The sequence below is a fragment of the Nycticebus coucang genome, chromosome 14 (genome assembly GCF_027406575.1).
Source record: "Nycticebus coucang isolate mNycCou1 chromosome 14, mNycCou1.pri, whole genome shotgun sequence".
Taxonomy (NCBI): domain Eukaryota; kingdom Metazoa; phylum Chordata; class Mammalia; order Primates; family Lorisidae; genus Nycticebus; species Nycticebus coucang.
The window spans coordinates 21,738,446-21,988,961 of NC_069793.1; the positions used below are offsets into that span (position 1 = coordinate 21,738,446).

The 250,516-nt window shown below is 39.0% G+C and overlaps 2 protein-coding genes across 4 annotated transcripts; both read right to left on the reverse strand.

Annotated features, from left to right (window-relative positions):
• Positions 1–3,247: 3,247 nt before the first annotated feature.
• ALKBH3 (alkB homolog 3, alpha-ketoglutarate dependent dioxygenase) lies at positions 3,248–37,578 on the reverse strand. Of its 3 annotated transcripts, none has more exons than XM_053561932.1 (10): positions 37,433–37,578; positions 34,883–35,031; positions 33,933–34,033; positions 32,957–32,991; positions 31,873–31,920; positions 30,224–30,327; positions 28,312–28,400; positions 22,438–22,647; positions 4,411–4,509; positions 3,248–3,607 (listed from the first exon to the last, which is right to left on the reverse strand). In XM_053561932.1, exons 2-10 carry the CDS (start codon positions 34,959–34,961, stop codon positions 3,515–3,517), a joined length of 858 nt encoding a protein of 285 aa, XP_053417907.1. In that variant the 5' UTR covers positions 34,962–35,031; positions 37,433–37,578; the 3' UTR covers positions 3,248–3,514. The 3 variants fall into 3 exon arrangements, with proteins under 3 accessions (XP_053417907.1, XP_053417908.1, XP_053417909.1); XM_053561933.1 differs by lacking the exon at positions 37,433–37,578 and adding an exon at positions 37,183–37,424; XM_053561934.1 differs by lacking the exon at positions 37,433–37,578 and adding an exon at positions 36,000–36,020.
• A 25,487-nt stretch (positions 37,579–63,065) lies between these two features.
• On the reverse strand, positions 63,066–218,314 carry HSD17B12 (hydroxysteroid 17-beta dehydrogenase 12). The gene is made up of 11 exons (XM_053561268.1): positions 217,948–218,314; positions 157,846–157,892; positions 156,297–156,372; positions 126,228–126,335; positions 108,652–108,716; positions 107,783–107,827; positions 86,547–86,581; positions 78,787–78,868; positions 76,986–77,051; positions 64,926–65,075; positions 63,066–64,645 (listed from the first exon to the last, which is right to left on the reverse strand). The coding sequence occupies exons 1-11, from the start codon at positions 218,105–218,107 to the stop codon at positions 64,541–64,543; spliced, it is 939 nt and encodes a 312-aa protein (XP_053417243.1). The 5' UTR covers positions 218,108–218,314; the 3' UTR covers positions 63,066–64,540.
• Positions 218,315–250,516: the final 32,202 nt, after the last annotated feature.

Sequence of the window (250,516 nt, forward strand, 5' to 3'; positions counted from 1 at the left end):
GATTTCAGTAATCAGAATACATCACTATGGAAACATTGACTTTATCAAAAGCACCCCTAAAAAAAATAATCAAGACTTCAGATTCAACACCACGAAGTGCTCATGACCAGAAAAGGCAAAGTGGGTCTTAGATATTCTGCAGCCAAGTGAAAGTTGCCAGAACTCAAGGAAGAAATATTCCTTTCTTGGTGCAGGGCAGGAAACCATCATTTGTCGGGACTTTCCCTGAAACCCTCCAACTGGAGCAATCTGCTGGCTGCAGCAGCTACTTAACTATTTAGGGCTTTTAATGATACAATTCAGTTACTAACTGGGTCCAGACACACCCACCATGCACTAGGGCAGGATCATACCAGCCACAGAGGCAGCCAAGAGTAGATGTCACAGGGAAATGGCAGGTTTATTAGCTGTAACCCAAACTTATTAGGAAGCATCAATGCCACTTGAGCTGGTGGTTTAGTTAATGACAGACCAGTGAGAATCCTAATTTCAATACTAGGGGCACAATTTGATGCTAAGTGTCACAGTGTTCCAAGTGTTTGGAGGCAAGCTGCCTGTCGTAAAGAAGACATTTTAGTGTGGAATCTGATCTGTTTTTTGGCCTGTCTGCTGACTGGAGTAGTGGGATTGGTAAATGCTGTGAAGAATCCTCATACTGAGCTTGGGTGTCAGTCAGAGTATGTACTCACAGGGAAGGATGTGGAGAAAAGAGAGCACAGGGGATAATTCATCTACCTCTGAAAGTTTCAAGGTGTATCTACTCAGATATGGTCAGGATATTGCCAGGAAGTCACTTGCTAGGAAGGTTGGCTGAGAACTTGTCTTAACTCACCAGAAATTGGATTTTGTCCCCCCAAATGAGCTTCCCCAGTTCAATGGCCAATTGCCAGTCCAGTTGGCTGCAGATTCTGCCCAGGAGATGCTAATGTTGATTAAGGGGAGATGAGATGTGGATGCCTGCCCTGGCACACAGGAAAGCCAGAAAACAAACAGGTGGCCTATGGTCAGCTGTGACCAGCTCTGCGGGAGCAAGCCCTGAGTGAGGCTCAGGCTCCCAGGGACACCGGCAGACTATTACACCAAAATTCAGCATGGCAGAGGAAAAAGCACAGAGTTTCAGGGATTAGTCTATGGTTTGAATTCTAGCTTTGCCACTGCAAATCTAATTAAATTACTTAACCCCTGGAAGACTCCATTTCCTACTCTCTCTGATGGGAAAAGTATCTCTTTTATGCAGAGCTGGGGTGGGGGGGAATTAGAGATCATGTATTTAAGCTCCAAGGACAGTGCCTAACAGGCTTCTGAAGCTCAAAAAACTATGCCTGTTTTTCTTCGTGCTATTACATTATATTTGCTTCCTCTGCTTTACATGTAATATAAGCAAAAGTACTTTCCCCCCAATTCCTAGTCCAGATCTATCACCAGTAAAAGACAGCAACAGGTTGGTGCAGTCACTGAATATGGCTGTCTTTTGCCATGGTCTGGAATTCCCACCGATTAGTAACCCCTGTAGTTTGACTTTACAGCAAGTACCTACTCTGTTTCAGAAGGGACATTATCTTAGTAGTGGAAAAAAAATGACAGTTCTGCCCTATGGTACTTACAGTGACAGCAAGAAACAAAACCTAAGATTTGCTGCTCTCAGACCAGGAAACCCAGGTGGTAGCCCACCCTATCTGCTGTATAGTAGGAATTTGTTTCCCTGACAGATCTGAGTGTGATGAGCAACTAGATCAAATGCACAGCTGACACAGGGGAGATCACGACATCATGATCCTACATCAGGAGGGAGGGATGCGGGAAGACTTGGAACCATCCGCCAGTTCTTTCATTTGTAAGGAATGGGAATTTCACAGTGTCACACATTAAACTTAGAATCAAGCCCGGCTATATCACCTGTTGTTTCCTCTAGTAGAAGTACAGCTGGAATTTAAAAGAGGCTTTAGGCGGTGCATATGGCTCAGTGAGTAGGGCACCAGCCCCATACACCAAGGGTGACAGGTTCAAACCTGGCTACAGCCAAACTGCAACAACAACAACAAAAAATAAATAAATAAATAAGAGGCTTTATTTTCCTTTTGCAGAGATTTGTACCTCTCTCACTGGAGAGCTTAGTATGATGCCCCACTTTATAAAGCTTTTAGTATTTCTTAGAAAAAGGAGCATGTTTAAAAAAAATAAGGACTACAATGCTAGGACCCTCCCAGACAGCTTGTCAGAGAACAAGGCGTGGCCAGGGGTGGCATTACACCTGAGCTGAGTAAGCCTGCCTGGCCTTTGGCACTTTACTATGATATGGGGGTGCTTAGTCTTACAGCACAGGATGGAAAGAGGACAGAAAGCAAGAAGGTGCTGTAAATTTCCCCCACAGTCAGATGGGGAAACTGTAGCTCTCCTGGCCTATTTTCATCCATTTAAATTCATTTTCTTTCTCTCAGGGTTTTTGTATCTTGGTTTGGAATGAATCTGGCATACTGTTTCTGAGTTGAAAGGTCACGAAGACATGTGCTTTTATGATGCAATAAGGGGCAGCCACTCTGTTTTGTTTTGGGAACCTTGGTGACATCACAGCTAACCCTTGCACCGCAGGAACTTGTATGTAAGAGAACACTGAGTCAGAAGAGAGCCTTAGTCATAAGTCTGCTGAGACTGAAGGGGAAGAGAACTGTTAGGCAATTGAGTGCATTCCCCACAGGACTGCCCCCACTTCTGTGGCTGGGGTTTGAATGACTCAAGTAATTCCCTCAGGGGAACTAATCTATGTGGAACAGCTGTCATTAGCAGGACATGAGCTGCCCTTCTGCCTTATTTCAGCCTGCTACTTATCATGACATCACCCACTTATTCCTCCCTCGAAGGGTACAGTTGGCACTCTTATTACAAGTAGTCCAGGTGATTGCCTGCAGGTGGCTGGACTATAACGTCCTGCCTTCACTCTTTATTCAGAGGCCTGTAACCTGTCTCACAAGAGGACTGACAGGCCAGGAGACTCGATTAAATACAGTGTTCCCTGAAAAATGCAGCTTTCTAGCATAACAGCACATGAGCCAGGATGAAAGTACCTTTGTTTGGGTTTCAGCAGCTGTCTGCCTAGGGAAGGCTCTAGAGTCACTGATGCATACTTATATCTCCACTAAAGTCACATGGAACAAACACGTGTATATTTTCCCCAGAGGCACAAGTCCATTCATATTCTTCAAGTGAAGTGAGGGAGGGCAAGAGAAAACATGCTTATGGACAAAATCACCCATGAGCACAGCCACATGGATTTTAATTTGCCTAAAGATAATATGCAATTTTGGGATGTGATTAGTGATAAGTGTTCCCACAACAGACATACCACCAACATGAACTGCTGGCTCTCATTTAATAGGACTCTCTCATTTGATAGGAGCTGGGAAACAAACCCCACCATCTTCCAAGCAGTCACACCTCGAGATCAGCGGACTGGCCTCTTGAAGTTTCTTCTCAGTGGAAGGTTTGCTCAGTCTCAGTCTCTCTCAAAGATCTCACATCACGGGGGTGCCCCTCTAGGGTCTGGATAAACTGTCCGAAAGGTCAGATTTACTCTTGATTCTCTGGAGTGGTATTCTTTGGGCACTCGATGCTAAATGGAAATACACATAACTCTCTGACTTAAGTACACAGGCACACATTTTAGTTCAAAACAACTTAAGACTTATTTATGGGAATACAGAAGTATTTCCATTTTATTCCCCCTTTAAATGAGCAGTGCTAAGTTCTTTATAGTCTTGTGGTCAAAGGTCTCCTGCTCTGAAACAAATTCCGATCCCCAACCTCACTGTGGTAGGCCAGCATTCCTGCAATGAGATATTTTCATCTTTTCTAATTGTTGCTCTTCCTCTCACACTCCTGCCTTTTTTCCCAAATATCATTAAAAAAATTATAAATGGATGAGACCAAAGAGAGACATGTGATTCTACTCTCATGCTAAGTGTTTTTACATTAACGTGTACACGACAGAAACGATCTGGCCTAAAAATGGCTGGGCCTAGCTATGGAGCTTTCAGTCCAGTGATTAAGCCATTAGTTACCTGAAGCCATTTAAATTTAAATTAGTTACAATTAAATTAGAAATTCAGTTCTGTATAGCACACTAGCCACATTTTAAGAGGTCAACAGTCACTCATGGCTAGTGGCTACCACACAGGGCAGCACAGAGGTGGAATACTTCCGTCATCATAGAAAGTTCCCTTGGACAGCGCAACTGCAGAGGCACCTTCTGATTGTCAATAGTTTCCAAATTCCTTGGAAATAATGTCACCCTATTGCCACTTGCTCATTATAACAGGACCCTCCAGTACTTTTCAGATGTTTACAAATTACTAATCCTCAGCCAGTCAGGAGACCTCTATCACAGGCAAATCCCTATTACTTGCACATGCTCACCTGCCAGTCCGCTTGTGTAGCTCCTTCCATGATTAACAAGGCCCCGTGATCCAAGGGTATCTTCACTCTTTCCACATATGTATAGTCGCCATTCTCTTCCTAGAAAACAGCATTCATTGCACTGCATTTTTTGCTTGTGTGATCAAGATGCAACAAAACCTTTTGACAGTGGTCCAAAGAAATGGGAATTCATCTACTGGCGCTGTCATTTGCCAGCTGTTTGGCCTTGGACAAGTTATCTCACCTCTCGGTACCTTGATTTACTTATCTGTAAAATGGGGATGATGACAGTATCTGCCGCCCAGGGCTACTGAGGGGCTCAACTGATAGGCTATGTAGTGTGTGTAAATCACCCGGCATATATCATAAGGGCTAGCTCTTACCATCATCATCTAAAATCCAGAAAAGCCCTTTTGGACTATAAAGGAATTAAAAGTCACATATGCAAGAAGTCTTTACATCTGCCTTATGCTGTGCTCTGCATTTCAACATAGTCAGGGTGGGAAATATGGCCTTTTAACCAAGACTTGATGTGATGAGTTCTGCTCTTCCTTTTCCCACTTTATGCTAATTTAATATATAATTGGTCCCCATGCTAAAATGAGGCACAACTGTCTATGGCTACTCTGGTGTTTTTGGAGATGTCCCCCTGCCTCTTTCTAGAACAGGCAACAGCAAGATTTTCTCTAAGAAGGAGGCTCTAATTTAACCAGAACAGAACTTGACCAAACTGAAACTGGCTGTTTAAGTCTTTAAGAGATGCATCACAATTCCTGAACAAATGCCTTGTATTTACATTGCCACTTTCTTCCCAAACGCTCAAAATCCATTTAGGTCCAATATTATCATGAGGCCTCACAGGATAGCCTGAGAGTATATGAATTCCTACAGTCTGGCTAAAGGAAGTGTTCCTCCTTCACAGCTGACAAAAGTGTGCATTAAACAGTTTTTTTGCTCACAGCAACAAAAAGCATGTCGCAGTTGAGAGTAGGACAGACCCGAGCTTCCTCATTTCTTCACCTTCATTCAGGCTGGAACTGATGGGCCCCTCTATTCATCTGCTTCACTTCCAATGCAAGGATTACATTTGGGTTACTTACTGCAGGATTGTTTTTGGTGTAGTACAATGTTTATGCTTATTACTATAGAGGTGCTTCTGAGAACTTAACTGTTTACAATAATTTCCCCCCAGGAAAATAAAAATCAAAACAATAATGAACTTGCATAAACAGTCTAAGTTCCAGGCCCCAAACCTAAGTAGTGACTTTGTCAAGCACATTCATAATTTTTACCGGCAGAAGACAGAAGCAACGTTTGGACTAACATTCAGTTTCAGTGATTGATTTCAATTGTGTCTGCCAACTTTTCTCTTCCAGTAATTAAGTAGGTACCAAGACATTTCCCTATGACCTCTCAGACAACCAGAGGGCACTGGGAGCAAGAGCGAGACCCTGTCTCTTCCCAGGGTCACCTGGGAAAGTGACCCTGCCCTTAGGGTGGCCCAGCTCCATGCAGAAAAGCAAAAGGCTACTTTCTGGCAGGGGTGGGGGGATACTAGCCAGAGGAGATATATGTCCTACTGGAGCAAAGATATCAGAAAGGAGTGCATTGTCCATGAGACTTCAGTTCAAAGCTCCTTAATTAAGGATGTAAAGTCAGTTACCAGATCAAGGTTTCACATAGCTGGAAGCAGAATTTCTGCTACTCTCTAATTAGGGGTGTTAAACCTTTTTTCATTTTTATTTATTGTTTTGAAACAGAGTCTCACTTTGTCACCCTTGGTAGAATACTGTACTATCATAGCTCACAGCAATCTCAAACTCGTGGGCTCAAGTGATCCTCCTGCCTCAGTTTTTCATTTTTAGTAGAGACAGGGTCTCACTCTTGCTCAGGCTGGTCCCGAATTTTTGAGCACAAGCAATCCACCTGCCTCAGCCTCCCAGATTGCTAGGATTACAGGCATGAGCCACTGTGCCCAGCCCAAACTTTTTTGTTTTTATGCCACACACTGGAAGAATAAGAGTTGTCTTGAGCCACATCTTAAATTCCCCAACACTAACGAAAGCCGATTAGCCAAAAAAAGAAAGGTCCATGCATACTTTCTGTGATATCCAGTACCACAAATAAGTAAAAAAAGTACTCGCAAAATCAGCATGTGTCCACAGGCCACATGTTGAACACCCCTGCCATCTTGGACACCCCTGTGTCTACATAATTGGGGAGTACAATAAGGCCTCAGTCTATAAATCAAGTACAGACACAAAGACAAGAGAGTGAAATGAAGCAGAGAAGAAAGAGTTAACCAAAACATGAGGACAGTTCTGAGATGATGTCTCTTAGAACATTAAAAACATGCTGGGAACTGTGGGGGTGGTGGTGGTGCTAAGACCAAAGTATTTCAACCTGAAAACATGAAGCAGGAATGTGCCTTGCAAGTAAAAGACAATTCCTAGTGCAAGACAAAAGTATCAGCATTGATAGAAAATGCATCCATATTTCTCTTAATGTTCCTAAGATCTGAATTTTTCAAATCAGAGAAGGCTTCAGGCTGGTTCTGAATGCAGAACCACACATAACAATTAGTCATACCAAAAAGTAGAAGAGAGTAGGGCTTCATTTAGGAGGGAGCCACCTGAATCAATCCACCAAGGAGACAATGATACACAGTCCACCCACCGTGAGAGGCGATGTCATTACTTTGCTGCTTGTTTATTCCTTCCAACATCCATGGCTTAGAAAGTGCATTCCTAATTTGTAGAAGGAGATGGACAGGAAGGAGGGGAAGGAATTCTACCAACAAAATAGACCTCACAAATGCATTGTTCTCTTCAGCCCCGGGTGGCTACAGACCACAGTGCCACCCTTTAACTTAACCAAGATGCAGGGAGACTTCTACTTAGGAAGCAGATAAAAGGTCAGAGGAGTTCATGTGGCTATGCACAAAGGCTCAAGTTCCTAAATGGATAAGCACCAGTGGAAGCATTGGTCAGACTGTTTAGAGGAATGCCTTCACAGTCATTAAGCATGGGTAAGTTACCAAAACATGTCTCCGTGGCCCTTTTGATTTATTCAGGACTTTCTTCAAAACAAAACAAAACATACCTCCAAAAAAATATGGCTTAGGATAAAAATTTCCATTCCTGATCCTGGTTAAAGGAAGCTTTTAGGGTCAAAATCATTCTTCAAGGTAAGTTTTGTTGTTGGTTTTCTAAATGTGAAACCTTACAAGTACATGGAAAAAGAAAAAAGTGTATATATTTTTACATTAATGCTGATCAATCTTCTCTTTTCCAGCCACAGCTAGTTTTAAGTCTTCTCAACACTCTTACCCCCACCTCACCAAGATATTATTGTACTCAGTTTCCTTTAGAAAAATGCTATTTAGGAAACAAATCTGGTGTATTATTATGTCATTACTAACCATCCAACAGACAGGAAACTCAAATATTTTTCTTTTCATAGGAAGAGTAATACAAATTGTATGAGATTTGGATTTTTCTTATAATCACCCCTTTCTTGTCCTAAAGGGTTATCTTGGAAATTACAATCACCAATGCTTTAAAATCATCGGCGCTATAGTTTTTCTTTCTAGAATATAAAAATAATGCAAGTTCACTAAAGTAAATGATGCATTTGGAGTTACTTGTTCAACATCTGCCTTCCTACTGAGGTAGAATAGGAAACCCTGCGAAACCCCTTATCCTTGCTTGAAAGAAGGAAATAAAGTAGCTAAAATAAAAATTAAGGAACAAGAGTAGCCGCCAGTGTGGTACTGCAATTATTGCCCGACCCATTGTTCAGAGTAAAATTGTTTTCTTACCCAGATTGTGATCTCTCTACCCAGACTCGTGATCTGTAACTGATGTAACTGCAAGTGCTATCACGTTTTTTACGTCCGTAACAAACCAATGAGGACAGTCGGTTGCTTGCTTGCTGGCTGGACTGCACGTAGCCCCTGATAATATAGATAATTTACCCTATATAAACCCTTCCCTTCTCATGGCCTGGGCTATTCCCTCTATACCCACCTAGAGGGGCAGTCTGTTGGTCAACCTAATAAAGACTCCTAAAATTGGCTTTAATTCATTGATGTCTCTGGTGGTCCTTTAAAATTTCGCACTCTGTAAAACTACTGTCTCATAAACTCCATAAGGGAAGGCCTCTGTGGCCTTGCTCTTAGGAAACCTACTCAGTGCCTATCACACAAGTCAAGAAGTATGTGCTGAATGACGGAGGAAAACTACCAAGAAAATGTAAAAAAAAATCACTTTTAATCCAGAATTCACAAAAGATACATACATAGAATATTCCATATTTTATGTTGTATTTAGAGTACAATTGTGTACTCTCATTGTTAACCTCATGAGCATTTTTATACATATTTAAATATACAATCTTTCAAAAATATGGTCATATAACCTTCCTTCATATAAACATATTCTTCCTTCTTTAAACTCATAAATACTTTTTGACCACCTATATATGTCAGGCATTGTGCTAGTGCTAAGGATATACCAGTAAGGAATATGTTGTTGGAGACTAAAATTTTAATATACTAGTATTAGGGGTTTTTTTGTTTTTGTTTTTTGAGACAGAGTCTCACTTTGTCACCCTTGGTAGAGTGCCATGGTGTCACAGCTCACAGCAATCTCAAACTCTTGGGCTCAAGTGATCCTCCTGCCTCAGCCTCTTGAGTACCCGGGATTATAGGCACCCACCACAAGGCCCTGCTATTTGTAGAGACCAATTCTTGCTCTTCTCAGGCTGGTCTCAAACCCATGAGCTCAGGCAATCCACTTTCCTCAGCCTCGCAGAGTGCTAGAATTACAGGCGTGAGCCACCATGCCTGGGCACTAGTATTAGTTTTTAAAAAACAAAAGAAAATAAAGAAAAAACTATTGCAAGTAAATTCTGGAGCAAAACATTTCTGAAAATATATTTCTAAAAATATTTCTAAAAGATATAAATACTGGTGTGTGTATATATATACATGTTATGATATATATACACATATTGTATGTATACATATAAAGTATGCATTTGTATATACACATATATAATATGTATATATACACATATATGATTTTTTTTTAGGCAGGGTCTCACTCTATGACCCTGGCTACAGTGCAATGGCCTCATCATAGCTCACTGCAACCTCAAACTCCTGGGCTCAAGAATCCTCCTGCTTTCCCAGTTGTGGGACTACAGGCATGTGCCACACCACACCCAGATAATTTTTCTATTTTTTATAAAGACAGGATCTCATTCTTGCTCAGGCTGGTCTTGAACTCCAGGCGTCAAGCAATCTTCCCACCTCAGCCTCCTAAGGTGGTAAGTATGAGCCACTGTGCCCAGCCTCTAGAATACATTCTTAAAAAATGAAATGATTGGAGCCAAGTGTAAAAACTCTAAGGCACTTCATTTACACTGCCAAATTGTCTTCTTGGGAAGCTTGCAGCAATTTATAATTTCATCAGGAAATAACGACAGTACTTACCTTCTGGCTGACAAAGATGTAAAGAATTAGGGGAGAAATGGCAACTCATTCATACTCAGAATTCTTGGATGACTAGCCCTGTTCAACTTTTTTGCTAGACATCTATTTGCTGTTTGTGTTTCTTCTACTGTGAACTCTGTGCACATGTCCTTTGTTGATTGTTTCACAGGAAAGTTAATGTTTTTTTCTTATTGATTTATAACCATAGGTAGTGAGATATTTACCCTGTCTGTCATACTTTTTGAAAATACTTTTTTCATTTGCTATTTGTCTTTTCACTGTGTTTGTATTTAACATAGGTTAGCACAAAAATTTTAGAGTCATCTCAGCTGACCTTTCTTTGGCTCTCCTTCATGGTTTTTATGCTTAGAAAGCCTTTTCTCATCCTGAAGACAGTTAAATATACAACTGCAATTCCTTTTAGTTTAAAAAATTGCATTCTGTACATTTAACTCCTTTATCTACCTGGAGTTTGTCATTGTTGTTTTTCCGTGCTTCTTTTTATAAAGATTTCCAAGTATTTAAACCAAGGTGTCCTGCTGGACTTTTTGGACAGGATCAATTGTGATATTTGCTCAGGTGCCAAGCATGTTAGGTAATTATATATACATTATTGCTAATCCTCACTACAACCCTGTAAAAGAAGTAAGGGTGGGGGGCAATATTATCTATTTTATCACAAGCAAAAGGAGGTGGAGGGAAAATACCTGCCTGAGGCCGAAGGCTAGCTGGCAGTCGGGCTAACATCAAACAGATCTGCCTGGCTCTAAAGCCTATTTTTTCCATTATACTGTGCTTTCCATAGTAAGCTCTATTCCTTCTGAAATCCTATTATATTTCTTGCCCTAATTATATGGCACCCCAACTACACCATAGGGTACAAACACCAGTAAGTAGCATAAATGAGAGGTGTGGGCCAGGTGCAATACACACGGAGTGGGAGGCAGGGAACCAGGGGCCTGCATATAGTGGACAGCTGCTCTAGCGAGAGGAGAGTTGCCATGACAGCTACTCTAGCTCACTGCTCCCCAGTACTGTCCCATCTTCTGGGTTTTCCAAGGAAATTGATCAGTGGCGTTTTCACGTGAAATCTCCTAAGTTACAAATTTTGCCAACTAATCTGGTTCTTCAAAAACACTGGGGCCAGCCAGTAACCCTAGAACTTTGGGAGGCCAAGGCAGGAGGATTGATTGAGTTCAGTAGTTTGAGGTTGCAGTGAGCTATGATGACACCACTGTACTCTAGCCAGGGTGACACAATGAGACTCTGTCTCAAAAAGCAAAACAAAACAAAACACTAGGCAGCCTAAACAAGTCTGAGGGTCAGATTCAGCTCCAGGGCTATCTAACCCTGCTGCTGATGGGTCTATGACACAACTGCCTTCTTTTACTCCCTTGGCCAGCGGTCACCTACTGGGCTTCTTTGATCCTCCTTTGTCATTTTATACAGTAATGCCTGACAGAAAGTTCAGGAAACACATGCTACCACATCTTCAAGTATCATATGCTTGGTCTTACCCACAGATCAGAAAAGGCCATTCAAAGCAAAATGTTTCCAAATTACTAAGCTCAAGTCACAGTGAGGCATTTAGTCTTCCAAGTCATCTCTGATCCCTTATATAAGCTAAACAGAAAACTTCCATATTTTTCCTGAGATATGAGTAAAAACAAAATGCAGATGAGCACAAAGGACAAACAAAACAAAGCAGAAGCCTGCTGCCTATTCCTCATCTCCTGAGCTCACAGGAAGCACCTGACATACAGCGACTGTTATTAATTTCTGCACTGGATGCAGCCGGGAAGGCTCCACAGCCACGGTGGGCCCCTGAGCTCTAGAAAGGCCTTAAGCTAAGAAAGTGGAAAGCATGCCTGAAGGACAGCACAAAGGTAGTGACCATACGGGGGCAGAGAGAGACCAAAGCTGGTTGGGCATAGGTTACATCAAGAGTTCACCATCTGGCTAAAGAGTTTCCCTTTTATCCTTTGTTCCAGTAGAAACAAATTAAGATTTTTGAGGTGGAAAATGAAATGATGAAAGCAGTGAACTCAATTTTTGCTCTACGCTCCTGTTACTCTATTCTCTTACCTTAAATGAGTATGTACAATTCATAGTTTTAATTATTAAATTCAATTCAACAAATAGTTGTCTGAGCCATCTTGGGCAGATGATTTAACACTGTATCTCAGCCACTCCATCTGTACAACTTGAATAATAATAGCATTGATTTCACAAAGTTATTGCAGGATTCAATATAAAGAACTTAGAGCCAGGCACAGAGTCAGCACTATACACTTATTATTATTAGCATTTCACTGTTGTTATTCTAACAATTCCCAGAAGATGACTAGCCTGGGCCTGTAGTCTGAACTCCACACTTATGTAGCAATGGCCCGCCGTACATTTGGAAGTCTCAGGCATCTCAAACTAAGCATGTGAAGAAGGAACTCCTTAAACAAGAACATAATCACCTGCAGAAATCTCTGCTTCTTCGCCACCTGAGTAAACAGCACCTCTACTCACCACTGCTCAACTCAGAAACTTGGATTCTTGATTATTACTCTCACATCTAAAATACTATTGGCAAGTTCTGCTGGTTCAGCCTCAAAAACATACCTCAAATCCATTCACTCCTCTTCATCCCACTGCCATCTTAGTCCAAACCAGCATCTCCCACAGAGACTAGTGCAACAAACAACCTTTTATTTAGTCTCCTCCGTTTGTCTCTCCCGCAAGATCACAAAGCAACCAGAGTGATCTTTTTAAAATGTAAACTAGATAATGTCATTGTCCCCTTTATACCCATCACACTTGGAATGAAATCCAAATTCTGAGCTTTAAAAAGCTGTGATTATTTCTCTTCCTCTCTTTGATTATCTGTGACCTCCATGATGGCAGGGACCATATTTCTCATCTTCACTGCTATATCCCCAGAGCTGAGCATAGTGCCTGACACAAAGTAGGTGCTGAATTAATATTTGGGGTAGGGGAGGGAGAGAAGACAGAGAGAGAGGCAGAAAAGAACTATTTCTGAAAATATCTGGCATCCAGGTATTGGATAAAATAGAGGGAACAAAGACTGAAATTAAGTACAAGTAGGGGAATTATGGAAGAAAAAAGTCATTTTCATATTTTAGGCACATGGTAAAAGAGCCTAGGATGAAGATGGTTGCTGTAAGAGAGATGGGCTTTTTAGACACTTCAAGAAAGAATTAAGATGACTTGGGAAGTGATTATATTTGAAAAACAAAGAAACAAGAAAGAATCGAAAATAACTTATGTTATTAACCTGAGCAAGAGAATGGTGATAAATGGACTTATCAGGAGGTATGGATTTTATCTGAGAGAATAATAATAAATTTGATTTTACGATGTCAGTTGGGAAGTTACATGTCTACTGAACATGAAGGATGTGATGACTGGAAATTTGAGATAAATGTTAAAGCTGGAGATAGGAGATTCAGAAGTCACCCCACCAAAGAAGGAATGGTTAAAGCCACAAGAACTAACAAGAGCCTATTTATTTGCTCATTCAATCAACACTCGTGCGTACACACACAATGCAAAACACCAGCAACATAATGATAAAAGAAAGGGGCCTTCCCCATATGGCACTGACAACACACTGCCAGTTTATAATCTCCTAAGAAATAATGTACAGAAATATAAAAGAATCAAAGATAATCTTAAACCTCTATATTTAAGGGTTTGAATTTAAAGGAAAAAAACCTTAAAGGAAGCAGAGAAATAGCAATGTTAAAAGTATGAGAATACCAAATAATACAGAATTTCAGAAGCCAACAGTAAGAAGAGGCATTAACAGAGGCCAGGTTTCACGCACAGTGGTGACAGATCCTGGTAACTGATATTACAAGGATGAGAGAGAGGCCCACGTCCTTGATTTGAGTCAATCATAATCAGTAGAATTTTAGCAGGGTGGTGGGATAGAGCTAAACAGCGGTATGTCAAGACTGAGGTAAGCTGTGAGGACGCTAAAGATACAGACAACTCATTCCCAAATCTGTACTTCAAAAGCAAGAAGAAAACTCCAGCATGTCTGCAGGGTTAAGCAAAGGATTGTTCCAAGAGAGTAACAGAAATTCCTCCAGCCTTTTGTCCAAGGATCAGACAGATGGTGGAGGTGCCTGGCAAAGAGAGCCAAGCTTTTTGCAGACTGAAATGGTATTTGTACACTAACCACTGGCTGGTGCGATGGCTACTTACCTGGTGAGGTGAAGTCCCTTTACTTGCTCTATCACCCAACTTATACCTATTCTAATAATGTCCTTTTTAAAACTTATTTCTTTTCATCCTGTTTTCCCAAATAGTGGTGCTACCTTGCCCGTAAGAACTCAGCTGGGTTCTAGACTGCTTCATGGATCGTCTAAGCTTGCAGCTGTATCTGGGCTGCAAAGTTTTTCCTCCAGTGCTGATGGAGAACACAGCTGAACTTTTTGTTCACAGTGGTAAATTATTTGTAAAATCTGACATAAACTCAACATACTAATCATGGAAATTATGGAGAGAGAACAAAGCTGGAACTTCACAAAGTCATCTTTGCAGTGTTACTCTGCTGACTCAAATCATACTTTAAATGATGGCATCCTGAGCATCGATCTAGATACTTTACTTTTATTATAAAAACAGAAGCAGCTGTTTCTGAAATAAGATCTGCTAAAGCAGGAGGCTAGCTGGAAAAGCATAGATTTGAAATCACTGAGGTTATTGGTTCAAAATGGGTTTAAACTCATTTGCCACATACAAACCTTGGGTTTTTATCAAACTCTTGCCTCATTTTTGGCATTCATTTGGCTTGGAAGGTTCTGATGAAGCAAATGAAGAAACTAAGCAGAAAGGACTGGTATGTGCAATCAATCATTCAGGCACAAAGTGTGATCTTAAACGCTCAATAACACAGGACTCACCAAAGCTTCACTGTTTACACAAGCGGGCTGGGGAGGCCTCAGCAATCTCCAGCTGCAGCAGAGCCTGTCCCTGCAGACATCAAAACACAGCACTGCAGCCCAAACCAGTAGGCAGACGCCTGCCTTTCCTTTTGGACTACACACATTGAAAGGTGAATGAAGTTTAGAATGAAATACCTGCTGTCAGAGCATACTGTTCAGACTTATTGTCGATATAGTCTGGGGGGTAGAATGGGAGTGAGAAGTTAATGAATTTAAGTAAAAACAAAGTAGGCTTTCCACCCACAGTTGTAGCTATTCCAGCTTCACTGAATGTGCTTTTGAAATCAGAAGAGTTAATGTGATGAAGATTCCATTCTTGGTAATATAATATTTCCAAGAAATGCTGCTTAAAAGAAGAAAGAGCTTCTACTCCAGACCGTAGTACCAGAAATAAACCCCCTCCATCCTCTAAAAGCATAGGAGAACAAATCCTGCCACGCCTCACATCCAGCTGAGCCCAGTCCTTGCGAGTGCAAGCCTCTCCAGCCATCTGTTAATACCAGCATTCTCATTCTCAAACTGACCAGACGCAATCCCTCACCATTCTGCCACTTGTACCCTTCCCCTGGGCCCTCTGGAACTCCCATTCAGACATAAGCAAACTTGCCTGTATCCTCAGCCTCCATAAGCTCCGAAGGCCCCCTCTGCTTCATCATCCTAGATGAAATCTGCCTGTCTCCGGAAGATTGCAAATTCCCTGAAACCCTCTCATGTGCAAGGTGGCCATTTCTCTTAATCCAGGGGATCACAGAATCAGGTGACAGAGTATTCTCTCTCCTCATTCACACATTCAGATTTTTATTTCTGTGCCACCCTTAAAAATCTGCTCCTCTGAGCTCATGCTCCCAGTTGCTCCTTCTCATACCTTTGTCCCAAATATACACAGGTCTAACAGCCTCCTAGGTAATCTCCTTTTACTGCTCTTGCCCCTTTCCAGTCCAGGCTCCATGCAGTAGTAACAGTGATCTTTTAAAACTGCCAATCAGACCATGCCACTCTTCTGCTTAACACACCTCAATGGCCTCTTCCCAAGGCACCTGAGTCTCTGCATGACCAGGCCCTGCTCACCTTCGTGATCTCATCCTACGCTCCTCACACTGGCTGGCTCTGGTCTAGGGCAGAGCCTCCTTTCCTTTCCTCTAACACATTAGCTCTTTTTGCCTCAGCTAGACATGCCATCCTCCATAAAAACGTACTTGTGAAAGATAAGAAAAATCACTAGAAGGTTTAGGCATTCTTAAAGAATATGAGAAAGGGGAGAAAAAGCTCTATCACTAAGACAAGGTTTAAAAGTCAGGTTTGGAGCTGGGCACAGTGGCTCAGACCTGTAGTCCCAGCACTCTGGGAGTGCTAAAAGTGCTCTCACTACCAATACACAACTGGGAGGTTTGTTGAAAAAATTTAACTATTCCCAGCTGGGCACGGTGGCTCACTCCTGTAATCCTAGCACTCTGGGATGAGGTAGATGGATTGCCTGAGCTCAGGAGTTCGAGACCAGCCTTGGCAAGAGCGAGAACCCATCTCTAAAAATAGCCGGGAACTGTGGTGGGTGCCTATAGTCCCAGCTACTCGGGAGGCTGAGGCAAGAGGATCTCTTGAGCCCAAGAATTTGAGGTTGCTGTGAGCTATGATGCCACAACACTCTACCAAGGGCAACAAAGTGAGATTCTGTCTCAAAAAAAAAATATTCCCAGTAGGAGTTAAGGTATGAATTTTAGCTTGAGTCAAAGCCCCAGGGAAGAAAATGATTCCAACTCCCGAAGGATCTCAAGTCTGAAAATAATTCAAGTCCTACCAGCACTATTTATCTTCATCTGCCTAAACACACATACATACTTTCATTTACCAGATCACTCTCACACTCTCCAAAAACTCAATCACTATTTTGCAGACCACAGGTACCTTGGAGTTTCGTTTCATTGCTATTCATTTCCTTTTTCAATTTCCACACCTGAAAAATCACCATAGCATCTACCATTTATGAAAGCTTCAACATTCACTGAGTACTGCAACAACTTTCATGGGAAGACTTTTCAATGACTCCCATGAAGTATCTACCAAGTATCATTCCCCTTCACAGAAAAGCAGTAAACATAAATTAGGCAGTTACCTGTTTTTACCAACATCAGGGACAGAAACAGGAACAAAATCTGATTTTTAAAATTTCATTAGAGTATGTTTTTAAACGATCATGGTTACCGATGATTTCTTTCAAGTATTTCTTGTATTCTCTTAAAGGAAATGCTATGATCTGCAGATGATAAGAATGGGGGCTGACTGGAATAGCAGCAGGAGGAGCTGCTGGCTGAGGTGGAGGTTCAGTCCCCGCTCTACGGAACACTGCACACTTCTAGCTCATCCAGTGTCCAAATTTAAGTTATTCTGTATCATATTGTTTTGGATTCCAATATCCTCATTGTTTCTAACACACTAGAAAAAAATAACAGTATTGGGCGGCACCTGTGACTCAAAGGAGTGGAGTGCCAGCCCCATATGCCAGAGGTGACAGGTTCAGGCCCAGGCCCGGCCAAAAACTGCAAAGAAAAATAAATAAATAAATAACAGTATTTATGATCAGACTGACTTTTTTATACTTCACTCTTCCCACGAGTATATAAAGAAAACCAACCAATTAGAAAGGGAGGTACTAGCACCTCCACTGTACTCCCACCAGATGTTCTTTCATAGCCATCCCTTCCAGTGATGTGAACCTTCCTTTGGAAGGTCTAAGAGGAGTGGTTAGAGAAAGGCCCAACTTGACTCAGCTCAATCACTTTGAGTCCCTCATCTCTGCAGGAGTCAGCTGATGAAGGACACCGTTTATCCAGGGGTAATTTGCTAGAAAAACAAGGCTTTTGGCATCTAAACCTCCAGTGCATCACAAACTTCCTGCTATTATCTAATAATACCCCCCCAGCCATCACTGTTTCCATGGTAACCGACAGAGAAATAGCAGCCTGCCAAATGGCTTTTGTAGTTCCTTTTCCAGTTTGTTTTTCAGTAAAGAATTAAAGCTAGCTGGGAAAAGAACCAGACTAATCTTTGCAAACGGGGACACCATGTAGTTTAAAAAGCACAACTGGGTTTGGTTCAAGAAATATGGAAAAGCTCTGATGAACCCCGCCTGATAGAATAACAAAGGTCTCTTGAAATATAAGCTTTACCTTGATCTTAAGACTGTATAGAGTGGCCAGAACACAGATATAGAAGATCACTCAGTCTTTGATCTGAACCAGACAAATTAAAGGATTGGCGTGAATGGAAGGGCAAACTCCAACAAGCCTACTATGTCCCCATGTGCCTTACTGTCATTAAAGGAAACAGCAATTGATTGTAAAATCAAAATGAATACATAGGAGTTGGCAGACTTGAACTAAAGGACAGTGGGAAAAGGACAAGTACCTTGGAGGAGTAAAATATTTAATTCCGGGGATGATGTATGCATGAATCCGACTGAGCCAAGCGTATGAACCAGAGGGGCACTGGTGTTTAGGAAACAAAGATCTCCTTACCATCCTAGAGCAGGAAGAAATTGTTAGGATTACAGTGTGTGGAACTGGGGCAGCTTTCAGAAGATCAGCAGCTCCAGAGATCTGCTCCAGGTGCCAGATTGCAAAACAAATAACTGCTGGAGGGGTGGAGGAGTTTGAAATTTAAAAAATCAAGGCTAATTTGCTTTGAAAATGGCCCCAAAGATAATGTTGTTTTGCCTCAAAACTGCATACTTAAATGATGTGCAGGAAATCTCATGACTCTTCCATGGGCTTCAGATGAGAATTGACTCAAGTAAACCAGGTATTATCTTTTTCTCTGATGGGTCAAAGCTAATAGGAGTTTGACAGATTCCCTCCTGCAACCTCCAAATGTTTTGTTGACAAACATGAAAATTACAATGTATAGTGCCATACTGAGACAGGCTCTGACAGTCACAGGAAGTCAGACTCATACAAGTCCCACAGGGAAGACTAACTCAATTCATACTTTTTAATTTATGCTTTTACTTTGGATTGTATGAATCATGAATCATGTCTCAGAGTTATCACCTGATTTTAGAAAGAAAAGTAAACAACTCTTACAATAACTATTTCCTTTCAATCCTTCAGAAAAAGATCATTTCTAAGATAAAGACAATGTACTCTGTGATACATTTCTAAGGCTGTCAACTCAGACAAAGGCTCCTGCACTTCTAGTTTAGCTACATTTATGGATTTGGATTTTTAGAATCCATTAATGAAACTTGAGGGAGTCTTTTCAAAAGTTTAAACTTGTGCCCAGTTTGAGTGGAACTTACAGGTTCTGAAAAAAGTCATTTTTAAACTGTGTTTACTAAAGCGTGATTATAATTTCAAATATGTTAACATTCTACTTCCCCATCTTAAACAAAAGCCAGAATTGAGAGGATATACAAAAAATGCATCAAATTCAGTCACGGTTAAGTCTAGGCAGAGGCCAAAACTTACTAGAGTCAATAACCTGAGGTACTGACATGTTAATTTTCTTCCCAAATCTGTTTCCCCAGCCAACTTTGTTTCAAAATCTCAGAAAAATTGCCTTATTAGATCTGTGTTTTCAACAAGTCAGCAACCATAGTTATCATGCATATTGCTTTGCTACCACTAAATAATTATGAGGACTTGACTAATTATGAGGACTTGACTACTTTTTAAGTGTTTCAGAGTCTGTGCTTTCATCAAAACAGATTCCAAGAAGGCTGAAGAGAAGAGAAAGTTTTAGTGTGGGATATGGTCCACTCTCATTCTTAAACACAGATTTTGTTCCAAACAAGTTACCCACAGAAACAATGCTATACGTAGTAGTTACGTTCTTTGTCCACACATTAACCCGTAATATAACTGAATTGCCAAAAAATAGCTCTTGATCACCAGGCCTTATATATTTATATGAGAAAATGAAGAGCATTAGCTGCCTGGATCTGAGAAGAAATGAGGTATTTCTGAGCATCAAAAGATAGTTAATGGGTTCAGTGTGGTGGCCCATGTCTGCAATCCCAGCATTCTGGGCAGCCAAGGTGGGCAGATTGCTTAAGCTCATGAGTTTGAGACTAGCCTGAGTAAGATGGCAACCCTGCCTGTACTAAAAATGAAAAAAATCTGAAGCAAGAGGATCGCTTGAGCCCAAGAGTTCGAGGTTGCTGTGAGCTATGAGACTCTCTACCTAGGGCAACAGAGTTAAACTCTGTCTTAAAAAAGAAAAAACAAATAAACAAAAAAGACAGTTAATGCTGAATAGTTGGAAACAGCTTCTATTGTAAAACTAATTAACCAGAACACATCCTTTGGGGATTCTTAAGCTCCTAATCTATAAATAGGCCAAAAAAAAATTTTTTTTTTTTTTGCAGTTTTTGGCTGGGGCTGAGTTTGAACCCGCCACCTCTGGCATATGGGGCCGGCACCCTACTCCGTTGAGCCAGAGGTGCTGCCCACTTTTTTTTTTTTTTTTTGAGACAGAGTCTCATTATGTTGCCCTTGGTAAAGTGCCGTGGCATCACCCAGCTCATAGCAACCTCAAAATCTTGGGCTTAGGTGGCGCCTGTGGCTCAAAGAGTAGGGAGCTGGTCCCATATGCCGGAGGTGGTGGGTTCAAACCCAGCCCCGGCCAAAAAAAAAAAAAAAAAAAAAAATCTTGGGCTTAAGTGATTCTCTTGCCTCAGCCTCCAAAGTAGCTGGGACTAGAAGCACCCGCCACAAAACCCGGCTATTTTTTGTTGCAGTTGTTATTGCTGTTTTATTTATTTATTTATTTATTTATTTATTTATGTCATTGCTGTTTTAGCTGGTCTGGGCTGGGTTCGAACCCACCAACTTCGGTGTGGGTGGCTGGTGCTGTGACCACTATGCTACGGGTGCTGAGCCAGGCCAAACATCTTTTTAAAAGGGAGCCATAATGGTGAATGTATGTGTGTAAAGAAATAATAACTGAATACTTAAATACTTAGCCACAAAGAAAACCTGCAAAAAACCAAAGACCAGGATCATACCAAAGATTATATACACTATAAATTGTTTGCCAATCAGGATGACTCAGGCAAACTCCAGGAGGAAGGCATAGCACTAAGCATGTGCTAGATGAGCTCCACAAGGAGAAAGACAATTCCATCTTACTCATAACTGTGAGAGCCGCAGGTCCTAGGACCACACCTGGCAAAAAGTTGATGTTCCATATGTTTAGCTTGAGAAGAAGGTCCAAACTTAAATATGAGACACAGTGTTTCTCTGCTTTATATAACTAAGGGCAAGATGAATTCTTCACACGTGTGAACTTGGTATTTAACTTCTATGGTTTATAGAAGTTTAACCATATCTAAAGAAAATATAGCAAAGGTTGGGTTGCCTGATTCTCAAGTCGTATTCCTTGGTACATGAGAAGGCTGCTTGTCAGTGTAACGGTGAAGGCTATTCACAGTGCTCAAGGAGCAAGTTCACTCAATAAGACACTGGCAACAGAAGATGTCCTACTAGTGACCAAAGTTTCTGTGTAAACAAAAGCAAAGAAACTAAGCAATGGAAATGACACCAACAAAAGGAGGTTAATGGCATATATACAAAATAACACAATATGCTTTCAAATACCATGCACGGAAACTCCAGTATACATGAGGGGAAAGTACCCGGTCTATTAATTGCATTCGTAGAGAAGTATATTTGATACAGAGCAAACATGAGCACTGACTAATGATGATGTGGTCTGGATTAGGTCATATTTAAAAAACAGCCTATTACCTTGCCTTCCACATTGACTGGGTCTGGTTTAATGTTATAAGCCGAATGATCAAGAATTTTGGTTAGGAAAAGACAGAAACACTGGAAATAAGAAATTTGGTAGAGGTTTGCTCTTTCCTTGGAGTTCTTCCTACCTTTGTCCTAAGGTACTATACTTTTGCCACCTTCAATTCAAAAATAATTAAAAACCCTTGTATCCCCAAAATGTCATACAACCTGGGTAAGAGCTGAGGTGGAACACTGAAGTTATCATATGGTAAGCTTAGTCACTGCTTTTCTACCTGAATGTGGACAGATTTCCTCTCTCTGAAAGAGTTACAGATCCACCTTCATTTCAGGAGAAGGCAGAGAAGAGCTGAAGATGCCCGTGGTGCTCCCTGCAGAGAAGCGGCCACATCACCATGAAGAACACTCACAGTGAAGTCTTCTTCAGGGACATCTCCCTTGTGCCTCCTTCCTTTTCCTCCTTGCCCCCACTAGCTTGAGTCATCCTTTCATAATCTCTTCTTCTTAGCATTTACCACAATTTTAATGATTTAAGTAATCAGCAATATCTGTCCACCCCCACTAGACTGTATTTCTATGAGGACAGGAACTGTGTCTGTTCTTTCCATCAATGGAAATGAGCCCCCAGCAGAGGCACAGGACCAGCAATTTCTGTTGGATAAGTAAATGAAAGAATGGGGTAAGCCATCAGCTGAAAATGTTTCATCAACAGAATATGTGTTCCTTTGCTCTAAATCTGAAAGTAGGAGCTTTTAGGAGCTCTACTTTTTTCACAGAATAATGGGAGGCAGGAAGAGCATAAGAAAGAAAGAATACTCACTGGCGGTGGCTTCTTCCTCATCTCAAAAGTGCGTGTGGCACCGAAACTGAGTGAAGCAATGATGGGGCACCTCCCCAGTGAGGGTTCATCGTCGCTGTGCCAGTCCACACTGTCCTTCTCGTTTCGGTAAAGATTGCAAAGTAAGGAGTTGAAGGTGTGGCCAGTATTCTCTTCAATGCGGTTCTTTAGCATGCTCAGCACAGGATGCCACTGCAATCAACAGGCCAGGCAAAGGGCAGAGACAGTCACATTAGACATAAGGTGGCAGCAGCCTGGAAAAACAGGGCAATACCAGTCCACTCATATACGGGGCCTGGAATAAGCAAACCGTTCGGAATGCAATCAACTGAAACCAAGAAGAGTAGCAAGATTCCCTCCTATCATTTCCACTGTGAAGCAAGTTGACTTCTGCAATTTTATTAAGGTACTAAGTTTATAATACCTAATTTTGCAAGGCACTAAATATAGCAATGTCATGAGGACCAGGGTCTGTCTATGCACCTCATCCTTTTCCATGACCCTTTCAAAGAAGCAAATGTCAGTATATTCAGGGAAGTGACCTTGGTAAGTCATTAAGGCGGTAAGTGGAACAGTAAAGCAAATATGCTGCCAGCTAGTTAGCAGACCCAGACTGACGTCTGAAGAATAAAACAAATTTCCCACCAGCTGGCTCTCTGGTCAGTCTATCCCTATTTTATCTGGAATGGCTGAATTGCCTTTTTAAAAAGATATTTAATACTTCCAGAGTGGCTAACTTCCTAAAAGAGAAAAACATCCTTTTCTACAGAATAGGAATCCTGACAGACTGTAACGAATGCATGGACTGCGAACTACAGAAAACCTACCCAGATCCCACAGCCCCCCTCCTGGGCAGTGAGTTCGCTACGTAGTTTGTATTTGGAACTGTCTCCCCAGGTATACTACAGGAAGCTGTGACCCATGACCTGGGATTGTACGTGGGAGCTACAAAGAGAATAGCTTGTTCTGGTTCTTACTAGAATTCTGTCTTTCTTCCCCGAAATCCCAAGTGCTTCATAGAGCTTCCTTTAGAACAGCAGTTCTAAAACTTTACACTATTAAAAATGATTGGGAACTCCTCAGAACTGTTGTTTACAAAGGTTATAGCAATTGATAGTTATCATATTTAAAATGAAAATGGAAAAAAATTTAAATACTGTTTGGAAATGCAATAACAGACCCATTACATGATAGCATAAATATATATTTTTAAACAGCTATAATTTCCAATAAAAAAACGGTGAGAAGAATGACACTGTTATGCAAATGTCCTTAATGTCTGACTTAAGAGAAGATAGCTGATTCTATCTCCTACTGCATTCAATCTGTTCAAACAGGTTATTTTATTGACGCATATGAAGAAAAATGAATGATGTTAGGTATTATTGAATAATTTTAGACATTATTCTTTGTTATTATACCAAAATTCAACAAGTGCTGATTTCTTAAACTACAATGTAGAATCTAAAACCAAAGCAAACTTTTCTTTTTTTTTTTATATTTAAATCCACTGGTCCAGATTGCCTTGGAAGAGATCTTTAAACTTGTATGATTTTGTAACATCGACCATTGGGCATCTGGAAAAGTCTGAGTTCACCGAATTATACATATCTTCTAAATGCTGACACGTTTCATTATACAATAACAAAAAATCCTGTCTGTTTTTACCACTGATCTCATCAGAAAAGTTAAAGTAATAGGAAGAGATCAGGCTTAAAGTGACAGATATCAGTTTTCTAAAAGTCTAATTTTTGCTTGAACACACAACTTTTATCAATAGTTAAATACAACTGGCAGAACACAAATTCTGCCAGTTGTGTTCCTTGAAGTGACAATCACTTCATTCACTTATGAGAAAATATCTGCCAAATGCTCAAGTTTTAATAATGGTAGTCTATTTTCCAGTCATCTTCCAGGTAAAAATGGACCATAAAAAAAGGAGCTAGTTCAGCTTACAGCTCAAATGATCACACTTTAATTTGGAGCAAGAATGCTTTAGGCATACCTTCATTTTCATCAAGAAAATCATTAAGAAGACATTTACTCAAAGACTTAGAGTAAAACTAATAATGTTTACTGCTTCATCAAGGGGCATTCTTAACTGAAACAATCATTTAAAAAATGATAAATTGGAAGTGCCTGGTGATGAAGAACACAATGACTCTAGTACAGTTTGATGACAATGGCCTGATTCATGCTAAGATGCCAGCTGTTTTATCCACTATTACTTTCATACCATTAGTGCAAATTCAACACGGTGAAAAATGTCACTTTTTAAAAATATTTATTACAAAAATAGTTTTACTTGTGGATTCCCAAAAAGGGTTTCCCCTCCAGGGATCCAAAGACTATACTTTAAGAACTGTTACGTTAGAGAACACCTCCAATGTCCATGTTAGGTATTAGGTAGTGAAGGAATGGAAGTTTGGCAAAGGATAGGTGATGTTAAGTATGTCCCATGGCTGTTGTCAGGTATAAGTGCCAGGGAAGCATGTGTGAGAACCACTCAGTTTTACTAAGACATGAAACCGTGATTAAAGCTGGAATTCCCTGTTGTGAATATTAGTATTACATTCTAAGCAGAGGATTTTAAAAAATAAACAGCACCCACAACAAAATAGTTGGTCAATGACACACCTAGAGAGACTAAGAAAGCCTTTGGAAGTTGGAAGTTTCTGCATCTCTCTTTGTTGTGGTAGAAAAATACGTAACATGAGATTTACTCTCATAAAACAAAAAAGTTATTAAACTAACCTCTGTTGAAGAGAACAAATTCCAAGTGAAATTCCAATAATAATATCAGAAAGCTGTATTTCTTAATTATTTCACAGCTTTAAATATACCTTCATGGAGATAAAGATCAGATGCTAGAATTATACACTTAAAGAGAAAAACAAGAATGAAAAAGAGGAAGACAGCTTTTCTACAATGTGACTGAATCTAATTAGCACTTCCCTGACTTGCTTAGGGACTAAGCACTATAATAACATCAAGTTTGCATTATGTTTCTAAGTAGGCTTTTTTTCCCCTTGGTTATTTTTGGTAGTGAAGTACAGAGAAAAGGGAAAAAAGGGGGGGGGATAATGAACTAGAGGATTAATTTAGACTCTCCAACCAATACTCTATATACAGATCCCTCAGAAGTGAATGTCTAAATTAAAATTCAGCAGCGTCTCACTGTTCAGTGAAGACATTCTATCCTTAAAAGACATTTGAGGAAAAGAGTACAAGAAAATATGAATCACGGAAGTAAAGGATCTATTCAGTTTATTTCAAACACGGATTTATGGGGCACTGGTTACCACAGTGGTACCTCTGGGTCTACTGCCTGCGGAGAAGGAGAGGTCAAGTTGGTGGAACTCCCAGCCAGCCATGGCTTTGATCTGTTTTATACATTGCGTTTATGTAGATTTAGTTTGAACAAAGACTAAAAGAAATTTAAAAACCTATGATTAAACAAACCTACTCTGTTCCTGTGGGATAAGCTTGAGAGAGTAACAATTTTTAAATTAAACAACTACCCCCAACATACATACACAAAACAAACATACACACCAGTGCACCCTCCTTTCCGAAAATCTGAGAAGGGCAGCTCTTATGATTTTATTCAAGACAGCATGTAAATGAACTAAATCTATTAATAATAAACACAAAGTTATGAATCGGTCAAATCCAAATTAAAGAATTTTCATTTTTAGCCGGGCGTTATGGTGGGCAGCTGTAGTCCTAGGTACTCGGGATGCTGAGGTAGAAGGACTGCTTGAGTCCAAGAGTCTGAGGTTGTAGGGAGCTAGGCCGATGCCATGGCACTTTACCCTGGGGCAACAGAGTGAGACTATCTCAAAAAAAAATTCTAATTTGATCACTTTAACATCCAACCATAGATGGTTGTTTGAATAAGTTATGGTAAACACAGATTATGGAATACTACGCAACATCATTGAAGATGATGTTGTAGAAGAATATTTAATGACACTGTAACATGTTAATGATACATAGTTAAATGAAACATAATTTATTTGACTTTTCTAGAAAAAAGATTCTCTAAATATATTTTCCTAAAATAAAAAAGACTGAAACTAAAATATTAAGTGCAAGGATTATCAAAAATTTTAATATTCTTCTTCATGCTTCTCTGCAGTTTCTAAATTTTCAATAAGCATATATATATTTTATATATATATATTTTTAAAGACAGGTTCTCACTCTGTTACCTGGGCTAGAGTGCAGTGGCATCACCATAGCTCGTGGCAACCTCAAACTCTCAGGCTCCAGTGATCCTCTTGCCTCAGCCTCTCGAGTAGCTGGAACTACTGGCACATAACACCATGCTTGGTTAACTTTTTTGTTTTCCATTTTTTGTAGAGATGTAGTTTTGCTATATTTCTCAGGCTGGTCTCAAACTTGAGAGATCCTCCAGCCTTCCAAACTGCTACGATTACAGATGTGACTCACCACGCCTGGTCATTACTTTCATTTTTAGAAAAGGATTGTCATAAAAAATTTCTTTTGAACAGTTGTCATAATGTTCCCAAAGTGTCAGAAAATAAGAGGTTACTTTACTCAGCTGATCCTGTGTAACTTAAGTCTATTTTGAAAGACCAGTTCTTAACCAGTGGTAATTTGTCCCCCACTGGACATTTGAAAATGACTGGAGCCAGTTTTGGTTGCCATGACTGGGTGAGAGGTGCCAGCAGCAACTAGTGGACAGCATCAGAGGTGCTCCTACACATCCTACCACACACAGGAGAGCCCCACAGAAGGAATGATCTAGCCTAGAAGGTTAACAGTACTGAGGCGGAAAAACCCTGCTGTAAAAGCTTAACTAGCATCAATGAGAAAGGATTTCTTCCCCACAAGCCTGTTTAGTCCTCAACTTCTCAGCTATGACTGTTGAGAAGGTAATAAAGGAATTATGACAGAAACAAGGGAAACAGCCTATGTTGGCCTAAATCAATTTTCTCCAAATCAACCCCAGATATAAGGGGTCTCAGCACTTCCTAGTATCAAATTCTAAATGCAGCCCCAGACACCAAAGCACACAACTATCTCCTTACATGAAAAAGCCATGTACCTTCAGTTAATATTTTACCTCTGAACACCTTAGTGAGGCGGTAGTCTGTGATTACACATTACTAGAGGCTCTGAAATGTGTCACATTTCTAGGTATCTCAATGCCATAAGAAAAACTCCCTTGTCTTCAACGTCTATTTCACCAAAGCATAACATCATTTGCCAAAGCAATATTTCAGGGACTAAACAGGAAGCTATTTCTTGGACCTTAACTCCATATCTGGACAAGCTTAATTTATATACTAGAATATCTTTGTCTACGTCATGGAAATTTTTAATAACAAAGGAAGCAGTAGTGAGCTGGAAGTTTGAGAACTGCAGCCATAGAATGAATACAAAGTCAACAAGAAAAACACCAGATTTTTTCACAAGTAGCAAAAGAGCTTGAGAAATGGAAAGACATTCTGACCTCACTGGCCAGTCATAAGGACACAGCCCCACAGCAAATGTGTGACATTAGGTATACAGAAGTATTACAGCCAGAAAAGCATGGGGGAGGGGGATATTAGGAGAAGAAAAAGTTCATTTTTCTGAGATCCTGGAATTTGGTTCTTATTTACTCTAGTTCCAATTTTTTCTCACCCTCTGATTTCATCTGTGGATCAAAAGCACATAAAAGATGATGAGTACAAAGTCTCCTGTGTGAACCCAAGGTGTTTTTTGAACTAGGAACCAGCATGCATCTTTACAAGGTAATTTATTGTTATTAGTTATACTTTATAGTACTCCACCCTTATAGTATATAGTCTATTAAACCATATTAACAACAATATTTCAACATACGTGAGGATTTGGTTCCATAGTGATTCTTGAATAAGTATAAGGAAGTTCTCCATACCAGGCTGTAAGTCTTGGTTGCAGATAAGTTATATCTGAGAAAGAAAATACAGGGCCTTTGAAATAGTTCAGTGCTATTTAAAGTGTACTGAGGGTCAACTCTCTGCCTTACAATGTGCATGAAGTTATGAGAAATATAAAGGAAACGTAAGGATGGGCTCTGACCCACGTCAAAGTTCCATCTCATAGAAGATATGGAAGAAAAGATAAGAGAAGGTATGTTGCCAGACAGAGCCTGGGCAAAGGCTCCAAGATGAGAATTTGTGTGATAACATAAACAAGAGAGGAAAGAGTTATATTGGGGAACAGTAGGACTTGGATTAGAGATGATCTCAAAAACCAGGATATGGAGCCTGAACCTGTGTCCATAGGAATATGTGGCACCAAAATCCATACAAGAAATAAGAGAAACTGGTCACTCACATATGTCCAACATCATACAAGCCCTTTTGATTCCAAATAAAGGAAAAAGTGCTATGACAAACTGTAGCATGTTGCAGACTTTAGTCAGAAGTTTTTGATGTTTAAATTTATGTAGAGAGGGAGTTATCCACAGATCTGTTTTCCCCAAGCGGATATTAGCCAGGACAACAATAAGAACAACAATAATAAAAGCAGCTAATGTTCACTGACAGCTTACTATGTACCAGACATTCTGTTAAGAACTTATCCTGTATTATCTCATTTAATTGCCACAAAAAACTTATAAGGTAGAAAGTATTATTAGCTCAGTTTTATAGATAAGAAAATCAGGGATCAGAGAGTTACTTAACTACAATTTGCTTAAAATTAACAATTACTTTGAATGACAGAGCCAACAATCAAAGCCAAAATCCCTCTGAAGAAACTGGGAGGTGAGAGGAGGTTGCCCTGAAAAAGCTAACTCCTATTCCGACATGAAACAAAAATGAAATCAGAACAATTGGCCCTTCACATCTGTGGGTTCCACATCTGCAGATTCAACCAACTAAAAATATTCAGAAAATACAAATATAAACCACAGTATAACAACGATTTACGTAGCACTTACATTGTATTAAGTATTGTAAGTAACCTAGAGATTTACAGTATACTGGAGGATGTACATGAGTTATATGCACATTCTATGCTATTTTATATAAGGGACAGATATTGGGGGTCCTGTAGCCAATCCCCCACAGATATCAAGGGACAAATGTATATACTTTGCCTCTTTCTTTACAGAAAATTTAAATTCATTTACTATTCCAGAAAACAAATTCTATGCTAGAGCACAGTCGCCCCCCAGTGACCACCTGTGGTATGACAGGTACCGGTGACATGGATGCCCACAGAAGAGCAGCAGGTTCAAGTCAAGTAGTAACTGCTGTGTCACCTTTACAAGCTCAAGACTGTACAGACACTGAAGCTAAAGGAGACTGGATTCTTCTGGTAAAAGTAAAATGAGAATAAAAATTCAGTAAGAAGGATCACAAAAGAATGTATGCAAGACAGGGTCAGAAAAAACACAGGTCTGTAAGTGTCTATGAAGAAAGAGGAAAGTTGGCACCATTTTAACTAATAGAGGCAGTGAATAAACACAACAGGAGATAAGTATATCAAGCCACAGTTCAACCAAACCAAACCAAACTTACTTTGCTTCCTTGAACTCTCACCTCTTCCCTCCTGCCTCTCTGATCTCTGGGCCTTTCACCTTTCGTTTCTTCCGCCTGGAATACTCTTTCCTGTCCCCTCTGACTGGCTAATTCTATTCATCCTTAAGGTCTCAGGTGGCAACTCTGTTTAAGACTAGCTGTGGTGAGCAGAGGCAATGGAATTAGAAAGCATTCTGGAGAGGAAGACCAGGCAGCAGCAACTGCAGCCTCAGAAATCCACTCACCCTCTCTGATGCCAGTCCTCTGTTTCCAGGGAACATCTTGACAAAGCTGTTCCAATATCCAGTCAGCTTCTTTTGAGTCAACAAAGCCAGGATACAAACACACCCTTGATGTAGAAAGAACAGTTAATAATCAAAGAACATGGAAAAGATGGGTTAGACTCTATTGTTAGTGTAATAGTTAATCTGGATGTGTCTTCCAGTGGGTAGATGGAATCAGCTCCTTAAGCAGAGCCTAATACCACACAGGTCATGATGTTCCTGATGTTAAACAAACTCCCTTCATCTTGAGACAAATAACAGCAGCAGGGAAGGATAAAGGGTCAAGGGATGAAGGCTTTTATAGATCATAGTTCAAATACTACTCCAGCACTGCTTAGCTGTGAAAACTTGAGCAGGTTACCTAATCTCTCTGAACCTTAGTTTCATGACCTGTAATCTGAAGATGGTATCTGCCTCACAGGGTCACAGAGAAGAGTAAATAGAATAATTGACAAAATGCATGACCCTGTGTTATTTAAATAATTGGTAGTCTTCTGAGACTATGCTGATTCTAGGGAAGGTTATAGATCATTACGACCACATCAAGATAAACGTATCTAATGAAGGTTCTTTCTCCCACTGAATATAAGCTTATTTTAACAATTCTAATTTAGTTTACAATCATTTTGGGTATCTTTCTTAAGAAACACTCTGAAAGACCACAGAACTTTCTCTTGAATAGTCTTGGTGGTAGCAAATCTTTACTTTTTGAAGGTGCATTTGATTTTCTGAAAGAGCCAAAGCTCACCTGAAGCTGTACCTGGGTAACAGTGACACAGGTGCAAAATAATACAAATGGTTTTCTTGTGTGACTTGCTTCAAAGAGGGGTTCCAACAAAGGTTATAACAATGGCAGTGCCAATGGACTTCATAGACTTTCCAAGTCCAGCAGGAGCTTTCTAAAAGCAATTCTTTCAGATGTGTAAGTTCTAAGATATTTGTTTTAAATGTCTCATTATTTTACAGTGACAATTAGTATATTCATGAATAAGATGATGCTTTTTAAATGTTTTTAAAACAATGACTAATGCCTAATATACCCTAAATAGTATATGCTTTACCTTCATTGAAATCTACCTAGTGTAGCAATATAATACACTATGCAACATACAATTAATAACATATGTAATAATGCATGCAATATAAAACAAATATAATGTAGTATTTACAGCACAGAAGTCCAGGCTAGACCCAACTCTCCTATTAAGTTACTATGGGGCACTAGGTAAAAAGTACTCAATCCCCCTAAGCCTCATTTCTTCTTCTGAAAAACTGGGAAGTAACAGTTACTTCCCAGGAGGGCTGATGAAATGTTTTGAAGCTGGAGATACTACCCTGTTTCCCCGAAAATAAGACAGTGTCTTATTTTAAGGTGTGCTCCCAAAGATGCACTAGGTCTTATTTTCAGGTTATCTTTCCTGTAAGTAGGTCTTATTTTCGGAGGATGTCTTATTTTCGGGCAAACAGGGTATATAAAAAGAAGACAGTACTAAATTTTTACTCCCCAAGAATTTAAGGGGCAGAAGCTTTACCTTTTTCAAATAAGAGAGTTTTTAAGAGAATATAACTTGGTGATAATTATATTCACTGCCTAGTGAGGGCCTACTTACCTAGATACACCTGTAGGTGACAAGCTGATTTCATACACACCCTCTCTGCTAAAGAAACAAAGGAAACAGACTTGTTACTTTGAGGTAAAACAATACAGTCCAGCTTTGGTCCAGTGGAAAATTCTAATTAACCTTCAAAAATCTCACTTCCTCCAAACCAGTGGTTCTCAACCTTCCTAATGCTATGGCCCTTTAATACAGTTCCTGTAGGTCATGACCCACAGGTTGAGAACCACTGCTCTAAACCTTTCCTAACCTTTAGTCCAGGCAAATAACATTAACCACCTCAACCTCTATGCTACTACTAGACTGTAAATATAGGTTTGTTGTGTGGCAGCGCCTGTGGCTCAAGGAGTAGGGCGCTGGTCCCATATGCCGTAGGTGGTGGGTTCAAACCCAGCCCCGGCCAAAAACCACACACACACACACACAAAAAAAAAATATATATATATATAGATTTGTTGTTTCATAATGTATAAGATTACAATTTATCTGTTTACATGTCTATTTCATTTACTAGACAGTGAGCACCTTAGGGGCAAGGAATGGGTGAAAGCATCTCTCACCAAATTTGGGTGAGAACATTTTAAATACAAACCAATATAAGAGGAATATTTACTATCATTTATATTACTCCTGAACAATTATGTGGTTTTAAGAAATGGGTTGTAAGGCCATCTAGATTGCTAGCAGCTTTCATAAACATTACTAGTAAAATAGCATTTAAAGGCTTCTCAAAAAGCCATGCTTCAAAGGCTCAGGAAAAAATCCCCCTCTGTTTTTACAAAAGAGATGTTTTAGCTTATTGTCCACAGATTATCTGTGAAATAGGGCCAAGAAATCTACACCAAGATCAAAGTTTAACATACAGAGATCTTGTTGCATTTTCCATACTATAAACAAATTCAGAAAGTCTTTCCAAAAGATCAAATTTACAGACATTTCAGATAGGAATATCTCAGCCTTAAATTAAGACAGTTATTGGGTCATTCTCTTCCAGATGGAAAAAACAGGATGAGGGAAAAAACCCAGGCTTGCCATTTCACTATGGGCAACGGTCACAGGAAGGCAGCAAATTACTTACTCAATCACTCGTGGCTCTGGGACTCTCCGTACTACCTGCAAAGAAATAGGCACATCTTACTTATACAATAATTCCTAACCCTTAGAGAGACTGATATAATATGTCCTCCTATTTCTGTTTAAAATAAATCAGATTTAAATCCTAGCACTCTGGGAGGCAGAGACAGGTGGATTGCCTGAGCTCGGGAGTTTGAGACCAGCCTGAACAAAAGCCAGTCCCCATCTCTAAAAATAGCCGGGCGCTGTGGCAGGCACCTGTAGTCACAGCTACTTGGGAGGCTGAGGCAGGAGGATTACTTAAACCCAATAGTTTGAGGTTGCTGTAAGCTATGATGCCATGGCATTCTTGAGAGTGACAAAGTGAGACTCTGTCTCAAAAATAAAATATCAGGTTTAAAACTATCTCTTTTTTATTCCAACTTCTCGCTACCCCATCAGAGACCCTTGTTTCTGCTCTTCTTAGTATTATTTCACATTTGCTGGCAGACGCTAAAAAATGATACAATTAATCAATTTTTCTAGCAGTCTGCAGCTTTAGAAAACCTTCTTTACACAAAAGAAATTAGAAAAAAAACCTAGAAGGCAAATAAGGCATTTTTCTAGAATAACTAAAATTTTCATCCAAGTCCAAAGATGTTTGCTCAGTAGCACTGAAGACAGCATGGTTTAGGACTGTTAGAACGTACATAAAACATACAAGCTCTAATTATGGTACACTGTAGTATTGCCTCTATCCTCAAATCATGGTATAGCCTCTCTTCCAAAAAAACAAAAAGGAATAATGCATGACCATAAACTGGGGACAGACTCAGAAGCCCCCTCAGACATATGAAGAAACTGAAATACTTCACTTTTCATTATTATTATAGTCCTTTAGCTGTGCTATTAGTAAATTTATTCAGTCACTCTATGAGCATCTACTACATGAATACAGTTTATATGTTTCTGTTACTGTTGAAGGAGAAATAAGAATTTACCTGCTGGGGTTCTTTGAACACAAATTCTCTGTCAGACAGATGGTCCTTGTTCCTCCACGTCTGACCAGGCATCTGATGGAAATGGCTCTTAGCAGTGGTAGCTGAAGCAAGGAAGAGAATAGCCTCAATCCAGGGGAAAGTCTGTTCTCATGACTTCTACTATGCAAGGACCAATAAAATCCACCTGGAGATGACTGGTACCTCCACACACACTGAAAGACTTGAGGGTATGAACTAACTATGAGAATCACTAAAGACCCACCCTTTTTTTTTTTGTAGAGACAGAGTCTCACTTTATGGCCCTCGGTAGAGTGCCGTGGCATCACACAGCTCACAGCAACCTCCAACTCCTGGGCTTAAGCGATTCTCTTGCCTCAGCCTCCCGAGTAGCTGGGACTACAGGCGCCTGCCACAACGCCCAGCTATTTTTTGGTTGCAGTTCAGCCGGGGCTGGGTTTGAACCTGCCACCCTCGGTATATGGGGCCGGCGCCTTACGGACTGAGCCACAGGCGCTGCCCAAGACCCACCCTTAGTTCATCATCAACAAAATCAGACAAAATATGTCACATTTTATTATTTTTTTCTTTTTGAGACAGAGCCTCAAGCTGTCACCCTGGGTAGAGTGCCGTGACATCACAGCAACCTCCAACTCCTGGGCTCAAGCAATTCTCCTGCCTCTGCCTCCCAAGTAGCTGGGACTACAGGCGCCCGCCACAACGCCCGGCTATTTTTTGGTTGCAGCCGTCATTGTTGTTTGGCGGGCCTGGGCTGGATTTGAACCCGCCAGCTCAGATGTATGTGGCTGGCGCCAAGCCATATGTCACATTTTAAACAATTATTTAACATTTATTATTAATGGGAGTCCTTTATAAACCAAAAGGACATAAATAAAAGAGAAGGATGGTTGTACCCACACACATGCACACACACACACCCTACAGGTTCTTGCCTGGCTGAGCAAATGCCTGTTTCTTAGCAGGGGCAGCCCAGGCTCCCTGCACTCGGGCTCCTCGTCTTTTTTCTTCCATATTGACCAAAAAGGCTTCTGCTCTGAGCTTTCAGAAGATTTCGTTCCTGATTCAAATTCCACAATGTTATCTGGTTTTAAAAAAAAAAGTGTTCTTAGTTAGGGTTCTGAAATTTAATACTTTCAAACAGAAGAGATGACTCTATGGTAATCAGAGCTTCTCTGTAAAATCAACTTCTGTCATTACAATATCTCCATCAAGGAATCTAAGTCTGCAGTCTCCAACTCCTGAGCTGTGGACTGGAAGGGGTCTGCAGCCTGTTAAGAACTAGGTTGCCCAGCAGGAGGTGAGCAGCTGGCAAGCAAATGAATCTTCATCTGCTTTTATAGCCACTCCCCATCACTCCTGCCCCTGCCTGAGCTCTGCCTCCTATCAGATCAGTAGTAGTATTAGATTCTCATAGAAGCACAAACCCTACTGTTAATTGTGAGTGCAAAGGATCTAGGTTGCATGCTCCTTATGAGAAACTAATGCCTGATGATCTGAGGTGGAGCTGAGGACATAAGCCAACACACTTTTAGTGTCATTGTCTCTCATCACCCCCAGGTGGAACCATCTAGTTGCAGGAAAACAAGCTCAGGGCTCCCACTGATTCTGCATTATGGTAAGTTGTATAATTATTTCATTATATAATGTAATAATAGAAATAAAGTGTACAGTCAATGTACAGCGCTTAAATCATCCCCAAACCACCCACCTCACCCCCAGTCTGTGGGGAAATTGTCTTCCATGAAACTAGTCCCTGGTGCCAAAAAGGTCAGGGACTGCTTATCTAAGTCATTTGGGGATGCTGGCTTTAGTAGTCATCTTTTTACAAGACCAGTGCTCTAACCCCTGAGCTATAGGGCCAGGTAGTAGTCATCTCTTTAAATATTGTCATAATACTTCCACTTCTTTCACAAAAAACTGCATGTTAGGAAATTCCCAAACCAGGACTTATCACAAAAGACCTTATTCTTCTTAGCCCTCAAGGGAAGAACATAAAAAAACTGTAAAACTCCTATTTTCACCTATATTGAGAAATAAGCTAAGACTCACTTTGCAAGTGAAGTTGCATATTCCATGATCGCTGGCTGCATTAAATTTCTTTCTCTTTTTTTTTTTTTTTGCAGTTTTTGGCCCGGGGCCGGGTTTGAACCGGCCACTTCCAGTATCTGGGGCTGGCGCCCTACTCCTTGGAGCCACAGGCACCACCTGGCTGCATTAAGTTTCCCTGGAAGCTTGTTAAAAACACCCATTGTTCACCTCTAGAAAATCTGGTAGAAATGGATATAGGTATCTGTCTTTATAACAAGCAGTGTGATTTGACAATATGCAGGCATGTATGGGGACCACAAGGTTTAGTGGCTCACCCAAAATCACTCAAGAAATCAACAGTAGGTAGGTTAACATTCAATTTTTATTAAATTTTTATCTTCAGCTAACCGAAAATTACCTGATAATGTCCAGAAATACTAATTTGACCTTTTACCAATAAAAATTTGCCCATAGCTAATATAGAAGTATGCAAGGCTACCAAAAAAAAACCACAAAAAAACAAAAACAAAACTGAGGAGGTTCAGACCACATGTGCCAAATCTATAATCCATTTCTTTATGGGTCTTCCTAAGAAAGCTATATATTCCAAGCTCCCCAAAGTAACAAGCTCATTTGATAGCTTGTTTAGCCTACAGACTCTCAGGCCCTTCCTCCCTCTTCCGTTTCAGTAGAGCTGAGCCAGGATCAGGAATCTATATATTTAACAAGTTCCCTCGGGCGATAAGCAAGTAATTTGGCCCGTTTAATTGGTGTGTGTGTGTGTGACAGAAGCTGCCATGTGCCCAAAAGAATTATTGGCCCAGAATCAAATATCAACTCTCCAATCCCAGGAGTCACTGTTTGACTTTTTCTTTCAATTAAAGAAAAGCTTATCAAGACAATTAGCTGTGGTCCCCAATTAGCTATTGGTTACCTGCTCAACACTTTGTTCTGTTCACTGCAGAGCCATAAGTTATTTATCAGGGCAAAACTGTTGGAAAATATAGATTCCAGAGCCCCATCCCAGGCCTACTCAATTTGTGGAGTCCCAGAATTTGTTAACTAATGCCATCTTCCACCCAGGAATTCTGTATGCAGATAAAGTTTGAAAGCTCTGCTGCAATGTAAAACACAGGGACCCTGGCGCCATTTGAATCTAGAGCTGTCACTTCTCAGCTGCATGATCTGTGGCAAATGACTTCACCTTTCTAAGCCCCGGTTTTTTCCTCAGGAAACAGGATAATCGGTACCTCCCTCATAGCTGAGGTGCAGATTAAGGGAGCCTCGCAGGTGAAACAGCCTGGTCCTAGGTAATTCGTTAGCTTCTTGCCCTAATTTACATTCTTCTCTTTCAGGCCTAGGATGAGGCCCGGAATTTCGCCCTGGAAGGGACCCCGGGGCAGTCCTCACACCCTCAGCCGCGGTTACACAGCGGTTAAGTTGAGAGAGCGCACCTGCTGGCGGAGTCGGGAGCACAGGTCCAAACCGGCTCGGCCTCGGGGCGGACTCCGCTGTTCCTGACCAGCCCTGCCGCCGGTGGTCCGGGGAACCTTAAGAATGAAGCACCGACCGGGGAATCTTAAGACTGCAGCACCGACTCGAGCAACTCCCAACCACAGGCTGCCGCATTAGACACTTCCTCCCGACACGCACCGCCGCTGCCGCAACTTCCGGTGCGCCGCCTGGAGTCCGGATAGGCCACGTTCCCCGCACCTGTAGATCCTGGTCGTTAGGGCGCCGTTGAGCTTGCTGAGATTGGGACGGAGGACCGGGGTTGAGGGGGTGTGGTGGAGCAGTAATGAGGGGTCGGGGTATGGCAAAGTTGGACGTGAAGCCTTGTCTGCTAGGCCGAGGTTCCCGGGACATCAGTTCCCTGAAACTAGAGACATCCAAGTCCTGGCATCCGGTCCCAGCGGGGCTGGCGGAAGAGCGAGGGAGTTGGGGGTGTCCAGGTAGTGATGAGCTAAACAAAAGGATTTGCATTTTATCCTGGAAGCCATGGAGAGCCTAAAATGCGCCTCCTTTTTTGTTCCCCCTGCAGCCTGTGCATAGCTCCAATTACTGCACTCACAACAGGGCATAGAACCTTAATTCATCTTAGGTCTCCAGTGCTTAGCGGATTTTGTGTTAAGTGAACAGACCTACTTTTTGGTCCAGATCCACCATTTTCTAGGTGTGTGATGTAGGGCAAGTACTCCGCTTCTTTTTAAAATGGACATAGCTCCTGTTGGGAGGATTAAATGAGATTATGTGTTTAAAGAATTTAGCACACGTTCGGAACAGAATAGAAACTCAGTAAATGTACAGAGTGTTAATAGTATCTTCTCTTCACCCCATTTGAGCTCTTGAGAAACATCTTTAAAGTGGTCATGTTAAACTATGTACCTCACAATGTGAAATAGCAAACTTAGTACTGAATTAACTGTTTTGTGCAAGTCATTTTCTAAGATCTACCAAAGCATAATCACTGTGGGAATCTTTAAACCTAGTATTAGTGCTTACTTGTAGGAAGCTCAGTGTACCCCATCATTGTACCTATATTGTTGTTACTATCAAATCCTTTTTCACATTAGACATTAATACATTATTATTTATTCCACTTTGTGACATTGAAGGAAAAATGATTTATGCTAAAACTGAAAAGAGAGAAAGTGGTAAGGCCAGACTACAGTTTTTGTCCATTTTGTCTTTTTTTTTTTTTTCCTATCAGCTAGTAGTTTCAGTGTCAGCTTCTGGTGCAGGAACCTTGGCTGTATCTTCCAAGATATCATTTCTTTCTTTTCAATGATTATAGTTTTGGAACAGGAACAAAGAAGTCTAGATCGAAGAGTTCCTAAAAGTAGTGATTAACACCTCTTCTACCTCCAAGTAGAGCATTTCTCAAAAATCACCCCATGACTCCTTTTCATCTGAAATCACTGCATTTTTAAAAAACAAAATCACTTGCATTTGTTACAAGTTCCCAAGTGATTTGAGGCACAGAAAGTTTGAAAACTGGGACATATGTGGGGTGACAAATTACTCTGGTTTGTCTGAGACTGAGAGGTTTCTCAGAACACAGAACTTCAAGTGCTAAAGCCAGGACAGTCCTAGACAAACCAAGATGGCTGGTTATCCTAGATACATGTATATATAGTATTAGAAAGATGTTCTTGATGGTCTTGGAATACTCTTTCGGGTCTTGGTTTCCTTATTTCTAATTTGCAGTATTTGGGTTTTCATCACAAGGTGGTGGTAGAGACGATGGGAGAGGGAAAGTGAAGTGCATTGCCAGTTGTCAACCCATTGAGTCCTTGTTCCAAACCCACCCTTCACTGCCTTGATTGCAATATTGGAACATTTCTCCCTAGCAATTTTGCCCACTGGACAGTAAGCTTTGTCAGTGGAGGGTGCTGGAGCAATGCTAGAATAGGAAGGGACTATTTCTGGTTCTAGTGTGCTCCTCTTAGCTGGCTCTTCAGCACACAGTGGCCAGCAGTATTTAACTATTCCCTATGGGGTGATTTAGAAGGTTTAGTTGAATTTACATCCTTGCTAAGTTTTTCCTGTGAGAGTTAAAGCATTGACTAGGAAGGGCTGGAATCCCACAACTTGAAATAAGAACTCTGCTTGTACTGACAGTCTTGAGCAGCCAAGTCACCCTGTGCCTTCTTTGGCAGTGGAAGTAGCTTGCCCTCCTATGTCTGAGGATACTAGTATCTTTTGCTTGAAAACACTGCTAGACCCTCACCTGGAGCATATAACTTGAAAAGAGAGGCTCATTCTCCACAAGACCCACCACAACTTAACTATTCCTCTTTCTGCCCCATTGCTACCTAACCCATAACTAGATTCAAATCTCTTAATGCTCCAGGTGGACAGGTACACACTATGCTATAAGACAAAACAGCTTGGACACAAAAGAATTACAAGACTTTGCTAATTTATATCAGCAGGAAGATGCATGGAAATGGATTCTCAGTGTTTTAAACAATGGAAGGCAATATATAATACTAGAACAGGCCAAATTTATGTAGGTGCAATTACCAGAGATGCACTTAAACGGATTTATTGTATTGATGCATGCAACTAGACATGACTGACAGTTTACTTGGTGGATTTACTGAAGCTTTAATTCAACAGTGGTTTATAGTTAATGCAATTGAGATATCAAAGCATGATGTGGAAGAGGGAGACCAAAGATTTGGGGTGGGGAGAAATGTTAGACTGAATTTATCGTGTATGACCTTGACCTGCACACAACAGACAAAAACTTAAAAATTGTGTCTCACAAGAAGGCTCAGAAGACACTCCTTTCTAGTCTAAGACATTGAGAAATACTTTAGAGAAGGGAGACGTTTGTGGTATAAGCTTCTTTACCACTTGGACCTTATGATCCAGGAGATCAAATGATGCTCAGACGAGTCTGTGGCAAATAGGGATGCTGTATGAAGCCTCCACCTAGCACTAATAGGAGAATCACAACTCCTAGATTGAAGCAAATCTATGATCTTTTCTCCAGATAACTTTTCCTTTTGAAAAAAAAAAAATAGCTCTGGTTCACTACTTGGCTTTGGTAGAGACTGAATGTCTAACAAGGAGACATCAGGTGACCCTGCGTGCTGGGCTTCTCTTCATGAACTGGCTGTTGAAGTTCATCACCTAGTGATGAAGTTGGCCATATGTAGCAGCAGGCTATTATCAGTTGGAAATTGTACATAAGAGACTGAGCTCAGGCAGATCCAGAAGGTTTGGGTAATCTGCATGAGCAGGTGGCTCAGACTCTTAACACTGACTCCTGTCTCTCCCTCAATCCATGCCTATAGCCTCTTGGAGTGTTCCTTATCTTCATTACAGCCAATTGACTGAGAAATATTTTCAGATGGCCTGTTTTACAGATAGCTCTGCATGATATGCTGGAACCACCCTAATGTGGACAGATGCATCATTATAACACAACTCAGGTGTGACCCTGAATGATAGCAGTGAAGAAAAACCTTCCAAGTGGTCAGAACCTCAAGCAATAGATATGGCTGTCCACTGTTTCTATAGTATGAGGAGGCCAGAAGTACAGACCTATCCTGATTCATGAGGAAAGACTACTGGGTTGGCTGGATATTCAGACACTTGAAAGGCTTATGGCAAGGAAGACTAGGAAAGAGTGAAGTGAGTGGCACAGACTGTGAAGATATTTATGTCCTGTGTGAATGTCCACCAATGGAAATTCATTGCAGAGCCAACTTCCAATAATAAGCTGGACAAACGAGACACTCTGCCAATGCCAGTCAGCCTCTTTTTTTTTTTTTTTTTTGGCCGGGGCTGGGTTTGAACCCGCCACCTCCGGCATGTGGGACCGGCGCCCTACCCGCTGAGCCACAGGCGCCGCCCGCCAGTCAGCCTCTTTTGGGGACTTGTTCGATAGGCCCATGAACAAAGTACCCAGTTCCATCTGGGTCATCACAAGAGACACTAGATTGCCCTTTTTAATGGCTGAGTAGTATGCATATGCCACATTTTATTAATCCATTCATGTATTGGTGGGCACTTGGGTTGTTTCCACATCTTCGCAATTGTGAATTGTATTGCTATAAACATTTGAGTGCAGGTGTCCTTTTCATAAAATGACCTTTTTTCTTTGGGTATATACCCAGCAGTGGGATTGCTGGATCAAATGGTAGGTTTACTTAAAGTTCTTTGTGGTGTCTCCATGCCGTTTTCCATAGAGACTACTAGTTTGCAGTCCCACCAGCAGGACATAAGAGTTCCTTTCTCTGTGCATCCACACCAGCGTTTCTTGTTTTGGAACTTTTTAATATAAGCCATTCTCATTGGAGTTAGGTGACATCTGTTTTTTTGGGTTTTTTTTTTTTTTTTGCAGTTTTTGGCCAGGGCTGAGTTTGAACCCACCACCTCCAGCATATGGGGCCGGCGCCCTACTCCTTTGAGCCACAGGTGCCACCCATCACTGTGGTTTTGATTTGCACTTCCTTTTTTTTTTTTTTTGTAGAGACAGAGTCTCACTTTATGGCCCTTGGTAGAGTGCCGTGGCCTCACACAGCTCACAGCAACCTCCAGCTCCTGGGCTTAAGCGATTCTCTTGCCTCAGCCTCCCGAGTAGCTGGGACGACAGGCGCCCGCCACAACGCCCAGCTATTTTTTTGTTGCAGTTTGGCTGGGGCTGGGTTTGAACCCACCACCCTCGGCATATGGGGCCAGCGCCCTACTCACTGAGCCACAGGCGCCGCCCTGATTTGCACTTCTCTAATGATTAGAGACATTGAGCATTTTTTCATGAGTTTGTTGGCCGTTAGTATATTTTCATTTGAAAAATTTCTTTTCTTTTTTTTTCTTTTGCAGTTTTTGGCTGGGACCAGGTTTGAACTCACCACCTCTGGTACATGGGGCCAGAGCCCTACTCCTTGATCCACAGGCGCCACCCTGAAAAAATTTTGTTTGTGTCTTTTGCTCACATTTTAATGGAGTTGTTTGGTTGTTTCTTGCTGATTTGCTGGAGTTCTTTGTAGACTCTGCTTATCAGTCCTTTATCAGACATGTAATATGCAAATACTTTCTCTCATTCTATTTGTGTGCAAACAGAATTGCTATTCTATTTGCTCTTTTGATTGTGTCCTTGGATGTGCAGATGTTTTTTAATTTGATCCAATCCCATTTATTTACATTTGCTACTATTTAGCTGTGATTGCTTTTACTGTGATTGCTTTCTTTGGGTCTTCTTCATGAATTCTTTACCTAAGCCAATATCTGTAAGAGTTTTTCCAACATTTTCTTTTAGAATTCTTATGGTTTCCTGCCTTAGGTTTAAATCTTTTATCCATCATGAGTTAATCTTTGTGGGTGGTGAGAAATACAGATCCTGTTTCATTCCTTTACATGTGACTATCCAGTTTTCTCAGCACCATTTGTTGAACAGGAGGAATTCGCCCCAGTGTATGTTTTATGTTTTGTCAAAAATCAAATGAGAAGGGTGGCGCCTGTGGCTCAACAGAGTAGGGCGCTGGCCCCATATGCCAGAGGTGGCAGGTTCAAACCCAGCCCCGGCCAAAAAAAAAATCCATTGAGAATGTGAGGATGATTTTATCTCTGGGTTCTCTGTTCTCACCTGTAGGTCTATGTCTCTGTTTTTGTGCCAGTATATGATAAATAATTCTTTAATGATTCTTTTCTTCTCCAAATTACTATGTAGTTTCTAGCTTCTGTTTGTCCTGTTTCAGTGTGCTTGAGATATCAGGGCTTGGCAGCAAGCCAACTGGCTGGCCTTCACACTTCATTGAGTTCCCTATGATTAGTGCCCTTACTATCCCTGGTCCTTCACTCTTGTGTTGCTTCCTCTTGTTCTCCCCCCTGCCCGCTGAGACTGGCCCTCCTAGAGTGGATGTTGCTGGTCACCTCAGCTCTACTTTGAAACCAGCTTTTCTGAGCCTGTGGTTGGAAGATCATTTGTATCAGAATCACTAGGGGATGCTGTAAAAAGACATGTTCTAGGTATCCATCAAGATTCTGGCTTATAATACACACACACAAAAAAAGTTTGAGATTATGAATATGCTGATTACTATACATTGTATGTATCAAAACATCATTATGTACCCCACAAATATATGCAATTATAACATGTCATTATATGTAAATTAAAAAGGTAAATAAGAATAATTTTTTTTTGGAGACAGAGTCTCACTATCACCCTGGGTAGAGTGCCATGGCGTCATAGCTCACAGCAACCTCAAACTCTTGGGCTCAAGTGATGCTCTTGCTTCAGCCTCCTGAGTAGCTGGGACTATAGGCGCCTGCCACAATGCCTAACTACTTTTTTTTTCTTTTTTAGAGAGACGGGGTCTTGCTCTTGCTCTGGCTGGTCTTGAACTCCTGAGCTCAAGCAATCCACCTGCCTCAGCTTCCCAGAGTGCTAGAATTACAGGTATGAGCCACCACGCCTGGCCCCCAAAATAATTATTTTAAAAAAGAATTCTGGGTTAGTAAGTCTGGTCTAAGGCCCAGCTATTTGTATTGTTTTGTTTTGTTTTTTTCCTTTTTTTTTTTTGCAGTTTTTGGCAGGGGCTGGGTTTTGGCCACAGGCGCCACCCAGCTATTTGTATTTTTAAGAATGATTTGTTTTATTGTGTAAGTACCTGAAGACTTCTCTGTACCTTTTCCAGCTGCCCATTTTCTGCAGGTGATCACTTTCCACTCAACAATTATCTCGTCCCCCTGGATGGCAAAACTGATAGATGTTTTAAGTGCTGGTAGCTCTTAAAAATGGCTCTGAGTGAGCTACACACTGCAGCCTATTTTCAGTTGCCGATTTTCACACAAGACTCTTGCCAAACATTCCCTGTTTCACTCATGTGCAGCTTATGGAGCGCCTCCTGCTATATTCCTAAGAAAATCCAACCCAAGGAAAATAATGGCGCACCATGCTAATAGCTCTCAGTAAAGGTGTTGCACAGAGAAATTCCCAGCCCGTGTCCCACTGCCAAAGGTTTAGCAGTTCCCAGCTTGAGGGAGGAGGGTGGGAAGGGAGCCTGCCAACTGTATAGCATGTTTGCTAAGAGGCTCTCTGGTCTCTGCCAACTTCAAACAACATTGAGGGGTGGAGGATACTTCCGGAGACCAGACAGCACCGCCTTCTGTTCAATGCCCAACATCATTCATTACAGGTGCTGCAGGAGGTAAAATCTCCTTCCAATGAACCACAGAGCAAACTATGTGAGATAAAATTTAACAGCACAATTGTTAAATTGTGGAGAGCAGACAAAAATCCAGAGAAAAGGAGGGATCACTAGAGGTTAGAGTCGTGAGTAAAGGCTTTATGGAGAATAAAGAATTATGTCAAGGTTTTAACACATTAACTGTCATGTGAGTTGTAGTTAATTCACGCTAGTTTTGAGCCTGGGGCATGTATCACATATCTCTTTACCTCGGGAGCCACGTGGTGTGTAGACAACTCATACCACTGTGCTGTAGCATACATGTTACATGAAGAGTGGCCGCTGGGCGGCGCCTGTGGCTCAAAGGAGTAGGGCACCAGCCCCATATGCTGGAGATGGAGGGTTCAAACCCAGCCCCGGCCAAAAACTGCAAAAAAAAAAAGAGTGGCCCCTGTGGGAAAAACCCTGCAGGTGTAATAAGATACCATAGCCCCAATGGAAAAAGAATTTTTTTCCAGTCAATGTGTTAAAGTATGTAGCATTTTGACAGCTCAAAGATATTTTGATAATTATGTCACCCCTAAAGGAATAGGCAACACTTGCACATTCTTGTTTCTAAATAGCAGTAAATAATAGTAGTTGACATTTCTTGAGTATTCTGTGTGTCAAGTATTGTTCCAATCACTTACATCCTGATCTAATCTTCAGAACAACCTGATTGTATAAGCATTATTACTATTAGTCCTCTAAACCAAAAAGCCGTACAATGCTACCATGCCACTTCTCTGCAAATACATGATAGAATGAAAGCCAAATTCAGAAAGATGGGACTATTCTTAAAGTAATGGATGGGGCCATTTTATGAGACCGTATAGCTGGTATCTTTTGGTGACTTCAAAAATGAAGGGGTGGTAGCAGTGTAATTCAGCAGACCCTGGTTTATAAGTCATTCTTTTATTTTATTTTTTCAGATTTATTTATTCATTTATTATTTGAGGGAGACTCTCACTCTATTGCCCAGCCTAGAGTGCCATGCCATTAGACTAGCTCACAGCAATCTCAAACTCCTAGGTTCAAGCAATCCTCCTGCCTTAGCCTCCCAAGTAGGTGGGACTGCAGGCACCTGCCACAATGCCTGGCTAATTTTTCTATTTTTAGTAGAGATGGAGTCTCACTCTTGCTCAGGCTGGTCTCAAACTCCTGAGCTCAAACAATCTACCCACCTCATTATCTCAGAATGCTAGGATTACAGGCATGAGCCACCATGCCTGGCGCATAAGTCATTCCTGATGGCTTTATCTAGATGGCTTCACAGACCCTTCTGACAGCTACTGAATCCTCAGAACCATGAAAATTGCATCCTTTAAAGTGTGTAAACTGTGATGTCAGACAAGTCTTGGTTCAAATCTCAGTCCCATGACTCTATTGATGGGTAACTTCAAACAAATTACTTAAACCCTATGAGCCTTAGTTTTCCTTATCTGTCAGACTATGTAAAGATACACTCATATAGTCACTAATTTATTCATTTAAATTTATTCAGTTAACAAATACTGAGCAATAGCACTGTGCTAGGATGCTTGGACAAACTAGTGATCAAGATAGACTTGGTTCCTGCTCTTATGGAGGTTACAGTCTAATAGGGGATATAGAAATTTAACAAAATAAATATTATAGTTGTCATATTATGGTTAGAATGCTTGCCAAAAAGTTACAGAAGTTTATTGTTAAACAAATGATGAAGTCTCTGAGATTATTAAGTTAATGACTAGTGGACTGTTTCCTTAGTAGTAAATTATCTATTCTCTCAAAGTAAATCTAATATATGGAGTAGGATGAAAACTAAATTGATGTGCCTAGGTTGTCTTTTGAACTGAAAGAACTAAAGACAGCATGGCAGCTAAACTGAGTTTTCATCTGAGGTTCCTTTTATTCCTTTTCCACAGGCTGTGTGATGCCTGGCAGTCACAACCATTGGTTTGGCCAACTGTTGAATGCAGCCAACATCTGCACTATGGTGGGTGTATGAATGCAAAACATAATGAGCCCAAGTTATTCCTGTGCATGGGATAACACTCTAAATAAATTGGAGGCTTTAAAAAGTGGCCTTATGGCTTGGCACCCGTAGCACAGTGGTTATGACACCGGCCACATACACCGAGGCTGGTGGGTTTGAACCTGGCTGGTGGGTTTGAACCCGGCCACATACACCGAGGCTGGTGGGTTTGAACAAACAGCAAGGCCAGCTAAACAACAATGACAACTGCAACATAAAATAACTGGGCATTGTGGTGGGTGCCTGTAGTCCCAGCTACGTGGGAGGCTGAGGCAAGAGACTCGCTTAAGCCCAAGAGTCTGAAGCTGTTGTGAGCTGTGACGCCATAGCACTCTACCAAGGGCAACATAGTGAGACTCTGTCTCAAGAAAAAAAAAAAAAGTGGCCTTTATCTTTCAAAAGGTTTCTACCACTACTTGCTAGGAAAAGACTATATTTATAAGATGTGTGTATGAAAGGATTCTTCCAGGTCTTGAACCATCATCCTCTCAGGGACAGAACACTGGCTTTGCAGTGATGAATTAGTCAGTGATACATTAGACAGGAGTATCTGACCTGATGTACTGAAGCTCATAGAGTTTCCACTTTTAGAAATGAGACAGGGTAGAGATTGTAAAATTTGTCTGATATAAAACACCTACAGAAGAAAGAGAAAATACCATTTTAAATAAATGAATTAGCGTATGCAAAAGATACTCCGAGACCAGGACCAGTGTGAGAACATGAGTCCAGAGAGATGAGTAAGCTGAGACATAACACTGCTCTTTGGTGGCCTAATTGCTTGGATATTCCTGGAGTAGGGGGTAGATGGGTTGGAGCAAAATAGGAGACAAAGCCCACATTAGGGAGTTACAGCAGAGACTTTCTGCATAAAGCTTGAACCCAGGAAGGGGTATGTGCACGAGAAAAGGATGGGTCAGGGGGTAAAGAAAGAGGGGAGGGAGGGAGAGACAGAGAGAAGGGAGGCAGGGACGGGAGAGGAAGAAGGTAGGGAAGGAAGGGAGGGGTGGAGGAGAAGAAAAGGAAAGGAAAGGAAAAGAAACAAAAAAGAAAGAAAAACCCTCAGAGACAAAGAGCAAGAAAACTTTTCTCTCCTGGCATTAACTCAAGGTGGAGGGAAAAATTCTCCCCTGAGAATTCATGGTCACCAGCCTAACTTTACATAGGTTTAGGGGCTGAACTAATACCATTTATGCATCTCTTCCTTCAACCCTAAAAAAAAAAAAAAAAAAGAAAGAAAGAAAGAAAAAAGACACCACCACCAAAAAAACTTAATAACTGCATAAGCTGAGAATTTTAAAGCAGATCAAAATTGGTAGTGTCCTATGTCTGATGCAAACAAACACAATCCTATCACGAAGAATTTAACACTAAATAAGGCAGTGAATAATTCACACATAGTTCTAATGAAGATAAACTCACAAATCATGAGAAATATAGGGAAATAAAGTATTATTAGTAAGAGTCAGTAGAAACAGTAGAAACAGACCTACAAAATTCACTGTATTGGAACTATTAGATCCAGAAGATAATATCAGGATGTTTGATATATATATAAATAAAAGAATCAATTAAAAACATGAGTATAGCTCAAAACCGTTAAAATGACAGTATATTTTAAAAAGAATTAAATGTAATAATTAAAATTGAAAATTTAACAGGGCTTTTGATTTTGGGACATAGTAGTAGCAAGCTAATATTCTATTATAACTTAGGAATTAAATAATTACAATTTTTTTCTTTGAAAACATTGTGGATCTTTGAAAGCAATGGGGACTAGCTGAATTAAAATTCTCTAGATGGAAGAACCTTTCCTAGATGAGCTAGCCATATTCTTCTTTGGGGACATTTTCCAAGCATGAGAACTAAGAACTGGGCTTGCCAAAGGCAGGGGCATCTTTACTAGAAGAAGGAATCCAACAGAACTTTTGATGGCCACTGGGATGGCATGATGGATGGGAATCTAGAGGAATCCCCAAATGCACAGCCAGATTGCCCTGTGGAGCATTTGCAGAGTATTTGGGCATCCTAGAAGGGTGGAAGGCAGGGATGCAAAAGACAAGCTGAAACCTTTCGTAGTGCTGATGTACTTAAATACAAAGTTCTGAGAAAGACAAACCCACAATAAACACATTAAAGTTCTCATTCTGTACACAACTGAAACTACAAGGGTATTGAATCTAACTAAAGTGTTATCCTAGCCCAAGCCCAGCTCAGTTTCTAACTAGATTTATCAGTCCTTATCCCATTAACAGAGAAAGGGCAAACCATCTCTGGGAGAAAATAAGATTGACTTTAGTTTTTATGCTTTATTAAAATAGAATGTCTGCCTTACAATTTTTAAAAATTATGGAACATTCAAGAATGCAGAGAAATGTGACTAATCAAGAGAAAAACAGACACAGAAGCAGATCCACAGATTATCCAAATGTAAAAGTAAACAGGTACTTTTAAACCACTGTGAATATTTATAAAAATAGAAGGAAATTAAAAACAAAATGTGTGCAAATGGGAGAGTTCTGATAATTTGAATTATATAAAGAATCAAACAAACATTCTGGAAATGCCAAGTACAATACCTAAAGTTAAGAGCTTGTCGGATGCATTTTATAGCAGACTGAACCCTTAATATGATGGGATTGGTGAACTTAAGACAGTCAATGGAAAATAAGCTAAACTAAGGCAAGCTGAACAATCTTACCATTTGACCCAATAATTGCACTCTTTGGTATTTCTGCAAATGAGTTGAAAAGTTTTGCTCACAAAAAACCTTGCATGCAAATGTTTATAGAAGCTTTGTTCATAAATGCCAAAAACTAGAAGCAACCAAAATGCCTTTCAATGGGTGAATGGATAAACAAACTGTGGTACATCTGTACAAAGGAATATCATTCAGTGATAAAATGAAATGAGCTATCACACCTTAAAAAGACATGAATGAGCCTTAAATGCATACTGCTAACATATACTTTCATCTGGAAAGGCTACATACTGCGTGATTCCCACTACATAACATTCTGGAAAAGGCAGAATGATAGAGACAATAAAAAGATCAGTGGTTTTTAGGGGACTGGGGGTGGAAGGGGAAGAAGTATAAATAGGTGGAACACAGGAGATCTTTAGGCCAGTGAACCTATTCTGTATGACACCTCAATAGCAGATGAGTGACATTCATTTGTTAAAATGCAATATATATAAACTATGTCCTTTAGTTATTAATGATATAACAATATTAGTTCATCAGTCATAGCAAATGTACCACACTAATGCAAAATGTCAATAGAGAGAAAGCAGTGTGGGTGTGTGTGAGTGTATGAGATGACATGGGAACTCTGTACTTTCTGCTTCACTTTTCTGTAAACTTAAAACATCTCTAAAATAGAGTACAGTTTATTAATTTCTTTAAAAGACCATCAATAGAAACTACCCAAACCGAAGCACACAGGGAGGAAAAAGGAGAACTCAATGGAGTCTTCTAGCAGTACAGGTGAATAATACGACATTCTGGCTAAATTAGAACAGACATGGAGCAGTCACAAAGTCCCTGTGAATGATAGTTAGAAGTTGCACTCTATACTCTCTGTAGAAATTTTAATTTTCTCTATGTTGTTTTATCATACACCCGATATATGGAATCCCTACCTAGAAAAATGTAAAACAAATAATCAGCTCAAGACACAAATTCCTGCATCATTAATTTGTTACCACTCTATACATCTTAATGCAAGGCTCGAGTCACTAGAAATAAGTGAAATCTCCAAGGACAAGAAAACAAACCTAACCAAAAGAGAAAAGGAGTGTAAAAAATTGAAATCAGAGCTAGAGGCAATGAGCAGTAAGAGAACAGGAAATCGGTGGTTGCCAGTCCAGGACAACGCCAGAAGCCATCAAAGTCACAAGGCGAAGAGAACTAAGCAGAGACTTCTGCACTGGGGTTAAAGTGGCTGATAGAGGCTCCATGCTGGTGAAAGAAGCAAAAGAAATTACGTTTATATCTGAAGAAGAGCCTCCCAGTTTAGCCCTTAGGATACTTCCAAATATTTAAATGAACCAAACAGGACTTCAAAATAAAAAATACCAAAGAAGAAAATAAACCACTTTGAGAGCCACCAGAAGTACAAACAATAGATTTAGACTCCTATGAAATTAAGACATTGGAATCAGGGGCAGCACCTGTGGCTCAAAGGAGTAGGGTGCTGGCCCCATATGCCGGAGGTGGCGGGTTCAAACCCAGCATCGGCCAAAAAAAAAAAAAAAAGAAATTGGAATCATCAGATATGAACTATAAATACCAATGCATTAAAGTTTCACAAACCATTAACACTGAATTTTAAAAATGAGCAAGCAGTAAGAAACTATTAGGATTGAGCAAGCAGGTGAAAAAGAGAAGCAAACAGAACTTTAAAGAAATGAAAAATAGAACTGACAGCAGATAAGGCATATGTGAAGAGTTCAATAACTGGAATGTGTGAAGGAATTATGTGGTACGCAGTTCAGGAGACTAAGATGGGAAGTACGGAAGAGAGATTCAGAGGCAGAATGAAGCCGTGGCACTTGTAACCTGACTCTCAAATGGAGACAAGATAATGTCTAATACGTTTCTAGAAATGACAGAAGACATGCATTCAAAGATAGGGGAAGCATACTGAAAACGAAGTAGGGTAAAGAATTCCACACTTAAATAGGTGTGAAATTGAGGAATACCAAGTCAAAGGAATCATAAGAGGCCAGAGACATATCGCTCGCAAAAGAATGCCACACTGATACTGAATCCCCAACACCGATGGAAGCCGAAAGTCAGTAATGTGGTCCAATATTTCAAATCACATCATTATTTTATATAGCACAAGAAGCAAAAAAGAGGTGACAAACTATTATATACACTGAAGATCTGAACTCAAAGGTGTGTAAAGAAATTGATAAGTTGGTGGCAATTTATTTTATACAAAGATGTGCATAAAATATTCAAAAAGTCTGTTAGAGGGTTTTAAAAAGCAGAATATCTGTCTACAATAGCATGTAAGTCAGGAAAGAGTTGATCAGAATTACCGCATTTTGCCACATATAATGAACACTTTTTGCTCATCCAAATTTTTCATGAAAAATTAAGGATGTGTTTGAAAGCAAGAGATAGTGACTTAAAAAAACAAATTAAGGATGTGCATTACACCTGTGTAGTATGGCTCTAAAGCAAGGGAGCCCAGCAGGTCTTCTGGGGCCCTCAAGCTGTCCTGCCTGGGGCCACCAGGTACATGAGGGTCCAGTCCAGGAGGATCCAGGATCCAGGGGGAGTGGACTGGAGCTCCTATGCAGAGTCCTGCAATCAGAGGAAGGGCCGGTGATGGCCCTGACTCCTGCCCTACCGGCCATGCATGTGGACATCTAGGCCACAGCCCTCGACGTGGGCGGAGAGATGGAAGGAGTCACCTTCACAGGGTGGGTGGCTGCAGGAGGTGGGTGAGAGCTGCATGTTTACTAGGGAAGCACTGGTACCCCCCAGATATGTCTCTCCTGGCAGAGAACCAGCCACTTTTTCAAATGGCATGTTCTTGAAAGTTTGGGCCAAAAATAACTCGTCCTAGAAAAAGTGCTACATACCTCATTGCTGAGTATCACTGCAGTCACCTTCAAAGAACTTCTTTTGGAAAGCTTATGCACCAGCGCCATCGGCTAGTCCACCCTTCAAAGCAATTTTGGAACTCTTTTTCTGGAATGACCACCAGAGCTGTTGTAGTACAAAGGTCTGACAACTGAATTTGTGATCTTGCCACCAGGCACATACGTTGTTGGCAGCACTGTACAAACAGCTCAGTTAAGATTTCAAAACCATATTTTATCAGTGTCTCACAGCTGTGTTCATGTCACTATGTGGCAGTGTCTTGCTGAGTGGCATTTATTATTGTTTTTGTGTGTGGCATATGACAGCTTTGATGATCATTCCAGAAAGTGTTCCAAACTTGCTTTGAAGGGTAGACTAGGCTCTGACAGCAGTGCACAGCTTGAGGCATATAGCACTACCTCTATGAGTTCGTGAACTTAATTGTCAGACTTCATAGCTCACTACAACCTCGAATTCTAGGGCTCAAATAACCTTCTTGCCTCAGTCTCCTACATAACTGGACTACAAGTGTGTGCCTCTATCCCCTGGCTTTTCTTTCTTTCCTTTTCTTGTTTTTAGAGTCTCAAGCTGTCACCCTGGGTAGACTGCCATGGTGTCACAGCTCACAGCAACCTCAAACTCTTGGGCTTAAGTGATTCTCTTGCCTCAGCCTCCTAAGTAGCTGGGACTATGGGCACCTGCCATGACACTGGCTATTTTTTGGTTGCACTTGTCATTGTTGCTTACAAGGCCCGGGCCGGTTTGAACCCGCCACCCTAATCTGCCTCTTATTAAACAGACTTGTGATTTAGGACCCATAGGGACAATCCATGAAAATTTCCCCATCTCAAGACCCTTAACTTAATCACATCTGCCAAGACGCCTTTTCCAGGTAAGGTAACATTTAAGGGTTAGAGATTAAGACCTGATGTCTGTGGGGAGCATTATCTAGCCTACTACAACATTTATCTATATATGTATATATACATAAATACATATACACATATTTATAGTTTGTGGCAAAATGGGTTCTAAGTAATTTAAATGTGTTAACTTATGTTCACATCAGTCTATGAGATAGACGCTAGTATTATTTTCATTTTTCAGATGGCAAAGGTGAGACAGAGAAAAGTTATAATTTACCCAAGATATATCATCCATGATCTTTGACTACCATACAATTAGTTAGAACCAATAACAAAAGATATTTTTTACCTTTTTATTTTAAATTTCGGATTTAACATTAAATGTGCAAAATAGTACAAAGAATTCACACATACCTTCTACCTACATTCTCCAGATGTTAATGTTTCATCACACATGTGTCTTCCATTTCCTATCTAATTTTTTTCTGACAGCTTTGATTTTCCATTTCCTATCTAATTTTTTTCCATTTCCTATCTAATTTTTTTCTGACAGCTTTTGATATTCAATTGTTGGTATAGTTTGTCCCTCAAACCTCATGTTGGAATTTGATCCCCAAGGTTGGAGGTAAGGCCTAATGGGAGGAGTTTGGGTCATGGGAACAGATCACTCATGAATGGCTTGGTGCCCTCCCTGAGGTAATAAATTAGTTCCTGCTCTATTAGTTTCTGCTAGAGCTGGTTATTAAAAACAACCCGGCAGCGCTGCTCCCTCCCTCCACTTTCTCTTTTACCATGTGATCTCTGCACATGCTGGCTCCCCTTTGCCCTCTGCCATGAGTGGAATCAGCCTGAGGACTTCACTGAAAGCTGAGATGCTGGCACCATGCTTCTTGTACAGCTAGCAGAACTGTCAGCCAAGTGAATCTCTTTTCTTTATAATTTGCCCAGCCTTAGGTATTCCTTTATAGCAACATGAATGGAGTAAGATACTTGCACATACAATGTTCCATTATCCCTAAGTATTCCAGTATGTATTTCCTAAAAAATGGGGATTTTTTTCCTTAAATAATCACAATACAACTATCAAAATCAAGAAATCACATTGATACAATGCTATTTAAAGATCTTCCTCAGATTTTACCAATTATCTAAAAAATGTCCTATACAGCAAAAGTTAAATTTTTTTTTTTTTTTTTTTTTTTTTCTGGAATAGGCACAGTGGCTCATGCCTATAATCCCAAAACTTTGGGAGGCTAAGGTGAGAGGACTGCTTGGGGTCAGGAGTTCAGGAAGAACCTGAGCAACACAGTAAGATTCTGTCTATTAAAAATGGACATATCAGCTGGGCAGGGTAGCATGTGCTTGTTTTCCCAGCTACTCAGGAGGCTGAGACAGGAGGATTACTTGAGCCTAGGAGCTCAGGGCTGTAGTGAGCTACGATCATGCTACCATCCCGGACAAAAGAATGAAACCCCGTGCTAACCCCTCCTTACCACTCTGCCCCCAATCTTTTGTTGACCTGATCCAATCAAGAATCATATGTTGCATTTAGTTTTCCTTTCTCTTTAGCCTCTTCTAACTCAAGACTTTTGATTGGCTGGTACTTTTGTAGAATATTCTTCAATTTAGGTTTTTGTGATATTTCTTCTTGACTATGTCCAGGTTATGCAGAAATGTCATATAAGTGATGCTGGGTCTTCAGCGCATATCAGGATACACAAAATATAAAATTGTCTTTATTTTTTCTAAGATAAAGCCTTGCTCTGTTGCAACCTCAAATTCCTGGGACCCAGTGATACTTCCACCTCAGCCTCCCAAGATAAATTTTTCTCCTTCTTGTAGAGAGACAGGGTCTCATTCTTTCTCAGAATGGTCTCGAATTCCTAGCATCAAGAGATCCTCCTACCTCGGGCTCACAGAGTGCTATAATTATAGGCGTGAGCCACTGCTCCCTGCCTGGGTTCAAATCTTATATAGTATACATCGTCAGAACATAAAATCAAGTCAACATAAAGTCTAAACATCATGTTTCACTATTTGCAAGGTTTAGCATAATTTTTCATGTTCCTAGAAAAAAGACATTTTCATGTCATCATCATGATCGCTGCATGTCAAATACAAGAGGGTATTTGCCAAGTTGAAGCACTCAAAGCCATAGCTCCAGAGTTTTAAAATGGTAAGGGATTTTCTAGGCAGAATTACAAGTATTTTGTTGTTGGTTTTTTGTTTGTTTGTTTGTTTTTAACAGAGACAGAGTCTTACTTTATTGCCCTCCGTAGAGTGACGAAGTGTCACAGCTCACAGCAACCTCCAGCTCCTGGGCTTAGGTGATTCTCTTGTCTAAGCTTCCTGAGTAGCTGGGACAACAGGCGTCTGCCACAATGCCTGGCTATTTTTTTCTTGCAGTTTGGCTGGGTTTAAACCCACCACCCTCAGTATATGGAGCCGGCGCCCTACCCACTGAGCCACAGGCACCGCCCACAAGTATTTTCTAATGGGATAAGAGAAAAAGTATCTTTGTAAACTCATCCCTCACTTATCTACCATTTTCCCCCCCAAACAAACCACCAAAACAATCAACAACATCTGAAAACAGATAAAAAACTGGCACAGGTCATTGTGGTATCGCCATTTCTAAAATAAAATGAGAGAAGAAAAAAAATAATGTTTTTCAAAAAGCTAAATTTATTCAATTGAAATGACAATGCTTTATTCTGAGATTATGTTCTTCCTACTTTTGTGGTACTGAAATATATTTTTCTCTTACATAATCATGCTAATAGCAGATGGTTGTTTTTTATCTGTTTTCTGTTTTATGTCCTTAGGTGGCAAAATTAAAAGCCAAGAACACTTAAATACCCTAATTAGAAAAAAAAAAATTTTTTTTTTTTTTTTTTTGGAGACAAAGCCTTAAGCTGTCGCCCTGGGTAGAGTGCTGTGGCATCACAGCTCACAGCAACCTCTAGCTCCTGGGCTCAAGCGATTCTCCTGCCTCTGCCTCCAGAGTAGCTGGGACTATAGGCGCCCACCACAACACCCAGCTATTTTTTGGTTACAGCCATCATTGTTGTTTGGTGGGCCCAGGCTGGATTTCCACCGGCCAGCTCAGGTGTATGTGGCTGGTGCCTTAGCTGCTTGAGCCACAGGCGTCGAGCCACCCCCCCCCCCAATTTTTTTTTTTTTGTATAAATGTACTGGTTCTTGAAACTCAGAGCCTAGGAACTATCAACTAGGTAAAAGTCAATCTTTTGTGTGTTATAGTATTGAATTCTTTCTTGGCAATTTCCCCATATAAATTATGGCAGATAAATATCTCAGCTACTCAGGAGGCTATAGCTTTATATTAAGCCAGTGTAAATATGGCCTTAATTTTAAGTACCAAAGAAATATATTTTCATTCAACACCATGGCTGTATCATGTTTTGTTAAAACTAATTATAACAGGGGCAGAGGCAAGATGGCTGACTGGAACCAGCTTTCCATAGAGGTTCTCATCCAGAAGGAGAGTTAAAGGACAGAAGTTTAGCAAGGAAGCCGATGGTTTGGAGCTGAGCCAAGACAGAAGGTTGAACAACACACATCAATCCTGCTGAGGTGAGCTGCAACCCCAAGGATACAAACAAAAGGTACAAAACCCACTGCCAAGTGGACGGGAGTGTCCTACCCCATAAGAACGGCTCGCAATATACCTTCTACAAATAAATGAGCAGAGTTCAAATATCCTCCCATTTTATTCCATGGGAGAGACCTGCTAAAAAACGGACCTCCTTCCCCTACTAGGGTGTCATGGCACTCTCCTGCCAGGCATAAAATTGTATAAAACTGTATACATTCTCTACCTGCAATTCTGAACTCGCAGCATGCCCCTCCACTCTTACCCTGACGTCTGGAAGTCTGTCACCCATAGAGTACAGATTCTTGGGCATTTTCTTGAGAGGTGTGGACAGGGGATGGGCTGTTGCTGGTCTGTGCTGATTCTGCTGCATGGGAGTAAGGAGAAGACGGTCAACTGAGAGGGAACTATACAGGAGTGTGGTACGCCTAGAAACAGAGCAGCAGTCGCAGCGGCGGGAACAATAGGGCTCACACCCATGGGGATATTCTGGACAGACACTCCCTGTCTCTCTGGGCAACAAGAGGAAACCGGGCATCTTCTCCAGTGGCAGCCACTGGTGGAACAGATCTGGGACAGAAATGTAGGCCCGGTGAGTAAAGCATATGCCTGAGGTGGTACCAGCCTGGGCAAAGGGGGGGACTAGAATATGTGTGTGCAGAGACAGCAGACTCCCAGGGCAGAGCTGACCCAGAGGATGGTTTTACTGAGCCTAAGATGCACCCAGGTCTCAGAGGATCTGCCTGCTGAAACAAAGGCGGGCAGGCAGAGGCTGGAACTGACAGCTGAGTGTGAGCTCTAACTGCACCCACCCCAACACAGACTGCAGCTGAGACGGGGCAGCAGCAAAGACCAGGGCTGAGTCACAGTTTCTGTGAACTGAAACAGCATCTGATCTGCAAGGGAATATAGGCGAGACAGAAACTAATTCTGCAAAGTTGTTCTGTTCTGTCAGTAACATCAATCAGGGTCGGGGCTGGAACTGAGTGAACCGCCCCAGCCTCCATTAAGCACCCGAGGTTGTCAGGCCTCACCTCCCCCTGCCGGATAGTGGCAGAGAGCAGCGGCCTGGCTGAGGAGACACAGATCTCCCTGTGACTCAGGCAGTTGCAGCCCCCTGGAGTATCTGCTCATTGGAGGGAACTGGGTCACAGCCCTGTGGGGTTACCAATGACTGGATGTGACAGAGGTGCCAGGTGGGGAAGGAGGCATCAACCTTCCAGACTAATTTATCTGCTGGGTGGGTCCTTCTGACATCACGGAGCACCAGAGCGAGTCATACTTGAGCTGCCAGCAGACCCCTGCTATCTAGTTGCTGGAGAACTTTTGAATTCTCCCACCTGAGACCAGTGCTGACTGGGACAATTGATTTGGACCTCTTAAACGGGGCCAATCACCTGAGGACTATCCAAAGTGGTACCCTGGGTGTGTGGTTGTGGGAAGGTTTGATGTTGCTTTTCCAATTGATGCCTGTGGGGGTGGCGTGGGGTAACTTAATTGCTGGTATTTCTCCACAGCTCAGACTTCAACTCAAAGTAACTGATTCACTAAGGTAGGACAGAGACCAGCTGAAAACAAGACAGAGCCACTTAGCCCCACCACACCAAGCAGGACCCTAGTTTCTCAGGCCAGAGTACTATACAGGTCCTTGGCAAAGCTCTAGGGGAAAAGGTACAGATACCAGTCCCAGCTATTGGGCAAAGGGCTGGTTTATCCCTACTCCTGGAGCCCCCAACCCAACATCTCCTTATCTGTTCATCTAGTCAAACAGTGTAAAATAATCATGGGGCGGAATCAACAGAAAAACTCTGGTAACATCAATCACCAGAGTAGATCAACTCCCCCAAGGAAGGATATGGCAGACACAACTGAATATCCCATTTATAAACAGATGGCTGAGAAGTCAGAAATCAAATTCAGAATTTGGATTGCAAATAAGATTAATAGAATAGAGGTAAAGTTGGAATTGGAAATTCAAGGGGTATTTCAAAAGTTGTCAAGAATTCAATGAATTCAAAAACAAAATCACCAAAGGTTTTGACACATTGAGACAAGAATCTGTAGTCCTCAAAGAGCTGAGAAATACAGTAGAATCCCTCAGTAACAGAATGGAGCAAGCAGAAGAAAGGATTTCTGACAATGAAGACAAAGCTTTAAAACTCTCCCAAACTCTCAAAGAGGAAGAAAAATGGAGAGCGAAAATGGGTCATTCTCTCAGAGAGCTCTGGGATAATTCAAAGAAAAGTAATATTTGCCTTATAGGGATCCCTGAAGGCGATGCAGTTGCTTTGCAAGGCACAGAGGCTCTTCTTCATGAGATTATGAAAGAAAACTTTCCAGACATGCCAAGAGATTCTGAAATTCAGATAGCAGACAGTTTCAACCCAGGATCCTGTATCCAGCTAAACTGAGTTTCATTTATGATGGAGAAATTAAATACTTCAATGACATTCACATGTTGAAGAAATTTGCCACAACTACACCAGCTCTCCAAGATATTCTCAGACCTATCCTCCATAATGACCAGCACAATCCTCCACCACAAACGTAAATTCACAGGGGTGGCACCGGTGGCTCAACAGAGTAGGCGCCAGCCCCATACGCTGGAGGTAGAGGGTTCAAACCCAGCCCTGGCCCCAAAAAACAAAACAAACAAACAAAAAAAAGTAAACTCACACAGAAACTTTTGATCAAATTCCAACTTCCACAGTGGTGAAAGGATTAAAAATGCCCACGGGACTTTTGAAAAACTTGATACCCAAAATTCTACCAGGCTTATCAATATTCTCAATTAATGTGAATGGCTTAAATTGTGCTCTAAAGAGGCACAGGTTGACTGACTGGATACAAAAACTCAGGCCAGATATCTGCTGCATACAAGCAGCTCTTCTTACCTTAAAAGATAAATATAGACTCAGTGTGAAGAGATGGTCATCTAATTTCCAGGCAAATGGAAAGCAGAAAAAAGCAGGTGTTGCAATTTTATTCGCAGATACAATAGGCTTTAAACCAACAAAAGTAAAGAAGGATAAGGATGGTCACTTTATATTTGTTAAGGGTAATACTGATTATGATGAGATTTCAATTATTAATACTTATGCACCCAACCAGAATGTGCTTCAATTTATAAGAGAGACTCTAACAGACATGAGCAACTTGATTTCCTCCAGCTCCATAATAGTGGAGATTGTAACACTCCTTTGGCAGTGTTGGATAGATCCTGCAATAAGAAGCTAAGCAAAGAAATTTTAGATTTAAACTTAACCATCCAACATTTGGATTTAAAAGACCTCTACAGAACATTTCATCCTAACAAAACTGAATATACATTCTTCTCATCAGTCCATGGAACATACTCTGAAATTGTTCACATCTTAGGTCACAAGTCTAACCTCAGCAAATTTAAAAGAATACAAATTCTTCCTTGCATCTTCTTGGACCATCATGGAATAAAAGTTGAACTCCATAACAACAACAATACTCATACAAAAAAATGGAAGCTAAATAACCTTATGCTGAATGGTAGCTGGGTCATAGACGAGATTAAGAAGGAAATTACCAAACTTTTGGAACAAAATAATAATTCAGACACCCATTATCAGAACCTCTTGGATACTGCAAAGGCAGTCCTAAGGGGTAAATTTATAGCACTGCAAGCCATCCTCAAGAGAACGGAAAGAGAGGAAGTTGACAACTTAATGGGACATCTCAAGCAAATGGAAAAGGAAGAACATTCTAATCCCAAACCCAGCAGAAGACAAAAAAAAAATGACCAAAATTTAGAGCAGAATTAAATGAAATTGAAAACAAAAGAATTATACAACAGATCAATAAATCAAAAAGTTGGTTTTTTGAAAAGGTCAATAAAATAGATAAACCTTTGGCTAACCTAACCAGGAAAAATCTAATCTCTAATCTCATCAATCAGAAACAACAAAGACGAAATAACAACAGACTCCTCAGAAATCAAAAAAATCCTTAATGAATATTACAAGACACTTTATTCTCAGAAATATGAAAATCTGAAGGAAATTGACCAATACTTGGAAGCACGTCACCTTCCAAGACTTAGCCAGAATCAAGTGGAAATGTTGAACAGGTCCATATCAAGTTCGGAAATAGCATCAACCATACAAAACCTCCCTAAAAAGAAAAGCCCGGGACCAGATGGTTTCACATCTGAATTCTACCAAACCTTTAAAGAGGATTTTGTACCTATATTACTCAACCTGTTCCAAAATGTAGAAAAAGAAGGAATACTACCCAACACACTCTATGAAGCAAACATCACCCTGATCCCCAAACCAGGGAAAGACCCAGCAAGAAAAGAAAATTATAGACCAATATCACTAATGAATATTGATGCAAAAATATTCAACAAGATCCTAACAAACAGAATCCAGCAACACATCAAACAAATTATACACCATGACCAAGTGGGTTTTAACCCAGGGTCTCAAGGCTGGTTCAATATACATAAATCTATAAATATAATTCAGCACATAAACAAATTAAAAAACAAAGATCATATGATTCTCTCAATTGATGCAGAAAAAGCTTTTGATAATATCCAGCATCCCTTCATGATCAGAACAGTTAAGAAAATTGGTATTAGAAGGGACATTTCTAAAAATGATAGAGGCTATCTACCACAAACCCACAGCCAATATCATATTGAATGGAGTTAAATTGAAATCATTTCCACTCAGATCAGGAACCAGGCAAGGTTGCCCATTGTCTCCATTGTTCTTTAACATTGTCATGGAAGTTTTAGCCATCGCAATTGGGGAAGAAAAGGCAATCAAGGGTATCCATATAAGGTCAAAAGAGATCAAACTTTTACTCTTCGCAGATGATATGATTGTATATCTAGAAAACACCAGGGATTCTACTACAAAATTCTTAGAAGTGATCACGGAATACAGCAGCATCTCAGGTTACAAAACCAACACTCATAAATCAGTAGCCTTTATATATACCAACAATAGTCAAGCTGAAAAAAGTCAAGGACTCTATTCCGTTCACAGTAGTGCCAAAGAAGATGAAATATTTGGAAGTTTACCTAACAAAGGATGTGAAAAATCTCTATAAAGACAACTATGAAACTCTAAGACAAGAAATAGCTGAAGATGCTAACAAATGGAAAAACATACCATGCTCATGGCTGGGAAGAATCAACATCGTTAAAACGTCCATACTACCCAAAGCAATATACAATTTTAATGCAATCCCTATTAAAGCTCCACTGTCATACTTTAAAGATCTCGAAAAAATACTTCATTTTATATGGAATCAGAAAAAACCTCGAATAGCCAAGACCTTACTCAGAAATAAAAAAAAAAGCAGGAGGAATCACACTACCAGACCTCAGACTGTACTATAAATCAATAGTGATCAAAACTGGCACAAAAACGGAGAGGTAGATGTATGGAACAGAATAGAGAACCAGGAGATGAACCCAGCTACTTAAGCCGTTATTTGATCTTTGACAAGCCAATTAAAAGCATTCAATGGGGAAAACATTCCCTAGTTAACAAATGGTGCTGGGTGAACTGGCTGGCAACCTGTAGAAGACTGAAACTGGACCCACACCTTTCACCATTAACTAAGATAGACTCTAATTGGATTAAAGATTTAAACTTAGGACATGAAACTATACAAACACTAGAAGAAAGTGCAGGGAAAACTCTTGAAGAAATTGGTCTGGGCAAATATTTTATGAGGAGGATCCCCCCGGGCAATTGAAGCAGCATCAAAAATACACTGCTGAGACCTGATCAAACTGAAAAGCTTCTGTACTTCCAAGAACACAGTAAGTAAAGGAAGCAGACGGCCCTCAGAATGGGAGAAAATATTTGCAGACTATGTCTCTGACAAAGGTTTAATAACCAGAATCCACAGAGAACTCAAACATATTAGCAAGAAAAGAACAAGTGATCCCATCTCAGGGTGGGCAAGGGACTGGAAGAGAAATTTCTCTGAAGAAGACAGGCTCACGGCCTACAGACATATGAAAAAATGCTCATCATCCTTAATCAGAGTAATGCAAATCAAACTACTTTGAGATATCATCTAACTCCAGTAAGATTAGCCCACATCACAAAATCCCAAAACCAGAGATGTTGGTGTAGATGTGGAGAAAAGGGAACACTTCTACACTGCTGCTGGTGGGAAGGCAAACTAATACGTTCCTTTTGGAAAGATGTTTGGAGAACACTTAGAGAACTAAAAATAGACTGCCATTCGATCCTATAATTCCTCTGCTATAGGTATATACCCAGAAGACCAAAAAATCACATTATAACAAAGATATTTGTACCAAAATGTTTATTGCATCCCAACTCATAATTGCTAAGTCATGGAAGATACCCAAGTGCCCCTCGACCCACGAATGGATTAATAAATCATGGTATATGTACACCATGGAATATTATGCAGCCTTAAAGAAAGATGGAGACTATACCTCTTTCATGTTTACATGGATGGAGCTGGAACGTATTCTTCTTAGCAAAGTATCTCAAGAATGGAAGAAAAAGTATCCAATGTACTCAGACCTACTATGAAACTAAATTATAGCTTTCATGTGAAGGCCATAACCCAATTATAGCCCAAGAATATGGGAAAAGGAGAAAGGGAGGGGAGGGGGGAAGATGGTTGGAGGGAGGGTAATTATTGGGACCACAGCTATGGTGCATCTTACAAGGGTACATGTGAAATTTACTAAATGTAGAATATAAATGTCTTAACACAATAACTAAGAAAATGCGATGAAGACTATGTTAACAAGTTAGATGAAAATATTTCAAATTGTATATAAAACCAGCACATTGTACCCCATGATTGCATTAATGTACACAGCTATGATTTAATTAAGAAAAAAACTAATTATAACAGTGCCTAATGGGTACCAATTTAAATAGCATCTCATTTCAATGATATCATTACTTTTATAGGAATAGCCTGTGGTACATTTGTGAGCAATATTGGTTCAGTGAAGAAACAAAGAAGACTAGAGGTCTAAGCAGGCTACTCTCCTGGGTCAGAGTTTCAGTGACATCAGAGATGGCTGCCAGTCTCCATGTACACTGTGGTTCGTTTACCTTTATATATCATGCCGCATAGCTTTTGGTATTTACATATATTTAAAGTGAGAAGAAAAATGCATTACAGGAAAGCATAGTAGGGCTTCATGTATCAGAAATAAGTCTATATTTCACAATTATTTTTATGTCATTAGCTACTTTGAGAAAGAAAAGTTCCATATAAATGTATAAATTGGAGTATACTTTTATAAAACTTTATAGAGCTATTTGTGAATTGCAGTGTGCCATAAGCAAATCAATCTCCATTCCTTCAAAGTATTAAAAACAAAAAAAGGATATCTAGACATTGCTTTTTATAATCAGTTTCAGAGAAAATACAATGATCATTGGCATTATGGACCAGGTAAAACTGTTGAGTTTTATTTTGGACTCTCTTATTCCATGATTTACTATAATCATGTTTCTTCCTATTAAGTTTTTTTGGTAGTATTAATTCTATATTCATTTGATATAAGCATTTATGTTAAACGTCAAAATTACTCCTAGTAGTAGCCAGAATAAATGTCAGAAACTCCTAAAAACAACTTCTGTTTTCCTCCCAATTAAGACAATATTTAGGCATGTTAGTTTTAGAACTACTAAAATGACAAGTATAGACTTTAAAGACCGCTGGAGTGCCATGCAGTGAATAGGCACAGGCTAGAGCATCTGACCCAGTTACTCAGTATGGTTATCAGTGCTTAGTTCTTCTTGGTTTTCTTCAGATAGAGAGCCCGTGTGGACTTGTTGAAACTTATAGTTATCTTGTAATAAATCCAAGGAGGCAGGATTGAGAATACCAAGCCCTAGAGGGGAAGAAAGGGAGAGATGTAATTATAGCTTATAATTTGGGCTAAATTGAAGGATGACTTAATGTTTTAATGGTACCGTTGCTTTATTTATGGATAGTTTTTTTTATGGGTAGATCTTAAAGTTTGGGTGTACAGTTTAAAATAAAGCATTGATGTCTTGTTAGTATGTCCAGATAATGTATATATGCTGACAAATCACATACTATGTTGTGATTCAGTGGGAAAGAAAACTCCAAACCAAAAGTACTGATTTGGGACTTAAAAATCTACATACCATAAGAGAATGGATTGGGTATCCATTGGTCCGGGATTGCAATCCTACTGTTTTAATTGCAGACTTCACAAATGTCTCCGAAGAGGGTTTATCCAAAGTTGGCTTTCTGATTTTAGCCAATTTTGTGGCTACGAAGAATGGCAGGACGCTCTAGAAAGGTAACAGCCCCCCAAAGAAAACATGCCACTGATTAGGAAGGCCACTAACTCAGAACTCACACGTGTGTGACTGCTCTTAGTGGTATAAACATTCACAGGAAATCTAAAATTTGTATCTTTAGAGCAAGAGAAGCATCTCTCTAAACCCGGCTTGACAGAACACATGACAGCATCACACAAATTGTAACCAATCAATCAATCAATAAATCAGAATTTGAGAATGGGAAAAGTACTAAAAATAAGTAGAAATAGGCTTGGTGGGGCGGCATCTGTGGCTCAAAGGAATAGGGCGTCGGTCCCATATACCGGAGGTGGTGGGTTCAAACCCGGCCCTGGGCAAAAACTGGAAAAAAAGATAAATAAAGAAAGAAATAGGCTTGGTGTGGTGACTCAGGTCTGTAATCCTAGCACTGAGGCAGGGGTTTTTCTTGAGCTCAGGAGTACAAGAGACCAGCCTGAGCGAGAATGAGACCCCATCTCCACAAAATATAGAAAAAGATTCACCAGCCATGTTGGTATAACCCTGTAGCCCAGCTACTTGAGAGGCTGAAGCAGGAGGACTGCCCGAGCCCTGGAGCCTGAGGGTACAGTGAGCTATGATGACGCCACTGCCCTCCCTCCCCAACGACAGAGGGAACGCTGTCTCTCACACATACAGCAGAAATACACCTTTTGAACCTTGAAAAAATGCATTAAATAGAAATCTAGAGAACATTTCAAGCTAGGATACCCTTTCTATCCTGACTAAGCTGAACAATGATATAGAAACACCAAGGAGGAGATGCTACTAATTTTCTCCACAGTTTATACTTCATAAAGCTTGTTCTATCATCTTGTCTTTCTAAAACAGACATTTGCTCAGCCTTGGGCTACTCTTTTTCTTCCCTAGTTACTTACCATTCTTGCTCCTTCCTCGTTTTAGAAACGTTGCTATCGATAAGATAGAACCACCTCCCTTTTTTTCTTCTTGAGTAGGAGACAGTATGGAAACAGGTTGGGTATCACTGTTTGGCTCACTCCTATCATCTCAGCACTTTGGGAGGCTGAAGCAAGATGATGTCCAGGAGTTTGAGACCAGCCTGGACATCATAACAAGAACCAGTTTCTAAGGCCTTGCTATATAAGGAAATACTATTACAACGAATCCTGAGTCATTATATGAGAGGCTTCTTCTGTGGTCTGATATAGCCTGGGCATGGTAGTTCATTGAAGAGTGAATATATTCTGTTTATCGCACATGTGTGAAAGGAAAGAACATAAATTACAATGATAATTCTATTAGAGAAGAGGTTTGGTTCTAATACATGGTCGTCAAAATGAAAAAGTTCACTGCTAGAGGCAGAAAGGAAATTGAGATTTGTTCTACATGATGGATTTCTGTTCTTCTGAGACCTAGAATGAGCAGCAATCTCTTTGGACTATCGTGCATGTGTGGGTTTTGGTAATTTTTTGTTTTGTATTCTTCCCACTCCAACTAAGAGTCAAGGAATACAACCTACCCTCTTGACAGGTGGGTTGAAACTTCAGCTTGCCAGTTAGAACCAAGAACCCAAGAGCCTAAAGCTACTGTCATCCTCTGCCTTTCATGGTTCCCTTCGTCACAGGCTCAAAGCCACACTAAGCAAACGAACTTCACTAAGCAAACGAACTCTAATACCTAGGCCAACTTTAATTAGGAAGCCTCGGATTTCTGAAAATTTGTTTATTGAAATGACCACTAAACATTTATCCCTCGCTTTGGAAGCAAAGTTTGTTTGTTTGTTTTTGTCAAAAAGATCTTTAATTTTAAAACCATCTTGCTACAAGGATATAGTAATGAAAGCACAGACCAAAGATAGATCTCAGCGTATACGAAGTGTGAAATGCAGAGTTCAGTGAGGCTCTCACAATGGGTAGGGAAAAGTTTGTTCATCAAGCAAAGCAGAACAGCAAACAAAGCAAAACAGAGTACACACATGTACTCTGGCCTCAAATAACGAAGAAACGTAAGTAAGTCATCTCTACAACTCGGGTTTAAAAGTCACAAAAAAAGTAAAGATTAAAAAACCATTTCTATATATAGATCACAATCCTCCTAAGTATTATAAAGTTTTGAACTTCTTGAGCTAGAGATGGCATGATCATTATACTTTTCAATTGTGTTATGATTCTTTGTTTCTTTCTTCCATCCTTTTCCTTCTCTTAATCTGTATGTGGTATAAGATGGACTCTTCGATCTTCCAGGATTAAGTTGCACTGTCTGACTGAACCACTTGATGGTGCCATAAGTTAAGTCATCGTTCAGCTAAACCCTGGACAGTCTAGAGAAGCCCCTGGCTCTGGAGGTGGGGAGAAGAGAGGCGTACTCTCAGAATTCCAAATCACTCATGTTTTTCCAGCTAATAGATGTAAATCCTATTCTGGAAAGGGTATTTATTTTCATAATGGTTTAAAATCAAGGCCTGGCAGAGAATGTGAAGGATGCAGAGATGAAATAGCTTTTCAGCTTAGTCTTAAATGAAGTGGAAGAGTTTGCCAGGTAAACAAATAAGGGAACAGCAGGAGCCAAGACAAGGAGACGGAGAACGAACGGCATGATGTTTTCAGGGAACTCCCAAGTAGCTCGGTCTGGTTCAAAAGTCAGAAATGTGTGAAGTGGCGGAAGGATGGAGGCAAAATTATACAGAAAACTAAATCAAATCACTGAATGGTCTCAGTTTCTAGAACACAGTGAAGACAGGGTCTTATTCACCACTATACTATCAGTGCTTAGTACAGTACCTGGACACATTAGGGGTAAAAGGAACATCTCCTGAATGAGGCAGGAAAAGAACACTTCATCATAGACGGCACTAAATTAGCATTGGGGTTCCTTTCCACTACTATGGTCCAGAAAATTAATTACACCAGGAAGTTAATAATATGAAAATTTTAGCCAAAATTTTAGATACTCTGAACCTTAACCCTAACCCTATTTAAACAAATAACAAATGTATACATCTTGCTACTTGCTAAGAATTTAAAAAGGAACATTTTAGTCATTTAGGCACATCCTAGATGTAAAGAAATATTGTAGTCATCTAGGTACAACCTTAAACTGTTAAATAAAACCCAACCAGTGTTAATAAATCCATTTCTCCTGCTTACTCAGGAAAGCTTTATAGAAACAGATAAAGACAGCCATACTTTCATAGGAAGCATTTTGGGCAGAACAAATTTTAAAAGTTTACTCATGTTCAACAAATTGCCTTCACAAATATTGCCAGATCAGAAACAACCTGACCTTGACAGCTGCCGATGTAGGCAAGTGGCCTAGTCCCAGAACCTCTATAAGCTGACCACCCAAGGGACTGTAACAAACTGGCCAATATATGGAGGTGGTCAACATAAGGGACTAGGCCTAATGATACGTACCTGTGGTGCATGCCTAGTCTATGGAAATCAGGTCAACTTAAGGACGTGGTCAATGTAGGGAGGTGGTCAACTATGGAGGTTCTACTGTAATTAATTAGGCCATAAAACAAAGCTGTTGGTGCTTTGTTCTTGTTCAGCCTGTTTAAAAAAGAAAAAAATCACTGGAAACAACTTTGTATCTTTTTTCACACCCACTGGAGCATCTTGCTTATATATCTGGACTTCATAAAACAATTTAGGGGGTCTTGAGTCAGAACAAGAACGCCAGGGAGTAATGGGAAGAAGTGTGCCCAAACCTGTATGGTGGGTTTTTAAGAATCAATGAACCTTAGAATTTCACATAGTAGAGCATCCTTCATGTATAGACATCTGTGTTCTAAACATGCATTCTCAATTTATATATGGGCAGAAAAGCTAAAGAAAAAGACAATCATTTGGGAAAATGTATATCCATAAGACACCAGACCCCATTCTATTTGTTTAGTGTGGGATTCTAGACATGGTGTCTAATCTGAGTGTTAAATTCACCAATGTAGGCAGCACACATTCTTAAGGCAGAGGTTGGGGGTCCTATAAAGTATATTAGAGAAATTTTACTTTCTTAAATCTGAGTATTCATTTACTGTTTCAGGACCTAATATCCTCTCCCAAATCTGAATAATTATACACATATATTCTAGTTTTGGAGTCTGCATTACTTTATTTGCAGACCATGAAATGAGCTTTTCCACAAAAAGGCTCTTCATTATCTAATTGGTAGACACCCTAAGACTGTCTAGAACAGGCGTCCTCAAACTTTTTAAACAGGGGGCCAATTCACTGTCCCTCAGACTGTTGGAGGCCGGACTATAGTTTAAAAAAAAAACGATGAGGGGGGTGGGGCCTTGGTGTGTGTCACACTTTATGGGGGCAAGACATGATTGCAAGAGGGACTTTACCTAACAATTGCAATCAGTGTAACCTGGCTTATTGTACCCTCGATGAATCCCCAACAATAAAAAAAAAAAAAGAAAAGAAAAGCAAACTATGAACAAATTCCTATGCACACTGCACATATCTTATTTTGAAGTAAAAAAACAAAACAGGAACAAATACAATCACACCGCCTCATGTGGCCTGCGGGCCGCAGTTTGAGGACCCCTGGTCTAGGAAATGTTAGAAAAAAAGCAATTGTTCTGGTGGCACAGAGATCCCTGGTTACACAGCAGTGAAAAAAGGCCCTATAAAAATAATAGGCATAAATCTTAGCACCTAAGTCCAAAATGCGGGCTGACCAATGATCCTAGAAATGACCTAACCTCCATATATGTGAAATTTGTATTAATATTCAAGGAACAAAAGGAAAAACAGTGCAATCTTACAAAAAGCATTCATTCAACAACAGATTATTTCCTAAGCACCAGCTAGAACGTTTTAGGCCCTGGGAATACAGCTGTGAATAAAAACAGAGTCCCTAATCTCACAGAGAGTTTAGTAGGGGCACATGGACCACAAACAAATAATAAAAAAGGCATGCAATATTGGCAGGTGATGATAAAAAGAAAGAAGAAAAATAAATCTGGGTAAAGGACAGAGGTGACAGAGGTTACTTCTACAGTTGAGTTGATCAAAAAAAAGCCCCCTCTGATGTGTGACATATAAGCAAAGAAGGAGGGAGCTAGCCAAAAGGATATCTGGGTTGGGAGAAGAGCCTTTTGGACAGAAGGAATAGCAGGTGCAAAGGCCCTGAGGTGAAAGTGTGCTCAGGGTGTTTCTGTAACTACAGGGGGGCCACAGAAGTAGCTGGGTAGGGAGGGAGCAAGGTAACGTGCAAGTTTGAAATCGGCACATCATGGCCATAAGAACTCAAGGCTTCACTCTGTAAGGGGTAAGAAGCCATGGGAGAATTTTAAGAAGAGGGGTGAAATAACTAGATTTCATTTCAAAGAGAAATGAATATTTCTCTTGGGTTTAAAGAGATAATTTTGGCTGCTTTAAGTAGACTGGAAAGGTTATAAGCCAGGATGGGACTATGGACACCAGCAAAGGAGATGCTGCAAAATGTCTAGGACAAGCTAGAATGGTGGCTCAGACCATAGTGGCTGCCGTGGAGGTCATAAGAGGTCAGATAGTGGATGTACTTCAAGTATTAACTAAAGTCAGTTCGTTAATCCTGAAGGATTAAATCTGGGATGTGAGAAAACAGGTAGGCTAATAGGGAAAAGGGCAACCAGGACTCAAATTCCAGCCTGACCACTTACTAGCTGTGTGATCTTGAGTAAGGTGCTCAATGACTGAGCCTTAGTGTCTTCCTCTGCAACAGGGGGATACAGCATCTTCCTCATCACACTATTATGAGAATTAAATAGAATACAGAATACAGTCAGTTAAAAGTATGGAGTTTGAACTCTAGGATGTCTTAGCTATCATTTTGTAAGTTTTCTAGCATTTATATTTTCAGAATGAATTTGGAAAGAAAAACTTGGCTTAATTTTTATATTCTGTAAGAGGTGTAAGAATGGCCATTTTCCATTTCCATTTTCTGACTGTTGAAGTGACCATCTGGACAGGTTAGCCCTGGATATGATTTAATAATTTGGAAGGACCTCTGAAGTTTTTAGGTCTTGCACTGTTGTAAAGGGCCAAGAAAAAAGACATTATCACTAACAAAACCATGGATTCACCAGGTTAGAGGGAGTCTGAGTCCAATTATCCCCAAAAGACTAATTTTACTATTCTTAAGCAACTTCTCAAAGTTGGTACAGTTGACCAAAAAATGAATATTTCCAGTGAGAATCTTTATATTGCTTTAGGATTCTCTATTTAGACTCCATTTGCACTCAAGACATGCTCTGTTACCTCCTTTTATTTCCACTGGCAATTAACAAGAAGAATGGATGGAGACTTATATTTTTACTCCCAGTAGACATTTCTCGATAGTTAGCTTTCTAGCTCTTTGAAGCCCAATAGAGCTATGTGATTACTCTAAGCAATAACACAGACAGAAATACCATCTTTCATTTAAAAAAAAAAAAAAAATCCTTGAATTTTGTTTTCTCCCTTATCACAGTTTTTCCTGTTTTGTAGATTTCACAAATTAACCCAAATCTGTTCTGATTAAAAATGACATTTACTGAATTAACAAAACCACCAACTCTCATCACTAAGGAGAACAAAAACACTGGAAGGTAGTAACTTAAGGGAATGAGGCCTAGAGGATTTCTTCATGATGTTAAGTTCAATTGTAAATGGAGTATTGTAATATTCATTGTGGGGCAGCTGAAACCTACACTGCCCTCTCTAGGTGAGCTCTACTCGCATCCCCACTCTGGTAGAGTCAGGTAAAGTAAACCCTAGGAGATGCTTTCAGTTGACAAATGACCAGAGACCTGGCATGTCCTTTGGTCCAGGCCAAAGGAGAATAACTGCAGGGCACAGAGCCACACCTCCATGAGAAACAAGAGGGCACAGCTCAGAGAGCACAGGCTTGGGAGTTACTCAAACCCAGGTCACAAGCCCCGCTCAGTGCATCCCCTACATTTCCCCACATGCCTGCACATATTAACCTCCTTTAGTTTTATTAGCGGTTATCATTGTAAAAATTCATCTTCTTCTCGTATTTATTTACTTGTTTATTGTCTGCCTCCCTCCTTTTCAATGTAAATTCAACCACAGTAGGGACTCTTTTATGCCACTGTATCCTCAACTGCTAGACTCTTAGGTACCTTCTAGATATTTTTTGACTAAAGAAATGTGAAACATGATATATACCTTTAGTTTCGGACTCACTGTTGGTATAATATTGAAATATCTGTCTTCTCTCTTTGTGTGCTTTGAGGACAGAAACTGTCTTTCTCTTTTATAAAGAGACAGGGTCTCACACTATTGCTCAGGATAGCATGCAATGGTGCAATAAGAGCTCACTGCAGCCACAAACTCCTGGGCTCAAGCAATCCATCTCTCAGCCTTCCCAGAGAGTACCGCTGTGCACTATCAAGCCCAGTTATTAAAACAAAAAAAAATTTTCTTTTGTACAGACAGGTCTTGCTATGTTGCCTAGGCTGGTCTAAAACTCCCAGCCTCCCAAAGCACTAGGATTACAGGCATGAGCCACCATGCCTGGCCTGTCTGTGTGTGTGCTTTAATTAGCCATTTAATTTTATTTTATCTTATTTATTTATTTATTTTGACCCAGAGTCTCACTCTGTTGCCCTGGGCTAGAGTGCTGTGGCAATAGCCTATCTCACAGCAACCTTGAACTCCTAGGTTCGAGCAATCCTTCTGCCTCAGCCTCCTGAGTAGCTGAAACTACAGGCATTCTCCACAATGCCTAGCTACTTCTTCTGTTTTTAGTAGAGATGAGGTACCACTCTTGCTCAGGCTGGTCTCCCGACTCCTGAGCTTAAGGGATCCTCTTACCTCGGCCTCCCGTAGTGCTAGGATTACAGGTATGAGCTGCCCCCTGGCCTGTGTTTTACTTGCTTTTGTTTCCTCACTGGCTAGCTAAGAACCTAGCAAAGAGTAAGCAGCTGTTTAGTAAACTGAACTGATCGTAAGCAAATTACGACCCCTCTGGATCCTTACCCTCCCATTTGTAAAATGGGACTAGGTTAACACAGATCTCAAATGAGATTAACAACCTAGGTGAAAACATGAGGCATACCATAGATATCCAATAAATACAAGTTTCTTCCTCCTCTTCTTCACATTTACACATCATTTCCCAGTTGGCAGCATGTTTATATATGCCCCATCATTTATTCCACTTGCCAGAAAGGAGATTAAGGCTCAAAGTAATAAAGTAACTCTCTGTACTTGATATGATAACTGAATGGTGCCAGCAGAGCTCCAGTCTTGGTTTGCTGACTCCAAGCTCAGTGTCCTTTCTTCACAGCCTCTGTGTACATGGTAACCAGTGGGGTCTGCATAATCCACAGCCTCGAATGGGGAAACTGACCATGTTGTAGCTGCAACTTTTTGCTTTGAAATGACTGACTATCCAGGCAGGGCTTCATGAATTCTTTGGCAATGAAAACCTCTTAAAAAGGCAGGTTTATGAGGAAACACCATTAGAGGCTAAATGTAGGAGAAATTATGATAGGGATCAGGGTGTCTGCATAGTTTGAGTGTTGCCCCACAGACTGCTTATTAGTGGAGAGAAAACAAGAATTAACTGCACCACAGAAAAACCGGGTTACACCTTGACTGGAGAACCAGAATCACCACCACCAGGAAGGGGCAGATGGATCTGAGTGTCTCCTGACGTGATGCCTAGAGAAGGACAAGATGCCGTGTATGTAATATTCTGGCCAGGAAAACAAAACCTGAATCTCACCATGAAGCAGCAGCAGATGAAATCCTACATGAGGAATATGTAATGAAAAAGGGCCAGGGAGGAGAACTATGCTCTTCAAAAATGTCAATGTCATAAAAGACAAAGAAAGGCTGGGGTTATATTCCAGATTAAAGGAAACAGAAAAAAACAGAACAACTAAATATAACATCTAATCCTAAGTTGAATTTGTAACTGGAGGGCCAAAAATTCTATAAAGACTATTATAGGGTCAAAAATCAGGCACAGATCAGACATTAGATAAAAATATTCTATCCGTATTAAATCTGAGTTGGTGACTGTATTGTGGTTATATGCGAGAACATCCTTATTATTCGGAAATACACACTCAAGTATTTAGCGGTGAAGGACCATGATATATGTAACTTATTCCTCAATTTAAGATGAATATGGTAAAATGCTAACAATAAATGAACCTAAAAGGAAAGGCTATTAGAGTGCTCTTTATAGGATTTTTACTCTTGTCACTTTCCACAGATTTGAAATTATTTCTAAATAAAAATGTTTTTTGTTTTAATCAAGAAAGCTTATGAGCGTTCTGTAGAATAAGAGTGCAAGAGGTATAGTTTGAACATTTAGTCTTAGCCACTTCCTACTTGCTCAGTATTAATCATTAAGGAGTACAGGGCAGACAGAAGCAGCCTGGGAGTAGGGCCCACTACCCAGCTGGTCAGATTACTGGGGAGTTTGCTCTTTGAATGACTTAAGCAGAGTTTTCTTTTGACTAGACTTTAATTATAAAGTAATAATGAGAATAAATAGTCCTCATCAACGGAACACACTAGGTTTGTTGGAGAATGTGCTTCTTATCCTCTGTTCAAAATCAATAGACAGAGTCTATCAGGCCCAAAATCACCCCCCGGGACATTTACATCAACTTATTGCTACATTTATTTGCATTTACAGGAAATGCTTATATATTGGCAAATTTGCTTTTTTTTTTTTTTTGAGACAGTCTTAGTATGTTGCCCTCGGCAGAGTGCCGTGGCATCATAGCTCTCAGCAACCTCAAACTCCTGGGCTTAAGAGATTCTTTTGCCTCAGCCTCCCAAGTGGCTGGGACTACAGGTGTCTGCCACAACGCCTGGCTATTTTCTGTTGCAGTTGTCATTGTTGTTTTAGCTAGCCCGGTTGGGGCTCAAACCCTCCAGCCTCGGTGTATGTGGCTGGCACCGTAACCACTACAGGCACCGAGATGGCAAATCTGAACTCTTAAAGAAAATAAAATATATATATTTTTTTGAGGCAGAGTCTCTGTTGCCTTTTGTAGAGTGCCGTAGCGTCATAGCTCACAGCAACCTCTAACCCCTGGGCTCAAGTGATTCTCTTGCCTCAGCCTCCCAAGTAGTGGGACTACAGGCGCCTGGCTATTTTTTGGTTGTAGTTGTCATTGTTGTTTGGCAGGCCCAGGCTGCCAAACCCGCCAGCTTTGGTGTATGTGGCTAGCGCCCTAGCTGCTTGAGCTACAGAAGCTGAGCCCACCCACCTATTTTTAGAGGCAGGGTCTCGCTCTGGCTCAGGCTGGTCTCGAACCTGTGAGCTCAGGCAATCCACCCGCCTCAGCCTCCCAAAGTGCTAGGATTACAAGCATGAGCTACCGCGCCCAGCTTAAAGGACATTTTTAAATACTCTTATAAAAAGTTAAAAATAAAAAAAAGTTGAGGGAAAGATAAGTAGAGAAGAGGAAGGAAAAATATTAATAAGGAAGTAATACAAAACAATCTAAAACTTGAAAAACATACTCTCTTCCTCCCCGAAAAGAATGATCTGATGTACATTTGCATGGAGGTAAACCTAAAGAGATAGCTTTCCTTCCAGAGATTATATAAAAAATTAAATTTGGCTACACAGCATTAGTCTAGAAGCCATTCAGATAGAGAGGGTGAGAATTGAAGACCAGGAGTATATGGGATCAACAGAAGAGGCTCAAAAAGCCTAAACACTGCACAGCATGACTGTGCTCCACCAGAATCTTTGGTGATGCCGTGCAAAATGCAGGTCTCCATTGTGTTCAGAATGACATGTGCCATTAGCAACACAGAGACAAACAAGATAAATGGCCCTGTTCTCAAGAATACGTGGAGGAAGGGGAAGAAGGAATGGCCAGAGAGTAGCAGGCATCAATATAATAAACTCTAATGAGAAAAGGAAAGGCATGATCAAATGTGCCACGGGGCTGAAAGAAAGTTTCCCAGGGCAAGTGAATGGTGGCCTGAGCTTTGAAAGGTGGACAGGAGTCATAAGGCTCAGGTGCAAACAAGGCTGGGAGGAAACACAGTGAGTAGATTTGCAGAGAAGTTGAGGAAAGGGACGTCAGCAGAAGAGCCAGTTGTGGATCTATACAGTACAGAGCAGAGCACATACTGGACACCACAACGTCCACCTGGCCCGAACACAGGGGAAGGGAAGGTGGTGTGTATACAGGGTGGCCATAAAGTTTGTGTGCAACTTAAAATAGTTTAAATAGTAAATTGCTCATGAACTTTGCGTCTACCCATACACACACACACACAGTGGAATTTTATGAGGCTTTAAAAAGGAAGAAAATTCTCACATCCTTCAATATGGAACCTTGAAGACACGTGAAGTACAAGGTCAAATATTGTATGATTCCACTCATTGGGGGTACTAAAAGTAATCGAATTCATAGAAAAATAGAACAGCGGTTGCCAGGGACTAGACGGAGGAGGAAATGGGGAGTTAGTGTTTAATGGGTACAGAGTTTTAGTTTTAGAAGATGAAAAATGTTATGGAGATGGACAGTGGCAATGGGTGCACAATAATGTGAACGCACTTTACATCCCTGAACTATGCTGAAAAGTAACTAAAATGGCAAATTTTAGTTATGTATATTTTAACACAATTAAAAAAAGAGATATTGATGGTCTGTGTGTCTTGAAATAAAAGCATAAGAACTTAAAATAATGATGCCTCAGTTATTTATACTATATTTAGTTCTACTTTAGGTATCCCCACTTAAAATTCTAGAGATTAATTTTTTTAAATCTAGACTTAAGTGCATAAAAGAAAAAAAAAAAAACATGCCTTTAATGATGTGCTAACGTCACATTCACTTACTTAGAAAGGTGATTTTTTTTTTTCGTTGCCAAGACAGCAACAGTTGCTCTGGATACCACACAAAAACAGGGATACTTAACTGAAACAAACCCCACTCACCTGCACAAAGATGCCTTTGCTCCCATACTCCTCATGAAGGCACCGGGAAAAGAAATCTACAAAAGCCTGGGAGGGTGGTGGGAGTGACAAGAAAACACACATTACATCAATTTGCTTGAGTTGTAGCCATGGAAACAAAGAAAATAATAAACTAACCATTTAATGCTATCATTTCTAATCATTTTTCTATTTCACATGCAGAAGAGACCTTAAAAAACACCTCAAAATCTCAAATTATTTTTATCTAGCAGTAAATGAAGTATTATATGATCAAATATAATATTCACTTTTTTTTTTTTTTTTTTTGTAGAGACAGAGTCTCACTTTAAGGCCCTCGGTAGAGTGCCGTGGCCTCACACAGCTCACAGCAACCTCCAACTCCTGGGCTTAAGCGATTCTCTTGCCTCAGCCTCCCGAGTAGTTGGGACCACAGGCGCCCGCCACAACGCCCGGCTATTTTTTGGTTGCAGTTTGGCCGGGGCCGGGTTTGAACCCGCCACCCTCGGTATATGGGGCCAGCGCCTTACCGACTGAGCCACGGGCGCCGCCCAATATTCACTTTTTTAACCTTTCCATTTACACCAACAGACCAAATATAATATTCAGACCAAATTTTGATTTAACTGGAAAAGCTTCTTTTTGTCCATTTTTTCAAACCAGAAAATTATTTTCCAAGGAAAAAATATTTATCTTATATAATAAAGGGTGCATTTCTTCTACTTCCACTCAAACTTCTGTTTAACTCTGTTCTATGGGGATTTTGTTGTTGCTAAAAAGAAAAGAGTAAGCATTCTCTCGGTTTTTGGGGATGGCAGGATTCAGGAAGTGTAGAGGCAAACGTGACAGCCCATCTCCTGATAACACAGGAGAACACAGTGTGCCGTTTTTCAAACATGGACTCAACCTTAGGCTTGAAATGCAAATTATCAACAATGACTGCATATCGTCTCACTTGGTAATAGTCTTGTGTCCATGGAGCACAACTGATAAGAAACTGGGAGTTCACCAATCCCTTTAAGAAGACATGGCATCCATTTTAAACATGCCTACAGTACGTTCCACGGACAAAACAAGTGGATAGCAGCACTTGGGGGGCGAGGTGGGGGGGGAAGCTTTTTCAAAAGATAGTACTGACTGGTCAAATGAAAAAGAAGATAGGCGTTTTCTTTCCATTACATATTGCATGTTCTTATTGTACATATATTTTTTATTTTTCCCTAAAAGCTTGCTTAATTTAAACATCTGAATGGTCATTTTTCCTTCAGACATATATTCCATACGTCAACAACGTATCTGCAGATGATCCTGCTGACCTGCAGGCAGTAGCAGATGTATTCTAAATTATTTCCCTAGTAGTAATGTGGAGAGATGAATGATGATGGCGTATGAAATTATGACATCTTACCAAGAGTTCTGGAAGATTCTCCTCTCATCCCCAAAGCAACAATGAATATCTATGAATTCTGGATGTGACAGAATGTTTACACTCTCACCGAGTCTATTTTGTGCCTGCTACGTACATTTATGAGCTGACTTAGTTCTATGTTGTGTGACGTGGACCCATTCATGTATCAGATTTCTAACCTGAGTCATTATATCATGGTCTAAATGAATGAGCTAACTGGCCTAGGCCAGTTCTGGGAATAAACAGCACCTGTGAATCTGATATCCCGTGTGGGTTTTTTTCCCTCTCTTCTCGGGCCATTGGAAAACTGCCAGAAAGTGAAATCCACATTAATTTCTCAGACTGAAAAAAATTCCTCATCCTTATATGGGCAGGATTTACCAGAACTTTGCTCACCTTGGTTGCAGAGTAGATGGTCAGCAGTGGAACTGGTAACATGCCAGAGCCAGATGAGATATTCAGAATTGCCCCTTTCGATCTAAAAGGGAAATGTATTAAGTAAAAGGAATGAAAACATATACACAGCTTATGAATTAAAGACTGAGACATACAGTATCATTATTCGAAACAGAATAACACGGCTATTTTTCTAACACAAGTCTCTCCCTGCCTTTCATCAGTGTGTGATCTGCTCGGTCAGTGAATGAGGCATAATTCAATCAACTAAAAATAGCTCTTTACGATTAGCTCATGTCCCAGTCTTGAAATCCAGGCCATGACCAGATCAGATTTCCAGTCTCCTCAATTCGATTGCTTCCCTCTGAGGTCTTTTCTGGTCCTTTCGCTTAGAGATACTGTTATATTCCTTGTATGCACCTTTGTTTATCTCCTCATCACAGATTACCTTGCTATAGTATTTAATCATTCTATGTGTATAAACATTTTCTCCCCCTCAACAAAATCAAAAGTTTCTGGACATAACTAACAGCAAACACTCTGTACTGAGCATGTAACGAACAGATGCTCAATAAAACCTTGTAGCGATCAGTGAATGGCTATCTCCTGCCCTCCTACCTTCTCTGGGTTGTAGACATCCAGACACCAAACAAAGAATTGACTCTAAAACTGTGCAACTCTATAGCTCATCAAATTGTATACTTTTGCCAGTTTCTATTGTAATTTTTAGAGACAATGAAAGTGAAAAGTCAGAAAGTTACCAGGAATTACTAATTGTACAAGTAAATGAATATTGGATTGAGAAAAGAAATGCTATGGACATATCAGCTGTTAGTAAGCACATATAGGTTAGGTTAGGTAAAGTATGGGATTACAGTCTCAGAATGTCAGAACTGCCAACCCCTCTTCTCAGAGGGCTCCCATTCTGCAGCTACTGCAATACTGATCCGTCCACCCACTTTCCTCCATCCCAATTGCTCATTGTTCTTTGTCTGAATTTACTCCCCCGAGGCCTATTTTTTTTTCAGCATTAAAAAAGGAACTACAGTATATAGCCCCCTTTTATGCAAAATAATAAAAGAAACATGATTAAATGGCATTTAAGTTATTTTAGACATAAATCTGAAAAGAAATAATCCCCAAAGGTCACCCATTCCATCTGCCAGCCTCCAGGCGAGATGCCACTTCAACCATCAAAGGGAAGTCTGGATCCTCAGCTTAATGTGTGTCACTGGAAACAAGTTGTTGTTTGGGGGTTTTTTTGTTTTTGTTTTTTAAAGCAAAAGTCTTTATTAGTAATACATACTTTCCTGAGAATGAAAGGCATTAACATGTTTGTGATAGAAACCATACTTAAAATTTAAAAATATTAGGGTTATGAAGAAAGTTGAAAATAAGTAGCCAATGGATTAAAATCTTGTTTTTTTTGTGTCTCTCTCAGAAAAAGAAAAGGCTTTTCTTTTTTAAAATAAGAGCTTGTATTAGGAATTAGAACTCAACCTCTCTAAGAAAACAATTGGTGAATTAGCAATGACTATCTAGTCATTTCATTTTATCTATATTTGTGAGCAATTCCTTCCATAAAATCCACTTTTGTTACAGAAGACTTTTAATACCATATTAAATCAGGATTTTTAAAGTACCTTTATCTTTTTTGGGGTGCAGAATATGTTCTAAAATTAGACTTTGGAGACACACAGCTGTGTAAATACACTAAAAACCACTAATGCATACACTTCAAAGGAACAGATTTTATGGTATGTGAAATATATCTCAGTAAGTCTTGTGAAAAGTGGGAGAGAAATATATTTACAATATTTTGGAAGTATCACCTTCGCCCTGGCAGCAGATCCCAATCAAGTGGAAGCCGAGAGAGCTATTGTATCTTAGGCAACACAAAATGCTTTCTGGGAAGTAACCCCAAATCCTGACAAGTTAACCCTAGCATCCTTAGAGGTATGGGCAGTGTTTTATTTTAATCCATTCTCACATAACCAGGAATTGCTATGTCTTAACTCGCTGAGATCAAGTGAAGAACAAGCCAGTTTGAAGTAGATGCTTCTAGAAGGTGATGCTTCTCATTGAACTTGCAGCCTGCCAGGACTGGTTTTATCAGCTGGACTCTATGCTCCATTATACTCAAATTAGCTGGGGTGGTTGTATGTGCCTTGGAACAAAAATCTTACATTTTTTATTTTATTCCTCACAAATGGAATGTACTTTAAGTCTTTAAAAGTTAAAGTTTAATGCTATCAAATACATTTAAAAATTAAATCTTGACCTCATCAAAACAGAATCTTAAAACTTCACTCATCAGGGCGGCGCCTGTGGCTCAGTCGGTAGGGCGCCAGCCCCATATACCGAGGGTGGTGGGTTCGAACCCGACCCTGGCCAAACTGCAACCAAGAAATGGCCGGGCGTTGTGGCGGGCGCCTGTAGTCCCAGCTACTCTGGAGGCTGAGGCAAGAGAATCGCTTAAGCCCAGGAGTTGGAGGTTGCTGTGAGCTGGAGAGGCCACGGCACTCTACCGAGGGCCATGGAGTGAGACTCTGTCTCTACAAAAAAAAAAAAAAAAAAAACCACTCATCAAAGCAATGACATCAACACAGGAAAGTCATCTAAAGACAATAGAGGTTTCTTTCCCATTTTCAAAAATAATACAGAATGATCCAATATGTCGCACTTGAACACAGTCATGCACCTTTATTTGTTTGCTCCTTGAGACAACTGAGATCCTCGTTTCTTAAGTGTTCTACCCACCCTGATTTCTAGGGGGTAGAGCTACTTAGAAGTAGTAAAAAGTCAGGATTTTAGGGCACTTTATACAAAACACAGCATTTGCACTCTAAAATACATTAAAACATCTAAGACTAACAAAGGAGATAGCATAAGAATGTACTAGACCTAGGTAAATAAGATAATAGCATTTCTAACTATACCAGAATGATGGAGAACAGCCCCTCTACAAACCTCTGTCCTCCCATGAAGCACACAGATTTGTCAAGCAAAACCTTCCTCCCATATCCACACACACAACAGCATAAAATTCTCTAATGCTTTCTTTCCAAGGATAATAATATTTAACTTAGCTTTGTCTGAATCATAAATAACACACTAATATAAACTGCCTGGATTCTTGTACTGTATACAGTATCTACTGTTTATGTAGAATTGGGTCTGAACATTCAGGGCTGTGAGGCACAAAGGACTTGCCTTTAAAAATCAACCACATTGTCTAGCTCTAATCCTCCATCTAAACAGAATTAGTGACGTCAAACCAGTTTCCATGGCACAGCCAGACTCATGACAACTCTGTTATATGAAGCAGAAGGGCAAGATGGTCTGCGCTTAATTGCACTCAGAAACAAACATAAAACCAAACCTGGGCTAATCTCTCTTTTTCTGAGGGGGAACAATTCTAAGATCGGAAAGTATATTAAGAATTTTTTGCTGAAGTTCTATAACGAAGACTCAGTTGCTCACACTTCAGCTTATTTCCTAGTTTGTTATGACAAATATCCAAATAAATAAGTAGTATATTCTTAATTCATCATACTGCTTACTTGTGTTAATAGCACACAATGGTGTTTCAGTAGTACAAATTACTGAGGTTCTATAAAGATTTAAATACTGCAAAAAACAAAGCAGAAAACACCAATTGCTGATAAGCAGTTTTTCATATAAATGAATTATCTGTACTGACTAGTCTCCTGACAAGCCAAACATTAAACTCACCCAATTCTATAAAATCCGACGCCTTACATTTATAGCTTCCTGCAGCTATGCTCTCTGATAAAATTCCCCAGACCTGTGAAATTCCCAGTAAGACTTTTCCTAATTGTCACCTGGCTTAAAAAAAAAAAGTTAAGACTTTATTTATAAATGCTCCACCATTGTATCAGACTGTTGCAATGCCCTTGCCCACACCACTATAAAGATACCATTGTCACAGAGGAAGTAATAGCTCTCCTTTGAAATAAGTCATTGATTTCTGCCTTCCTCAGGAACCTCATCACTACCCTGCACTGCAGGTGAGAAGAAGCGAGGGAGGGGAGGGGCGGAGCCTGTGGCTCAAAGGAGTAGGGCGCCGGCCCCACATATGGGAGGTGGCGGGTTCAAACCCGGCCCCGGCCAAAACTGCAAAAAAAAAAGAAGAAGAAGAAAGAAAAAAGAAGAGAGGGAGAAAGTGTGAGGACCTGGAACCACAGGGTCGATCTTAGTATGAACAGCTAACTGTATACAGAATTTCGAGGCAGGCAAGGGAGAATGTGCAAAAAAGACTACTCAATTCTTCCCATATTTCCACTTCATATCGGGCAGCGCATAAGCATGCTCTTGGAGGGTCAATTATTTTTTTATTTTTAAGCTTAAATACTGAAACTGTACAGACAGTTCTCTAACAGACTTTCAAGAAGACTGAGAAATATATCAAAATAGATTTCTATGTCAGAAAAGAATCCTGGAACACAGGGGTTAGGTATATAATTAGAATCAGCAATTCAAATTCTTACACAAATATTGCTTTGTTGAAGAAAGTTTGCAAACATTTAGTACATGAAAGAGAATTACCTGCCCTGAAACGCCATAACATGTCGTAATTCCACCTTAAGCAATACAGTATGAAAGAGGCTATTTTTAGCTTTTCCATGGTTGTTATGGCAACCACCTCCTGGCTCCAGCTGTACACAATGTTTATAATTCCAGGGAAGTGAAAAGAGCAAATTTCCTCTATAATGTAATTATGCACTTTCTACTTCTGTGGTAATAATACCTTAGTTTGATTATAGATACTTGTTTAGAGATAGTCAGTTGGCCTTAGGCTATAGTTCTACAGGGTTTGGAAAATCTCATACATCAGAGGTAGAACCAGTGAAAGGAAAACAACAACAAAGGATATTTATAAAGGACTCTGCTGTTACTCAGTTGAGGTACCGATCCTAGGGGGACCAACCACAGGAAATATGCCATTTGGGGGCGGTAGGTGCTAATGAAACCGTTTATAATGGGTAACTAAGAATGCTTTCAGATGATCTGTTAACCTGGGAGTTTACCTTTCCTGTTGGGCACAGCTAACATTTCTAACCTCCCTGGCAGTTAGTTGTAGCCTATGACTGAGGCTATAACTCCATGGACAATGAAATGTGGGAAGACGTGACCTACATCACTTCCAGGGCTGGCCCATGAAACCTCCCCTAAAACCATCCTTCGTCTTTCTTCCCTCATCTGCTAGCTGAATGCAGAGAATGATGGAGCCCCTAGATGGCAGTAGCCTCAGGTCTCTGAACGACGAGGTAGAGATGGGAGGGAATAATAAACCTTTATGCAGAGTGCCCCGAAGTTGCCCATAAAGTCACCACATACAGGGAAAATGGGAAACTGTAGCTAAATGTACTTTTATTTACAAAATATTCATTACAAAATTTCACAAGGAGGTGGCAAACACACAGAGAATATTTTGTAAAATTTTGTAATAAACATTTTGTAAATAAAGGTACATGGCCACTGAGATTTGGGAGTAATCTGTTACAGCAGTTAGCCTACCCGGAATAATACACGTTTAACTCCTTTAATTCAAGAGGACATAAATGTTCCTTCTCCCAACCAAAAGAACTGATTCATAAAATCCATGACCATTTCTTACTCGTTCTTAGCAAGTACCACAAACCCCCCCCCCCACGATGCCAGCTTCGGTCGGTAGCTTCTGATGGCTTTCCACCAGATCATTTCTCAAGCACAGTTTAAAGTCAACCTGTTTTTCTTAAAAGATAAGGATCCGATTCATCTTCGGTATACTCCACGATAAACTTTACTCAATGAATGTCTGTTGCACAGATGGATTCTCTTCTTGTTATTGTTTGTATCTAATGCCCCTGATGTACTAATGGCTGCCCGGCTGACAGAGACAGCAGCGTATCTCTGGCTCCTTCCATCTGTATTCTTTACTAACTGGGTAGCTTCATAGCACTCTATCTCTCTGGGCCTCAGTGTTTTCATTTGTCAAATAAGGAGGGTTACTTTCAGTTAATTTAAAATGCCAGATTTCTATGGCTCTTTCAATTCTTTTATACTCTGCAAAATAATTTCACAACTATTATCTCTTCGATATGGTTTTCAAAAATACAATTAAAAAATCCCCTTTTTTCTCTGCAGTTTGTGTGTTTTAATGGATGGACCTAACTATCCTGAATTAATACCATGTCACCTGTAGTTGTCAAGACTAAAAGATGATGGCCCCCAAATTTCAGCCCTACAGGGGTCTACTCTGCCCCAGATCTACTATCTTCTCGGGTTCTGGTTTGGCCACTGCCATTTCCTGACCATCAGTCAGGAACCCACTCCCACCATCAACAAACATCAAGTAGTTGGAAGGTTTTAAAGGACAATGTTATTAAAATAAAGCAATTAAAATATACAAAATAGTACATATAAAACAGTTACAAAGAGCCTCGTCAAGAAAGAGTTTCTTAGTTGGTCTCTGTAGCTGCTCAAGCTAACCTTGGTTTCCTCATCTGTACAATGATGGAAGGTGACAGAAGTTAAATAACATATACTAAATTCCTGGCACACAGTACATATTAAATAAACATTAGCTATAACCCCTGCCTAGAGCTGGTTATAGAGGTTTCTTAACAGAAATAGGGCTCTCAGGTCTCCCTTTTTAAAAGTGTGATTCCTTTGATTCTCTTCCAAACCCAATGCTATTTTGCAGAAGAATGATGACTATGAAACTCTAAATTTGGAAATGATCAAGATAGTTCAAGATGCAAGCCCAAGCCCAACTCTTTCAGCAAATTTTCTCTGAAGTCCTAGATATCATTCAGATTTTCCCAAAGAAGAAACAGAGCTTAATTACAATTTTACTTTATCTATCTATGAGACTCTCTCACTCTGATGTCCTGGGTAGAGTGCCATGTCATTATAGCTCACAGCCACCTCAAACTCCTGGACTCACGTGATCCTTTTGCCTCAGCTTCCCAAGTAGCTGGGCCTACAAGTGCCCACTACAACACCCAGATAGTTTTTCTATTTTTAGTAGAGATGGGGTCTTGCTCTTGCTCAAACTGGTTTTGAACTCCTGAACTCCGTCTTGACCTCCCAGAGTGTTATGATTACAGGTGTGAGCCTCTGCTCCCACCCTTAATTAACAAATTTACACTTCACATTATTACAAATAAATAGAAACTTACAACATATTTCATAATAAAAACCCTATACTTCCTAAAAGGACCCAGTTCAGACTGGAATACAGATGGGACTGGAGGACAGACATCCACCTTTTCCTCCAAAGATAAATTTGACATCTGACAATCACCTGATAACATGCCTAAGTTCCTCATACATCATTCTCCAATAAGAACTGAAAACGAGAGCAGGTCTTGTTCATGAAACTCCACTGATTTTGGCTCTGAGAGGATACAGCTTTAAGAGGGCATTCCCAGGAATATCCCTGGAACTCTATCTGCCCCCTCAGAATAGAAGGCAATTGAGTTAGTGACGGTGACTCAGGCAGGCTTTTTAATCCTGAGCTAAAGGAACCACTACAACCCTAGAGAGGGAAATAAAAAGGGAATCAAGTGGAAAAGGCCTCCACCACTGATGACTCATGCTCCACTGTGTGACTCGCCTGGCACATCACTGTGGCTAAGACATGGAAGCTTGGTTCATTAGTCACTTCAATGAATTTTTCAAAGAAAGGATTCTCCCTATAAATAATAATGAGTTCTGACTCTACAGTGTTTGTGTGTGAGCCCATGACTCACCTTTCTACCATGCCAGGCAGCACCAAGCGTGTCATCTGCAAGAGAGAAAAGAAAACATTCATGATGGCCGAGGATACAGGCAACAGATAGAGGTGAAGAAATCCACCCACACAGGACAGAAGGGAATCACGAAACCACTCACCACTTCTACAGACAGCAGTTTATTTTATATACTCCATATAATTTGGCTGTGTAAAGAGTGCATAAAAAGGAATCAGCTGAAATTACTGGAGGTAACACTGGGAATACTTTCAGTGAACTTGGCTAAAATTAGTCTGGCCTGCAATGTAATACTAGCAGAGATCTTCAAATAATGAAGGATTTATGGTGAAATCTATGTCTCCCAAAATGCATTCTCAGAAAAGGGCATATGTTATCATAAGAAAAATCCTGTCTACCAAGACTACTTAAGGTGTCTAATCTCAAGAGCCCAAATAATCTCTTCCAATCAACAAAAGCCTTTAGAAGAACACTCTAAAGTGATGTGTTGACAAATATTAAGTGTATCTTCACATTCATTTATCTTGCTGGTCTAGCAAATTGTGAGTAAAGCTCATCCTTAAAAACAGAGTTAAGTTTATCATCTGTGATCTCTACTAACCAACAATAAAAAAGTGACATCTATTTTTTAAGGACTTCATAATTATTAACCAACATGGCATGAGATAGGTTATTTCTAAACTCTGTTTTGAGATATTAACCAAGAAAAGTTCAAAAGTCCAATGAGGCTTAGTCACGATTACATCATATAATAGTTAAGTGCTGATGTTGAAACAAGAATTCCTGACTCTTAGACATCATCAGTTCTCTAAGAAAAAGATGCAGTTTTGTAATAATAAGGTTTGAATGCATTCCAACCCTAGAAATTTTAATCTTTCTATCTTCGATAATCAATTAAAATAGATGGTATGCTGATGAGAAGGAATTGTTATTTCCTGGAAATATTTTGAAAAAGGAAAATGCCATCCAGACTTTGCCAATCCAGATGTCCACACCAGACCTGTCACATTCTTTTCAGTAAAAATGTCGAGTTCAAGCTGACACTGTGTCATAAATGATAGGCTGGCACACAGCCAAACTTCAAAGGCGTGTCTTCAATGTGTAGGGGGCTCATTTTAATAGAAGTATCTGGATTTGGCCAAATCTGCCAGTCCAAATTAAAAAAGGAGAAACCACAAGGAACAGTTTCGTCAAAAGCATTCCATATCTCCTTCCTTCTCACCTATAAGCATGTGTTTTTCCATATTAAACTCACCTTCATAGAATGAGGGGGCAGAGACTGCAAACTGTCCTCCAACATTCCTTTTTTCCTTCCTTAACACAGAGTAGTTGTATTTTTAGTTGGACATACGGCCTCTTTCCTATCCTCGGTGCCCCCCACTAAAACCCACATTTTCTATGCCCTATCTACCACACAGCAGCATGTGGCTCTATGATCGCATTCTAAAGATGTGAAGAGAAGTGATACATGCGATTTTTTGGTCATAACCTTAAAGGGGGGGAATCTATGTCTTCTCCCTTACCTCTTCTTTTTGGTGGCTAGTCTGTGTATGGGATGGAAGGACCCAAACCAGCCACCTTGGAATCCCAGCGGAAAGCCACATACAAACATGGCAGAACTATGAGATGAAAAGAGGCAGGAGCCCCGACAAATGCAGAGCTACTATACCAGTACCAGGCTTGATTACGTACCAAGCTTTTTATCTGAGAGGCAAATTTTTTTTTTGGTTAAACCACTACTCTATCTATGTTACGGAACCTAAACCAATACTCTAACTAACGTGATTATCCATTGCGTTGATAAAGACAGACATGTTGAGTCAGTTCTTTATGTTCCTCCATGGAGCCCTTGTGTATTACATGAAGAAGACGTCTACATTACAGGACATGTAAGACTTGAAAAGAAAAACCCCCACAGCGAACGCAATCAGAAGTTATGCCCACAGCCCACATAACCTCAATATTTCATTGGTTTTACAACATGGTCCTCCTATCCTCTTTTCTAGGTTTCTGGATCCAATTCAAAATATGCCCACTGGGCTTCCAAACCCAGCTTTCTACGGATGTAGAACCAGGTCAAAGAAAAAGCTGATTTAGTTTATGCTTTCAACAGTTACATTTTCTTTTCTCAGATTAAATAATAATTCTTCAGACTTGCTCATGCATTTCCTAAGATTTTCTTTTTCATAGAAGCACACAGTAATTGCTGAATACATAGCTACTGAGTTTGTTTGTTTGTTTTTGTTTTTTGAGACAGAGTCTCACTCTGTCACCCTGGGTTGAGTGCCATGGCATCACAGCTCACAGCAATCTCACACTTGTCAGCTTGAGCGATCCTCTTGCCTCAGCCAATCTGAGACTACAGGTGCCTGCCACCATGCCCAGCTAGTTTTTCTATTTCTCGTAGAGATGGGGCTTCACTATTGCTCAGCCTCCCAGAGCGCTGGGATTGCAGGTCTTAGCTACCAAGCCTGGCCACAGCTTCTGAACACTGAAAGTAAGTTGGTGTGCAGTCAGGTCAAGGCTGTATTTACCAGTGGTGTGATGTTGCGTCAGTTCCTTATCTTCCTTCCTTGTGTATTACATGAAGATTTCAGGACATTACATTCTGAATCTCAAATCAAGTAACATATATGATGGACCCAGCACAGAGCAGCTTTTCTGAAGGGCAGTCAGTGCCCTTACTGTGAGCCTGCATCATCCTTTTAGGATGTAGCACCTCTATAAGTATCTAGGCCTGCCTTTAGGCCTGGTGTACCCAAGTCAGTGTAGAGCCAAAATTTTGAGGCCCTCCTGTGTAAATCACCACACAGAAGTTTCTGGAAAGTTCTGGTAACAATTTAAAATACCTCAGGTAAGATCTTCTTGGGGTAATAAATTTGTTCTAAAATTGGACTACAGTGATGTCTGTGTAACTCTGTGAATTAACTGGAAAAAAAAATCATTGAATTATATGCTTAAAATGAATGAACTTTATGGTATGTAAATTAGCCTTTAATAAAGCTGTTTAAAAATACCTCAGTAATCATATGGATAAAAATTAAAGACTTCGGGTCTTCAAATACACTCCATGTTATTAAATCTCACATTAAAAGAGCATCAAAATGCTCTATGCGTATCAACCTATAGCCTGGAGCAACGCGTCGTAAAAAAGAGTCATTCTTCTGTACAGTTGAGGCCAGTTATCTGCCAGAACTGGGGAGGATGGTGAGAGCTCACCATCCAGAACAGATATACAAATAAATCATTACAAGACAATACTATGTCTGGAAAAGAGGCCCCTGATGCTTAGGAGAAAGCCCATGTATGTCTGGGAAGTCAGGTAGGGCTTCACAGATTATATTTCAGTTAAGTTCTAAAAGTATAAATAACCTCACACTCTGGGAGGCCAACGTGGGAGGATCACTTGAGCTTAGGAGCTCAAATCAGCCTGAGCAACAATAAGACCCCATCTTTACTAAAAAATTTTTAAAAAGGCTAGCAGGGTATTGAGGCAGGCATGTATAGTCCCAGCTACTCAGCAGCATGAAGCAGAGAAGCAGAAGAATTGACTGAACCCAGGAGCCTGAAGCTGCTGTGAACTAGGCTGACAACACAGCCTCCAGCCTGGGCAACAGAGTAAGACAGAAAAGAAATTCCAGTAGAAAAAATAAAATGCAAAAGGCAACCAGCTGTGGGAAACCGCAATGTATGCTAGATAGACTGATACATTTTAAAATAGTTTATTGGATGAAGAAGTGAAACATATGAAGAAGTAAAAATGACGTGCATCCTGCTGTCTTGCAACTTGCGCTTACACGTGACACTACACCAGGGACAGGTTGCCGTGCTAGTACAAATAGAAGTACGCCAGGCATATTAACAATGGCAGAGGTATTTTATTGTGAAGGACAGATTATATGAATTCTTGACAGTATTTGAAAAGTTGTTTCTATTTAGCACATTTCATCAGGGGACCATAATGCTTAGCTAAAGTGTTATAAAGACGTCCCCAAGAACTTTGTGAAAAGGAACTGTTATTCAGTGCCCTGAGATCACCAGAAACAGGATGAAAAGGGGGACTGGTAATAAAAATGTCCTTACCCAGGCCAGGCACAGTGGCTCATGCCTGTAATCCTACTAGCACTTTGGGAGCCCAAGGTGGGTAAATTGAGTGATTCCAGGCGTTTGAGACCAGCCTGAGCAACGGTGAGACCTCGTCTCTACTAAAAATAGAAAAACTAGCCGGGTGTTGTGGTAGGAGCCTGTAGTCTCAGCTGCTGGAGAGGCTGAGGCAAGAGAATCACTTGAGTCCAAGAGTTTGAGATTGCTGTGAGCTGTGACACCATGGCATTCTACCTAGGACAACGGAGTGACACTCTGTCTCAAAAAAAAAAAAAGTCTTTACCTGGGGGGAGGGGGGGTGTGGACACACACACACGCATGCATTTCTATTAGAAATGAGATTTGTTAACTGCGGCCTAAGTGGAGTCCAGAAGGGGTAGCAACTGCCTGGTTAGCACTCCCGAACAGTCTCTCTTAAATTTTTAGTTGGAGTACTGAAGAAAATATAAATGCATACATTGGGAGCTAGTTTTTCCCTTTCACCATGTGCATATTATACATTAAATGTCTCCTTTCTGAATGGTAAAAATTATCCAGAAAATGATCAGAAACCAAATGAAACTCCATTAAGATATAGCCATACTTACAAAAGTATATCAATAGCATGTTCAACATTGTTCTCTTGATGGCCTTTGATGTAGGAACATGTTCAAAATATATTCTTTATACATGTTACTTAAAATTCAAGAAGTTTCAGTAACTTAACAAGGTAAAGAACACTGCTTTAGATGTCTGGCTATTAAAAGACTAGAAATACTTGAGGAATGCTCATGACCAAATGATCCATCAGCAAAGACACGAGTTCTTTCTTTTTTTTTTTTTTTTTGGCCGGGGCTGGGCTTGAACCCGCCACCTCCGGCATATGGGACCGGCGCCCTACACGTTGAGCCACAGGCGCCGCCCACGAATTCTTTCTTGTTTAAGTTAAACTCTTTTCTTACAGCTCTTTGATTTCCCCTTTTTAATTCTGTCTATAAATTATTTCTGCTTGTCATAAAATGTAACATTTTCTGTTGAACATTAACATTGAAAAGTCTAAGAAAAGTTAATCTGAAATCTATATACTTTTATAAAATTGATATTATCTTCATCTATATTGAAATTATCTTTCCTTCCAGTCAGATTATAAGTCATAATAAATTCAATTTCAACTCTTCTTGAAATACACACACACATTGTTCTTAATATTCTGAGAATAAATAGAGGCTTCATTACGTTCACATCAAATTACATTTTCTTCAACATCAAATTTTACACAGGATATTTTAACTAAGCTATTAGTAGTCTCATTTGTATGCATTGATTGTTATCTTGATATCTGGTTATTTATACCAATATACCAAGCATTTCTGTGAAATCTCACTATTTGTCTGAACTCTATTTCACAGCTCACAAGCTGTTTCTGGAGTTAACTCAATGCTAGGCCACGGGCAGGTGATAATTGCTGTACCAGGAAATTTTTTGTTCCTCTCTTATCATATTTCTAAAATAAGGTTACCATAATTTGTAAGGTCAGTGATTAGGAATTAGACTAATGTAAACAGTATTTCTAGATTAGTTTTCTTGTATGTTGAGTCTATTTCCAAAAGTACACAACAAACAATTTTAATTTAATTATTTTCTATGAAGTAGGTAAAAGTTATAGCAGTTAGTACTTCTTCTACAGCAATGAAAACTTCAAATCTTCAATGAAAGCTTTTCCTACAGGAGAACCTAAGAAGCACAGGTCAATATATGTATCTTAGCACACTTAGATACTGTTTTACTTTATATATAAGCTAGCCATTAAGTATACAAATATACAAAGATTAATAAAAGTCTCGATGACAGCTAAATTTAGAATTCCTCCAGTGGATACCACATATCCAATTTCCAGAGTGATCTATCGACTAGTATTTACTGGTGCAGCTAAGCATATGGGAAACAAATAAGAGCCTCATTTAGCTCATGTAAAATCAAAATCTGTGTTAGTAGAGCATTTAGTTAAGGTACATAACTCAAAAATATATCGGCTGGCCTAGAAAAATCCTTGTAAATGTTACACGAAAACGTAACCATCTGTGGGTAGGATTAAAGATGATTTATTTTCTTCTTAAGTGTTCATATACATTTCCTACATTTTTGGCAACAACCCTGCATTGCTTTTATAATTAGAAACACCCCCATAATCTTATTTCTCAAAAAAAAATATAATGCGAATATAATTTTTTATCTTTTACTTCAGTAGCATCTGTATAATAGTTTGTAGAAGAAACTTTATTTTGTGCCCAGAAATCAATGTAGATTCTCCCACTCATTAGTTTAGCATAAAAATGGTCTACAACAAGCAAACTATTTTCCAATCACGTAACCTCTGGCAATTGGTCATTTTTTTGGCAAGAACAGTACAAAGAGAACACTACTATGTAATGTTTGAAAAGATAACCAAAGATTTAAATGAAAAGATTACATTAACATTCAAGCAGCTTTGATAAAATAACAAATACTATCACCTCCATCACCATTTTATCTAAGTAGAGAATAAAGTGTTAACAACTTGCCCTAGAATCTAGCCTATTCATATATATACAGAATTGAAATACCACAAATAACCATTTTGCCTCCCTCTGCCCTGCCTCTACCCCAAGAAACCTGGTTACAGTAAACAGGATCTGAATTCAAGTAACTGAAATGAACCCACACAATTTAGAAGGAAACAAATCTCTTTCACGCAAATACCTTAAACAAGTTTTCGACTTGTAATCATTAACGATAATTTTTCAAAAATCATAGTACAATAGTTAAAGAATTACAGAAAGCAACAGCAATGTTACACAATGCCTATTTTGCAGAAATTAGATGGTAACTCCATTGGAAGTCCTATCAGAATGACACAGCACACATTTCCTTTAGCAAACTGCATAATTTGAGCTCTGCAGTACCGAGAATATAACTTAATTAGAAATTCTTAGCATTTCACCTGTATAACAAACAGAATATTTAGTGCACAGGAGGCAGAAAGCTTAATTAGATAAAGTTTTTAGAGTGCTTTGAGATCGCCAAGTATTATTTGATTTTCCTTTCTATTAATGTTAAGTCTTTGTGGAAGTTAAGAGCCCTCCTGGCCATTTTCCCTACCCATATTACTCAACCTGAAATTCAACTACATACCACAAAAAACAAAGCTTTTCCTTTTGTAATAAATTTGGATTGATCTACGTTACAATAATTTAACAAAAGAAAAAAGGAACTTTCTAGAACAGAGAGCTGCTTGCCAATTAATAATGAACCTACAGCCAAAATTTATAAATTCTAAACAAAAATTCTAAAAAGGAAAACATATACCATTATATACTGTTTTTCCAAGTTTAATATACTGCAGTATGCTAAGTAATGGCTTACGCTACTTAAATTTTTCCAAAATAAGATGATTTCTCAAAAGTAACAGGTTTGGGGAACAGAAAATAATCCCTAAAATTCTCAAGACTTTTACATTTTCACCCACATATAAGGCATTTCTCCTCTAACCTAGCTTCACTATGAGCTGGAAAGAATCTTAAAACTAATCTATAACTATCCTCTCATTTTTGAAAGAAGAAAACTACGGAAAGAGTAGGGGTGGAGAGCAATTTGTCAAACTATTTATAAGCTACCCAGACTAAGGTATTTTGTTATTTGTAGATATATCTGAAGCAGCCCATTACTATGAGACACTAAGGGCTAAATGTACCAAATAAATAGGAAATTCTTAAGAGCATTACAATAGCTGATTTCAAAATGGATTAAAGATTTTAGATGGTAACTTGGAACGTCTTCTCCTAGAAAAGCTCTGGGTGGGGATCACTGGTGAGGGTCAAACTCTTCTTCCCACAATTTATTAATTTCCTAATGCTGTTAATTTAAATTCTTGGGGTAGAGTGCTAGGATGCATTCTTAGTATAATCCCTAAACTAAATAATAGATTACTGAACAGAGATTATCTCATAAATTTTCAAATTAACAAAGGGCTCCCCCTACTGGTACCATGTCACATGCCAGAGGCAAATCTAGATAAATAGAAAACAAATGCTTGCTGTTGATACACCTGTCCGTCTGTCCATTCAAACATTCATCATCTACTCTAGGACATAGCATTAGGCACTTTGGTTAGTGACATAGTACTAGGAGGAAGAAAAAAAGCTTTTCGAAAGCATGTAAAGGGCTTCATACTCTGATTTCAGAGAATCGTAGGGGTAGAAGATGCTATAGTCTGAATGTTTGTGCTCTCTCCAATTCATGTATTGAAATCTAATGCCCAATGCAATGGTATTAAGAGGTGGGGGGGCACTGGGGAGATGATTACATCATAAGAGGCCCAAGGGAGCTGTTTGCTCCTGCTGCTATGCAACAACACAGTAATAAGATGCCATCTATGAGGAACCGGCCCTTGGACACCCAGCCTGCCGAAGCACTGCTTTTGGACTTGTCCACCTCCAGAACTGTGAAAAATGAGTTTCTGTTCTTTATAAGCTATCCAGGTTAAGGTATTCTGTTACAGCGCTCCCAACGGACTAAGAAGAGATTGATTTAGTCAGTGCTATTCTAATCCCTCACCTTCCCCAGTCTGAGTACACACTGAACAACTGGAGTCCCCAGGAATAGGGGGAGTAAACTCAAATGCCTAACAGGGCCAGGCAGGGAACGTAAATTAGTGAGATAAGTCGAACAAGAGGGACTAGTGGGAAAGTGGTGATCTGGAGAGTTGCAGGCCTAACTGCTCATCGTATTCAGAAGCTACTCAGCTCCAGTCATTTGTTGCCATGTAGTAGTTCAGGTCTTTGTTATTCAATTTCAGATTTTTCCAAAGAGAAGCTAGAAATCTGGGTGTGAAATTTCCTAATTTTGAAAACGGAGCCAACCAAAATATGTCAATAGGCCACATTTGGCCAACAAGACAGACCATTGCTTTGCAACCTGTGGCCCAGAATCAGAAATGGAACTCACATTCTATCCATTCTAGTTTGACAGATTCAAAGATTGGAAAGTTCTTACAATTTACTTCCGTGTATATATCAGCTGATCCAAGTTCAACTTTCTAGGGCCACATACAGTCAGTGTGATCCTTATTTCAGTTTTAAAAATTCATTCATTTCTTTTTTTATTTTTTGAGACCGAGTCTTACTATGTTATCCTGGGTAGAGTATTGTGGTGTCACAGCTCACAGCAACCTCAAACTCTTGGACTCAAGTGATTCTCTTGCCTCAGCCTCCCAAGTAGCTGGGACTATGGACACCACCATAACGCTCGGCTATTTGTTGTTGTTGTTGTTGTTGTTGTTGTTATTGTTGTCACTGTTGTTTAGCAACTCCTTGCCAGGTTTGAACCCACCAGCCATAGTGCATGTGGCTGACATCCTAACCACTGAGCAATGGATGCCAAGCCCATTCATTTATTTCTTAAAAAAATACTTATTGTGGCCGGGCGTGGTGGCTCAAGCCTGTAGTCCCAGCGCTGTGGGAGGCCGAGGCGGGTGGATTGCCTGAGCTCAGAGGTTCAAAACCCATATGAGCAGCAGTCAGCCAGAGTAAGACCCCGTCTCTACCAACAACATCAAAAACAGCCAGCACCGCAGGAGAAAGAAGAAAATCAACAAAAAAGGAGTACTTCAAACAAACATGAACAAGCACACTGAAATTAAAAAAAATAAAAAATACTTATTGTACACCTGACATATGTGAGCCCCAGGGCTAGGATACAGCAGGAAAGGAAATGGACACGATACCAACCCCCATAGTGCTTACAATCTGAAGAAAGGCTTGAATGTGAAAGAGCAACTCAGTCCAAGAGTGACTCTAAACTCAAAACAAACTACTCAGCAAAGGGAAGACATGCAGTGCGCAGCGGAACCACAAGAATGAGAGACCTAATCCAGTCCGGAGGGGTAGTGAAGGCTCCCTACTCAGCCGCACTCCTAATAAAACACGGTTTCAAAACACTCCACCTTGGTTGACTATCTGATGAAGGAAGAATAAAATTACAAACACCTGCTTGACAGTCCTCCTTGCAGGGGTCCTCAAACTTTTTAAACAGGGTCACTGTACCTCAGACTGTTGGAGGGCCGGACTATAGTTTAAAAAAAAAAAAACTACAAACAAATTCCTATGCACACTGCACGTATCATATTTTGAAGTAAAAAAACAAAACGGGAACAAATACGATCACACCACCTCATGTGGCCCACAGGCTGCAGTTTGAGGAGCCCTGTGACCTACAGAGTAAGCAAAAACTCAATGGTGTTTCACTATAAGTGGAGGTTATTAAAACTTTGGGCCATAACCCTACTCATTTCCTTCCTACTCTAAGAAAGGTGATAAGGAAGGTCAAAACATCCCCTGTATTTTCTATTTCCAGCTTATTCACCACAACCAGCAGCGTCTTCAGAGTTCACTGTCATTTAAAGAAGTGGTTTTCTACAGAAAACCAGAACCCTTCTACAGGGGATGCAGGTAGTTCAGGTACTATTATTTGGGCAGTGATCGTATGAAAAGGAGTGAAGACTCTTAAGGTCTCATGAGGTCCATAAATTATAATTAAAAGAACAGTTTGGCCCAGAGAAGGATGGCAACCAAGTTTGGTAGGTGTTAAAAGAAGTGATCTCAAATCAGAAAAAATCAGTACAAACAGGATCGATTTTAGAACTTGTCTTTGGATTGATGTGTAACTCAGTACAACCTGTCTGAAATTAGACCTATGTTTGCCTGCCTCTGGAATTCTGGCACTTCTCCCATTTTCCATGGTTCCTCTAATAGTAATCAATCTCAGCTCAACAATTTTATTTACAAACTCTCTATTCTGGGGTGGAAATCCCAACAGGCATAAAACTGGAACTATTTTAGAAAAGTATGGTTCAATATCCTGTGGTTAAATGGTCTCTAAACGCTACCATTTCTGGTGTGAAGGTCACTGTTCTTGGATGACAAATAAGATTTATCTTAGATTTTAGTCACGGAGCATCTATAATCTAAGAATAAACCCCTATCTAGTAGAACTTCTCTTATAGTTTGAGACTAATCTACCCGCCATATTGGTCACCCACAAAGAACTTCTATACCACTTAACATCGCTGCAGGGAACAAGAGCAAGATTGAATATATTGCTGAAGGATTGAGAGCAGAACTGGAGAAGTATGCAACAAGGCTTATAAACGTCCCCGATAAAAGAAAACCCCAACTAAGTAAGCCACTGAGAAGGAAGGAAGAAATAAGCTAAAATATTAGGGAAGACTAAAAAGTGGAACAATCAAATGGAACTGGAGAGCTAAATGGCCTGGAAGAGTTGTTTATGATTAAATACCAGGGCTATTCTCAGCGCCCGGACCTCCGTAAGAGCTGCGCCGCAATCAGCGATCTGCCCCTGCCCAGACCCTGGGAAGAGCTGCACCCGCTATGCCTCCGCACGCCCTGACCAGGAACTCTGGGAGCCGAGCAACCCTGAGTCCTCCCTGCCTCCACACTGGCCTGCTCGTCTGGCCAGGGACTCTGGTAGCCGCGTGCCCTCTGGAGCCCGACTGCCTCTGTGCAGAGCCAATCTTCTGGCCAGAGACTGCTGGAGCCTTGGACTCTCTGAGCTAAAGTCACTGGGTGCCACGCACTCCCAGAACCGTGTGCACCCCCAACCCCGCCCTGTTCCTGGATCCGGGTGTGACACACTCTGGAGCTGCTCCCACAACCAGAACTCAATGGCTGGAGCAGCCCCAGAGAAGCTACACAGGGTCACTCCCTACAAAGATCCAGCAACAATAGAATGATCCCGCAGGGGTCTAATCTTGGACAGGCACCTCCCCAACTCTGAGTACGGCCAGAGGCAACGGTGAAAAAACAATCATGAGGCAAAATCAATGGATAAATTCTGGCAATATGAATAATCAGACTAGATCAACTCCCCCAAGGATCAATGGGGCAGACACAGCACAAGATCCCATGCACAAACAAATAGCTGAGATGTCAGAAATCAAATTCAGAATCTGGATAGCAAATAAAATTGAACTAGAATTCCAAGCAGTAACCCAAAAGATATCTGAAGAACTCAACGAATTCAAAGACCAAATAACCAAAGATTTTGACACATTGAGACAAGAAGTTGCAGCCCTCAAAGATCTGAGAAACACAGTAGAATCCTTCAATAACACAATGGAGCAAGCAGAAGAAAGGATTTCCGACATTGAAGACAAAGCTTTCGAATGCTCACAAACTCTCAAAGAGGAAGAGAAATGGAGGGCAAAAACAGATCACTCTCTCAGAGAGCTCTGGGATAATTCGAAGAAAACCAATATTTGTCTTATAGGGATCCCTGAAAATGATAAAGTGGCTTCACAAGGCACAGACTCTCTTCTCCATGAGATTATGAAAGAGAACTTTCCAGACATGCTAAGAGATTCTGAAATTCAGAAAGCAGACAGTTTCAGAACTCCAGCACGACTCAACCCAAATAAGACATCCCCCAGACACATCATAATCAATTTCACTAAAGTTAATATGAAGGAGAAAATTCTGAAAGCAGCCAGACGAAAGAAAACCATCAACTACAAGGGGAAGAATATTAGAATAACTGAAGCTCTCTCTGCTGAAACCTTTCAAGCTAGAAGAGGATGGTCATTGACTTTTAATCTCCTAAAACAAAATAACTTTCAACCCAGGACCCTGTATCCAGCTAAACTGAGTTTCATTTATGATGGCAAAATTAAATACTTTAACGGCATTCACATGTTGAAGAAATTTGTCATAACTAAACCAGCTCTCCAGGATATTCTCAGACCTATCCTCCATAAAGACCAGCATAATCCTCCACCACAAAAGTAAACCCACCCAGAAAATTTTGATCAAATTCCAACTTCCACAGTCGCAAAAGAATTAAAAATGTCCACCGGACCCTCGAAAGGCTTATCAATATTCTCAATTAATGTGAATGGTTTAAATTGTCCTCTAAAGAGGCACAGGTTGGCTGACTGGATACAAAAACTCAAACCAAATATCTGCTGCATACAAGAATCTCATCTTACATTAAAAGACAAATATAGACTAAAGGTGAAGGGATGGTCATCTATACTCCAGGCAAATGGAAAGCAGAAAAAAGCAGGCGTTGCGATCCTATTCACAGATGCAAAAGGCTTTAAACCAACCAAAATAAGGAAGGATAAGGATGGACACTTCATATGTGTTAAAGGCAATACTCAATATGATGAGATTTCAATTATTAATATTTATGCATCCCAACCAGAACGTACCTCAATTTATAAGAGAAACTCTAACAGACATGAGCAACTTGATTTCCTCCAGTTCCATAGTAGTTGGAGATTTTAACACCCCTCTATTGGTGCTGCATAGATCCTCCAGAAAGAAGCTAAGCAAAGAAATTTTAGATTTAAACTTAACCATTCAACATTTGGACTTAACAGACATCTACAGAACATTTCATCCCAACAAAACTGAATACATATTCTTCTCATCAGCCCACGGAACAAACTCCAAAATCGACCACATCCCAGGCCACAAATCCAACCTCAATAAATTGTAAAAAACAGAAATTATTCCTTGCATATTCTCAGACCATCATGGAATAAAAGTTGAACTCAATAACAACAGGAATCTGCATACCCATACAAGAACATGGAACCTAAATAATCGTATGCTGAAGGATAGATGGGTTATAGATGAGATTAAGAAGGAAATCACCAAATTTTTGGAACAAAACAACAATCAAGACACGAATTACCAGAACCTCTGGCATACTGCAAAGGCAGTCCTAAGAGGGAAATTTATAGCACTGCAAGCCTTCCTCAAGAAAACAGAAACAGAGGAAATTAATAACTTAATGGGACATCTCAAGCAACTGGAGAAGGAAGAACATTCCAACCCCAAACTCAGCAAAAGAAAAGAAATAACTAAAATCAGAGAAGAATTAAATGAAATTGAAAACAAAAGAATTATACAACAGATCAATAAATCCAAAAGTTGGTTTTTTGAAAAGATTAATAAAATAGATGAAACTTTGGGCCAACCTAACCAGGAAAAAAAGAGTAAAATCTCTAATTTCATCAATCAGAAATGACAAAGACAAAATAACAGACCCCTCAGAAATTCAAAAAATCCTTAACGAATATTATAAGAAACTCTACTCTCAGAAATACGAAAATCTGAAAGAAATCGACCAATACCTGGAAGTATGCCACCTACCAAGACTTAGCCAGAATGAAGTGGAAATGTTGAACAGGCCTATATCAAGTTCTGAAATAGCATCAACTATACAAAATCTCCCTAAAAAGAAAAGCCCAGGACAAGATGGCTTTACATCAGAATTCTACCAAACCTTTAAAGAAGAACTAGTACCTATATTACTAAACCTCTTCCAAAATATAGAAAAAGAAGGAATACTACCCAGCACACTCTATAAAGCTACCCAGCACACTCTACATCACTTTGATCTCTAAATCAGGGAAAGACCCAACAAGAAAAGAAAATTATAGAGCAATATCACTAATGAATATTGATGCAAAAATATTCAATAAGATACTAACAAACAGAATCCAAGAACACATCAAGAAAATTATACACCATGACCAAGTGGGATTTATCTCAAGGCTGGTTCAATATACGTAAATCTATAAATGTAATTCAGCACATAAACAAACTAAAAAATAAGGACCATATGATTCTTTCAATTGATGCAGAAAAAGCTTTTGATAATATCCAGCATCCTTCATGATCAGAACACTTAAGAAAATTGGTCTAGAAGGGACATTTCTTAAACTAATAGAGGCCATCTACAGCAAACCCACAGCCAATATAGTATTGAATGGAGTTAAATTGAAATCATTTCCACTTAGATCAGGAACCAGGCAAGGTTGGCCATTGTCTCCATTGCTCTTTAACATTGTCATGGAAGTTTTAGCCATTGCAATTAGGGAAGAAAAGGCGATCAAGGGTATCCACATAGGGTCACAACAGATCAAACTTTCACTCTTCACAGATGATATGATTGTATATCTGGAAACACTAGGGATTCTAGTAGAAAAGTTTTAGAAGTGATCAAGGAATACAGCAATGTCTCAGGCTATAAAATCAACACCCATAAATCTGTAGCCTTTATATATACCAACAATAACCAAGCCGAAAAAACAGTCAAGGACTCTATTCCTTTCACAGTAGTGCCTAAGAAGATGAAATATTTGGGAGTATACCTAACAAACGATGTGAAAGATCTCTATAAAGAGAACTATGAAACTCTAAGAAAAGAAATAACTGAAGATGCTAATAAATGGAAAAACATACCATGCTCATGGCTGGGAAGAATCAACATTGTTAAAATGTCTATACTACCCAAAGGAATATATAATTTTAATGCAATTCCTATTAAAGCTCCATTGTCATATTTTAAAGACCTTGAAAAAATAATAATTCGTTTTATATGGAATTGGAAAAAACCTCGAATAGCCAAGACATTACTCAGCAATAAAAACAAAGCAGGAGGAATCACGCTACCAGACCTGAGACTGTACTATAAATCGAAAGTGATGAAACACCATGGTACTGGCACAAAAATAGAGAAGTAGATGTCTGGAACAGAACAGAGAACCAAGAGATGAATTCAGCCACTTACCGTTATTTGATCTTTGAGAAGCCAATTAAAAACATTCAGTGGGGAAAAGATTCCCTATTTAACAAATGGTGCTGGGTGAACTGGCTGGCAATGTGTAGAAGACTGAAACTGGACCCACACCTTTCACCATTAATTAAGATAGACTCTCACTGGATAAGACATGAAACTATAAAAATACTTGAAGAAAGTGCAGGGAAAACTCCTGAAGGAATCAGCCTGGGTGAATACTGTCTGTGGAGGACTCCCCAGGCAACTGAAGCAGTATCAAAAATACATTACTGGCACCTGATCAAACTAAAAAGCTTCTGCACAGCCAAGAACATAGTAAGTAAAGCAAGCAGACAGTCCTCAGAATGGGAGAAAATATTTGCAGGTTAAACCTCCAGTAAAAGTCTAATAACCAGAATCCACAGAGAACTCAAACGTATTAGCAAGAAAAGAACAAGTGATCCCATCTCAGGGCGGGCAAAGGACTTGAAGAGAAACTTCTGTAAAGAAGACAGACACACAATCTACAAATACATGAAAAAAAGCTTATCATCCTTAATCATCAGAGAAATGCAAATCAAAACTACTTTGAGATATCACCTAACCCCAGTAAGAGTAGCCCACATAACAAAATCCCCAAACCAGAGATGTTGGCGTGGATGTGGAAAAAAGGGCACACTTCTACACTGCTGGTGGGAATGCACACTAATACATTCATTTTGGAAGGATGTTTGGAGAATACTTAGAGGTCTAAAAATAGACCTGCCATTCGATCCTATAATTCCTTTACTAGGTTTATACCCAGAAGATCAAAAATCACAATATAACAAAGACATCTGTACCAGAATGTTTATTGCAGCCCAATTCATAATCGCTAAGTCATGGAAGAAGCCCAAGTGCCCATCGACCCACGAATGGACTAGCAAATTGTGGTACATGTATATGATGGAATATTATGCAGCCTTAAAGAAAGATGGAGACTTTACTGCTTTCATATTTACATGGATGGAGCTGGAACATAGTCTTGTTAGCAAAGTATCTCAGGAATGGAAGAAAAAGTATCCAGTGTACTCAGCCCTACTATGAAGCTAATTTATAGCTTTCACATGAAGGCTATAACCCAACTATAACACAAGAATATGGGGAAAGGGCCAATGGAAGGGCAGTGGGCGTTAGGGTGGAGGGAAGGTAATAGGTGGGGCCACACTTATGGTGCATCTTAGAATGGGTACAGGCGAAACTTACTAAATGCAGAATACAAATGCCTACGTACAATAACTAAGAAAATGCCATGAAGGCTACATTGAACAGTTTGATGAGATTATTTCAGATTGTATATGAAACCAGCACATTGTACCCCTTGATTGCACTAATGTACATAGCTATGGTTTAACAATAAAAACAAACAAACAAAAACACCAGGGCTATTCTGATTAATATTTCTTCCGTAATATTCCTCTTGACCATATCACCACCACTTTGTCTGGTAACAACCTGCAGTTCCTTTGGTCTCAGGATATTTCATTTTATCATTCCTCTACTGGAATGTGAAGCTTCTGTGATTTTTATAATCTGATTTACTGATCCAGGAAAGGAATACGTGGACCTGAAGGAACATGAAGCCAGGTCATTCCAACCTCATGGCACGTCACATGACGCAGGGCCCTACACCGCAGACATCTCCCCATTAGGGACATAAGCCCAAACTTACAAAGGTCAGTTGAGTTCACTAGTGTCACCTCAGCCTATTATTCCCTATGATGTAGTTTGGTGAGGAGATAAAACTTGGACAACATTGACAGTGAGAAAAGGTGGTTGGTTGTCTTTCTTACGTAAGACTTTTTTCAGGAAATTCATTGTAGGACTGAGCTGTAGACATCCATGCCCTAGTTCCTCTGATGTCCAATCACCATAAAACCTTCTAAGATTTGGTAGCCAGACCAGTTTTCCTCTTCTTTTAAGTTACCCTAGAACTCCAAACAGCCAAAGCTACTGAACACGTGGTCCTGGCCCCGGCAACATTACACAGTCAACTAAAGAACAGGCACAATTTATCTAAATGTTCCACAGGGCAAATCACAGCAGCACCAAAGAGCCCTAAACCTGGGAGTGAGCACCACACACAAAAGGTAGCATGCCTTTGTCTCAGTATAAATAAGATAAATGTGGATCATAAAACGCACATTGCCATGTCACTCTGCCACTAGAACTGCCTTTCTAAAACATAGATTGGCTCTCTCCTTACTTCTGTAATACTTGAAGGCTTTCTATGGCTCTCCATCCTCTGAAGCCCAGCACTCAAGGTCCAGGACAATCACACCCCAAATTCTGCTTCTTGTCTGCTGGTTAGTTACCACACCCTGCCTGCCCCCCACTGCTTCACTCGAATCATTTTCCTATCTCTACAGTTACTAGTCAACTGTGTTTGGAGATGATAACTACATTTATCCTGCCTAATCACCTATCCTCCAGATGGTATTAATTCCATGATTCATTGATTCCATAAATCCAGAGTATTGAGTTGTTTTTCTATTAAAAGTACACACCACAATGATACAGGAAAATTCAGATTCATACTAAAGATAAATTAAGGGATGATTGTTTGGCTAAATGAAGACATACTTTACATAGCCATCTCCCTTAATACCTTTAAAATGTGATCCTGTTTGGAAGAGGAAAAAAGCTTAAGTCTCACTATGTCACCCTTGGTAGAGTGCCGTGATGTCACAGCTCACAGCAACCTCAACCTCAAACTCTTGGGCTTAAGTGATTCTCTTGCCCCAGCCTCCCAAGTAGCTGGCACTGCAGGTGCCCACCACAGAGCCTGGCTATTTTTTTGGTTACAGTTGTCATTGTTGTGTAGCAAGTGCAGGCCAGGCTCGAACCTGCCAGCCCCGGTGTATGTGGCCAGCGCCCTACCCACTGAGCTATGGGTGCTGCCTTAAGTACAAAAATTTTAAGCATCAAATTCTTTTGCTAATGATACTTTTGTTTACTAAACTCCATTTGTCTCCACTAAGTCATTTCACAGGAACGTGTATACATGACAATGTGAAAAGAAAGCAGATGAGGAAGGGTGAAGAGGTAGGAGAAGTGCTTCAGAGTTTGTCAAGGTGTTAGGACTAGTACCTCATTTTTATTCCATCATTTTTTTTAAAGAAACTGAAAGTTACTCTACAGTGCTTCTGGATTTGTGCCATTTTATCCACACTTTACCCTTCGCACTTGGTGGTCTTTACACAGAGCCATGATGTGATGAGCGGTGCACACGCTGATCTGTGCTCAGATGCTGCTTGAAGGATGCAGCCTGCGACCATGGAGCACAGCAAGCTGATTGATTCTCACAGATTCAGGGCAGGACCTTGGCTTTATCACTAGTATTCTACAGGCTGCCAGCTAAACATGCAGAGGCAGGCAGGGTTTTACACCACGAGAGCAGACAGACCTAGAGGTGCCCATAAGCAGAGGCTGTCAGGCAAAATACTAACCCATCTACAGTACACAGTTCTTGCGACAGAGTTAAAATAATCAGGAGAGCAATTTTAGCCAGTATAATAATTCTATAAAACAAGCCGGGTGTTGTGGCGGGCGCCTGTAGTCCCAGCTATTCGGGAGGCTGAGGCAAGAGAATTGCCTAAGCCCAAGGATTTGGAGGTTGCTGTGAGCTGTGTGACGCCACGGCACTCTACCGAGGGCGATAAGGTGAGACTCTGTCTCTACAAAAAAAAAAACATAATAATAATTCTATAAAACAAAATTGAAACACCTGAACATGTTTTACCATTAACTCGGTACACCAGATTATGAAACACATGTACACTCATCCTTTTCAAGCATTTGGCCAAATATCCAGCAAAGATACATCACAATAACAGTCCACATCAGTCATTTCAAAAGGCAAAAATCATAACATAAGTAAACTGTAGACTAGAAGAGATTTTAATTTTGATCAAAAAACTTTACTTACTAAAAAATAAAGTCATAGTTGCACTTATTTACTAAAAATCTCTATTAGCTCTGATTTTTAACAACATTTTGAGAACCCTTACTATGTGATCTGGGCACTGTTCTCAGGCATTAAACACATTACCTTGTTTAACGCCTCATATCACCTCTCTGAGGTAAAGAGAATTATCATCTTCAATTTAAAGAGTAAAAACTGAATTACATAGGTCAAGTAATTTTCCCAAGGTCTAATATAACTAGCTAATGGTGGAGTTATTTAATTAACTTGAAACCTTACACAGACTATTAAGGAATAATTGCATTTGTATAAATATGCTAAGAAAATAACTTTAAAACTATGGAGATTTATTCATATTAACCATGTTTTAAAAGCATCAATGCTGTGCATGGGGGGGGGGTTTTGCTCTAATCTACTCACAGTTCCACTTAAACTGAATAGTCCATAAGCAAAAAAAATTGGTTAAGACAATAAAGGGAGCAATTATTTGTTTTACAAAATTGTCATTTTACAATATAATTCACCTGAAGTACCTTTAAGTAGCAAGCTACCAAATGTTGTCTTATAAAATTAGATTAACACTTTTAAACCACATATGTCACACAGGCAAATGTGTATTCAGTCACGCATGTAAAATTACTGTGTTCTTGGATTTGAAATAAACATATAGTTGCTCTCAGGAAATGAAGACATGAGGAAAATTTTTCTTTAAATGTTCACAGTGGAGAAAAAAGACCACAATGCCATAAAGTGAGGATTAATAATTAACTTCTTATTTATATTTATCTGGTCCAGTCTCATAGTTTTGAGTGAAACATTTTTTGGTCTCCTTAAATAAACTAGTATATATGAGTAATTGAAAAATGGATTTGGCTCCTATAGGCATGTTCAAATTTAAAGAATCTGACATTACCTGTGGGAATTCTGCCTTAGGCAGTATTTTTCACTGCTCCAGTATGTATAATCAAGGTGTGGTAGGTTTTTGTAGTAATTGGTAAAAGATAAGGGAAAACGATGTTTGCTATGTGCTTTTTCTTTTCGTAGATGTTAGCCGTGTTGTCTTGCTGCAGAGAAAGTGATACGGCCACAGAGCAGGCTTATCAACCAGCAACTAGACTAGTTATCACACGTGGCTTATAAAAATCACTCTCATTACTTTATAGTCCCATACTCCCCATACAATACTTGACCACAGAATTTAATTTATCACCTCAAATGTATCACAGGGGAAATGATTTACCAGTGATGAATAGCATGTGGACGAAATCTCTGTAAAAATCCATCTCCAGCCTAAGTCAGTTTTTGTACCCCCGTGCTTACCAGTGTTTCTGTAGACACACATAGAAGGCATTTAATAACTGTTCAGTTTTTAGCAAAATAATATAGACAACTGTTTGGTGTTCATGTCTTTCTACTTCCTGAGGACATAAGTAAATAGACCCCTTTCGCCTGGAATACATACAAACACTGAAACGGAGTGGACTGAAGTGAACAAGCTGACCACATCAGTGTTGTTCAATAAAATGAATCAAAAAAAGGATGGCACAATTATAAAGAGGCTGCTTACCTTACAAACTGAAAGAACATTAACAGTTATCAGCTTCTTGATGGTCTGCAAAAAAAAAAAAGATAATCTTGTATAGATTTCATCATGAATGTGACCATCTCAGACATACATAAGTGATCTACAGATGCACTGGAAGTCTCCCCAGACACTGCAGAGACCTTGGAAAATGATGAGTCGAGGTGGAGAGGCAGATTTTATTGTACTCTCAGTGTTACGGCATTTTTCTCACAAGTAAATATGCAAAACCCAAGGTATACGTGAAAGTAAAATCCAAAAGCAAAAAAGACATTAAATCCAAAATAAATAGAACACTTTGCAATTCCTCTGTGCTAATATCGAGAGTAGGAATTCTTGAACCTGAGATTTTCTGTAATTTAAAAAAATTTACATAGTCTTTCAATGATACGCTTTTCCAGTTTTCAGTAAAAGACTGTGCTTGTGGCAAGGGTGTAGCTTTCATTTTGGTAGAGCCGGTTTATCTGAATCAACCATGTTGCTACATATTAACATATTTGTAACTTCTAAATTGATATTTAGAACCATAATACTTAAAATAGAGCTATTTTGCTATAATACAAATAAAAATAAGAATAAAACCAGAGCTATTATTGAACCTGGCACTGTATAAATGAGGTTGTAAATATGTTTTCATTCGATCCTTCTAAAATCCCTATTTGCCAATTTTATGAGCACAGAAACTGGGACTAAGTATGATTATGATCATCCCTCAGGTAGTAAGTAGAGGAGTCAGGCTGTGAACCTCAGGCAGCTGGACTCTAGTGCTCATAGTCTGAATCATTATACTGTATTGTCTCACCAAGACCTCCAAGTGTTATTTTTGCTACCAGAATATATAAAGGAAGACTCACATTGTCCAAGTCAGGAATGTCCAGAAAGTATTCAGGATACTCGTATGCCATTCCCACGTTGTTCACTGAAATAGGGTAAGATGGTGAGCTGACTAACGTGTAGATTTTAAAGATCTGTTAAATAATGCCATTAAAGATATCAAGGCTAAAATGATACAAGTACATAAAACACCATTTATGGCTGGCGTGACCTTTTCCAGACCCTTCTATCCCAAATCTACCTGTCCTTAGAAGTCCAGTTCAGCTGTCTCTTCTTTCCAGAAGCCCTTCTATACCACCATCCGACTCTGACAAAAGAACTTGTATTTGCCTCTGACTTTCCATAGCCTTTTGGGATATGGATATTCCACCTCTGCACTCTAGTCATTTGTCGATACTACTCTGGATCTTAAATTTTCAGAGTATAGTAGAAAGAGCAGAGAAAATGCTGATGTAGAAGACTCGAAACTTGAGTTCAAGTTATAACTGTTTTCAGAAAACACGTGGCTTGAGGTAAGTCCTGGAAAATATGCATCTCAGTTTGTCCATCTCTAACATGAGAACTCATTTTATCATTCGACCAATATTTACCATACATTTTTGGGCAAGACATGCCAGGAACTGAAAAAAGCAGAAAAAAAGTTTGGCATCATGGAACATATAATCTAGTAGGAAAGGAAAGGCACTCAACAAAAAGAATCAAACAAATGTTCCACTGCAGTGCAGAGTGTCATGGGAACCTATTTCTGGAGAGCCCGACTTCATCTGCAAAGTGAGAGAAGGCATCTTTTTGGTGGCCAAGAGAGTCAGACTAAATGTCTTTAATAAATCATCTATCAAAAGTTGAGGTAATGTCTCAGTTTGCCTTAACATCCCCCCTTCCCAATCACCTCACCTACGTTGGGGCTAATTCAGAAGATACGAATAAATCTATACATAATTAGATATGTAACTTTAGTATTCAAATGTCCTATGGTTTTCCCCAGCCCTGAAAAGACAAACGCAAACCTAGATTAAAGAACATTCGCATGAATCAAAAAATAAAGTATCTTGGAGTTTAACTAAATAAATAACCCATGAAATGCATTATCTATCTACTTCTCTATCTACAATTTAATCATCACAACAGCCCTATTATTAGGTCGTTTCTATTATTATTTCCCTCTTACATATTAGGAAGTTGAACTTCAAAGCAGTTAAATAACTTGCCCACGGTCACAGAGCATAGTAGGCCAGGATTGAAACTCAGGAAATTTGACTTCAGACGCTAGGCTCTTAACCACTACATTAAAGCATTCACACACCTTCATCCAGTATTCAATTCAGAAAAATAAAAATCAGTAATAATTGGATAATAAACAGAAATCTGATAGCAATGTTTAATAAAATTGTGAAGTATTTTTTCAAAGGGAGGTTTTATTTGCAAAAAGATAATGAAATTATGATCTGTCTGCTAAAGCTTATAAGGAATTATGTCAGATAAACTTGATAGTAGTAATAGCAAGTTTTCAATAGACTAACAAAATTAATAGGAACTCAATAAGGGCTCTATATTTAACTAAAGCCAGTCACCTGAGGCTGTGAGTTTCCAATTCTACTTGCAAAATTCAGTCAGGATGGCTTGAACAATATCACTGAAATCAGAAAATACGGACAAAGGACAACAGCAAAACAAACTATATCTAATTAGGATTCATTCTCATCTGAATAGGGACAGTACCCTTTACTAATAACAGCAGGTCCAAATCCACTTTCATTTTCTTCAATAGGTTCTTCATTCCCCAGAGCTCCTAAGAATACTATGAAAGATCTGTTAACAATTAAGCCCAAACCAGTTGAAGGTAAGGCTTTATGTTCAAGTGACTTTGCTTTAACCACTACAGAATTACAAAGGACAAATAATTAGAGTATGACTAAGAAAAATGGCAACATTCAAAATATCTGCTGAAATGTTGCACAAAAGCAAAATACTCTTTACAAAGTCAGTTTAGGACATCAGAATCCTTGAAGAGCTTCGCCAAATTGTTACATTCTTCCAAATTTAAAGAAAAAAATCTATCATGTACAGCAAACTCTATCTCCCTCTACTCTTCTATATCTAGAAAAGTTACTTTCTTCAAATCTCTTTTTAGGCCATGGTAGTGTTGATGCTGTATTTTAAAATGCTAAGGAAAATTTAAGAGTGTAATTATAAATCTCTTAAAATACAGATTTGGTTTTTTAAGAACAAAATCTAGGAACTTTGTAAGCAGTGCAGTTGACTTTGTAATGTTAACATGCAGAAGTACAGAGGGAAGCTAAGAAAGTCCATGAATAACAGGCAAGCAGCAGTGTTATTCTGGTCAGGCTGTATGAACCAGAGTCTTCAGAGCTGTCTCTGCTAATTGAGTAAGGAAAAGCTATCAAAGCTATCTGCTCACACAGTGGAAGTATGAGCATCTATTTAACACAGCTCTGTAAGAAAAACATGTTCAATTAGAAAACTTCCACATAGCCACAGAAACAATCAACAGAGTAAGGAGAGTACCTGTTGAATGGGAAAACATTTGCAAACTACTCATCTGACAAGAAACCAGTATCCAGAATGCCAAGGAACTCAAACTACTCAAATTTTTAGTAAAAAGTCAAATAATCCCATTAAAAAGCGAGCAAAGGAGATAAATAAAGATTTCTCAAAACAAGACAGACAAATGGATAGCAGGCATACGAAAAAATGCCTACCAAGGAAATGCAAATAGAAACTGCAATGAGTTATCACTTTACCCCAGTTAGAATGGCCACAAAAATAACAGGTGTTCGTGGGGAACTTTTACACACTGTTGGTAGAAATGCCAATTAGTACAGCTACTATAGAAAACAGTATGAAGGTTTTTCACAAAACTAAAAATAGAACTAACATACCCAGCCATCCCACTAAGTAGGCCCTTATCCAAAGGAAAGGAAATCATATCAAAAAGATACCTGTATCCCTATGTGTACTGCAGCACTAGTCACAACAGCCAAGATACAGAATCAATGTGTCTATCAACAGATGAATGGATAAAGAAAACATTTATATAAACACACAATGGAATACTATCTGGCTGTAAAAAAGAAGAAATTCATGTCATTTGCAGCAACATGGATACAACTGGAGGTCATCATGTTCAGTGAAATAATCTAGGCACAGAAAGACAAATACTGTATGTTCTCACTCATATGTGGGAGCTAACATAGCAGATCTCATGGAGGTGCAGGGTAGAATGATAAATACCAGAGGCCGGGAAGGATGTGTGGGTGGTACAGGGGTGGGGAAGGATGAAAAGAAATTGGTTATTACAGAGGAATGTGGGGAAAAAAGGAAATAAAGAGAAGTTGGTTTGGTTGATGGGTACTCATATGCAGTTAGATAAAAGGAGTAGGTTCTAATGTTTGATAGCATAGGAAGTGACTATAGTTAACAACAGTGTAGTATAAATTTCAAAATAGCTACAAGAAAGGACCTAAAATGTTCCCAACCCATAGAGATGAGTTGAGGTGTTGGACACCCTAAATATACTGACTTGCCCATTAAACATTTCATGCATGTAACAAAAGATCACATGTAGCCCAGAAGTAGATACAAATGTTATCAATTAAAAAAGGAAATATTAAACACTGAGGACTTCAGGCCAAGGAAATAAACAATATCATATATAAGGGCTATGCTTTTATAACTAAAAGTACACACAATAAAACAATGTTAAAGCTGGAACAGGTCATTCAGAGCATCAAGTCCAATTTTATGAGGGGAAATACATGCCAAGGTCACAGTGGCAATTTGTCCTATACTGGGGATTAGAACTCTTAAATCTCTTCCTGCTTTATTAGTTCTACCCTTTGCTTGTGGAATATAGGCTACTAACAATCTCCCCACCGTAAGTAATCACTTTAGAGTGCTACTACTTTTGGGGGGGGGAGGGCAGAATTTCACCCTGTCATCCCAGGTAGAGTGTAATGGCATGATCATAGTTCACTGTAACCTCCAACTCCTGGGCTCAAGTGATCCTCCTGCCTCAGCCTCCAGAGTAGCTGGGACTGCAGACCTGCACCACCACACCAAGCTACTTTTTTCTATTTTTGGTAGAGATGGGGTCTCATTGTTGTTCATTGTTGTTCAGGCTGGTCTCCAACTCCTGACCTCAAGTGATTCTCCCACCTTAACCTCCCAGAACGCTAGGATTACAGACCTGAGCCACCCTGCCTGGCTAACAGTATATCATTTAAAGAGTATGGAGCAAAACAACTGTTGCTCTCAAATAGTTATTTCCATAAACTGCAAAACAGTGCCAATCTTTTGGAAAAGGCAAACCTACTGCAATTTTATTTTGAGACATTAGGTGGCAGCAACAACCCAACAGCAGGCTGAAAACCTGTAGGGAATTACAAAAGAAAGAGAACAGGCTTTGGGTAGGAGTGAAGGATGAAAATACTCCCATTATAATTAAATCTCATTAAGAACGGTGAACGCCATGCCATCTCGACATATTACAGCATTCATTATAGGATTCATCAAACCAAACAATGCCATAAGTTGCTTCAACATTACTCCGCCGAAAATCTCCCTTAAACGGTAGCATCTTAAATTAGCATTAAACATGTTTATTAGTGAGTTTGAATTCTTCAAGTGAGGCATCAGAGACAGATTAAAACATTTTTTTCAGTGACCTGCAAACCCTTTCACTTTGTGTAATGCACTACGTCTTTCAGTAAACAAAGGATAGCTGTGTTATCTCAGAATTCCCTCCAGTATCCTGGTAATCACCACAGGACCTTGAACAGTAATAAAATCTTTCCCATGGCTTTCTGACTGGAGCTGTAAGACTGGGAAGAAAAGCACACGAGAAGAGAGAACAGAGATGAAGACAGAACAAGGACAAAGACCAGGAAAGCAGAAAGGGAAGGTGGCGGCGGGCAGAGGAACCATCCTTTTAATTAAAGAGTTGATCCAAGTAGGGAAGAAGTGACAGTGAACTGAGCTTAGCCACGCTCTCCGAGCCCCCATCCACAACTTCACAAACATTAATAACAATAGAAGTGTTATTATATAATATATAATGCTAAAGACTCAGAAAATCCATGGAGCAATTCTACACATATACATGTTCTAAATTACATCATACTACCTTTTAAAAATCATTTCCATGGTTCTCCTTAAAAAAAAATTATAGGGGCGGCGCCTGTGGCTCAGTGAGTAGGGCGGCAGCCCCATATCCCAAGGCTGGTGGGTTCAAACCCGGCCCCAGCCAAACTGCAAACAACAACAACAACAAAATAGCCGGGTGTTATGGCAGGTGCCTGTAGTCCCAGCTACTTGGGAGGCTGAGGCAAAAGAATTGCCTAAGCCCAGGAGTTGGAGTTTTCTGTGAGCTGTGTGACGCCACGGCCCTCTACCAAGGGTGATAAAGTGAGACTCTGTCTCTACCAAAAAAAAAAAATTATGTATATACACACAAACACACACACACAGATTTCTGTTTCCTCTAAGTTCATTTGCTGCTAATCTTACTGGACTGTGAGTCCTCTATCATAACCAGCTGCTCTAGAGATACAATGATGTCATCAGAAGATTCAATTTTTGGTGTATGAGCTAGGCATGAGAGAGGAGCAAACAATAATAAATTACTGGAGATTAAAAAGCCATTTGAACAAACACAGTCATAACAGACACAGATAACCCAACATAGACCACCTTTGAACTGCTTCTTTTTCCAGATTGAAGACATAAGAAATTGAGATGTTTAAAAAATATTTTGCCTAATGGTTGGGCTCCCTAATATATACGTCAAATAACAAAGTATTCTCCTACGTTTACTTTGTTAGCATTTCAGTCACACTCATGGTTATATACACCAATCCAGTTCCAGCACTTTGAGCTCATCAATAAAAATTGATTTGAAAAAATAAATGACATCACCTTATTATATTTTAAGATAAACTGAATTTTTAAAATATGGACTTTGGTAATAGTGTATATACTAAGGGGGGGGGGACCAAGTCTTAAATTTTTGAGCTAAATGGGTATAGATCTCAGAGTCCAATAGATGCAGGTTTCAAGCTACCTCTACTTCTCCCAGCTCCTCTGAGGAGGCAAGTGATTTCACCCTAACAATCCTCCGTTTCCTCATTCTTCTTAGATATAAAACAGAGACAAGAATTCCAGGATTATGTGAGATAAGATGCATAAAGTCTTTAACTCAATGCTCGGAACATAGTAATGTACTCCAAGTATATATATAAAGGAAGGAGTAATATATATTTCCACCAGTATAAAGGAAGCAGGAAGAGCTGTTACTGTTTTGTGATCATTTACTCAACAAAAATGTATGGAACTCCTAGTTTGTGCCCAACACAAAGTGTCCTGCTTTGAAATACATATGTCACACTCGTGTGACCAACACTAAAGTGGAGAGATTCGTCTGAAAGACAGAGCTCTGGGCAGCAGTTAACCAGAACAGCTGCTTATGCTGATTAAATCTCTTCTAATTGCTCCTCGACTCTCTTTATTTCATTCAAGTACATCTCTCTAGTCTTACAGTCTACAGGGTTTGGAAAGTGATGTGAAGAGAATTCCTCCTTTGCCTTATTTAACATATTGCTGTAGCTAGCACATGTTCATACTCTGACAGATGATATTTGGAACACCATGTAAAACATTTTGCAAACTTTACAGTTTTCATATACTTGTGAGTAGCAATTTCCAAATAAAAGGGAGTTTACAAGGCTTTAAATTTGCAGTGCCTTTAATCAGAAATTGAAAAATTAAGACTGAGTCAGAAGCAGCACAACAGAGCCTTTCATTTCCACTCTTTAATTACAAGTTGCTGTGTGGTGCTCATTACCAAACTAGGTGAGATCTGCCACACATGAAATTAGAAGAGAGGATGAGGAAAGAAGGGTGAGATGAAGTCGGTAGTTAAATGTTAGCCAACAGGAAGAACATTGATCAAGTTCATGAGTTAATACTCTATTTATATTTCTGAAACCACAAAGCTAATTAGTTACCCAGTTTTAAGTCAAAGGTTCTGCTTTAATTAACACCATTAGTGGTTTTTCAAGTAAAAAGAAGTAAATTTGAATTTTAAAAGTTTTTATTCTCATTTTACAAATCCAATCTCAGTCAACACATTTAATGGAACTACGAGGCACTCTACTTAATCTGATAATGTTTCTGATGACTCTCCATGCCTGTGTGTGTGTATGTATATATACACACGCACATACTCGTATATAAGGATGGACAGATAGCTAGACGTAAATGACTCTCCATGCCTGTGTGTGTGTGTATGTATATATACACACGCACATACTCGTATATAAGGATGGACAGATAGCTAGACGTAAATGACTCTCCATGCCTGTGTGTGTATGTGTATATATACACACGCACATACTCGTATATAAGGATGGACAGATAGCTAGACGTAAATGACTCTCCATGCCTGTGTGTGTATATGTATATATACACACGCACATACTCGTATGTAAGGATGGACAGATAGCTAGACGTAAATGACTCTCCATGCCTGTGTGTGTATATGTATATATACACACGCACATACTCGTATGTAAGGATGGACAGATAGCTAGACGTAAATGACTCTCCATGCCTGTGTGTGTGTATGTATATATACACACGCACATACTCGTATATAAGGATGGACAGATAGCTAGACGTAAATGACTCTCCATGCCTGTGTGTGTGTATGTATATATACACACGCACATACTCGTATATAAGGATGGACAGATAGCTAGACGTAAATGACTCTCCATGCCTGTGTGTGTATATGTATATATACACACGCACATACTCGTATATAAGGATGGACAGATAGCTAGACGTAAATGACTCTCCATGCCTGTGTGTGTATATGTATATATACACACGCACATACTCGTATATAAGGATGGACAGATAGCTAGACGTAAATGACTCTCCATGCCTGTGTGTGTACATGTATATATACACACGCACATACTCGTATATAAGGATGGATAGATAGATAGATGTAAAAATCCATGCATCTATTTTGTTTGCCATGGTTGGCTACACCAGCCTTTTGCCTCATTGAACAAAGTGGCTGGTTCCATCATTTGTACAGTTGTAGTGATCCAACTGTCTGAATCTCCACTTGGATATTGCGTGTCTCACAGCCATCTCCATCTTAACACATCCCAAAGTGAAAGCATCATTTTACTCCAAATAATGTGCTCTCGATCCAGGGTTTCCTATCTTTGGGAAGTGGCATTCAGTTGCTCAAGTCAGAACCTGGAGTTTGCTAAGTAGTAGGTGTCTAATTCTGGACAATGTCTTTAACCTCCATAACTTGTTTTTTGTCTGTATAATAGGCATAGGAATATTACTATCTACTTTATAGGGTTATTGAGGATTAAATGAAATTCATTAGCCTGGAGCCAAACATATAAAAAAATGACAGATTGGCGATAATGATTTTAAAATAAAATAAAACTGCTATTATCATCATTTACTCAAGACCTCTGATGATGACCTTTAACAAAAATTGGTCCTGATTCTATTTCCTACCCATCTTTCTCAGTTAATCCATTTCTCTGTTCCCACTGCCATCATCATCTTAGGCATCATTGCTGAAATAGTCTTACTGGTCTCCTCGTATCACACATTGCCTTCTTCCACTTGGGAGTCAGAATCAGGTCTCTAAAATTCTTAAGATGTTGTCAATTCTTGCTTAATAGTCTACAATGATTTCCCATTACACTTTCAATAAAGTCCAAACTTATTAACCTGGTTTTCTAAGACTTTCATGATCTGGCTCCTTGCTCCAAATTGACAGGTCTCTTGTCAGTCCCACCAACATACCAAGCACCTTGACTTTAGTGCTCTTGTACAGGCTGCTGCTGCTTCCGGAAACCCCTCCCACATCTCTTCTCCCAGTGTTAATCAGCCTTCAGGTTTCTTTTTTAACTTTAGAAATTTTAAACATATTAAATGTGCATATTTTCAGGGTACATGCGATTATTTCATACACTGATATAATCCAATCAGGGTAATTGGGATGTCCATCACCTTAAAATGTAACCTTTCTTTACACTAGAAACATTCAAATTATTCTCTTCTAGCTATTTTGAAATAATCAGCGTTAAGTATACTCATTCTACTGATCTATTGAACACTAAGCCTTATTTCTTCCTTTTAAGTGTATGTTTACACCTATTTATCAACTTCTTTTTACCTCGCCCTCCCCTCCTTGCCTCTGGTTAACTACCAGTCTACTCTCTATCTTCATGAGCTGCACTTTTTTAGCTCCCACATTTGAGCAAAAGTACACAATATTTGTCTTTTTGTGCTTGACTTATTTCACTTAATATCATAACCTCCCGTTCTGCTGATATTGCTGCGAATGACATGATTTCGTTCCGTATTTTAGGGCTGGATATTCCCTTGTGTCTATACCATATTTTCTTTATTCATCCACTGAGGGATGCTGAGGCTGATTCCATATTTTGGCTGTTATGAACAGTGCTGCAATAAACAGAAGAGGGCAAACATCTCTTTGATCTGTTGATTACCTTTCTTTGGGATATATACCAAGTAGTGGAATCAAGGTAACTCAGGATGGGGAGTGGTTACCTGAAAGACCAAGTATGAAACTAGAAGCCTGGGGCTTTGAGCCAGTCCCATCCCCAGAAAAAAAGAAGAGGGCTAGAGATTGAGTTAAATCACATAGTCAATTATTCGATCAATCATGACTACACACTGAAACCCCAGTAAGGAGTCGGGACAGTAAAGCCTGGTGGAGCTTCCTTGTTGGTGAACACATGGATGTGCCCAGCAGGTGAGGTGTATTGGTTCCGCATGAGGACGGAACAGACGCTGGGTGTTCGGAACCTTCCAGACCTTGCCCCATATCTCTTCAACTGGCTGATCCCATTTTTATCTTTCATAATAAAACTGTCATCTTTAGTGTAGTTCTTTCTTGAGTTTTGTGTATTATTCTAATTATTGAACCTGAAGGGGTCATGAAAGCCTACAAATTTGTACCCAGTTGGTCAAAAATGAAAGTGGCCAGAGACCCCAAAAGTTGTGGCTGTTGTCGGAAGAGAGACTTCCGACAACAGCCTTGTTGGCCTTGTTGGAGACTGCGTCCTTGAAACTGTGAAGTCTATGCTAACTCTGGGTAGTTAGTGACAGAATTGAACTGCAGTATTATAAAAGAGAAGTTTTGGAAGTGTCCTAAACCCATAAAAGGCATAAAAGTTATATTCTGGCATAAAAGAAAACCCCTAACTCCTTCTCAAACTACCATCATATCACCTAGAATGATAAAATCCTTTCCTACATACATGAGGCTAATTAGCATCTGTCCCTTCTCAAATCTTAGGCTTTTAGACTAGGGCTATAGAAGAAAGGGGCAGGGGGCTGATATTTCCACGTATGTGAAATTTATCCTTTGTGCTCTCTCAGCAACTTTATTTTGCCTTTATGCTCTACCCCCATCTGAGCACCCCAGTGATCACCAACCTACCACATGGTTTCCTATTTAAGCCTTTCCTTCTCCATTTCAAAATGAGTTTCCCATGTCCTTTACTAACTAAAATAGTCATTTTCTCAGGGTCACTGATCCAGCAAGAGGTAAACAGGTAATAAACGGAATATACTAACCCCACTAAGATACAAATAATAGATGCCGGAGGCCCTTTCAGAGGCATTTACATTTCAAAGGAGGGTAATTTAAAACTAATTTTTAATGTTTAAAGTTACTGAGAACAGCACAAAGATAATCCACAGCTTGAGATATTTCTAAACCCTCTGAAGAAATACGACTCTTCTATGTGTAGCTACTTTTATCAACTGGGACTAGGAAACAGCATTAACTTCCTAGTATGTCCAAGCTTCCTTCCTTCCAAGCAATCCCAGAAAAGTTTTGCTCAGCACAGCTCCTGCAGCCCCTTGGTTCTCCTTCCTAGACCTCATCTATTCCACTTTCTTTGATGAAAAGTGGGGACTGAAACTATAAGGAAGCCTCTCTGGATCCCAAACCAATTAACAAGCAGTTTGCCAATTAGGAACCACTAGTTCTTTCTCCCAAGAAGCCAAGAATACTCTCAGTACTTGAGTTACGAAACGTTGAAAACTTCAGTAGGCACAGAGACAGAGGACACTGATCTTAACACTGATGAGTATCTATCTCTCCTCAAACTATGATTTGGCATTGATATTCACCTATTCTCCATCCTAGAATATTCTGAGAAAGAGCAGGCTTTAGGGGAGAAAAATGGAACACAAATATGTCCCAAAATCTAAAATCTAATAAAAGTTTAATGCGGAAAGTAGGGGCCTGGGCAAAGATAACGAAGAGTTTACGTTCGGCTAAGAAGGGAAGGACATAACTCACCAAGTTCGCTAGAGAAGCAAGTATCACTTATAAAGGGCATAGGAAGTCAAGAGAATAACAAAGTCTATCTCAGCTTTGGCAATCAGCAATCCTTTGCAATTAACTGACTTTTGTTACCTATATGCACTGTTGTTAAAATGAGGCCTCTTAAAATTCTGGACAGTGTGTATGGACAGAACCAAAAATGATGATGGATGACAAAGCGTCCCGAATACGCTAAGCCAGAGCGTCAACATAGGCCATCCTGGAACAACTGATCTTCGTACTTCTACCCCTTGTATACACCATGGTTCTATGGGTGGAGACGTTAAGAGCATTTGGCATGGGGAAGTTCTAATCTAGAAGATTTAAAAGTTCGTATAAAGCTATGGTGGATTAATTTTAAAAACGAATCACAAAGTAGGTAACTGTATTTTTCCAAGAGGACCTTTCTACTTCTAGAATAAAGAATCTCACTCTTTTTAAAAAGTTAAAAAAGTCATAGTAGAATTTGAAAAAAGTATTATCCGTGGCATACTTCAAATCCAAGGCTACTCCTTTGGCCTTGGTAAATTACGCCCCCCTGCAATGTATTGTCATGAAGTCCTCCAAACCAATGCGGAGCACACAGGAGAGTCTCTCCTGGGGAAGCGAGTAATCACATTTTGTTAACCAATTGTTTGCTTATTCAAAGCAGTAAGGATGTCATTTTCTCTAAATAGGTGAAGTTTTTTAAGCTTTCTAAAATCTGTGTTTCTTGGCATTTGCCTGAAAGAAGACAGCAGATGCTTAGTTTTTTTACGTAACAGGGTTAAGAATCCAACTCCTCAACCTTAAGCATTTATAGAGTCTCAAATTATGGTGACCTTTCAGTATAAATTCACACAATTCATGGCTGTTTTTTTTCCACTTATCTTATTGAATACTTAATGTTTCTTTCATGACAAAGGGCTTTAGCATTTTCCTTTGTAATTCCGAAAATATTAATTTTCTTTATCAAGCACTGACTACAGTTTGGTGTGTAATGTTATTCAAATAAATGGGGTGTACCCGGGTGATTTATTTTTCTTTTTATTATTACTAGTTCCATTAAAATACAGTAGAAAAAACATTACTTCCTATGACTTAATATGGACAGCTAGGTTTTTCTAGAAATTAACCTATACGTGGATTATTTTAGGGAATGTTTTAAAGGTGAGACTTGCCTTAAGCAGAGGAGGAAGGAAAGTAAATAAGATTATTGAGCCCTTAATAGACAGAGGTTGGGTTATGTGGGATCTAGACGGGGATGAGGGAGGAAAGAAAGAAGCGGAGTAGGCTAGAAATCCAGGTAATCAATCATAAGAGAAAAAAATACAAAAACATCAGATCTCCCCCGTAAGTTCTAAAGGGTCCTACCTGCACTAGGGAAAGAACTGTAGAGTTGAAACATGATCTGCTAATAAGATAAATGTTAGTTTACAAAGGGGTTTTCATAGTTTCCTCAAAAATTTTGACAAATCAAAATTACTATGTATAAAATATTTGTTAATAAATGTCAATAATAATTATGTAAAGCTTACAGGTTTTTTTTGTTTCGAGATGGAGTCTCACCCCCAGTGGAGTGCCATGGCGTCACGGCTCGCAGCAACCTCCAACTCTTGGACTCACTCTTGGACTCAAGTGATCCACTTGCCTCAGCCTCCTGAGTAGCTGGGACTACAGGCACTTGCCACAATGCCTGGCTATTTTTTTTAGAGATGGGGTCTCACTTTTGTTCAGGCTGGTGTTGAACTCCTGAGCTCAAATAATCCACCCTCCTCTTCCTCCCAGATTACTAGGATTACAGGTGTGAGCCACTGCACCTGGCTTGTAAAGCATACAATTAAGAGAACACCTGTGGTAGAGTAGGAAGAAAACTAACCTTATCTCCCAGCGAAAGAGATAAAATATGTGAAAGTGCTCCCATGCACCTTAAAGGATTACATCAATGTTAGCTATAATTACTTTTGTTATGCATCTATAACCAATTAGAAATCAAAACCTAAGTTGTATATGTTGGCATAAGTGTCTAATCAGAACTGTTTAATGATAGTATAACAAAGCAAGATTTCTCAACCTTAGCACTACTGACATTTTGGGCCAAAAATTCTTTGCTCTGGGAGGCTATCCTTTATGTACTGTGAGTTGTTTGGCAACATCCCTGACCTTGACCCACTAAGAGTCAGTAGAACCACCATCCTCTAGAGCCAAGGAGGACAACAGAAATGTCTCTGAACTTTGCCACACATTGCAAAATTACCCTTGACTGAGAACCACTTTCATGGTTCTCAATAACCACTTTTTATGCTTTAAAGGATAAGAAAAATCTAGAAATTATGTTTATGGCTCTCCCATACAAACTGAGGGTGAGATCGTCAAGGTGGGCTAGACCTGAGACGTAAAATATAGCAGCCACTAGCCACATGTGGCTACTGAGCAGCCACTTAAAATGTGGCTAATCCAAATTGAGATATGCTGTCAACATAAAATATACACTAGACTTTGAAGACTTGGTATGAAAAAAAGAATGCCAAGAATGCAAATTTTTATATTGATTACATGTTGAAATGACAATATTTTGAATATTATGGATTAAAATAAAATACATCACTAAAACTAAGTTCATTGGTTTCTTTTTAATGTTTAAAACATGTGGCTGTTAGAAAAGTTAAAATTACATACATAGCTTGTATAATATTTCTATTGGACGCACTAAACTCACGTAAAAAACTATCAGGCTATATGCTCCGGGCTGCTTCTTATGGGAGAGAAGGGAACTCAAAGGAGCTGGCTTCAGTTTTCTCTTTACAGTCTGTACATTCTCCCTGGATCACCTCTTGTCTCACTGCTTCAATGAGATCACTACCCATGGATGGCTAATCTCCGGACTGTACCTCTGGTCCAGAGCTCTACTGAAATCTAGACCTGTATATCCAAATATAAACTTCATAATCCCACTTGGGCATAGTCAACGAACCCCAAACTTAAGTGATCCTCCCTCTCCAAAAGGCCCCTCATCAAGGATCCACAATTTGAGTCAATGGCAATATTGATGCAGATGCTCAAGCCAGAACCCTAAAAGTCATCCGTAAGTTCTCTCTTCTTGCAATCTCTCATAAAATCTCTCTCTCACTTGCAATCTCTCATAAAATCCTGATTTACCCCCTTCCTAAATATTTCTGGACTCTTCCTTTGGCCTACCCTGCTGGCTAGGCTAAGTCACCATCATTCTTCCCTGTGTCAACTCCTTCCCCCCTTCTTTTATATCTTTATTATACCCTTCCCTTCTCAAAGCACTTGCCCCACAGATAGCTAGCACCTTTCCTACTTTATAGAATAGCTTTCTTCTTTATTGCTGTATCTCCAGTTCATTGATTGTTAAATTGATTAATAAATGAACGAACGAATGAAAAGGAGTACAAATTGCTAACTCAATGGCAAATTACTAAGGAGCCGGACTACAAAAACAATGGTTCACTTAGTATATAAGGCCTGGGAAAATATCAGTCCTTCTGTCTAAATATCAGTGCTTATGTAATGACACAAGTTCAGGGATTCTAGAAATTGAGAAAAAGTGTCTGGGGACCATGTCCCCTTTACCTTCATCCTTAACAGGTCTATCTATCATGCCAAAACCCAAAGTGAAGCCTTTCTATAAACTGGGTCAAGAATGAACAGTTATAGCCGGGCGCTGTGGCGGGCGCCTGTAGTCCCAGCTATTCGGGAGGCTGAGGCAACAGAGTCGCTTAAGCCCAGGAGTTGGAGGTTGCTGTGAGCTGTGTGAGGCCACGGCACTCTACCGAGGGCCATAAAGTGAGACTCTGTCTCTACAAAAAAAAAAAAAAAATGAACAGTTAAATAGTGCCATGTATAACCCTCTAGCTCTTCAGCAACCTGACATCCAATCTTTTCCATCTTCAATGCCAGAGTCCCAGAGCATCTACGGTTTCACCATCACACGGTGAGAAGAAGCTACATTTTTGCAAAACTAAAAATTATAGCAATGAATTAAACTACCTTTGAAAGTAAGTCATTCAGAACACAATTTCAAGGCAGTAAGGCCAGTAGGCATTCCCCATCCAACCCCCTGCCTAAGCCAGCTTTCATTGCCCAGCTCATCGCCAGACTGAAAAAGTTAAGATGGACCATGGAAGTGTCAATACTGATTAGTACGCTATGGCTGCTGTTTAAAAAAGTTAAGATTTGTACAGTTGTCAGTGGTACATTAGCTATTCCAGATCAGGCTAAGGAAGAGAGATTTTTGAGGACTCTCAGCAATATATGTGTTTACAGAAAAACATGTAGACACAAAGGCAAAAACCAGACCTGTGTTTTCACTCACCTTTTGTGTACTTCTTCTCACATAAGGAGGGTTTAGTGGTGTGGGGATATATGGAACAGTGACGTGCAATATGAACCAGACAGAAGTTAAGAAAAGATACCATGGCAAAGCGAAGGTTGACCCTATGTCCAATCATACTATGTGGGGCTATACTTGTTTAAGTGATTTTTAAAAATAGCTTTATCTAGAAATTACATAAAAAACTCTTCTTGCCAGACATGGTGGTTCATTCCTGTAATCCATCGCTTTGGGAGGCCAAGGTTAGAGGATCACTTGGAGGCAGGAGTTTGAGATCAGCCTGGACAATATAGCAAGACTCCCTCTATGTAAAAAATAAGTCAGGCATGGTGGCTCATGCCCGTAGTTCCAGCTACTTTGGAGGCTGAAGGTTGACTTGAGTCCAGGAGGTGAAGCTATGATTGGGCCACCACACTCTACCCTGGGCAATGAAGTGAGACCCTGTCTCTAAAACCAAAACAACACCCCACAAACCATTTTTTATAATACAAGGGAAGTGGGGTCTTTAGGACTAAAGAAATGTTGGGAAGTGTTAAAACAAATTTTTCTTCATTCCACAGCCCAAAAGAGAAAACAATGGCAATTAGCAGGTTGCCACAATTTTAGGAAGTGGGATAAGGTGATTTCATGAGAAAGTAAAGTTTTTTGAGTTAGATGCCCTGTTTCTTTCTAGGAATGACTCAGAGAATGGTAGAAAACTTATCAAAGCCTGTTTTTCCCCGTAAAACTTCTGGTCAATCTTTTCTGTAGCAAAGTTCAATACTCCCATTATCTTAGCAAAAGAATCTGTTCCAGGCAAAAAGAGCAAGGTAGCTGAGGTTTAAGAAAGGAGAGTCATAGATTTAGAAAAAAACAAACATAATACTAAATCCCAGTTGCACTACTCAATCTTTACATGACCTTAGGCAAATCTAAATATACTTGTTTAACCAAGGCATTATCTCCACACAGGGGACAAAATTTGGTGACGGTGGAGGGCAATCTTATTCTTGCACAGATACACATTCAGGTACAATACTTAAATATCTACAGTGTTTTTCTGTGATATTAAAACTTTATAGGGTTTCTTTTTTTTTTTAATTGGGGAAAAACCTAAAAAGGTTTCGGGGGCAAAAATGAACAAAAGGCTGAGAACATGTTTCTAAGCCTTCATTTCCTCAACTATAAAAGGGTCGGCATCACCCACCTTTAAGGATTCAACCAAGAGGAGACTAAAAATAGTTAGGGGGGGAAAATTCCACAGTTCCAAAAAGCAAAACTTTAATTTGCCATATGTGCAATATTACATTAAACCCATACAAATGAAGTGGTGAAGGCATTGTATCAGGTATTATAAGTAATCTAGAGATGATTTAAAATACACAGGAGGATGTACCTAAAATATGTCCAAATATTGTATCATTTTTTTATAAGGGACTTGAGCATCTGAACATTTTGGTATCAGTGGGGGGTCGTGGAACTAATCCTTTATGGATACTGAGAAATGACTGTATACATGTATAGAGAGAATAAGACGGGAAATAAAGCAGGGGGAATTCCCAAAATTGTACATCACTCACATATAACTAAAAACACAAAGATTCAATCATATATAATTAATATCATCTAATAATCATTTAGATGATCGTTAGGGCAATTTCCTTCTCACTCGTCATTTTATTACGAAATATCTAACATCCAGAGTCATTTTATTCCTGAATATCTAACATCTAGAGTCATTTTATTCCTAAATATCTAACATCTAGAATCATTTTATTCCTCACATCCAGAAAAATGTAAAGTCATAGTAAAAGTTAAATAATAATGCAAGAAGAATCTGTAAGTGTGGCAAAAATACAAACCTAATACGCCAATTTCAAGACCAGCCAAGCCTGTTTTAATTTTGTCATAAATATCTTCTGAGGTAAAGTCAACAGCAATGGTTCTTGTCTCCACTTTGAATTTTTCTTCTAGGGGAAAAAAAAATAAATAACAGAAGTTATTTGCGATAAAAATTCCAATGTCATCACAGAGCTGGCTGAATGTTCCTCTATAAATTCTCCTTTTATAAATCAATAATGACAACTACTTTTTGGACCCCGGGTACAAATAAAACATGATTCTTGTCATTTTGTTATATGCCCTTTAAATATCACTTGCTTTGTGATTTTAACTGTAAATTGATGTTTCATAATTTCAGGAAGAAATCTTTATGTTATAAAATATTGTAAAGTGTAATACATTAAAACAAAAAAAGTCCATCTTATTAAAATAGAAATAAAATGTGACCTTATTGTAATTTGGGAGCTTGATTAATATTTAATAGTCACCACGTTTAAAAAGCCACACAAAATGCACCGTAATAAAGCTATAAAGTGACACAAAAAAGACCTCAGTGTTCTACTTTGCACAAGACTATTAAGATCCAAACAGAGCTGACGAAAAGAACAGCTTCAGAAATGAGACCCTGGAGAAACAAATCTCATCTGAGGTAAGGTATAATGTTTACTTCTGCCTTCCCTAGTCAGCCCCTTTGAAGAGAGAGCACGGACATTGAGGTCACACAGACACAGACGCCAGTTTCATTTCCACGCTTATTTGCAAAATGACTTTGAGCAAGTTGCACATCCTCTTGAGCCTCAGCATTCTCTTGTGAAAATGAAGTTAATCCTACCCAACTCATGACATGAGGCTCACGAGACAGCTACTGGCACACAGAAGGCGCTTCATAAGTGCAGGTCTCTCCTGGCCCTCCTCAGCCATCTCGGCTCTTGCTTCACTTAGTAGAGTCCAGAAAGCTAGGAATGCTTATTCTTGGGGATTTTCTGAGAATTCAAAAATTAACTTAAAAAATCCTGCTTCCAAAAATAAATCTTACTCCAGTCAGAGTTAATGTCAGCTCATCACAGAGCACGCAGAATTAATCCTCATAATAGAAGTACCCATTCTTGATCTGAAAGGATTTCTGTCTAAAACTCAAGGGCTGGTTCATGAGAGATTGGATTCTTAGTTAGAGTCAATGAAAAGTATTGACCCTAGGCAGAAATCCATGAGTAATCTGGAGAGAAGAACTGATCTAGAAAATGCCTCATTTGGTATTAAAGGTATGCTTATTATTCCAGTGTCAACAAGTTGTACATGTATTCATGCAGCGGAGAGTCAGACACAGAGCTACGATTTCCACGCATTGGTCCAACGTGTCTTACTATAAATGGTCCACAGAATTTACCACCAGAAAGAAGAACAGTGACTCTGTTACAGCCACAGATGCACAAGGGGAAATGCCCCAAAACAAGAGGCTGAAGGATATACTATTTTGTAAATGAAAAACTTTATTCAAGAATAACATCTCTTGCATGGTGGTAGTTTAAATAGGAGGTTAACACTTGGGTGGAGTTTTTGAGGAAGAATAGCCATCAGCCACACAGAGAAGGGGGAAAAGTAGCCAAAGGGAGAAAGTGGAAAAAAAGGAACAGCATGGTATAAGAATGCCTGTGGATGAGGCTGGGCGCCAGTGGCTCATGCCTGTAATCACAGGTTCGAGACCAGCCTGAGCCAGAGAGAGACCTTGCCCCTAAAAATAGCTGGGTGTTGTGGCAGGCGCCTGTAGCCCCAGCTACTCAGGAGGCTGAGACAAGAGGATCGCTGGAGCCCAAGAGTTTGAGGTTGCTGTAAGCTATAACACCATAGCACTCTACAGAGGATGACAGAATGAGACTCTGTCTCAAAAAAAAAAAAAAAAAAATCCAGTGGATGGCATAAACAGTACAAGGGGAGAAGCAGAAAGAAAAAAATTGGTAAAAGAGGGTGGCGCTGGGCGGCGCCTGTGGCTCAGTGAGTAGGGCGCCGGCCCCATATGCCGAGGGTGGCGGGTTCAAACCCAGCCCCGGCCAAACTGCAACAAAAAAATAACCGGGCGTTGTGGCGGGCGCCTGTAGTCCCAGCTGCTCGGGAGACTGAGGCAAGAGAATCGCGTAAGCTGAAGAGTTAGAGGTTGCTGTGAGCCGTGTGACGCCACGGCACTCTACCCGAGGGCAGTACAGTGAGACTCTGTCTCTACAAAAAAAAAAAAAAAAAAAAAAAGGGTGGCGCCTGTGGCTCAAGGAGGAGGGCGCCGGTCCCATATGCTGGAGGTGGTGGGTTCAAACCCAGCCAGAGCCAAAAACCACAAAAAAAAAAAAAAAAAAAAAAAAAATTGGTAAAAGAAAGCTGGTAAGGATTGTATGTGCCAAGATAAGAAGTGGGACGAGCTAGGAAATATTTTTTGTTTGTTTGTTTTTTTAATTATTGGGATTCATTAAGGATACAAAGAACCAGGCCAGCTAGGAAATATGTGAGACGCAGTACAAAATAAAAATGCAGGGCTCCTGTGTTCAAAAGTTATTAAAAATTCCAAGATGGCGAAAGCAAAACATTAAACCAAGCCCAGGCCCTTCTAAGTGTGAGGCCCCATGCAAATACACAGGTCACAGGCCTACAAAGTCCTCCCTGTAACAAGTTCACATTTCATCTTGTGTGTTATCCATCTGTTGTTAAGTAGTCAGCAGAGACTATCACTCTGGGAAGTGACAAGATCACGCCTGTCTTTTAGGAAAGAATAGTAGTGGCAGAGAGAGGATATACAGCCTATTACAAAAAGTGACAGGTGGCAGGGACAAAATAGCTGCCTCATTAGTCCCATGAGCAAGGAGGACCCCAAGGAGAGAGACAGCAGTGGGAAAGGGAGACAAGACAAGTGGGGAGAGACTTCTGACTAAAAGTCTGTAGGGCCGTATGACTGAGTCAATACACAGTGTTAGGGACAGAGAGAGTGCAATGGTTTTATCCATTTGCTTTAAAAATCTGGTTGATAAACTCTCATATCTTAAAGTCAAAACAGTCTTTCGAGTTTTGCACATGAGGCAAGGTTCCTGGGAGTATTGTCTCAGCATTTTTTAAAAAATTATATGAAATACTTCTCTATTATTCTATAGCAAAATGAGTCTTTGCTAGAAGTATCTTTACTTCTCTTTGTTGGCTTGAAAAATTTAAATGACTACCAAGGAGATTTGGGCCAGAGCTGACCAATTTTCCATGCCGTATAACCGTGACCTACAAATCAAGTTAGAAAGCAAAAAGAGATATTTTTGTAACCTGTCATAATTTTCCTCCTTTCTTCTTTCAAACATAAAGATAGCTAAAATTAATTAGAAGCCAAACATCACTTAGTACTTTTCTTCTAAAAATGCCGATTGAGCTAATTTTCTTTCCTTCTTTTTTTTTAAAAAGTAACCTCTTTTTATTTTAACCTGTCACTTCATTCTTACAAGATTCTATTCTAGTTTTGCAAACTCTAGCTACAAGGAAAAGGTATTATTCTCAAGGTTTGGGTCTTGCACTTGGGTACTTAGAAAAAAAAAAGAAACATAACGGCTGACTTTCTTTTCTTAAAAAAGGAACTGATATTTAAAATGGCTATTGAAACGAGCATTTACTTTATTGCAGTTTATAATTTTAGATCAATATAGTTCAACAACATTTTGCCAACAGTAGAACCATTTTTCAGTTCAATATAAAAAACACCTCTCTTCATTTAAATTGTTACAGGAGCATAATTTGCACACATTTAACCAAAACAAAAGCAAAGGTGATTGACAGATGGTCTGTTCTCTAATAGTCTTAGAAGGAAGGATAAGAAGTTGACACAAATCATTCTGACCATAGAAGGCCCCTAAGGACATATAAAATGTGTAGAATTATTTAATATTTTATCCACAAAACAAGAATAATAATTATATAGTTATCAATTACTGAGCACCACTTGTATGTCAAGAACTCTACTAAATGACATTATACCATTTAATCTGCACAAGAACTTACTGATATATTGCTGAAATTCGCCAATAATTAGTCTCATAAGTGTCAGTTTTCAACATCTGAAAGGCCATCGTTTGTAAGTACTTTGCATATTTTGACTTCATCTCAGACAAGGGAAGTTGCATATGCAATGCAAATAGCTTTTCTCCCCCTAAATTCTTTTAGATGATAATGCTACCATGATCCCCAGAATCCCAAAATATTTCAATGTAGTGGATCTTAAAATGTGGTCCATGATCTTTAATGGTTCTACCAAATCCAAAAAGGGGGGGGAGGGGATCAGCCATGTAGCAGCACCTCTCGCCCCCTACCATAAGAATGTGACCTTTTGTAACTGTTCCAGGAAATAGCCCCGAGCTAAAGCAGATACCCGGTAACCGGTTCTGAGAAAAGAGCTAAGCAAATGTTTAACTGCTGATCTTGTCTTAAGACAGATGAGTAATGAACCAGAGTTCTTCTTATCTGGAAAGCCCCTGCTATAGCTACCCCTCCCTACTTTGTGGTTTTTGCCTTTATAAGCTTGTAAAACCTGCTGTTCGGGGCTTGACTCCTCTGCTCCAGAAAGAGTTACGAGTTAAGCCCCAGCATGCTGGAATAAAATCCTCTTGCTGATTGCATCAAGTGCCGTCTCTTGCGGTTGATTGGGGTCGTCGTCGTTCAGGACAGAGTGGGGGGTCCTGCTCCAAGTCTTTCAGTTCCTAAAAGTCAATAATACTAAGATACTCTTTGCCATCTTGACTGTTGACAAAAGCAATGGTGAGTAAAACTGCTAGACCCTCAGTGTGAATCAAAGGAATGGCACCCAACCATATTTGAAGTCACCACTGCTTCATCTACTTCTTGCAAAAAAGAAAAAATTAATTTGAGAATGGCCCTATTGTGGCAGTCTGAACATCCCCAGAAAATTGTGCCAAAGAATTTAGAAAACATATACAACACACACACACACACGCACACGTAACTATTTTGGATTCCAAGTAAAAATAAATTTAATGTTCTAACAATCTGACAAAGTAACCATTTGGAAGAAAAAAGAATCTCCCTTGATGAAGAAGTAAAAATCATTACTTTTATTAAATCTCTACCATTGAGCACACATCTTTTCAATGTTCTGGGTGACAAAATGGGAAGCACACATGAAACACTTTTTCTTTGTTCCTAATATAAGGGCTGTCTTCAGGAAAAGCATTTGTGCGATTGAGGAGTAAGTTGAAAGTCCCCCTTTTTCCATACATTATATTTTTCTTGAGAGAATTAATTGACAGAAAGACTACACTGATTTAGATGTGGCAGACATATTTTCATCAATGGAGATTGTCATTTCAAACAAAAACAACAACAAAAAACAAGCAACAAGTATTTGTTGTCCATAATAAAATCTGAACTTTTAAATGAAAATGAAGGGTTTTGGAAAACTTAACGTCTACCACCATGGAATGGACTCTGACAATATTAGAAGTGATATTCACAATTGTAATTTTTTGGTAATGTGTCTAAATTTGAAAGCTCTGCAAAACTCAGGAATTGATCTTTTCCAAATGACCAAAGCATAAATTATAAAATTATGACGGAGAGAGACCTATTCAAAGCACAAAATAAGCAAAGCACAAAATAAACCACTGGAGGGTAATGTAACAGTATGAAAAACACATTGATATGATTTCAGATTCTTTTTTCCAACTAACCTTTTTTTTTTTTTGTAGAGACAGAGTCTCACTGTACTGCCCTCGGATAGAGTGCCGTGGCGTCACACGGCTCACAGCAACCTCTACTCTTGGGCTTATGTGATTCTCTTGCCTCAGCCTCCCGAGCAGCTGGGACTACAGGCGCCCGCCACAACGCCCGGCTATTTTTTTGTTGCAGTTTGGCCGGGGCTGGGTTTGAACCCGCCACCCTTGGCATATGGGGCCGGCGCCCTACTCACTGAGCCACAGATGCCGCCCTCCAACTAACCTTTAATAAACTTCCACTTACGGAGTTTTAATCTACCAAAAGAATATCTACAATTATCCGCAGAGGCTATTAAAATACATTTCTCTTTTCCAACTACATATCGTGTAAAGCCAGAATTTTTCTTATACTACCAAAATAACAAATGCAGCAGATTGAACGCAGTAGATGTGCAAATCCAACTATCTTTTATTATACCAGATATTAAAGAGATTTACAAAAATGGAAAACGATGTCATTCTTCTCACTAAATCTTGTTTTGTTCCAGAATATAATCTTTTTCCTCAAAACTGAGTAATGTTAACATGTAGTGGTTAACATGAGCGATATTAGGCCAGGTGAGGTGGCTCACGCCCGTAATCCTAGCACTCTGGGAAGTCGAGGCACATGAATAGCTTGAGCTCAGGAGTTCAAGACCAGCCAGAGCAAGAGCAAGACTCCAGCGGGCGTTATGGCAGGCACCTGTAGTCCAAACTGCTTAGGAGACTGAGACAAGAGAATCACTTCAGCCTAAGAGTTCAAGGTTGCTGTGAGCTATGACGCCCATGGAAATAATTTTATAATTGGAATTTGTTACTACAATAACTTGTAGCCAAGCCCAATAACCACAGCATAAACATACACATAATACCATTAGCATCCTTTGTAAAATATAGGTTACTAAGTATGAAACGTCCAATTTTCTTAAGTACTAAATTTGACAGGTGATAATGTCTGACATTTCAATTTGACACCTCTTGTTTTATTTTTTTTATTGTGAAGACATATCCTCATTCTTTCGAACACAAGTTTTGACTCGTGATTATCTTTCAAATCTTTTTTACAGCAATTTTTGTGAAACCACAGATAAGTCAAAAATTTATGTTATTTTTGAATATGAATTCTGTCATGGAACCAGTGCAGCACAGACAGCTCAAAATATCAACGAAGTGTTTGGGAAGAACGTGGCTGATGAATGCATAGTACATTTGTATGGTTTGAGAAGTTCTATTCTGGTGATTTTAATCAGTTTCTAGGTAGTTACCAAACTGTTCTCTCAGCCAAAACTTTTCTGTAACAAAATATCCTTTGTTTCTTTATAATCCTCAGTAATGACCACAGTGACACTCTCTTGAGGAGTTCCCTTGAAAAGTAAGGAACAATGTCCTTTTTCTACCTTTTATCCTCTCCTTTTCCTCTTGTTAAATGCTACCAGTAAATAAGAATTAAGAGCTATATAAGCACATCATGTCTCATTGGGAGATTACAGAAAGCACTTCCTTATGGAGTTTTGCTTAAGAAAAAGGAAGCTTCTAAGTATCTTTCTTAGAAAGATTTAGATAATACATGTCCACATGAGATAATATCCTGAGCAGCCTAATTTATGTACTACTATGTAATATCCATGCTGTGTACATATATTACAGACATAATGGTTGATAAGAATATCCCATACATGGGATGATATCCTGAGCAACAGGGGTAGGTGAAGCAATGTGACATGAAGCAAAGGGGAGCAGGGAGGGAGACCGAAGGACGGGAAGGAGCAGATCACCTGTATCCTGCTACCAATTCACCCATGGAATCTCCGAGAATTTATCTCAGACAACCAAGTCAGCAAAATTATTTTGGAAATGTCAATGGATGTCAAATATTTCTTAAAGTGGCAGCCGATTAGGATCAGAAATGGAAAAAGAATCAAGTTTTCTGTGTCAGTAGGATGATAACAAGCAGAAAGATGAACAATATCCTCAAGCATCCTACCCGATGGGAAACCAGCATTGCCTCACGTGGAGACAATTTACAGACTGTACAGAGAGCAGGCCGCTGATATATTTCTCACTCTGCCTGGAAAAAGCAATGGACATATTGTATATGTATAAAGGCAAAAACTGAAGTTTAAACTTTCACCTCACGTTCAAAAATTTCTCAAATATATTCTTGTTTGATCCTGTAATAAGCTTCCCCATTACAGAGAACAGATAATCGCAAATGAAGAATTTACGGAAAGTACCATAGACAATCAGGTGTCTCAAGTCACAGAGATTCACAGGGGGGAACCTAAGATGAAATCTAAAGACAAATTCATAGTTAAACATTATCACATGTGTAATCGGGTAGCAGTTCTTGGTATTATAAAGCACAATCTAGAAAAAAATCTACAGTGTACATTTATTTCCCAACCAAAATAGAACATAGTCTGGATTTCAGCCTGGATTTCAGCCCATTTAAGTCTGGATTTCAGCCCATTTAAGAGTCTCAATAATCCTTAATTATTAATAACTGTGATTCATCCAAATTAATGCCAAAAACAAGAACTAATAAATGCCTATTAGGTTTTCCTTAGAGTGTTTATTGTCCACACAGATCATACTACACGCCATGTCCTCTCCACTGCTTTGGGCAAGTCACATTTCACATTCACATATACAAAGGTGGATGAGGGTAAAGTGAAAAATGAGAAATTCTACCTCATGCTTTTGAAATATAAGGCAAGCCATAAATTTTGAAGGTCAGAATGTTTGAGATGATCTTCATTAGTTAAACTCCCAATTTCTAAAATATTCCATCATCTTTTATAAAGTTCAATCAAGGAAAATCAGGTTTCTACTATATCATAAATAGCTTTTCAGTAAATACGTTATTTACATACTCTAAAATGCTCAGTCTTCATACTTTTATACCAAAGAGATTAGACAGAAAATATTAAAAATAGTTCAAAATACAGAAAAAAATGACCTTCTAATAAGCGAATTTTTATAAACTATATGCAATTTAGGGGGGGAAATAAATAGAAAACTTCAGGAAAAAATTTTGAATTGCCAAAAAAACGGATTTATGAAGCAGAACTTCACAGTGGAATGCGTGGTACACACACACACACACACACACACACACACACACATATATACACACACACAGACCTTGTGTTCACAAAGAATGGAATGGACCTTTAAAAAAAATCATTCTAACAATTTTTAGTTATTTGTTCAGGGAGCTCTCCAGAGCAGGAGCCACCAAATGATCCCCTGGAGGCAGTGAGCTGGCTTCCTGGGTCCACGTCCCATCACTCCTTAGCAATGGGATTCTGGGAATGTGGATTTGTTTTCAATTGCTGCATCACAAATAAAACAATACACACTTACAATTCCACAAGACCGTGATCTCATCTGAGACACAAACCCCTCTTTCATGTTCAGTGATCACTGACCAAATTCAGCTCCTTGAACTTTTAAAACTGGGGCCTTCTACTCCTAGAGGCCTCCTGCTGTTTCCTGACATAAGAACTTCTCCACAACACGGCAGTTTACTTCTTCAAGGCTAAAAAAGAGAGGTATTTCTGCTGCTTCAAGTCTCTAGTCTCAAGAAGATTTGGGCCTTTTCTAATTAGGTCAGGTCCACTGAAGATTCAAAGATAATGTCCCTTTAGCTAACACAAAGTCAGTTTATTAGAGATCTTAACTATATTTGCAAATCCCTTCACCTTTAACATGTTGTAACTAAGCACAAGGCCCCATCTACACTCAAGGGCAGGAGTGTGCAGGGCTCACTCTTGCCTCACCCCAGCCCACTTGGTTCATTCTGTCACTTGCCTGGTTTCCATAAGCATTCGCACCTCTGACCTAGGATCTGAGCAGATCCCTTTCAGTCTATGCCCAAGGTACAACAGAGAAACAGAAAAGACACAGTAAAACACATTTTATGAAGACATTTAATGTTTAACATAAAAAAATAAAGGGGTAAAAAGCAAAAAGTATGCTTTTCTCTGCCATTTTCAAATAGTCAAAAGAATAAGCTAAAGAATCCAAATGCAGCCATCTAGGAGAAACATTTTATAGGCATGTATAAAATTAAAATTTGAGATTTATGCCAGAACCATTAGAAATGCATTATGGACTTCACGTGTTAATGATGTGTCAGTACAGGTTCATAGATTCTAATGCACACACCACACAATGTGGGATTTAGTAGGAGACGTTGTGTGTATGTGGGGACATGAGGTATAAGGTAAATCTCCGTACCTTCTGTTCAGTGTTTCTGTGAACTCAAACTGCACTCAAAAATAAAGTCTATTTTTAAAATAAACAAACCATAGAATATTTTAAAAATATAGTAAGACATTCTTAATAAAACATTCAAGAAATTTCTCAACATCTTCAAAATGCCTTGAAAGCTTTTTCTTTCTTCCCCAAATCACATAAGAATCTGTTAACTTAAAGAAAACCCATTCACAAAAAAAGACAGAGACAGTTCACTTTCCCACGATGATGAATAAAGAAAAAGGAACCACTTCTATGGATTTACTCTTCATTCATAGAGGATCACAAGCTAGTGCACAGACATTTTACTTGGTTTCGTCCATCACCATAAGCAGCTGCACTGTCCCGAAGGCAATGCTGCTATGTAAAATGATGATTTAAGTAACATTAAGCCTTCCTTGCAAAAGTCATCTTGCAATTATGCCAAAAGAAAATTCAATTAATAATGTTTTAGCGCTGTGTGAGTGGGTGTTGGAAAGAAAGCAATGTCCTAAAAATAACAAAAAATCATGATTTGCACAGATACCACATGCCAGCTTATCTGAGCACACCTACCTCTTCTATGACATTTTTAAGAATCAACTTTTAAGTCATTAACGGAGTTAAGGGCAGGAGGATTTTATGATGATTTATTTTCTAATTAATGCAGTAAATTGCAACACATTTAGTGTCTATAATCAACATGTTTAAAATGGACTTTTTCCTCTCTTCACTATCAAAAGCTCACCACCACTCAGAACCATGCCAAATGAATAAAACTTCTAGGTCTGGGGCATGCAGCCCCCAGGCCACTGGACCAGTAATGGTCTGTGCTCCCTGCCTGCATCCCCATCCCAGTCCCTGGAAGAACTGGCTTCCATGAAACGTAAGATCTGGGCTGCACAACAGGAGGGGAGCAGTGGACAAGAGCTGCTCCATGTCACCACCATCAACACCTGAGCTCCACCTACATTCCCCCTCCTCTGCGAAAAAACTGTCTTCCTGGTGCCAACAAGGTTGGGGACCACTGTTCTAGGGGAACCATCTTATAAAACTTCCCTCTTAGTACTTCCTTTGCTGTATCTCATAGGTTTGTCATGTTATGTTCCTGTTTTCATTTGGTTCAATTTGTTCAGTTTTTAAATTTCCTGATTAATTTCTTCTTTAACCTATTCAGGAGTATATTTTTTAATTTCCAAAATTCTTTGTCATTGATTTCTAGTTTGATTTCATTGTGACCAGAGAAGATACTTGGTATGATTTGAATGTTTTTGAATTGTTTAAGATGTGTTTATCTAATATGCGGTTCATCTTTGAGAATGATCCGTGCTCTGAGGAGAGTAATGTGCATTCTGCACCTGCTGGCTGAAATGTTCTATAAACATCTACTTGGTCATTATAAAGAATGAACATAAAGTTCATGTGCAATTTACTATTAGTAAAAAAATATTTAATAGTAATTATATATGATTATAAGATATATATTTATAAATATATAATATAGCAAATAAAATATTTATAGTAAATAAAAGTTTACTAATGTTAAACTATTTTAAATTGCACATGAACTTTATGTCTACCCTGTATAATGACCTTCTTTGTCTCTTTTTACAGTTTTTGACTTGGATCTGTTTTATCTGATGTAAGTATAGCTATTCCTGCTCTTCTGAGGTTCCCATTTTCAGGAAATATCTTTTCCATCCCTTTATTTTCAGTCTACATTTATCTTTGTAGGTGAAGTAAGTTTCTGGTAGGCAGCATATGGTTGGTTCTTGTTTTTTTTGTAATCAGTTCAGTCACTCTATGTGTTTTGATTGGAGACTTTAGTCCATTTACATTCAAAGTTGTTATTCACAGGTAAGGACTTACTATTGCCATGTTGTTATTTCATTTCTGGTTATTTTGTGGTCCTCTCTTTCTTCCTTCCTAACTTACTTCCATCCTCCCTGTCTTCCTTTGTGAAAAAATTTTCTCTAGTAGTATGTTTTAAATTTTTGTGCACATTTGATTTGAGATTACTGGGAAGCCTCTAAAACACATTTTACAGACAGTTATTTTAAGCTGATGATACTTAACTCTGATTATAAAAAAAAAATAAAGAGAGAGCTAAAAAAACTCTTTAATTTCTCTAAAAATCTCTTTTTAGAGAGCTAAAAACACTTTAATTCCATCCTCCATGCTTTTGACTTTTGTTGTTTCTATTTATATATTTTCATATTGCCTATCCCTAATAAAACGTTGTTGTAATTATTATTATTTTTTTTTTTAGAGACAGAGTTTCACTTTATTGCCCTTGGTAGAGTGCCATGGCATCATAGCTCATAGCAACCTCCAACTCCTAGGCTTAGGAGATTCTCTTGCCTCAGCCTCCCAAGTAGCTGGGACTACAGGTGCCTGCCACAACACCTGGCAATTTTTTTTGTTGCAATTTGGTCAGGGCAGGGTTCAAACCCGCCACCTTTGGAATATGGGGCTGGCATTCTACCCACTGAGCCACAGGCACCACCCAATGGTTATTATTTTTGATAGATTGTCTTTTAGTCTTCCTATTAAAGATATAGGTGGTATACACGCCACAATTATAGTGATAGAGTATTCTGTATTTGTGTACTTACTGGTATCAATAAGTTTTTTACCTTCAGATGATTTCTTACTGTTTGTTAACATAACTCTTCTTTCAGACTGAAGAACTCTCTTTAGCATTTCTGGTACGACAGGCCTGGTGTTGATTCTGTTTGTCTGGGAAAGTCTTTATTTCTCCATCATGTTTGAAGGATATTTTTGCAGGATATATAATATTCTAGGATTTAAATTTTTTTTCCTTCAGCACGTTGACTATGTTACACTAGTCTCTCCAGGCCTATAAGGTTTCTACTAAGAAGCCTGCTCCCAGACATATTGGAACACTTTTATCTGTTATTTTTTTCTTTTCCCTTGCTGACCTAAGGATCCTTTCTTTATCCATGGTCTTTGGGAGTTCAATTATTAGTGCTTGAGGTAGTCTTCTTTCGGTTAAATCTGCTGGATGTCCTTTAACCTTTTTGTACCTGAACATGGTATCTTTTTCTAGATCTGGAAAGTTCTCTGTTATTATTTCTTTGAATAAACTTCCTCCCCAATTTCTCCCTCTAGCTCCACTTTAAGAACAACAACTCTTAGAGCTGCTCTTTTGAGGCTATTGTCTAGATCTTGTAGGGGTGCTTCATTCTTCTTTATTCTTTTTTCTTTTGTCTATTTTGACTGTATATTTTCATATAAACTGTCTTCAAGTTTATTAATTCCTTCTTCTGCTTGATCAACTCCACTGTTCAGTTTGTCAACTGAGTGTGTCAGCTCCAAAATTTCTGCTTAATTTTTTTATTGTTATTATAATCTTTTTGTTAAAATTTTCTGATAAGATTATGGATCCCTTCTCTGTGCTGTCTTAAAGTTTATTGAGCTTCCTGTTTTCAATTCTCTGTTAGAAAGATTGTATATCTGCATCATTCTGGGATTGGTCACTGGTAATTTATTTAGTTTGTTTGGTGAGGTCCTGTATTCCTAGATGTTCGTCATGCTTGTGAATGTTCATCAGTGTCTAGGCATTGAAGAGTTAAGTACTTATTTTAATCTTAGCACCATGGGCAGGTTTGTACCTGTCCTTCTTGAGAAGGCTTTCCAGATATTCAAAGGGAATTGAGTGTTCTGACCTAAGTCTTTGGTTGCTGTATCAGCACTGGGGATACCCCAAGCCCAGTAATGCTCTTACAGAATCCTGGTGGTACCGCTTTGGTTGATTTAGGTAAGATAAGGGAGAATTCTCTGGATTACCAGGCAAAGACTCTTAACTCCTTTTCTCTCATTCTCTGGGCTGGGCTGCTGGAGTTGAGGGAGGCATGACATGGGCATTCCCTCATGGCTACCAGTACCAGGTCACACCTGAAGCCATCCCACCCTCACCCAAAGCCTGTGGTGACTGTTGCCTGGCTAGCTCTGATGTTTATTCAAAGCCCAGGGGCTCTTTAGTCAGTAGACAGCGAATCTTGGCATGATTGGGCCCCACCCTTTAGGCACCAGGTTCCCCTCTGGCCCAGGTGGGTCTAAAATCGACATCTATAGGAGCTAAGGCTTAGAATCAGAAGCTTACTACGGCTGAGCTGATACTCATGTCACAAGACAAATTCCTCTGTAATCGTCCCTTTCCTTTCCCCATGCAGAAGGAATCTCTCCCTGACTGCACTACCTGAAGTTGGGGGAGGGATGATGCATGCACTCCTTTGGCTGCCAAAGCCAATGTCTCACTAGGTCACATATACCCCAAGTCTACTGTCTTCACACCCCACTCAGCACTAGGATTTGTCCAAACACTACAGTCTTCATGGCTTGTCTTTCAAATTTACTCTGGGCCCCAGGCTACTTTCATCAGCTGGTGGTGAAGCTAGCTGGAATACAAGTTCCTATCTTTAGGGTGGGGGATTCCCTTTTGCCCAGCTGGTCTAAAAGCTCCCTCCATGAGCACCACTGAATTCTGCCCTATGCTGTGTTCCCCTGTGACAGGTGGCCCTGTCCAATGCAAAGTTCCAATGCAAAGTCCCACAATCACTTGGCTCTCCATCACCCAAGCACACAGATCCTCTCTCCACATGGCACTGGTATGGTGCTGCCAGGGGATGGGGAAAGGTGGTATAGGTAGTGTAAGTCTGTCTTTCCTACCCTCATCAGTGCCTCTTTCCTTGATATGCTGTTAAAACCAGGTACTATGATCACTCATCTGATTTTTGGTTTACATAAAGGTGCTATCTTATGTGGAGAGCTGTTCAATTGGGTGTTCCTGCAGGGAATGATTGTTGAAGAATTCTATTCAGCCATCTTCTTCTACCCAGACCTAGATTACTCTCACATATCCTTTCAATGATCCACGGATAATAACTCTAATATGCAACTGCACTCAAATATACTTGTGCCTAGTTTGTTTTTTATTCCTTTGAAGTTATATAACTCTGACATTACATTTTTTGAACGTACCTTTCAAAAATTACCATTCAGTTAACCAGCTACATTTCAAGTATATCGAAAAGCATGGAGTAAAGGAGAACACAGCACAAGACGTCAAAGATCTGAGCTCAGTCTGCCCCTGCCATTAACGAGGTATGACATGATCTCTCAGACATGGGTTTCCATATTTATAAAATGAGAGTTTTAATCCATCAACACCATAGTTCCTAAACAGAGACATCCTTTAAAACCATGGGAGGAGGGTTTTCCAAACTACACATGCCCAAACATGATTAAACGTTCCACAAAAGGAAATATATTTATATTTGTGGATTAATGATTTTATCAGGTATTACAAAGTGACTCCATCTTAGTCTATAGCATTAAACAGAATAAAAGTATAATAAAAGCTAATTCTATGTGAATTTTCTACTATTAGTGACCTGACACCATTACATATTAATTCTATGGGTTGTTTTATAATAGCAAAGAAATAAGAATTCAAAACTTGTGAAAATCCCTCTTGGTTTTAATGAATTCATCTTTTCTTCGATTCTAGTATTAGATATACTACTAAGTCATTTAAATCACCTAAATAATAGGTTTATAGTTATTTTAGAGATTAGTGTGTAACAAAAATGTACATTTAATAAGTAATGGTAAAGTGAAATTATCAAAACAACTGATAATTGACCAGAAAATGTATAAGTTCACTTGAAGGAAAGGAAGACCAAGTTCAAGTGAATCTTTTCAATAGAAGTTTCAAAGTACTTTCTCTCCATTATGAAAAAGGAAGCAATCTCTATATAAAACTACTGAACTTTATGTTTCCAAAAATATGCCTTTCCACAAATTCTTTTATAGCTGAACACTGTACCCCAAATTATAATTATCCGCTTAGGACAACAACCAACAATTTAAAAGTAGGAGGAGAAATACTAATCATCTATTTAAATGGTACTCAGTTCATAACACATTGGTCCCACATTTCCCAACCAAAAAAAGGTGGTTTTTTACACAAAAGTCACTGACCCATCAATAATCCAATTGGAAAGACCACTTACTGTTTTAAAGAAACCATATACAAACAGGCAAATACGTTAATTAAGAGGTACAGCCAGTGTCTGGCCATGGTGCAGTACACTCCCACGTGCCTAATGCCAGTTGTAGAAAGCAAAATTCAAGCAACTGCCTTAATTGAAGATGAAGACCAGCACATGCTAATTTAGCTGGGCCAACTAATTGGTAGGTAAGCTACATTTCTAACAAACTATCCACCCATATTACAGATGTTCTTTATCAGAGTCAACAATTGGTCACAAATAGTAATGAAGTTGAAATAACCTACACTTGGGGAAATGTGTGGTTGGACACCCTTCGACAGGGCCCCACATTATTTTAGAAAACCATGTCTGCCAAAATTGGAACAGGAGTTAAATTTCAGAAGTATTTTTCTGTGTAAGATTAAGCATATGATGAAATTTTACAATAACTGTTTCCCCCAAACAATGTTTTCTAAATGCCCACATCCTCCTCCTAAACCATGCCAGGCCTAGTTTAAGCAAATGCAAACTAATTGGGTACTTTTCTGTCTTTAAAGTCTGATAGAGACCAAACACTTGTAGACATGTGCAAAGATGATGATTATACTTATCAGCAAATCTGTTATGGTCAAAAAACCTGGAGAAGGAGACTGCTGCTTCAAGTCATAGTGAAACACAGACTGGACTTACTCTTTTGCCTTAAACTAAAAAATTGGACATCACTTGAGTAGCCTAAAAAAAGTGCTGGACATATAGAAAAATGGCTTTCAGACATTAAACAACAGACAATGGAGGGCAGCAATCATTAAGAGGAGGAAAACAAATGAGGTGAATCCTATAATTGCTCTAGCTCATTGCCTAGAGAGATTTTCTAGGCCATAATGAAAAGAAGAGGAATTCAAGTAGAGCCCAGCAGTCTCCCATGAGTTGAAGAATTAGTAGACAAAACATTAAAAACATTAAAACAATTACTATAGGTATGTTCTACATGTTCAAGAAATGAGAACATGAATATTTGAAGAAGAGATAAGATATAAAAATGGCCTAAATTTTTACATATAGAGAAAAATATAATGTCTGAATGAAAAACACACTAAAGGATTAACAGTAAATTAGGCATTGCAGAAAAAAGGTTAATGTCAAAACATAACAATAGAACACTATTCTAAAATGAAGTACAGGGAGAAAAGAAACCAAAAGAAAATTGGAATACAGTCTAAGGGAGGGACAACTTCAGTGAATTTAGTATATGTATAACTGAAGTTCCAGAAAAAAGATGTGGAATAGAAAAAATATTTAAGGAACTAAGGGCCAACATTTCCCCCAAAATGATGAAAACTATAAACGCACAAATTTAACATTAAGAAAGTCCAAGTGGCCATGGCATTAGCCATGGCCAGGCGCATGGCTAATGCCTATGATCCCAGCACTCTAGAAGGCTGAGATGGGTGGGTTGCCTGAGCTCACAAGTTCGAGATCAGCCTGAGCCAGAGCAAGACCTTGTCTCTAAAAATAGCCAGGCATTGTGGCTTGCACCTGTAGTCCCAGCTACTTGGGAGGCTGAGACAAGAGAATCACTTGAGCCCAAGAGTTTGAGGTTGCTATGGGCTGTGAGGCCATGGCATTCTACCGAGGGCAGCAAAGCAAGAGACTCTGTCTCAAAAAAAAATTAATTAATTAATTAAAAAGAAAGTCCAAGTGGGGAAAACATGAGGAAAACTATACCAAGAGGCAAAAATAATTTAACAACTTAAAATCACTAATAATGAGAAAAATCTTTTTTTTTTTTTTTTTTTTTTTATTGTTGGGGATTCATTGAGGGTACAATAAGCCAGTTACACTGATTGCAATTGTTAGGTAAAGTCCCTCTTGCAATCATGTGAGAAAAATCTTAAAAGTAACCAGAAGAGAAAAAATACCTACATTGTGCATAGTAATAAAAAGATAAGAATGACAGAAAACATCTTGCCAGAATCAGTGAAAACAAGAAAATTACTGGGGTGGTGGGGGGAGCTATCAACCTAGAATTTTATACCTAGAGAAAATACACTTCAAAAATAAAGGCTTTCCTCAGGCATACAGGGAGAATTATAAGAATAGCAGACCAGTCTATAAGAAATGTTAAAAGAAGTCCTTTAGACAGAAAGACCAAATAATATTCCTGACTGAAATCATCAACACAAAGGAATGAAGAGCATCAAAAATCAAGATATATATAAATATAAAACATTGCTAAAAGAAAGATGTGCAATGAATCAACCATGGCAGGAACTAAAATGAAATTATAAAAAGCATGCAATTAATTCAAAAGACGGCAGAAAAAAAGTGAAAAAGGGAATGAAGAACAATTGAGACAAATAGAAAACAAGGAACAAATTGGTAGATTTTAGTTCAATCAAAACAACAATTACACTGAATTTAAATGGTCTGGACACCCCATTTCAGACAGAGAAATCGTTAAGTTAGATTTTTTCCAAAAAGCAAGACCAATTATGCTGTCTACAAGAAACCTATTTTTAATATAAAGCACTAGTAGATTTAAAATACTGTAAAAATATATACCATGTTAACACTAATCAAACGCCAGCCAGACAAGTAAATTTCAGAGCAAAGAATATTACCAAGAACAGAGAGGATCATTTCATAATGATAAAGGAGTGAATTCATCAAGAGGATATTAACTCTAAGGTCGGCACCTGTAGCACAGTGGTTATGGCACCAGCCACATACACCGAGGGTAGCGGGTTGAAACCCAGCCCAGGCCAGCTAAACAACAATAACAACTGCAACCAAAAAAATGGCAGGGCATTGTGGCGGGTGCCTGTAGTCCCAGCTACTTGGGAGGCTGAGGCAAGAAAATCGCTTAAGCCCAAGAGTTGGTAGTTGGAAGGTGCTGTGAGCTGTGACATTACGGCACTCTACGAAGAGTTCTAAAAACAACAACAACAAAAAGATATTAACTCTAAATGTTAATACATCTAATAACAGAGAAACAGGGCAGCACCTGTGGCTCAACAGATGGGGCGCCGGCCCCATGTGCCGGAGGTGGCGGGTTCAAACCCAGCCTGGGCCAAAAGCTGCAAAAAAAAAAAAAATAAATAAAAAATAACAGAGAAATAGAAAAATTATACAGGGTGGCCATACAGTTCATGTGCAATTTTAAATTGCACACTATTGGCTGGGTGTGATGGGCCACACTATAATCCTAGCACTCTGAGAGGCTGAGGTGGGTGGATTGCCTGAGCTCAAGAGTTCAAGACCAGCCTAATCAAGAATGAGACCCAATCTCTATTAAAAATAGAAAACCTGGCTGGATGTTGTGGCAGGTGTCTGTAGTCCCAAGCTACTGGGGAGGCTGAGGCAAGAGAATCACGTGAGCCCAAGAGATTGAGGTTGCTGTGAGCTATGATGCCATGGCACTCTATCAAGGGTGACACAGTGAGACTCTGTCTCTAAAACTAATAATTATAATTTTAAAAATAAATAAATTGCACACTATTTTAAATTGCACATGAACTTTATGGCCATCTGGCAAAAGATATATCTATACTTTAAACATGCTAAAAATCTCAGAAAAATCATTCCTCCAGAAAGGCCAGCTCAAACAGCGATAGTTTAAAAATTCAAACATATGTTTGGCTAACAATTCATAGTTATTTAATTATGTACCAGCACTTTGGGAGGCTGAGACAGGAGGATTGCTTGAGCTCAAGAGTTTGAGCCTTTTGAAACATTTGAATAACTGGTAAATAAATGCATAGTTATATAAAAATCTAAGTTTTATACAACATTCCTAATTAAGTAGATCCTTAAGCAAGTTAGAACTGGTTTGATAATTTTAATTTCAAAAATAGCTATTCCTTTTTTTTTTTTAATCTTACCACAGTACGAAATATAATGCCAATGTGACATTTCATTGTTTGAACTTTTAAATTTTCTACGTAGGTTTTACTAGTTAGATATATTATCATTGCTTCCTCGAACTATTTAAAGTCATAACAATTGATGTCTTTGGCTCAGAGCCTGTAGCTCAGCAGCTAGGGCGTCAGCCACATACGCCAGAGCTGCTGGGTTCACATCCTGCCAGGGCCTGCCAAACAACAATGACAACTACAACCCCAAAATAGCTGGGCGTTGTGGTGGGTGCCGGTGGCGCCTGTGGCTCAAAGGAGTAGGGCGCCGGCCCCATAATGCTGGAGGTAGTGGGTTCAAACCCAGCCTCGGCCAAAAAAAAGAGAATCACTTAAGACAAAGACCAAGAGTTTGACCCCACAGCACTTTACCAAGGGTGACATAGTGAGAATCTGTCTCAAAAAAAAAAAAAAAGAAAAAGAAATGATGTCTCTATAAAGGGCTTGGCTCTTCTGAACTTTGAACAATGCCCAAATCATTTGAACTTAATCACTTTTCCCCACCATTTGTGGAAAACTTTCAAATATCATTTTTTGAAAACTGTGGTATCAGTAAAGACTGTGCTCCTCTTCAATGTCACCTTAAGTATAATTTCTATGGTTCTTAACTGACTTGAAGATATTAAGCAAATATACTGAGTTAAATAATGAGGAATCTTTAGTTACCTGAACAATTTCTAAAGATTAAAATTTATAAAGAAATTGCCTGAGTTCATGGATTAGACCAGACTGAGCAAGACTGAGACGCCGTCTCTAAAAATAGCCAGGTATTGTGGCGGGCACCGGTAGTCCCAGCTACTTGGGAGGCTGAGGCAAGAGAATGGCTTAAGCCCAAGAGTTTGAGGGTGCTGTGAGCTATGACACCATGGCACTCTACCGAGGGCAACAAAGTAAGACTGTCTCAAAAACAACAACAAAAAAAAACTCCAGTTAGGCTGACAAAGTCACTGTGGTATGTATATTATCTTATAATTACAGAACATAAATGTAATATATTTTAAGATAAAGATGAAAGTGTTAACTTGTCATCTAAATAGTATACATATAAATGGGTGTATAAAATATATTAAAGTCAATGAAGTATGAATTAAATTGGTCTGTAACCAGTTGTTAAGAAGAAACGTGACCTTTAAGAATATGGTCTTCTCTACTGTGCATACTGCAAGAGTATAAATGTCTAAACACAACAATTAAATAAGTGAGGTGAAGGCTATGTTAACCAATTTTATAATAAATAAATAAATAAAACTAATTTCAAAGAAAAAAATATATAGTCTTCTCTTGATGAGGAAGATGTACAAATTATTCTGTCTCTTCAGTATCCAGCCTGACTAGCAAAGGTTCCTTACCTCCCCAGAACACTCTCCCTTCCTAAGAGCCGGTTAACTCTTTGAGCTTTTACTCTTTGAGCTTTTGTATTGACTTTTGTCATGTTGTTGAATGATTTTTTTTTTTTTTTTTTTTGTAGAGACAGAGTTTCACTTTATTGCCCTTGGTAGAGTGCCGTGGCATCACACAGCTCACAGCAACCTCCAACTCCTGGGCTTAGGTGATTCTCCTGCCTCAGCCTCCCGAGTAGCTGGGACTACAGGCGCCCGCCACAACACCTGGCTATTTTTTTGTTGCAGTTTGGCCGGGGCTGGGTTTGAACCCACCACCCTCGGTATATGGGGCCGGCGCCCTGCTCACTGAGCCACAGGCGCCGCCCCTGAATGATTTTTTTTTTAACAAAAATGTCTTGTTTCAAAGGCTAGACCTCCTAATAATTATTGTTTCTTGTAGCTAGGCTTTACTTGAATTAACTGTTACGCTAAACCAAGACTGCAATCATTTCTTGTCTTGGACACCTATGAGTTATGCTTGTATTTCAGTATAACAAGTCTCTTGGCAACTTTTTACGATCCTGACTTCACAAATTTGGGCTTCAAAGTTAAGAAAAATAAAATTGTTAAAAGATATCTTGGGTGGTGCCTGTGGCTCAGTGAGTAGGGTGCCGGCCCCATATACCGAGGGTGGCGGGTTCAAACCCGACCCCGACCAAACTGCAACAAATAAAATAGCCGGGCGTTGTGGTGGGCACCTGTGGTCCCGCTACTGGGGAGGCTGAGGCAAGAGAATTGCCTAAGCCCAGGAGTTGGAGGTTGCTGTGAGCAGTGACGCCACGGCACTCTGTCAAGGGTGATAAAGTGAGACTGTGTCTCTACAAAAAAAAAAAAAAAAAAAAACGATATCTTATACCCAAACCATCTTCCATGCCTCTCAGATAGCCTTAGGTAGCGCAATATTAAGCAAGGAGAATATTAGGGGTAACTAGATACATAGTGGATTCTCCTCATCTTTAATTAGCTCAACTCCCTTATGAGAACTTTTCTGTTTATCAAGCCTATGATGTGGGAAGAGCTATTAAATCACTAAGAAAATTTCAATACCCTGATCAATTATAAATAGGCAAGATGTAACTGATAATGAATATGGCTTAACACTTGCAATAGTTTTCAGGACGGATAGAAACATATTCATGATCCTATGCAAAGATTAGCATAACTGTGAACAAAATTATTTCTAAGACTATGTTTCTAAGTATAAAATATTCTTAAATTGGTGGTGATTTAAAAATGTACTTCACAGAAGTCCTGGGAGATTTATCAATGCCTTTAGTGTCCATAACAAGGTTCATGTTCCCAGGGTGATCACTGACTAAATCATATTAATTAGTTCTATATTATACCCCAATAGGGGATTCTACTCTGACACTGCTAATTACTGTAATAAATTAACTGTCAGTCTTATGAACAGGTGGTTCCTAATTTTCCTTCAAGCTTGCCTAAAGGGCCTGACCATAAATTGGAGTTTAGAAGATTGAGTCTTTAAGAAGAACCATCAAAAGAGTAATTATCCTCCGTAGAGTCTGTGTCAGTATTCTTGGCTATTATTGATGTTGCAGAGAATCAACTCATGGGTCAGATTTCCTTCCCAGCGTGACTCAACATTATTGCCAAAGCAGATCATCAGACAGATTATGTTAGGAAACTGAGTTAATATTTGCAGGATTAAATATTCCCAAATTAAACATTTTATACAGCATACTGCTGACCAATGAAACAAGAATAAATTTTACAAGATGGAATGTAACTGATGAGGGAAATTTAATAGTTATTTTGAGAAAATGTCTTTTCCTAATTTTTCACTAACCCTCACTGTGGCTGGCTACACTTCAGCAAATTAGAATAAACATTCTTTGAATGATCTGTTGTTCCTACTGATCCCTCAGAATTCAGGAAAATTTTTTTCTGGGAAATCTTAATATAGCTTATAAACTGTAGCAGATTCTATTTCTCAAATCCAGACTGTATTTTCCAACACTATCTCCCATCCCATATGTTCTTTGCCAAAGTTACTTGCCACTCCCTTATCAAGAGGAAGAGCCCATTTCTTTCTCCTTAAATCTGGGAGACACAGGACTGCGTTGGCCAACAGAGTATGGTAGTAGTAATTCAACATGCATTCTAAAACTAGGTTGTAAAAAAGACACTGGCTTCTGTCTGGTTCTCTAGGAACATTCACTCTTGGGGAAGATAGGTACCATTTAAGAAGTCCTGTTACCATGAGATGGCCATGCTAGAGAAGCCACGTGTATAGGCACTCTAGCCAACAGGCCCAGCTGAGTGTAGCCTTCCAGACATCCCCAGGCATAGCACCAGACCCAGGAGAGAAGCCATCTTGGATCTTCCAGACCAGACCCCATCCACCAGCAAAATATCACTGAGTAATTCCATCAGAAGCAAAAGCATTGCCCATTCGAGTCCTGGCAAAGTTCCTGACCAGCAGAATTTATGAGTGTGTAAAATGTGTTGTTGCTGTACTTTAGTGAGTTTGTATGGGTTTGTTGGGCAGCAACGACAGCAACTGGAACACAAAGTAGTAAACTTTTAGGTAACTTCAGAGATGATGATTGTGTAGAAAATACAACATATATGAACTGGTGTTATCTGTAAAACTAAAACTAATCAGAACAATGGCCATGTTATACATGTCTATTACTGAGTTCTTTTACATGGCAATGTAACTATTTGCATTGACTCAGTAAGAATCTATCCTTCCCCCTCCCAGGATTATAATTAGATTAAACAAATTTGTAACCATGACCATGCCGAAAATGTTTCAATTAATGGTAAATCTCATTTAATTAGACATGCCAAGCCCACCTGTAAGAAAAAGGATTGCATTCTTATTTGTACAAATAACAAAGACCTCCCAGAAAACTATCCTGAGACTTGTTCTACGTACGGCTTGTGGAGTCTTAGTCTTGTGTGTATACAGAAGACAAAATGTCACTTTCTGGAAGGCAAGGAATATTGAAAAATTTGGAGATCTTGGTGTTAGAGGATACCTCTACAGTAACAGGTACTACAGCCAAAAGCAGTAATGCAAATTGCATAGTTTGTGGTTCTTGTCTTTGGAATATATGAACTCTGAAGGCAATAAAGGTATTTCTGGCATTACGGAAGTGATTTAAAAAATGATGACTCTAGGGACTATACCAGATGAACTCTCTAATCCTACCATCATCTGGATCTAGTTTTATTAAACATAAAACATAAAGCCTTTATGTGATATTGTTACTGCCTCAGAAAATTAGTGGAACAAACTAATTTGCTCAACTTTATGCCTTAACTGTACAGATTTGATCACAAGTAAAGACTGAAAAAGTGAAATGGACATTTTTTTACTTATCCTATTCTGTTGACTACAGACCAGTAAGATTTACATTTCTAAAAGTTTTATATTTCAAAAGATGAAGCTTTAGGACTATTCAAAAGCTTTACAACCTGAGGTAAGTTATAAAAAAGAAACATCATGGTTTGATTTTTTTATTAAAATCAAAGACAGAAATGTGGGAGTTTTTAATCAAAGCTGATTTAAAAAAAATTAAAAAAGAACTACCCAATCAGAATTACCAGCTACCACACAATATAAATTATAAATATCACCATCTCTATATTCTATGAGCCAAAAAGTTGTTCTGAAAGCTGGTCTCCTTTGTATTATGCTTTATTACAAATAAAAACTCAGCTCAGCATTCAAAAATTATCTACAAGCTTTTTTCTTTGACAAATCACCTTGGCAAAAATACCTAATATATGAATCCCGGCTAAGAATGATAATAAAATAAGCTTGTTATATGTGTGAGATAAGCTTTCAACTTGTCTTAATAAATGGGTGACAGGTATCCTTACAAAGAACTGTAATTTCATCAAAGTAGTCAGTCCTGACAAAGCACTTATCCATTGTTGGTGAAACATTTAGTTCACCACTAAACTATATATAATCCATTTAAAGAATTTTTTGAAGAACTTTGACATTGATGAGTAGGCTACCTCCACATTGATAGGGAATTACTTCTGAAGGCATGAAATGCTAATTACACGACAGAAGAGTTAGAAAGTGAGAGCAGCCACTGGAAGGTCCCCTACTTTTCTTTAAGTAGCAAGTAGTTCCTCTTCAATCTCCTCCTTTCCTCTCCTTTCAATCAGACAGGGAAATAGGAGGAATGAGTTCAGCCCACTGTAGTGAGTTTAAGTGCTGGACTAGAAAAGACTAGTTAGCCTAGTTAAACTAATTTGTGTGACTTCTGTTTCCTGACTGGACTCTGACTGATAAATTAGTATCAAGAGTGGGATCCCAAGAAATAGGACTTTTGTATTGGTTTGGTTGTATTGGCTTAAACACAGTGCCAGGCTCCTTCCCAATGGGAAACAGGACACTAGTGATCCATGAGGCAGGAAGTGGTACAACAATTAATCATAGTAACCATAGTAGCTGACTGTAAGGAAGTATCTATTGAGAAAAACGCCACGGGGGACCGAGTGGCGGCTACATTCCAGTCCAACAGGCTGGGGTGTGCTGGGTTTCTTCTGTATGCACTGCAGCACTTACAGAAAGAAAACGATAAGCTCCAGCCATTAAACTTTCAGTTCATATTTACCATGAACCAGAGAACTACGGTGGCCCTAATGAAAATTTTTACGTCTTGTGGCCATAGTACTCACCTTGCTAATATCAAATTTAAATGCTCCCGTTACAGAATTACAGTGTAAGTTGAATTCCACAGACTTACTATGTCTCACATGGGAAAGTAAAAGCAGTGAATGAGAAAAAGTAAGACCCCAAGATTTGGGATGGGTGAAGTCTACTGAAACAGAGACTCTTGAACCCCCAAGCTACTCTCAGCCTCCCTTGCCAGAGGAAATAGAAATAGCCTGTTCTATCTGTGTCTGAGGAGATTAATGTTCCCTGGCTTGAAGAGCTTTACAGCCTAACCATAGGCTAATTCCTTTGCAAGAGAATTCCTCATCTCTTCAAGATACAAGGTAGCTGGTGTGGTGAACACAATTGTATTCTCAGCTACTCAGGAGGCTGAGGCAAGAGGACTCCAGGAGCCCAAGAGCTCAAGACCAGTCCAAGCAATATAACAAGACTCTGCCTCAAACAAACAAATAAAAAATACCCAACTTAACATCCTTTACTGCAGCTCGGCACCCATAGCACAGTGGTTACGGCACCAGTCACATATATGGAGGCTGGTGGGTTTGGGCCAGCTAAACAACAACAACAAAATAGTCAGGCATTGTGATGGGTGCCTGTAGTCCCAGCTACTTGGGAGGCTGAGGCAAGAGAATCGCTTAAGCCCAGGAGTTGGAGGTTGCTGTGAGCTGTGACACCAAGGTACTTTATCGAGGGCAATATGGTGAGACTCTGTCTCAAAAAACAAAAACAAAAAACATCCTTTATTGCCATCTATGACAGGATTGGATTGCGGCTTTCTCTGGAGAACAAGTACAAAGTCTGATCCATAAACCAATCACTTATACACAAAAATTATCCAAAATGTGCTAATGTGTATGGGTAGAAAGCTGAGAAATATGTAGGGAGTCTAAGAGTATCAGCCCAAGGTAAACAGTATTTCCCAGATTAAGCTAAAGTTTGTTTGTTTTTTTTGATGATTCATTTACTGGAGATTTAGTATTTAAAGCTAACTAAAACCTGGATTCCATGAGCCTACATATAATGAGCCTGGGAAGCCACGACTTGCCTGGCATAATATAGAAGCATGATCCAAAGGCTTAAGAAACTGAACTGTTGGAGTAGATTTATCAAGTGCAACTTACACATATACAATCCCTCCACCATTACACTCTCAAGACAGCCCAGAGGATGTGTCCTTCACTAAGGCACTACTTCATTATTAGAGTGCCTTTATGTGTAAGAGGCCCACTTATCACCATGCCAATCACACAACAGCCTTGTTACCCCAAAATATGAACCTCTATTACTATCTCTCTATTCCTTTGTGACACTCAGTACAGATCGCAATTATTTATTTGTCTGGTGATCTTTGTTTTTTATTTTTTTTTCTTACCCATTGGTTTTCACTGTTTCTTCCACTAGAATATAATTTCCGTGAGGGCAAGGACCGCATCCACCTGGCTCACACTTTCCCTTTAGAGCCTCACATGGAAATTCAAAAAAGATGCACTACGCACGTAACCAAAGAAACGCTGATTTAGTTTTTGACAACCATTAAATCCTGGTCCTTCCTTCTCCTGGAATAGACATGTTTGTGACAACATTATCCTCCCAAGGAAAGGACTTACACCTCCGTTTAAAAGCTTATCCTAATTTATAAATCTACTCTCCATCTTTTCTTCAGCTTAGAGCGGACAACGTAGTCTGCTTGTATTACCTCAAGACTACCGAAATGTACATTATGCTAAGAAAAACATTTTTCACAATTTTCAACAAGAAAATAAATTCCTTTTAATAAAGGTCAATTCAGCAACTTTACCATCTGTCCCTTCATGAAAATGTTTGAACAGGGTCCTGTCTTTCTCCAGATCTGCATTTCTGCCAACTGGCACGTGTCATATCAGATCACAAGCTAACCAAATTCTCGGGTATCATTAAAATATTTCTTCTGACTCATTGAACAATTTTTGTACTGACTACAATACTTGCTGAAAGTGTCATGAGACAGCTTTTTGGGGTTCTCTACCAAGTAGATAGTGGCTTCATTCAAGTAGCATTTCAAAATTCAGCATTCTATTTAATTAAAATTTTCTATTTTCTGTCTCTGAAACTTTACATTCAGCAACTAGTAGTTGCTTTCATTAAGAGCCAATTTCTGCACACATATACAAACACAACATTTTTATCACTTTTAGAGTTATTATATACACAACTATAAATTGCTAACAACTAAACAGTCCTAAGATCCAAGCAGTATGTTAAGTTCACCTACCGTTTCAGCAACGGCTTCAGGCTCATTAGTATGATGGCTTAATTTAAATTCACACCTCAGCAAAATTGCAAAACATTGTATGTCCTGGTGTTTAAGGGTTGCATTTATATAGTTGAAACCTTGAATGTCAAAATCCTTAAATGCCAAAGATCCACTGTGTGTTTATATACCATGTGCTCAGCTCTATATAGATCTGTGTTGTCAGCAAGATTAAAAACATTTTTTTAATATTTAACATAGTTAATATTAAATAAAGGCCTGTTCTTTACCTAAAGATGAAATGAAATGCAATTTCATGTATAGTCTGTCCAATAAGACTAGCTAAATAGTAACAAAAACATAAACTTCACAGGGATGTTGGAAGGGTTCAAGGACATAACACAGGTGAAGGATGGAATAAATACTAAAGCACTATATATAAGTTAGTGTCAATAGTAGGTGGTAAGGTTAATAATAAAAGAAATCTTCTCTCATTGGAAAGAATTAAGACAATTTGTTGGCTACACAGAGGAATTAGTTAAACCAAGGAGTCATAGAGATGAATACATGTTGTAACCATTTTAATTTAAACCATGTATAAATGTAATTAAGTCACCAACATTCTATGTATATAGCCAAGTCCTTGTTGTTTTGTTTTTGTTTTTGTTTTGTGAGACCGAGTTTTACTTTGTCGCCCTTAGTAAAGCACCATGACATCACAGCTCATAGCAACCTCCAACTCCTGGGCTCTTGCCTCAGCCTACCAAGTAGCTGGGACTACAAGCACCCGCCACAACGCCTGCTATTTTTTGTTGCAGTTTGGCCAGGGCTGGGGCCTGGTTCGAACCCACCACGCTCGGTATATGGGGCCGGCGCCCTACCTACTGAGCCACAGGCACCTCCCAGCCAAGTCCTTGTTTTTGAAATTAGACCTGAAGACTAGAATTCCATAGTCTTTCCTGCATGAACCACATCCATAATGTTATTTATGGTTGCAGTTTCAGTTTTTATGATGTGCAGCAAAAACCTCAACATACATGAAATCATCAGGAGAGCAAATTTCTTACTACATTTTATCAGTTTTTCCAATATTTTACATCTGTCTTGTTCACCACTAATTTGACAGTCAATTTCTGAAAGAACTCATTTGACTCACTTTTTCCCAGAGCATTTAACTTAGTTTTTATAGAAATAACTCTCCTCTTACACTAATGAGTCATCATTTCTCTAAACATTTAATAACAAAAGCACCCAGCAAATGTAGGTTTAGAAACAAACACAATTGACTCTTAATAAGTAAACAATTTGACTTATGAGAGTTTTATAAGCATTATACCAGGAAGCTTCTCAGTCACTAATGGAATACTGGGCACACCTCTCAGTACGTTTTACCAAGGAACTGAACAACACTGGTTTACCCATCTGATTGGTTAAGTATTAAGTCAGGTAAGAGAGTCTGCCATATTGTAATTCAGGTCTCAATCATAGCTACGAAGAAAGTTTAAAATAGTTGGCCTGTCACATATATATTTGCTATCTTTCATATTTTTCATCAATCATATATATAGATTATACATTTAGGGACACTGAAATTAAAAAAGTAAAAAAAATTGAAGAATATTTTTGAAGAAATGAGGCAACAGAAAAAAAAAGAATTCAGATGTGTCCGTAGAACATGATAAAATAATCAGAGAATTTGACTCCTGACAACAGAAACTAAATGAGGAAGACGTTTGAAGCAAATTACAATAGGACTAAAACAAATTCTTTTAAGTTGATGATTCATCTTTAAAAATCCCATAAATAGCACAAACTATAAGTAAATGTCAGTGCCAGATAAACTTGTCAGTGTTTGAAAACATTAAACATAGATTAACTATAGTCCTTTTGTAATCATGAGGCTTTTGATGTGAGAACTTACTTATTTCACTGGAAACCTGGTTCAATTTATCCTGTGATCTGCTCATAAGGACCACCTTCATTCCAAGCTTTGCTAACTGAAACAACAAAAGATTTGAATCACATCTGTGTGTGTCACTTAAAGACATAAATTAGATACGTCCCCATTTAAAAAAAAAAAAAAAAAAAAAAAACCCTGACTAGATGATAATTTAAATTAAAACAAAATAAGCCTGCCTATAATCTTAGGCTGAGACAAGAGAATTACTTAAGCCCAAGAGTTTGAGGTGGCTGTGAGTTGTGACGCCACAGCAATCTACTGAGGGTGACATAATGGGACTCTATCTCAAAAAAAAAAAAAAAGTTAATTCAGATGGACAAAATATCACTTGTGTAGCACTCCTGATTAAGAATGTTTATGTTGGATCTAGTTATGAGGAAATAACCAGACCAATCCAAATTTCTCAGCAAAATAACTACAGAACAATCTGGCCTGGATTTTACAAAAATGGTATTGTCATAAAAGGGGAAAAAAGGCTATTCTTCTAGATTAATGGAATCTAAGAGCTACGACACCAAATGCAATACACATTTCTTAACTCAACCTTAGAACCAAACAAGGAGTTATAAAGGCTATTATCGGGACAACTGGGAAATTTGTTTTAGTTCTTAGAAGATTTACCCTGAAATTTTTCAGGTGAATTGTGATGATGTCTCTATCTTACAAATGGGCCAACCACATAATAATTCTAATAATAAATTAAATGTGGCAAAATATTAACAATTGGTGAATCCAGGTGAAGAGCATGTGGGTGTTGACTGTCTTCTTGCAACTTTTGTGTAGTTTTGTTAGTCATCAAAATAAAAAAGCTAGAAAAACAAAGAACGACTCAACTTTAAAAAAAAAAGATGCTTTGGGAATGATAAATGAGAGTCAATGGATCTGCCAGGACCTTCAGAACCAGGCAATCCACAGACCGTAGGTGCCTTCTCAGGGACTGGAAGGCAGGAAACTTGCTTGAAGAGCAGCCCCAGGGCTCTGGCTTTGTACAACGGACTTCAAACTATTACACTTCCCTGTCCTTTAACTGCATTACAGAGGACTTCAATCTTTTGCCTATGAATGCCAACATCTTTCTGTTAATCATAGTGACTCTTGTGAAAAAGATGCCATGGACTAGCCTAGAAATATAACCAACTATGATAATGCTTCTACTTTTTTTTTGAGAAATAGAAAAAATATTTTTCTATTTTGAAAAGTAGTTCATAATAATTGACTTTAAAACTGAGAGCTGTTTACAGTTCCATGACATAAAACTACACTAAATCCTAATTTCAGCCAACCACCGCAGAAAGTTTAATAGTTACTTGCACAGAAATTTGCTTTAATTATTTTTATTTATTTAAGCAAACATGGTATGTCTGACAGGGTAGAAACAAAGAGTATTTATTGTAGTATACAACATGATATTTGTGTTTTTAAGTTCAAAAATCAAAATTACTATAAGAAATCATTCCGTATTTGTTTTATATTTTTAACACCCAAAAGGAAGTTCTTGAAAATCACCTACCTCTTCTGCATATGATTTTCCAATTCCATCAGTACTACCTGTGACAACTGAAAAAGGAAAAGAAAGTAATAGTTTATTTTAAGAAATAGAACAAAGAACCAGTTATAATTAGGACTCACCAATTATACACAGAATAATACAATTGGTATCTTTTCAGAGTGGCAGTCACCACTGTGTGTGTGTGTGTGTGCGCGCGCGCGAATTCACTGAGCTGCACCACTTAAGCACATTAGTATATCTTATATCTTAATAAACTAATTTTTTTTTTGTAGAGACAGAGTCTCACTGTACCGCCCTCGGGTAGAGTGCCATGACTTCACACGGCTCACAGCAACCTCCAACTCTTGGGCCTACGCAATTCTCTTGCCTCAGCCTCCCGAGCTGCTGGGACTACAGGCGCCCACCACAACGCCCGGCTATTTTTTTGTTGCAGTTTGGCCGGGGCTGGGTTTGAACCTGCCACCCTCGGCATATGGGGCTGGCGCCCTACTCACTGAGCCACAGGTGCCGCCCTTAATAAACTAATTTTTAAAATTAAGGGTAGCAAAAAGATATTGAGTTAAGATTTAATCCTTCTGTGATAAACCTTATTTCTCCTGTAACCTCAAAAAGTTTAGGTGGCAGATATAATTGAGAATTATAATTGGTCACATTATACCATGGTATCTTATCTCTGGAATACTCTATATTGGTTACAAGTTCAGAGCATGGGTGTCTGCTTCAAAAGATTAGAGATTCCCCTACACACAAATTCTCTAAATAAGAGTTGTCCAAACCATTTCTAGATTATAAAAAACAAGTCATAGGCAAAGTAGGATTTTCATGTATTTTTCCTAAAACCATGTCTTACAAATTACAAGAGATGGGCCCTAATTTTTCTATTCAGAAATTATGTCGAACACATTCATATTCTTTCTAGCCATATCTTTCATAATCTCATAGACTTCTACCATGTTCCTGGCTGTCATCTTTACAGAATTTTTTAAAACTTCAGAATAAAAGAAAAAAATCAAAAATACCAGAGAACAGTATGACAAACGCCCAGGTAGCCAGGCCCAGCTTCACCAATGATCAACCAAGGACAATCTTACTTCGTCTGCACCCCCACCTGCTTCCTCTCATCTCCTCATTTAATTTGAAGTAAATTCCAAACATTGTGTCACTTCATCCATAAATATTTCAGTATGTTACGGGCCATCAAAAATAACCACAATACCATTATCACATTCCTGAAACTGCAAATAATATCTCCTTTTTTTTTGGAGATAAGAGCCTCAAGCTGTCGCCCTGGGTAGAGTGCTGTAGCATCACAGCTCACAGCAACCTCCAACTCCTGGGCTCGAGCGATTCTCCTGCCTCCACCTCCCAAGTAGCTGGGCCTACAGGCACCTGCCATAACGCCCGGCTATTTTTTGGTTGCAGCCGTCATTGTTGTTTGGCAGGCCTGGGCTGGATTTGAACCCGCCAGCTCAGGTGTATGTGGCTGGTGCTTTAGCCGCTTAAGCCACAGGCGCTGAGCCAATACCTCCTTTATAACAAATTATCTCATCACATAAATTTTCCCAAATGTTTCCAAAACTTCTAACAATTTGTTCTAGTCAGGATTCAATAGCTTCCTTTCTGAAACTGTCAAAATGTCTATTAAAATGTTTTAATCTATAGGGTCTATTTATCTACCTACCTATCTATCTATCTATCTATATCTATTTATCTCTCTCCCCCATCCCTAATTTATTTGTTGAAAACAATTAGGTCATAGGTTTGTGCTTTCTCAGCCTGACATTTGCTGAACGCTTTCCCCTGATATCTTTTACTATGCTCTTCTGTCTGTAGAAGTTGATATAGATGCTTGATCAAAGTCAGGTTTGATTTTCCTTGGTAAGAGTACTTCATAAGTGATATCGCTCATATTTACAAGAGGAAGCACATGTCTGGTTAACTTTGTTATATTAGCAGCCACTGATGATCACTGCTTAGATTCATTATTTCATTGCAGAATGGTGCAGAATGGGTTACAGAATGGTGGTATTTGAATTCAATCACTTATCTACATCTATTAGCTAAAATATTTCCATGGAGAAATTATTCCTTTACCATGATATATAGCTTGCATAGGAACATAAGATAAATGTTTGGAGTTTTTTTAACCATTATTTATCAGTTTTCTAAATAAACTGGTTCCCTGGAATCTCCCAAGGGTAACCCATTTGTTTTATCATTACAATTTTATTTGTAAGAAACATTTTTAACTCATAGATTTAAACATTTGTGGTAGAGCCTAGGTATGTGAAATTGAGCACCATGAGAAAGTTCCTCCAACCTCGTGATCAATCGTACTTTTCTGTAACTTTCCATCTCCTGGTTTTGAAGGCATGAAATCCAAATTTCATACCATATTCTAATGAACTGATTCACCAATGTCTCACAAGTGAAGGATAAACATGTTCTAATTATATTCAATTTTCTCCTCTTCCTTTTCTCCTTTCTCCAAGATCCCAGAACCTCACCTCTTGCCCCCTTCTGTGAAAACCTGTTGAAGCCCCACCATCTCCATTGTTGTAGATCACTTCAAACAAAGGGAAGCTTTCTGTTTTCTAAACTCCCACACATGATGTGCACAAAGAAGGTGATCAGCAAAGGTTTGCTGAGTGAATGATGCTCAGCGATGCGTTGGTCTTACAAACTGCAAGCACACAAGACTTAGTTATCTTGGGAACCTGGTTTCTCAAAGGTCTTCACTTTACAAATAGGGTATCTCATACTTTCCTACACTGACACCTACTAGCCACTGACCTGCTGATTTACAAAGCCTTTCGTACCCATATTGTTCTGTTTAACACCTTGACTATCATGTGAGTTGTATTTAACGCTAGTTTTGAGCCTGGGCCTCCTGAAGCATATATAACTCCCATGTCTCCTGGCCTATCTTGTCCTAATAAAACACTGTGGCCCCAAGGAGAACATTTTTTTTCCCTAGCATGGCAGTCAATGTGTGAATCATGCAACCCATATACATTCATGAGCTACATTACATTTTTGGTGAATGATGGACAACATATACAGTGGTGGTCCCATAAGACTATACTGAAGCGGAGAATTTCCTACCACCTAATGATGTGATGTTGCAGCCATCATAACATTACAGTGCAGTGCTTTAATCATGAGTTTGTGGCAATGCTGGTATAAACAAATCTACTGCACTGCCAGTTCTATAAAATTATGGAACATGTAATTACAGTAAACCTCCATAGCTGACCACCTCTAACATTGACCACCTCAAGTTGACCCAAATTTCATAGACCACACATGCACCACACGTACTCAGTGCACAGTAGGCCTAGTTCCTTATGTTGACCAGCTCTATGTGTTGACCAGTTTGTTAGTCTCTTGAGTGGTCAACTTGCAGAGGGGCTACTGTATATACAGTACATGATATTTGGTAATGATATAAATGTTACTGGCTTATGTATTTAATATGCCACATTTTCTTATCTTAGAGCATATTTCTTCTACTTATTAAAAAGAAACAAAAGTTAACTGTAAAATGGCCTAAGGCAGCTCCTTCAGGAAGTAGTCCAGAAGAACGCACTGTTATCATAGCAGAGGACAGCTCCATGTGTGTTATTGCCTCTGAAGACCTTCAATGGGACAACATGTGGAGGTAGAAGATAGTGATATTGGCGATTCTGACGCTGTAGACCGAGGCTAACTAATGTGTGTGTTTGTATCTCCCCAGGGAATCAGGGCATGTCACCTTCCTAGCACATCAGAGTCTTCACCAACACCTAAGCTCTGAGCTTATCAGGTTTCATTACAAAGGCTTGAACAACTGAATCACTGGACACATGACTGAACTCAGCTAGCCATCCTCCCCTTCCCAGAAGTTGGAAAGCTGGGCTGATATCATGTGGCTCAAATCCCAACTCTCTAACCACATGGTTGGTCTTTCTGGCACAACCAGCCTCCATTTTGAAGCCGTCAAGGGTTCTACCGTGGGTTACTTCATTAGCAAAAACTAGCAAAGCCCACCATGATAACAAAGACACACCTATCACTCCAGAAATTCCAAGGAGGGGACAGGTGTGATGGCTCGGCAGACATCTGTATACCCAGCTCCTAAGGAGTCTGAGACCAGAAGATTGCTTGAGCCCAGGAGTTCAAGGTCATAGTGAACTATGATCCTGTCACTCCACTGCAGCCTGGGCAACAGTGACACCCTGTCTCAAAAAAAAAAAAAAAAGGAAAAGAAAGAAATTTCAAGGATTTATAGTCTCCTCCCCAGGAACCAGGGACAAGGGACAAGGGCCAGTAAAATTCTTTATTCTTGTTAGATAAATATACAGTTTACCCTTGAACACCATAGAGGTTAAAGGCATCAATCCCACATGGTCTCCACATATACCCTTTGACTCCCCCCAAAACTTAATTACTAATAGCCTACTGTTGACTGGAAACCTTAAAGATAACATATGTCAACTAACATATTTTGGGTGTTATATGTATTAAATATCGTAGTCTTAGAATATAGCTAGAAAAAAGAAAATGATACTAATCGTTTTCTAGATTTCTAATCATTAGCTTTCTAATAAAGCTAGAAAAAAGAAAATGATACTAATCCAGGTGTGATAGTGCACACCTGTACTCCTAGCACTTTGGGAGGCCCAGACAGGTGGATAGCTTGAGCATACAAGTTTGAGACCAGCCTGAGCAGAGTGACACCCTAAGAGTGAGACCGCACCTCTACTAAAAGTTGAAAAACTAGCCAGGCATTGTGGTGGGTGCCTGTAGTCCCAGCTACTTGGGAGACTGATGCATGAGGATTGCTTGAGCCCAAGAGATTGAGATGGCTGTGAGCTATGATGACACCAGGGTACACTACCCAGGACAAAGTGGGGAGGCATGCAAGGAAGGAAGGAAAGAAAATTATAAGGAAGAAAAAATATATTTACTACTCATTAAATAGAAGTAGATCATCATAAAGGTCTTCATCCAGAAAATCCACATACAAGTCAAGTGTTGTTCAAGGGTCAACTGTAGTTCAAGGGCCTACAGAAGTTGCCTATACTCCAAGTCCAGTTCACTGTCCTACTAACATGTTACATTACCATGGTACATTGTCAAAAGACATGGATCAATATTGATATGATTAACTAAGGTCCACATCTTATTCAGATTTCTTTATTCATTACTGAAATGTCCTCTTTGTGATTTAGGAAGCCATCCAGGATATCATTACATTTGGTCATCACATTTCCTTATGTAATAGTGTAAGAGACTATATTTAAATTTTGCTTATCTTTTTTAAAAAGCCTATATTCTAACTTCACATAGTTTAACTGGGCATAGTTCTAGGCAAGAAATCATTTTTGACAACAACCAAAGTCTGTCTTCTAGTACAAGTATTATTTAAAAAATGTTACTATTCTGATATTGGACCATTTGGGTATGACCTGCTGGGGCTTTTAGGATTATTAATCTTTAGGACTCTGTCATGATAATACATCTTAGAGTAGGTGTCTTTCAATTCTTTGGTCCTAGGCATTGATAGGCCTTAAAATTCATGTCCCCAAATTCTGGGAATTTTCTTAATTCTTTGATTATATGTTCCCCACATTTTTCTCTTTCTAGAATTCCTATCAATCAGAACGTGGACTTAGTTTCTCTATTAATTGTACTTTTCCTTTTGTTCCACTTTCCAATAAATTTCTTCAACTCTATCTTACCAAACTATTTGCTTTTTTTGAGACAGAGTCTCACTTTGTTGCCCTGGGTAGAATGCCGTGGTGTCATAGCTCATGACAACCTCAAACTCTTAGGCTTAGGAGATCCTCTTGCCTCAGCCTCCTGAGTAGCTGAAACTACAGCCTCCCACTACCAAGGTTGGCTAATTTTTCTATTTTTAGTAGACAGGGCCTCAGTCTTGCTCAGGCTGGTCTTGAACTCCTGAGCTCAAGCAATCCACCTGCCTCAGTCTCCCAGAACAGTAGGATTACAGGCGTGAGCCACTGCACACTGCCCAACTTATTTACTTATTAAATGTAAGTTGTTATTTTTTAATTCTAAAGAACATTTCCATATTTTGATTGCTCTTTCACATGCTCTCTTTCTTTCTCTTTTAAAAGTATCCTGTTCTTATCATAGATCCATTATCTTCTCTTATCTCTGAGGACATTAATCACATTGTTTACATATTTACATTTACTTCTGCTCCTTAGATGCTATTTTCTCTAAGTTTCTTCTTGATTATTTTGGTCTCTCTCTTCTGGGAGGCATTAAAATGTTTAAACAGAGTATGCACATGTGGTAATTATAGTGTAGCCCATACTACAGAGCAATCAATAGGAAAATCAGCTTTTTTATTAGAAAATCCATAAAAGTCAGCATCTGTCTTTTCCAGGGCCTTTCGCTGTCTCTTAAAAAGTGTTCCCCAGGGCGGTGCCTGTGGCTCAAAGAGGTAGGGCGCCAGCCCCATATGCCGGAGGTGGTGGGTTCAAACCCAGCCCCGGCCAAAAACTGCAAAGACAAACAAAAAAAAATATTCCCCAATTTCCAGTCTTCTGGATGCCGGGCAGTTGGGCAACTAACTATTGGTTTGCAGACTTTTTACTCTTACCCTGTTCTTAGTCAGTTGTCTTACCTCTGCCCTCTTCTGTCCAATTACCCTGAATCTCGAACACATCTGGCTGGGTGCCCTGCACCATTTCTGTCCTCTCCTGTACCCAATACTTCCAATTCCTGTGCTGTTCCAAGATCCAAGGGACAAACTTGCTTGCTTCCCAACGGTGTCCCCTCTATGAGCACTCAAGTATTGCTCAGTGAGGTCACTTAGCACTCCTCTGCCTTCTATTGCTATGACCAGGGATGAGGGATGACAGAAGTTACCTAGCTGCATCAAAACAGAGCTTTCTTTTTCTCATTCTTCTAACTACTAGAGAGGATTTCCAAAAGAGGCCCGAAGTATTGTTAATTGGTCATTTTAAAATTAGAAGTTCTCAAGGTTCCTCTTAAACATATTATACTAAACTAAATGTAGTTGAGAATGAGATACTAAACACACTTCTCAAAAAGATTTCACTTTATGTTCCCAGTAAGAACATATTTTCCTATCTCTTTGAAGCAACTACCAAATTTAAATCAAACTAATAGTCTTTAGAAACTGTTAGATGCATGACTGGAGAATACAATGATGTATAAGGCCCACTCTGGATATTAGAGATTCTACAAATCACCCATTTCATGGTTAGGACTTTAAATATTAAGCAGAAACAATATGACTTTAAGTTGTACAAATATTAAAAATTTACCCTCTGAGATTTGGATAGATAAAATTAGTACAGTCTCATTTTCTAATAGTCTCGAAACAAAATCCAACAATTTCATATAAGTTAAATATTGCCTCTCAAGTAAAAATTTTCTGAGAAAAGACAAGTACAAAAAGTAGTATGGGCACAAAGAAATAAAAAATAAAACTGGAAACTCAGAGCTTCTTTCAGCCATCTCTACAGCACCACTGTAGTTCTACCATAATCACCGTAATGAGGGACCAAGTATCACTTCCCCAGCAAAGGAAATAAATCCCTTGGTTCTCCAAGTCATATGATAGATAACGTATTTGCATTTGTGTCAAAATCCAGCCAATTATAAAAGAAAGGGTTTTACTCAATGAATGTGCATGGGGGGTGTGTGAATTTGTTTATTTAAAACAGGTGAGGGGATGTGGATTGATATGCTGTTGCTTTTAAAATTATTTCCTTAAAAGCTGTAAGTCTTACAACAGTAGTAGCAGAGAGAGTAGTTGTGGTTGAATAGAAAATCTCTCCATCAAGTTCAGTAACTTTTTATTTTTATAAAAATAATAGTATAATTCTCACTATATTGTATTGTCTGGGAAGTCAATTCTTCATCCTTAACCAAAGCATACCATCTCCAAAATCAAGTCTGTTGGAAGTTGCTTCTGGGGGGATTAGAGAAACACAGGAAAGATTTTTTTTTTTTTAATTCTTTTTACTCTTTGCATTTTTTTCCTAACCATGTACTGTGTTTCAAAAAAAGAATTCTTTTCCTACTATGAATAGAAAGATAGTGTAAACTGAACCAATAAAATACTTCATCCATTCCAGTTTCCCCCAATTCAAGGTAGCATTGCATAAGTCAGTGCTTCCCAAGGTCCCTTAATAATGTCCTAAAACAGACCTTCTCTTCTTAAATAAAATTTAGTGAAAAATCTGATTACATAATTATTTAATTATTTGATTCTTATAAAAGACCACCAGTTTCAATTAATATTGAATATTAGCATAGAAAATATATGCATGAATATTAAAATTTTTAAGTATTCATTAAAGTAGTACCTAAGATCCATCCTGGGAAACACTGATCTAAGCACTCCCACCCCGATACACCAACTTTCAATAAAAACCAAATGGAACAAATACCAGCCAGTAAGTCATCCAAATTAGATATAGTGCGCAGTTTTTTGGTTTCTTAAAATGAATAATAATCTAAGCGTTCACAGCAATGCTGAAATAAAATGCAATTTGTAAAAACAACCCTGGGAACCCTATCGTTCATGTGTTACAATGCACATTTGGGCCAGAGCTTGCTAGCTGCCTTCTTTAATATCCATTCTTCCCTTCCTCCTTTGCAAGAGAACACTGACTGTTAGCCCAGCATGTTGTGGCCTTGAATAAAGACCATCTTCTAGCCAGCCTAGCAGCGAGGTATAGCCATATAATTAAATTCTGGGAATAAGATGCACCCAGGGTTGTGAGGGACTTTGAGGTAGGCTGTTTGAAGGAAGTTGACTCACCAGAGAGGACCCCTTCTGCCCTTTATCAAACCAATTCAAAAGTGATGGCTGTTGCTGCAGCAGTTCTTGAACCAAGAAATAACCTTGCAGGTAGAAGCCATGAGCTACAATGATGGGGCAGAATCACTGAGAAATTATCATGCCATTTTTTTAGACCAATCATTTCTTTTCTTACTTCTGAGTAAAAAGTTCTAGTCTTTAAAGTGAGTGGGCGGAGAAACAAAACTTCTATCTTACTAAAGTCCATATACATATTATATGGCCCAGAAAAGCAAAGCAAGAATAAACTGTCAGTAAATTACAAAAACAAAATATTTAGAATACACGTCATTATAAAAATATTTGCTCAAGGAACTTCGTTGTTATAATCTAGCTACTTGTAACAACTACCACCTCAATGTGAGCTATCATCTCAAGGACGTCTGCAAAGAATCTTTCAATCCCTCCTCTCTCAGTTCATGCCATACACAGTTAATAATTATCTTTCCCAAACACCATTTTTATGATCTCATTCCTTTGCCAGAAAGTGGTTTCCCTGTTGTCTATTATATAAAACCTGAAACACAAATCCATTCACATCATCCCACAGCTACCACCTGGAGCAACCATCACTCATTTCCTGTAAAAACTACTGTAACAGCCTTCTAATGCATTCGCCTGGTCTCATTCTTACTTCTTCTCTATTCATTCTCCACACTGTAGCCAAAATAATCACTCCTACGTGCAAATCTAAATCGTTTCCCTGCCTAAAACCTATCAGTTGCTTTCTGTTCCCCTCATTCTTACCAAGTCTTCCATGAGCTGACCTTAGCTCGTACCGCTTTCCTCCTCCTACTTAAGCATGTCCCGTGGTTGTGCTGAAATTTTCCCATTCCTCCGAGGTAACGTGATTTCTCTTCACAAATGCTGTTCCTTATGCTCCCAATATATACACTGCTATGCTTACTTCCAAAAGTAAAGAGTTGAAACTTAAGGGCCAATGGGGTAGTATTTAAAGGTGAGGACTTTAAGGGGTGATTAGGCCATGAGGGTTCTTCCCTTACGAAGGGGATTAAGGTCCTTATGAAAGGATCTTCCTGAAGCATTCCTTCAGCCTCCTTGCCTTTCCGCCTGCCACTTTCAGGATACAGCATTCCAAGGATGCAGAGACAAGTGCCATCTTAAAAGCACAGAGTGTCCCTCACCATACGACAGAACCTTCCAATACTTTGATCTTTCACTTCCTGGCATCCGAAACCTTAAGAAAACTAATTTCTGTTCTTTATATATTGTTATAGCAGCACAAATGAACAAAGATACACTGTGTTTTTCTACCATCCTTGAGGTTTTCACTGGAACATCTTCCCTCCCACTAAGGCTCCCTTGACCTCTAGACTGATTTGGGAGGTCACAGCTCTCTGCCCCCACAGCACTCTGTACATGACCTTCATGACATTTATCATACAGGTTCCCAAAGGGCAGGGTCTATCTGGGTTACCACAGTCTAATGCCAGCATTGTGGCTGGCAAAAAGCAGCCAATTAATGAGGTTTTGCTACATGAATGGACGAATGAATGAATGAAAGGAGATTATGAATGGAAAACTAACCTCTTCTGACATTATCCACTACTTTTCCACATGGTATTTAGAAATCCTGCACAATCCCACACACTCTTCAGCCCCCTTTCAACATCAAAAATCACTGATCTATTAACAAAATAAGATTTAAGATATTTAACAAAAATAAGTTTAGTTTGTTTACAATGAATCTATAGATTTACACTTTCAAAGAATTCTGAGAATGTCCTTGAAAAAGATACGATTTTCAATGCCAGAGAGGATGTGAAGTGAACTAGTCCTCTACAAGACTAGGCAGAGAGGAAGTGAGCCACTTTGGTTTAGTAAAGCATGCTAAATGCCCAAAGCAGTGACAGTTCACTATTCTTGTCACTAAGATTTGCTTCTTCAATTGACACTGGTGTCCTCAGATTCCATTTTGCTTTTGAGTAAGTGAACAAGAGAAGGCAGCTGCTAACAATTCAGAGAAATGGGTATGACCATGGTCATGGGTAGACTTGAAGTAGCGGAAGAAGGGGAGGAGGGGAAAAGAGGCTGAAAACGCTTACATCTTCACTTATAACACCAGAGCCCAATCTTACAAGCTTTTGAGAAGATAGAAACTGACAACTATAAAGAATATCCTAACTTGGCATCCAGAAGTGTCTAGCTTGTTACAGATTATATAAAATACTGGCAACTGACCAGGGCTCCGCTTCCAGATTTTATACAGTCAACAAAAATACTTGAGTTTGTGTAGGTTAAAAATATTCTACTCTTTTTGTCCTCAACTTGCTAGGAACAGATATTTTTAGTAAGAACCCAATCAACCTTATCAAAATCAAACATCAGAAATAGACCAGAGGAACACTGGAAGCAAACACACTATTTTTAGTTCCTCTGTCTATTCCCTGCCACTACCCACCAAATTCTGACTGCAGAGCCCATGCAGAAGAGCCTAGCTATTCCAAGCAGTTTCCTTCTCATGACCCTTTTTCTTCCTCCTGAACACCTGAATGCAGAAAACACTCGATTGATTAAAGATTAATACTGCCGCAAACCATGACAGCTGCCTTTCCTCTTGAGTGCTGGGGGGAGAGAGGGAGCATAGAAAATGACAGAGAGCTTGCATCAGTATTCCTCTTGGGGATCTATTACATGGAAAGAAAATAGCTATTTCAATTCCCTTTTGTTGCTAAAAATAGCAGTCTCAATTGATTCAAGCAAACAGTGCAGGGGCTTAACAGTGCTGAATTTAGAAACCACTGAAGTCCCTAAGAGCAAATGCTAACGTAGTCTTAACACATGCCAGCTCATATTTAACAGAGAACAAAGACAAGTGTGCAGGGGGCAAGTTAACAAAACAGCAGCAACTTCCCACACTTTTATTAAAGACAAACAGTGAAAGTGATGCAAAATAAGGAAAAGACAACTATAACTTGTTCTATTCATCGTATTTTAATACAAAAATAATTTTACATAAAAATATAAGCTTATGGGCGGTGCCTGTGGCTCAGTCGGTAGGGCGCCGGCCCCATATACCGAGGGTGGTGGGTTCAAACCCGGCCTCGGCTGAACTGCAACCAAAAAATAGCTGGGCGTTGTGGCGGGCGCCTGTAGTCCCAGCTACTTGGGAGGCTGAGGCAAGAGAATCTCTTAAGCCCAGGAGTTGGAGGTTGCTGTGAGCTGTGTGAGGCCACGGCACTCTACCGAGTTTTGTTAATAAACAAAACTACCAGCAAAGTTCAAGTCTAGACTCTGTCTCTACAAACAAAAAAAAAATAAAAATAAAAATATATAAGCTTATGCATAAATCCAGATAGTGTGGGCATTTCCCCACATGGTTTGGGGAAGCATACATCTTTTTTAAAGAACAGTAGATTACTATAGGAAAAGAACGTCCAACTTAAAAATTCCTGTCCCAATATGGAGTCCCCTTAGTCCAGTCGGTCTTTTCAGGTTCATTCCCTACTGAGCAGCCCTCTCCCATGAACTTCACACTTCCTTCTCTCTCTTTTTTTTTTTTTTTTTTTGCGGTTTTTGGCCAGGGCCATGTTTGAATCTGCTACCTCTGGTACATGGGGCTGGCGCCCTACTCCTTTGAGCCACAGGCGCCACCCATTCACTTCCTTCTCTAGACCCAATCAGATACTGCAAACAGATATACATGCTACTTAAAAAAAAATAATAAACAAAACTCACAATAAAACAAGATTCAAAGCATCTATAGGTTCAGTACAGAGAAATGGAAGAAGAACCTGTGAAAAGCAGGATCTATTTAAGGCAGCTACTCCCCGGGGCTGACTGCCAGACAAGGGTCTGTGATTCCTTCTCATGGCACTATAATCCCAAAATAGCTTTTGTCTGATTTTTTTCACCTTACTTGCTTAACCTTTCCAAATAATGATTCATTTTGGTTAACACCACATCTTTGTTAAAAAGGCAAACCCTTAACTGGGCAGTTGTGGTGGACGCCTGTAGTCCCAGCTGCTCGGGAGGCTGAAGAGAGAGAATCACCTGAGCACAAGAGTTTGAGGTTGCTGTGAGAGAGGCTGACACCATGGCACTCTACCCAGGGTGACAGAGTGAGACTCTATGTCTCAAAAATAATAATAAATTTTTTTTTAAATTAAAAAATAAAAATGCAAATCCCCAAATAACAATTAAAAGGCTATCAATCTTTATACCTCAGTGTGTTTTAGTGATTCCAACTACTTTGCAGCTTCCTTTGGGAACACCCAAAATGTGAGAGTTTTGCAAAGGGCCTCATGAGAGTAGGAATTCTGACCGGGTACAAAGAAGTTACTACTTTTGAACCGCATGGCTTAATAAGACACCCTATTGGAAAGGCTTAGGCTTTTGCTATTTTACTACAAATAAATTATGAGGAATAGTACTTGGGTGCTAAAATCAGACCAGCAAAGTTCAAGTCTAGATTTAGATCCCAAGTCTGAGACCTATCAGAGAAGCTACTTAGCCTCTAATTTGTAAAGAGAATACAATACCATCTATTCTAAACAGTCATTGTAAAGATTCAATAAAATAATGTTAATAATAATCTCATCACACTATACTGTTTTGAGAATGAAACGGAACAATGTATATATAATGTACTTAGCACAAGACCTAACACACAGCAAATTCTCAATAAATGTTAGCAGTGAGACAAGGAGTAGAGATAGATAGAAAAGGAGTAGAAGAGACGTCGAAAAGAAGATGTAAAGCTACTAAGGTTAGATGTGATGCCAAAGCTCAGCAGCCAAAGAAAAACTAGGTTAAGTTGGACTTTTTCAAAACGAAAATTTTTTCTACAAAGAACACTATCAACAAAGTGAAAAGATAACATTGAATGAGAGAAAATAGGTCCAAATCATGTATCAAAAAATATATATAAACAACTCCTACAACTCAATAACAATTCAATTTTAAAATGGGCAAAGAACTTGAGTAGACATTTATCCAAACAAGATACACAAATAGCTAATAAGCACATTAAAAAATGCTCAACCATCATTATGGTGTATCATTATGACACACTAGGCTGGCCATCGTGTTTTAAACTGGAAAATACCAAGTGCTGGTGAGGATGTGGGGAAATTAAGAGCCCTCATCTATTACTGGTGGGAAGGTAAAATGGTATAGCTACTGAGGAAAACAGTCTGGTAATTCCTCAAAAAGATAAACAGAATTACTACAAGACCTGGCAATTGTACTTTGAAGACCATGAGGTCTGACAATTAAATTAGCAAACGTGCCAGTGCACACTCATGTTGGCAGCACTGGACAAAGAACTTGGTAAAGCTTCGTAATCTGGGTATATGCGTGTCTCATAGCTGTGTTCACATCGACGACACACGGCAGTGTCTGGCTGAGTGCCGTTCATTACTGTTGCATGTTTTTCTGTGCCATCGCAAGAATGTCAGAGCTTGAATTAGAGCAATAAACAAACATTAAATTTCTTGTTAAACTTGCCACGAGTGTAAAGTGAAATCAGGGACATGTTAGTCCCAGTTTATGCGGATAATGTCATGAAGAAAACAACGGCAGACACATGGATTTAACGTTTTTTTCTAAGGGAAGAGAAACCGTCACTGATAAAGGTCAGGGCAGCCGGTAATGAGTAGAACTAACAAAAACAGTGCAAAAATTGGTAGAACTGTGTGTCAAAATTATCAACTGACTTTGAGAGGTATAGCAAACCAATGAAACATCAATTTTATTTTATTTATTTATTATTCTCTTTTTTGTTTTTTTGTTTGTTTGTTTTTGTAGAGACAGAGTCTCCCTTTACTGCCCTTGGTAGAGTGCCGTAGTGTCACATGGCTCACAGCAACCTCCAGTTCTTGGGCTTACGTGATTCTCTTGTGTTAGCCTCCCGAGCAGCTGGGAATACAGGCGCCCGCCACAACGCCCGGCTATTTTTTTGTTGCAGTTTGGCCGGGGCTGGGTTTGAACACGCCACCATCGGTATATGGGGCCAGCGCCCTACTCACTGAGCCACAGGTGCCGCCCTATTCTTTTTTTTTTTTTTTTTGAGACAGAGCCTCAAGCTGTCACCCTGGGTAGAGTGCCATGGCATCACAGCTCACAGCAACCTCCAACTCCTGGGCGTGAGCCATTTTCTTGCCTCAGTCTCCCAAGTAGCTGGGACTACAGCACCCGCCATAACGCCCAGCTATTTTTTGGTTGTAGTTGTCCTTATTGTAGGGCAGGCCCGGGCTGGATTCGAACCTGCCAGCTCTGGTGTATGGGGCTGGCGCCTTAGCCACTTGAGCTACAGGTGCTGAGCCTGAAACATCATTTTTAACTGAAAATCTTGGCCAATAATTCATGGCTCTTGCACCACAACAATGTACCAAATCAATGTCACTATCTATGAGGGAGTTTTTAGACAGTAAACAAATGTATTGGAACACCCACCCCTACTCACCTCGTTTGGCCTCCAGTGACTTTTTCTTTACACGGAGATAAAGGAAAAAGAAGACTTCTTTTTTTTTTTTGCAGTTTTTGGCCAGGGCTGGATTTGAACCCATCACCTCCAGCATATGGGGCAGCGCCCTACTCCTTTGAGCCACTGGCACCGCCCGAAAAAGTAGACATTTTGATGACATTCAGGACATCAAGGGTAATGTGACAGCTCTGTTGGCCAACCCAGAAAGAGAGTTCTAAAACTGCTTTGAAGGGTGGCCTAGGTGCTGGTGTATAGCTTCCCAAGGGGAGTATTTCAAAGGTGACCGTAATGATATTCAGCAATGAGGTATGCAGCAGTTCTTCTACAAGGAATTTGCAAACTTGTCAGACCTTATATATCCCAACGAATTGAAAATCAGTATTCAAACAAAAGCTTGTACATGAATGTTCCTAGCAGTGTTGCTGATAACAGTCAAAAAGTAGAAACAACTCAAATGTTCATCACTTGATGAGTGGATAAACAACATGTGGTATGCCCATACAAGGGACTATCACTCAGCCATAGAAAGGAATGAAGTACTGATACTTGTTACAAAGTGGATGTACCTTGTGTATTAACATCGTGCTAAATGAAAGGGGCCAAACACAGAAAGTCAAATACTGAATGATTCCACTTACAGAAAACATCTAGAAGGAAAACAGATTAGTGGTTGTCAGGAATTGGAGGAGAGAAGATAGGGAATGACTGTTTCATAGATATGGTGTTTCCTTTTGGAGTTGATGGCTCTGATACCTGCACAACATTGTAAATGAACTAAATCCCACTGAATTGTACACTTAGAAGTGGTTAATAGTTAAATTTATATAATGAGAATTTTATCACAAATCTTTAAAAATCCCTTTTAAAAAAGGTTACTAAAGATTAGGTTTTGCTGAAGGGTAGACCAGGAAAGAAATTTCTCTTCCTACATTGTTCCCTGAATTCCAAAAGCAAAACTCTAATCAATATATCATTCGATTTACACTACACATACGGAAGAACCTAAGTTTGTTCCTATACAGAGAATGGCCTTCTTACATACATCTAGATTTATTGAGTGCTCATCAGGTGCCAAACACAGAATTAAGACATTCTGTTTTAATTGTCCCAACACTCTATGAGGTACAACTGGTAGCTGCCCAAACAACTCTATGAGGATTGCAGATAATAAGACCTGTTTCCCAACTGTCAAATCACCCTAAATCTAATCACAACATAAACCCACCACAAGGTATTACCTTATACCCTAGAACCACCTCCGATAGTCACATGTAATAATAATACACGATTCATACACAAATACTCTAAAGTACCTTCCTCATTAATCTGATAATGCTGAATCCAATTTTGTTTTTCATTATTCATTAATAACCAGCCTCTGAACTCTGGCCAAACAGTCCTGTTTCCCAAATATAACACACTGGGTCATCAGCTCCCTGTGGTGCCCAAGTCACTCCTCACTACTGAGAATGACATTTTTCTTTATCTCCCATTCCCATCGGACACTCTTTAATACCCCGAACTTCTAGACTTTATCGATCACAACAATCAATAAATTTGGACGGCTATTTGGCTTCTAACATGTCAAAGGCCTCACTAATCTTCCTATTAATAGAGGCTAAATAATATATACAAGTTAAAATAATTAGAAGCAAACAAATAGAACCAAAGTTCTCTGACTTTCTGTCTGGTTCATAGTTCTAATGATTAATTAAATCATGAAATGTAGCAAGGAAAAAAATTAAGATGGTGACACAGTTATGAGACTCTTATCTCTAATAAGTTGTATAATCCTTGATTATCTTCCAAATGTGGAATGTCTAACTTTCAAATGACAAATGTCCCCTCTACACAACTGTTTAACATTAAACATAAACCATGATATTCCCTCTACTCCTATGTAAGAAATTTACACCTATTAAATGCCCACAGGTTTCAAATGACTTCCACAACTCTAAATAGGAACAATGTTAGAACTCAAAATACAAACTACTAGCTTTTGACGTATCTCATGATGGTATGCGTTTACCTGATAGAGTAAGAACTAAGTTAAACATTTCCTTATCTTACAAACAGTACACAGACACACCAGTAGGACGACAGTAACTGAAATACTGACTATAACATAGGTCTGATAAAAGTGAAAGAAATTTAATGACAGCTTGGTAATTCCATTAATTAGTTTCTTTTCAGTGATTCGACTTTAAATACACCAAAGGAGATAAACATACAGGGAGGGGCATTTGGCTTATCTCAACCTAATTCATCCAGTTTAAGATTTTAATAATATTCTTCAGAAAAGAAGTGGGTAAATTGTCCAAAAACAAAGAAACCCTGGATTTTATTAACTCTATCCCTCCTAAGAAGCTATTCTCCTCTTAAACCATTAGGCTGATCACAGTAACACTACAATAAAATCCTGTTTTGAGCCAGACTCTCCCAGTGAATAATTACATCTTATTTAAGGATTACTAACTACTGCCCTAAAGGTGTATATTTAAACACGTTGTTGGTGCTGCAGCTTGAGCCTCCCTCCATCCTTAGGTATTTTACACTTAGGATGAAATAACGTCAATCTACTTGTCATGCCTGACTCAGGCCCCATCAAGAACTTCAAAACGGCTCCCTCTAAAAGACAGTTGATAAACAATTTAGTATATGTATCTTAGAACTGAATAAATAATGGTTGTATCAATAACAAATGAGGAAGGAAAGGAGAATACTCATTTATTCTCACCTACATTTTTTTCTCATCCCTAAATGGAAGCATAACATAAGTTTTTCTTGTTGTAGAACATCTGGATGAATCCTCTTTCTGCTTTTTAGGAAAATCCAAGACTGCCAAAGAAATCATGCTCAGCAACTTAATAACCAACATGCTTTTCAAAAGAAACCCTCAATGAAATTCACTTCCAACTGAATCCTTTTTAAAAAGCTTCACGTAATCCAATACAATTTTTCTCAGTTACAGATATTATACTCCACATAAAACAGTTGTGGGTTGACCAGCAGTCAGAAAATCTATGTTCTAGACATAGAACAGAAAATCTATGTTCTGCTAGTTAAACACACCTAGACCAACGATTAGCATTTCCCAAGTCTTAGTTTCAGTATCTTTAAAATATACTCACAGACTAAATGAACAAGCAAGACACTATGATTCTGCGACTGTGATGAATGTAATAAAGTCAGGGTAATGACTAATTTCTTTTAAAAAAATCCACAAGTTTTAGAAACAGTATAAGTCAAGTCACAGCTGCAATTTAAAACAATTTAAGAAAAAAACCTAGAAACTAGCTTCTTCCAAAATTCAAGGCAGAAAGAATATAGATAACTGAATTTTAAAAATAACTTAATTATTTTTAAATTCTCTCAAATAGACCTTTAACAAGAAAACTTCAGGTTAGTTTCTGTAACTTATTTCTCTTGTGAACCTTTCAGTGGAAGAGCTAAAGACAGTGAAATAATTTTCTTGCTTGTCATTTGAAGCTTGTCTCATTCAAATTTATAGATGCAGGGTGGGTAGGAAGTATAGGTGACGGGGAGCATTAGGGAATCAAAGGACTCTGCCTGCCTTCAAGAAGCCACCTCTCACAAAGAGAGGCTCCAATAAAAGGCTGATCTAAAAGGTCATCGTATCTACTTTTTCATAATCTCATTTATTTACTTATATTTCTTTTTATTCTACAATAGTATGGTAGAAACTTACTGGTCTCTAATCAAAGTTTCGATCACAAATTATTTAACGAAGTTTCCCTATCTGGATTAGAACTTAACGAGAGAAAGAACAAGTTCTTTGATGCCTGAATTTGCAGCTGTACTGTTGACGGACATATTCACCTCCCTTGCAGGTATGTGGAAAACATTAATTCTATCTGTTACTTAAAGTTTTGAAAACACTTCCAATTCCTCACAAGATAAGGATGCTGCTAAACTTACAAATTCAGTGTTTTATTAGATTCTATTAATATTAGATGTACAGTAGTCTTTGTTTTTTTTTTTTTTTTTTTTTTTGCAGTTTTTGGCTGGGGCTGGGTTTGAACCCGCCACCTCCAGCATATGGAGCTGGTGCCCTACTCCTTTGAGCCACAGGCGCCGCCCGTCTGTTTTTCTTAATTTGTCATTGATCTTTAAGATGCAAAGACATCTGAAACAATTCTTTAAATGTTACCCCTTTCTGTGCCATCTGCTGGACCTTACTAACTTACTACTCTAGTACCTTTCTTTTTTAGTTTTTCAAAATGAACCTGATCTTTAAGATGCTGGTATAAGGCAGCACTGCTTACAAGAGCAAAATTAAAACCATCTAACAATAAAGGACCACTAAATAAATTATAATACTTAATTTATAGAACATATATATAGTAAATATACCATTTATAGGATTAAGGATATATTTACTATCTATAGTATACCACAATATATCCATACCTGCATACTTTATATAGTAAGTTTATATATTTTACATTAAAAGTTACAGACAGAGGGTGCCAAAAACATGTCTATACATCTTAAGAAGGGAAAAAACTGTATCAAAATGGTAACACTTGGCCAGTGGATTGCCTGAGTTCACAGGTTCGAGACCAGCCTGAGCAAAAGGGAGACCCCCATCTCTACTAAAAACAGAAAAAAAAAAAAAAAAACCCTGAGGCAAGAGGATCACTTGAGCCCAAGAGTTGGAGGTTGCTGTGAGCTATGACGCCTCAGCACTGCACTCAGGGTGACAGCTTGAGACTCTGTCTCAAAAAAAAAAAAAAAAGAATTATAACATTCAATATATACTGATAACAAAAGATGAATACAAGTCACGTTGAACACCTCTTATAATTGCAAAAGTCACACCTGAGTTGAGTGCTGCAAATTTAATACAGTTTTTTCCTTTCTCAAAATGTATATACCTTCTTTTGGCACCCTCTGTATTCTAGCGTATCAGTACAATGGAACACAACACAGCTATCAAAAATTATTAGCAACGACCACAGTCTGTGATATATTAAGAGAAATTGGAGCAAAAGAGACCATTTTTAACAATGTATATTTCTTAAAAAAAATCTTTAAATGGAATTTCTAATGGCCATTATCCAATGATGAGACAAACAAAACCTAACCAATATTCTAGCTTATAAAATAAGCCAATTCCCGGATACAACAAGCAGAGAATAACAAGTACAGTAGCCACATTGTGCACTTGGAAAAAAATCTAAACAATCGACAGGGTCATATATAGGCCAAAAAGTTATTTGCAGTTACCTCTAATAAAGGAATGTAAGTAATTATTTTTTCCTTAGCTGTAAATGTCTTCCTTTCTGTTTTTGTTTGTTTGAGACAAGATCTTACTCTCTTGCCCAGATTAGAGTGTAGTGTGGTCCACTGCAACCTCAAACTCATGGGGCTCAAGAGATCCTCTTGCCTTAGCTTCCTAAAGAGCTGGGACTATAAGAGAGCACCACCAAGGTCACCTAACTGTTCTATTTTTTTGTAGAGACAGGGTCTGGCTATGTTGCTAAGGCTGGTCCCAAACTACTGGCCTCTAGTGATCCTCCTACCGTAGCCTCCCAAAATGCTAGGATTATAGGTATGAGCCACGATGCCCAGCCTAAATTAAACGTCTTTCTTATATAATGTTCTTACCAAGTTTAAAATTCAAATAAAATTATATTCTATGAATGCTAACTTAGTTAAACAGAATTACACTATCCAAACCCCCATGTGGTTACTGCCACAATGAAATGTCTGTTTAATTCAATTAGCTTTAAAGCCTAAGATTAAAAAGCACTTAAATCTACTCTACACTTCTGGAGAAATGTGAGGCCCTTGCCCACTGTGCACTCACTGCCCTAGTCCATTGCTTCCAACCTCAGACCAAGAGGTACATTAGGCAAAGAGCAGGAAAAAAGGTTTGCTCAAAGACCAAAATAGATCCAAGGGTGGAGACAGGGCGAATTATTTTAGTTTTTTTTTTTTACTGCTTTACCACACCACCAAGTACTTAAAGACAGTTGTAAAGCTCAGCATTGAACATGGTAGTCTGTTCTATGAGGGGAATTTACATCAACAAAATGCCTTATGATCATGAATTATTCCTGATTATCATTTAGCATGCTAAAATTCCGATGACTCAAAATTCACACCAAGTTCCCTCTAAATTGGGTCTTCCCTGGGAGCCTTCTAAACTTAGATTTTCTTTAAATATAACAGAGCCACTTTTTTAGTGAGTTAATTGATACCAATAATGTAAGAATAATTAGGGAAACGTCTACCAAAAATAACACGGACTGCTGTAATATTTCACATTAGATGTTGCGTGATGGAATGTCTATTCCTTCTGACAAGGACAACTCAGTCTAACAGGACCAGCAAGGCCACACGGACTATAGAAAGGTCAGTCCTTTCTATAACATCACATGCTGTCTGACTTATACAATTATTCCCTTCATTGTGAATGGACACAATGTATCACCACTAATCCCTAATAACAAGTGTATTTAATTAAGTTTACTTTTTATGTAATAACTTTGTTATCACATTTACATACATGTAAATAAAATCAAGTTATTTGAATCATTATGTAAAGCAAACTTCCCCAATTAACTAAAAGGAAGCCTTAAGAATTTTTTTAGAATACAAATATCCCCCACACACACTTCAGCAATTTTTATAAATCTGTATTTTCTTATACCGGTGTTAGAAGTGGACCACACCTGTATTCTGACAGATTGGCAACTTTTTTTTTTTTTTTGCAGTTTTTTGGCCGGGGCCAGGTTTGAACCCACCACCTCCGGTATATGGGGCCAGCGCCCTACTCCTTTGAGCCACAGGCACCACCCAAGATTGGCAACTTCTAATTTGAGACAGAATACGTACAAGAACCAAGACAGAAATCTTAATAGATAGGACATGCTACAACATTTGTTCTATAAGAGCTATTTACATACGACCTAAATGTGCATAATATTGGGAATTTGGTCTATTTGAAGGCCCATGAAGTAGGAAATTCCCCTTTCATTTAAGTCAAGAGATAACCAAGTAAAGAAACAACAAAAGATACCCTCTTCATAAGCAAAGGATTCTAATGGTACCCAGTGAGTAAAGTATATCCTTGATGCTTAGCGATAGGAAATCTGTCTCTAAACCATGACAGCATTGTGGCCCAAGTCACATCTTATGGTAAAATTCAACTACGGTTGTGGAAATCACGGGAACTGTTCATATGAGCTATCTCAAGCCCAACGCATGACCCCAATTTCTCCTTCCTTTGCTCAGACTTTAGGGGTTCAACCTACTTATACTCCTCTAACATTACCTCACCTACTCTACCCCTATGATGGAAGGAGATGCTATTTCTTCAGATGCCTCTTTCTTACCGCCCTTAGAGACATATAACCCTGGCCCAAGGTACTGAACTACCTAAACGTACTCATCTGTGAAACAGGACCAGCATTAGTACTTGACACAGAGATTAGGATATGAATATCACATCCTCAGAACACTTTCTGGCACATAAGTAGCATTTTAAGCGTCAGCTAATTTGTTTTATTGTCATTAGTATTATTTTGAGTGTTTAGAACAATGTTTTTCGAAAAGCACTACTTATTAGTATCACTATTATTGGTTTGAGTATCAGACTGCTAATTGTTACACAAAGTAAAAATAATAACAGGGAAAAAAACAATTAACTTAGAAAGCTTAACAAAAATCTTATGTTCATGGCTCCTGACTACTTGATGACTAACACAGCACTCTCCCCAAAAGTCTATTTTGACGTGACTTTTCTTACATCTGTTCCTTCATTGTACCTTTCTCTTGCCTAGTGTTCATTTACTAAAACTCTGTTCCCTTATGGCCTTCCTTCAAACATAGTAACCAATTTATATCTTTATATTAGTTTTCTTTTTTGCCTCTCCCCCCAATTAGAAATATAAGCTTTGGCTCGGCGCCTATGGCTCAAGCGGCTAAGGCACCAGCCACATACACCTGAGCTGGCGGGTTCGAATCCAGCCTGGGCCCGCCAAACAACAATGACGGCTACAACCAAAAAATAGCCAGGTGTTGCGGCAGGTGCCTGTAGTCCCAGCTACTTAGGAGGTGGAGGCAGGAGACTCACTTGAGCCCAGGAGTTGGAGGTTGCTGTGAGCTGTGATGCCACAGCACTCTACCCAGGGCGACAGCTTGAAGCTCTGTCTCAAAAAAAAAAAAAAAAAATATATATATATATATATATAAGCTTCATGAGAATAGGAATAATTGCATTTTATTAAAAGATGAATCTCCTGCGCCTAGAACAATACTAGGCATACAGATTGTCAATAAATATTGTTGAATAATGACTATTCCATCTGGCCTATCCCAGACTTCTTGTTAGGCAAGTAAATTCTTATTTTTTTTAGCTACTAGAGCCATGAGTCCTATTACTTACAGCTGAATATGTTCCTGGCTGTTAAAGTATTATAGAATAACTAACAAAATATGTCTTGTTATTCCCACCATCATTATTGCTATTATTTATTAATTAGCAGTTAGTGTGCATATACTATTTTCTAGGCACGCTACTCAGTATTTTTAGCACACTGCTAAATAAGCACCTTTTATATCTTTTAGGGTAACTTCTGAGGTAAATAACACTCTTAAAGAAAGTCAAGAGCTTGGAAAAGCACTTGCCCAAGGTAACACAATTGGGAAATGACAGGCACAAATTATAAACTCAAATTTCTGGCTCCAGGGCCTACACACTTAGCTTGTATGCTACGTTGCCATGTCTGTGAAATACCCACATATAAATCTTTTCTTCTGGCTCGGTGTCTGTAGCACAGTGGTTATGGCGCCAGCCATATATACCAAGGCTGGCGGGTTCGAGCCCGGCCCAGGTTACAATGACAACTCCAACAAGAAAATAGCCGGGCGTTGTGGCAGGAGCCTGTAGTCCCAGCTACTTGGGAGGCTGAGGCAAGAGAATCGCTTAAGCCCACAAGGTGGAGCTTGCTGTCAGCTGTGACGCCTCGGCACTCTACCGAGAGGGACAAAGTAAAACTCTGTCTCAAACAAAAAATAAAATAAGTCTTTTCTTCTTAAAATAAGCTCTACAAATCAGGAATCCTGTTCTCCAAGCCAAGGTATCCACCAAAGCAATTAATTTATACTTTAGGTCCAAGCAGGTAGGCAGTAAATATTTATTACGGAGACAGGCATGTGACTCTCAACTCTGCTGTGGAAATCTGAGCTTTTTGTAAAAATGAGACATGAATAAATGTTAAAAAATTAATTTACTATATGAGTGTGTGCTCCCACTTTCCCTTGATTACAAGGATTTTCCTTCTGCTTTGACTGTATTTGTCATTCAAGCATCTGCGATCTGAAAACCATCTCTGCCTGGGCAGCATATTTGTGTCCCCTCAAAATTCATACATTGAAATCCCAACTCCCAGCACGACGGTATCGGATGAGGCCTTTATGGGTAATTAGATCACGAGAACAGAGCCCTCATCCATGGGATTACTGCTGTTTGAGAGGTCAGAAAGAGCTCATGAGCCCCTTTGGCAATGTGAGGAAATAGTAAGAAGTCACCACCTGGGTGACACCTGTGGCTCAGTGTGTAGGGTGCTGGCCCCATGTATGGAGGTTGGCGGGTTCAAACCCAGCCCGGGCCAAACTGCAACAAAAAAATAGCCAGGTGTTGTGGCGGGCACCTGTAGTCCCAGCTGCTCGGGAGGCTGAGGCAAAAGAATCGCCTAAGCCCAAGAGCTGGAGGTTGCTGTGAGTTGTGATGCCACAGCATTCTACCAAGGGCAACAAAGTGAGACTCTGTCTCTAAAAAAAAATAAATAAATAAAAAAGAAAAAGAAAGAAAAAGAAGTCACTATCTATGAATCAGGGCCCTACCAGACACCAAGTCTGCCAGGGCCTTGATCTTGGACTTCATGGCCTTCAGGACTGTGAGAAATTAATTTCTTTTGCTTATACGCCACCCAGTTTATGGTATTTTGTTATAGCAAAACCAATCTCCTAACAAATTAAATGATTGTTGTCTTACATTCTGTGCATTTAAAGTTAATGACAGATTTACTTTCAACCCAAGGCTTTCTGCTGAATATGGTAACCTCTGTGCCCTTAGGCAGCTTTTTCCATGCAAAAGGCCAGTCCCTTGTTGGGTGAGACAAGTAAATAATTGAAAGCGCACACACACACACAGAGCATACACATATACATAAACCAATGTATGTAGAAGGCAGACAAATACTGACTGGACTCATGAAAAGAGCCTCCAATGCATGCATTTTTCTTTTCCTTGACTTCAGCTAAGTGATCTACAACAGTTTCACATTTCAGACAATAAGCAGAGATGTGTACGCAGCTGCAGATGGATGAATGAACTGTGTGATGCTGAAAATCTGTGAATTGAAGTAGCTAATACATGAATTGAAATAAAAAACATTCTCCTCCTCCAAACAGTTGTATGAACAAATCAAAGGGAAAAGAAGAGTTGGAGGGAAAATGAGATGAACAAAATCTGGTCTGTGTGACACATTTATAAAACTGATAGCCTGTCAGCAAGACACTGATGAATATTTTTGCTGGATAAAAATGGCAACCCAGTTCTAAAAATAAACCCCTGCGCTGCAGACTTGTCTGGTTCAGCTACACCACTGGAATACAAACACCCTCATTCACTAGTACATCTTGACTCAAGGTTGTACAAAGAAGAAAAAAACTGAACAATTCGTTAGTAAGATATTTTACATGGTGTTAAATTACTTATGTTCTATGAATACTGAGTTTAAGTTTAAATGATCTTCATTTTCTAAAAAAGGCAAAAATAAATGGTAATAGCAATAAACCACTAATACCTTTTATAAAAGATTATTTCCTCCCAACCCAATTATAATAAGATAGAGAGGTATTATCATCATCTCATGTTAATATCCTAAAGTACAAACTTAAAAATAAAATTAAAAAATTATTACTAAGCCATGCTGACATAAATGGCAGATCTAGTCAAAATGCTATGTCCAAATGATTCTGGAGATGGGGTGAAAGACCTATTATCTCATTTTGCATCAGAACTTACAATAAAAAGCTGTTAGGCTAAAATGCAAAAGTGAATTTACTGTCTTTTACAAACAGCAGTTTAATTCATCAAATCCATTCACCTTATTCAATCTTGCCTTACATGGTTATGATTATGGTCTTAGCTAAATGGTGATTTCAATCTAAGAGTTACAAACCTCTGGAAGGCTCTCCTAGAACATTTTAATCACTATCATGCTATTTTTTTCAATAAAAATTAACTAATGCTCCAAAACAATAAAACACAAATAAGTTACACCTGACCCTTTAGACCATACCCAACTGGAATAAAAAGAAAAAAGGAAAACACATCAATATTTCTAGAACTAACAAAGTTAAATTCTCACAACAGCATCACATACACTGCCTAATTCTTGACAGTAGATACTACACATTAAAATATAAATACACCTTCTAATACACACCCACATACTCCATCCACTGCAGCTTGTGTCTCAATCTAAATAATGGCAAAGTTTTCTTTCTTTTTTTTTTTTTTTTTGTAGAGACAGAGTCTCACGGTACCGCCCTCGGGTAGAGTGCCGTGGCGTCACACGGCTCACAGCAACCTCTAACTCTTGGGCTTACGCGATTCTCTTGCCTCAGCCTCCCGAGCAGCTGGGACTACAGGCGCGCGCCACAACACCCGGCTATTTTTCTGTTGCAGTTTGGCCAGGGCTAGGGTTTGAACCCACCACCCTCGGCATATGGGGCCGGCGCCCTACTCACTGAGCCACAGGCGCCGCCCAATGGCAAAGTTTTCTAATGGGGAGAAAAACATAAAAAGCCATAAGACAAAAAAGCAATTTAGGGGTTTTTATTATCATCGATCTTAGTTTTGTAGCAGGCATCACAAACTTAATAATGGTCAAGATAAAACACTTGATTCCCACTTCAAGCCTGCTCCTCTGTCAGAACTCCCTATGGGACTCCCCTTTATTCATTTGATTGAGCCAAAAGCATCAAAGTCAGCTTTGATTCCTCTTCTTCCCACATCCCATATTCAATCTATCCATAAGATATCTGTCTACTTTGTCAAATACACACCGTGTGACTACTCCTTACCCCTAAAGCACCACCCCTAATCCAAGGTCCATCCTTCAAATCTCCCCGAGATGACTACGAGCCTCCTTAATGTCCATCTTGCTCCCACCCTTGGCCACCACAATCTATTCATTTCTCAGCAGTCAGAGGCATCTTTGCAAAAAAAGAAATGATATCACATCCCTACCCATCTTCAATTCCCTCAATGACTTCTCATTGCTCAGAATAAAATTTAAAGTCCATTCCATGTCCTATAGGATCTTTCATGACCTCATCCATGACCTTCCACCATCTTCTCTTGTATGCTCCACCTATTCACACAGCGCAACCAAAGGCTTTGCCTTTCCTCAAGCACATAGAGTCCAGACTCGCCTGTGGGTCTTTTCACTTGCTTTCCTCTTACCTCAGAGCTTCACATGATTGGCTCTTTGTCATCACTATGTGCCACTCAACATCATGTCTTCAGAGAGGCCTCCCTGACCACTATCTAAAATAATCTCAGCCCACTACTCATATACCAGTTACTGTCTATCCCTGATTCTTGCTGATTCCATCTACATCTACAATTGCATTATCTGTCCAGTTCAGTGATTTTCAATGGTGTGCCACAGCACACCGTGAGAGGATCTTAGGTGTGCCATGAAAAATTTTAAAGATCATTAATTAAATTATTTTTGAAAGACATTCAAAGCATAGTAAGTATATTCTTTCATTTATTCTTTTTTTTTTTTTTTTTGGATCAACATAATTTAAGCGTGCCCCCACAATTTAACTATATGTTCAAGTGTGCCATGAGATAAAGGTTGAAAAACACTTGTCTAGTTACTTGATTACTGTCCATCTTCTGCGACTTGAATGTAAGCTCCAGAGCACAACCTGTCTTGCCCATCACTGTATTCCCTAATAAAGCAGATGTCTAAATTAATCATTGCAGTAACAAAAATGGCAACCTCAAATACCTCTAAGAGCCAAAGAGGTAAAGAAAGTGAGTAAAGCAGGCAATTTCCAGCTAATGTGGAAATGCAGACCCCATAGCTTACTATTTTTCAACAGAGGTCTGTTATCAATCTTCTAAATGAAATCTTCTGATTGCTTAATATTGGCAAGTCGCTGTGTTGGTTTTTTAAATGAAAACTCTACACGAGTCAAGTAAACCACATTTGTGAGCCAGATACATACATAGGCCTATAATAATCTCCCAAGTTTACATTTATTATGTGCAACAGATTATTCTAAAGATGACCACAATTAGCTCTTCTTCCATTCCACATGTCCTCTTGCAATGTGAATTTGCCATTTCTTCTGTCAAGAGAAGGAATCTATTTTTCCTCCTGTGGATATGTGATTTGGTTTGACCAACTTGCTAAAAGGGGGTAAAAATAATCGCCCAAAATATGCAGCATTGGTTTGGGGACCTGATGGAAGGCATAAGCTAGAAACACAGCAAGTAGGTTATTACCAAAGACCTGAAGAGCTACGAAAAAACTGCTGTTAGAGGCAGGAGAGTGACTCATGTTATACAGTGATGGAATGTTTGGTAAGACCATTGCCCGCAATAATATTTACCTAATAAATAAGATAAAATATTTACCTAATTAACATATGCAACTGGCTAAACATATATCCAAGTATAACATTAAAAGTGCCAACTGGCTTCTTTTACCTGCAGATGATAAAGTACTTGGAAGAGAGAAATAAACTAAACGGACTTGTTTAATTTTTAAACAGAATGTAGAGGAAGTACAGAGGGCTGAGGATAATCACTACAGCTGGCAGAAGAGTCTCAGATTAAGAAATAGGCCCTCTTGGAGGGCAAAGCAGGAGGATCACTTGAGCTCAGTACTTTTGAGACCAGCTTGAACAAGAGCAAGAACCCATCTCTAATAAAAACAAAGAAAAAATAGCTGGATATGATAGTGCACACCTGCCTACCAGATGAAGCTGAGACAAGAGAATCACTTGGCCCAGTTGTTTAAAGGTGCAATGAGCCATGATGATGCCACTGCACTTGAGCTGGGGTTACAGAGTGAGACTCTGTCCCCCCAAAAGAAAAAGAGTTCTTTTGAACTCTAGCACTCTGGGAGGCCAACGCGGGTGGATCACTTGAGCTCACAGGTTTGAGACCAGCCTGAGCAAGAGCCAGACCCCGTTTCTAAAAATAGCCAGGCATTGTGGAGGGTGCCTGTAGTCACTACTCAGTCAGCTACTCAGGAGACTGAGGCAAGAGAATCACTTGAGCACAAGAGTTTGAGGTTGCTGTGAGCTACGACTCCATGATACTCTATCAAGGGCGACAAAGTGAGACTCTCTCAAAAAAAAGGAAAAGAAAAAAGAAAAAGAAATGGCCTCTGAATAAATATCAAATAAAAGGTTTGTCCACACAATCTTTTGTTTAGATCTGGAAAATATAAATCCCTAATTAAAACAAAGCATCACAAAAAAAAAAAGAAGAATATAGATCCTTCTCATCTATACAAAGTTACTTCTAAAAATCTTAAGGACCATTTCCTACAATAGACTGATAGATCCAAAGAAAAGAGATGTCTGTGCTGGAAAGGAATTATGGATATAGCTTTTGGGACATAAAAAAAAATCAATCCTTAATAAAATTTATAGAATACTCTCAAAGTTTAAGGGAAAAAATTACAGTACTAAAAGTATCACCAATTTGGACTAAAAGAGACAGAAACAGTTCAAAATGGGGGGGAAGGGAAGGAGTTTCTGTGGGTCCTGAACTTTATATTAAGTAGTAAGCAGGTTGAAAAAGTTACTTAGGGTGGTGCCTGTGGCTCAAAGGAGTAGGGTGCCGGCCCCATATACCAGAGGTGGCGGGTTCAAACTCGGCCCTGGCCAAAAACTGCAAAAAAAAAAAAAGAAAGAAAAAGTTACTCAGCTACAAACATGATCTATTCCTTATGAAAAAGAAAACAGCAGCAGAGGAGAAAGCCAAGAGTCCAAAGGGTAGTGCTAATAGTCTTAGAAAATATATGATAGCAGAGAACCACTCCCAGTGAGCAGGACTCCGTACTGACCAAGGTACAGTTTCGATATACGGGGCAAGAGAACAGGTAGTGGCTGAATTTCAAAATTGCTACAGAACGGTGGTGGCTATGTTCCTCCATTTCTTCCTCTTTTTGAATGGGAGTATCTACTGCGTTTTCTTATCCCCATCTCACCTCTGCATGTTGGATGGTGGGGACTGAGGGAAGGCAGGGGTAGTTAATTTCTCTTTTCAGTTCACAGATTTCTGGATCCTAAAAAGCTGCACTTTAGCAGCTGTGCTTGAGAAACTGCATAGGCATCTGACTTAGTTAATGATAAGATAGTGGACTCCAAGTTGATGCCATAAAAGGATAAGACTTCCAGGACAAGACTAAGTGTATTTTGCACATGGAAGAAACGTGAATTGTTTTGCTTAGAGGGCAGACTGTAGTAGACCATTTTCAAAGACAGCTGCAACAACCGCTCTCATATTACGATACTTTGCCGTGGGAACGTGACGTTCTCCGATAAGTTTAAATCTGGGCTGTCCCGTGACTTTCTCTGACCAAGAAATCGTGGCAGAACTAACACTGCATGACTTGCAGATGAAGGCTTCAGGGTCCCTCACAGCCGATGCTTTTACCTTTTTGGAACAATCTCAATACCACGTAAGGAAAACCAACCCAGTCTAGTGAATGATGGAAAGGCCATGAGGAACTAGTACCAAGGCCCCCGACACGGAACTAAGACCCTCGTGAATCCTCTATCCCTGGGGAAGCTGTCCCCGCCAATACCATGTGGCATAGAAAGTTGTCGTCTCCACTGAGCCCTGCTCAAATTCCTGGCCCACAAAATCATAAACAATAATATAGTTGGTTGTTTTGTGTGTGTGTGTGTGTGTGTGTTTTTCGTAGTTTGAACCCACCACCTCCAGCATATGGGGCCGGCGCCCTACCCCTTTGAGTCACAGGCACCGCCCACTTGGTTGTTTTTTTAACCCATCCTGAAGTTTCGGGATAGTTATGTAGCAATTGGTAACTGGGGCACTGGGAGAAAATCTACTCTGGGTAATAAAAATGTTCTGAATTCCTGAATTTTTTTTAAAAATACATATTAGTACATTTTAAACATTCAGAGAGAATTTTAGGATAACTTAGAATTCATTCCATCATTCACCAAATATTTACTATCAGCAGCGTCAGGTACTGCTCGAGCCTGGGACAAAACAGCAGTGAATTCAAGGCCTTCTGGGCTCTATATTCCAGTGGGGGGAACAAGGACAGGCCTCTACAGATCTGCTTTAATAAATAAAATGATTTCTAATTAGCATATTAACATTGTAAGTTATTGTTTGCCAAATAACTAAATCTACTTTTAACTTTCTCCTTGAAATTGTTACTTGGAAGTTTTATCATTGTACTAAGAGCTATTTTTAGCCCAGCCTTTCCTCTGACTGAGCTAGAAGAAAAACAAGGTCAAGATGACATAAGACCACCAATGAAGTTTGTAAACCTGTAGTTTCAGGTATATCCTGTGTACTACTAGATTTATTCCCTGATTTAGAACCTTAGCACTTTTACACCATGGCTCTAGTGAAGTGCCATCTCCTCCCTTCCCCACCTGGGAAAATCTTCAGGTCTCCCTGCACACTAGGTGTTTCACCTTGTTCACCCACTGCACCCTATGCATACATACAGCACATTATTTAATATTACACATGATTATTTGTTTCCTCATTTTTTTTTTTTTGAGACAAAGTCTTACTATGTCACCCTTGGTAGAGTGCCGTGGCGTCACAGCTAACAGCAACCTCCAACTCTTAAACTTAAGGGATGCTCTTGCCTCAGCCTCCAAGCAGCCCTTGTCTTCTCATTTAATTATCCACATTCCTCCAGGAAAGTGTTCTTTCATTCATTCCTAGCATAGAAAGCTACATGAATACTAATAATGTTGGCTGAATGAATGAGCCTTAAATCCTTGATTAACACTCTTTCATCAGTAAAATAGGACTAATATACCAAAGAGAAGATGGAATTGCAATTGCCTAAGAAACTATAAAGCATTATTCAAATATTTTATCATTATTCATGAGACCTGAGCATAAAATTGCCTCTTTCCAATATTCATTTACCCTCAAAGTAGAAGATTTGCTCATTTAAGGACATTTGAAAAAGCATACCAAATTCTAAAGTTCTTAGGTAGTACTTAAGTTCCAGTTTATTATGGATTTTGTTTTCATCAGTCATTCCACTTTGCAATCACCAGTCATATCCTGTCTATCTGTATTTTAATGCAAAAGCACAAAAAACCTTCAGGATTTGAGACACATCCAAAGGGCAAACACAATTTAATTTGTGGGCTTTTAAAAAGTCACAGGATTCCAAATCTAGACTTATCAACTTAGTTTTCAAGACACAATTCTATTTTCACATAAATGTGGTTATGTTATTGTGTTTACATGTTATAATCCTACTTCAGGCAGGATTATAGAAGGACAGAGGACTAAATAGATATGCATATGTGCCATCAGATTCTTAACTCAATCCCTGTCACCTGAGAGGGACTCAAAATCTAGGCTTTCTGACACAGCAGCCACTAGACACAAGCAGCTATTAGTTTTAAGTTAAAATTAAATGAGATTAAAAATTCAGCTCCTCAGTCACACTGGTCACATTTCAAACACTCAATAGCTGGTGACATCAAACTATATAATGCAGATATATACTTCCATCATTATGAAATGCTCTATTTTTGGACCCACACTACCTTAGATGAGAGAGACATAGGTTTCGCATCAAATTACTGAGAAAGTTCTTCGAAAATTACTCTCTGCAGTAATAAAAACTGTGATATTTCAGAAGAAATGTTAAACAGAGAAATTGTCTCTGGTAATAAATCATTTTTTCATAGGTTGATAGAATATAAAAGTTCACATTAAAATTGATTCTTTGAAGTGATTAATATTCCAATTGAAGACAATTCATTTTGTTTAGCAAAGTTTACTCTCAGAACCATAGACCTTTAAGTTAACATCTTTAACGTCACCATCTGTGGAGTTTGCATTAAGGGAGAACTTTTCTGAAAGCCTTCCTCTCTTGAAAGTCTGGAATATTTTTTCTTCAAATTAATATATCACATTATAGTTTTAAAGTATTCTACCTGGTAAAATATATAAAGCATACATTACTTGGTACTTTAACAGCTAAATGTTAATTCTATAAAACCTAACTTTAGAGTAAATTTTTTAGATAGCTTCTTTCTAAAGGTAAAATAAATATCTCTGCAAACTTAACTAAATTTAAAAAAATTATACCAGTCCTAAGATTCATATTTTACATTCATGAAATAGGTTCTTTATTTCCACAGTATTAAACAAGCTTTCAAAAGCAGGATTCAAAGCTAGATAATAGAAATTCCATAAATTCAAAGGAATTTTCAAAGAGTTTCAAAGTACAGTGGTAAATTACTTACCTGATTTAAAAAAACAAAACAAACAAACAAAAAAAGATATTTTTGCTCAAGGCCCTCTTAGGAGGGCAAAATATGTGTTCATTTTCAAATACTAGATTAAACCTCAAAAGAAACATCATTTTATTTTTTTATATTGTCCAGGCTGGTCTTGAACTCCTGGCCTCAAGCAATCCTCCCAACTGGGCCTCCCAAAGCACTAAGATTACAGTTGTGAGCCACTACTCCCAACCAAAACCTCATTTTCATTAAAATCACCTTCAATATAATAAGTTTTTAGAAAGTCTTTGGTGCTCATCAGGACCATCTAGAGTCAGTTATAGTTTGGAATGAACCCAAGTAACATAGTAGTACATTATTAAAAATAAAAACAAACTATAGGCAAAGAATTTTTAAGGAACATAAATCATAGTCATCTCATTACCGCCTCTCAAAAACTTCAAAATTCTGGCCACATCTGGTAGCTCATGTGTATAATCGCAGCACTATGGGAGGCCAAGGCAAAAGGATTTCTGAAGTCCAGGAGTTTGAGACCAGCCTTAGGCAAAATAGCAAGATTTCATCTCTACAAAAACATAAGAAAAATTAGCCAAGCCTGGTTGCAAGCATCTGTCATCTTAGGGAGGCTGATGTAGGAGGAATCACTTGAGCCCAAGATGCCCAAGCTTCAGTGAGCTATGATTGCACCACTACACTCCAGTGTAGGTGACAGAGTGAAACCCCCATCTCTTAAAGTAAAAACAAAAAAAATTTCAAAATTCACCTGTAAAAGTCCACATATCATGCTGTGGGGTTTTTTTGTTTGTTTTGTTTTAAGTTAGTTCAATCTGGCAGCGCCTCTTTAAAATATTTATGTTGCTGGGTGGCACCTGTGGCTCAAAGGAGTAGGGTGCCAGCCCCATATGCCAGAGGTGGCAAGTTCAAACCCAGCCCCAGCCAAAAACTGCAAAAAAAAAAAATTATGTTGCTTTGCAAAAGATTGTACAAGTGAAAGATACTACGCATTTGAAAATTGCTGATGCAGGGATTCCTGCTTGAAAACCTCTAATGTAATACATACTTATATCTGACTGTCCTGCTTATTCCGACATTTTAAGACTCTCCAACTCTAAAAAGGTTAGCATAGTACATACGCCATTAAAGTAAGATAAAGAAGGAAGTTTATATTTCCTTCTTGTAGAAAGTATATGTAGACAACTTCAAATGACAATTCATTGTAAGGATAGCTGGCCCAAGTTTTTGTAAGCATTAAGAAAAAAAAAAAACCTGCTTACTATTCCTCAAAACTCATCCAGTAAATTCTTTTGATGAAGTCTATCTCCAAATTTCCACCAATACAAAACTATCAAACTCCTTTAACATTTCAGCTTCAGAAAGAAGGAGGGGGGGGTGGGAAAAGGAAGAGCAGAGAGAGGGAAGGAGGGAGGGGGGTGGGGCCTTGGTGTGTGCCACACCTTTTGGGGGCAAGACAGGATTGCAAGAGGAACTTTACCTAACAAATGCAGTCAGTGTAACCTGGTTTATTGTACCCTCGACGAATCCCCAACAATAAAAATAAATAAATAAATTATAAACACATTGCTCTAAAGGAAAAAAAAATAAAATAAAATTTCAGCTTCAATGGAGTGACCCTGTTCCCCCTCCCTAGAAGGGTAGAGGCGCAGAGAAAGTGCTGCACACGCGTCCACATCTTCACACTGCAGAACTCAGCCCTGGCTGCACTCTCCAGCCCACAGCTGCACGTGTAACAGCCCATGTTCTCTGAAACACTCACAGCGGCTCAGTCACATTCACACCACTGAGGCCCAGTGCTCACAAAGTCACAAAACAAGAAAACAGCCCTTTCTATTAAAAAAAAGAGGGGAGCAATAGTCAATTCACAATCTTCTGAGTGCTCTAACTATACACAGGAGTAGCAGCAAAATGCTCCTTGTTTCTATTCACTTAATTAATTTGGGGTTTTCTTTGGTCTCTTCCAATAATTTAAAAAATTAAGAGTTACCATTTGAGTTCAGTCTATGGGGGGAACCCAAGTGCTCCCTACTCTCAATTTGTAATAGACCTCCCAATGTTTCATATAATGAATATGTCTTAAGAGAAGGGGTAAAAGGCTGTAAAGCATTGCATCAATGGCATTAAGTCAAGGCACTGCTAATATAGCCATTTTTGGATCATCAACAAACTCATGAAGAGGAGGACTTATGCATAATAGTCTTGCTTACAAAGGGTAGAAACAATTTCTTTTATGTAAAATAATTAGGCAGCTTGGACCTTAATCTGGCTGTACAACTTTCTGCTGCTTACTACCTGAGCTATTTCACTGTCCTGTGTTTTCTCCACTGGAGGGCACAGTGAGCTAAAAAGAAAATTTGGTAAGATCTAATTTCATCTGTTGAATAGTTTCAGAAAAGGTATGGATGAGAAAGAAGGTTAAAGCTGCTATTAGGAAGAATGTTTCAGTAATACTTTGGAATTTCATTTATCTCTGCTCCCCTTGAAAACCATTATAAAAGATAATCACTAACTGGCTAACAACCAATTATGCTCCAGTACCACTATCTGTAAAGTAAAATTAAAAGATGAGGTAAAAGCCAGGCACAGTGGCTCATGCCTGTAATCTTAGCATGAGGTGGGAGGATTGCTTGAGCTCAGGAGTTTTGAGACCAGCCTGAGCTGGTTTAGTGAGATCCTGTCTCTAGTAAAAATAGAAAAAAGTAGCTGGGAGTGATAGTGCATGCCTATAGTCCTAGCTACTTGGGAGGGTTAGGCAGGAGAATCACTTGAGCATAGGAGTTGTTGAGGTTGTTATGAGCTAAGATGAGCTATAATGATGCCACGACACTCTACCCAGGACAACAGAAAGATGAGGTGAAAAGCAAAAAAAGATAAAATAATATGCTAGAAATGACCCACTTTAAACACAGTTACCTAAAGAATATATACAAACAGAAATTCTCCTTTTCAACAATAGTACACCTGGCTACTACTGTCCCAATAAGGTATCTCCATGAACATGGTGTTGAACTACTCAATTCTTTTGCAACGACATAAATCAAATTCTCAGGAAAAAAAGGGGGGGTTATTTTTACTTTTTGCATAATCATTTTGAAGTTAAGCCAAAATGGGGATGATATTCAGTAATTCAGTTTCCTTTTCTTTATAAACCTAATAAAGTTCAAAGAGTGTAGTACAAAATATTTTCAATGTTTAGAAATAAGGTTTAGTAAAGAGACACAAATACTTCTAGATAAAGTCAATAAATGTACAGTTGTCAGAGAAAGCTTACAAACAATGGTCTTTTGTTGTTTTAAAAATTGCTTTAGTATAAAACTATTAGGCTTCAATTTACCAGTAAATTTTCTAAGCTTTTTACTTGTTGGAAAGTAATGTTAATTGAAAAACTCTTGATGGCATTTATCTAGGATATGTTTTATTAGGTCATGATATTGTAACTTATGCTATGGACTGAATGTTCATGTTCCCTACACACCACCCCAATTCATATGTTGAAGCTTAAATCCCAATCTGATAGTATTTGGGCCTGGGGTGTTTGGGAGGTTATTAGGTCATTAGGGTGGAACCCCCATGAATAGATTAGTGCCCTAAAAAGAAACACAAGTATGTGAGAGTACAATGAAAAGACAACCATCTACAAACCAGAAAGCATGCCCTCACCAAACATTGGGAGCCTTGATCTTAGACTTTTGAGCCTCCAGAACTGTGAGAAATAAATTTCTGTTGTTTCAGCCCTCCAGTTTACAGTATTCTGTTACAGCAGCCCAAACTGAAGACACTTCAGTTTTTTGTTATAGATAATCCAATTTAATTTTTATACAGTAGCAAGTGGGGCAAAATAACTTGAGATTAAGTCTTCAAAGGATCATCTAGGCTGGGTGCAGAGGCTCACACCTGTAATCCTAGCATTCTGGGAGGCAGAGGCAGGAGGATTGCTTGAAGTCAGGAATTCAAGACCAGCCTGAGCAAAAGTGATACCCTGTCTCTACTAAAAATAGAAAAAATTAGCTGGGTATGGTAGTGCATGCCTGTAGTAACAGCTTCTTAGGAGGGTGAAGCAGGACGATTACTTGAGCTCAGAAGTTGAGGTTGCAGTGAGCTATGATGAAGTCACTGCACTCTATTGCAGGCGACAGAGTGAGATTCTGTCTTAAGGGGGAAAAAAAAAAAAAAGGCGGCACTTGTAGCTCAGTGAGAAGGGTGCTGGCCTCATATACCAAGGGTGGTGGGTTCAAACCCGGCCGTGGCCAAACTGCAACAAAAACTAGCCGGGCATTGTGGCAGGCACCTGTAGTCCCAGCTACTTGGGAGGCTGAGGCAAGAGAATCACCTAAGCCCAAGAGCTGGAGGTTGCTGTGAGCTGTGACACCACAGCACTCTATCCAGGGTGACATAGTGAGACTCTGTCTCTAAAAAAAAAAGTCACCTAAACAAATTATTCTAAAAGTGATTAAAGAAACTCAAAAGTCCCAGCTAGGGTCTTCTATGTAATTCCATGTTAGTTCATGTAATCCTCTGCAGTTCTAAAGGAATAAGAAATCCATTTGCCTGATAACACAATTGATTATTCCCAATCCTTCCCCCTACTTAAATCATGGCTATCTATAGAAAGAGTATTCTAGGCAGAGGGGTAAGTTAATACAGTTTGTGCTCCGGACACCCAAGAAATAGCAAAGAAGTCTGTATTGTTGAAATGAGTGAAGAAATTCCATACAGGTCTCAGTTCAAACATCACCGTAATGAGAAAACCTTCCCTAACCACCCTAAGGAAAACAGCAGAGAAACAAACTTTATCTCCATCCTCCTCTGTCTATTATCTACCTTGCTTTATTTTTCTTAGTATATCTCACACCAGACTTTCAAAATACCAGTCTGATTTTCCCTCTTTCCCCACTAATACCTAAGCTCCATGAGAGTGAACACTTTCCCAATTTTGTTCACAGCTACATCCTTTATCACGCAAAGTGTGTGACACACCAAAGGTGATCAAATGGTTACTGAATCAAGTAAATAAAAATAATTATGGGAGTATGAAGAGAACTAATAGATACAACTTCCTGATGTTCTGTCTTATCTTTGACAATATATCCATGACATATGTCATATCCCATGAGGCACAAGTACCAAATAAGGGGCAGAAATGATAGTAATATAAAAATGTAACAAAAAAATAAAGAGGAAGAGAAGCATTACAATTCTAAAATTAAAACTGGCAATAACAGCCTTCCTACCCTTCTTAACAAAGGATTACTTCTTTTACTAGTTCAGCAATAATACTGTACCTTAAATACGGAAGAGTTGTCTTTCCAAAACCAATGAATGATTTCCTACATGTCAAGGGCTGCAAGAAAAGAATATACATCCCACACAGCCCTTCCTTCACAGGGCAAAGTTAGACTAAGTTAGTGATTCTTTCTCATCAGAATAGATACTTGCACACAAGGTAGCAGACTTTCCCTTGAGCCCCCAGTGATAATATATGACCAGTCTTCACAGACTGAGAGGATTAATTTCATGTTGTCCTACAGTCCTTTTAAACTTAGACTTTATATTACTGCTATTCAAGAAAAACAACATCTTCTTTTTAAAGCAAAATGTATTATATATGCATACATCAGGCTTTCCTGATTCTTTTTTTTTTTTCTAGAGACAGAGTCTCACTATGTCACCCTCAGTAGAGTGCTATGGCATCACAGCACACAGCAACCTCCAACTCTTGAGCTTAAGCAATTCTCTTTCCTCAGCCTCTCAAGAGCTGGGACTACAGGTTCCCACCACAATGCCCAGGTGTTTTTTTTGTTATTATTGTCATTGTTGTTTTAGCAGGCCCTGGACGGGTTTGAACCCACCAGCCCCAGTGCACGTGGCCAGTGCCCTAACCACTGAGCTAAGGTGCTGAGCCAGGATTTCCCGATTCTTAAAACAAACTCTGCATCGTATCCTCCCCAGGGGGGATATGAAGCAGGGTCCATGTTCTTGAGCTCCATATACTTTGCTCTAGCTTTTCAGTAAGCTAGATGGCACATTTCACCACCACTTCAACTTTTTTTTTTTTTTGAGAGACAGAGTCTCACTCAGTCACCCTGAGGCATTATAGCTTATAGCAACCTCAAACTCTTGGGCTCAAGCCATCCTCTTGCCTCAGCCTCCCGAGTAACTGGGACTACAGGCGCCCACCATAACACCTGGCTGGTTTTTTTTAGAGACAAGTTCTCGCGCTTGCTCAGGCTGGTCTCAAACGCCTGAGCTCAAGCAATCTGCTCAAGTCAGCCTCCCAGAGGTGCTAGAATTACGGTGCTAGGATTACAGGCATGAGCCACCACACCCAGCTTCAACTTTTTAAATGAAGGAATTTAAATATCATGGAATCTCTAACCTTATATTTCTAAACCAGGAATATCTGAAATGGACTTCACATCCTTTATACTTAATGCATTAATATAAAGAAATGGCAGGGTTAAAAATATACCCCCCAGGTGGCACCTGTGGCTCAAAGGAGTAGGGCGCCAGCCCCATATGCCAGAGGTGGCAGGTTCAAACCCAGCCCCGGCAAAAACCTGCAAAAAAAATTAAAAAGAATATACCCCCGGGGGCGGCACCTGTGGCTCAGTCGGTAAGGCGCCGGCCCCATGTACTGAGGGTGGTGTGTTCAAACCCGGCCCGGCTGAACTGCAACCAAAAAAATAGCCGGGCGTTGTGGCGGGCGCCTGTAGTCCCAGCTACTCCGGAGGCTGAGGCAGGAGAATCACTTAAGCCCAGGAGTTGGAGGTTGCTGTGAGCTGTGTGAGGCCACGGCACTCTACCGAGGGCAATAAAGTGAGACTCTGTCTCTACAAAAAAAAAAAAAAAAGAATATACCCCCAAGCTAATGACCACTATTAAATTCTTAACGGCTTCTGCCCCTCTGCCCAAAGTCCCTGGCCCTCCCCTCCCTGCCACCACCTCGCTCTACACACACCCCTCCAGCAACTCTCATCACCTCTGGTTCCGCTATTTATTTACTGTCTGTCTTCCCCTCACCTGTGATCTCCCGTGTCTAGCACAGCACTGAAAAATCGTTTGTTGACTGATTGACTTGTAATTAGAGAGAAATATGCCAGGAAGGACAGTAACATGCCCACTCCTGCCATCACTTCTTCATACCCGGTCCTGATCCTTTTCAAATTCAGGTGAACTACATTTGGCCAGTCTCTATGCACTTGCTAAAAATAGTTATTTAGAGTAATTTTAAGTAGACCATCCTAAGAAAGTTAACTGAAAAACCATGTGGTAATTGTCCTTAAAGAATAATGGCAATAAGACAATTCCCCCACATCCCTACTCTTTGGTTTTATAAACTGTAGACCTGAGTACTAAAATAATTTAATGACTAATACAGTCATTACAATGAGCCTGGTCAAAAAAGAGACTTTGTTTACTTAGTGGGACTTGCAAACCACATCCCATACAAAGTTCTTCTCCTTTCATCCATTTCAGTATTCAAATGGAAATAAATTAAGTCCACTCAAAACCACAGACTTCAAATAAATTATGAAATTTCATTCAAAACAAGAAATTTCCCCCCTCTCCTACTGAATCTGTAGCTTAGGATGCTTTCAGCTGCAAGTAACAGTAAGTGCTCTTCAGAAAAATGCAACTTATTCTCCCCCAAAGACAGGAAGCGTAAGGCACTTCCAGAGGGTGAATTCAGCAGCTCAGCAACAGCATCAACATCCCATGATTTTGCTCACTCTCTCTCTGCGATCCTCAGTGTGGGTTCTCCCCCAGCTTGTTCCCTCTAGTCTCAAGGACGGCTGCAAGCATCACATCCTCACATAACAACACCCTTCTGCTGCCCTTTATAAGGCTCAGAGAAAGTCTTCTCAGAAATGCTCCCTCCAGCATTTCACCCATGTTCCATTTATCAGAACTGCAATTTTCCTAAACCAACACTAACAAGGGGAAAGGATTCTCCAAGGTGGGCTTACACTAATCAAGATTTGGATCTTGGGGTTGAAAAGGGCTCCAACTTCACCTAAATATATGGTTGTCTAGTACCTGTACCAATGTGGGATTCTATCAATAATCAACCAACTGTATCTGCCACAACTCCCCTCAGGTGTTATACTCTCTGTACTGACCATGAGGAAATTATCTCTCATTTCAGTAGAGGATGAGAATTAAACTACAAAGAGAAGATATTAATTCATGCTTTGACACAAATACAAACCTATGAGGTCCATTCAACATTTAGTCAGCGATTATCTGTATTTATAGAAAAGACTTAAAATAGGCCAACCCATCACCTACCACACTGAGAGGTGGCAAAATCTCCACCCACAATGAAAGATTATGACACACATCAACTTATGCTTGAAATCTACTATTTTTCTTCTATTATCTCCTGGAATTAACTTCTTTTTTAATTATTCATATTAAATCATAGCTGTGTACATCAATGCAATCATGGAGCACCATACACTGTTATTAACGTCTACCTTTTCCTCAGGCTCATTTTGTTCCTGTGTTTAAACAAAATGAAATCAAATGTAAATACTGTGATGGAAATTACAGCTGAGCTGGTGGCGCCTTGTCTATATCCCCTCTGACCATATCACTGGTTCACATTCCAAATGCATCTACATGGCCGAGGACTTTCTCTGATACCTGACGCTATGCCCAAGTAAGTGCACAGTAGACTAGAAACACAAGGGAATTAATGCTCCTCCCTACCAGCATCCCTTATCCAATGACTAACAGCCACGGTGTATAAATACCTAAGCTTCCTGGCCCCTCGGGTGAGATAACGCTGAAACTTTTGTTCTGCGCTAGCTCCGGTTTCGCAGTCACATTGAGCAGCAGTTGACCACCATGCTTGATCGTGTCCCCTTCGTGGGTCAAATTCCCTTCTCCGTTTCACTCCCTACTGGTGTTTCTCAGGATCACCTTCCAAAAAATAAACTGCTTGCATGTGCCTCAGTATGTGCTTCTATGAGAACCCAAAGAAAGATAGGTACATAAAGGGAGAAAAATCAAGTGTTTCCATTTGCAGTAATATTAACAAAAAGTAAAAGGAAATTCACAATTTTCAAGGAAGTAATATATGTATTTCGAAGCAAATATTACGAGATTTAGGTATTTATATACAGTTCCAATCTTTGCTGCATTTTTAAAAATTAGATTTGAAGTACATTCTGGAAAATATTTCAAAGATTTCAAAGATAATACTTTTGCTGTAGATATCTAAAAGGTAGTTACGTCATAACATCATAATTCATAAGAACTTTGCTTAAATAAAAACAACAATCAAAAGCCTTTAACTAAAGAAAAAGAACTCAGTTTCTTCTAGCCTGAAACAGGAACAGTAGGGTATTGAGTGAGAAATGACAAGAGCTTATAATCTTCTCTTATAATAACGCTTATAATACAATAATGGAACTTTAAACAGTTATATCAAGCTATGAAAGTCTTTCAATTGTACCACAGTTGAAATGACACTTCACTAGCAATAATTTAATAATATCCTTAATCTGTTATACTACCCGATCATACCTTTTATTTCTAGGTTAAAAATAAAGTTGAAGCTTTATTAAAGAAATGTTAAAGCATTTCTTTAAAACTAATAATTAGTGGTTAAATCAGATTAACTTTCACTTTAGAACCCCAGCTTACATTAACAAAATTGTAAAAAAAAAAAAAAAAATCTATTTTAGGTGTATTCTAAAATTGACATAGATTATGTAATCACATCAAAAGAGACTTGGGTGTTGATCACAACAAAGTTGCAACGGATCCCAAAATAAATCTTGAAGCAATCTGAATCTCACACGAACAATTTGATCAATTCAAGGGGCAATTCTATTTCTAGGTTCCTAACTAAAAATGGAAGGGAATAAAAAGTTCCAAACAGAGCTATCCAACCTTTTCTTCTCCGCTGCACATTGGAAGAACAGTTGTCTTGGGCCGAAATGTTAAATACACAAACACTAATGAGAGCCGATGAACAGCATAAACAACCATGTGTAATTTTTGTGACATCAGCCACCACAGATAAGCAAAACTTCTCACATACTCTGCACGTAGCCTGTAGGCCACAGGTTGGACACGCCTAAGGCTTATATGTGTATAACTCTCTACTTTCTACAGTGCTTCCAAGGACCTACAACTTAGACAAAGTGGGCAATTTGAAACACATTTGAAAGATGAAAAAAGTGGAATAGCTGAGCAAAGGATCCACAGCTAAGTGTTATACAGGCAGAAAAGTGGGAAGGTGAGATTTATATACATGCCACTACCCTTCCCGTCCAGAAAGGAGACAGCCAACTGATTTACCAAGCTACAGCACAAAGGCTGCACGGGATATACACAAACTATTCAAAAATGAATAGTTTGAATTTCCTAAACTATTACATGCCGAGGCTCCAAACTTTTCTATGGACTATAAAATATGGTATATAATTCAGGACAGGTATAAATGCTGGCTGGAGAACTTAGGTAAGGGATTTAGAACATCTCGCTCGGTTTGGTGCTAATCCACAATAACACAGCCTGACATCCACGTAGAAACTGTCGGAAAGCAACCTCGTTATTTTCTTTTCCAAGCCAGCTGCTTCTCCCTTGTGTTTACGTCAGTGCCCAAGCCTCAGACACCTCATCGTCTTTCAACACTTTGCTGCATCCCTCACCCCCACAACCGTAAATTTATGACTCCTCTCTCTCTCTGACTTTCACCTTCCTCTCGTCTGCCTCTCTCAGTCCCTGCTGCCATTCCCTTAATCCAAGTGACCTTCGCCCAATGTCTGGTTTATGACCACTAGCCTCCTGCTCTCTTCACCTCCTGGGTTACTACTGCCACATCCATTCTCCAAAATACCAGAGGCAACTGTCCAGGATACACTTCTAATCCTAACTGCTCTACTGCTTAAAATCGTCCAGTGGCTTCCCACTGTCCTTCAGATAAATAAACCCCTTAAAATCTTCCAATGGCTTCCCACTGTCCTTCAGATAAACAAACCCCTATGGCCTCTAGTTCCATAGGCTCTGACCCAGCCTCACCTCTTGCCTCTCTCCTCCCAAGACACTCAGCCCCAGCTCTCCCAATCTTCTTTTAGCAAAAGTTCCTGATGTGTCCTCTTTCCTGCTCTGCTTGAAATACTCCCCTGTCCTCCGTCCCCCCTCACCTGCCTTTCTCTAAGTAGTCCATTCAGTTAGCATGAGATCATGAGACAGATTTGAGTTCAAATCCCAGGTAGTCCTCCACTTACTAGCTGGGTGACTTTGGGCAAATTGTTTGACTGCTCTATGTTTTAGTTCTCTTTTACTAAAAACGCAGATATTAATAACACCTACCTTATTGAATTAAACGCAGGTTAAATGAGGTAATTCAGGTATTTAGAAAAATACCTTTCTATCCTTTCATCATGATCATCATCTTTCCACTCTTCTTCTACATCTTAAATTAAAAGTTACTTCTTCCCAGAAACTTTCTCTAAACCCCTGAACTAGGTTAGTGCCCTCATAGCTGATTTCTACCACCTTTTTCAGAGCTGCTTAGGTAATCTCTGTGCCCTCTGCCAGACCAACGGAGATAGAGATTATGACTTTCCTGCTCACCACTATATTCCCATACCCAGCACTGAGTCTGGCACATAATCAGAACACAATAATTGTCTGCTGAATGAATGAATGACCCCATTCCATTGTATAATCACTACAAAGGTCATTCAGATGGCCAACTAAAGTCTAAGTTTCTTCTGGTTGAACCTGAGCCCATCTTCCTCCTCCTTCATCATTTGGAGCACTTAAAAACAACAAACAAACAAAAACTAACTAGAACATCCTCTTCAGTCTATTGGTTCTTTAAAAATTATCATCTCAGGGGCGGCGCCTGTGGCTCAGCGGGTAGGGCGCCGGTCCCATATGCCAGAGGTGGCGGGTTCAAACCCAGCCCCGGCCAAAAAAAAAAAAACAAACAAAAAAAATTATCATCTCGGGCACAGCCATATACACCAGGGCTGCCCAGGCCTGCCAAACAACGATGACAACCACAACAAAAAAATAGCCGGCGTTGTGGCGGGTGCCTGTAGTCCCAGCTACTTGGGAGGCTGAGGCAAGAGAATCTCTTGAGCCCAAGAATTAGAAGTTGCTGTGAGCTATGTGCCAGGGCACTCTATTGGGGAGCGACTAAATGAGACTCTGTCTCAAAAAAAAAAAAAAAAAAAAAAAAAGTATCATTAATATTATTTTCACAGTAATTTTTTCAAGTTCATATATTGAAACATAGTAATTTTTTAAACTCACCTATAAAAAAAGAAAGCAGATTTAAAACTTTCTTTTCTCTAAATGTAATAAAAATAAACCAGGATATGGGGCCACTAAAAAATAAATAAGAACAAAATACTATTCGTTCCATTCTTATAGCTAAGTTTCCAAAGTCTTCACCTATGCTTCATGCTTCTATGGATCTACTTAAACCAAAAGCAAATTAAAATTCTATTTTCCCTTTCCCAAAACCTATTCTTCCTGACTTTTCTAACTTCACCAGCAATCTCCAGTTGGGGAGAAAACCAGATGTGCTGTTTGTGGCTCTCACTGCATAGCAACATACTGAAGCTCCAAGCATTGTGTTTTGTTTTTAATCAATTTCAAATAGACACATATAGAACTGGCCTAAGAGAATCCCTATATAACTGTCAAAATCATGAGCAAACATTTAGTACAGAAATCATTGGAAGATGTGGGGGTTTTTTGTTGTGTGTTTGTCTTTTATAGCACTGGAAGTTTTAACACTATTATAAACCAAGCCCTGGTATCAATAATAGATGTTTGGCTAAAAATCCTGCCTAGATAATTCACTGTCTTCTTCTAGGGCTAGTAAAGTGTTTCCCAAAATGCTAGATCTTACAACTAACCTAATCTGTTAAAAAGCACATGGTCCCATGTTCTTTTTGATTCAATAGCACCGGGACTGATTCATGTGCTCCACATGAGTTTGGATAATGTCATGACATAATAAAGATCTCTTAACTTTCAAAAAACATTTGAGAAACTCTCCAACTTAGGAGCTCTTATGCAAGTATTCTGAATCACCTTAAAAATCACTCTTATTGGCCAGGCGCAGTGGCTCTTGCCTGTAATCCTAGCACTCTAGGAGGCTGAAGGCAGGTGGATTACTTGCACTCACAAGTTTGAGACCAGCCTAACCGAGAGAACTCTGTCTCTATCACTAGCTGGGTGTTGTGGCAGGTACCAACTACTTGAAAGGCTGGAGCAAGAAGATCACTTAAGCCCAAGACTTTGAGGTTGCTATGAGGTATGATAACATGGCACTCTATCGTGGGTAACAAACTGAGATTGTCTCAAAAAAAAAAAAAAAAATCACTCTTATTTAGGAACTTAGACCGTAAACTGGAAAGAACACAGAGCCTAGAATGAGAAAATCTAGATTCAATTTCTTCTGCTATTAACTAGCTGCGTAACCTTTACAGTGTCACTGCATCTTTATACCATCTTGGAATAATAACAAAACCAACCCTAACGTGCCAAGCACGGCTGTTGTGGAAATCTTTTACCAATATCTGAAAAGGACTTTGTGAATTAAAATGTCATCATTACAGTAACATTTTATGACTTCAGGCTCTATAATTCAAAATGCGTGAATGATGGTGTCCAGCCCAATGTGGGTTTTTTCCCTACATATTCTATAGAGATCATCACTTGCTTTCACATGACAGGCACTGATAGGTACTGAGCACACAGATAAGCAGGAGCTCACTGATCCACAGCAAAACTCTAAAATTGAATGTTTCAGATCAGGGGTGCCAGTTTACTGTAGGAGCACTGTTTGTGACAGGACTGGAGTTTCAGTCTCATTACAGGAAGGCTGGCAGGATTTCCACTGGCAGATAGTGTGGTTGTAAGCAGTTAACACCAGTCATTACAGTAAAACCAATCTAGAGAATGAGTTTTCTACATAGGTGGAATGTTAAAGGAACCCTAAAACTGGTATTTAAATTTCTAAAAGATACTGCAGCCTTCCCTGGCCACCTTGAGAAGCATATACTAAAACAATTATAAAATTAAAAAAAAAAAAAAAATATATATATATATATATAGATAGATAGATAGATAGATAGATAGTAATTCCTCAGCAATTCAGTGTCATCAACATAATCAGCAGTTTGGGATTTAAGCACAGCTGAGGCTCAGTGTCTGTGGCTCAAGCGGCTAAGGAGCCAGCCACATACACCTGAGCTGGCAGGTTCGAATCCAGCCCAGGCCCTCCAAACAACAATGACGGCTACAACCGGGCGTTGTGATGGGCGCCTATACTTCCAGCTACTTGGGAGGTGGAGGCAGGAGAATCGCTTGAGCCCAGGAGTTGGAGGTTGCTGTGAGCTGTGATGCCATGGTACTCTACCCAGGGCAACAGCTTGAGGCTCTGTCTAAAAAAGCAAAAACAAAAACGTAGCTGAAACTGTGTAAGAGGCACTGGATCAATCAACTTAGCTTGTACCACTATATACAATGGTTGTATATAGTGCAGACGCTATAGTCTTAATGTCTATATGGCACGTATTAAGAGCACAGCACAGTGGTGCCCTCAAGGGTGACAGAAGTACTTGTCATTTCTTTAAGAGTTCAGGCTCCTGGCTGGGAGTGGTTGTAGGATAATATTTAGAAATAAACATATCCTACATCAAGCACACAAAGTGAACTCAGTGTGAGTTTAAAATGGCTTGCTATTCTTACAGAGGCTTAAGGGACCTCGGCCCCCCTGGGACACACCAGAGTTAGCTTGCCTGGAGTTAAAATTCCACAAGCCAATTCTCTGAAGTTGTGCACCCTGTTAAGCCTGAGGCCAAAGGGCATGACGCCCTTCCTCCGGGCAGGCCTAAGAGTTGATGTCTGTTAAAAACATATTGTCAGAGGTCTATAGGTACTCTGCCCTGAGGAGAGACACACTTCATGCTGAGTAAACTGAGTGAACGCTTGAAGGTACTCTTCCATTAACTCTGTTCCCCTGCAGCTGCTTTCTTCTTTGTGATCTTAATTTAGATACCTGCCCAAGAGATTAGTCAGTGTCTAGAAAAGGATGCTTACTACAAAAGTGATTGTGTTGATGTGGTAACAGCATATTTCCTTACAAGTTAATTTCAGATAGGTAAAATGAGGTAATGGAGAGACTAACAGATGATAGATTAAGTGTGTACGTGACTAGAAGTGTATAAAATCAGACCCCTGAATAAAGAACTTTGCTACACGCCATCCCATACTGTGTAGTCTGTTTCTTGTTTACCCTTAATAATTGCAGGAGCAAGCTTATACCCACGCAAAGCTGCTGTTCTTTCACGTCTCCGGTCACGCAACAGTGGTGGCTCACACCTGTAATGCTAGCACTCTGGGAGGCTGAGGCAGGTGGATTGCTTGAGCCCAGGACTTCAAGACCAGACTGAGCAAGACAGTCCCCCATCTCTATTAAAAATAGAAAAATTAACTGCAGGTGGTGGCAGGTGCCTATACTCCCAGTTACTCAAGAGGCTGAGGCAAGAGGATAGCTTGAGCTTTGGAATTTGAGGTTGTTATGAGCTATGATACCAGGGCACTCTACCCACGGTGACAGGAAAAAAAAAAAAGTTCAGGCTCTTGTACAAAGAGGGCTGTTCTTTCCTCAAACCAGCAAAAGAAATGTGATGAAGTCCAGTTCTGCCAGCATCTTCATGGTAATCATCTCTGCTTTTCCTCCTCGCCAGTTCTCCTCTAACTCGTCCCTGATAAATCTCTTCTACTCTGTTGTCAGCCTGCACCTCTCCACTTATGTCACTGCTTCTAATCAATCTACGGTAGATGCAGCCACCTGCATCTTCTGCCCTTTGCCGCTGACCAGTCTTGCCTGGCCAATCTCTAACTGGATACATAATCTGTTTTTTTGATGTTGTTTTTTTTTGAGGCAGAGTCTCACTATGTCACCCTCAGTAGAGTGCCGTGCTGTCACAGCTCACAGCAACCTCAAACTGTTGGGCTTAACTGATTCTCTTGCCTCAGCCTCCCAAGTAGCTGGGACTATAGGCGCCCGCCCCAACGCCCGGCTATTTTTTTTGTTGTAGTTGTCATTGTTGTTTGGCAGGCCCGGGCTGGATTCAAACCTGCCAGCTCCAGGGTATGTGGCTGGCACCCTAGCCGCTGAGCTACAGGAGCCGAGCCTGGATGCAAACTCTTTAACAAGTCATTACCTCTTCCAGCACATAGTTCCCTAATAACTGAAGGGAAGAGGCTGCTAACATCTCTTCCGGTTCTGCTGTTCTATTATTATTCTCTTTTGCCTCCTAAGGAATAGTCTCAAGTTTCTCACAAAATGGCTTTTGCAAAGATTCTCAACCAACTGCAGACTTCCTTTCTTTCACGAGGCACATAAACTACATACGCAATGCTCTGTGGTTAACCTTCTCAGTTATCGGTTTTATCTACTTACCTCTCAGTACCTTAACCACCAAAGATTTTCCAGGGAATTGGTTCTGGTGTCTCCAACAATTCAAAAACTGTTGACAGTTACAGAAGGCTTGGATTCATTTTAGCAGGCCTTCAAAATTACATTTTGACCAACATATTCTAGAATTTAATTTTTCACAAATTCACCTCAGCCTTACCAATTAGCAAGGGTTTACTGAAACTTAACTTGGAAAAACTCTCTTACTTCAGAAAACCTATTTACAACAATTTTGTAAAGAAGATTTGGGGGTGAATAATAAAGACATTACCAAAATTCTATTACTATTTAAATGTTTGTTATATGTGGCAGAATGTTCAGTTCCCTATAACCATTTTCTACAACCACAGATGAAGACAGGTTAGCTTGTTACCAATGCTACTCCAGGACATCTTTTTGATCTCACTGCATTTCACACTTTGAAAACTATTATCATGGCTTTGCTATCAGGACTCTGTAACCAGTCTTGGCTTATCTTTAATCTAGCCCTTTTAGGTACAGTGACACTTAGAGTTTTCAAACAAAGAAGAAAAAAAGTATACAAATTATCTGGCAAAGTAAAACAAAAATACAAAATCAAAGCAAAAACAGTCCATCCACACTTGAAACACTCCAGAACTTAAAGAATATTTAGTGAAAGAATTCATTCACTAAATAATATTATCTGGCTCGGCACCTGTAGCTCAGTGGCTAGGGAGCTGGCCAGGTGCACTGGGGCTGGTGGGTTCGAAACCGGGCCTGCCAAACAACAGTGACAACAACAACAAAAAAAATAGCCAGGCGTTGGGGCGGGGCGCCTGTAGTCCCAGCTACTTAGAGGCTGAGGCAAGAGAATCGCTTGAGCCCAAGAGTTTGAGGTTGTTGTGAGCTGTGACACCACAGCACTCTACTGAGGGTGACATATTTAGACTCTCTCTCAAAAAATAACATAAAATATTATCTGAGGTCATACATGTGCACAGGCATGACTAAAAGTGTGAAAAAAGCCCATAAGAAAGAATAAAACAATTACTATCAGAGTTCCAAAAGCACATAATCACTTCCATCTGGGCAGCCTCTGAGGAAAAAATTCATAATCTGCACTCTGAAACATAGGTAGAATTTCACAAACAGAAAGAGTGAGAGTGTGGAACAGGAGAAAGCATCTCAGTCAGAGTAAAATCAACATTCAACATTCAACCACTGAAACCCACTACCGGCCTCTGCATCCCCAACCAAGGCCACCGAAGCAGGAAGTAGGAAAGCATAGGCACATCAGGGACACAGGCAGCCAGTCACCCAGTGATACAACCAAGGAAGGGGCGTAAGGAGATGACACTAGAAATAGACATAAAAGCAGGATCCAGAAGGGCCAATGAGCTTGCTGTTTGCAGAGACATGATGAAACTCCCAAAGTTTTTGCATAAGATATAAGGAGGGGTAACTTGGTTGGAGGCTTTACTAGTAGGTTAAATTTGCACCAGAGCACACGTTAGATTTGGCAGGGAGGCAATCACTATAGCTGTATCAGGGGAACACAGATGAGGGGATTGGATGTGAGAGAAACTGCAGCAGCAGGTTAAGTCAAGTCACTGATTTCCTATCTAGATGTGGAAGGAAAAGTGTGGCTCAGAGACTTAGAATGAGGGAGCAAACTGGCCACTTGCGGCATTCAGCCGACTGATTTATGTGGCACGCAGAGTAAACTTGAGAAATCTGCCTCAGCCTTAAAAAGAAACTTCCCATATGAAAACCTAAATTTGAGTTTCCAGTGAAAAATCTGAGAGGACTATACCAATGTCACCTGAACAGGTGTCCCAAAATACGTTTACACATGGCTCACGTTATTCACTTTGTCTGTCTGAAGCATTTAAATTTGCCATCCCCGATTTAGTGCTGGATGACTAGCAAGGCGATGATATAATCTGCAAAAATAAGGAAGTCTAGAACAAGCCAGGAAGAATAGAAAAGCCAAATTTTAGACACGCTAGGATTAAAGTCTTTGATAATCATCCAGAAGGGACACGCAGTAAATCATTAGAAATCTGTGGAAAAATCTAGAAAAAAAATGCATATAAATAAAACTAAGAATTGTCCCACCACAGATCAAATCAACAGCAAATGCAACAACAATTTCAGCTGGCATTTCTATAGTATTTATTATTGTATTTCACACCCATTAAACAATTTAACCTCATTTAATCAGTACTTTGAACCTATTATCCCCATGAGGGAACCATCCGTGAAAAGTAGGCAGAGATGAGGTCGGAAGTAAAAGGAGACAGGAGGCAGTGGTCCAGACAAATTTTGGGTTTTAATCTGAGTGGATGAGAAGATGCTGGAGGGATCTGAGCAGCGTTAAGACCTGACTCAAGTTTGGCCACTGTCTAAGAACCAAATGTAGGGGAGCCAAGATGGAGCAGACAGCCAGGAGACTGTCTTTGTTATCTCGGAAGCAAGAAATTCTGCTGACCTACAAATGACTGGATTCTGGGTATTCTGAAGTTACAGACAATGGGATTTCCTCAGACTATATGCAGAGAAGACTCAAAGATGACTCTAAGGTTTTTGACAAATGCAACTGAAAAGCTGCACATTACCAAACTTTTTCTTTTCTTTTCGAGATAGAGTCTCACTTTATCGCCTTCAGTAGAGTGCAGTGCCATCATAGCTCACAGCAAGTTCCAACTCCTGGGCTTAGACGATTCTCTTGCCTCAGCCTCCCAAGTAGCTGGGACTACAGGCGCCGGCCACAACACCCGGCTATTTTTCTGCAGTTTGGCCAGGGCGGATTCGAACCTGCCACCCTTGGTATATGGGGCCGGTGCCCTACCCACTGAGCCACAGGCACCACCCCAAATTTTTTTGAGAGTCTCACATTGTCACCCTTGGTAGAGTCTCAGCCTCCCCAGTATCTGGAACTACACTCACCATGACACCTGGCTATTTTTAGAGTTGGGGTCTCGCTCTTGCTCAGGCTAGAGTTTCTTAAATGTCAACAGCAGCATGTTACATTTATCAAGCTGGACCTCCAGAGTTGCTAAATCCATTCAAGAAGGCTAGAGTGATAAACAGAAAACAGCATTCAAAGTCAAGTCCAGCCGTTCTGATGACAGTCAAATCCTTTGCTTTGTTAAGACCCTTTGTGTGGGCGGCGCCTGTGGCTCAGTCAGTAAGGCGTCGGCCCCATATACCGAGGGTGGCGGGTTCAAACCCGGCCCCGGCTGAACTGCAACCAAAAAATAGCCGGGCGTTGTGGCGGGCGCCTGTAGTCCCAGCTACTCGGGAGGCTGAGGCAAGAGAATCGCTTAAGCCCAGGAGTTGGAGGTTGCTGTGAGCTGTGTGATGCCACGGCACTCTACCGAGGGCCATAAAAGTGAGACTCTGTCTCTACAAAAAAAATTAAAAAAAAAAAAAAAAAAAGACCCTTTGTGACTTTCCAGTATTTTCTAATGCAGCAAAAAGGTTCATGGTTGCAAATCTAAAGAAAATCCTAAACTACTTGATCTTAAATTGTGCTGACTATTCTGCAATACTTTCAGAAAAACCAAATATGCAAATTGAAAGTGTGCCTTCAATCAAAAAGTTTTCAATGAAATGTTTGAAAAGTATAAAGAACTCCACTCCCAAGTACTTATCCTGTCTATACACACTCACCAACATACACAGTGCACGAATATGGCTGAATGGATAACTTGGCTTCCAATGCTGACTCTGCAATTCACTAGCTATGAAACTATAGACAAGGGAAGTAGTTTACTTAAGCCTCAGTTTCCTCCTCTATCTGCTGAGAAAATGGAACACAGCTCAAAGAGAAATTAAAAATAATCTGTTAAGTGTCCAGCATACTTCAAGCATTCATTCAATCAATGGTAGTTATTACAGGGATGGTGGCTCATGCTTGTGATCCTGGCATTTTGGGAAGCAAAGACAGGAGGATCATTTGAGACCAGGACCTTGAGGCGAGCCTGGAAAACATAGCAAGACCCTCTCTCAACCAAAAACAATTATAATCAAAGAGGGTCTGAGGCAAAAAAAAAAAAAAGGTAGTTATTAATATTTCTTCTAGGTTTTCCAATGAAATAATTAACATTTCATATATAATTTTTCAAATCATGTGATGCCAGGCCAAGCATGGTAGCTCATGCCTATAATCCTAGCACTCTGGGAAGCCAAGGCAGGTGGACTGCTTGAGCTCACGAGTTTGAGACCAGCCTACGCAAAAGCAAGACCCCATTTCTGAAAAATAGCCAGGCATTGTTACAGGAACCTGTAGTTCCAGCTATGGGAGAGGCTGACACAAGACAATCACTTGAGTGCCAAGGCGCTCCTCTACCCAGGGCGACAGAGAGAGACTCTGTCTCAAAAAAAAAAAATCATGTGGCTCGATGCCTATAGCTCAGTGGTTAGGGCACGAGCCACATACACCAGGGCTGGCAGGTTCGAACCCAGCCCCAGCCTGCTAAACAACAATGACAACTGCAAATACAACAACAAAATATACATATATATAACCGGGTGTTGTGGTGGGCACCTGTAGTCCCAGCTACTTGGCAGGCTGAGGCAAGAGAATCCCTTAAGCCCAAGAGTTGGAGGTTGCTGTGAGCTGTGACACCACAGCACTGTACCCAGGGCGACATGGTGAGACTGTCTCAAAAATAAAAAATCTTGTGATGCTTCAAAAACTAAAGAAAGGTATCTGCTACTAATATTAATAGTTATTCAAACAGTCTTTAGTCATTTGAGATAAACCCAGGGCAGTTATCCAACGTGAAAATAGAAATTGTGATCACACTTATGATTTTGAGAATGCTTTGATTCTTGGAAGTTGGCTAAGCAAATCATGTTTTGGTGAATGACTTTTCCCGTGGGGAATCTCATCACCCTATTTCCTTGTTAAGACTTCATCATCCACTGAATTAGGAAAACCATAGAATTCTACAGAGCAAAATGAGTTTCATCAACACCTAGAGCTGCAACGTTTTAGGGACTTGCTAATGTAAATGTATAGAGGGGGCAAAATGCAAAGGGAAAGAGCCTTTGTGAAATATAACCTCACTCCACAGAATGCTTTATCCAGCAATAAAGATAAAGTGCTGATTCCATGCTACAAAACACATGAAACTTGGAAACATTATGCTATAAAAGAGGCCAGTCACAAATACACATATAAAGTAGATAAGTGGTTGATTAGGGCTGGATTGGGTGGTGTTGGGGAGTAAGAGCTAATGAGTACAGAGTTTCTTTTGAGGAGGATCAAAATGTTCTGCAATTAAATTTGATGATGGTTGCAAAACCCTGTGAACCTAATAAAAATCATGAATGGTACACTTTAAATGGGTAAATTGTATGGCATATTAATTATATCTCAATAAAGCTGTTTTTAAAAAATCTAACTCACTGATTAGTGAATCCTTTATTATTTGCTGCCTGGAACAATATCCTCTCCATTAAAAACTAAAAATAAGTGCTGAGTGCTGTCTTGTACTTACAGTTATAAAATCTCTTGACTGTGGAAGTATACTTACCTTGCCTTTGCATCTATCATCTCCACTTTATTTCAACAGCAATCATTTAGATGAACTCCAGTGATAGAAACTGCTCCAAAAAATGCAAAATTTATCTATGCTCAAATTAAATTCTACAGATTACATTCTTTATTACTCTAGCTGGGGTCCTCAAACTACGGCCAGCGGGCCACATGAGGCGGTGTGATTGTATTTGTTCCCGTTTTGTTTTTTTACTTCAAAATAAGATATGTGCAGTGTGCATAAGAATTTGTTCATAGATTTTTTTTAAACTATAGTCCGGCCCTCCAATGGTCTGAGGGACAGTGAACTGGCCCCCTGTTTAAAAAGTTTGAGGACCTCTGCTACAGCAATAATTCTTCTTTCATGTTGACCAACTGATCACCTTTTCTTTTTGAGACAGAGTCTCAAGCTGTTGCCCTGGGTAGAGTGTCGTGGCATCACAGCTTACAGCAAACTCCAACTCCTGAGCTCAAGCGATTCTCCTGCCTCCACCTCCCAAGTAGCTGGGACTATAGCCGCCTGCCACAACGCCCCGCTATTTTTTGGTTGCAGTGTCATGGTTTGGGCGGGCCGGGCTGGATTCGAACCTGCCAGCTCAGGTGTATGTGGCTGGCGCATTAGCTGCTTGAGCCACAGGCGCAGGGCCAACTGACCACCTTTGTTAGCAATCTTCTTTTTTTTATTTTTGCAGTTTCTGGCAGCAATCTTCTTTTGATTATTTGCTACACTGACCTTCAAACAAATGAAGCTCTCCACTTTCACAGAATGTCTTTATTCTCCTAAGAAATACAAGAAGTACCTGTATAACAATGTCAGGCAAAGGAGTCTTCTCTTCTAAATTGGCTAAACCCACCTGCCAGGGGTCTAGAGAAATCCGGCTGATTCGCTTGAGGGGAAATGTTACAGGAAAGAACTAGGAAAACGAGATAGCCTAGATCTTTCACAGGGGATAAGAGATAAATTAGAGTATGAGCCAAGGAATTGGACTTAAAAACCTAACAAGGCTAAGAAATCTGTTACATAGAATATTTTTACTAATTGCAAAGCACACCTGTATTTCAGGTTTAAAGTTTTTGTTCCTAAGTTTAGAAATGATTATCTGATCACCATGCCGCTTGTAACAATGTGATCATTTCTGCTGAAGCACTTAAAAAAGACAATCCAGGGTAAACTGAATCCATCAATATTTCACTTCTATTATGACAATATGATCCTCTCTGCTGTCCCAGCATTGTAGTTCAAATTTCATAGCTAAATCTTTTAGAAACACTTGCCTTAATTTAACAATTATCCCTCCTCTGGGGCTAAATCTTTTCAAAACAAATGTTACGACTTGGCGCCTATAGCTCAAGTGGCTAAGGTGTCAGCCACATACACCAGAGCTGTCAGGTTCAAATCCAGCCTGGGCCTGCAAAATAATGACAACTACAACCAAAAACTAGCTGGGCGTTGTGGTGGGTGCCTATAATCTCAGCTACTTGGGAGGCTGAGGCAAGAGAATCGCTTAAGCCCAAGAGTTGGAGGCTGCTGTGACCTGTGACGCCACGCACTCTACAAAGGGGGACAGCTTGAGACTCTGTCTCCAAAAAAAAAAAAAAAGTTACTTATGAGATGACAATGTCACATCACTTGACTTTTACAATGGACTCATATAGAGATGACTTGGACTTACCATTTGAACAATTAGCCAACATAGTCAATTTTAGATAGTTTTAAAAGTAGTTATTAACCTTAGTCTTTGCCTGCATGTTACAAAATAGTATCCTGATAAAATTCCCTATTGTATTACCATCTTGTGTAACTATTGCAAAAGTTGACAAACAAGTTTTCTCAAGCTGATAGCCAAGTAAGAACTAGGGCATGTCAATTGTGAAATCATACATAATCTGGATTACAAGCATTACTTTCTTTCTCAGAGAATATCAAAAGATAACAGGTGATTATGAAATATAAGTGTTATATTGTTAAAAGTGGCCTCACATAATGAAAAGATCTCATATGTCCATTACCACTTGAGATGTTTCTCTTAATGTTTATGTCATAAACTCAGAAGGTTAACTTATTATGCCTTCCCTACTGTTTGCATATTTTTGAATAAACAAAGTAAAGAACATGGAGTAACATTATTCATGTATCTCACTGAAGGCTAGCCTGCAAACTATGCCTAACCACTACAAAATTCAAAAAATCGAGAAGTTGTCTGAGCGCTTTGGTTGGAGGTCGTAGGGCCGGCTCCCAGACTCTGTGACTTTACAGAGATGAATTTAAAGCATTGCTCCTAACGACTAAAAATGGCACAACCAAGAATTCTCAGCATCAGCCCAAAGGAATATCCTTGTCATTCAACTTTCAAGCACTGGGTAATCAGATTAAACTTTCACTCAATGAGAGATTCTCGAAGCTCTGAAAATTAAGGAGACACTAGAATCAGTCATTCCCTGAAGACCAAAAGATCTACTTAAATGTTTGTTGTTAACAGAAAGACTGTAGTGAACTATATTCAAGAGCAATAACTTCTTACTGACCTTGTTAAAGTATTTCCCTTATATAAGCTTTTTAAAATTTTCTTTCTGTACCTAATCTTTAGAAACCTTATATAAGTTTCAATATGAGTAATCTGTCAAAACTAAGCGTTGATGTGAAAGAAAAACTATTTCGTTTTATTTGCATAAAAGAACAGGAAAGTGGTAGGCACCTGTGGCTCAGTGGGCAGGGTGCTGGCCCCATATACCAAGGGGGGCGGGTTCAAACCCAGCCCCAGCCAACTGCAACAAAAAAATAGCTGGGCGCTGGGGCAGGCGCCTGTAGTCCCACCTACTCAGGAAGCTGAGGCAAAAGAACGGACTAAGCCCAGGAGTTGGAGGTTGCTGTGAGCTGTGACGCCACAGTACTCTACCGTGGGCGATAAAGCGAAACTCTGTCTCAAAAAAAAGAACAGAAAAGTGAGCAAGAAAGAAGGTAATTTTGAATTTTAGAGAAACAGAAGTATATGTCTTTTCAACATTAGAGAATTTGTTTCCTTGGTTTAATTTGTTCTTTGAACTCTAGAACCTATATTTGAGTCCTAGGAAAGCTCCTTTTCATCAGTTGAGCAAAACAAATTAAGTGCCTTTTACGACTAAATATTCTGTGCCTCAAAGTTCGGTTAGTAAGAATGAATTGTAGTACTTGATTATTAAAATGCTAAATTTGTATCCTACCTTTTATAGTTTTTCTAGCAAATATGTGCTTTCACTTTTGACATGAATTAATAACAATTTTAAAATCTTCCGTCAGTTTTTGTGAACACATTAAATAAATAAAATGTAGAAAAAAACAAAATTCAAAAAATCCTTAGAAAGTGAATATTCAATTATAAAACATAAAAATAAATAATCACATCAGAGAACAAATACAAGCATATCATAAGCAATCACTTAATTAAAAAACCAAAGTGGGAAAGAGAAAAGTAAAGCAAAGAAGGAAACAAAAAAAGGCAGAAAAGGAAAAGAAGTGAGTGCAAAACTTCCCTGCAGGTAATTTTTCCAATTTCTCCAGTCTGACCTTTGTCCTCCATTTTTAAAATCCTCCGACTACACGGAACAAGATCCACGTGTTTCGCTCATTGTTTGTGGGAATACTTTTTTCTACAAACGTCCTTCAGCAAAAGTGTTTCTGCCTCTTCCATGAGTTGTCACTTGGAGGAAGCAATAGTTTTTGCTATTCATTGGGACTCCGGAACAGTTTAGCGAGGATTTTCTTTTTACAGGCTTTGTAAATTATATGAAAATAGCCCAAATCCACGTAACTGGAGAGGTAAGGTGTCACAAAGAAAATGACTTCGAAATTCCTCTCACCCCAAAAAAGCCAACAGAAAATTCTGCATCATTAGCACTGGGCCAGTATTCACATCAAGCGAAAAACTTTAATTTAAAAACATTCACAAGGGGATAATCGCGTTGTGACCAAGGAAGCTGCAAGGCGACTGATTTCCAGGCCACGAACCCGGAATGGCTTAAGGAACATAAGCTCCAGGGACTTTTTTCTCCCGCACCCACCCAGCTGCACTTCACAGATTCCCGGAGTTGAGCCACCAATGTATTCAGTATTTTAAAATTCTGCAAATAGTTTAAGCAAGCCGGAAGATGACTAAGGGAGTCAGGGAGGGTACACGCGACACACAAGAGCCTCAGAGAGGACAGGAGAGCTGGGGAAGGGAAGACCAAGCGCTGGGCCCGAGCCGCGAGCCGCTGCAGAAGCCGTGGCGCTACGTTCGACTCACCTGCCCATTCACCGAGCCCGGGGCCGACCCCTGCCTCGTGACTCATGCCCCAGACCCGAAGGGCGGTGAACAGCGAGTACGAGATGCGCAGGGCCAGGTAGGCAACAGTGCCCGCGCCCACCCAATACAGGAAGCCGGCGGCTGGGAGAGCGCTCTCCATGGCTTTCGAGTAGGCCTCACTACCTCAGTGAATGAAAAAAACGAATGAATGAAACCAGAGGGAGGCGGAGGCGCAGGCTGTGACAGTGAGGACGCTACTAATAGGCGCTGCTCTTACACCAGTTTAGAGCAAAGCCCCGCCCACGACGCCATATCCGTGTTGTCATTGGTGGGCTGTGCATAGTATGTCAGGCATTGGCTGACTCCAATTTCACTGATCCGCCTATAATCTCCTCCCTTGCGCACCGCGCGCGGCTTCCGTTTTGAGGTGGTGGAGAGCTCATCTGCCAATCAAACTTCAGTCCCACCCAAGCGTGTCACCACTGGCCAGGATTCCGCCAGCCAGCCGCCTGTCTCACCCCACCAAAGTGCCTCGGTGTCTCATTGGCTGCAGCCACCCTCGCGACGGCGGAAGACTGCGCTCGATTGTCCAATCATACCCTGTCTAGTTTGATCTCTGGTTTGAAGAAGGAATGGAATCAGTGATGCCCCACGTGAATGGGAAGACGTGAGTTCACAAGACAAATCATGCGAGCATGAGAGACAGAGTCTTCCTCTTGCTCAGGCTGGTCTTACACTCCTGAGCTCAATTGACCCTCCCACCTCAGCCTCCCAGCGTGCTGGGTGGGATTACAGGTGTGAGCCCCCTTGCTGCCCACACTTACTTCTTGAAGTTCCTCAAGTCCCGTTCATCATGGTCTCAGAGCTACTTCCTGTTTGCTCTACTTGGTACCTCTATCTACCTGAGGCTCACCCCTTTATATTATTTAGGTTTTTGCTCATGCATCATTCACCTTAAAGTGGTTTTCTCTGTTCATCGTTTATAAATGTACCAAAACAGACGAGATTGGGCACGTTCAGGTTGGTATGGCCATTAAATATACCCAATCACTTCCTCTCCTCTGCCCTATCAGTCCTTATCCTTTAACCCTGCTTTGTTTCCTTATGAGTCTTCATGCTTTCAAGTTACTGGCTATCCCAAAGTCTCCATAACTAAGGAAAATGGAAAATTGTAGCTAAATGTACCTTTATTTACAAAAGATTTATTATGAAATTTTACAGAGAGGTAGCCAACATGTAAAGAATGTTTTATAAATTTTTGTTAAAATTGTGTAATTAACATTCTGTAAATAAAGGTACATTTAGCTACAATTCCCCATTTTCCCTATGTATGGAGACTTTGGGGATAGCCTTTAGAATATAGAAGTTCTTAAGGACTGACCTTTCTTGTTCACTGTAGCTTTACCTAAGATGTGCACCCAGGAGTCCCTGACACTTAGTAGGCATGCAATAAATACCTATGGAATGAATGAATGAAAATAGACTATTTAGTGGGAGAGACAGTCAGCAAACTTCCAAGTAATCATGTGATAAAAACTGTAGTAAGCACAAAGGAGAAAAGAATAGGACCTACGGGAAGAGGATGACAGGAAGCTATAATTTAGATGAGGGATGGGAGACTACCCCCAAAGGCCTTTCTAAGGAAGCAGTATTCGAGCTGGGATCAGGGAATGTGTAGAAATGAAGTGCAGTGGGGTAGAGAAGACAGCAACAAACACCCATAGAGGTTTTGGGGTTTTGAAGAATAATTGCTTCTTGCAGATACCATAGCATCTGGCATAAAATAAATAGGCAATAGCAACAAAAAAAAAAAAAAAATAGCCGGGCGTTGTGGCGGGCGCCTGTAGTCCCAGCTGCTCGGGAGGCTGAGGCAAGAGAATCGCGTAAGCCCAAGAGTTAGAGGTTGCTGTGAGCCGTGTGACGCCACGGCACTCTGCCGAGGGCGCTACAGTAAGATTCCGTCTCTACAAAAAAAAAAACAATAAATAGGCAATAAAAAATAAACGTTGGTGTAGGATTTTTTATAAATAAGGTCATGTACCATGGAAATGGACTTCCCATTGCTGTTAGGTCCTCTTTAGTATTGTGGTATCCCCACCTGTCCATTGCTGTTAGAATTAATTCTGGGTATATGATTTTAACTAACGGGACTATTAATTATTCAAACCACCTCATTTTGACATCCACTCTTTTTCTATAATGTCTAGACAATACCTATGCAATTAACAAGAATTTTTCTTAAAAATTATGCACATTTTTTCTGATTACCTCAGCCTCCTTTTAGGTATATTAATTGTTTTACCTACTACAAGAAAAACATAGTAACTTCCACAAGGTGACGTGGTATGGACTACATAAGCCCTTGGGATTTCAAGTGGTTATACACTTACAGAATTGAACAACAATTCTTTGTCTCCAAATAAATTTTATGAACTACTGAAAACTCTAATGAACTCAGGACCCCATAATGAGGTCTCCATCCTAGTCAGCAATATTCTGTGCAGAACTACAGCATACACATATAAACAAAGGTCGGTAGAGTCATACTGACCACACATGTGAAACCATTAATAGCTCTCCAAAGAGAAACTCATACTATGTACCCCTGGGCTTTAAGTGTCAGATAAATCTGGAACCAGATTTTGTTTGTTTTTTTTTGAGAGTCTCACTTTGTTGCCCTCTATGTGAGTGCCATGGTGTCATAACTCACAGCAACCTCAAACTCTAGAGCTCAAGCGAGTCCCAAGTAGCAGGGACTATAGACGCCTGCCACAACATCCAGCCATTGTTAGAGATGGCAGGTCTCTCTCTTGCTCAGGCTGGTCTTGAACCTGCGAGTTTAGGTAATCCACCCGCCTTGGCCTTCCAGAGTGCTAGGATTACAGGCGTGAGCCGCCACACCTGGCCTTGGAACCAGACTCTAATTCCACTTCTTAGTAGCTGTATAATCTTATGTAGATTTAAGCATTCAAATTCTACAATTGTAAAGTGGGAATAATGCTACTTAAACATTTAGCAGTGATTGGCAGATATTAAGTATTCAAAGAGTTAGGTACTACTCTGACCCCCATTTTACAGATGAGGAAACAGAGGCCTAAAGCATTTGAGTAACTTTCACATAAGAGTGGCAGAATTGAGATGTGAATCAGGTGTGTCTACGAAATCATGTCTCTATAACTAGCTCAGAGAAGGCAGCATTTAATAAATGGCTTAAGGAGAGTAAACGAGTCTCTAGAAACATTTTACACAAATAACATACTCAGACACAACAACACTGGATTTTAGTAGTATTTATTAAAAATACTTAGTTCAGAATAGTCCCTAACATAAAAACAAATATAAAAATGGAAAATAATATAAAAAATGAAGCATAATATGGTATATTAGTACAAAAATACTCCCATGCAATTTGAAATTTATTTTCATTATTTCTGTAAACTGAGTTTCAGATCAGATTTCTGTGATGAAATCACAAATGGTCAACATGATGAAAGAATTAGAGGAATGTTGGTCAATCCCTTGGAACGCAGAGCTGAATTCTTCAGTTGGCTGTATAATAAAACATTTTAAAAGTTCTGTCTTCTTTCTTATCTTCATTTAAACATAGTTCAAAATATTGAACTTTAACTTCAGTTTTCCAATCCTAGGTTTAAAAAAAAAGTGTTGTGATGAGCAGACCAATTTAATAAAAAAGCAGAATCTATAGCATTAGCAATTAGGTTTCCAAAAAGTTAATATTTAATTGCTTTAACAAATATTACCATAAGAAAAAAAAACTTTATTATGCTTCAATATTGCATTATCATTGTCAAAATAATTTCACACCCATTATCCCATTCCAAACATCACAATACCCTTTTCCAATAAGGAGGGGTATTATTATTATTTTTAGAGACTGAGTCTCATAGCTCACAGCCACCTCAAACTCTGGTGTAGTAGATAAATGTAGTCTTTTGCTTCTAGTACAGCAGTCTCCTCACTGTTCTTGGGATGCTGAGATCCCCAATGGATGTCTGAAATCAAGGATAGTAATGTGCCCTACATATATATCATGTTTTTTCTCCATCTTACAACTGAGATGGCTACTAAATGATTAACAGGTGATCAGTGTATACAGTGTGGATATGCTGGACAAAGGATGATTCACAACCTGGGAGGAGCAGGTGGATGGTGTGAAATTTATTTCTCAGACTATCATGAAATTTAAAACTTACATCTTTGTAATTTTCCATTTAATATTTTAAATACTGTTGACCATGGATAACTGACACCACTGAAGCAAAACTATAGGTAAGGATGGACTGCGGTACTACCTGTGCGCACCTACCATGTTTTACCTATATGAAGAACCTCAAGCTGTAGCTCAGCTTCTGCCATCAAAAACAATGTGATGATTATCTTCATATTTTTCAAAGACCTACTTAAGATTTCTTGAGTCCATATATCCAGAAAAAATTTAGTATCCATAACTGAATTCTGCCAGATTGCTCTCCAGAGTGGCTCTACCAGTTTACATTCTCAGCAGCAGTGTATGAGCTGATGAGTTATCCTCCCTCTCCCCCTCTATACTTGGCATCATCCATCTTTCTTTTATTAGACTACTGGGTATAAAGAGCTTACACACATTTCTGGGTGTAAAGTGTTTATTTTTGCTTTAATATGGATTCCTCTGAGTTCAAGAAAATATATTTGAGTTCAAAAAATATATTTATTATTATAAATATATAATTATAACATTATAATATTATATCATATTTATATATTATAATTTCTCCACTTTTATGTCTCATCTTATGGGGCTTTTACACATGACTTTTAGTTTCTCACAACATACTGATTTCAGGATACTTGCATTTCTTACATGACAGTTGGTTTCCAAGAGGCAGAAAGCAAACATCCTGGCCAGGTAAGAGCAACACCTGGAAGTGGGATATCATCACTTTTACCACATATCCTTGACCAACACAGCCAACGGGCTTACTCAGATTCAAGGAAGTGGCAAGACACTACCTCTTGATGACAGAATGACAATTGTAGAAAAACATCAAACTTGGAGATAGTGTTGTGGCCATTTCTGGAAAAACAGAATCTGCCACAATTAATTATTTTTGAGACATAGTTTTACTCTGTTGTCTAGTTTTACTGTCACGGCGTCATAGCTCACGGTAACCTCAAACTCCTGGGCTCAAGCGATCCTCCTGCTTCAGCCTCCTAAGTAGCTGGGACTACAAGTGTCTACCAAAACACCCAGCTAATCTTTCTTTTCTTTTTCTTTCTTTCTTTTCCTTCCTTCCTTCTTTTTTGAGACAGAGTCTCTCTGTCACCCTTGGTAGATTACTGTGGCATCATAGCTCACAGCAACCGCAAATGCTTGGGCTCAAGGGATCCTTTTGCCTCAGCTCCCTAGTAACTGGGACTATAGGCACATACCACAACACTCTGCTAGTTTTTCTATTTTTAGTAGAGACAGGGTCTCACTCTTGCTCAGGCTGATCTTGAAATCCTCACCTCAAGCAATCCACCTGCCTTGGCCTACCAGATTACATGCTAGGATTACAGGCATGAGCCATTGTGCCTGGCCCAGCCAAATTACTTATTGATATTTAAATTTTCTTTTGTGAATTGTCACATCATGGCTGTGTCCTTCCAGTTTTTTCCTACCCATTTATAAAAACTGTATTACATAGCTCAATTACATATCTCAAACCTCTTGCCACTTATAAAAGTTTTATTTTTTATTTTTTTGGAGTCTCACTTTGTCACCCTTGGTAGAGTGTCATGGTGTCATACCTCACAGCAACCTCAAACTCCTGGGTACAAGCAATTCTCTGCCTCAGACTCCCAAGTAGCTGGGACTACAAACATCCACCACAATGCCCAGCTATTTTTAGAGATGAGGTCTCGCTCTGGCTTAGGCTGGTCTCGAACCTGTGAGCTCAGGCAATCTACCCGTCTTGGCCTCCCAAGTGCTGGGATTATAGGCGTGAGCCATCGCACCCTCCAACTTTTAATTTTAGAATACTTCCCCCTCAAGTAGAAGAATATAACAAGAACCAGTTTCATTTACTTTATATTGGCTTTTAAAAAAAAAAAAATCTTTCATTAGGATTTAAAAAACTACGTAACACTCTGTGTCCAAAAAATCAATATGATATATAGGATCTCATCTAGGAATAAGCCATTTCACAAAAATTTTTAAATTAACTCCTTTATAATACATTATAAATTCAATCAGAAAATAACTGTAACAAATGGCATGGAAAGTTAAAAATCATTGTCTTCATTTTAACCCTGTAGCACATGGGCTCTTTTCCCCCTTGTAAATTGCACACTCTATACTTTTGGGTAATAATAAAAAAAGAACACGTTGGCCACCCATTTAATACAACTTCATTGAAAGTATGATTTTCCCCATCCAAAAAACAAACAAAAGAACCTTCCTTAAAAACAATTTAAAATACAGAAACACACTTATTTCAGTGCTAAAAAAAAATTATGAAAGCGGTTTACAAATAAACTTTTAGATTCTTTTACATGAATTCATTGATTTCTTCTTACTACAGTGTATTTCATAAGAGTGTCAGATTGCTTCTGAAGAGGCCAAGTCATGCATCTCCTTTCATTGCTAAAGATTGTTAATAACAGAAAAGGAAACTACAGCCATAAATCCTGAATTTTTTTTTTTTTTCAGGTCAAATTCTGGAATTTTGTGATGAAGTTTAAGGAAGTCATTGGCTCAGTTCTTAGAAAAGAAATTCAACATTTATAGTATTTTACTTATAAAAATGTAATATAACAAGAATGGTTTATTAAAATTATGTCATTATGAATATGTTTGGTGAAAAAAATTAGTTTAAAGCAAACAAATTTGAAAAAAATCTAAAATAAATAAAATCTAAAAATCTAAAAAATCTAAAATAAATAAAAATCTAAAAATGTCATTTAAATTCAGTATAAATACACTGAGGGAGAAAGTTGAAAATGAAGGCAGAAGGCTGGGCGCAATGGCTCACATCTGTAATCCTAGCACTTGGGAGGCCAAGCCTGAGCTCACAAGTTGGAGATCAGCCTGAGCAAGAGAGACCTCATCTAAAAAAATATACCCAGGCGTTGTGGTGGGGGCCTGTAAGTCCCAGCTACTTTGGAGGCTGAGGCAAGAGAATTGCTTGAGCCCAGGTGTGAGGTTTCTGTGAGTTATGACACCACAGCACTCTACTAAGGGCAATGAAGTGAGACTCTTGTCTTAAGAAAAAAAAAGAAAGAAAGAAAGAAATGAAGGCAGAGGACAAAGAAAAATTATATATATGTATTTTTTTATGCTTTAAGATACAGAATCTTTTAAGTGGAGGGACATATGATCTTGCTTTCTTTCCAATGGGAATGAATTAATAACTTTTAATTTACATTTACTTATTTTGAAGTAAGTGGCGGTTTGTTCTGTCTTGCCCATAAAAATTATGATAAATTCCCCAAATTCAAAATTAGGGCCCAACAGAACAGAGATAATATATTCTGTCCTGAAAATTCATGTAGAAAAAATTGAAAAATAAAATTCGTAATTGATAGGCATAGAATTTTTAAAAATACCTTTCTCCCCAAAACTTTCTTATCCCCCAGGAGGGTTGTGGGGAAAAGGCTGTATGGAGATAAATTCCCTGCTTAGGAGTACTGCAATCTAAAACCAAGTGTATTTAACTTAAGAAAACCATATACAAGTACACAAACTACAATTAACAATTCTTCATTTTCAAATAATATAAATGAAAAATAAGAATCAAATCCTGAGTGGGTGATTTCCTGTCTTGTACATGCAGTTTTACCATTCATAAATGTTCACCAATGCAGAAATGCATAAATAGGAACTGATTACTTTCAGCAAAGTGAGCAGATATACAGGAAAACAAGCAATCAGACAGGACCTGAGTAAAGGCCCCAAATAGATACACCTACCCAATTCCCTTCCCAGTGTCTCCAAATTTTGGCTACACTCTAAAATGAAAATTTTGTTTGTAATGTTCCAGATTCTATTATTTGGAAGTAAGTTTGCATTTCCTTTTTGAATGAACACCAAAACTAAAGGAATTCACTTCTAACACCTTGGACACAAAAAGTTATTCTTTTGTGTCATGTCTCACAGAAAGGAGTTTCATTGAAACCACTGAAAGCCTAAGTTTCAAAGACACATCAAATACAACCATAGGAATCATGTTCTTCAGAAAACAAAGTGTAAGTAGAGCTTGTCACTTTTCTTCTTTTGAAACAATACTAATGTATATATACGTATTTTTTGAAACAAGTTTCACTACGTTGCCCTAGTAGAGTGCTGTGGCATCACAGCAACATCAAACTCTTGGGCTTAAGCAATTCTCTTGCCTCAGCCTCCCAGCTGGGACTACATGTGCCCACCACAATGCCTGGCTATTTTTTTTGTCATTGCTGTCATGGTTGTTTAGCAGGCGCTGGCCGGATGCGAACCACCAGCTCCGGTGCATGTGGCCAGTGCCCTAACCACTGAGCAATGGGTGCCAAGCCAATAACGATGTGTATTACAAAAATATTTTACGCCAACAGTAATGGAGGTGAAAAGCAGAGTACTAGGCTCGGTATGGTGGCTGACACCTGTAATCTTAGCACTCTGGGAGTCGGAGGCTGGAGAATTACTTGTGATCAGAGGTTCCAAACCAGCTTAAGCAAGAGGAGACTGCCTCTACTAAAAGTAGAAAAATTAGCCAGGTGTTATGGTGAACAACTATAGTCCCAACTTCTCAGGGGGCTGAGGCAGAAGGATTGCTTGAACCAGGTGTTTAAGGTTGCTGTGAGCTAGGCTGATACCATGGCACTCTAGCATGGGCGACAGAGAGAGACTCTGTCTCGAAAAAAAAAAAAATCCAGAGTACCAAATAATGGCTTCACGCTTTAAACACTAGAATTCTGGGATGTAAAACCTCATCATTTTGTACAAAGATATGTCTACTTACAAAGGTCCAGAGGGCTCTGTTCAAATGCAGAGATACCTTTATTTTTACACTTATCAAGGTAAGTACCCTTCCACTCTTAAAGCACCTTCTAATGACTGGTTAGTTCTGCTTAACCCAATTAAAAACTTATACATCTTCTAAATTAACAGTGTAGTTGTATAGCCGGGCGTTGTGGCAGGCGCCTGTAGTCCCAGCTACTTGGGAGGCTGAGGCAAGAGAATCGCTTAAGCCCAGGAGTTGGAGGTTGCTGTGAGCTGTGTGATGCCACGGCACTCTACCGAGGGTCATAAAGTGAGACTCTGTCTCTACAAAAAAACAAAAAAAAACAGTGTAATTGTGGTCAGTTCTGAATCATTCTACAAATCTACAAATTCTAGGCATCCAGTCTTCCTAAGATACAAAACCAAGTCACCAAAAAACAACAGTTTTTTATCACATCACCATACAGTAACAAATGTGGACAAGATGGAGCACTTATAACAGGGAGAATTTCCCAATCTTTTTTCTTTTCTTTCTTTCTTTTTTTTTTTTTGGAGACAGGGTCTCAAGCTGTCGCTGTGGGTAGAGTGCCATGGCGTCACATCTCACAGCAACCTCCAACTCTTGGGCTTAAGTGATTCTCTTGCCTCAGCCTCCCAAGTAGCTGAGACTACAGGTGCCCACCACAACGCCCGGCTATTTATTGTTGTTGCAGTTGTCATTGTTGTTTTAGCTGGGCGGGGCTGGATTTGAACTCATCAGCCTTGGTTTATGTGGCTGGCATCCCACCCACTAAGCAATAGGCACCGCTCCCAATCTTTTTTCAAACAGAAAATTAGTAAATATTCTAAGACAAACAGGGGTCAGGTCAGAAAAAAGGAAACATTTGAGTGAGATTGAACTAAAAAGCCAAAAATATCAGTTTATGAATCCATACCAAAAATAATTCTCAACAGAATCACGCAAATAAATCCAGCCAGCTTTGCTCCTTTCTCTAACATTACTGTTTTATGTAAATCTGGACTCCAGTTTTGAAAACCCCGCTGGAGACAAAATATCAAAGGGCTTTTTAATGATATGTAAAAGTAGCCAAGTTTTTACATGCCCTAAAATGCCAAGAAAAACAGAATATTTTTTTACTCTCGCTATAAATCATTTCTGTGGTGTGTCTGTTCTTAAAACTAGAAATGTACAGCTGATTTCCAAAACCAATGCTGTACGTTTTCAAATCCCCTACTTCACCAAACATGAATAAAAAGACTCTCTAAGCACCAGTTCTACTCATGGGAAAAAAGCTTTTAAATATTGTAACATAATAATACTGTCTGAGAAATAGCTTTTCATGATCAGTTACATAGACAACAACCAGACCATGGAAATATGGCAGAACTTAAGGGGCAGTATAAGGTGGCAGAGACAATGAGGTGCAAGTATGGGTGAACAGGTAAAACTGCTGGCTACCTAGTGTTATCCTGAGATTTTGACACATGTAGTTAGATATTAGTGCTCTATTTTGCCTCAAGGGTTGAAAGAGTATGCAATGCCAAAGATTAGAGTCCCAACATGCAGGAAAACCCTGTGAGCCAAAGGTTAGGGAACACAGCTCAAAGCAAACCTGATTTTTGTAAGTGAACCCAAATAACTTCACAGCACCAGGAAGCCCAGGGAGCTTGTTTCCTACAACTAATAGTACCATGACAGTGGTGTTTGTTTTAAATTCAGTTTTGCACACATATCTTTCTACAAACAATGAGTCCTCTGGAAGCTCCCAAGGATAGAAGAACACATCCAAGTTAACAGAAAAGCCTCTCACAAGGACTAACTACCTAATACGGTCTCTCCGCTTTTGCAAATAAAGTTAAAGTTCACCACAAGCAAGCCAACCACACACAGGGACACGCTCAAAACTCATGCAATTTCTTATACCCAAACCAGACAGACAACACCCAATACAGTGAGTCCTCTGGAAGCTCCCAAAGATGTAGGAACACATCCAAGTTAACAGAAAAGCCTCTCACAAGTAGCAACTACCTGATACTGTCTCTCAGCCTTTGCAAATAAGGTTAAATAAAGTTCACCACAAGCAAGAAAGCCAACCACACAGATGGATACGCTCATAACTCATGCAATTTCTTACACCCCAAAGCAGCCAGCACCCAAAACACTGCTGTACACATCTTCCGAAATTCCGACTCTTACGTTAAGTCCCACCAGACTCCCCCAAAACAGCCCTACTTAACCCTGAATAGGGTCGTCAGTACCAACGGCTACATGGACAGGGCTGAATGCTGTAAGAACAGGGGAGGGTGCAGGATACAAACCACAACATAAAGCACACACCAAAATGTAGGCGTTGGTCACCCAGACATTTTGAAAGTACAAGGCCAGACGACCCGGGGCCGGGTAGCTGGGACCCCGCTCCCCAAGCCCGTACCTGCTAAAGGCCCCCTGACCGATTAAATGACTGCAAGCCCCAACTTTAACCCGTCAGGCCGCTCCCCCACCTTCCAGGAACAAAACTAACAGTACCTTGGCAACCTGGGGGGACTATTAGGGGCCTTCTAGCGGGACAGACACCCCACTAAACCCTTTGGAAAGCCAGAAAACCCCAACTCCTGGCTCAACAGCGGCCATCACGGCAAGAAAGCAGCCTTTTACGACAATTCCCACAATGCCCTCGCTCGCGGCCTACAACTCCCAGAGTGCATCGGGCGCCGCAGCAGTTAACCCTATGGTGGCGACTGGGCTGGCGAGCTCTGCTCCCCTCCCCCTTCCAACACCCAATTGTTGCACTGACTTTCACCCTCACAGTGCGAAACTAACTTCGGAAATTTTATCAAGCTGTTAACAGTTACGCTTTGTTGCTGCCTTCCCTTATCACACAAACAACCCCTGCTGCCCAGAAAATTATCCCTGGCAGAGTTATATTTGTTAATTTACAAAGCACTCCTCATAGTGCCAGATGTTTACTATTTAAGGGGTACCCTTAGCTTCAATTAATCCTCCCCTTTGCCTTTACCATTTTCCTGTATTTTTCTAAATTATTATAGCCCAGAGATTCGTATACTCACCACTATTAATTTAAAATCTGTTTCCTAAGTGCTGGGAATCAACAAGAGGGAAGGACTGTCCTATAACTGCCCACAGAGTTCTGCACCTCTCCATTTCACAAGACAGAAGTTCTTCCAATATATGGACTCAAAAAAAATTTATGTAACTCCCAATAAGTACTGATAAGAAAAATTAATTATGGGTAATATATGTTTTTCAATTTCAAGTTAATTTTTTAAGAGAAAAACCATCATGTCCATACATTTTGCTTTTTCTTTCCCTCTATTGATAGAAAGATAATCAGAAACAATATATAACGCTGCTTTCTTCCTTTCTGACTTTAAAATGCCAGCAAACAAAAAGTAAAGAAAAAATTTTAAGAACACTTGAAAAAGAAACTAAGAGTTCATTCCTTCAGGAAACTGCACGATCACTTATTTTATTCATGAGTGAACTTCAAAGTCTTTCTCCCTTTAATTAAAAATAAGAGCTTTTAAAACACAGTTCTCTTAAATACTTTGCCCATAATTTCAGTAAAGATTAATAATCAGGTTTTGAGACTACTGTATCATCATTATAAAGTCAAATGCCCAAAATGTACATACACAATCTGTAACGTGCCCAGACGTGTAACTGACTGAGAGACAAAATAGTTGCATGCGCTGAAACAACAACTAGAATTCTCCAAAAGTATCTGTTATTTGTCTCCTACTCAAATATAAAATAAAATGTACATAACGTCTGATTTTTCCACAGAAACATTTTGCAATTTGAAAGAGCACTCAAAATATATAATGGATTTCAAATCACAAGACTCAGAAATTCTAATATACAAACAAAACCCTAAAGCCTTATTCTACAGATAAGTCTTCAAACTCTACAAAATTCTATTTTAAATGTGTCTCTTAACATTACATTTAGCTTACTAGTGAATTTTTTATCTGGTAAACTATGATGAGAAAATACTCCCATCATTTTTTTTTACTCACGTACAATACATAGTTTCCTAAACAATTAAGACAAATGCTGTATACCAAGACATAAAAAATTTTACATACACATATATTTGGAATTATAGTTTATTATACTATTTTATCTTATGCATTTTTCTAATTTTCACTTAACACTTTACTTAGTATTTAGCTAGACGTTGCATTTTTTCCCTCTATTTTTTAATAGCTGCCAGTCTTTAAACTTTTAATGTGTATTTTACATATTATTCTCCAGATGTTAAAATATGTGATGATTCATAAGAAAGGCTCAAGAACAAGTCAGAAATGAAAGCGATCTCATATATTTATCACATGCTCACATCTCTCCTTTCAGTGCTGTAAGATGATATTTTCCATTAGGAGGTTAGTCGTTTTTTTCTTTTACTTTAACCATCAAAATAAAAGATTTTAAAACTGATAAATTAAAGGGCTTTATGTAAAGATTACATTAGAAAAAATTTATAATTTTTCAGATTGCCCTAATCCTTCTTTGAAAAATAACTTAGAAGTTTAGTATATCCTACGTAAGTAATTTAAGTAAGGCTTAACCTATATGCTTAATGTTAGTATAAATGTCTTTATAAGAAAAAAACAAATTTATTCTGGAAATAGATACTTTAAATTCATACCAAAAATTTTAGTATTTCCCCCCAAATTTTTAGATTCTATTTTACCACATGGTTTTTAACGTGGATTTTTTTACAGCCCTAAATTCCATACTAAGATTATTTTTAAATATTCATGTGTAACAATATTAATGTATTTAAAATTAGGAGAAATCTTGTGTACTTTTGAGAACATATATATGTTAATAGCAGGCAAACATTGCCAATCTATTCTTTTCCCAATGTGGTATTGGTGGCAAAGCTAGAATGTACCAATCTGCATATTTATAATAGTTTATTTGTATAATTTCTGTAACTACTTCTTTTATTCTTTTAATTTCATATGATACTTCAAAACATTTAAGAGTTTGTTTAGACATTTTAATTGTACTTTTAGTTTATCTGCTTTAAAGCATCTGATTTTCATGTATGTAACTTGGACTGTTCATGCAAGTAAACTGCACTAATAGAATTATTACCAAAAAATAGAATGAGTTGCTAATATTCTAATAGGCTTAAAAAGTTTCTCTTTGCTCTTTTTATGTTGCCAATATAGCACAATTACCCAAAACTGAAAAGAGGTCACACACAAAGTACAGGTTCTTGTCTGATTAAGCAAATTATTTATATTTACATTCTGGGCTCTCCAAAACAACATTTCCCCAGCATGTGAGTATGTCCCAGAGTATAAACTTCTCTGATATTGTGCTATCTTAATTAATTGTAATTCACTGGCCTGCTTTTAAAGGGATGACCAGTCTTCCAAATGTTATCAAAATAGTCTATTGTTTATTATCGTATTGGTTTACACATATGATTAGAAATGTTTTAGGTGACTGAAAAATCTCTTGTTTCTGATTTTGTTATATAGTATTTAAAACTTTATCACCAGAAACATAACTTTTATTTTAATTTTGTTATGTCTTAAATACTTAAAAAAATGCATTATGGGAATTCTATTATTATGTCAGTCTAAGTTTCATTCCCCCCTCAACAAATTGATGTTTTTTAAATGATACATTTCTAATTACTTTGTTTTATTTAAATTAAAAATCCTACCTTCTAGCCTCTTCATAACGTTTTCCTTCAGTTAGAATAAGCAAAGTTTAAGTACGTGTTACCTTTTTCCTCTAATTGAAAAGCTGTCTTTTCATGGATAAATGTTAAAAAATGTTTCCTTACCTACAGGAAGAAAGTTTCACCTTTAAAAGAATCTCAAATAAAAAACAAAAAACTCCCAAAACTTCAAGGTTCTTTAGGAGATGAAATTTTTGATATTTTCTTATAGTAATTTAAAAAATAAGTAAATTATTAATATCATTTTTATTCTATAAAAAACCCTAATGGCATATTAATATTTGTATTTTTTGAGTCCTGAATTTTGGGTTGCAAAGCTTAAATTAAATTAATGCTGCAATTTAAAAATCCTGTTTTAAACTTTATCATAGTAGTTTCTGATATACTTAGTTTTTCTGTATTTTATTCTGCTATTAACATATTTTGGGGAGCTTACGTATGACTCCATAATTTTAATACTTTCAATATATTTAAGTCATTAACCATCCTTTCCTATTTTAAGATGTTTTCTAATACATAATAGTATCTGTGTTATACGGTTTCTATAGTCTAAACTTCAAATAAACAGATGAAAGAAAAAATCTAAACCCTAACATTTCTAATTTTCAAAAAGCCTTTCTACCTTCAAATAAATTTCCCCACAAAGAGATATTTAAAAATACTACATATCCTAAGGTAGAAATACTAAATACTCTGAAGACAGAGTATAATTTAGCCTGAATTAAAAGAAAAAAAAAACATTTATCTTGCCTTTCCCTCTCCCTTTCTCTGTTCACAGTTTTCTGTTCATTTTAATGTAGATTTATATTCATTAACTCCCATGCCTTCCCTCCAAAGAAAAGTTATTCTCTGCTTAGGAAATTTTCAGATTTCTTCTATGTCCCCTTAATTTCCTGCAAGGATCTACTACTTCAAACTCCAGAGGGGGGAAATGAGTATTAATTATGCTGTTTCCACCCCCTGCCCAAATTTTTGCTCTAGACTTATTTTCTAATTTTTCCCTCTATATGATTCTACTGTTCTCCACTTAGCTTTTCATTTTTTTTTAACAGACCATCAAGATTTGCCTAAGATTCTTCTGCCAACATTTGAGGACATGTTCTGATTTTGTTTTTCTGTTTTGATTTGTAATCACAGTCCAGGGAAGGTTACCTCTCCATTCTCCAAACATAATCACGGTTCACTCCCCAATAGATACTTGTGGACTTTCATTTACTAGACCCTGGCAATTTCTTGTTCTTCACCAGGGCATCCTATTTAGGGTTCTCATATGGATGAAGAAAGCTCAAGAGCACAGGTGAATTAGAACCACAAGACAGGATGCCAGCCACAGACACCATCCCTCACATCACTGAACGTATCTTGTTCAGGACCAATGTTGGTGCTTTACAACAACTTAGAACTCACACAATCCATATGCAAGGAAACTAAAAATTTCCTTTTCCTAATGTCACTTTTGGTGACCTTTGGTTTCTTAAACTGTTGTGCCTCCCACCCCTGAAGGACATGACCTTTGTGGTATAAAAAATTTTGCAAGTGCTAAGCAGAGGTTTATTTTAAGGGTAGAAGAGTTTACCACTCTTAGGACAGGCCTAATCAATTTCCAGGACAGAAACAGCATGACCTACTCAGTCTCCACCTGGACCAAAAACTTGAGTTCTGTCATTTTGCCTTGTCAACGTTCCTGGGAGACCATAACTATGCTGTGCCTCAGTTTCTTCATCTCTAACTCTATTCCGTCATCTAGCACAACAGACACTGAAGTGGCAGCAGCCAATGGAGACAGAATGAAAAAGGCCAAAAGAAAACAGGAGAGACCTGAACCAAGATGGCACATACTCCTCAGTTCCACCCATTTCCCCAAAACCTTTCTTCCAGCCATAGAGGTAGGCTGTGCTGTTGGCAAAGTTGAGCCATCCAATATGGACAGCCCTCAGTATCCCCAAACATTACATTAGTGCAGACCATCGTAGGGGAAGAAATAAGTGCAATATTTTTCTTCTTTAATAAAAAACAAAAGTTGCCAAACTAAAAGCCTCTTAATGACATACTTATGGATACAGTAGGTAAATGCTTTTTATAAAGAATAATACACAATCGGGTACAGAGCCATACAGATCTTATCTTTGCTTCACCCTCAGTGATCCTAGCTTCTTTTCCAGAGGTCCTCAAACTTTTTAAACAGGGGGCCAGTTCACTGTCCCTCAGACCGTTGGAGGGCCAGACTATAGTTTAAAAAAAAAAAACAAAACTATGGGGCGGTGCCTGTGGCTCAAGGAGTAGGGCGCCGGTCCCATATGCCATAGGTGGTGGGTTCAAACCCAGCCCCAGCCAAAAAAAAAAGAATTAAAATTAAAAAAAAAAAAAAACTATGAACAAATTCCTATGCACACTGCACATATTTTATTTTGAAGTAAAAATACAAAAGGGGAACAAATACAATCACACGGCGGCATGTGGCCCGCAGGCCGTAGTTTGAGGACCCTTGATAAACAAACAGGAGATACAGACTTCCACACAAGTCCTCTCTCAACAGCCCAATGCCATTGTAACTGGGGAGCCAGCACAGTGGGGAGCCCTTAAATCTTCCAGAACATTCCCTCAAACCAACCTTGGCTGGGGGAATTATAAAGGTAATTTAGCAGAAACATTTTTAGTATTCTGAAAGATTTCTGTCCCCTCCCTTCCCCGGAATTCCATGCCAAATTAACCTCATTAGTTCCTACTAAGACATTCCATTATTTAAAAGAAAGCACTAAGCATAAACTTAGTTAAAAGTGATTATTTAAAATGCCAAGCCAGCTGCAAATGGAGTCTTCATGTGCTGGAATCATCAAAGCTGCCAAATTCTCTCCAAACTTCTTTTCCATGTAAGGAAATCAAGTTCCTAGAAATAATAAAATAAGAGCTTTCCTTATCATCAACATTTAAACATTAACTATATGTTATGTTATAATCTAAAACTGTTTAGCATAAATTTAGATTCTTTCTCTTTTGTTCTCTTTCTCCCTCCTTCTTTTTCTTTTAAGCTATTTGGGGAAATTCACCCCTTCCCTACGCTACTTTCCGACCTAGGCATCACTCTAAAACTGAAGGAACTTTGCTTTCCCCACATCTTTACTTGAAATCCCTCTTCAGACACACCACAAAGCTCCCTAGTTTCACTATACTGCATTCCTGGCCAAATTTCACCAAATTCTGTCTTCACAGAGACGTAAAAGGGAAAATGTGGGGGTTGTACCAGACGATCTCCCAGGTCCCATTTAGCACACACATTCTATATGTGTCTCTGCTGATCCAGAGAAACTGGAGTGTCTCCATATAAGCACCCAAATTTGGACCTCATTTCTATATGTGTTACTGTCTCTCTCAGTCTGCTTTCCCTCCCCCTCCCAAACACTGAGGAGTTAGCGGAGCCTTCACTGAAAATTTGCATTCTGACTAATGCCACAGAGCCCAGATCTGTCTGATTCCACCAAAGAACCCTCAAGTGCACGGGTCAATTTTGCTAATTGTTTCTCATTGGCTTCCCTCGTGTTAAAAGGGAAATATAAATATAACCCCTCCCTATCCATGATGATATTTACATATTACTTTTTCTCTTACACATTATTTAAATTTCACAGCTTTAAAGGCAACTTGAAAAATACATGCACCTATTCAGTTCATGGACACTGTGTTTCTGTGAACTTTTTGCTGAATTACTTATTATTTAACACATATTTGTCCGGGCTAAAGGTCCCCTCTTTGCTCAGCTTTTTCACTCTAACTCATTTCTTTCTCTTAGAAACCGTTCTGTATCACCGAGGATGATAACTTCATTTTTCCCATCAAGAACCATCATTACCACCAGTACCTTTTAATGACCCAATTGAGGAGGTCTTCACACCACTGGAACACATTCTTCTAAGAAAAACAATAGTCCCTACTTATCCATTCATCACTGTCCTCATTCTCATCTGTGATAACATTTACTGAGAGTTTCCTGGGTGACAGGCTCTGTCCTAAGCATTTAATCCTAACAACTCTATAACACAGATTCTACTATTACTCCCATTTTACAGATGAGAAAATTGAAGGAAACAAAGATTAAGCCATTCATGCAAGGGGTAGACCTAATGAGTAAAAGATCGGAGTTTGAAAGCCACGCATTTTGGGTAGAGAGATTGTACCCTTAATCACCAGGATGCACTGCCTCCCACATTCAGTGATTTCCACGGCCCTGCCACCATTAAAATTCTCTGAAGCCCCAGCACTTGATTATCTTAGAATATCTAGTCTTCTAATTGTTGAATTAGGTATAATAAAAATATCTAATAAGAGTTGTTGTGAGGATCGGAATAAATACAATGTAAAGCACTCAAAACAGTGTCTGGTACAGAGTAAAAAGCCCGAAGAAATGCCAGCAATTATTATTTAATGAGGGTCTCTCAGTTTACAGATGAAGACCCTGAGGTCAGTAGTTAGCCAGTGAAAAAACTAGGACCGCAACCCAGAAGTATCTCACCCTACTACTTCTAAAAATACCATTGATTAATGCAATGGTAACTCCAGAGATACCTTTAAATTTTAAGACTTTAAAATAACCCACGTCTCATGTTTCTTGGTCCAGGACTTTAGCTAATGCACTATGTTCCTTCTTCGCTTGCTAAAAGGCAAATTCCAAGGAATCAAGGAATGTGGACTCATTTGCCCTTTCCTCCTAGGACCCAGCCCATCTTGGCTACTAGTAACTCAACAGCATCCAATAGTTTTGGGAGAGCAGGCTTACCAAACGCTTCCAATCTATTAAAATCACCTTCATGCTGAGTATAGATTTAAAGTCTTTTCAAATAGGGAATTTGATTTGGAAAAATGAGTCCATTTCATATTTATTAATTAAAAAAATACATAGCTGTTCAGAAGGAAAGGTCTCATTTCTCATATAAACAAAAGTGGGGTTTCCAAAGGTTGTGCAGGTAATTGTTTTATATACATATACATATATATGTATTTCTCATAGATCAATTTTTATGTCAAATATTAAGGGGGTACAAATATTTTTGTTAGGTGGATAGTTTTTGTAACGCATAAGTCAGGGCTAAAGTGTGCTATAAGTGTGCCCATCGCCTAAATAGTGTTCATTGTACCTGCTCGGTATATATATTTTTAAAATGGTAGCTTTGGGCATGAATTTCTATACAGTAAGGAATCTAAGGACCTAAAGTCAATGCCACTGGACCTGGGCTTCGTATCCCAGAATATTGCAAGAAACAATCCCTTCACTATTTGAGATATATTTTCCTTCTGTATCATCATGGCAATAAACAGACACACACATTTTGTGATAAACAAATACGATACTAATATATCCAAAAAAATTACCGTAGTAATAACCATTCAAAAGAGAAAAGCATTTTTAAGAAGCACAGTAATCTGGTCATTCCAAAGGTGATTAAAATGAAATCATCTCAGCATAGTTATGTTTTCATAATTTACATCATTATGTACAGACTTCAGTTAGCTTATACCACCGGTACCGGTTGCTCTAAGTTCCCATCCATTCATTCAAAGTCTCGAAGTGTTTATGACCATCTTCTAGGAAATTCCCCCCTCCCCAGAGTTAGAACCCCAAACACTTCAGCACTTAGCTTAGATAAATAAAAATGATTATTTTTATTTTTGTGTCTACTGTGCTTTTCTTACAAATTTAACTCTAGAATTAAAAACACTTTTAAAAACTACAACAAATAGTGCTTTATGCATAAGATTTTCATTTTACCCTAGCCTATGTGTTACTGACCATATCCCGAGAATCCAAGCCCCACCTTAGAATGTCCCGTGCCTGTCAGTCCAAGGAAATTTTAAATTCATGCCCCTCTCTTGTACAGGCACATAAAATATTATCTCAATAAGACTGTATTTTATTATTAAATGTGATATTTTTGACATTAAAATATTGAATCCCAAAGGTTTTTTTTTTACTAGTATTGTGGAAATTTTCGAAGTAGGAAGAATGTAATTACCCATGCATACATCATCTCTATTTAATAGTTATTAACATTTTGTCATATTTTCTTCATAACTCTCTGTTTTCTGTGCTAAAGTACTTTAAAGGAAATTACAGACATCATAGCATTTTACTCTCAAATACTTCATTTTGCACCTCTAAAAAAATAAAGACATTATCACTCCCACAAAATTAACAATAATTCTTTAATACCCAGGCTATATCCTAATCTTTTTACTTGGAATCTAATTTTCTTAACGATATTCTGAAGTCTCTATTCTGTCATCAGTGACAGTTCACATGTGCTCTTAAATAGAAGCTACCTCTAAAGTGGCTAATTGGAGGCAGTTCTGCTAAGGAATCCACACCCCATTGAACTGCTCCATGCCTGTTTTCTGTTGAGCCACCAGTCTTGCCCTTATGCCTGTTTGGGATTTTTTTTTTTTTTTTTTTGAGACAGTGTCTCACTATGTCGCCCTCACAGTAGAGTGCTGTGGCGTTACAGCTCACAGCAACCTCCAACTCCTTGGGCTTAAGAGATTCTCTTGCCTCAGTCTCCCAAATAGCTGAGTCTACAGGTGCCCACCACAATGCCCGGCTATTTTTTTTTTTTTTTGAGACAGAGTTTCACTCCCTCAAGCTGGGTAGAGTGCCATGGCATCATCATAGCTCATAGCAATCTCAAGCTTTTGGGCTCAAGAAATTCTCTTGCCTCAGACTCCTGAGTAGCTGGAAGCACAGGTGCCCACCACCACACTTGGCTAATTTATCTATTTTTAGTAGGCACCTTCTCAATCTTGCTCAGGCTGATCTTGAACTCCTGAGCTCAAGCAATCCACCCACCTCAGCTTCCCAGAGTACTAGAATTATAGCCGTGGGCCACTACACCCAGCTGGGATGAGAACTGGCTAAAAGATCCCGGAGATTTCAAATAGATACTTTCCCTTAATAATCGGTATTGCATTAGGGAGCAAAGAGAATGGGAAAGGGGGACCACAAAACCTAAATATGTCCATGTAGTTTAAAATGGTGTGCTAGTCTAGGTAACCCAATCTACACTAGACGTAAAGGTGGTGATATTCTACAAAGTGAAATTCATCAAGGCTCAGATTAAAAACAATTCATTTTCTTTCAGTCATTTAGTTAACATGGGAAAGGTGGAATGATGTAGTTTATGGGGGATGGATCACTGGGACTTTTCTAGCGTGAGGATTAACACAAGAAGTGTTGGTGGGAGAAGGACTACGGAGTGATCTGATGTACATTTTAAGCCATGTTCAGTCATTGGGACCAGGGTAAAAAGCATCTCTTGTCCTTTTGTAGGAAAGATTCAGAAGAATAGGATAAACATGCAACCTAGGATTATCTGTTCTCTTCAATTCCATCTGCAAACTACTATACTATTTTTTATTATTATTATTGTTGGGGATTCATTGAGGATAGAAAGAACCAGATTACATTGATTACATTTGTTAGGTAAAGTCCCTCTTATAATTGTGTCCCGCCCCCAATACTATACTTTTTTTTTTTTTTTTTTTTTAAGAGACAGAGTCTCACTTTATCTCCCTGGGTAGAGTTCACAGCAACCTCCAACTACCGGGCTTAGGCGATTCTCTTGCCTCTGCCTCCCCAGTAGCTGGGACAACAGGTGCCTGCCACAATGCCTGGCTATTTTTTTGTTGCAGTTTGGGGCCAGGTTCAAACCTGCCACCCTCGATATATGGGGCCGGCGGCCTACTCACTGAGCCACAGGCGCTGCCCTATACTTTTTTTTCTTTAAGAAATACTAAAGTCTCTTATATATGAATCTTTCAGTTTTCAAAAACTGATGCAAACAAGAAAAGATGACCAAGGGTTTTATACTTTCTGACACCCAAAGCTACAGAGTGAAATTCTCAAAGCTGTCTTGACAACGATTCTCCCTCCCATGCCATTTAGGGCGAGAACACTGCTTGGATCAGCTAAACAACATTCTTTTTACACCTCTCTCTTTGGTTATTCCCTGTCTCCAAGAATCCACATGGCCACCTTTAAAATGTGTGCTATGTTGTTTTTCTAAATTTTAACGAGCCACATATGACTGAGCTAGTTAAGAAAACACAAATTTTAATTCTTCACTGATCTACAACTATATGGAGAAAAGATAAAGACACCCTCTCTTTCCATTATAACCAAAACACACCATAGTATGCTTTTCTCTAATTTTTCTTTTTTAATAAAGAGACTATAACAACAATATGAAATGGAGCGGATGTACTAACAGTATCAGAACTGAGTGAGCATGCCCTTCAACTCTGAGATACAAGCCATTCCCTTACAAACCTCATTCTAAAGCCAACACGCTCATACATGCATTTACAAAAGCATATGTGTAGAACGTTTAAATTTTTACATATGTCAATTTAGCTACAAAAATAGTATGTAGAATCAAAGCAAACTGCTTCCAAAATGGGGCTGAAACCCAGTTCAGGTAACTGGAATCCAAAGACATTCTCAATATTTTCCTTTAGTCACCAAGAACTTTACAGAAAAAAATCAATAAGTAAGTTAGTTAGCCACCTCCCCTTACCTCTCTCCTGAATAAATCCTTTAAAGCAAGAAAAATGGCAAATGTGGAAAAAGTAAAGCAGAGCCATAAAGAATCCATCTAAAAATTAGGAAATCCTAGTTTTGGCTGTGGGGTCACCCAACCTAGGAGCAGGTGGACAAGCAGGCTGGACACTCATTCTCACCCGTGGTGGTCCATGCCTGATACCTTCCTGCCCTCATTTAATGGGATGCTTCAAGAATCCACCTCAACACACACAGAGAGAAAGAGAAAACTTTAAATGCCTCTCATAGGAAAGGGATATTTCTTCCTCTAAAAAGTTTCTTATACAATGAAGTTGACAGTTAAGCTGTGCCATCATTTACCAGCACTCATTCCACCATCCAAAATGTCAGTAGTATCACAAACTCATTTAGTAAATACTTCCTGATTAACTCTATCTGCCTCCCTCAGAAATTATCTATTTCAACTCATTACTCTGTAGATGGATGCAAGAGAGATGAAATGACTTACCCGAGGCCACGCGGAGCACTGAATTGTTCATCTTCTTCAATACGTGACAAAGAGGGGAGCCCAGATAGTAAACCAGGGTCCCGATGGAGAATAATTACCCAAACTCAAAAGTGAAGAACTGGACCTTCTGACAACTTTTCAGAAGAAGACAAAGATTCTGGCCATTTATCCCTCTCCTCCTCCCCACTGCCCACTCCCTGACACACACACACACACACACACACACGCACAAACTTCTGGGTGGTCACCCACCACTGCCTCCCCAGAGTCTCTCCAACCAGGCATGGTCCTGAGAGGAGGGACGAGAGGCCAAAGAGGAAATAGAGCAATGAATGGAGGCACAAGAGGGAACTGGGGCAGGAAATGAAGGCTACCTAGTACATAGTTCAAGCCACAAATCAGAAAAAATGGCTAGCTCCCTAGAGTCAGCTCTAAGTCAAAAACCACTAAGTGTGATTACTCTCTATCAGAATCTATAGCACATTGTATTGTGCATGACACCTTTAGACCAGAGCAGCTAAGGGTTTAATAGAAAACAATTCTTATAATGGGGTGGGGGGGAGAAAGAGAGAGGGCAGAGGGAGGGACAGAGAGAGAGAAATGCACCATTTTTTCCTTCATTCAGCCTCCTGACATGGGTTCTTTTTTTTTTTTTTTTTTTTTTTGTAGAGACAGAGTCTCACTTTATGGCCCTCGGTAGAGTGCCATGGCATCACACAGCTCACAGCAACCTCCAACTCCTGGGCTTAAGCGATTCTCTTGCCTCAGCCTCCCAAGTAGCTGGGACTACAGGCGCCTGTCACAACGCCCAGCTATTTTTTTTTGGTTGCAGTTCAGCCGGGGCCGAGTTTGAACCCGCCACCCTCGGTATATGGGGCCGGCGCCTTACCGACTGAGCCACAGGCGCCGCCCCTCTTTTTTTTTATTTTTTATTTTTGAGACAGAATTTCCCACTTTATTGCCCTTGGTACAGTGCTGTGGCATCATAGCTCACAGCAACCTCAGACTCTTGGGCTCAAGAGATCCTCTTGCCTCTCAGCCTCCTGAGCAGTTGGGACTACAGGCACCTGCCTCAATGCCCGACTATTTTTAGAGATGAGGTCTCACTCTCGCTTAGGCTGGTCTCAAACCCTGAGCTCAAGCGATCCACCCACCTCAACCTCCCAGCTGACACGGGTTCTCCCTGTATTAACTGTTATGATCTCCCTTTACCAGATGGGTCAAAAGGAGGTGGTATGGTGCATATTAGGATTGATAAATTGGAAGATGCCTTTAGCAATTTGGAGGGAAAATATTTGGAAAATCCATTACTAATTTGTAGCATTCTTGTTAAATACTTAGAAAGAGACACCTGAGATTCCTTACTTTTTGCCCAAGCCATATTTGTTCAAAAAAAACCTTACAGATTTTTCCCCCCCCGGGCAAACCATCCATCATCTCTTTTCTGATTGCACCAAATTTTAGTCTCCTTTGTGGTCTAAATCTTATGTCCAAGCAACCAACAGCTTCAATTTTTGAAAGACAAAATTGCGTGTTTTTTTTTAAAAAGAAATCTATTCAACTATTAAGATTTCATTTTAAGGCCAGCGCTTCAGTTAAGGCAGTGAAAACTCAACCACACTGAACCTTCATCCTTTTCATTCTTTCATTACCAAGCCATCCAGTTAGATTCTTAAAAGGAGATGAACTTCATAGACACACAGGACTTGAGGTGGCCGAATATCCAAACTTCCCCCATCATATAATCCACAGCGAGATACCTCACTGCTGGGCATTAGGACAAAAATGGCTGTCAGAGATACCTGGATGCACTGGGGCTTGTCATGTTTTGGTGTACCCTCCCAGGCAATGCCCTCCAAAAGTCAGAGGTGCCAGAAGAGAACAGAAACGCAGGGCACTAACCTGAGCACAGACAAAACAAAGACCACCTTAGAAACCCCCACTCTGAGTGTAGCTCAGCATCTTGCAATCTTTTCAATGACAGCCACCTGCCCTAACATTCATCATCTTCCCAAAACACAGCTTGTCAAAGCTACAAGAGGACTTAGACATCAACTTGTCCAACTCTCACATTTTGTGGATAAAGAAGCTGAGATCCAGAGAAGGGAAATGATTTGCTCAAAGTCCTACAACCCACACACTGAAAATCCAGGACCTTTGCCTCCCCATCCAATTCTCTTTTCCATGGACTGGAATTTCACCTTTCCAAAATATTTACACATACATCACCTCATTTAATACTATAAGGAACCCTATGGGATAGAGTTTTTGCCCATTTTTCTAGACAAAGAAATTACTGTCGAAGTTTATACTAAGAGTCACTACCAGACCCAGAATCAAAGCCAGGCATCCCGACGACAGAGTCAGATAGTCTCTCAACTGGTGTTTGAAAATAATAATAATATTTCTGTTTATTCGGTGTCGACACTTAACACTTTTTGTATTGTGATTTTTCTTTGGTATCCCAATTAAAAAAAAAAAACATGTTGTTTGAATTGGAGAGCAAACTAAATATAAGTAGTTACCTTTAAAAAATAATGCCAACATTGTATCCTCTCTAGTCAACATTGAGGAGAACGTGTTGACTTATAAATTCCCTTCTGGACATAATACAAGGTTTTGCCATGACTGGACATCCAACCTTATGGACTTCCCTATTTCATAGAATTCATTCAGTACAGAAAAGACGCTGCTGTCACCAGGAATTCACCAAATGGAATTAATGCTAAAACCCATTAACCGGAGGCTGAAGTATGATATCTTCAGGACACCTGAGGAGGGGGAACCAGGACACCAGGCAGGGGCAATAAACTCCGTAAATGGGACCACGAAGTGGTTTTAATCCTCTGCCGTCAGACAATTCCAGACCAAATGCACCATAATCCGTGTTGGTTAGAGTGACACAATGTATTTAAAACTTAGATGCAGAGAAAATTCAACAATACTAGGAACCAACAAAATATAATAGTAGCTCTCTGAAGGTACAGTTAGAACTCATGAGTCAGGCTTACTCCTATTATGAACAAAAATACCACAGGTGGCCACAACTTGAATACCAGGCACTTCCAGGACCTCATTAAGATCATATAACGCTGATCATCTGGGAAATTGTAATATTATAAACATTATTGTATTTCGTGAGGAAATCTATCAAAGGTGTTCAATGCACAGGGATCCAGGTTGTTGCAAATCAGTTTTGTCTGAATCAGCATTTTACTAGACCTTTCCAGATTGGATGGACAGAAAGGAAAAAAAGAGGTTTCTTCAGATATATTGTTTCCCTAGCAAAATATGCCTGGATATGTCAACTTCCAAATCCACCAATGTGGAAAAAAATTAGGAGGGAATGGGATCATGTTTGGGCAAGTAATGGTTTTATATCAATTACAAACATAAATCCAGACATTGGGTGAAAGACGCTAACAAGATTAATTGTATGGACTATTGGTCAGGATGAGTGATATTCTCAAATGCTCATATCTTATCTTATAGGGCTTAACACTTTTGATTAAGTAGTTAAATGATGTTGCAAAAGTCAACAATGTTTGTTCGACAGTTGGTTAGATGAACCTCTGAGCTTTAAAAAAAATTATTTATTTTTTAAATTAAAGTATAATTGACACATAAAAGTTATATCTATTTAGGGTGTATAGAATGCGATGTTTTGATACCTCCAAGCTTTCTAAGGAGAGGTCTGGAAAAGCTCTACCAATTGCATAATACAAAATCACAGTTTAGCTGGAACCATGAATTCAATAAACATATACAATTAAAAATACATGAATGTACGCTTTCATACATTCCTTCATTTCTCTTTCTATGGCCAGGGCTATAAGGCAGGTTTAAAAAAAAAAAAAAGGTTTACAAAGTGAACACAGCTCTGCAGTCTTACTGTAACCCAGCTGAATCTGCATTAGGACACAATGTTTTTAAGCCGAAGTAACCAGAAAAAATGGTGGTGGGGGTGACATGGTCTTGTTGCTTATTTTCATTCACATTTATATTTGTTCAACATCTTTTTGAATAGCTGTTTATTTTCTACCTGTAAGTTGCTCTCAGATGCTTAACAAGTCTGGAGAATTAAAAATGCTTTTAAAAATCCTAGTCAATAGTGACAGTGGACGGTGATCGAGGCCAGAATATTTTTTGTTTGGGGTTTTTCTGTAACATTTAGACAGCAAAAGAGATGTAAGTGATAGTTGCCAAGTGAGAACCAATAATGATGTCATTGAGAATGCTTAAATTAAATGTTTTTAATTTAGGGTAAGTTAAAAATAGAAAGTCCTTTAGCAAAATAGAATACCCCTATTAAGACACAGGAAACTGACAAAAAAAGAAAATAAAGAAAACATTGCGCTTATAAAAGGAAAGAAAGTTTTATTAAGATGAGGTCCAATTTTTCTAGAAATTAAAAGAAGTCATTTCTTTGTAATATTTATTTTATGAGCATATTGCAAAATATTTTAAGCCATGATTTTATATTTCTTCTTATATGGCATTTTGTGAAAAAAATAATGTCATGAAGACAAAAATATCTGGACAATATTGAGAGTTTTCAAACATTATTATTATTTACATTAAAAAAAGCAAAAACAAAATCTTGCCAGTGCATTTGAATTCTTTTTAATAATATTATTTCAACATAGATAAAAAATTTTTATAATATTTGGCAGACATCAAAACTTAAAAAAATTATCATGATCAAGAGTTTAAGGATTGGCACTGTATCAGAATTCTTCAGTCAATCTAAGAGAAAGAATATCATTTTAGAGTATCTGAAAATACATTTTAGAAATAAACACAATTTAATTGTTAAGCTTTCATTGAGATCAGCAACTAATTTAAGAATACAGATTTTTAATATTAAGTGTTTAAAAGTTATTTAAAAATTACATGCTGACAGATCTAACATCTTTTTTTCAAAAAATGCTTTTTAATATCCAGTGAATGACTAATTCTAAGCAATAATAAAAGAGTAACACGTCATTTTTATTTTTATCTATGGCTCCTATTTAATAAGGCATTACTATAATTTTTTTGTCTAATCATGCTATTTTTATTTAAATTCAGAAACATTTTTTTTCTTAAGTGCAGTTAATTGTAACCAAGGTTTTTTTTTTTTTTTAATCTAGAACATATGCTTAAACATTTAGATAGCAAATTTAGGAGATAACTGGCCTTATTCCTATCATTTCTATTAATGTTGGTATAGTTCTATATTTGCACTATAAAACCAATACTATGACTTCGTAATCTCTGTATGTCTGAATGAAAACCAAAAAAATGTAAAGGGCTAGGTTGCCCGGAGTGAAGTCTAACAATGGGATGTTTGTAAACATCAGGAAGATAAAACAGAGTCATACATCCTTTTAGTACCTAAAACCTAAGCTATCTATTCTTAACTTTAAAAACTGGAGATTAATTAATTAACATAAATGCAATGATTTAGCTGTGGATTTGAAGTTCTAAAATTGTATTAAAATTACCTTGGATCGATTCTTTCTATGATAGTCCCTCATTTCTGTGTGATTCTAAAATTGTATTAAAAATTAGCTTTGATCGATTCTTTCTATGATAGTTTCTATTTTCTCTGTGATATCTTTTTTTTTAACTCCATAGGAGGTACAATATTCTTTTCTAAATTAATGTAAATATTTAGTTTAGTAAGATGTGATTATGAACTATACTTTGAGCTATATTTTGCATCGAAGTTAGAATCAGCTGCAGCTGTTTTGTCTAAAAATTGGTAAAATGGAAAGTATGTAAAGGATATTACATTTTCCTTCAAAAACATTACTTAAGGTAGTATGGGTCTCAGATAAAATAAAGATATTCCTTTTCCTGAAATCATTGTTTTAGCAATTAAAAAAAAATGCCAGAAAGTTGAATATGCCATATAGTTTCGGTTTCTTGCTACTAGTTCATTTATCTGTATGTAAAATAAAAAATACATTATTTTTATATGCATTTTCAAAACTAATAAATGAATTGTGACAAGTTCTAGAATCTATTCATTTAGAATTTAGAAACAAAGTGAAAAAAAATAGGAGGTTTATATTCCAACGTAAAGGTACAAAAATCTGAGCAGTAAAATACCAAATTACTTAAATGGTTGGCAATTTAAAGTAAAATTTTGTTATTCTGCTTTACAAATTTCAAAGGAGCTTAACTAAATTGTTAAAATTTTAGATTTAGCTAAGATTGCTTTTTGTCTTTAGCAAATGTTTTAAACTAGCATTTCTATCTAGATTGTATACTTTCCCATTGTCTTACAAATAGTTACAGAGCAGTTTGCTATATTTAATGTGTTTTTTTAATTTAAAAATTAAAAAAAAAGTCTCAGGCAATTAATGTCATCTTAGTAACACTTTGCTTTTCATGAAAATAAAATTTTCAACTAATAAAACTAGTTCATCTTCCTTTTAGTAATTCATATAGTAGTATTTCAAATATCAAGAATTGAAGCTGTTTTAAAGAATATAAGGAGAGTTTTAAGTATTTAAAATAATTTTATTACTAGGTAGAAATATTTGTGAATTAGAAATCCTTCATATTGAAATTTAGAAATTACTGGTAATTCTCTGTGGGAGAAAATAAAGAATTATATTGGGTTTTAATAGTATCATATGTTAATTATTAGACCAAAATTGTTTGTTTTGGTCTTTTTAACATTTTTATGAATTATTATAGACTCCTATATCAGGACTAAATCAATATGGGCTTCTTTAAATTTTTTAAAAATTTAAAATTTAGAAATTACCAATAATTCTTTGTAGGAGAAAATAAAGAATTATATTTGGTTTTAGTAGTATCATATGTTAACTATTAACACCAAAATTGCTTCCTTTCCTCTTTTTAACATGTTTTTGAATTATTAGAGAACCATATATCAGGACTAAATTGACAATAAACTTCTAGAGTTATCAATTTGCCTTCATCAAAATATTCCTACTTGGCAAAAATTTAAACAACGTAACTTGTAGGGATAGTATGCCCATATATTTGGTTATTTTAAAATAAGGTTTGCACTAACATGTGATAAAATGTCTTATAAACTCACAATCTATTATATGTGATTCTTTAAAAAACATATTTTAGTCTTATATGATTTTTTCTTGAACCATAAATCAATTGGCATGTTACATTGTTAATAACCAAAATTTAGTTTTTCAAATTATTTTAGATTTTACTTTAATTCTGAAAATACATAAAGTTAAAAATATAATTGTTTTTAATAATTGTTAAATAATTTTTAACAGTACCATTAGTTTAGCATTTAGTGATTATAGCCAGTATGTTGCCACAGGCTTTAAAAAGCCTTATGTTAAAAATTTTAAATACTTAAATATGCCATCTTGAAAAATTTTTCAAATATTACAAAATTGCAATCAAATATCTTAAAAACTAAATTTGGAGAACATTTAATTTTGGTTTTGTTCTTCTTATATTTTGTTAATCTAAATTACTAAGGTCTGGGCTTTTTATAAATATAAAACAGCTATTTCTCGTCCAATATCTAGAAACATTGCTTTGATAATGTTTTTGTTTGTAGAACTGTCCTTTACATTGTGTGTGTATCTGAACAGTCCTTTAAAGCAATATTAAAATTAATGTATTTCTAATGAATAGAGTCCATAAACCCATATTTGAAGAACAAATGAGATAAATAACTAAGCTTTCTTTTTATAATCAATGAACTATTCCAAGTTTAAGTATTATGCTTTTAATTTTCCAATAAAACATATGACAGGTCTTGGCAGTAGCAATTTCTGGCACGAATGAATTTCAAATTTTATTTTAATTTAACTACCTGATATATTTCATAGACTATTACTCTACTCAATTTTGACCTCAAAATTGACTCCTAAATTTTGTTTTCTGTGAATATTCACTTTTTAAAGTTTTAAAAAACATATTCATAATGGGTTTTCAAAATGTTTTCAGATGATCATCTACGTAAAGTTGACTGGATTAATGTAATTACTTTAGAATTTCTGAACCATTATAATTTCATGGCTTGACTGTTATTGTAGCATCTATCAATCATTACCCTAGTATGTACTAGATACACAGGTAACAATTCTTTCCTTTGTTTAAATTATATAATTCATAAGAATATGCAAATATGTGAACATCCCTGCAAGGAATCACATACAATTTATAGATAGCTTAATGAGTCTCTTTTCTGTTAAATCTTGTCATGTCATCTGAAAAAGAAAGGTACTTAGAGGGTTAGTACCTTAGTCTTCAGAAAAAAACATTTTTTGGGGGGGGGAGATCATTACTAATGCAACATTTGCTTATTCTTTATAAAAATAACTTTATATTTTCTTGAAAGAGGATTGTCCAAGAGTCTTACTGGGTTTTTTTTTCCCTTTAAATTATACAAATTTCATTGAGGAATAAAAAGTGCTCATGAAATTCCTCCCTGACTCAAATCCTGCATCTCTCTTCAACTCTAAGGGTGAAGTGCAATTATCTGGTGAATTGATCAGTGAGGACAAACCAATCCAGATAGCTCAGGCTCCTTCTTTTTTCAGTGAGAAGATTTTTTTTTTTCCTTTGAATTATCTGAATAATTGCGTCAACTCTTCACTTCAATTTGCATGTCTAGACAGAAAACTAGCCCGAACAAGGCTTGGAAAGACTGTGATTTTTAAAACTGCAGAGTTGTTTTTTTTTTTTTTTCTTTTCTTTTCTTTGGTTTTGAAATTGTGATTTGAATTGTGATTCTCACTACCTTCCACATGTAACCTCACTGATGGATTGTTATCTGAGGGCTTCCTGAAATCTTTTGACATTTTAAACAGTCATGATCCAGAAACATGTATACAAGT

Coding starts and splice junctions, on each gene's coding strand:
- HSD17B12 (XM_053561268.1), bottom strand. CDS start 218,107: ATGGAGAGCGCTCTCCCAGCCGCCGGCTTCCTGTATTGGGTGGGCGCG. Junction 157,893..217,947: donor CGGGCTCGGTGAATGGGCAG/GTGAGTCGAACG, acceptor TTCCTTTTTCAG/TTGTCACAGGTAGTACTGAT. Junction 64,646..64,925: donor ACCCAATCCATTCTCTTATG/GTATGTAGATTT, acceptor CTTCCCCTCTAG/GGCTTGGTATTCTCAATCCT.
- ALKBH3 (XM_053561932.1), bottom strand. CDS start 34,961: ATGGAAGAAAAAAGACGAGGAGCCCGAGTGCAGGGAGCCTGGGCTGCC. Junction 31,921..32,956: donor CCAGAGCCACGAGTGATTGA/GTAAGTAATTTG, acceptor TTGTTTCTTTAG/CAGAGAGGGTGTGTATGAAA. Junction 30,328..31,872: donor TCACCTACAGGTGTATCTAG/GTAAGTAGGCCC, acceptor TTCTACATCAAG/GGTGTGTTTGTATCCTGGCT.